We start from the raw sequence: 244064 nt of genomic DNA, 5'->3' as shown, positions 1-244064 counted from the left end.
AAGGGAGGGAGTGGGCTGTGTAGGCACATCAAAGCTGCGGCTGTGAGGTACAGCAACATGCCCTGTAGGACAAGTCTGTTTACAGCAACCCCCGGCACGATGTTCAAGCCGTCTGCGGTGATACATTCGCCGTGCTTTATATGCCCTGTGGTGAAATACTCATGTTTTGGGGGAAGTTTGCTTTCTTTATCCAAGCTGTTAAGTACGTGTACACACGAGTGGGAGGTGTTGCTGAAAAGAGATCATTGTTATTGCAGCATTGCGGCTTATTACGACTTCTCGTTGCTATTATTTTGAGTTGTGCTTGTTATTATGAGGCACAAGCCAATTAGAGTGCATTTCAGAGATTCAAAAGTGCAGCGGGCAGCAAAGGTTATTTATTATGTTAAGCCATTTTTCGGCCAAGAAAACTATCAATTTGATTCCGCTGATTCTCGACAACACCATTAATCTTTTGACAAATATGGTTTCTAAATATATCCAGCCATAACCCACTTTTAGACTTTGTCAAATCCATTGTGCTTTTTGTGAAATTGCCCCTGTCTGTGCAGTTATCAAGGGAGCCTTACCTTAGTAATACCTTAGTTTCCATTTAGTTTGTACACTATGCAATTTGTCTGAAAGGCCCAAGAAAATAAACAGACATGATTTATTTTTTGAAATTATGTTGCCAAGTCACAAAATCTCAAGTTGTAATAGACTGCCACCCTCCGCTGACAGCTCTGAAGGGGAATAATTTGTCTGCCACGGTTAGGATCCAAACTCCGAGATCATTGGGGGCAAACTGTCATCCCACGAAAAAAAAACAACTTTTCATGGCAGTGTGTTTTGCTTTGCCCCTGAACATTGCTGCATCTTTGGCTTACAAATGACATCTTGCAAAAAAAAATAGAATAAGAATCCAATAGTGTCATTAGACATGCACCAGTCTGGCAGCCTTAATACCTCGGGGATCACCTTAAGGCATCCCTGGCTTTTTCTGTCTCAATTTGGCTTGGTAATTACCGAGTTTGAGCGCGACAAGTGTGGGAACATTACAGCCGAAGGGAAGGTCGCGGATCAGAAATTTGGGGGGGGGTAATGGTGATGTTTTCTCGCGTTGGACTGCGGCTCCTCTTCCATGTGCTTCAGATCGCCTCGTCGTGTCCGCCGGGGTACAAGGACATGACAGCCGGTTACATCTCGCGTCTCTCTCTCTCTCTCTCTCTTTGCTGCATTCGTTTGGCTCGCAGCGGTGACAGCGAAAATACGGCCCACTTTGCAAAGCAGCTGGGAGGTATAGTCGACGGCCCAGAGAAAATCGCTTTTTGTAAATCATACCGCAAACTCACTTATGGGGCCGCAAAAGTTCCTGAAAGAATCCACTGACAAGGATATTTTGTTATGCTGCTAAATCTTTTATGAGTAAATCAATTGTCTGCGTGCAAAAAAATTTGTTTTGACTGTTTTTGGGGGGTTTTTTTGCTCCTCTGTGCGACCCGCCTATTGTTTCACCGTCTGCGTTTCTGAATGGAATGCCATGTTCTTAGTCACTTTTGTACGTTGATGTTAAATGCTAATTTTATACCTTGTTTTCTCGACTCATTATCGTTCAGTGTACCATTTGACACTGGTTGGCATTTGCTTTCAGAGGATTAGTCAGTGCAATGTTCCTCACTAGGACACAAACACGTCTTAACATAGCTACAGGCAGTTTTTTAAGAGTAATTAGTTGGATTGAGAATACAGATGGCATTGGGCCATTTTTACACACAGCATACACCATGCTTCCAAATCACCTTGCCGAATTAAAAAGAAAAAAAAGGCAGCTTTGATCTGCCAACGCTAGTGTGAGCATATTAGGGCATGATCTAGGCCTTTTTGACGGCCGTGGCAGAAAAAAAAGGCGTCATGGTGCTACCGACATTGGATGTAATTTAGTATCATAATAAATTGAATCTTTCTATGAATAGAAGAAAAAGAAAATCCTACTTTGCAAATGCCAACCATCAGCCCACTCCTTGTATTTTTTTTTTTTTGTGTATGTATTTTAAGTTTGTGCATATTACGTGTTTTATTTGCAAAGACACTGTTTTCTTGGTTGATTTTTTCTTCTTTTTGGGAGTCACAATCTCGTCCATGGAACTCCAAACACGAGGAAGAAGAACGCACGTGCAGCATTTGAGTTTTGTCTGCTGTGAAGCCGGAGTTGTTCATTCTTTACTTTTTTTTTAGATTTTCTTTTCTCCCTTTCAGCCACCGACAGCATACAGTATAATTTCTGTAATCTCCAGTAATCCTCCCCTGTGCTGGAGATGAGCGGTGGAGCTGTCTGTTTTTTTCTTTTTTTTGAAGCGGTGTGTTTGATGTTGTGTGCCACTACCAGATAGCTGCCAGACGTGTCCTGTGGAGTTTTAATATTTGCTACATGTGAACAAAGCACTAATATCTCTATCTACTATAGCCTAGTGCACTACCTTCTATTCTTTACTCTCAACAAATCAACTATTTTTTAAATAAAGGAAAGAGTGTCACAAAAATCTCACTGTGCAGAAGGCTTATTGTCTTTCATGTTGGCCCCTTGATGTATTTTACGGTTGGCTGTTTCCCCACAAGCGCTTTTTTAGATCAAAAGTTGCCCTCAGTAGTGGAAGGTTTTAATGGCAGGATACATATAAAACAAAAAAAAATATTGCCCTTAACATGTTTCCAATGAAAGCTTACGACATTAAAGTTAATGGTTCTCCAATGTGGGTTTAAAAAAGGACGACAGCTTCATCTGAACTTGGGTTGCCATCGGCTGCATATGAAGACAAAGGTTTTGCTATTCTGCGTTTGAAAGAACTTGCTGAAGTTTAACAATGGCAGGCCCTTCTAACATTAATAGGGCTCCACGGTGTTACGTCACAAATCAAGCGGAGGTGAATACAACGCTGTCCGCTTCATTGAAAACAGTGGGAGAGCGCTGGCCTTGGGTGGTTGTCATTGGATATGAGAGTATTTATTAAGGTGAATAATTGTCGGATTGTGAGGGAATGTCATTTGATTACCACGATAACCTGCCTATTGAGGCAAAAGTACAATATAAACAGAAATTGGACTAAATTGGTCTCAATGAATGTTTGTACAAACCACAAACTGCCAAGAGGTAAAGCCTGGTGCCGTCAATAATCCATCTTAACTGTGTGCTAACGCATTTATGTTTGCCTTTCGGGAAATAATCATGATCTAAGCGTAATGCTGATAAGAAAATGTTTTCGAAACTCTTAGGCGACATTCTTTTGAGTTTATTTGGCTTTAGTTTTAGCTACAGCATGATTTAGCGAACATGTGTCATGACATTAATGCCATGACATTTGACTAAGAGAATGTGGAGCTTGATGTGTCAGATACGTTAAACTTTAAAACATAATCCACACAACTGGTTCGGATTTGCAGACGTCAATTCTAATCATTCACTTACTGAGTTTACAAGATTGATCACATCCAACCGCACAACAGCTTTTAGGCATGATTTACAGAGAAAAACTCAATTTATCAAACATAATCTGTCATACGCAGGCAAAAACGCTGTCTAATACCGCCACATCTGCAGCGCACTCAATTTCCCAGATGCTAGAAGAGCCCTATAAGGACTTAGCCAGTTGCCTGTTGATGCCGACTCAACTACATTTCTAGCGCGGAACATACATAAGCAAAGGATGTGGAGTAAACCAATCAGCGAAAGGGGGGACTTGTTTGTATACTTTGTATACTTTATTGTCCCCGTAGGGAAATTTGTCCTCTGCATTTAACCCATCCTTCGATGCCGCTGGGGCAACCCGTAAGGAGCAGTGGTCGACGGCAGTGCCGCGCCGGGGACCCATCTCCATGATATGGAGCCAGGCTCATGGTCAGAATCACCTGGCTGGAGGATTCACCTATTGCACCTTGTGTTATTCTTTTGATGTTATCAGCAGATCTGTGTTAATATTCGATCACAAAACTCATCTATTGTCAACACGTTTTTGGCAATGGGCGAGGAACCAGCTTCTCTATGGCCCTTGGGGAGGGAGCTGACATTGCTATAATACCACCCCCTTGTGGCCAGGGGCGACTCCAAAAGACACTTGGTAGACAGGATTCTAATGGGACTTCAGACCTCTCCAGAAAGCCTGGCTCCAAAGAGTTTTATTTTTTCTAAAAATCGCGATGAGCCATGTTTTTACCACGCTGGTTTATGTACAGCGGCCCTAAAATGTGGAAGCCTTTTCAGCGCATTGACTGGCTCCAGAGCCTGTCAATCAGGCTATGGAGCTCTGTGGAGGCTCCGCCCACCGTTTTGTCCCTTTAAGGAACAGGCTTCGAAGAGATTCCACTTTATTTATATAGCACATTTATTGTGCAGCCATGTAAGTTTCACAGACGACTTGGGACCAATACAATAAATGAGGCTGAATGGAACACCGGCTATCTCTAATTACTCCTGTGATTAGACTGTATTTTTCATTCACGGGGATATCAGTCTGGGCAGGGATTTGCCACTCCTGCCAAGTTGATATGTACCTGTCTGGTGCCTGCCCGTGGAAGAGCGTGGTAGCTTCAACTTCACCCCCGTTTGGAGCTATATGCTGGGAGAGGCCAAATGCTAACAACGCATCAAGTCGTCTAAGCTCAGGTAAGAACATATTTCAGTATGGAAAAATGGTGGCCTGTTCCTTTAAATCTATGTCTTTTGGTGATTATCGCTGATTGCAAAAAGAGCCCTCGCAGGGGACTTCTGCATCTCAAGAGTGACGCTGCTGGTGAACAACACGTGACTGCAGATAAATTAATCTGATTGCACGGATGGCAGCAGTGGCAAATCCCTGCCCAGACTGATATCCCCGTGAATAAAAAATACACAGGAGTATCATTGTGGAGTTGCCTGGTTACTTAACAGGTGCTGAGACTGTCGAAGCAGGTGAGAGTCCTGTGATGTTTTCCGAGCTGGATTTAGCCACAGAATCTAGCAACCCTGAGTGTGAGGTTCATTCTGCCTTCTGATCCAGTGTTAATTTCGTCAACTAAAATATTTAGTCTTAATTTTAGTCAAAGTGATATTTTTGTCGACTAAAATTGGACTAAAACTAAATTAAAAGTTTCTCATGAGACTAAAACTATGACTAAAATGTCCAGATATTTTAGTCGACTAAAATAAGACTAAATAAAAATGAAAAGGAGAGACTAAAATCATCCAAACTTCTATTGAGCGTCTGAAAGAGCCTCAGATCATGTAAATTCTCTGCCAAAGGATCAGCTCTGAGCTTTGTTCATGTGGAGCAGCTCCAGGAAGCAGAGGAACCAGATTAAATATGATTTTAATGAATATTATCAATGCAAAGTCGACAAAATTCGTCTTAAATTCAGTCGACTAAATTTACTTGCAATTTTAGTCGACTAAAACTAGACTAAAATTGAAGATATTTTTTTGACTAAAACTAGACTAAAATCGAATTACATTTTCGTCAAAAGACTAAGACTAAAACTAAATTAAAATATGTTGTCAAAATTAACACTGTTCTGATCATCTTGAGAATTAAAACAAAAACTTTTTTTTTTTTTTTAACAGATGTTTTCATTACAATTGTTTTCAGTAAAACCAGATTTTCAATATACTTCATATCTGAAGATAAGACATGTTTATGAATTCCGATCTTTGATGTTTTGCCCAGATCTTGTCTTAGCCCTCTCTTATTGCCATGCAAATGTCTGTTACTGATTCTGTTTCATTCATTATGTTCTTAGTAGTAGCAAGAGCACAGTAATGTAACAGCAATCCAAATGCATAACTTTAAATGGCCTCTTTCTCTCCCTAAAATGTGTTGCAAAATGAGTGTATTGTCCTAAAGACTCAGGATGATCCAATGGTCGCTGATGCTCAGTGCTTTTCTCGAGCATAAAAGAGGGATGATGAAAGTGGGAACCATCGCCAATTTGTCTGCCTTCTCCACACAGGACTGGATATTCTTTTACAAGGCTGGAAGCGGATAAGGATATTCTTTTTATATAAATGACATCCGGCCTGTGCGTGATAGCGAGTTCAGTGTGCCATTCAACTGTAGCTTTACAACACACATCCCTCATTGCGAGATATGACCTACATTTTAGCTTTGTAGCAGTGTTTCTGCGAGTATACTCCAATAAACTCTTAATTAATGAGACGGTTTTCGTGGCCTCGGTAGAAGAAGCTTGAGAAGCCTGCGGATCCAGCAAAGCCTTCAAGTTGATAGGAGTTTAAAATGTTCGCACACAGCATTATTCAAGTTGTTAACCTGCGCGGGCGGTGATATACAACTGCTATCTGTTCTCAATCTGTCGAGTTTCCCAGAGAAAAAGTGCAATCTGTTTGAACTGAGTGGCACAGTCAGAGGACTCCATCACTGTGTGTAGGCATGACTCAAATGCTAAAGTGGCACCATCTCGCTGCCTTGGACTCTATTAGATATCACTATTGGATATCTCATTAGGAAATAAATATATACCTGTATTTTGATCTAAAAGCTAAATCATTGAAAGCCTATGCAACACCACAACACCGCAGCTAATTGGTCACTGTGTTGGATATTTGTGTGTATTGTAGCGTGAATTTGATATGAATAAAAAATGTCCATGCATTCCCGCTTCCCGAAAACAAATTATTCATCTATACTGACCTGCTTTTGAGCTAGTAACTTCAGCCCTGTCAAGCAATGAAGAGTGTCAAGAAAGACTGTGACCAGAATTTATTCTCTGGCCCCATTGTTTAAACTTTTATCAAACATTTATAAACTGTTACGTTGGAGTCCTCTTGAAGACAGATCGCTTCTTTGACTTTGCTCCATTTTTATGAACCAACAAGAGTTCTCTTTTTAGCAGTGAATGTGAGAGAATCGGGATTTGATAACTGCGGTACACTTGACAGCTTCCTACAATTCAAGGTTTTTTTGTCATTGCAAATCAAAAGAGTCACTGTGAACTTGTGCGTGTCCCTGTTAAAGTTGCCACAGTGTATGATAATGAAGATGTTCACCTGAGCTTGGGACAGGCACATTTTTGGCAAGATCGTCGAACCATTCATTAGTCGGAGAGACTTTTTGTCACACTTTTTTTTCTTGAGTTCACTGCTCATCAACAGAAAATTCCACGAGCATTAAATGAAAGCTTGAACCCTTGACTTGAAGTAGACCTCGCTCTCTCATTTCTATCATATTGTGATAAATAGTTATTGACTGTCAAACACCACAAAATCGACAGTGACAATGTGCGGGGCAAGTTGTCGCAATGTTTGGGGTTGTTGTTTTTAAAGGAGTTTTTTTTTTTAATGTTAACTGGAAATTTGATAAACGTTTGTAACTTTTTTGGCTTTTTGAGATAAAAGGATAAAATATGTTTTAAAATAGTAGCAATGCAGATGTGTTCATGACACTCATTTGAACAAACTTGATTTTTTTGGCGAAATGCTCTATGAGGTGTAAAATGTACAAATTCACTAAAATGACCTAAACATATGGCCTCTATAAAAGCTAATGTTAAAATAAAATGATCAAAAAAATATTAGACACAGAAGAAAAAATTGTCCCACCATGTTTTACCCCATGTGACAAATGTCCACTTTACCAACAATGTAAGCCCAAACATTAAAGTTTGGGAAAAGGCATAAAAACAATTGAAATGTGCCTTGTGCCTTTTCCTCAGTCCAAATGAGAAAATGATTATTGGAAGAGAAGAGGAATACAATACATTACACATATTATATATCAGAACCAGTGTACAGCGCCCTCGAATTCAGAAATTAGCAGGATGAAATTTGTTTTGTAAAAGCAGACATTTGTGGAAAAATAGGCTGTTGTACGCTGTGCTGTGCATTGAATAGTTGTTTTTCTTTCTTTTTTTTTATCAATTTATTGATTTGTTTTGCAATACTGTACTACAGTAAAGCTCGTCTTTGCTCTCTGAAAGCTAGTGACAAATGCTAAAAACTAATCCATGTGAAGAAAGGTTGGAAAGAGTAGACCTCAACTGTCAAGTTTCAAAAATCGGATTTTGATTTTCCTTGGATTTGATTAAAATACAATTTCCTTACTCAAATCCCTTGACTATCAATCGCAATCACTGGACAAGCCGTATTCCCCGGGGGTCTGGATGTAGCTATGAAAAAGCCTTATCTTGCCACATTATTCTTGTATTCTACTGATAAGTTAAGATTATTGCTTCTTTACTCTGCGCTGTAGTTGGATATCTATTTCCAAACTAAATTGTCCAGTAATTTCCTGCACCACCACTCTTGTCTTTCTGTGCTATCATGTTGTTTCGCTCACCCAACGGACCAATCTCGTTGACAGATCACTCAGCGTGTTTTCCCCTGACTCCTCTTATCGCTGCGTAACAAGAATCAATACAGAACCGGAGCGCTCCCAATCACGAGTCAAGCGGTCGTGCAGCTTGAACTGTAAAAGCTCCTCTAATGACTTCAAACTAGTCTGATAGCTTTATTATGTGTCTCTGTTTTGACATGCACTCGATGCTGTTTACTCAATCCATTGGAAGCTCACTGTGAATGTTTAGAAGGCGCAGGATCGCTTCAATTATCAAACTAGAAAGAATTGCCAGATCAATCTCATTAATTCGTTAGGTACTTTTGGCGAGGCTTCAAGATCCAATGGGGCCTTGTGTCCTTCCATGTTTTCTCTAGACATAAATAATGAAATGCAAGCCTGTCATTTAGAATTCACCACATCCAAGGGCACTCTATATCTAAATTATGACGGAGCAAATACAAGTATCCCTAGGTGACCCTTCACATGTCAGTACCCTGCAGACGTTGACATACAGGTCTATATCTCACAGTATATGCACACAAAAGTCCAAATTTAAAATAGCTATCCAATGTTTGGGAGTCTTAAGTAAAGATTTGCAACAACTGCCAGAGCCTTTAAGTGCATTAGATGTTCCGTCTCTGAAAGATTTTATCGTCCGGTCTTCATCATCTGTCATTCTGGCTTTATTCTGTGCAGCAGCAGAGATTTACAATACTAACTCTAAAGTTTAATGGGCTGTTTTAAAAGTGATGTCATAAAAAAAGACTGAACAATTAGGGTCCAAAGCTCTTGAATACCATTTCGCTTACATGGTCTACCACTCTGAAATTAAATTTAGTTTTGCAAAATAACTTTCAGAACCTACAACATTTCAACCTGAAAAGATTCACAGAAGCGGCATTAGGATAGTTTTATTGGACATACAGTGAGAACCATATGTTTACATACACTTCATAAAAAGACATTAGCATTTTTGTCTGTCTGACATTAAAACCAGAATTAACTTTTATTTTTCTCAGGTCAATTGAAAAAAATATTTCTAGACAAATGAGAGATAGAATTTTCTGCAAAATTTTTGATCACTTTTTACAAAACCAAAAGTTTACATACACTAAGATTACTATACCTTTAAACAATTTTGGGAAAGCCCAGATGATGACGTAAAAAAAAAAAAGGGAGGGGTGGAATCTTGCAAGCCTGACAACACCATCCCAACTGTGAAATACAGGGGTGGCAGCATCATGCTGTGGGGCTGTTTTGCTGCAGGAGGGACTGGTGCACTTCACAAAATAGATGACATCATGAAGAAAGAACACAATGTGGAGCACTGGGAGCAACATTTCAAGACATTTGCCAGGAAGTTATAGCAGTACCAAGTAACTCTTGCCCCTAGAGGCCATAAGCGCAACTGCGGGGGGGATATTGTACATCCAATTGGACAATGGAAATATTATTTTTCACTCAAACTTGGCTGTAAATACTGTTTAAAATAGCGCTAGCCCGCATTTAGCTTTGCCCGTTAGCTCCTTCTTCGTGATTCTATCTACCGTATTTTCTGGACTATGAGTCGCTCCGGAATATAAGACCCACTAGCCATAAAATGCCTAATAGGGTATAAAGAACAGGCTGAAAAGGCGTACGGTATGCTAACGTGACACATTACACAACGAACTACATAGGTGTCTGTTTTGTTAACGTCACATAAACAGTTCAGATAAGCATAAAGAACATACCACTGCACCATTGACAAACCTCTCCCACCAGCATGTTTTTCAGTCTCTCATTTGCAAAGTCGTTGGCCATCTAGCCTTTAGCCGGTGATTAGCTTTGTTTTGTTCTCTTCTAAAAGTAACCCCTGCTTCTCACTCACTCCTAACTTTCTTTCTGCTGCTCGATTAGCCGGCAGTGCCCTCTAGTGGCAAAACTATATAATTGAATTTAAAAAAATTAAAAAAATTAAATATTAGTCGCTCCGGAGTATAAGACGCACTCTGCCAAACTATAATAAAAAGTGCAACTTATTCCAGAAAATACGGTAGTGTGTATTGATTGCTCCGGTCCGGTGGCAGTCAAGTTGCAATTGCGGTTTTCTGGCCAGAGACACCAGGGAAAGATAAGAGACCCTCCAATCATCCCATTAACACTTGTATTACCCCCTGAGGGACTACGAAAAGGATTTATTAAAGTAAACAAGTTACTCAGTATTGCTTAAAAGCTTGGGCACAGATGGGTCGTCCAAATGGACAATTCCCAATTCCCAATTCCAAGCATATGGCCAACACTGGTTACAAAGTGGCTTAAGGATAACAAAGTCAGTGTTTTGAAGTGGTTATCACAAAGTCCTGATCGCAATCCAGTTGAAAATGTATGGGCAGAGCTGAAAAGGCATGTGCATGCAAGATGGCCTATACTGTAAATGTGGCTCAGTTACACCAGTTCTGAATGGAGGAATGGACCAAAATTCCTGCCAAATATATTGTGAGAAGCTTGTGGAAGGAAATCCAAATTGTTTGACCCACGTTATACAGTTTAAAGGCAATGCTACTAATATTAATGAAATGTATGTAAACTTCAAAAAAAAAATGCAAATGTGTCTTTTTATAAAGTGTATGTAGGCCTAAACATCTGGTTCTCACTGCATCATGTTTGGGGCTCAGACCTCAGTGGAAGACAGTGAATCAACGGTGTCAAATACATGGGTGTGATGAATGAATGTAGGAGAGTGTCACCCCTGGAGTCTGGACACCATGGTGATGGGAGAGGATGAAATCTGGGCGACTAGTGGAAACGAGCCTGGACGAGCAGAGTGGTGAGTGGCCAGGTGGAGGAGGTCGCCAAAGCAGTGAACGAGGGGACTTAAGAGGGGAATCCTGGGCAATGAAGCAGGAACGTGCAGTCAAGAGAAGATGCGGCTTGAGATGGGGCTATGATTGGATGATTGGTGAGGCACAGCCAGAGATGAGGCAATGAGTGTTCTGCAGGTAGGTCTTCCAAGTACAAATAACAAATAACAATTGTTCTTATTTAATGACATGTCTTCTGTGTTTTCTCCTCATATGCACACACATAAAAGCACTTGGCCCATGCTTCTAGGGCTGTTGAGACAAACTCTAAAAGGCCCTGCCATTTTTTCTTTTTCGACCGCTGTTGTGGTCCAAACTCATTATTACTAACTTTCCTTGTGCATTTTTAACAATTTTTCACTGGAATTGTCTCAGAACCCCCAGACAGCAATACTGTCTTGGTAGGGTACAACAACAACAACAACCTGCTAGCCTATGATCAATTAAAAAGACTCTATAATTAGATGCAAAAAGGACATGATACATTTTATTCCACGAGAAAAAAAAATAGGTGGGGCCTCATATAAGTGATACATGCACACACACTCGTCCACATTAAATTAGTGATACAGTTGTGGCCTCACCAAAACAGGAAGCAGTAGAAAAGAGCACGCTGCGGCTAACAATGCAATGCAAAGCTCCCAGGCCTCCACACATATCCCAGTGTAATCCAACCTGCTGGCCTACATACACCCCACTGCAGCATGGGCCAGAGTCACAGCCAATGGATGTGACTTTCTTTTTTTAGTCCCCCCCAAAATGCAGCCACCGACCCCTCCCCACTGCACTGAAGTCTCATGGCGGCTGGGGAGCGGCTGGTGGTGGTATCATCAAAGCTACAAGTGTAACAAGTGTAAACAAACGACACCATGGACAGAGATTTGAACCTCAAACGGGCCGAGACGTTCTCCTTCGTCAACCCCTGGATTAGATACTTCCTCTTCTTCTTCAGCTTCCTGTTTTGGGTGAGTAACAGATGGACTTTCTAGCAGCTGTGGGTTCCAGAAAGCATGTGTCTGCCCGTAATCTATCATTACAAATGATTTTAGCCTAAGAGCAGTACAAAATATAACCCCTTAGTTCGTTGAAGTCTGAATCCAAAAGCCAAAAAGTGAAAGGCACATGAATAATAGATATAGAAATATTACCCAGAGCTGCAGAAATACCCAGCCTCCCCTGGTGAACACTTTAGGTTGATAGAGGTCATGCAAGAATACACAAAAGCAGAATGTTCTTTCAGCTGAACCTCTGCAATGGTGAAATCCATTTTCTACTTTCTGAAGTACATCTCCACAGACGCAACCCTAACCCGTACTATTCAAATACTATTAGGGTTAGGTTTAGTAAGAGGATTAAACAGCGCTCTTTTTGAAAGAAACTCACTCACACCACTTGTGGTGTGAGTGAAATCAGCGTTTTACCTTGTATTTATTCTGGTCTGAATGAACTAAATCTAAGCTGATGAGGCTTGTTCCAGAGCCAAGATTGATGACATGAAAATGTTCCATCCAGAATGTTTATACTGGCAGAGCTTAGAAATGGAAATGTGTCATCTAAAGCTAACCAAGGGCTATATTGTGTTTCATAAACAAGTATACCACCTAATTTAGTCACAGAGGAATCTCATTTGGATTCTGAGTGTGTGGTTTTTTGCAGTCTTGATTGTCTCTATAGGGAAATTTGCTCACTGTCTTTGACCCATCCTTCACCCAGTGCCTCAGGGCAACCTGTCAGGAGCAGTGGGTGCATGGCTGCAGGGTAGTCGCCTGGGACCCGTCTTTACATCTTCAGCCAGGATTCTCGTCAGGGAGTACCTTGTTGGAGGATGTGGTCACTAAGCATATTTACTATTGATGGAAAAATCGTATTGCTCGAAGGAAACCCGCCCAGACACATGTAGAATATGGAAACTCCACACAGATAGCAACCCAGAGAATAAAATTAAACCGTTATTTATCATACTGGGTCATGCTGTAGTCGTACTATCTCTGTCATAGCCTTGACAGTGGTGCTCAGGCGCCGACTCTAAGCCACTGAATTGTTTGCTCACGCATCAGTATGGTGCTCGACAGAGGGTATTTATCCCTCTTCCTGTGGAAGCATAGGCAGACTTGAACGGTAAGACTAGCGCCATGTCTAGAGTTCATGTCTCTGGGTCCAGCATGGTAAATAAAACTTCTCCTGCATAAGACATCCAAACTCCTGCCGATTTCTCATCTATCCTCTCGGAATACCATTGTTTAGGACCCAGGACCTTAATGCTGTATGGGAACAGTGCTAGCCACTCTGCCACTGTGCTATCTTACCAATAGTAGGGAAATAGTGTAATACTGTACATTTATGAACAGTTAAGAAAACAAGCTACAACTGCATCACTGGTTTAACAATCCACATGTTTAGTGGAAACTATACATAACACATATACACAACTTTTTAAAAAAGTATCTCCTCCATTGTTTATGAAAAACCCATTGGTAAGAGGTGTGGCAAATTGTTCATATCGACACAGTTCAATTCCACAGCAGTTTTTTCCTGGGCATAACAACAATGAAACAATATCAATGAATGTTCACAGATCATCGGAGCATTAAAATCGGGGCCACATTTGTCAACTCCCTCGCAGCGACTGATGCTGTGATGTAGCACCCTGCGGTGTTAAATGTTGCTTCATGTGCATATTTGTTTTGTATTTTCTAGCTGGGTAGGTTCATACGCTCAAAATCTGCTTGAATTAAACCGCCAGGGATATGCGAGAGGCAGTTTGTGAATTAGAGACAATTTGGTGGAGAATGCTGAAGTTTCACCTCCCGACTTTCACGACTTGAAAATGGAAAGAAATGGGTGATTTGTGTGATTTTATCGGTTGTAGGGGGAAGAAAAACATTTATTCCAAGCATGTTTCAGTCTAGTCAATTGGGATATCTCCTGTTGTACATTGTGACTGCTCCATTCTTATCTAATCAGCCCAACAGTGCCTCATAACCATAAAACACCTGCTCCTCACTGTATCCGCACACATTTGACTGCCTCCTAAAAGCCCACGAGCCGCTTTACTAATTTAAAGGCTTCATCGTAGACGGCGGACTCGCTACAAATGCGCAAAGACAATGGCAGACGAGAGCGTAAAACTAGATGGGATTCTTTGGAGCAACCGTAATGGCAGCCATTAGGGCATCTGGGCTTCACACCTCCTCTGTCATATCCCTGTTTACCCAGTCGTGTACGGTAAACAGCGCACTGGGTTTTCGAGCGAATCAGCAGTAAATGTAGCAGCAGGCTTGGGTGCGCTTGTGAGTGTGCATGTGTTGACTTTGTTTATCAGAGCGAACAGTGGAGGCATAATCCATCAGGCCTTTGTCCCCTTCGCCTCAGTTCAGAACGCTTTCACCCCGGCACACAATCCACCCAGACACGCCTGATTTATCCTTTTTTTTGCAAAGCCGGGAATACATTCATTCTGTGTTGCGACATAGCACCTGTGTGGAGACGAAATGGAGGATGAAACGTACAAAATGCATCGAAACAACAATCACTCTGTAAATCTTGAGATATTGTGTGCCATCTTTTGTGTCTTGGACTGTCAGCTATTGTCTCCTCAAGTGTATTGATTTAAAAATTGAGAAGAAGCAACGGCAGCCCGCTCTAAAAGTAACAATTTAGTTCTCCTGAGTCGGATAAAAGTGTCTCTTCACAGTTAATAGGCGTGCTCTTTTGCAACACGCACTTAAGATATGAAGGATTGTGAGCGAGAAAAAGTGCCTGATTCAAAGTCAAAAAGAAGTTGGTGAATGGGCTTATATAGTGATTCATTCAATTTCTCTGGGATCGTAGTGAAGCTCATGGTGCCCTTTCACAAACATATTTCTGTGTGATATTTGTTCCAACAAAGAGTAGCTCCGTGATGAATCACTGTGGAAAAAAATACATTGTATTGTGCTTTCAAATGTCTTTGAGTTGTGGATGTTTCGTTTCTCGTCTGAATAGCTTTTTCACACTCATCAATCGCTGGTAATCAAGCTGGTTTTAAAGGAACAGGCCACCGTTTTTCCATACTGAGATATGTTCTTACATTAGCTTAGATTTGATGCGTACCTGTCTGGTTGTTAATGTTGTTAGCATTTAGGCTCTCCTTCTCTCCTCTATGGACGAGGGTGAAGTTAGGACCGACCAAGCTCTTCCACGTTTCTACACGGTCGAAGTAGATTTTCTAAGCGGAGTAATATCTTCACTCTACTGCGCGGATGTCGAAGTGCTCCTAAGGTGTTATTACGCTTGCAATATAGTACCCCTTTTTATCCGCTTAGAAAATCCACACGTTTAATTTTCTGTAACTACTAGCTGAGACCCGGCCTTCGGCCGGGCCTCGCTAGTCTCCACATTTGATAATCTGAGATTATGAGTGATTCCAAAGAAATGTCCAACCCGTCACACAGTTCAGCTGTAGACCAGTGGTTCCCAACCCATTCCAAAAACTATGGCCACTACAAATGTTTAAAATAATGAATGCTAAAAATAATTTCAAACAATCTGCAATGGGAGTGTTTGATGCACCCGTGCTCCTTTCTTATTAACTACAACGACAATATGTTCCATAAACTCAGGGAATATAATTCAAGAGACAGTGGAATAAGTATGGATAAATATTAGGGGTTCAGCTGTAACGGTTTGGTTCACGGTGCAGGACCCGTGGTTTGGTGCATCACGGTAGTGTGCAATCAAAAAAATAATAAGTAGGTTTTGAACTGAAATAGCCTAATGATAGTGTTAGACAGTATTTATAACTTTACAATAAAATTGGCAATGCGTTCAAAGCTGCTTTAGAATAAAATGTACCTCTGGGCGCACAATACGTGAAGGCAAAATAGAAAACAAATGGTACAGCAGGAAAAAAAAGAAAAGAAAAAAACTACGCAGTGCAGGCCATGCGCTCGTTAAGTTGTAGTGTCATTTTCGCTTTTACTCACATGGATAAATCAGTCGGAGCAGCGCGTGTGATTAGAGGCTTTTGGGCAATGTTTTGCGTGTACTGTTTTTCGGAGACAAAGCTTGAGAGACGGAATACTGCCTGGATCTATAATGAACCACAGCCTCGGTCACTGCAGGAGAGACTTAAAGAAAGACGCGCAGATGTCTTTTGGAGGATGTAACTGTACCTGTGCGGAGCGTCTGCAGGTTAGCGGTGAGTGGCGATGACACACATCGCCCTGTTTGCATGCGCGCGCGCACACATACACGCGCACACGCACACGCGCGCGCGCACACACGCACACACACACCGCCCTGTTTGGATGCGCACACGCACGGCAGTCAGATCTCGTGCACTCGCGTTTTTGTGACAGTGGGTTGTCCTCGGACAGCAGCACCGTGGTCCATATGGACCCGTTGTCAATGCCCGCGGCTGGTGGGACCATCACGTGGGGGCCGGCCGCGGATATAGCGCGTTTCCTGACGCTCAAAGTTGCTGAACAATTATGCGCACATCAGCCCCCACCACCAACCACGCACACACTCACTGTCGCCAGGCTTCCTGGTGTTCCCAAACGGTCTCCCATCCCAGTCCTAACCAGGCCCGTCCCTGCTTAGCTTCAAAGTCGGTATGGGAAATAAACATGGTGGTGCCCAGGCGGCGGCCATTGAGATAGCGTTTTCTATAATAGATAATAGATACTTGGATTGTGTAACTACTCACGTAACCGTATTTAAAAAGGGAAAAAGTGGAAGAGCTAGGTCGCTTCTAACTCCCCCCCCCCATTTGGGTCCATATGGAGAGGAGGCGAGGCTAAATGCTAACAACATTTTTAGTCTTTTTGCATGACTGAGCACACGCACAAAGACCAGACAGGTATGTATCAACATGTCTAAGCTACAGTAAGAACATATCTCAGTATAGAAAAACGGTGGCCTATTCCTTTAACCCCGCTATTGTCCCGAGTGGGCTGAAACCACAGGTTGTTGGGTCACTTAGATCTTATTTGCATTACCAAGGCCCTGCTTCTGTGATCTAGATGGGAGACAGATTAGCAGCAGCAAGTGGGGACAACTGCAATGCAATGAAGGGATAGCATGATTGAATTTGTTGAGGAAAATACCTCCCCCCAAAGCCTAGACAGTGGTGAGTGGGGAGGAAGAGGCTAAGTGCTGTGCTGTTACATCGCTGTCCACAAATGAGGTGAAGAGAGTTAATTTATATGAATGGTATGAAAGGTGATTTTGCTGAGAGGCAAAGCGAGCCGAGATTGGCTGAGACAGAAAAAACATTTCAGAGGAGGCAGAAATGTGACACACATTGTCTCATCTGAACTGGCCCTTGTGTAAAAATCAACTGATGTGAATGATTTTGAGATGCCAAGACCAGTTATGTATGCATATTTTGAAACAAGCCAAACGATGTCATGGCGGCTGTATTGTACTGTCGAGACCTCCGCGCGCGCAAGTATTCTGTTTATACAAGCAGGACACAGCCTTTGAGTGTACACCAAGGTGAAGGCATGCAAAGACAATTAGTCACCTGGGAGAGGAAGTGGAGGCGGCATGATTGTGATTCGAGGTCACATAAAGGAGGGGAATTAGCATAGGCCAGGCAATCAGTGGAAAGCTAATGCTACTCAGTTTTATCTGGCTGTAGGTTGCATCCTCAGCATTCCCCATTATACCTCTAGCACTCACTGCCATCTGCCCAGATCTCATTAGAACAAATGCTCACCAACGCCTCTTTGCTGCTCAGTATTTTAAATTGCAAGAGATTTTCTAGGCTGCGCAACAATCAGCTTTTGCTATAGCTCCTCCAAACCCCAGTCAGCAACAACATAAAAGAACTGTCCCGTATGGCAGAGCAGCTTCCATGCTGTACTCCTTGATTGCTTGGTAAGACCTCAGAAATGAAGACAATTTTGCAAGGTCAGGCTGCTCTCAGGAGTCAAATTACTCAACAAATAGCAGTGTATTTTCAAGGTCCTCATTTGAAATATGAAAAAAGAAAAAGTGGAGTATGCATGTCCTCTGTGGGAGTCGGTCCAAATCGCTGATGTGGAAATGTGGTGATATCAAAATAGGAACTCAATTGGAATGGATCCTCAATCAATTATTTCTTATTTTGAGCATTTAAAAAAAAGATATAACCTATGTCCGGTTCACAATGTTTAGATTTCCACTGGATTTTTCTGTAGAGTATGAAAACTATATATTTTTGTAAACCTTATAGTAGAAGCCAGTGGTTCTCAATCTTTTGGAGCCGCGACCCCCATTATAACAGTTAAAGGGGTCGATGACCCCCCATCCGGGTCACACCATGAGAAATAGGAACATTAGTCTACATAATTCTTAAAAAACAAAGGAAAAAAACAAATGGCTAAAATTAAATTAATCAAACTACGAACAAATATTGGCACTCTGGTAAAACAGCAAATACATACTACAATAAAATATTAAAATATATGCTAATGATAATATGTATATTTTATTTACATGATCTGGCGACCCCCCAAATTTGTCTCGCGACCCCTTGGGGGTCCCAACCCCAGGTTGAGAACACTGGTATAAGCAATAAGAAAATCAATAGTTCCATTTGGTAAAATTGTGCAATGATACAATTTTTCCATTAGTTCTGGGGAGTTCTGGTCATCACTACGGTAACTCCATGAAACATATGACAAGAGTTTCATTGACTTTTTTGATTGAATGACCAAATGGAATTTTCTGCCAAATTTCCAATTTTACTCCCACATAAATGATGTTATCGCACCTTTTTTTTTAAAAATGTTTTACATATTAGAGCATATGGAAACATTGTTTTTCTGTTTGCTTATTAAATAAACATTTCAAAAATGTATATTGACACTCCACACAAATACGGCATAGTGAACCAGACTATGTTATATGAGACAGCATACTGCAATATTAACACACAAAAAAAGGAAAAAACAAAAAAAGATGTTGTACAGCCTTGTGAAATGGTGACTGTAAACTACGCTGAGAGTGTGAGAGTCTGTCAACCTGTTCAATTCGCAATATGCACCCCACATGAGGCCCAGTTGTAACAAACTCGAGCCTAGCCAACCACAACTGCCAACGGAAATAAGCTGAGGTTTAATGAATGAAATATTTCCCATACAATCTGCCTCTCTGTTTCGATGCTATACACAGACATGGTCCAAATCTTTTGATTAATGTCTCGATTCTGTTTTATGTCTTTCCACTGATGCAAAAACCCATAAAGCAAATGTCACTGCGAGCATCTGGGACTCGTGTGTGTGGCCACTTACCCCATCTCTATCGATCTTCACTGACAATGCAAATGTAGAAAAGCAATTGCAAGCAGCTGATTGTGCGACATGTTTTCATGCATACTCCCTTCAAACCTTTGAGAGTGGAAGATTTTTTTTGATTTACTATGGCAGATGGTCACACAGGTGTCGTCATTTCAAAGTAAAAAAAACAACAACAAACAAAACAGACTACAAACCATATTCTTCCAAAACTTTTCAAAACTGCGCTTCACCTCTTTGTCAAGTCAAGGTGAAAGCAGAAAAATGTTGCAGGGAATTTGATACAAACTAAAATTTTCACACTGGTGAGAGGTGAATATTGATCTGCTCCCATCGGCTTGGTATTTTCAACACATATAACGCTATGAATTATATCCACCATTATATGAAAATAAAAATGCATAATAAAGTTTTACAACACTACACTGCAGGAGACCAGCCACTAAAAAAAGCACTGCAGGGAACTGTATGTCGCTCCAGCTGTGCCATATTGGAATAGGCTTTTTGTGTTTGGGATAATGGGTGTTACTCAGTTACTCATCGATCTCTATGCAAACACTTATCAAGACAATTAACTTCGGGGACAAATCTGTGCGATGATTTGTGGAAAGTCCAGATGGGATGCAAGTGAGTACTATGCACTAGCAAAGTGGCACAATTTTAAGTTATATGATACTACAGTTGCTCTGTCACACCAGATTACACCCAAAATATATCTGTTTGTGTTCTACCGTGTGAATTTCAGATGTGGTTGGTACAAAGTAAAATTAAAAGTCCAGTTTTTGAGCAGTATTTTTGTTGAAAACCTATTTGTTTCACTCCGCTTTTGAAATGCATACTTTCTATGAGCAGCAACATTTCCAAAAAGGAGTAAAAAACTACAAAGTGGCTGTATAGCGTTTTAGAAGGTTAAAGTGATAGTCTGTAAGTTTATGTTTTTTACAAACTGAATAGATGTGTGTAATTGACCGCCTGGGTCTGAAATTTGACGGAACAGTAATATTATACAAAAATATAAATTCCTCCCTTTGCTGATTTCAGACACTAATCAGAATCCCCGGGATACCACTTTGACCAATGAGACGAGCATTCCTGTGGGCTGTCCTGTCAGGTCCAATCAGGAGGGAGGGGGAGGAAGCTTAATTATTTACCTTTTGAAAATACCGTTCCTGCTCTCCTCATTTTGCAAACTCAGAACGGCTTTCTGGTTAAAGATGGGAGGAATTTGGCTTTTTACTTTCGTATTTCACTCTATCTCTCCTCACTTTGTAAAGTTAGACTATCACTTTGAGTAAAAAAACATTCACTTTTATTTGACAGTATCTGTACTTTAACTCAAAATTAAGTATTTTAAAGCAGCACTCAGTAACTCATGCCCCTAGAGGCCATAAGCGGCACTGCAGGTGTCATAGCAGTCTCATTAATTCTTTGTGAGAGTACACTGACAAAAAGATAAAGGGAGAGAGGGATAATGTACATCCAATTACGCAATGGAGATATTTTTTTTTCACTCAAACTTGGCAGTAAATACTGCTTAAGTGGTGCTAGCCACAAGCAGCTAGCTTTGTCCGTTAGCCTGTTAACTTCTTCGTGATTCTATTAGTGTGTATTGGTGACTCCGACTCGGTGCAGCATATGGAAGTTGCAATTGTGGTTTTCTGGCCATTGACACCAGAGGGAGATGAAAGACCCCCATTCATCCCATTAACACTTGTATTAGCCCTGGAAAGGATTTATTAAGGTAAACAAGTTACGAAATGACGCTGCGTATCAACCAATTTAATAAACAGGCAAAATTACAGGCCTATGTTACTCAAAAAGGACAAGTCCCCATTTGTTACTCATTGGCTCCCATTACTCCCCATTACCAGGGGCAGTTTCTCCTTCTGTTCCTTCATTTGGAATCCAGACCGGAAAGAGAGTAGCTCAAAACTGTTTATTTATCATCAGTGCCGAACTAAATGCATAAAACCATAGCTGTATAATCATATTTAGAAGAAGCATCTCCTCACAGCCTGGAAGCAACTTCAGTTTTCCAAGAGGTATATTTTTGCTTTTGGAGGATTTTATTGCATAATTGAACGAAACATGTAATTTGGAGTTTATGTTTTTGCTTGTTTCTTTTTTCTTTGGGTCCACCTACAAAATATGTAATTTCCACTCTTTTTTTTTGCAGGCCTTCTCATTGTTGATTATTGCCATTGGTGTATATGCAAAAATCCAGAAAGCAACAGGTTTGTATAAATCAATTACATTTACTGAACAGAGTATCAAAACATGGTTCACTGTGTAAGATAGCAAAAAAAAAAAAATGTGTTCATCTATTGCCATTTTTTTGGTGTTTATATGCAGACTGATGGGAAATGATGGCATGCCAGGACAGGTTTCCAAACTAACCTGCCAAACTAAAACATACTCAATAGGCTGATCCTATAAAGACCAAAACCCTATTGCTCATTACCTGTAGATCACAGATTGTTCCCAAGGCCGATCCATTTGGGTACAATACAGTCTACCTCAACTTTACAGAGTGATTAAATTCTGCTTTCTCCCTCTTCTTTTGACAGACACGGTGCGAGACACGTTTCTCATCGACCCGGCCGTGATCCTCATAGTGGTGGGTGTGGTCATGTTCTTCATCACTTTCTGCGGCTGCATCGGGGCGCTCAGGGAGAACATCCGCCTCCTCAAGACTGTAAAACTCATCCCCCGGTTTGCTCACATTAAAACGCCGAACCGATGAAACGTGAAATCTAAATGACTTTGTTTTTTTTAGTTCTCCTTTAGCTTGACGTTGGTCTTTCTCACTCAGCTGACAATTGCGATTCTGGGCTTCTTCTACTCTGATCAGGTATAATTTACCGTGCTGTTAAGTTAAATTGCAGTATAGTTGCGCTTGTGTGTGCGTGTAGAAAGATTAAATTAAGTTTTTTTTTTTATCAGTTCAGAAGTGGACAGACAGACAAGTATACAGGAAAACCTCTCCTAAATTTTTTTTTAAAAAGTGGCAAAAACTCAAAGCTGCATGGAAGCGTTACGTAATGCAAGCCAATAGCAAAAAAGTAATAAAAAACAAAGTCTTGTTTGGTGTGAAGTTATCTCCCATTGTCGCTTCTGCACCCCATCGACCACAAGTGCCACATGAGCCATTGATTCTCTTCGAGCATTTGAGATAATTGTCATCCACACAGTAAATAAAATGTAATGAGGCGCGCTATCAAAACGCTGCAGGGAATGTCTTCTGAGAATACGACGCAGAGTTTATATTGAAGGAATTTATGAACCTAAATTAGCGCCATGTGGAGATGTACTAGTGCGTTAGCCAGCTCTGACGCAAATGCCTGAAGTATAGCTGGGTAAAATGAGAAAAAGATCAGATTTTTTTTTTATGGAAGATACACCATGATATGAGTCAAAGGAGAACACGATGCAGTTATAATCCATAATGTTATAAGCTTTGCATTGCATTTATTGTTAAAAAGCTGGTAAAACTGAACAGTATTTGAATATTATGTAATATAATAATATTATTGTGAAGGATGTAATGTATTTGTATATAAATAGGAGTTTCGGTAAATCCCTTCCTAAATAAACTGTCGAGATGTGGGTAGATGAATATAAATGAAAGGCCCAATACACTCAATTAAATAGTGTGGGAACTATTGTTTTGCGACATAGTTACCTCTTAACTCCCGCCTTAACCCAGTGCACTTTCTCCAGTTCGGCTTTACCCCAATCTAAAAGCATCTCGACTGGAGTTTACAGCCTATAGGCCAGTGTTTAACGCCTCATTTGAAAGCTAAGACTGAAAAAAATTAAGCTTGTCTCATTTTCGTCCTTTTTGGTAGTATTTTCATCACTTGCTTTTTTGACATGATTTGGTTACATTCATGTGGCTTGATCACAGCTGCATTACATACCAAAACGCTACAGTGAAAAAAAACAACTAAACGTGATAACAAAAACAAGGAAGAAGCTCAGATGAGTTTTGAAGGTCTTAGCTTTCAAATCAGCAGTTACATTGGCCTATAGGCTGTGAGCTCTCCAATCAAGAAGGTTTTCTAGGTAAAACTGGAGAAAATGTGCATGGTTATGGCGAGGGTTAAAGGGCCATTTTATACTCACTACTGCCACCTCAGGCCATATGTGTAACTGCACCTTCAGTTGTGGTGAATAGGTCTGGGCTCATTCTACACATTAGGACATTGCACGAATATGTAGGAAGGAGGAAATACATCATTTTAACATTTTTAAACTCTGGATAGTCCCTCTAAGGGCTTGATGTCAATTTGAACTGAAGTCCAATTTCTCAACCAGCATTTTCATAATAATTGTCATTATTTTACAACCAAGAGAAGACCATTAATGCTCCTTCTCTCATGCAGCGATATTATCTGGTTGTCTATTTCAAGTTTAAACAAGTGTTCCTACCTCTCCCAAAAAAACAAAAGAGAGATATGTGATACACGTTTGTAGTCATTTCAAGCGCAATAAAAACTGATCCTAGTGCAGGGCTATTACTTGTATGATTGTGCAGCTCTGAGTATGTTCTTCTCAACTGGAGCGAGAAGAGAAGGCCTGGGACTGTAGATTATCTGTGTTCTTTCCATTTGGAAGAGCCACAAATGTTAGTCATTATGGTTGTGAGCACTCAATGTAACAATGTTATTACAGAAAATTGACGTGGCCTCTGCGGCAAAATGTTAAAAGCCCTACTTTGAACAGGAACGCAAAAACAAGCTGTATTACAGATGAATCTTCTGATGATGCGCAACAGCGCATGAGAAAAATCAAGAATGTCATATTCAAACCTAATGATGACAATTGCAAGTGTTATCATTGTTAGCCTGTGAATTTTCTTTTAGAGGGTAACTTTCTGTGATTGGGCTTTTTGATTCTTTTCCTGCAAACGTCAAGCAAAACAGCTAAGTCTGACTGCTCCTAAAGCACAGTGTATGGGGAAAATGCTTCTTATAGCTTTGTGTGTTTGTCATGGGCTATAAGTGAATGGATCCTATCCCATGTTGCTTTGTCATATGCTCAGCACATAGTTTACTAAGTCCAGTCTTGATGCAGTGAAATTAAATTTGTGCTTGAGCTGCATACATCCATGTTTATGCTTGCACTTTCTATCAATTTCACCTGTGGAAATTGTTTTGGCATGCTAAAAATATACCTGTAAATTGACCCTGTATGTTTTGGACGTTTGAGGGTATGTTGTTGTTTTTTTCTTCTCAAAATGGACCTCGTATAAAAACAATTCAAGACCCCCGTTAAAGGGGATGTACTCAATTTCTATTTATACACATAGATTGTTCTCTATACCGGAATTTTCCGGACTATAAGCCACACTTATTTTTCATAGTTTTGCTGGGAGTGCGACTTGTACTTACAGTATCACTGAAAAAAAAAAAAAAAGTTTAGTTTGGAGTGAGAAGCGGAGGTTTCTTTTACTGCAGTGAAGAAAACAAAAAAAGCTCATCGCAGGCTGAAAGCTAGATAGGCACAGCTAGAGGAATGAGTTCACAAATGGGTGCTTGAACAATGTGCTGCCGGGAGAGGCTTGTCAACGGTGCAGTTACGCCTCCATGCCAAGGTAGTTGCCATGGCTGATGCGACTTGTACACTTTCACATATCTATGTATTTGCACTGGTGGTACATATACATAAAAGCCCTCTTTCTTACAATCGTAATGGGATGTTTGACATGTGTCAGGAAAGTTAGTTTTGTCAACCACAGACAAAATCTAAGTCCCCTTTTCCCAGTATAAAAAAAAAAGATTGCAGTGTCTTTAAAGATGGCTGCAGACTGTGAGAAACTGGAAGACCCCCAATGAAGGGAGACCTTCCTTGACAGTATTCTGGTGCTAGTAGTTCAGCTCTGTGCCTCTCTCCTGTGTTCCTGCTGCGGAGCACAACCGCAAACAGCCCTTTCCCTTGCTAAATGATTCAAATCCTCAGACACTTATGGAAGTGGAGCTAAATGTTACATTGAAAACTCGTGCAGAAAAGAGGGTTAGTTGCAAATGGCACAGCAAAGTGTGATGGTAGCTTACAAGCCGACTGTGCTACAACAAAAAAATCCAAAAAGTATTTTTGGGAACAGAATGGTCCTAATTCAACTAAATTTGCAGAAACAGAAGGCTATAATGACACAGAACTTATCTGGGTGGAGAAAGAGCAATCCGCAAATGCCCCCTCGAGCTAAATGCTAGCTAAAGTTCATTTGTAGACATAGTGTGATGGCATTTTAAATTTCTGCAGTTCATTAGCATACAGTAGCGCTATTAGCATACATTACGCCTGAATCGCAGTCTGTTAATCCGATCGCCTCACTTGTTTTGCAGGATATTCAAGCAAATAGAATTAAACGAAACACTCTTTCTTTATAAAGGTGCAGAGTGGAAAGTCAAATATTAACAATTCAAGGCTTCATTCATCAAAGGAACATTATTTTCTAGACAATAAGAGCTAACGAAATGTAACAATAACAACCTTTGGAATACGGTTGAGCTCAAATCACGGTTGTGTAGCCTATTATTCAGTCACATCCCGAGCTTTTGTTTATGCGCCTCGATTTCAGAAAATTAAATGACACCATTATACTACAAATTGTTGTGTTGGAGTAATTAGTGCAGTTCAAATAAATGTAGGCTACATGCACATTGGGTATCCTCAATGTGTTTTTATTGCAGCAGCATTAGCCCAGCGTTGTCAAATCAGTACAAATTGAAAGACTCACACGTAGGCTACTTATTACATCAACATTTTAAGCTACGGTTGTGATTCAGAGGCTTAATGTGGTCTCACTGTGCCCTGTAAGCATGAGGCTAAAACATGCAATCACAAAGTGGTGTAGAATAAAGCAAAGCAAAGAAAAAGTCTTTTAAGAGGCAGTTGTAAACTAATTTGAATAAAATTACTGTTTGAAATCTTACTCCTTGATAAATGAAACTAAAATAGGTGTACAAGAAATTACATTTACACAAACATTTTCCCTCAGAAGATTTTGTGTGAGCTGTGGAAGCTGAGGGAGAAAATGATGGCCTCAAATAACATGCAAATTGCCACTGAATTTTTCAATCATGCTGCTTGTACCTTAACCTCACCATAATTTATTCACTTATTAAAGTTTACATCCGTGCTTCTTTACAGACCAGGGACGCACTGGGTGATTTTGTGAAGAAAGCTATTGTACACTACCGCGATGACCTGGATCTGCAGAACCTGATGGATTACATCCAAAAAGAGGTACTTGGGACAATGTCACTTAGCAAGAACACCTCTGCTATGCCCCTGACTGTGATGTGCATACAGAATATATGTACAGTGGGAGGAAAAAGTATGTGAATGCTTTGGAATTTGTCACATTTGTGCCTAAATTGGTCTCTAAATGTGGTCTGATCTTCATCAAAATCATAACAATGAATAAACAGTGTCTGGTTGAACTAATACCACCTTTTAATGGCCATAACTTGTAAACATTCACAGGAGAGGGTGGAAAAAGTAAGTGAACACCCAGAAATCTCACTGAACTACAGCAATTTTATTACGAGGAATGGTCCAAGATTCATCCTGATCGTTATGAGCGTCTAATCTGCAACTACAGAAAAGCCATTATTACTGCAAAAGAACAGTCAGCCAGCTATTTAATACAAGGGATTCCATGCTGTTGGGAATGTCTCCGTTTTTTCTGCAAAATATGTTGATAAACTTGGGAATTAATTCGTCTATTGATGATAGCACGTTGTCCAGGCCCTGAGGCAACAAAACAGCCCCACATCATAACACATGACATTGTGTGTTTCCCCCAAACTATTCAACTTTGGTTTGCGAAAGAGCACTTGGATGCTCCACAGCACTACTGGCAAAATGTTCAGTGGACTGTTGGACCCAAAGTTGATTTCTTTTTCCACCCTCTCCTGTGAATGTTTACATGTCATGGCCAATAAAAATATGATTAAATGTAAATGTTTGAGTGGTATTAGTTTAAGCTGCCACAATTTACTTCTTATGATCAGACCACATTTAGGCAGAAATGTGAGACTAAAGTGTTCACATGCTTTGTTCTTCCACTGTAGCTTGTCACCACAGAGTATGGAGAGTGAATGAACACCTATCGATTGTGAAGGGTTTTATCACATACGTCTGTGAAAAGTGTAATAGCTGAAATACATTTCATTCTCTTACAGTGGGCAAACCCACGTTTGTGTAGTAAGTACAAATGAAACCCACAGAAACTTGCATCGTGTCAGTTTTGGATTTCATCACCACTACTACATGTAAGATACAGTAGTGTGCCCCTCCTGTGGGATTCCTATAAAGTTTCTCCATCTACTTTTTCTGGCACACTCTCATCGAAGCCTGGGTATTCCCTCGGGAGTGGTCCGGTCTTACACAGGATGTGCAGTATAGGGTGCAGTCCAAGTTTCTAAAAATACCTCTCCTCCTGTCTTCTTCTCCACACAGTTCAAGTGCTGTGGATGGAATAGCTACACGGACTGGTCGTGGAACCTCTACTTTAATTGCACACACGAGAACCCAAGCACCGAGCGATGCTCTGTGCCATACTCCTGCTGCACGCCTGTTCCCGGAGAGGTGTGTTTCTCATCTCTTAGCATGTGACTATAATAAATAAATATAAAGATAGTGCAGCGAAGTGCAGTGAAAAGCAGCAAAAACATCCCCTCCCAGATGATTTCTCCCCAGGTAAACAAGACAACAACATGAGCCATCATACTGCGAGTGTCTCAAGTGGATTTGCACACTACAATATAGGGGCTATCGCGCAAGTCTTTTAACCCTTTGTTTGGCAATAAATAAAGACCTCGAAAGAAGGGAAAAGGGCGGAAAGTGTGAGAGCGGAAAATATAACAATATATATCAGTCAATAAACAAATGGACGTAAGTTTGGATGCAGCTCACAGTCAAAATGAAATGAATATATTTAACTCTGTTCATTGGGTGAAATGTTATCCAAGTTTCTTTTATACACACAGCCTTCAAGATCCAACCGTACAAACTCAAACTGAAATAATGTGGCTTGCTTTTCATGGTGGAAATGGGATATTGATTTGTTTGCCAGGCCCCCACAATTTCCTTTGTAACAACTCATTGTTAAGTTAATATTACACTTTTTAAAAAATGGCAGCTTATCTCAAGAGTTTATGAGGAGTTTTGGTGTTTTATGTTTTAACGTTTTGTTCTATTGGCTATTTTTCTTACATGTGCCCCTTTGGAAGTGAGAGCAACTGGGCTTTAGACACACGGTTGGCAATGTAATTTATAGTTAGTTTTCCCCACTCTTTCTGCTCTCTCTGACCAATAATTTTCTGCAATCTCTGTAGTCTTCTCTAACACGAAAAAATGTCTTAAAAGTTATAAATGTGCGGGGAACTGATGGCAGTCGCCTTTCCCATTCCAGTAAGTATAGTCATTACTCACTTGCCAATGACAGAGCTGGTCAGCGAGGCAAGTGGAATGCATTTTTACAAATATCTGTCACGGCATCGCTGCTGTCCATGTCTAAAAGCTAATCTCACAAACATAATTTAGCCTGGAGTTCCAAGACCGACCTTCATGGGCAGTAGGGACTTAGTTTATCTGAAAAGTTTGATTAATCATTGATGTATGTATTCTGTGAGCAGTCTGCGTTACTGATAAGTCTGTGTGCAAGTACATGTTTAGTATGTAAATAGCATACGGCGGGATGGCTGAGCTAACAGATTTATGCTCGCACAGACAGATACAAAGTGCCTGTGCGGCTCGTATGCAGGTCACTGTGGGCAAGTCCTCTAACTCTCGAGATATTACAGTGTTTCTCAACTGGCCGGCCGGGATCCAAAAGTGGGTCACGGAAACCTTTTCTGTGGGTCGTGAGCCTTGCCCAGAAAACATTTCTTTCAATATTTATCTACTGAAAACATAGAAACACTACCCAAGTCTGTTAAAATGACTGTGATTTGATCGTTTTAATCATAATTTCAGCTTTAAAGGCCTACCATATTCTTACTCATCAATATTTTGTAAGAAAAATGTTTATTGTTTATTGCTTCTTGACACATTTTTGTTTTCGTAGACATTTTTTGCCGTGTTCTTTTTTAGTTTTTATTCATTGCATTTTTGACCGTTTTTGTTGCTTTTTCATCAGTTTTCATCTGTATTTTGATGCTTTTATTTTATTTTAAAGAAGCTTTTAGCTTTGGGTAAAGCCAAACTGGAGATAATATGCTCAGTTCAGGTGGGGGTTAAGAGGTTCAGGTCCCCTAAAAAATACCAAATAAAGCGTTGTTTCCATTAAATTGCTTTCTGAGTATCAAACTATATTTTTTTTAGTTTTATATAACCCTGCAAAATGTGGGATTGTTCTCAAAGTAAGTCATTAAAACAGTTGCCTCTGTTGAACAATTTTCAATAAAGAACTCATGCTGAGATGATGGAAATGGGCTCTGTAGACAGTATGATTTGATAATAATAAACTGACTTTTTCACAGGTCGTAATCAACACAATGTGCGGTTTTGGCGTCCAAACCCAAAAGTATGTGGATGCCAATAAGTCCATCTATCCTGTGGGCTGTGCGGACAAGGCAGTCGTGTGGATCGAGTCTCATCTGCTGCTGGTGGGAGCTCTCGCCCTGGGCCTGGCTCTGCCTCAAGTAAGCCCTCTCCTCTACCTACATCAAACACACACACGCACACACGCACACGCACGCACACACTCTGATCAATGCACTCAAACAAGCACCCAGTAGCCAGTATTTTGCTGTTTAATTCTTAATTCCACAATACAAGTGGTTCTCAAACTATGGTCCGTATTCCGCCGGTGGTACATCAGTAAGTACGACTGGTGGTACTTTGGCTTCTTCAGGTATTGATTTATATTTTTGTAATGACATTAAGCTGGCCGTTTTCTATCTTAAACCGGCTGATAAATACAAACCATTTGCCTGACCAAAAAAAGCTGCCACATGCTCTATTATTCGGTTGGACCATCTTTCTCTTTTATCAGAGCACACATTTGCCGTGGCTTTGTTTCCAAAAGCGCCTGCAATGTCAAAAGATCCAGTGTTGCGTTCATTTTTCACCAAGATTGACGATGGGAGAGTGTGACCACCGTGAAAAGCCGTCTCCAGCACATCCCAAAGATTCTCAATGAGGTTAAATCAGGACTCTGCGGTGGCTGATCCATGTGTGAAAATGATTTCTCATGCTCCCTGAACCACTCTTTCACCATGTGTGCCATCAAGGAAAGAGAAATCCATGATGGAATAACCTGGTCATTCAGGATGTTCAGCTGATTGCATTAAGTATTGCTGAACCCTGACCCCAATTCAAAACAGTGAGTTAAATCCAGGTGGCGACTTTTTTTTGGGGTCAGGTAGTGTATTTTGAACTGGATCTAAGCCTCATGCACAGGAAGGTTAAAAATGTTCTATGGTGGACGAGGTGGGTATGAAACATTTGAGGACGTACGAAAGGATGCTTGTGTCGAGTCATATACAAGCAAACCCAGCCACATTACTCTAGGCATCTGCTGTGGGCTTTTGAGATTGAGCGTGCCGTTGCCCACATATCGACGACTGAAAGCACAGCAACACGCTGCATTGGACTGGCCAAGTAAACAGTACAACACTTCATCAATGTGGACCTCGCGCCTCTAGGAAAGCGACATCAATTCTGTCAGTAAGTTTTTAGAGCAATCCTGGCAGAGACAGAAAATTAACAGTGTTGATTGGAAACTCAGTGTGCCCAGGACAATTATACAAAGTGACTTGGGATAACAAATCACACTGTTAAATGTGGCTAGAGCAGCCAAACCTAATTACAATAAACATAAACTAAGATTTACATTGCTCAAAATTGCATCTGATTTTTGATTATGTTCTGCAAAAAAATGACATTCAACCTAAACCTTTAATACCTCCTTGTGGATCTTTAATGATGGTAATGATGCTTTAAATACACAGTCAAAACTTTATAATAATAAATTGCTGGATTCCCACACACACACACAAAATACTAAACATCCCCCATGACACTTTTGATTCATGGTTCATTTTAAACAAACTAGACTAGCAACCCCAGCCAGCTAAAAGAGAACATTTTTAGTAACAGTGGGAAAAATAGCAACATTTTATGTGAGCACACTTGGACAAACAACAGAGCGCATCAGTGCCTTTGGGACAGCAACCATAAATGTTGTTAGATATTGTCTGGCGTAAGACCTGAATTCCAGAGCACAGAACATGTTTTCTTTGCAACCGTCCATCTGATGAAAGAGATAATAAAAAAAAGTGGCTTTTTCGGCACTGTCAAGCCTGTTCTTCTATAGTTTACTCCTCTGTAAAGACACATGCACACCCGCCCACTGACACGAGCCACTGGCAGTGTCGTTAACGGGTGGATAAAGCTGTTGGCTAGAAAACTTTTGATAACTCTTGGACATCAATTTTGGGCTTTCAATGATTTTGTGATGTTGCCGAGTAACTAGGATTTACATAATTTGTTCAAATCATTGGAGAGAGTGCGACCCCGTCTGACATGTGGCAGTGGCAAGCAGGACTTTGGTTGCTTTTTTCCAACCATGCTACAATGTTTTCAGTCATGTGGCTGCAGTAAATTAAAATAATCACTGCTTTCATTTTGCATGTTTGCATATCATTTTCTTTGTTTTGCATGTTGCAGTTATGATCAAATCAAACAGTAAACCCTATAAGGAGCGTGATCAATTTCAAAACCGAAAAAAAATGAAGGGCATGACAGTAGTAACTGGCCACATTGAGATGATAAAACTTTAACCATGCATTACTCATTCATCATGCTCTCTCGGACTCAAAGTACAGGTTAATGTGAGGTTGTGGAAGTCTCTGCTGACGCCGACATCTCCTGTATCCCTCCTGACATATGGGCACCTCCATTTCCCACCAGCATTAGCTACAGCTAATAGCGCCACTCGAAATGTGTGATTGGCCATGAAATCAAATTAGCACTTCCCTCCAAATAATTAGACGGCTTGCTTATCAAAATAATTCTACCGCTGTCACATTACGCAGTGCCCGCAGCTTTCAACTCCTCTCTTTAATATCTGGCTGATTAGGTCCCCAATGAGACTGTTCAGAAGGAAGCATGTGAATTACCCCCCGAGTATACCCAGAACAATTGGAGGAGTTGTGGCTTTGAAGCCTGTTAAATCTGATGAAAAAGCATGGGTTTTTCCATAGCACGCTCCTATAAGCGGAGATCACAACCTTGCTAAATGCCACTGTCATAGGCTGTCTGTGAAGGGTGTTAATAATTTAAAATGTTCTTTGCTGGCAGATGGGAGGGCTCCCCGCTTCGTAATCGTCTCATAACACATGATTTGTTTGTAATAGGTCAATTATTGTTATGAATTGCATCACCCGAACGCATTAGCATAATTTAAAAGCTGTGTGGGCGCGAATGGGGAGACCTTGAGGATTTGTGTCGTTGAAGTCCTTGATGGTTCTGCTGCTGTTGTCCCTCCCCACCACTCCCCAGATCGCAGGCATAGTGCTGTCCCAGATCCTCATCTCTCAGATCCAAGACGAGATTGGCTCCGTGTTGTGAGCGGGCCACACCAGGAGAACGTGAACTGAAAATGGACGGGATAAACTGGCGACCGATATGGGAAATGCTTTCATTGAGTTTGGATGTGAATGGTATTTTTACATGATTGTAAGCACTAAAAAGTATTTATATTTTATTGAGATGTTTGCTAATAAAATTGACTTTGAAAGATAAAGGAATTCTTAACTGATGAATACAGGGTGGATATTGTGAAGTTTGTTAATCATTGCAATTGCGGTGCACTACTTTAGTCTGAAAGCTGATTTATTCCTGGTGAAACTTACTCTCTTTATAACTTAGAGGGACTATACAGAGCTTAAAAATGTTTAAATTATGTATTTTCATCCCCCTATATGTTCCAACAAGGTCCTAATATGTAGAATGAGCCCAGACCTGTTCACCACAACTGCCTCTAAAATCCTGCACTGTCACTCAAAAAGGTGTTCATTTGGATCTGAAGTGCCGTCAAGCACGAGCTTAATATAGAAGCTGCAGTTACACGTATGACCTGAGGTGGCAGTAGCGAGTATAAAATGGCTAACTTGCATCTAGCCCCTTTAAGCTTTTTAAATGGGTAGCAAAACAGCTTAAAAGACATCTACTAATATAATTTATAACTTTACCCGGCTCTTTGACAAAAAACAACAACCAAAAAACCGACTGATTCTCAATTAGTCAGTGCCTTTCAACCAGTGTGCCTTGAGGGACTGTCAGGTGTGCCTTGTAAAGATTACCAATTCCAATTAAAGCCTTCACAGACATTTGATTTAACAATTTGCTATTGTTGTGTTCCGCTCAAACTTCTGAACCTGAGAAGTAAACAAAGCAACTATCATTGCCAAATCCAATGAGCCTTGACACAGTGACAGACATTTGTAGCTCAGTACTTTTTCTACATGGCGTCACAACAATCAAAAAGGTGTGTACTGCTGCTCAATAACAACAGGAAAACACTGTATTAGAAGATGTAAAACATATGTAGCTTTAATAATTGAATCATTGACAATAAGGCAACCATTTTGAAACTCTTTTGTGGATAGGATTTTTTTTTAGTTGGTCCTCATATGTGATTGTCAATGTGCACATTCGTTGACATCATAGGAATGTCTTTATTTGCAAAGCATAATCTGGCAGGTTATAATAATACCTAGTCAAGAAGCATTAAGCAATTTCCATTTCTCAAAGCTTAGCTGGCACGTGTGATTATCATTGTACTTGATGATTTGTGAAATGTGCAGATTACTGCGCTCTGACTAGACGTGAAGTGCCAGAGCTGTCTTCATCAGACGCTGAGTTAGGGAGGAGTTGGGCCTCACCGAATCTCTCTCCACCAGGAGACACCTGGGAATATACCACAAGACAGTAGTGAGATGTAAATGTACATAGTCAACCGCATCAAGCACACACAGGCTAACATGATCAATAATGAAAGCCTAACATGATGTACAGAAGGTGGTTACATAACGTTAGCACACAGTCCGAATAGACACAATATGACAGTAGCTAAAGCCTCCAATGGCATCATTATGAAATTCACTGCTTTTCAGATTCTCTTTCTTTTCATTATTTCCCAAAATTGATTCTGTTAACTCTATCCACCATCAAATCCCCACAGTGTGTTACCTTCCAAGTTTCTGGTGCCGCGTATTGTCCGACTTTATGGCAGAGTGAATGAGCAGTTGATTGAAGACGTCTCTCTGCAACGCAGCAGTGGACAAAAAACATTAGAACACAAAGCCAGCTCAAAATTTAAAATTGAGCTTCTCTTTTCATCCTATTGTTAGACTTGGTGAATACTGTTTCTCCTTTGGGAAAGTGTTCAAAGACAAAGAGGAGAGGAGTCCATCAGTATCCATCACGCAGATTCATTATTCATGCCGGAGTAGAGTCTCTTCATATTTACCCTGCATTGTATGTTCTTCAAGGAACACTGTTGCTTTCAATGCACAACACTCTTCACCTCTGCCCTATTTTCCCGACAACAGGGAATTTGCGTTTGCGCGCAAGAAGAAAACACAATCTGGTATGATCAATGACATCCAAAGACAGAGGAGGAGCCTCAGGGCAGCACACTCCTTGTCTGCACATTCAGGAATCTTCCTCAGATCACACGATTTTTTAAATCACCACTGATACAGCAGCTCACCTGTGCATCGCTGCCCCCTATATCTACGATGCGGTAGCGCAGAGGGTACAGCAGTTCCACAGACTGGTTATAGTTGCCCTGGTTGAACTCCATCATGGCCTGGCAGAGAGGGATGCCAATGGTGCTGGCCATCTGATGCTGCTGGTTGTCCCCAGGCTCTCTGGTAAAGAAAAGTGATGTTTACAAAGTACCAAAAGACAATGAAGCAAAAGGTTAAATACAACCCAATTAGGTGGCCTGACTTACGTGGACATGACTACTAAGCGTGATAATGACTAAGATTATTTGGTTTGCAAACTTTATCGTACAGGACATTATAGCATCATAAAGAGTGAAGAGTTAGAGAGAGACTGTCAGCAAAATGTCAGAGCTGGGAGTTGATCTCACAGCTTTGACACAGCATATGTGCAACAGCTTTAACCCCAAGGCTTTCTATGTTATTTATGCTTCAAATAATCATTCTTTAATTCCATATTGCAAAACATTTAATCCAAAATAGAGAATAAAATGAGAAAATGTGAGAGGACTAGCCTTCTCTTTAAACGTGACTCATAACTTTATGGGACATCATCAGCTCACCTTTCATTTGACTACAGGTAGACAAAAATGAGGTCCTCTACAAATGCTTGGTTTTGAAAAGCCTTTACAATAATAGCATTGGTGTCTAGCTGAGCATCAGGAGCATGCTTGATTTTTACTAATGTTATATTTAAGTTTTACATCAGGGAAGTCGTTCTTCCGACGCTGCAACATATAAATGTTCCACAGTGTATTCTTCCATTTATTCTTTTAAATAACTATAGGTGCCGGAGTCTCACCCTGGCCTTGATAGTTGCAAGTTAGTTGCATGACTGATACAGAGAGTCTTACTATAATGAGAAAACTTTTCTTACATTATTCTAGGTATGCCTGTGTGCCCAACTGCACATTTAAAGTGTGCCGTCACTCATTATAAGTAAGCAACAATACAAATGGTGAATTAAAGCATCAGATAAATATATGATTATAATTCCTTTTTATACACTAAAAAGTTATTAAATAGCCTAAGAAAAAGTATTGATAACTAACAACCATTACATGAGTTTAAATCCCTGTGAAAGACAAGATTTCAGCAAAGTCTCCATCTTTGGTCTTTTAATTAATAAGCCATGGGGTTTTGAACAGTCTTAAACACTCATTGATCTTCTTAAGGAGATTAATTTCTGACTAGAATGTTAAATGCAGCGTCAGATCACCCCATGCAGCATGAAATAAACTCAGCAGAAGTGCTATGTGTGTGTGCTTTTTCATTTTCAACAGTTTTAGGATGTCACTCCGTCGACTCTCAACAGAACTGCACACTATGTTACTGCTCTACACTAAACACAGGTAAACATTGAATATCCACACAAACAAACTATAGCACTTTACTTTAAAGCGCAGTAACATCACAGGAAAGAAATAGCATGGTATTTAATATGTAATAACATGGTAAATATGGTAACAACATGGAAGCGGGCAACTCTATGTACCATGCTGTTTCTATCCTACAACCATGTTCTTACTGTGCTGTAAAGTAAAGTAAAGTGCATATCCCAAAAAAGCAATGCAGACATAAGAACATAAGGACAACTGACATTTCTAATCTTAAACTACCTTTCCATTTTTCAAGAGCTGGTCCTCCCAATAGGATGTGCGATTCTCCACTCCTAAAGTCTTGAGACATGTTATGCAATACAAAACATGGCATTTTAATAAAGTCAGTGGTGTGTTTTTCGTGGGCTTATGGGTTGGTCAGAATGTGGGGCACAGATTGTCCGCGGTCGTGGTGCCAGAACACATTAGGGGCACAGGTCTCTGATGAGAATACAGCTGTGGATTCAACATCTGCTGCAGCCGAGCGCCCTGCTCACTCTCAGAGTCCACCGCGTCGCAATTCTCTTTCTGCCAGCTCTGTATTTTTCATCCTACGCTTAGCTCGCTTTTCCCTTTTACATAAGTCTGAGTAGCCCTTACGTAAGGTGCTGAGGTGTGTAGAAGAGATGTGGAAAAATGGTGCCTAACTTACCGGGCCAATTCCTGGAGGCCCTCTAGTAGTCTGCGGGACGTGCCATTGTCTTTAAGTCCCAGTGACACCATGAGGAAGTGGACGTCGTTAAACAGAGTCACATGGTCGTCCGTGTGGGGCTGTGTGATCTGGAATAGCTCTCGCCAGCGGTCTTGGACACACACACCTGAACAGCACAACATGCAGCACCAGTGAAGTAAAAGGTGTATAATCATTTGATTAAAACATTAGAAAGACAGACTCAGGTTGAAATCGGTCTAATTATACAGTTTTAAGACGCCACACAGCAGGTGTCAGAATAATGAGATGCACACAGTGGGGAATGATAGCTTCTCATTAGCCATTTGTCTCAAAACTAAACAAAGAACATTCATCTAATATTATGCGTTTCGGTTGAATATTCATCAGGAACATATTCATTTTAACTGTTTGGCCAGGTTTCTACTGCAGCATAATGACATGGATAATTTATTTTAATCTAATGGCATCATTGTCAAAGGTGTCCACAACATTGTGCCTGATGGTCCAGGTAAAAAGAATGAATTATTTTTCAGAGCTCTTATTGTCCTAATGGCACCTTGTAGATTAATTAGGGTCCTGCCACAAAAGTGAACATTTTGTATTTAACACATTTGACTGAGCAAGAACAGGGAATGTTTGTGTAGGCCAGGGGTCTCCAACGGGGCACTGACATAATAAGAGATCAGGATATAAACAACACTTTATAGCCACGTGGGAAAATGGACAGTCTGCCCCAAGGCGGCTGTGGCTAAAATAATAGCTTACCACCACAGAGTGTGGAGTGAATGTATAATGACTACAGCACTACAATATAGCAGAAACTTGTGACACAGGTGATAAAGCGGATGAAGTGCAAAAGTTCAATCTTAGTGCTAAATGGGGCGGCACGGTAGCGCAGTGGTTAGTGCTTTCGCTTCACAGCTAGAAGGTCCGGGTTCGATTCCCACCTGGACGGGGCCTTTCTGTGTGGAGTTTGCATGTTCTCCCCGTGTCTGCGTAGGTTTTCTCCGGGTACTCCGGTTTCCCCTACCACTAAAAACATGCACAATAGGCCAGGATGTGTGTGAGTGAATGTATGGTGGTGGTCAGAGGGTCCGTTGGCGCAGACGTGTGTAGTCGCGAAAGCGCTTCTGTCGGTCTCCCCCAGGGGAAACTGAAGCTACAAACGTAGTTTACACCACCGAGTATGGAGTGAATGTACAATTGTCTCATGTAAAGCGCTTTGTGACCATGTCTGTGAAAGGCGCTATATAAATAAAGATCTTCTTCTTCTTCTTCTAAATTGGCGGGGGCCGGCCCTGTGTGACCTGAAGGGCAGCAATTAACTGCTGATTTGAAGATACTTCATCTTGGATCGACTGATTCACGGGTTTGTTATTGTCTTAAGAGAGCACTCCTAGAGTTGATGAATGTTGTTTTACACAGTAAAGTCAATATTTGCATACTTGAATAAACACCAATAAAAACATATTTTACTGAAGTTTTTGCTTGTGGGGCAATACATTTCTGACATATTTAGGCCCCCAGGGAAATTTACTTGGAGACTCCCGGTGTAGGCTCTCAATTGTCCAGGGAGGGTGAATTGTAGTGAAGACCATCAAAGAACATCAACTGGACTGGGTTGATTGAGAACACTGAACAGGACATTTCGCTTCTATCCTCAGTTCCTCCGCCTTGTTGTAGTTAAATGAAAGATTGGTCAAACACAAGTTAGAGGCCTATTTAAACTGTGACCCCGCTCAAGAGGAGAAGTCAGGACTTCCATCCCCCCACGTATTTCTTGTTAAGAACAGCTGTATTAATTCAAGGTTTAATATTTCTTCTGGTTTAGACATGGTTAACACCGTGTTTAAACCAAATGTATTTAAATGTAGGTCTATTTTAGTGCCGTTTTGATATAGGCATGGTAGTACTTAAAAGGTCAAATATTTTATGAGATTACTTGTGAAAAGTTTGAGAACCGCTGTACAAGACCTCTGATGTGTGTGGATATAACTTAGAATCTTATGGGGCATTGGACAAATCCCAACATTACCTTCCATTTCTAATCTGGACAGCATTGAACAGGCATCCACAATGTCCAGCATGGCTCCAGAGGCTTTGCAGCGTCGGAATACCTTATGGAAGCCAAAAATACTGGAGTTAAGCTTCATCCAGTGACAGTTTTACACAACTCAACTGATAAAAGTAAAAGTCTGTTACGCGGATCCCACTGAGACAAGTCTTAAAACATTGATGAATTCAACATGATGCAAGAATACGCCGTTGTATTTAAATGTATGTCAGTCTTGAGTAATATTACGCAATGTTCCTGTATGGTACAAGACGTCGAAGTGCTTTGCAGCATACAATGTGCGTCTATGCTTCTACTTTACTGGATAAAATAATCATCACATTCTGGCGGTGACACTGGATGGTTTGTTCACACTTGCCCTTTTGACTTGACAGACTCGCGACCACAACAACACAGTGCTTTTAGTGGCTGTCCCCTAAGTAATGCTTTATGAAAGAACTCCATATGGTCCATACAGAATCAGTGTTCAAAGCAGTGATGGGAAGAGACAGCACACGAACCTGAGAGTCGAATATGTGCAGCGCAGCCTCGTACTGCCCCTGTGGACCAAGAGGAGGTGGCACATAAATTTGAATCACGTCAGATGGGAAAGATAGACTCTTCTGATAGACAGTGCTCCAGCGATACAAACACAAATTAATCTTGCAATACAATCAACTCTAGACTTTAAATTACCCACGGGTATGGATATCATGAATGAATAGACCTTCAACAATCCCCTCCCAGCTCTGCGCTTGACTGAGAAAACTCATTAAAATCCTTACCTTCTCGATGAAGTACAGCGCCCAGTGCCAATAGTTGTGACTGGCCAGCATATCAGAAACCTGCAATTAAATAAAAGCACATTCCACACACCATTCCTCAGGGCTATTTTAGCAGTTTTAATGCAGAAGACTCTGACGGAAATAGAAGTGAACAAGGTTATGAAGATGTGGTTAAAAGCCCTACAGCAAATGCTATCCACCTGCCAGTCATTCTCCCTGCTCTCCATGAACTTGAGACCTTTATCCACTTCGGCTCTCATTTCGTAGACATGGGCAACAGCATGGACTGCCCAGGCATCATCAGGCACCAGAGAGAGGCCCTGCAAGGCACAGAGCAGATGAATACAAGAGTCACAAAACAAAGCCTGGCTACAGAACAAAATAACTATCTAGAAATGATTGCTTAACTCTTAAAGCTACTGCCTTTAACCAAGCAAATTCACATGTGCGCTATCATCAGGACATCCTCCTTGTGAAGTCAGGATTTTCTGAGGATATCCTGACTAATTATCCTGACAATGTCCTGAAGAGGGTTCATGTGTGAACTGATTTTGGCAGATCTCATGTTCTATGTAAGCAACACACATTCAGCCACAATGACATAGTAGAACTTCAGTCTTGGCCTCTTACTTATGGCAAGTTTACCAAATAATTTCTGGGACTCATTACTCAGAGACTTGTAGATGATGGACTCAAACTGGGAATCTCACTTGACTTGACTTGAGTTACTGAGGCACAGTAACTCAAGTTACTCATAAAACACCTCATAAAACATTTCACAAACACTTGAACAAGGATCGCCAGCCCCAGGCCAAGATACCAATCAAATCAGACTAAATCGGAACTAAAGTAAACCAAAATTTGACAAAATATGTTTAAAGTTAAACAGGGCATAAATAGGCATGACAGATGAATGATACATTATAGGGCTCAATATTTGTTGTCTGTACATTTAATAGCATTTCCCCCTATTTTTTCTTTGTAACACTTTCATTATATTTCATGTTTATTGCAGCTTGTGTGATATTTTAGGATATGAGGATGCACTTTTAGAACAGAGGTTTACTGTCATTTTTATGCCTGAGAGTTGACAGTATCTGGTATCGTGAGAGTCAATAATATCATTTATCGCGATACTTTCCTGCCTCAATATATATTGAACTTCAAATTTGTTATTGTGACAGGCCTAGGTGTAAATTGTGTTTAAAATAAAAATAAAAACACGTAACTGGATTTCAATACTGTAAGCAATAATGAAATAATCTCTAATCACCTCTGAGGACTTGTGGACCAAGAAATGTATGAATGTACATTACACGTTACAAGGATGTAACTGCGTAAAAAGAGACATACCGGTGAATGGAAGCAATAATCTTACCTCCATAGCCACTTTCTCGGCCTGGTCATAAAAGCGAGTCTCCAGGAGACCCATTGAGTACAACCCTTTCAGGTAGCTGCAAAGAGAACATCAGAAAAGTGCTTTTACATTCACAAGGCTGAAAACTGGTAGACATACAAACTTGAACATCACTCTCTGAAATTAATATTGTTTTCCACAAATTTGCAAACCCATCTTGAGAACCATGACTGTATTTATTGCTTGATGTTGTGTAAGCCATATGCAAATACTGTTCAAGAGTAAATTAAAGCCTCAAGCATTATTTACTGTATGTGCATAAGTTGTCAACGATAAAAGATTGGTGTGATGGCATGTTAAAGTGAGACGCCAAAATTACCCGCCACAGTGATAGGACTCTGGACGCACATCACTGTCAGCTCCAAAGAAAACTGTACACACACCGTCTACCACTGGGTATTTCTGCCACTTTATGGACTGAGAAATCAAAATAATAACCAACCACTGACTCCCTGGCAGAAGAAATATTTCATGTGCTTAAATCAAAGGCTGAAATCTAAATTATAGACACATTGTGGGCAAAGGTTCTCAAGTCATCTGTGCTGGGTTGAGGATGTTCCCCAAGAGGCTTCATCAGCAGCTCATAATCTATTAACAGCAGACATGACTTTAATAAAGCCATGAAGCAAAGGATGATTATGTGACCGCTTAGTTTCACTTGACATTGTCCATTCAGTACCTGGACATGGGCATCTGGGGTTTCCAATGGGGTAATACTCGAGCCACTGAATCCCTCATAGGAATCTGAGCGCCCATGTAAAAGTAAGCATCATGGGCGAACTTGAGGGCCAGCAGGTCTGTGGGATGATCGACCAGGATGTCTTCCCATGCATCGCAGGCTTTGGGAAAGTTCCTACAAGTTACAGAGGGCAAAGTTAGGGTCAGGTAGTTTGAGAAGCACTTTGAGCCGACTGCAGAATGGTAATCGCAAAGTAAGAAAAGCCGCAACAAAACTTCTGTATTTAGAGAAATTCTTGGCAAACAAAAGGCAGACAGTACTATGACGTATTGTTTTGTTTACCTTTCTAATGTGAGACCACAGGGAAATAAAAAAAGAAGATTAGTCTGCCACACAATAAAGCAGGTAATTTGAAGCATGTAACATAGGATTAGAATAGTCCAAGTAATAGAGCAACAACAAACAACCAAAAAATTGTTCTTTTGAGATGTCTTTTTTTCAAAGTGGACCATTTTCCTTTGGCGTACTCATAAACAAATACTTTTCTTTTTTTTTTGGTGCAATTTGGGACATAATGGGTTTCACATAAAACATCAGAAGATGTACTTTATACATAGCAATTATGACTGAAACCACACAAAGAGTGAGATACAAAGTGCGACATTTGTTAGGATGATACTTTTTGCTGTCCATGTGGGCTTTTGTGACAAATGATGGTATTTTAGGGATTAATTATACAGTAATTATGGAGCTTAAATAAACAAACTTCAACCATTTTTGCAAGGTTACACTGAAAATGATCAAATTCAAACATTTATTTTTCCTAATAGCTTGTGGATGTGTTGCTTGTATTCTCTGCCAGCAGAAGTCTCTCACCCCTGAGAAAACAGCTGCATAGCCTTGACATGGAGCCTCTCTCTGGGAGTGAGCTCCTGGCTCTGGGCCAGTTCCACTGTCCTCCTCACTGCGCTGGAGAGGCGCTCGCTCAGTCGGGGGGAAGTGGTTGTGCCAACCAGCTCCAGCCCCGTGTTGATCACATGGCCCATAACTGCAGGAGAAATTAAGAACACAATATAGTCAAGATTATATGGGTAAGACAATTGCAAAATCCTCACTGCAGGAACATTATATTTTCTCACATCGATTCTAAAGCACAACTTAGACTTTATTGCCTTTTTATTGAAAATCTACTTTCTTATATAGTACATAAAAGGTGTTTATTTTAGGAATAAACAAGGCTTGCACTTAAAGCAGGCTCTATCTAAATCAACTAACAGACACATGCATTCACTGTGCTTTGCAACTACAAAACAAACGGCCTGCTACAGTGAATAGTTTGTGGATGCATTTGGAAGCAGAGGGATTCAGTCTGTTCTTCAGTCCCCTGGACCTGACCAGCAGACTCTGCTCTGAGGACAGCAAATAGGAAAGACTGTATGGAAGGAGCATTGAATCACATACAATGCTGAGGTAAGATGGATAGAGTAAATGCCCTGAATGGAGGGGCACCAATAATCTTTCAGCTGCTAATCTTTCAGGCACCATACTGGATCTATCTGTTCTACAATCCAATCTGGTGATTTTGTTCTGTTGATGGTAAAGTTATGTGAATTCTAAGATTATGCACCTGGGTTATTTTACCTTGTTTAACAGTTCTTTTGATCATTTAGGAATGCGATTTACAGCAGGCTATATTTAGAAAATGTTATGTTTCTGCAAAGCCATGTTATAAAGTTTCACCCATACAAAGATATTCAACATTTTTCTGTTAAACATTGGGATTTATTTTAGTCTTTTAAGCACTATCACTCATTTGTTTTGTAACTCAAATGATCCATGTATGAACGTCTGAGTGAGCAGACCATGAACAAAGACTTTATGCCGCTTTATGAATGTGTATAATTTTACTAGTCACTGGTCTCAGTCATTGCAGCCACTAGGCTGCAGGTTATCTGCACAGCAGTTAACAAAGGCAGGGTTTATTGCAGCTACAGCTAGAATGTCATCTGGATAATAATTAATGTCATATCTGAAGAAACACTCCTCAATGTCGAATAATGTCTTTAATGACAGAGATGAAGGAGCCCTACAATAGTACAAACAATTGCAGGGTAAGTGAATAGTAAAACTATTAAATGTGACCATACAATATAACATAGGTCATTAGCCTACATATTACAACATTACACATGGGACTTACATGAATTAGGCTGAACAGCACAATCAAACACCTTGCCATGAACATGAGCGTAACAACCAATATCCGGTTCCTAACTGAGCCGGTAATAGTAAGATCCTACATTGCCCCCTAGTGGCCAGTGATAAATCCTTCATCCCCCCCAGTCCGGAAAGCTACAGGAGAGGTTAACGGACTCAGAATCATATCCAATGGCCAGACTCAGGCTCGTAGTGCCTGGGGGGCTGCCTAGCCCGGCTCGGACGTGAGAGCAGGGGTGACGTTGGTGCGGGCAGTGACGCCTGTGATGGCACGGTCGGCACGGCATCCATAGAGGTGGGGTCACCCTGAGGCACAAGGTCAGGGGGTGGGGCCGCAACTGGGGCCATGCCCTGGGGTCCGTCCACTGGTGGCACAGCCAACCCCTGGGGCGGTGCAGGGCCCAGATCGGCAGGTGAGGTCTCACGCCCAGGCACTGAGGGCATCGGCGGCACAGGTGGCCGCTGTAGGGTGTAGGGGGAGGCCGGAGTATAGGCACGGAGGAATCGCCGATTGCGCAAAGTCAGACGACCTGACCCATCAACCCTCAATCGGTATTGGTCGTGACCCAGCGACTCTACCACCACCCCTGACCTGTCCCACTTGCGTGGGCTCGGGCCCAGCTGATTCTGGAGGAAGACTGTCTCACCAAGATTCAACGGGCGGAGAGGCCTAGTGTGAGCCCTCAGAGACTCAGTGGTGCGTGACATCCGGGTCCGTAGGGCATCTACCTTTGCCGCCCACGCCTGGCGCCAAAGCGGGCGGACATGCGGATTGGAGAACTTTTCCAGTCTATTGACGAAAGAAAGTGAATCCCGGAGTGGACGGCCAAAAATAATCTGTGCTGGTGAGAGGTTGCAGTCGGGGTCAGGTGTGTTGCGCAGCTGCAACATAGCACGCAGGAAGCGGTCATGGTCAAGGCTGCCAGTAGGGCCAGTGTTGGACGCTAGAAGGCGTTTGGCAGACTTCACAGCAACTTCCGCCCTGCCGTTCGATTGTGGAAAGCCAACGGAGGACACACGGTGCTTGACATGCCATAATCGGAGAAAGTCCGCCGTACGACCGGCCATAAACTCCGGGCCGCCATCGCTAGAGAGTTCCTCTGGCACACCAAAGGTCGCAAAGAACGAACGGAGGTGGCGAACTAGACCAGCCGAGCCTCCCGTGTCGGTGCCTGCTGAGGAGCTCAGGACCTCAACCCAGCCCGAGAGTCGGTCTCCCATGACCAAGTAGTGGCGACCCCCATAGTCAAAAAAGTCGGCAAACACCGCCTCGAATGGGGTGGATGGAGGCGAGGATGGCAGGGGGGGCGTGGCCGCTTGCGACGGGGCATTGCGGTTGCAGTCAGCACAACTGGCCCTGGTGGCCAGAATGTCCCTCGCCATTCCGGGCCAGTAAACGATGGCACGGGCACGGTGCTCCATCGCTGAAGTCCCCTGGTGGGCGGCGTGGAGATGCTCGAGAACTTTGCGACGGAGGGACGGTGGGACCACAACACGGTCGTTGTATAACAGGACCCCATCCTGTGCGTAGACAGACTCGCAGACCGATGACAGGCTAGCTAGAGCGGGGTCGGTCACGTCAATCTTACCCCCATGCTCGATGAGGTAGAGGAGGTGGGCGAGGCACGCGTCTGCTGCTGTCTCCTGAGTAAGGAGGGGCCATGAGATGGCACAAAGGCCTTGAGCATCTTCACGGATGGAGGCCATGAGTGCTGACTCTGTGATATCAGCCACACTCTGTGATCCCAGCAGGAGCCCGTTTGCTGCGCCTGAGGGAGAGGGGTGCCTTGAGGTTGCGTCAGCAGCTAGATTGCTCACGCCAGGCAGGTGCACAATGTCGAAACGCCACGGGAGAGTGCGTTGCTTGAGTCTGAACAGGCGAGAGTTCGTAATCTCATCGAGCGTGCGGTCGCCGAAGATCTTCACCAGAGGCTTGTGATCGGTGACCACAACGAGGTTGTCACATCCTTGGGTGAAGAATTTCGTCTGCTCAAGGCCCCAGGCGACCGCTAGGGCCTCCCCTTCGATGGCTGCGTAGCGTTGCTCTGCCGAAGACAGAAAACGCGACCCGGCAAGGGTGATCCTCCATCCACCCAGGCAACAGTCCGGTATGCCAGAGGCGCAGCCGCAATGCTGTTGGAGAAGGAAGTAACCAATTCCGCGCCTCGACCAGTCGGGGCGGAGGCAGGTGCGTCTCTGCATGTCGTAGATCTCCACACCCTCACGGATGGCCTCAACTATGGCCTGCTTGGATGCCTGGAAGGCATCCTCCAGTTCAGATGACCAGGAGAACTTGCACCGAGGGCTGAGGAAAGGCTTGAACGGTGCCATAGTGTCACGTAGCTGGGCGTAGTTGGCCACCTGGTTCACCAGGCCAAACCAGCTCCTGATGTCTGTCGTGGAGTCTGGAGTGGGGAAATCCCGGATAGCGTCCAGGTATTTTGGGAGTGGCTCGATGGTGGTGTCCGAGACCCTAAAGCCAGCAAAGTCAACATCCTTCTCTGCAAACTGGAACTTGTCTGGGTTCAGCACGATGCCTGACCGACCGACACGTGTGAGAAAGTCAATCGTCCTCCACCAGTGTTGTTCAAGGTCAGTGTCATAGTGAATGGTGTCATCAACACACCGTTCCTTGCGTTCGTAGTCGGAGAGGATGGCATCAAAGCGTCGATTGTAGCCATCCCCTGAAGACAGGAAGCCCTGAGGTGCCCTGGTGTAACGCCAGCGGCCAAAGGGTGTGATGAAGGTGGTCAGGTGACGATCAGACTCACGCAAAGGCACACTATGGTAGCCATTCCAGGCATCAGTGACCGTTTTCCAAGTGTCCTTTGGGATGCGACGGGCGAGATGGAATGGGGATTCAGTGGCAAACGTCTCACGTTTACAGAACCTGTTGAGGGGTGAGAGGTCCACAGTCCTGCGTGGGGAGCCGTCATGTTTCCGAGTGACTACCATACGATGGCACCATGTCACAGGTTCACCATAAGGCACACGTTCGATGACACCAAGGGCCTCGTCACGGAGGAGGTCATCGTGGACCCTCTGCTGCCAGTGCAGGGGCACGTTGGCTGCGGTGTGGCATGCTTTAGGCGTGGCTGCCGGGTCTACGTGAATTTCAATAGGTGGCCCCTCCATACAAGGCAAGGCCCGATGGGGGCAGGTGTTGAACGTAGACGAGGCGTACCTGTCGAGCAGCCATTTCTTCATACGGCCGTTGTTCTCCGTTGTGCATGGAAATGGCAGTGCCGCAGGCCGCGGTGGCGGCGCCATGCGCTGGGGACATGAGCACTGGACATCCTCTGGACTAACAAGGTCCCTGCCGCGACTGCCAGCGGAGCGAGTAGCGTTGATAGACAAGGGTGTAGGTGCGGTGAGGATGTCAGGGCAGTATCCATCTTCAGGCCCTCTCCTGCCATCTGTCGACGGAAAGTTTCTAGGCAAGAGGCCGAGGCTGAGAAGTGACTCATAGGAGAGGTACATGGCGCGGACTGAGCTACTCACATACACCATGGAGCGGCAGCATGGTGCCACCCCGCTGTCCGGGGCTGTCGACAGGATGGCGAAGAAGGCTCCCTCAATGGCTATGGGAGAGCGGTTGGCAGCCGACAGACTGAGGTTGACGGGGCGTAGGACGTCGCGTGAGAACCCACACGACAGAAACTCTGCCAGGGACCAAAGGTCTGACTGTGCGCCAGTGTCAGCAATGGCGGATATTGTTACCCCAGTGTCCGAACCTCTGCCACTGCAGCTGCCTCTTGGCACGCCTGCGTCGTCCACTGAGATGGTAATTGACACCCGGGGGTGGTCTCTCAGCCTGGCGCGCCTCCATTCGCCCCTGGAGAAGATGTGGTGCTCAAGCTTGATGGGCTTGGGGTTGTTGACACTACCATGTGTAGCCCGAGTGTGGCGTCGACTCCCACGATGATTACCAGGGCGAGCGCCAGCCATAGATGAGATCTGGGAGATCAGCTCTGAGGCCATAGCAGCCTGCTGGCCTTCAGATGATGGTAGGGGCCGCCTCTTTCGCCGACGGGCCCTGTAGCAGTCAATGCAGACCTGGTGAGGCTTAGAATTCCATCCCCGAGACCCCTCTGTGAAGACTTTAAAGGCGCTGTTACAGTCCGGGCAAGAGGCCTGTTTAGCCTTGTCTACTGGGGCTGTAGCCTGTGTGGGGCTCATCGGTGGGTCCTTCTTCAAGCGCCGAAATGACGACATGGCTGATAGAGTGGGTGACGGGAGAGCATTGCGAGCCATTTCTTTGTTTTCAACAAGTGCAATCACCTCGTTCACGGGTTTCCACAGGATATCAGGTGTGCCTAGTGTCTCACGACGTATGTCTGAATCATAAATTCCATTAAGTAGGACGTCACGTATGATGTGGTCAGTATAGTCCACGTTCTGGCCACATACACATAAAGCACTGTAGTCACACGTCTCCGCCTTCCCTCGTACTCTGGCAGTGAAGGCCCGGAATGCTTCGTCTCGTTCCTGATGCAGCTGAAGCAGTTCAGTGCGCAGGACACATGTGGCAACTGGAATAACTGCTAGCGAGCGCATGGCGGCCATCAAATCCGCCAATGATCCAGTGGTGGCATGTGGATTCGCTTTCAACAGGCTGTCTCCGAGTCCAGGCCCAGCACACTGAAACAATTGGAAAGTAGCCTGGGTGTCGCCTATGCCCGAGCCAGTGCGGAAGACATCCCAACGACGTGTGAATACGTTCCATTCCTCTATCGATACACCGATGTCGACTTTAGGACGATCAAGTTTTGGGCCTAGAGGTGTTGGGGCTTGGGCTGGCGTGGCAGTGGCAGGCGGGTTTTGATGGGCAAATCCATGATTCGTTAGCAGGGCTATGGCGAGGGCTTCAGACACATCTTCAGTCACGAAAGTGCATCCGGGGACAGAACATCCAACGACAACCATGGCTCCTTCATGAAGAAACACTCCTCAATGTCGAATAATGTCTTTAATGACAGAGATGAAGGAGCCCTACAATAGTACAAACAATTGCAGGGTAAGTGAATAGTAAAACTATTAAATGTGACCATACAATATAACATAGGTCATTAGCCTACATATTACAACATTACACATGGGACTTACATGAATTAGGCTGAACAGCACAATCAAACACCTTGCCATGAACATGAGCGTAACAACCAATATCCGGTTCCTAACTGAGCCGGTAATAGTAAGATCCTACATTGCCCCCTAGTGGCCAGTGATAAATCCTTCAATATCAAATGTGCACTGATAGACAAAATCTTTACAAAGGAACAGATCGACTTACCAAAGTTAGGGTCAGCCTTCTGGAGAGCAGACATACAGCCCTCAAATCCCCCCAGAGTGTCGTCATTGCGCCATTTGACATACTAGTGGAGGGTAAGGGAATAGCGTTTATCACAAACTTTCAGCGCAGACTGTTGTGCTGCGTGACAACTTTACCTGTGCGAGAATCGCATCGTATAGTTTGCAAGCCTCATTACTGGTCGTAGACAAAGCCAGACCCTCTGACCTCCACGCCTGAATGAAACAATATACAAGTTCAGGTAGTAAAATAATAATAATAATAATAACATAATGATAATAAAGCTTCTCGCAGCTACTGTAGCGTGCAATTGCAACAAACAAGCACAGAAAAGAGCAATAGTTGTCGACATGTGAACTTTGCATGCACTTATCTGTATTCAGGTCAGGCTGCAGCAACAATGCTGTTGAGTCCAACTGCGTGCATGTATTTTCTCATCTGGATAAGTGCGTTTTACTAACCTGACAATCCCTGAAACTTGAAACGTTCATGTCGATGTCGAAGTGAATCCAAGAAAGACGTCAAGACGGAACTTTCTCTAACCTTAAACCCAGAATTCTGAACATACTGTAAACCAATAAGATTACAGAACAGTTCACACGGCCCGCCCTACAAGAGAACCGGCCAATCACAACTCCTCACAGAATCTGGAAATATCAAATTCACCGAAATATAATCTGATTCAATGATTATGTAATATAAAGTCAACATCTCTGTTTATTAACAGGGCTTGGCTTTAAACTATGTCCTAACCCGCCTTTTCAAATAAAACACGCCACAATTTCTAGGCTCACTTTTACTAGTTATGAAAAGACTAATCTATGTATGACAAGAACATGGCGTACTTAGGCCTGAAACATGTGCACTGGGTTAAAAGTTCGTACACAAAATCAGAACTGGCCAACGTAGGAAGTGAAAGTTACCACCCAAGCAGAAATTTACCAGTGCTTTGTTAATATGACAACTGTGTATATTGCTATCAGACGAACCAGAATACTACGAGAATACTTAAAGTGTGTTTACAAATACATTTCATAAATAAAGAGTCGCTACGATTATGAGAACTGCATTGATTTATTGCCTTTTGAGCATACATCCATCACCCTTATGTATAGCTACGTGAAGAAGCATTTACATTTACAAGTCATGTGACAACAGACCATTTTAAAAATTAGGGTTCATTTTCTTTACATATAATACAGTTTTGCACATGTTAATAAATATCAATTATTTCAAACTTATATCACACAACCTATAACACCCCTTAACATTTTATTCACAGCTTATAACAAGTCTTATACACATGAAGCACAGGGGTCGCAAATGAGAAGCTCAATAGTAACCAAGTGGATTTTCCTTTTTTTTTTTTAAGATTAGTATATCACCTGGCGATGCACATTGCTCTTACATCAGAAGGATTAAGTGTCATCGGGAATTGTTGCTACAGAAACATGTATCATAAATGAACTTTCAATGAGAGTGAGAGAAGTGACTAACCTTTAAAGCAAAATGATAGGACTGATTTTTGATGAGATATAGAAAAAAAGGCATCTTCTTGAATTGAAAACTGCAGAAAACTGAAGTAGTGTTTGTAGTGTAGTGTTTCTGATATGCACTGGGCTGATATCGCAGCGTTACATTCGTGTTGACAGTCCTGTGGCACAAGCATTTAACCTGAACACAATTAACAGTTACCTTTCTTGTTAATATTCAATCCACAAAGCTAATGCGTATGGCTGAAAACCTTCCTAAACCTGAAAGAACATTGTTTTCCAACACATCATTTCCACAGCTGTGTATCTCACTGCTGCTGCCAAAGCAGAGAACAAGAAAGCCCAGTTTTGGACATGAATAATAAGTTGTAAACATTAGTTGTCAGTATGATAAACAGCACACTGGGAGGCCCAATGTTATCAAGTCAGTTGAAATGCTAACAATTCATACATTTGTTTCTGTTTGTAACTCTCAATACAATGTCTATGCACCTGCAGCCTCATGCAGTGGCTGATTGGTGCGTTTAATGCAGCAGTGCAACATAATGAGTTTCCGGGCACTCTCCAGTGAAAACCGATCTAAAATATGTATCTGTTAATAGCGAACAAACATAATAAATAGATAAAATGCATGGCCATATTTCAAGGTTGTCTAAGTGAGTCAAGACACTCAGCTAGTAAGAGGAGTGCGGAGATAAAAGTGCCTTTCAAAGAGTATTTGTGGTTCATTTGGATACAGTCTGGGGAGTTGAAAGGCAACTTCAGCAAAAAGAAAAAAAGGCTTTCCTAAATGTGTGATATTGTGACTGGACATCTCACTCCAGCATAGAAACAAAGTTATGCATCAGTCCTTAAAAGGAGAACAGAGGATGCTCATTTTTCTTTTGATACACAACTATACACAGTCTCATGTTTCTTTACAAGTGCTATACATCAGCAGGACTGAACTGCACTCTTCCCTTTAGATCTTCTTGAATAGAACAAGTCTTTAAACATTCTCCCGGAATCTCTGGGTTTTACAGGACTCCCACAGAGTGAAATAAAAGGCGAGGACAACTGCAAAGTGATTAAGCAGTACTGTCTTGGGACAGTGGATATGTAAACAACCGTTTCCACTGAACTTTAGCGGCAGAGCTGTAGCTGCAGCTGTGGCTTGGGCTGAGGAGTATCTCTAACATTCAGCGCTGCAGGTGTGTGACCTCTGATGGAACATGGCTGTGTGCCCCCATGTGTCTGTAATGAGCTCAGCCTTTAGGTCCAGTTGAGGTTGAAGCCCTTCGAGAGCATGACAGCTTCTAGATCCTTGTCTTCCTCCTTCTCTCGGAGCCGCTGCTCTTCCAGGAGGGCCACTAGGGAGTCCCGCTGCTCCACAACCTCCAACATCTCATTCAGAATCTGCTTCTCTTGGGCCAGCTCTTGTTCGGTTTTCAGGTGGTCTTAAAAGGTGCAAAACACAAGAGGTTTAAACTTGAAATATATAGTGAAAAGATAAGGCTAAAACCCATTCACGTCCACACTCTCACCTTCCACAGCCATTCTCTCCCTGAGCTCCTGCTGCAGTCGGCTCTGTCGGTCCTCCAGCTCCAGCTCTCTGGCACTAACAGACACAAGATAGAGACACAGATGAGAGTGTTAAAATAATGAGCTGTAACTTCTGACTTCATGTAAATTGTCTATTCTCAAATTATTACTTCTTCTAAAAAGGCAAAAGTTTGGAATCGTGCTAATGATAAACCTAATATTAAGAAAAAGATTTTCAACAGTTTGCACTGCAGTTAAGGGCTCAGTGACCATCTGTCCATGTAGCCCTTTTGCTTACTCTGGCTGAAAATCTTTTCCAAACAAACAATCAGCAACAGGAGGCCTACACCAGTCCAAAACTAATGGGCTCATCACACAGTGGCAGGTAAACTGCATATACTGAGCCAGAGGATTTTCACACAGCCTCATGGCCAGGGGTTTACTGGTGTTTTTGAGTCAAAGAAAAAGAGCCACGAAAGTAGTAGATAGTAAAAAAAATAGTAATCAAATGTAGTCACTATTACTCATTGACAGCAACACAACCTTCACTTGGGTTAATATGTTGTCAAGACCTTTTATGGGCTTTAATAACTCGGAAAACATGCAGCCAACTTTTTAATTTGGTGCCTTTACTGAAGTGTAGTGGAGTATGAAGTATTATATAGTATTTAGCTTTCAAATGTTATGGAGTAAGTTCTAAAGAAATAACTATTCAAGTAAAGTCCTCAAAGTACAGTACTTAAAGGGATATTTCAGGATTTTTGACATAGGGCCTCATTTCCTACTTATCCAGAGAGTCGTTAATTTCTGGAGATATATTTCTTTTTGAATTAAGGCAATCCTTATATTTGAAGAGTTTAGTGGTGCTAGGCTAGTGCTGGGCTAGCGCATGTCTATGGTAACTAGTAGCCTGCATTAAAAACCTCTTCAAAATCACTTGTACATGGGTCAGACTGTTTTTAATGCTAAACTAATCCAATATAAAGAATGCATGAATTAAAAAAATATATATTTCCAGAAATCAACAACACTCTCAATAACTAGGAATTGAGGCCCTATGTCAAAAATCCTGAAATATCCCTTAAAGTCAATTTACTTCATTACCACTTCTGGTCACACAAATTCAAATGGTTTAAATGAAGTCCTTAGTCTGTGTCATTCATAACACATCCACTACGTTCTAGTGAAGTGCCTTGACTAGAACTGTGCGTCTCAAATTAACAACATGCCACAATGAATGTCATAAACATGTCAACCAATAAAAGAACATATGGGGAAAACGTGCAAAACAAATTCAGAAACTCAGAAACTTACAATATCATGAGCTCAGATTCATAGCGGACAAGGGCGTTTTTCTCCTGGACCAGCTTGAACCACTCCTGCATTAGCTTCGGGTCGTCTTTCTTGCCCATTCCTGTAGGAGAGGAGGGTCAGAAGGTGAGAAACAGTCAGCTGGCTTTAGAGTCACACAGATCCCAGACACAGGCAACTCAATGACAGCCAAGCCTGCATGTCCTTTGCCGGGGGGATGATGAGGACGGTGGAGGGATGGACTTGAACGAACGCCTGGTCATTTAGACAGCCAGATCTGCACCGTGGCTGGAAGTAGACAGTGTGGAGCTACGGTACTTAACTACAAAAAAAAAAAAGAAGCAAACACACATTCTCACTCATCCCACATACAAAGCTTTTGCGAAGCTTTGTGTTACCCAGTTTGGACTTGTGTCGGAGTGAGGTGATCTTTAAGGCAGGTACGTGTTTTTCTCCCTTTGGAGTAGGTGGGTAGCAAACAATAGACAAAAAAAGATATTTGATCTTTGAACATGTTTTTCATCCTCGCCAGTCCACATATTGAATATCAAGATTAAAAATAGACATGGTAAAAAGAGAAATGCTTTATTATCATTATTATTTTATCTCTGGGTCAAGAGTTATGCAAGGGCAAATAATTAAGTCTTTGGTCTACGCTTGTTTGCTCACTGAAGTTATTTCAGAGATAAGCATTTTATGCAATCATTTCTTAGTCTGTTATTCGGTTATTAGAAAAAAAGCCTACTTTCTGCTCAGTACTGTCTTTTACATTATCAGGCTGCCGCAGGTGGAGCGAAACACTTTTCATAAAACACCAAAAGGCAAACCTTGACGCAGCGTGACATATTTAGCGGGGGAGGAGGAGGCTCTATAAAACCAGACGCAAGAACACTGCGCGCACTCACAAATTGCATGGGTGTGTTCTAGGGGGCAGGCTTTTGACAATTAATTTTCCCCCTTGAAGTTTTTGGTAGTTATTGTATATAAGATACCTCTATTTAGTTTTTAATTGTTTGCCCATTTCCAGTCTATTCTGCACACGCCGAGTGCTTCTGAGAGCTGAATGTAACAAGTGAATTTCTCCATTGTGAGATCAATTCAGGCTATTTTATCTCTTCTTAAATTGGGCAAAGAAAGTTTAGGACAATAGCCGGAGTAGCAGAAAATGGGGTGGAGTTAACAAAACAAAGGATTTTTTTTATAGTGCTATGAAAGTTATAACTTCAACTTACTTCACCACCACCAACAACCATAAAACCCAAGGCTTCGAACACAAAAGAAACCCCAATGTTTCTTGTTCATGGCTCAAAATTCCCAAAACAGAACACAAATTAGATCATACATTTAGATTACAATCCAGGCAAAATCTCCACTGACAGGTGTTAGACTCATATCAAGCAAGCCATTAAACTTTAACAATTCTTTGATTGAATATTTATACCCAACAGTCATCATCTTCACACCATGCAAGTTCTCTCAGAATACACAACCACAAACTTGCCTGCAAGCTAGCCACGACTCAACCTGCTCACTTTAAAAATATATCACTAATTCATGGCACAAGTCAAGACTTTATACCAGGCATAGACCAAAAATATGCACCAAAAATATACATATTTAGGTCAAATGAAACAAAAAACATGCTGTTAATGACACGCCAGTTGTATTTTTCATAATAGTTAAGTCTCAAACAGACATTTTGAAACTTCATGTGGGAAACATGCTGTGCTCAATCCACATCCTTGGGAGCCGGGGTAAGGGGTAAAAGGATTGGGGGGAAAAGGATTAGGGTCCAGGTAGGGCGACAACAAGGGGAGATCCCGGAAGCATAGATCCGTATGGTTGCCACAGTAACCCGCCACACCCGCCACAAGAGGCGGCAAGGTCACGTTACCTTCAGGCGACCAGCAGGGGCATAGAGACACCGGTCTTCGGCGGGTTGTCCCCACGTAGGGCTCAACTTCCATGAGACAAAGGGGAAAGAGTTTTGAGGGAAATGAGGAAGACGTGAACATCGGACAAAAAGACACGGGAGCAATGACAGACCAGACACAGGAGACAGAGGGAAGGAAGGATGGTGTTGTTGTAAGGGGGGGAGAAAAAAAAACAAGGCTGTGATACACAAAAGACAAATGAACCGGAGAGGCGAGGTGGAAGAGATCAGCTGTGCAATGTGAGGGAGATGAGAAAAGGTGTCAACACAGGGAAAGGAAATAAAACAAAACAAAGAACCTACTGCATTGAATGGAAATAATCTGTTTGATCTGGTATGCATTGATCTTGCACTCCAATTAGAGGAAATCTCCTCAAGCATTTCACTGTGCACTCTGTAAGAGCAAATAGCCCCACAGAATGGTGGGCTAGTGCTAATAAAGCTTTCGGACCCATCGTCGTCATACCCATTGTTCTTCTCGCTATGTCAAGCTTTTTGTCGTAGAAAATACAACTTGAATGTGCTGAAATCCCCTTTGAGCAAATTACAACCTTTGAAGTGCAAATAAGGCCAGGAGGTGTTCACTGAAGGACACTTACATACCATAATAAAAGTGCAATACGGGAGAAAGAGAGTCCAGGCTAGCTACACGGTATCCTTTTTAAGAGTTTTTTTTCTAAGGTGTAAAGAAGAATGAGAATTGTCTTTTTCAAAAAAGAAAACTTCCAAAAAGTGAGGACACACAATGAAACACTTTGAAAGGTATTCAGAATAATAGTCCAATGATATGCAAACATTCATCGTGGCAAGTTCAATACAGATTAACAACAAAAATACACTCTTACCCAAAATCACTAAGGGAAAAACAGCGACAACAGCTGTGACTCAGCTCCACATATATACGTATTAAAGACCTGACCACACTGAATCATAAGGCCCGCTTTGTTATATTCAGCCTCAAAGCTCCACACAATCTCCAGTCTGATCAGGGACAATAGGACAGAACCACAAGATGGCCTTGCTCAAATATGTGGAAATGCAACATTACAGATACTACAGTGCTCTGAACTTACAGGCTGCATTTCCTGTCATATTGTAACAGAGGCGTCAGTCACCACACGGCACGACCACTACAACATACAGTGTTACATGGCTCTAATCAAAGTGGACCATTGCCCGTTAGTACCACACACTGAGAGTTATGCAACTGAGCGGCTATTACAAAGTCAGAGCTGATTTTAAGAGCAAAGGGCAAAGTTAGAGAAGTAGGAGGCTAAGAAGAAGCAAGAGTTAGATCCATAGTTTAGAACAAGTTAGTAACCTGACATTGCGTGGTGAAAAAGTTTTGTGTGGTTAAAATGATTTTGTTTCATATTCTATATTTCTGTCAATCTTAAATTATTGTCTATATAGCATTTAGAAGTTTCAAGTACTTAAAGCAATATAATTAATACAAGGCTGGTTTGTTTTCTATTTCAGCAGCAACTAGCAGAAACAGCATATAATCCACTAATATATCAATGAAAAGCCATTTGAGTCATGTTCCTGATTATACTTTATTTACAGGAAATATATTTGAATAATTATTGAATGTGTAATTTGTGTTAGCTCACTCAGATTATGTGTTAAAAGGTATAACACAAGTTTTTGTACTGTACATCCTTTGTTGTTGTGATGTGACAAAGCATGAGACAAAAGTCCCAGCTGTGTTTGAACTAGAAACCCTGCATGGAAAGGGAATGAAAATGGGGAGAGAAGGCGAGGGGAAAAGTAAATTGCAGCGAGGCTAACAGCCAGCCAGTCCATGTAGATATGATGGGGTACAAAGCTCGAGTAGTAGAACTGGGAATGGGATAGATTGGGTTAGCAATTGTGTTAGTTTAAAGCCACAGATTTGAAATACATACCGCCCAGATGCAAGTCCAGGATTTCACTGTAATTAGAATCTCCCCAATAGTCTACAATGACAGGGATATATTAGAAATATGCATTATTGAACACAGCCCCAAACTGGGAAAACACGCACAAACACTCACAAACCCGCATTAACAGCAGCACATGCATGTTCATACATCAACACTGCAGCAAACTCAGAGTCTCTCAGTACTCACCACCGGGCAATAATGCACTGCATTCTCAAATATAATAAGAAAGGATACATAGATTTGCTGTATTGCTGTTCAGTTTGCTTATGCCATATACTGTATTGGTGCATTGGATTTCATGTGGACATGTTTATGAATTAGCATTTTTATTAAGTGAATTGGATTTAACAAAATGACAAGGGGCCATTTTTCATGATGTGCTACAGCATTGCAAGGATTATTGAGACTAAAAGCCGAGTGCCAAATGAGTCCTCCATTTGCTCACATAGTGGAACACAGACCCGGATCTCATTTCCTGCTCCACAATAATAAAGGTTGTATGTCTTAGTCAACAAGATCCTCACAAATATCTTTATCAAATCACCCAGCCATTGCAGAATATGCTGCTATAAAGGAGATGCCACCCTGCAAATCCATTCAAATAGCATTTTATTTGTTGTGATGCATTTAGTAAGAAATATATGACATGCCCTGAGTACCAAAAGCCTCGTCATCGAGAGGCAGTGAAGAAGTTGACATCCAGAATGAGCACACACAAATCTATGTCAGGACACACATTCTCCTCAATTCCATGCAGATTGGACTGACGATGGTCATGTGATGTACGGACAACAATCAACATGTTCAGACATGGAGAAATGTCGGAGTGTGTCACCACCACAAATGAAACCTACGGTGCCACGACTTATGTCAACAGAAAGAAACGTCAGTAAATCTAATACCTGATCGCCTTTTGTGCTGTTTGGGTAATGTATAAGTACCTTTATACATCCCTTCAAGAGAGTAAAGTAGTAAACAAGTTAAAACATATGCTGAGAACAAAATCTAAATGAAAACAATGTGCTATGTATAATGTGCTTTAGAAAATATGTGTGTGATCTTTTTGTTTTAGAATGAGCAGAGACTAAATTGTTGCAAAATTAGGCAAGTTTCTACAAGACAAGACTGTAGAATTCTTTGTGTAAAATGTTCTGTTACAAATGGCAATTTCTACCAACAATTACAGGCACCTAAGTGCTTTGGGATCGTTTAAAAGGCTATGCAGTCTGGGTTATGCAAGCCTTTTCATCAAAATGATTTTTCCTGTTGAGCATTTCACTACACGGAACTGTTGTCGTTTTAATTAAAAGATAAAACATGGCCTGCAGAGAGGATCTAAAACAGTTTTTGGTATTAGCTAAAAAAAAATCAGCGCAATAAAATTGTATTTTTTCACCTAAAATGTCTTATCTCTGAATATCAGATGGTGTATCAAAGTGGTTACCTGCTTCGCCACGTAAAGCTTTCTCCACAGCAACACCTCTCTCCTCCAGCTGCCTCTGCTTCTCTTCAACCTGCTCCAACTGTCTCTGGATGATCTAAGGAGGCAGTCAGGGTCATGTTTCACATAAGCACACGCAGAAGTGAGGTGTAAGCATTCTCTGATAGGTACGGAGAAATCAACATCCACCACTAATTACAAACTATTCCCCAACATGCTTTAAGAGGCCATCTGGAGAGAATGGCTTCATTGATGAAACAATTTGCCCTAATTATAAGAATAAATATGCAGCTGTACACAAGGGGCGCAGGTAATTAAAAAACTACTGTATTTGGGCCAACTGTGATGGGTACCGAAGTCACTTAGCAACTTGTACCAAGAAAACCAAAAAAGCACATAAATGACTTTATAATGTTTGTGCACCGGGCCTGAGGAAATGCTCATAATGATGATGGTTGGAGCTTTAGAAGTGAAGTTAGTACACAAAAGTGCTTTTCAAAGAAAAAGAAAAATAATAAAATGCAATGATAATGAGTATGAATAACACAATTGGGCCCATGACTAGATCGGTAGATAGAGATTTACAAAAGACAAATATATCTTTGGTATCTTCGGATCGGTACAGTGTATGGTCAAAAAAGAGACTTGATTTGTTTTGCTACCAAGTATTTTAAACATATATTCATCTGAAGGTAATAATACAAATGTCCTATCCACTTAGCTGGTAAATTGTCTCATTGGTACCTATCCATCTACATTAAATAGAATCTATTAATTGCTGTGGATTTGTGATCTGTGGATTGTTTTTAGGCTGTAGGTTTTTTTCCCCTCTCACAATTCTTTACTTCTTTGGGAGTGGAGCCTGTATCAGGGCAGAGCAGCAGGGGCCAAACAACACGTTGTGTTTGGACTCTTTAAATAGCTGCTAAAAAAGGAAAGAAAACTCAGGCCAGCTAACCACAAACTCCAGGATAAGGGAGGCGGTGAGTGCTGACTCAGTGGACTAAGAGCCAACAGCAAAGGTACTACATCAATCACTGTGGATTTCCAGACTACGAGAGCATTTGGCTTCACTCCCAAGCATTTAAGTCACATTACACCAGCCATATGCAGAGATAAATTGGTCACTTGTGGGGTCCAAATTCAAGCATTACATGAAATTGAGCTAATTTAAAGGCAATTCAAATACTCATTTTCATGGAGGAAAAATGAATTACCAAACAAATACTTTCTGTTCAGATGAAAGAACAATGAGACAAACCATTACTTAAAAGTTATGAGTATTTGGATGTCATACCTGGGCTCTGTGCAGCCTCTTCAGCTCCTCTTGTTTGGCTTGGCGTCGTGCAGCTTTCTGGACTCTTCGAGTAAGTTTGGCATTCAGCTCCTCTTCTGTATAGGTTTTCTGGTGCAAGAGATAAAAGGTGTTTGTAAGTTCTTATTTAAGTTTTCTTGATCATAAACCTGGATCCTTGAGGCATTACACAACTAAATGTAGGAAACTAATTAGACTTTACAACTGCTACTTTTTCTTTCATTTTAATATAAGTATAAAAAATATAATACATATCAACCATGGCTTATCTGTATCATATTACATTTTATCCCATACAATGACATTTTTCAATATTGAAAATGCAGAGAGTAAATAGATTGTGATGCCTTTCCATTTAGAGAGGGCACACAAGCTGAGAGAGAGATGAGTACTGTAGAAATGTGCCAGACTTATTCAGTATCCAGACTGGATCAAAATCAGTGCTGCTGTGACAGAGAGGCAGGTTAACACAATACCAGTCAGAGCCAAACAGACCCTTGTTTCAAAGAATTGAGAGGAACCACTGTGACCAAAGCGGAATATTTAAACAGAGCTGACATCCATCAGTGAGTGGCCTATATAGACCACAGTCACATGCAGCCATAGAGAATGGTTAGTTAGCATGAGGCTGGACACAGAAGGCTGTTATTACAGGTCATCATGCGCACATTTGTTGTGTGAAGTCTATCAAAAAGAATGTATGCGATACTACCTTGGTGGCATATGATCTCTTGAACGCCAGTGCATGGGGGACATATATAGACTTTGGGAAGACAAAACAAAATGGAAGGAAAATAATAACACAAAACATGATTAAAAGGGTTAATGATTATGTTAACAAAAAAACCAAAACAAAATAAAATTCCAGACAAATAATAAACGTACAACCAACACAGATTGTGTTAAAGCTATCACACACCAGTGAGATCTACACATCTATGTTAATAGCAATTATCCAGGGAACTACTGTATAGCGCTGACATTTTGTGCTAATTTCTACAACACTAAACGACAATTAACCCACATATCTAACAGTACACACACACGTACAGTATTAGTGGCCTTTCCAGCATGACTCAGTCTGAAGTTTGTGCAATAAAAACCTCACAGAAAACTGTAAGTGCTTATTTGTGCAATTTTGAACGATATATAAAGGCTATTCATGTTTTTATACTGTTTTCTTTAGAAAATGGTGAAAAAATTCATGCCTGTGGCCCTGAATTCTACGGCACCTACAGTATCTATTCTACCAGAAGCACATACACACAATAAGCAGCAGAGGAGGCAGTCATTTGGAATTTCAACCATAACATAATGAATGCAAATGGATTTAAGTAGAAAAGCACATATCAGGGAACTTGCTTACATTTTATGTGGATGGATGTACTAATAGGATGTACTCAGCAAGCATATCCAATAGATTGAATAAGTAGTTTTTCTTATTTCATTGTAAGGCTTTGAAAAAACACTTTTGTAGCGTGAACACTTGGTTTGAACAGATCCCAGGGGAGAATTAAAGCAGTGATGCTTTGCAGCTACAGTAGAAAGGCATCATCATTTAAGGTCAGCTTCAAAGCCAATGAAAATGTTTTATTATAAAATATGACTTTGGTGGCCTTAATTTCCCCATTGTAGTTATGTGAAATTCAAAATCACTTAACACTGCTGCTGAACAATACCTCCTCATCCTTATCCTCCTGTTCTGGAGCAAGCTCTTTTTTCATTTGTCTTTCTTTTATTCTTTTTCTTTCCTTCAATGCCCTTCTTCTCTCCTTCTCCACTTTTTCCTCCTTTAATACTTCCTTTTGTATGCCTGACACTAAATCAAAGATGTCCGTATGCTGTTTAGGATGGGAAAAAGTAATAAGGGAAATGTCAGTGTAATAGATGTTATGAATACATTGCTTACAATTATGTCACAATGAATGTTGTTTACACAGCGGAGACAAGAAAAACTAACAACAGGAAATTGAATTTAGCAACCACTTAGATGCCTCATCTCAGTGCATATTTTCGTCGGTAGCTTATTAACACCTGGTCTCCATTATTGCTTTGTTTCAGGAAATACATAAAAAGGTATACATGCATTTCACTAAAAGTTTATTTTCCACAAAAATACTAAGATTTATGCAATATATGGTACTTACATCAGCCTTTGACCTCTGGGATGACCTCTCCAAAACATCATCGCAGGACAAGTCAGAATCCTCGGAAAAGCTCAAGTTACGTCGAGACTTCAAATCTGCAGAGGGGAATAACAATTCAGAGGAATTTGCTTTGTAATTTCAATAACTTATTAAACGAAAACCTACCTGACGACCTCCCGGGAGATGAAGTCTTCTTCTTGCCTGAGTCTTGAGTGGTGGAGCTCGAGGACGGTGTGCTGGGACAGGATTTGCCCTCCTTCTTTTTCTTGTCTTTCTTGTACCCCGAAAAGACGGCCTTCCACAGCGACTTATGTTTGGGAGGAGTTTCATCTGAGCCTGAAAGTCGGCTGCTGTCGTTCTTAGATTTTTTCTCTTTCTTGTTCTTCCGTGGAGAGAAAAGTGAAGTGCGCTTTTTGCTTTTGGTGGAGGAGCTGCCGTCGGAGGAGGCCACAGAGCTGTCGAGGCTCTTGTTGCTGCTGATGACACGCAAAGGTAGAGTTTCTGCCCTTTTGTATTCCAATGCTTTAACAGCTGATGCTTTAGGAGACCCGGGAGACTTTTTACTTTTGCCATGACCGTCCTGAGTGACATTCCAGGCCACTTTAGGGGCCGAACCTTTGCCTGCATCCGATTCTTTCATTTTGTTCAGCTGTTTGGCCATAGCATCTTTCAACGCCTGGCTCTTTACTGATTTTTCTCTGGCTCTAATTCTCTCCTCAGCAATCTCCTTGGCCTCAGGAGAAAATTGAGTTGCCCTTTGGGTCTTTGAGACCGGATTGACCGGAATATTAGGTTTACCGTTTTCCATTGCTAAGGCCAGGTGCAAGGGAGGTCTGTCCCTGCTGGGTTTACTGGTGGGAGGAGTGTAATATCTATTCATGCTAGATTCTGGTGTCCTTTCATCAAAACCTTCTTCCACATCATCCGCAAAAGGAATCTCTTCCACCGTCTCCACAAAAGACTTTCTAACGTGAGCCGGCCGCGGCTTTTTCTTCTCCCTCATGACAACTACGGGAGCCGGTTCCGGTTCAGCCTGTGGTGATGTGGCTTTCCTTGGGGTAGGTCTGGGAGCAGAAATGGGGCTGAGCTGAGTCCTGGGTGAAGGGATTGGAGTCTTGGTTTGCGAGGGCTCTTTGGCTTTCTCGGATCGAGGCGTCTCCTTCCCGTTGCTCCACGACGCTTGATGTTTCTGTTGCCTGAGCACAGCCGGTGACTGGTTACTAGGCACTGGTGGTGGGGGACTGGAAGGGGGGGTCAACATAGTGGAGTCTGAGGTGCTGTAGCTGTCACTGTTCACTATACGACTGGTCACCATGCTGCCGTTTAAACCCAAGCCCGAGCTGCTACTAAGATCCTTTTTATCCGAGCCATTGGTCTTGGAGTCGGGTTTTATCGGGGTAATCACTTGACCTTCCAGGGTGATATTGATCCTGCGGATGACAGCGCGTCCAGTAAATGCTGGCTTCTTCTGTTCTTCCACAATATTCAGCGATTTTATCTTGATAGGCTCTTGCGGTGGACTTGTGGTAACAACACTTTTCTCCACAATTTTACTACTGCGGTCCAGAGGAGTCAAACCAAGACTTTTCCTTATCTCTGCACTTTTCATCCAGAACTCCTCAATGATGTCTGTCTTTTTGGATGGAGTCTCTTCGATTGACGAGTCCGACTTGTCAGACGTTTCGGAGGTTTTGGGGGTCGACGCGACTGCAGGAACGGGCTGAGTTCTAACGGGGGAATCTGACGTGAGGGGTGAAGATGGCTCGTGGCAGGACAGAGGTTGGGCGCAGATCGGGGAGAGGGGGTTTCCGGTGAGCGGGCAAATCGACCGCTGAGGGAACACCGGAGACCTGGGAGCCTGCATTTCCGGCAGGGATGTGGGCTGGGAGCGGATGGGAGAGCTGACCGGGGACTTCAGAGGAGACTTGACAGGAGATCTGATGGGAGATTCGAGTTTGACGGGTGAGCTGACGAGTGATTTGGCAGACGTGGATGCAGGAGATATGGTAGGAGCAGCAGAAACAGGAGATGGAGAGGTATGGGGGTCAGGGACAGCTGGAGGCGAAGGGCAATCTGGGCTCTTTGCAGCTGGAGACAGAGGAGAAGCGGTCCTGTAAGCTTTCCTTTCCTCAGGCAGGAAAGGATCAGAGAAAAAGCGAGCACCGGGTGACTTCAACAAAGCGGCTGGAGATGTTTGATTAATCTGGAGCAGAAACAAATGCTTTAATTAACACATTTCTGGAATGTTTTGTTTAATCACTGTGGTACCTGTGGGTCAGAGTGTGCAGGTAGTCTAAGTGGAGGAAGAACTGTGTCATTATTCTGCATCGGGCTGGAGGGCCCTGAAAACAGATCAAAACAAAAAAAACATTACTATATTTTTGTTCAAATATATCAGAGTGTTATTGCAAAAGACAGAGACATGTACCGATACTGGAAGCCATCTCAACACTTTCCGATTTCTTGTCTTCCTCAGCTAGTGCTTCAGTGCTCTCAGACTGGTGCAAGCGAGCCTCTGCTTCTGCATCTGAAGGGATGTCATCTGGAGTTCAGGAATAACATTATTACTCTATGCATTGTTAGCAGCTTTCCCCCCTCCTTGGTAACAGTATGACAGTGCTCAGACAATATGAATCTAAAGGAATCAATGAATTCATTATTTATACTCTTGTGGATGCATACCCTGATCCATCTCTGTACCGGGCTCCACGTCCGGACCGTCTGCCTCGGCTTCCAGCTCATCATCCTCACCGGGCTCTGACAGGACAAGAGAACAGCCAGAAATGAGTCAGCCACCTCTCCTTGCTCCACATAAAGAGCCAACTGCAGAAACATATTCTTCTTGAACCTTTCTCAGACTACAAATAATACATCAAATAAAAAAACTGTCTACTGGGAAAAAAGCTTTAAAGACTAATTTTCCAAACGTTAAAAATGTCTGCTGAAAAACTTGTGGCGTAGTGTCACATTAGTAATACCTTAAGCATCATGCAGTGATCCATTTATAAATGAAATGGATGAAAGTTTAATCAGTTCCAAAATAAATCTGTTATTTGTGAAATCCATGAAGATAAAACGTGATTACCACAGTAGTGGTGATACCAACTGTGCTAATCATACTCTGTTTAACCTCTTAAACCCCTGCTAGGGCAGGGGGATATATTTTAAGATATTTAAGATATATCGATATATATTTTAAATGAGAATGGAATTATACCATATCGCATATCGATATAGTTCAAATTCAGATAAGCTATTAAGTTAACAAAAAGAAACGGGTAATCTCAAGCTGATGATTAAAAAAGTTTATCTTAAACTGAGCACTTTATTTTGTTTTCTCTTTATAAACGCTGCCCTCAGAAAAATATTGACCTATTAAATTTTACAGTGTTTATGTTTAAATTTTATAGTGAGTTTTTAATAAAACTACTCGTATTTGGCTTTGACTTTGACATTCCACAGCTCTCACTTTGCGGAAAAAATATCGGGCTACATATTATATATCGATATTTAACCTAACTATATTGGGATATGACTTTTGGTCCATATCGCCCAGCCCTAACCCCCGCCTTAACCAAGTGCATTTTCATCAGTTTAGCTTTACCCAAATCTAAAAGGTTACAGCCTATAGGCCAGTGTAACGCCTCATTTGAAAGCTAAGACCTACAAAACTCAGTTAAACTGATCTCTTCCCTTGCACTTTTGTCGCGTTGTAGTTACTTTTTTCTGTAACATTTATTTTCATTGATTTTTTGTCAATTTTCTATTACTCTTTTGCAGAATTTTTGTCACTTCTCTGTTGCTCTTTAGTGGTATTTTTGTCACTTCTTCCCCGCATTTTTGTCACATTTTTGCATTTTCATCCTCGTTTTCGTCTCATTTTTGACGCTATTATGCTGCTAGTTTTTCCAAGAAGCTTTTAGATTTGGATAAAGCCAAACAGAAGAAAATAAGCTCGGTTCAGGTGGGGTTAAGAGGTTAATGCATGAGTTTCTTCATTTTTCAAAGAAAACTTTGTGAGCATAAGCGCAGATAAGCTTTCAAAACTGTATTCAAATATACTTCACAACTTTCTTGCAATTTATTCACTATTCTTGGTTAAAATAACTCAAACCTAGTATTAACGTCGCAAGTGCCATTGAGAGGTTAGTGCAAAGGGAGCACAGGTAAACAAGTGGTTAACTTCACAACTTGTCTGAAAACCCTGGTGTGAAGAAAAGGCATGTATGGCCTTAACACTTCAGAAAAGAAAAACGATATGTATAATCTGCACTGAACTTCATTTGGGAAGAACAAGAGGATCAGCAGAGACAGGTTGGAGTAAATCGCATGCTTGTGAGTGTGGCCTGTGTGAGTTGGCGCATGCCACACAGTAAAGTCCAGGCAGAATAGAATTCCAAAGTGGGATGCTGCGACCCCTTTTAAATCTGAGCTACCTCTGGACATGGACTCCAACCAGACTCGCACTGCCTCATGTCGAGCTGATGAGCGGGTACGGGCTACATTCAAACCAGAAGGTGTGGAACAACGGAGGAGGACAGATGGCAGGAACAGACATAACATATAACATAATAGGAAAGTAATTATTAGACACATGAAAAAAAAAAGAACATAGCAGAACACAAAAGAACAGAAAATTAAAAAGAATTCACAAAGGGGTTATATGAATAATGCACTGGGATGAAGCTGAAATACAGTACTCCAGACTCTGACAAATCAAAACATTACAGATTAGGAACAAAGGGACATTCCAAGGACAAAACAATGAGACAATGTGAAAAAAGGAAAGAATTTTAGCAAAAGAAAGGATTTCATTCAGTGTAGCAACGGGGGAAAAACAAAAGTCTACAATGCAGAACAACAGTTTAATTTTTTGTACTTGCGGCGCATTAATTATTATCCCGGGCCGTTAATCAAAAGAATTGTCCTCAAATGCTTCTTTAAAGATGCACTATGCAACTTTGTATGTGAAAAAAAAGCTTAATATTTGTGTGTATTTGACCTTTTACTGACTCAGTGGCTTTGTGGGTGCAGCTTGGCACCTTTGCTTTCCGTCACAGGGGACTTCATGACGCTCCAGGATCAATCGCTTTTTAGGGGGCCGTACCAGAAACTTGCCAGTAACCCAAAAACAATTAATTCTGGAGCATCATAGAGGCCACTTTGCTGGAAAGCAACCATAAAGCAAGTCACTAAAAGGTCAAATACACACAAATATCAAGGTTTTTTTTTCCACATAAAAAATTACGTAGTGCATCTTTAAGGAACTTCATAGTCCATTAAATTCAATCCAAACAAAGATTGTATACCTGTTTTTGCATCACCTTGCGCCAAAACAAGATTCAGAAATACTGTCAGGTTAAATGGAACTCGATGACCAAACTGACCAAACGTAGCTTGACTTTCTTTTAAATACGACAAGTAATTAAGATCAGTGCTGTTTGTGGCAATGTGGCTCTTAATCCTCTGGTCGGGATCAAGATGGGGGGGTTACCTGTAGGGGAGGGCTGTGTGAACTCTGTGGGTTGGGAGGGTTGGGACAGTTGGGATGCTGAGACCGTCTGGCCATCCTTATCTCCCTCAGAGTCCCGAGGAAGGGCCTGAGGGTCCACTGTCTGCAGGATTTGTTGGATCTGAAGGTTCCTGGCTAAATGTGTGTTTTTTCAGTGTTGTGTGTGAGGAGAGGTCATTGCAGAAAAGACAAGAGAAAAGAGTAGGACAAGAGGAAGGGAGAAAAATGAAAGATTGTTAGAACATGAGAGAGAGGGACTTTTGAAGAGGCTTAGTGGAGGCTGCATGCACAACTGCAAAAAGTAAGTTAAACAGAAACGTGTAAGGTTAGAATAGGAGCATAATTGTTTGAAGACATTCTGTTACCAAAGAAGCTTCTAGTGGGGAAAAACATATTTGAAGGATCTTAATGTCTTGAGCTTATAGAAGGCATTAAACAATGTGGTAGTTGAGAAATAAAAAAGCACACTCTGAATCAAAAAGCGGCCAAAACAAAATAAAAAGCACACCATTTTTGAGTAATGATTTAAAAACAAAAATCAAAGCGAAAATCACGCTTGAACTGCAAACACACCAACAGGCAGTTCTGCTGCTACCTTTAAAAGTACCAGTATCTTCTTCATCTTTCAGGTACTTCTCCAGCCAAAAGCCTGACTGGAGTTCCCTGTCCCAAGGGCAGTAATCGCCCTCTGACAGCAGGGGGAGATAGAGGCCACATAGAAAAGTACAGGAGATGGAGATCACATGAAGTGACGAGGAAGGGAAAAGAGGAAAGGGACAAAGTGAATGTATTAAAATGAAACGTGAAAAATCAGACGTGGCTGGACAGGACACAGACATACTTAAAGACTTAACATAAACACAGAACTATCTAAAAGACGTAACTACCTTCACTCGACTCCTCCTCTTCCTCCTCCTCGTATTCCTCCTCCTCGTCGTCCAGATCCCCGTCTCTGCTGAGTGCATCCTGGGCCTCCCGATCCTCGCTGTTGTCGCCCCTCAACTTCTCATGGAGCTCCACTGCATCCTTCCAGGGAACGCCGCCCAGGTCCGACGGGCTGAGGGGCTGCGGCTCCAGCTCCTCCGGATCCTCCTCGTCCTCCTCCTCTATGTCGGACTCGGAGCTGCTGTTGTGGAAACACGCGGCCAGCGTCGAAGGAGTCAGAACACGTGGGAGGAAAACGGAGCTGTTCTCAGACAAAACGCTAGAGCACAACTGAACTCTGCGCGGTTTCAAGTGTGGGCTGGAGCAAACTTGTCGCGTCAATCAAGGACAGGAACACAAACATATTTCTTTGAATTGACACTGAGAATGATGTGTATGTTTGATACTGGAGGTAGATTGTAAAAACAACAACACTGGATTATAATATAACAGCAGCAAAGACAATATAAGCCCTATACTGTAACTTCAAAAACAAACTATAATGTTTTTTACTACATACAGTGTTTAATATTTGATACATTTTTACATATTCTCAATAACAGACGTGGCAAATACTGTGAGAAGAGTTAATACTGTTTGGTCATTTTAAAAGACTTTGAGACTGAAATGCTGAGAAAGTGCATGTGTACCTGGAGCCCAAGTCGACGTCGGTGGCCTTGTCAAGCACGCTGCTGAGGTTGTGCTCTGCCAGTGTCTCCTCAGGCACCTCCTCGAGCTCTTCCTCCTTCTGCAGAGACAGCCTGTAGTTCTCCAGCTCTATGCGCTCCGGCGTCCCACGCAGTCTCTTTGCCACGCTTGGTTCCTGCAGCCCGTTGACCTCTGGCGCTGGCGGTGACAAGACGGTGAGACCCCGAGTGAAATGGAGGCATCAGGAAGGATGGGAGGTTAGAAACAAAGTGAAAGGGCAGCAGAGATGGCAAAGAAAGCGGGTTACTGGAAGTTGCAGAAGTAATAAAGATAATCTGTCACAGTGGAGGTATAACTTTGAGCAAAACTTCCTCCAGTGGAATGAAATGTCTCAGAATATAAAAATGAAGTACTGACGAGTGACACCTTCCACTGCTCAACAGGAAAAATGATTCCACTAGTCATTAAATACACACAAATGTTAGATCTACAGTATATTCATTTTGCTGTTTACTTTTCAATCCTATATTTGCTGTACACTGCTGAAGGTCCAAAATGTTTTCGGACAAATTGTAGTGGACTACTGGTATCGCACCGGGATTGCAAGGATAGGAAAGAAGGCGTTCACTGGAAAAGGAAAATCCACAGGCACTAAACGAAGCATTATTGCTGCTATTTTTGCAGCTCAGTTCGGAGAGATAGCACAACAAACTGATGCCGGCACTTGACCACTGCAGCAGACAATCCTAGAAAGATGCATCTGCAAAAGACCTTGAGAAAGGAGAAGGAACATCACAAGGTGGAAATTAAGGCTTTAAAGAAAACCTCCCACAAAGGTAGAGCTGAACTAAAGTACTATTAGTCACAGATTACAGATTTATATTCTCTGTGAGTAAAGCACAGCTACAGCAAGTGGATACTTTCTTTCATGGCACAATGATAAAAAATTGACTGCAATAGTTTTATTTAAAAGTGCATTGGTTGTTCAATTAAATAATGGATGCCATATGCAAGTGCCACTTTCTTTAGTTCTTTAGTGACTTTTAAACTGCAGCTAAAAGAGCACCCAAGGCCTCTATTGACATTCCAACAGGGTCAGTGCTTAAACAATCAAGAGAATGTGAGTCCGAAAATAATAGGTTAACATTAATTACTTTCTCTGTTTGTTTGTTTATTAATTGAATGACTAATCTCTACAGGCAGATAGTGGTTTGCCAAGAGCAACAGGACAAAGAGAAAGGGAGGGGAGTCTCAGAGTCATGCTACAGGAGGCTCATCATCAGAACATTGATGGTCAAACAGCAGAAGACGTAGATGCAGTAGATGCACAGGAGGGGAGAGTCGAGGCCTTAGTGCCATCTGGTGGCAGGTCCATGACAGTGTGTGAAAGACAGTGTGCAGTCCCCTCCCCAGGGCCAGACGGCAAGGCACCGCGGACACAGCCAGACAGGCGAGGAAGTTACCTGAGGGCTGCAGATCTGAGACAGGGGCTGTCACTACTGCAGGGACACATCCTGGGGCATCAACAGTTGATGACGGGGCAGGAGACGGCAGGTTCTACAACACAGGTTAGCGATGGATAACATTAGATTTGTAAATATGGTGATTTTTATTATTTCTATAATACTTTTATTTCACAGATGTATCGCATAAGGAATCTGTTTTTGATTTTTATACTGGTATACTGCATTTTGACAAAGTAAACAGCAGCAGAGAAATGTGGTGAAATTGTTTTATCGCAGCAAGTACATTTAATGAAGAGCTTTTAACAAAGGCCAAGAAAATAAACGTGCAGATTTGCATATAGATTGTGCAAAGAGGCTATAGCATATGTTTACAGTTATGAGTGAATACATTAAATACCTTTACAGCGGCTGGAGCAGGAGAGGGAGCGGGTCTCTTCCTCTGAGCGTAGCCAGACAGGCGGTAACAGAAATGCGGCTTGCAGTAAAATTTCCCTGAAAAATATAACAAATGGGAAGGAAATGATAAAACTTACAGCTGACTCTGAGATTAAAGAAATATGCTGATATCAACATAACAGCATTTTTTTTAGAACTTTAAATACAGGGCATGCAGCCCTTTCATACTATAATAAATACAGCTATAAAATACTGTCATTGCAGTCCTCAAAGCGACATTATCACATTGAAATCTGAGGCCATTTACCATATTTTTATATCAGATTTGTTCATTGATTGACTGGACACCCTCGCACACCTCAAGGGGTTTAGTAAACAATTTAAACTTTTTTATAGTCTCGTACCGTCCTCCACATCGAACGCGTAGGAGGACAGTCTCAACGTGGTCCCGCAGTAGTCACACTTGAAACAACTGCGATGGAAGAACTTCCCCTCTGCACTCAGCCTCTCCATGACATACACGCGTTTCCGGCAGAAGAAGCAGACATCGCTCCCTCCAATGTTGACAGGAAACTCCTTTCTGAGAGAACCCTGCGGAAAAAAATAACCACGGGGTCAGTTTAAAGGGAGGAGGGGAACAAAACGCTGTTCACGCTCCCTTACAAGAAATGACTGGTCAAAGTAGAGGAGGAGCCAAGCATCTAGGGATACATCTATTAGGGGATTCTACATTGTTGGAGTCACTACATATAAGCAACAACTGACCAAACATGTGATCAGCGGGAAAATGGGCACAAAAAACAGTGCTGGCCGGGTGGCAACTAATTATCCTTCTACTCTCTCGACAGCTTCTTACCAAATCCCACTTTTCAGGAAATGTCTTGCCGTCGTCCTGAGACTGGAGTTGACTGGCTAACTGCTCAGCCAATGAGCTAACACCACCTGTGTACATCCTCACACAGCGCTATAGACAGTATAGAGAAAAGGAGAAGGGTGGAAAGACGTTAGAGACTCATGATGAAAAAGAAAAACTGAAAAATTAGGGCTGCACAATATAGCCTTAAACAAACATGCATGGCAAATTAAACACATGCTCTATTTTGCAGAGTCTTGTTTTAACACAATTTGAAGAAAAAACTAATTGCATGTAATACTTGTTAAAATGTGTTGTTACAAACTGCATAAAAATGAAAAATAAAAATGAATATCACAATTTCTTCTCATATCATGCAGCCCTAAGAAAAACAGTAATATGTGGAGAGTGAAGGAAAACAAACATCAGACCGACCTATTAGACATGACAGGGAAGCGATTACATGCTTGATTGACACATCACACACACTCCGAAGTGCTGGGCTGCCGGCATCTCCAAACACCCCAATACAAATCACAAGCAACTCAACCCGATTGTCAAAGTGTAGTTCTTCAACTTTAAGCGAAGTCATCCAGTTCATTTCCCCCAAAGGTCCGCAAAGATTTTGTAAAGCAGTGATGGTCGATTGCATACTGAATGAACACAATACAACAATAAAATAACAATTCTTGTACTAGTTCAGCAGTTCATAATTCAGTATTATCTCACATGTTTAATCTTAAAGGTGAATTATGCAACTTGCTATGCAAATATATATATATTAAAGATATTTGGGCATACTTGATCTTGTAGTGACCCAGTGGATGGAGCCGCTCACCAGAAAACCTACAAACCAATTGATTGTGGAGCATTGTACTGATTGAAAGTTAAGACGCGATGCTGACATACAGTGGTCAGCATCGCGTCTTTACTATTGGTTTGTAGGTTTTCTGGTGAGAGGCTCCATCCGCAATGAAAACCTTCCAAACAGCTGATCCTGGTGTGTCCTACAGACCACTGTGATTAAAAGTAAAGGCGCCATGCTGACCACTGATAGAGCCACAGGTCAAATATGCACAAATATCAAATATATTTTATATATATATACTACGCTGACAGAAAAGACAAAGAGAGAGAGGCTTGTACATTGTGCCACAACTCAATGACACAAAGGAGATCATTTTATCCACTCAAACTTGGCTGTAACAATTTATGTGGCACTAGCCCGCTGCTAGCTTTGCCCGTTAGCCTGTTAGCTTCTTCTTCGTGATTCTATTAGTGTGTATTGGTGACTCCTACACGGTTGCAGGGAAGTTGCAATTGTGGTTTTCTGGCCAGAGGCATCGGGGGGATGAAAGACCCCCCAATCACCCCATTAACACTTGTATTACCCCTACGAATAGGATTTATTAACGTAAACACGTTACTTAGTACTGCTTTAAAATTGAGCAACCATGAATCTTCATTTGAATAACAGTTTCCAAGGTTTCAAATAAATAAACAAATAATATCAAACTGCAGCCATATCTAGTCATAACTCCTTACTGCGTCCCATTTGGAAGCTTTCTCATCAACATGGGAGTCGCACAACTTGAAAAATGTGCTGCCAGGACGCCTAAAGTGTCCAAATAATTACAACTGGGGACTCCTCGGGCAGAAAGCTGCATTATTCATGAATGCAATCAAAAAACAACTCTCGAGAGAACTACTTTCGTACAGTTACAGTCAAATGCCCCAATTACACACATGCAAACATTAATCCAAGCAGAAAGAGTAAACAAGGATTTATATATTTCAACACACGTGGCTTGCAGACTGTAGTTGGGTGAGTATTCACAGTTACAGTGCATCCTCTCTGAAAGCGCAGGTGTGGAGCGTTAGATTCACTGCACCACTGTTTGTCGTAGGCGTTAAATGACTACCTGTCGGAAAGTGTCAGGGGAGGTGGCGGGAGATTCAGCGGGGCACTGGGCTCGGGCCGCGTGCCACTGTTCCATAAAGAAACGGGAGGGCTTTTTCTTAGTCTCCGGGAAGAAGATGAAAAGAATCAAGAGGTTAGGCCGTGAGTGAACACCACTGCTTGCTTCTGGTTTGTAAAATCATGATATAGGCTTCTATATTATTGTCCGAAAAACACTGACTAACTGAAATAGCTTTCATGGTGCTCTACAAACTTGCCTTGCGCTCACATTTATTTATTTATCAGACTTTCAAGTCTGTCTGAGCACAGAGATGTCCAGACGTGTTCATAGTTTTGAAGTAGTAATTTGAATTTACACACAAAAAAGTAAAAAAAAAATATCAAAAAGGTAAAGTTGTGCCTAGGGCTGGGAACCGTTAAACGATACCAGTCAGGTATTGAAAAAAAAAGCTTTAGGTACAACTGGTATTGAAAAAATAAAAGTATCGAAAGCATGTACCGAAAACAAATATATAATATGAAGAAGAATACTCAAGTTTTGATGCTGTTGGTCATCAAAATAAAATAAAAATTAAAAAGTGAAACACAAGTTAAAAAAAAAAAAAAAAAAAAAAATCTATTAAATGGAAGGAAAAGTAATAAATTAACACAATTGATCTGTTTTATGGTTATATATGACAAATAATATAGTATAGGTATCGGAAAAAAAGAATCGTTCAGGTATCGGTATTATCAGTAAGTACCGGTATCGAAAATAATTTAACGGTACCCAGCCCTAGTTGTGTTTAAGTCTACATCTCTCTCAAGTGCTTTGTATGACTGTAATTTCCTTTTGGATCAATACATTTTGTATTTATCTAACGGACTAAGAATCTCAAGTTAAGAATTGGATTACGATCAAACTTTCAAAAATGGTCACACTTAGCCACATCTGTCTTTTTTGAGATAAGAAAATAATAATACCTTCATTCTTTGCAATAAGCTTGACTTACTTATATAACCATAGAGGACACATTTTAAGTAAAGAACCTGAGGTAAGAAATGAGACTCTCGCTGTAATTGTGTTTGACTGATAAGCTCTGTCTCTGTAAATGTCACCTGTGGTTCGGTCGGCTTTCCCTCAAATAGAGAGGCCAGTTGGTCGGCTCTCTCCTGAATACTAAGCATGTATATGGGTTTTTGGTCATCAGACAGCCTTGGCCTTTCTGACTCCTGCAGAAAATACATGATTCAGTCACAAAAAAACTGCACCAAGTTCACACCGGGCTAACATAAACAAATACTGCCAAGGAAGCCACTAATTGTGGCAAAACACATGGATGCATTCATTGTGAGGAAATGATGAATAATCTAAAAGCACACTGCCTTTATGTTAGTATGAAAAAAGTCACACCACATGCCCAAACCTTTGGAGAAGAATGTGAAGACAAAAGTGGTGAACCTGGAGTCAAGTCTCTGGACATGTACCACTGCTCTAAAAAGAAGCGGGATGGCTTTTTCTTTGGCTTTGAAGAAAAATAATAATTTGTTTAGCAAAGTTTAGGGCTCCATACTAGTCCATATTAGACTATTATAACCACACAAAAACTCCCATGCCATCAATTCACCTTCGGAGGCTTGTCAGGTTTCGATCTAAACTTGGAGAAGAGGCGATCAGCCCTCTCTTGAATACCCGGTATGTGGATAGGCCCCGGGTCTGTCAGATGCAGTGGTGTCCACTCCTCCAAAGGATGCTTGAAGTAGATTTGTTTTGTAAAATTGATTCCATTCTTGACTAAGGGCAAAATAAAATCCATGCAGCCACTTGTACCCGATATTTTTGAGGAATCTCGTAGTATTCAAGTTCTTCTTCATTCTCTTTAGTAAAATTCTTTAAACGAGAAATCAACCAAATGTCTATTAACATTGTGACAAATATCACTGGATGTTCCGGATTTTTTCCGAGTGAGCAAATAACACTGTCCAAGGTCCCACAAGACTCACATTTCTCACAAGAGAAGTATCCCAGGATAAGCTAACAATTAACCCTGGCACACACTTTGTGCTCATAAGACTAATAACTTACAACAAGACAACAACTCTTCAGACGCAAATGCAGGTGGAGTTGGTTCTATTCAAAGCTACATTTCAAAAGATATGCCCCAATCACAAACAGTAGTCTAAGAGGAAGATTATTAGATATGTATATAGGAACTGACAGACGCAGACAGACAGACAGAGCAGACTATGTGTCACCTCTGAGTGAAGAGAGAGCGAGGAAGTGGAGGAGGAAGAAGGAAGCAGAATGGTTTTCTTTGGGCAGCTCCGAGAGCCTGCTCCGGACACTTGCTCTGCACCACTTCTGGCCTTAAGAAAAATGAGTCAAAAAATATAAATTAAGCAAAAGACAACAGAAGATGGGCAAATAATAAGTGAGTGCTAAAAACAATGCTGAATGACTTCAAATGTCAAACAATAAGTAAAAATCAAAAAGGTCACTGCAAATCAAATGAATGAAATATATTCAACTTAGTAGGCTTGCTCATTTTGATTACCATATTCGAGTAGTATCTGTCTGCAGCCTGCAAGACAGAGGCGTGTCGTGAAGAAGGCCACAGACAGATACACTTTACTACTACACCATACTATTTTCCGGACTATAAGTTGCACTTTTTTCATAGTTTGGCTGGGGGTGCGACTTAAACTCAGGTGTTATATATCAAAAATATATAATTTCACATGATCGTTATTTTCACGCTGACAGCCGCTAGAGGGCGCTCTCGGCTGGTGTACTAGTATCTGCTACTCTGAACACAAACATGCACTGAAAAAGGGAATCGATTAGCAGAAAGAAAGTTTGGACTGAGCGAGAAACTTGTGAGGGACTGGCGAAAAGCAGAGGTCACTCTTACTGCAATGAAGAAAACAAATAACGCAAGTTGCGGGCTAAAAGCTCGATGGCCACAGCTAGAGGAATGAGTTCGCAAATGGGTGCTTGAACAGCGTGCTGCCGGGAGAGGCTTGTCAACGATATACCTGGGTGGCTGGTGTAACTTATACTCCATAGCGACTTGTATATGTTATTTTCCTTATTCATTATACATTTTTGGCTGGTGCGACCTATGCTCCGGAGCGACTTATAGTCTGGAAAATATGGCAGTTATTGGATTAGTCCAATAATATATATTATTGTTATATTTGTAAGTTATTCAACATCAACGCTCGTCAAATAAGGAAACAAAGAAATTATAACTTCTAAATCACACACACAAATACTAACTACTTCAAGACAGTGATGGGACGCACATTTCAGTTGACATTGAAATTTGGTGCTATGCTCCATACCTGCATTAAATACTCTGCATAGAAGGTGTGTCTCTGGGTCTAATGGGCCGTGAGGGGTGGGAGGCTCGGATCACTATTGGGTTGAATAACTATTACTACGCATACCTGCTCCCCTGGGTTGAGCACTGTCTGACACTTGACCATTTGTTTGTAGCGAATGCTGAGCTGCTCCTGCTGCTGTGTGCGCCTCTGAACCAGGACAGAGAGACGGACCGTGACGCTTTAGTTTCAGACCAATGCACACCATGCCAAAAACGCTAAATATTACTACAACATCTATGATTCAGGGAAGTTTAAGACAACAAATCAGACGTCACGTGATCCACAGGTTAGACAGATAGAAACAAGCGTTCTAGTGGTTAGTCTATCATTAGGGGCAAAGCTAGTCTAGGCTCAGTCTTTACCTTTCTCCAAGCTGGGACAGGGGCCAGTCTGACTGTAATTGGCTCATTCTTGGGGATTTGGGTCAGGGGAGTGGCCAAAAGGCGATCCAAGTTGGGAAGAGAGTCCCCCTTTGTGATTGAGAGGGGCGCAGAGGGCAGGTACCACGCAAAACACATGATGATGGTCCATAATGGTTGATGAAGATTAAACCAGACACACACAAAAAAGTCATTTATGATAGGGCGATAACTGTATATAATATGTGCAAAAGGGACTAAGGAATTCCTGCTGCAGGAGGTGAATGAATGAAAAAAACATGGGACAATTGTAAAAGCAATCTTTTTGCAATCTTCATTAAATTGGTTCATAAGCACTGTTATATATCAGAACTTAAAATAGCATCTTGGTGAACACAAACTGTACATAGTTTTAAGTCGGGAAAATAATAAAAACAACAAGGTCTTGTTCCATACTCTCACTAAACAATCTCACCACTGTCACCCCCAGGAACAATCCAACCAAAGATCTATGAACCCACTCACCCTTCTACTCAGTCAGCACTGTGAAACCACCCACAAAATGCCAGAACAATGCCCAGTCTGGCCATTATTTGCATAGGCTTCTGCTTATTTATATAGTGGCCAACAGCTCATCCATCATAAGATTATCATGAGACCAAAGGCTGACACAACAAGGTGTTTTTCAGTCAATGGAAAAAATGCTTTATTGCGGCTCTGTAAAAAGCATCCATGTGATCATACCTGTCTTTTCAGTCCAGATGGCTGGGCAGGAGCGTTCTCCTCAAACTTAGCCAGCAGCTGCGTCGCCATGACCTTGACTTTGTTATTGTTCCCCACAGCAGATGAATCCATCTTTCTCTCGGAAAGAATAACTGGGACAGACGGCCTGTCGTCACGGCAGCTTCTTAAAACTTCGTCCTGTGGGAAAAAGGGGTGAGCGTTATGATTTTCTGCTCGTTTCTGTCAGTCTTTGGGGAATAATTTGTCGAACACGGTCTGTTCATGCTCTCATCACAAATGAACCCAAATATGGTTTGTTGACACTTTACTCACATCTTCTGACTGACTGGTTTTCCGACGCTTCCCCAAACCATCAACGTCCTTCTCCTTTTTGTCCTGTCAATGAGATCATGAGTTATTTATATTCACAATATGTTGGTTATTATAATGGGCCTTCATTAAAAGATAGATTACACTGACCTTTGGATATCTTTTTCTGGAGATTGCTATGCTTTGACCAAGTTTACTTAGGAAGGAAATGGGCGATTTGGTGCTGGCTATAAGAGCGGCCTTTTCTTCTGGACTTAATGTAAGGTTATCTGAAGTAAAACAGAAGGAGAGAAATAAATTACACATAAATGTCCACCCAAAGCATAACATGTAACAATGCATTTAGATTTACTATGACAACACTGCAATGTAGCTAACTTACCACTAGGTGGCACTGTGTCCCTAAACATTTCATAAAACTGGCTGAGGTACATGACCATATTGAGTTTGTCTGGCTCCACCACAGAAGACATCTCTTTGCCGGTCATACAGGGCGAGATTCCAAACTCCTTTTCTGCCACGTCAAAAGCCAACTGATTGTTCCTCTCATGGTCCTTCTCATCCAACGAATCGAAATCACTATGACAGAAAAGGCCCAAATAAATTGAAAGCTGTAAACATTTTATAATTACCAGCAAATCACACAAGGTTTGATGAACGAATGACGAGCTTAACATGCACAACATGCACAACTTCAACACACTGATAGTGAAGAGTCCGGTACAGCTGTGGGAAGCATTACTGTAAATTGTATAATATTACATCTGATAATTCCATTCACAAGACACTTAAAGTCCACTTAAAAGCACTAATGCTCAAGCACCAGATCATCAATCATGATCTTCTGGAGACATCTTGTTGTTCACATGAACATAAGAACAAGACTCCTATTCCATTCCCCCTCTTCTATCGACATCAACAGGCCTATCAAAAGTTGTAGCAAAGGTCAGGAGAAACATAGAGACTAATCGGCTCTAATGTTAATTGCTGTGTTGTCTCCAGAGAGCCACTAAACAGCATTAGTCCATGAGGATGGAGACTGTGTTTATGGTGCATGACTGGTAACAACCCTGGTTTATAGCATTATCTGAGACCATCAGTGCAGGGGAAAGTCCAGGACTATACCTAAGGGGACCCCAAAATCCATTCTGCCACTTGATGTACAGGGATGCACCACAAAAACAGTCCCACACTGCCAATAAACATCATTTGCAACTAAGTGACATCTGCAAATGCAGCAGGACTGTCATTCCAGGCTCCTCAAACAGCTTCCATTGGTTGTAGAAATACTCACATTAGATCAGGCCTATATCGGTGAATGAGGGCACAAAGAGCCAGCCCACTTTTCCAAGACATGGTTAGGTCTGTTACATTGACGTTCCGGTATCCCTCCGTTTGTCTTTGACACCAGTTCAGCAGCTTACTGGACCGAGCAATGGATTCTGGGAATAAAAGAAAGAAAAAGCTTAGAGTAAAGCAGCAGCTCGGAAAGACAATTAACGTGGACACTGATAAAAGCAACTTCTGGGCAGAGTAGCACGACTTTGGTTAAATGAGGCTGAGCATAAATCTGTACGTTATCACATAAAAGCCTTTTTTATTCATGTTAGTACCCATTTTAACCAATAAAAAGACACTAAACCGACATAATAGTTTGCCAGCGAGAGGTTAGAAAAGGGTACAGAGCTCACAAACCAACAAACACAATTTAATAGGTTAGTTTTAAAAATAAGGGTCAGTTTACATTCCAATAGGCTTCAAACACTGCAGGGGATGTGTTTAAGATTATTGCAAATCCCTGAAAAGCAACACCATGCAAATGGTCTTTGTGTTACCTTGCAACTGCTTGTCAAGCAGGCAATTTTCTAGAGTAAAAATTACATTTCATCAGATAATGAGCAAAATGCTATATTTAAACAATGTAAGGCCATGAAATAGAGATAAATATACAAACCATTCCTCGTCAACTTGGGTGTTGATGAGTTGATGACATTTTCAATCTCAATTCGCATTTCCCTGGATTCACCAGTGTCATAGAGGTGTTGTACCTGCAGTGAATTGTTTCAAAGACAAGTTTGGATAAGATGAGAGATTTTTTAGGCAAAGTGGATCATATCAGCTTCCCACTGACCTGGCTGGGCTTGAGAAAATTGAGGCAGATGTTAGGATACCGCGTGATTGGGTCCACACTGTATTGACTGAAGTTCTTACTGACATTCTCTGGTGTTGTCTGGGGCAGTAGCCGGTATATACTCTCCCTATACATCATAGTATCATAAAATAAACATATCCAACATAGAAAGATTTAGTAAAACAATGCAATACAAATAAAACCTAAGTGTAGTGTAGTGACATTCCATCCTTATAAAAGCCTCTTATGCAATTAGAGGTGGGAGTAATGCTTTGAAGCACACACAAGTGGATTTCCTAGTAAAGCACTCAGAGATAAAAGATTGTGTTGTGAGAGAGTGAACATGTGTATAGTGTGTATGCACGTTCCACACCCCTACCTTTCAGCCAGCACCTCGAGCGGGCTTTTTCCCTGAGCCCAACTCTTCACCATCCAAGCAGAGTCCACGGCGGCCAAAAAACCTCGAGCTATTCCAGTGCCCATGGGCCAGAAGGGCTGGACAATGAACACATTACAGTATGATCATGAGTAAGCCCAAACCTTCATTGTAGTTTATAGTTTTACTTTACCTCCAAAAGGCTGTCACCAACAAGTGCGACTAGCAGCTTGTGGCCGTGGCGCTGTCGTACAAGGGCAGCATTTTCCGAAGCATACATGCAGGTGAAGTCAAACATGGCTACGTCCGGCTGGCCATAGTGGTTTATGGCAAAATCCAGTGTGGGCAGCTGATGATTTGTGGAAAAATCGGCTGCTTCACGTGCGTATGACAGCAAAGCCACCTGGTCAACGTTAGCTCTGGACAGTAGCATTTCTGTGTCTGCATAGTCCTGAAAGAAACACAAATCAATCACAAATGTAGAAAGTGAAATGTGCTTGAACATGTTTGAACTGTTAAAGGAGTGTACGCTTGGCATTAAACGAAAGAGAACTAACTACTAGGGCAGTACGATACAATGAACTAATATATGAATCGCATGCATTTCACAACATGACTGTAGTTCTAAACTGCAGTGACGGAGACAAGATCATTTGTTGTTTGCAAAGACAAGACAGTATCAGAATTATTTGCTTATTGGAACCTTTCAAAGGGTGATTTCAATTTTGTTGCAATTATTCTTGGAGCCACACACACCACTGTATGGGGATTATATTTTCACAAGCCTTTCCTTAGATGCAACATCAAATAACTGCCTACTTTCAAAGTGACAGTGCTTTCTGATGATAGTGTGGTGACTGGTGAGAAGTGAAGCTATAGCTGAGTGGTGCAGCCTGGAGACGGTGGTGAGGGAGGGAGGGGCAGTCTAATGGAAGATATGCACCCGGGTTTGTTTGCCGTCTTGAACTCCATGGACTCACTGCCCTTCAGCCAACACGTCCACCCTTCCTCTGCCCATGACTAGCCCATACCAATGTTAAAAGCTCCCAAGCTACTTCCTGATGAGTCAGATTCCCCCTGTACTGTACATCATACAGTGAACCGATGTGTATTATTAGTATGTGGAGAGTCTGGCTATTTCACAACTATTTTATGATGCCTGGAAGAAGAAGAAGAAGAAGAAGAAGAAGAAGAAGAAGAAGAAGAATGGATTCAAAGGATTTACAGAAAAGAGCAATCAGAGTTGTCAGTGGAAGTTGATACTAAGACCCAACTAATCCTATATTTATGATGAAAAACACTGAAATTTAATGAATTTGTAGAAGCCAACCTTCTAAAAACCACGTACTGTATAAAGTGCATCTGGAAAATGTACCAGAAAATTTGCAAAACTGATTTACCAAGAGAAAGTAGATATGAACTAAAAGGATATGACAAAACCCAGGTTTCAAACAGCTGCAAAGGAAAGACATAGCTCCATCAAAGGAGTCAGTCAGTGGAACAGACTTGAATGCAAAACTAACACTTCCAAGTCCATTCATGTGTAAAATGTTCAATGTTACAAAAATATAACACTGCAGGTGAACTTTTGTTATATGTATTAATGTTAATGATTTTGCATTGATAGGGGGCAGATATTTTAAGGTATTACTTTCTGCTCCTTTTCATTCATATGTTATGGAAAAAGAAAATGGAAAGGAAACTTGTAGGTGAGCTGAGGAAACAACATAGAGCGTGCTAAACTTGGCAGAGTTCTTGTTGGCTGGGACAGACTATTAAATCTACAGTGGAAAAGACACACTTAAAAACCCAGAGTATACAGAATTGATTTTATCACAAAAACATGGGTGGCTTGTTTCAGCACTTGGCTTTGATCACTCACATGTAGAATGACTCCTTTCTCCAGCAAACTCTGTTTTTTGGCCGTCATCACAAAGTAGTGTGTGTCATCCTTGTAATAGACAATGTTTTCCAAGTCAATACCTAGAGAGGCAGTGAAAAAGCACTCGTTAAACAACAGGCAAAATGTTGTCCCTCGAATTCAGTCATGAAAGGACATTTAGGTCACAGAACTGCCCTTGAGAGCAATATAGACTTCAAGCCATGCACATGATGCCATAATGTTCCGTGGCAACATTTTATACAATGGCACTATTGATTCATAAAAGTTGTTATTTATTTAATTTTGCCACTCAGTTTGGAATTATGTTTCAGGTTCCGTTTATAAATACAATTATGTGCACGTCCCCAATGACCCACCAGATGTCAAAAGAAAGCAAGTTATTAAATAAAAAAAAAATATATATATACAGTATATATACAGTATATATATATATATATATATATATATATATATATATATATATATATATATATATATGCCATTAACGGACCTGTGGCTTCTCTGAGGTCTTGAAAGAACTTCTGGTTAAAGATAAAAGCAACACCACTGATCTCTTCTACTTTTGCTTCTGCTGTAGTGTGTCTATTGATGAAGTTAGCAGTGATGGCAATGGCCAGTTTCCCTCTGAACTCTTTTCGTCGAAACCCTGAAGGAAAAGCACATGGAAGCAGAGAAGAATTTGTTATAAAAAAAAAGGTACAAAGTTAGACATCGTGCAACCACTTCGTATATTATTACATATATTGTGTACACCATAAGTACATCCAGATGGTTTGCGTCATTTCAATATTAACATGTTTGTTGACCTAACGCACTGTGAGTGTGGTTTACAGTATTCCCACATGGAGCCGACTGCTTCCCTTTATTGACAAAGAATGGGTGAGGTCAGGGTACCCTGCTCCAGAGGGATTTCCTTTGAATATCTCAGTCTAAATGGTAGACAGTCATAGAGGGCACACAAAGCTGACATAAGAGTTTCCTTTTGGTCTACCAACACTCACACTGACAACTACACACAGTTGTGGGCCGGCATCTGTTTATGTGTAAGCGAAAAAACACTGCACAGACACAAGTCATCCTTAAGAAATGACATTAAGTAAGCATGAACACAGCAGAGCTGTGTGGACTTGCCAGGAAGTGTGTTTCTCCTTCCATCTGCCCCAATGATGACATCAAATTCCAGCTCATTCACAGGGTGCGTCCTGGGGTGAATGTCAGCCCTCCAGCCAATCCCTGTGGAACAGATCTTATGTAACTTTACACTCAAATAACCATTATATTTCCCACAACAAACAGACAGTCTCACGTTCGGTCTCCTGGTCTTCTGGAGGTTCTATTAGACCCTTGAATTCAACATTAACATGTATCTCCACACCTACAAGTAGAGCTACTTTGAGCAGCATGAGCTGCAGCTGACGAATACCTGCAACAAAGTTACATGTTCTATAAAAATGTATTCTAAAATCATTTGAAATAAACAACTCAAATTGATTTGGACTCACTGATATGATCGATAGCACCGGCACAAAACTTCCCATAAAACTTCTTGGCGCCGAGGCCCCTGAGGTCCTGGATTGTAAAAGGCCAGAGGTGGAGCACATTGTTTCTGGAAAAAGCATCTCTCTTCTCCAGGAGCACCACTTTGGCTCCCAGAAAGGCCAACTCGATTGCTGTTCGTAAACCGCATGGTCCTGCCCCAATGATCAAACACTGCACATAAAGACATAATGCATTTGTATAAAACCATCAACCAGTGCTTTGTTTTCTCAAACTGACTTTTGCACAATTCAAGCCCTACCGTGCTCATCAGTAAAATCCAAGAGAAAAAAATATTGTTGGAATATATCAACCCATTTTGAAGCTATAAAAAAATCTGTTCTGTTACCTTATATGATACAAAAGGTTAATTTGAATGAGTGTGAGCACCTCAGAGACGTCCTTTCATAAAGCAATCACAGACGGTTGAAAGCAGTAAACATGAGCATCAAATTACATGATACCCAAGACGCAGAAGATCAAATTGTCTGAGCTCAAATGACATTTAATGACTAAGCATTACCTTAGAGTTGGCACAGGCACGGCCCTTCTTGTACTCTTTCAGACACGCCCTCTTGTCTAATTTAGCCCAAAGTGCTTTGGCCTTCCAGTAGTTGACTTTGGATTTCAGCTTGTGATAGAAGACTTTAGAATCTTGAGGCTTGACGTCCAGGTGGTCACACAGCTCCTGGAAGGCTTTGAGTGTGCCCTTACAGGTGCTCCCTTGGACAAACTTGTCAAACAGCGCGTGGGACTGGTTTACGCCGTCACCTCCAGCAGCACCAGAGCCTCCATCCCCCATTGTCTGAACTCGGAGCAGGGTGTGAGTGCCCTTCGCCCCGAGGCAGCGGTCTGTGGGTCCAGCCCCAGCCCGAGAGGTGCCTCAAACAGCCAAGAGGAGGGCTTTACCTCCCCGCCTCTGACTCTCTCATCCTGAAAGACAAAAGACAGAAAGAGCAATCAGACATTCTGAAATCCCCAACATTTATTTTCATATGTCAAAATGAAGCTTGAAGCACTTAACAAGCACGTTTGTTCTTTTCACTCAAGTAAGGTTACAGATACGCCATTATAATATTACTCAAGTAGAAGTTAAAAGTATTGTGTAGTGACTTTAAAGAGTAAATGTAGATAAGTTCTACCTGCCTCGGTCGAAAATGGAGAGCCCTGAACTTTCACAAAGCCAAACATGATACAGTAGCCGACATGAAGTACATAAATGTCTGTCCAGACAAAACAAGGCCTTGTGAATAGCTTTAAAGTTCCAACTCGGGAAGATGGTTATTCATGTCAACAAACACACAGAAGTCAGTTATGATGCAGCTTATGGAAAATAACATAGGTCACTGTGTGGAAGTAATAACAACCTCAGCCAATGCATGAGCAGTACACAGACCGATATTGCTACAAAGATGATAAATATTTGTCATTTGAATTTGGCTTGACATTAGGTCCAGGCTCAGTCCAAAAACAAGAGCAACAGGAAAGATCCTCATCCAACACAAATACTTGTGCATCTTTATATTTCATCCAGCATGTCTGCGACTGTCTGTTTGGACTATCACAGGAAGAAATAAAAGAAAAAGTTCAATAAATCACTAGGAATGAAGTAACCACCTGGAAGGTGGTGCGAGTGAGTGTTCTATAAGAAGTGTGAGATGTAATGTGTTAAAATGGTTTAGCATTTGTGTGACTACGACTAGAACTCACTCTGACACATGAAGGCGTCGCAACGGGTACTAGCCTGTTACACACACACCATGCCTTTTTACTAGAAGCATTACATCATCCTGTAATCTGAAGTAGAGCTCTGGATTAGCACAGTAGGTTACACTGCTATTGCTTCATACGCTCTATATTTGAACAAATGTAACAGAAAACTTATCAAAACACATACATACTACTTCTGCATAATTTAACAACCTCACAGATAATAATTGATTCTGGCACATTCATTTAATCTTCTTTTGTATAAGGCTTCTTCACGTCACTGAGAAGAACCTACAGTATATATCTACTTTATGTGTGGCAGTACCAATTACAGTTTGCTAAATTTGACTTTTTGTGAAAATCATCTGTGCTGCGGAGAAAACCATTTCCATTTAGTTTTTAAGACTTACAGCTTAAGTAGGGCTGTGCCTGTACACTTAATGACAATCAAATCAGAATTGAAATAGATAGGGAAGTTAGTGCAAAGATTATTTATCTATCCAATACAATATCCCTTTGCAAATAAGAAAATATTGTTTTTTGAAATAATATAAAACCTGCTCAGCCATTTGTAACGTAGACATCTACAAGCTCTGAAATGCAGTTCATATTTCAATAATATGTTTCTCAAAGGTCAAAGCTCCTGGTCCTGTTTACAATGTGACAACCTACATACTCAAAAACAGAATATAAACAAAAAACTACAATATATTCGCCTTAATAACAATCGCTTCAGAGTGCTATAATCATATGGACTATTTGCATCTCATTCCATCCAGTATGTAATGCAACATTCTTAATCCACACGCCTGCTCCACATGTCTGAAAAAGAGCAAGCGTCCAAATATCTTAGTAGTGCAAGACAGTGAACAGATTGTTAGCTTAGAAATACTGTATGCTCAAAACAATATTGAAAAATGTGTTTGTTACTAAAGAAACTGCTAAACCTCTCACATAAATCACCACATGTGTCTGCTATTCCATTTCACTTATAATACAAAGAAAAGTTTCTTTTGTTGAGTAAACCTACTTGCTACAAAGGAACCATCTCCAAACCATGCGGCTTTTCAATCACTTACTTCCGACATTCAGGATGCAGAGTGCAGCTGGGCTGTTCACTTGCAGTAAGTGGTGTGGATTTCTATGGTTTCAATCAACTCCAGTACAAGATTAGCCATGAGGCCAGAAAACATAAACAGGCTGCCATATTCATACTGTAATAAGATGAAGCAGCCCTGTATACTGGATCATTTGTGCTTTGCTGGGATTTACAAGAAAATGCAGACACTGCAGGAAATGTGGTCCGTCTCAACCTAACGTAGAAAATAAAATAGAGATGCAACTAATCCCAATAACTTCCCAGTGATTTTGAATCTCAAAACAACTTTCCAGCCAGGTACAAGTTATTAATAATGTATTGATTAAAAACACTACTTTCCTGTTGAAGCCGGGCATAGCAGAAGCTATAACAAACTTAATGTCTGCTGTGCTCATGCAGGAAGATTAGTCTCAAACCATGGGCACAGAAATTAAATTCATATCTTTGAAGGTGTATTATGGAACTTTTATTTATAAGATTTATTCTATATAATAAAAAACTCTGACAACAGTGTTTCCCAACCAGGGGTAGGAGGGACACCAGAGGGTACGCGGGCACTTTGCAGGGAATACTTATTAATAATTATTTCAGATCTATAAAGAAGGTGAAACTGAACAGTATTTCAAAATTATTTTAAAATAAAATTTAATTTTTGCTTTAACACTTTTGCTTGAGTTTAGCGGGTCCTTTACTAAATAACTGGCTGCACCTTCGGGTGGAGCTGTACTTTGAGTAGAAATTAAAGACTCAAGAGGTTTGTGAGACAAAGAAAGGTTGGGAATGACTGTCCTACCAAAACAGCAGTGCAAACCAGATTTACGCATTTGGCTATCTCGGAATTTGATTTGCATAGTGCTTCAAGCAAAAGAGTACTATGACTGCCATATCTGGTTACTCGTAGGCCTGCATCCGAGGAACTAGGAAGTGTAATGTGAGAGCAGCTGTCGACCCAGTCAAAACACACTAGTTACAGGGGTTTACGTAGGACCCTACACACCCATCACACAGTCTCTTCAAGGTAATGCCTTCAGGGAGGAGACTGAGGAATCCACGGGCCAGGTCCAGTTGACTGAAGAACAGTTTCATACACCAGGCCATCAGGAAGCGGAACTACCTCCCTTCCCTGCCCTCCCTGTGCTTCCAGCCCTTACTCAGAGGACAAATTTCCCTACGGAGACAATGAAGCACACAAAACAAAACAAAAATACTCCCCACACCCTGCTCCACAACATTCATTGTGAAATTAATTGACAAAGAAAATCTTTGCATTTTTGAAAGCATTTTTTGCCTGGTTGGATGGTTATTGTTAAAGAGAAGAACTCTTGTCATTATGGCAACTGTTGTGTGGGGTGAAGACTATTTTGTACCAAAAGTTGAAACAGGCGTGTTACTTTTTTTTAAAACAGGATAACTCAAATCCTAATCTCCTTTTGAGTATGTCCAAGGAAAAAACACTACAGCATGATTGTGTGACTGGCACTGGAGGGGCACTACACTCTGAATTGCTGTTTTGTATAGAATGTGCTTTAAAAATGCATAAATAGGACTAGAATTCTACTGCTTACTAGTCCGAGATCAAAAGAACATGACTACATTCCCTCTTTGTAGTGGTCAGTAGGGCTGAATGATACTGAAGTAACTTGCGATATGCAGTACGGTTGTGCAATATCGCGATAATGATATCATTGCGATATTTCACTAAACCATTTCAACACGATATTAGGACATGTGTAACTGAAACTGAACTTCTATCTACTAAACTATCTACTGCACGTTTCCGCTGATGTCAAGCTCAATAATGCAGCTAACAGCAGTCGTAATCCTGTCACACATCCACACTTGCTTTCCCTAATCTCTGCGTGGGCAATGAGCAGATGACAGTTCAGATGCTAAACAAACAGTGGCTATATGACAACAGAGCAGTCGGTGAAGGTTTGCTAGCCTGGCCTGCCAAGACCAAAGACGACATGACACACAAATGCAGTCAGAGTCAAAGAAGACTGTGCTTTCCTCAAGGCTTAATAAAAAGGAACAGCAAACCATAGCAGGCATATTTACAGTATCTGACAGTACATTTGTTATTTCTCCATCAGGCACCTGCAAAAGTGGTACTTACTCAAAACAAGGCCCAAGTGCTGCTTCACACACATCCACGTGAAATATGATGTGGCCCCAAGAGAGTTAAAAATGGTTTACTGGAGGCCATACTTCCAGAACAAAGCTAGCAGCTAAATGTTCTTTTATTACCATATAAAGGATTCATTGTCAAAACTATTGAGGCTCTTGAGGGTCTCTAAGTGGTAAGTTTGTGTTTAAGAACTTTGTCTAGTGATAAGTAGAATTACAGACGAGCTTTGACAATAGAACTGGTAAAAACACTTTGTTCAGGACAACCACAGAAAAGCATGATGACATTGTAAACACTGAAGCTTTGAAATCATTACAATGGCTCCAATTGGTAGTGTATTTAGTATTTCCAAAATGCTGAATAAGGTGCTTTGTTCCCTTTCCAAGTAGGTCGAGTGTGGGAGACAAAAAGTTGGCAACTTCTCTCCATGTTAGGGATATTTTCCTACACAACGCAAGAGATAAGCTTCCCGTGTGTGGGCACTGATTCACTGTCTCCCAAGAAAAACTTAACACACAAGTTACAACTCTATAAAAAACAATAAATCCAAGCATGGCTGATTGTGCCTATTTCTTCGAATCATTTCCGACTGTGACATCACAATGGGCTGACTGGATAAACTGTGCAGTAATTCTTAAGTGTTCAAAGGTCAGTCAGCAGAGTGGCAAAATGTAAACAGTTGCGCCGGCATAGACTGAGGAATGCACTTGCCACACTGACCCACTTTTGAACTTCTGGCTAAAAGCAAAAAAGTTAAGTCTTTAATCTCAAGAAGAAATTGAAAAGCAAATACATTTACTTAGTCATGCATAAAACCTAACCCACATAATACCTGATGCAAACAGAGCTAGTGATGGATGATGTGAGGACACAGCCCTAAGATATTATCTCGAAATTATGTAATTATAATAAAGTGATAAAAATAGCAACATGATGGATTTAAATGACGTTTATCATTGTAGGTAATCATGTTTGTGTAAGGTAATCATGTCAACTTTAACGACTCAACTAAAGAGTACATCGTTATTGTGCCACTGTTGACTAAAGTGCTCAAAGGTTAATCATCTTTAAACAACTTACTAAGCACCATGCAATGTACTTTTAACTAAATCGCTCCAAGGTGTAATTTTGCAAACGTCTGATGATGGGTAAACCCTGGTGCCAGGCTTCTGGACTATTGGGAAGCATCCGGCTGCTCAGGACACAGCTAGAGCTGTCTGTAATGGACATCCTGCGCTCTGTTCTTTCAGTGTTTTCCAAGTCCATGCTGCCCTGCAAGACCGCAAGGATTTGGGGCTGCATGGAACTTATGAGAGAGAAAGCCATAGACAGGATAAAGTGAATCACACTATAGCCAGATATTCTTCTATCCAGTGTTATAATTTAGATATCCAAACCAATTTCCTAAAATTAGCTAAATAAATCATGAACTATTTTGGTCAAGGTAAACTGTTGTGCAGCATGGACAGTGGGAACCAGATGTTTATTACACTATATAAAAAGACACATATGCATTTTTTTTCTCAGTGTCTGACATTAAACTAGAATTAACTTTTACTTTTTAGGTCATTTAGAATTTTCAAAAAATATTTCTATTTGCCAGGACTTCAGAAGAATGAGAGATAGAATTTTCTTCACAGATTTATATTACTTTTTACAAAGCCAAAAGTTTACATACATTTCATTAATATTTGGTATCATTGCCTTTAAACTGCAACTTGGGTCAAACGTGGGTCTAACCTTAAGCCACTTGCTTTGGGTCATTGTCCTTTTGGAAGACGCATCTGTGATCAAGCTTTAACTTCCTGGCTGATGTCTTGAGATGTTGCTCCAATATTTCCACATAGTGTTCTTTCTTCATGATGTCATCTATATTTTGTGAAGTGCACCAGTCCCATCCACAGCAAAACAACCCCACTGCATGATGCCGCCACCCCCATACAGCACAGTTGGGATGGTGTTCTCAGGCGTGCAAGATTCCCCCTTTTTCCTCCAAAAATGACAATGGTCTTTACGGCCAAACAATTCTTTTGTCAGACCACTGGATATGACTCCAAAAAGTCTTTATCCTTGTGTCTTATCCTTATCCTGTGCATTTGTTAACTCCAATCTGGCTTTTTTAGTGTTCTTCTTTTGGTGTAAGGGCTTCTTCTTGGCAGAGTAACCTCCCGCCCATTGTCGATACAGGACTTGTTTCACTCTGGATAATGACACATTTGTACCCGTTTCAGCATCTTCAACAGGTCTTTTGCTTCTGTTCTTGGGTTGATATTCACCTTTCAGACCACAGCACATTCATCTCTGGGACACAGAAGCCACCTTCTTTCTGATCTGTACATTTCCATCATTATTTGAACCACTGAACCTGGCACCTGTTAAAGGTAAAGGTATATATGACTTTGTAGAAGGTAACAAAAAATTCTATCTCTCATTGTTCGGGCATCTAACATTAATATAAATCATTTTCCATCCATCCTTCCAGTTCGCGCTGTATGTTTCTGTGACCGCAAACAAATCTAAAGAAGACCGTTAGTGATGTGGTTATCAAAAGATGCAATAAGAGACTTGAACTGTCAATCTCTTGGTTAATGGACAAAAGTCTCCAACTCTTGCTCCAACCACCAAGTAGACTTTTTTTTTATTTCAAAGGTTTTAAACAATCTATATCAAATGACAATGCAGCAATTGTGATTTCCTAAATTTGACACACAATCACAATAGCACAAAACGCAACATAATTTGCAAAGAATCAGAGAATTTACAACCTTAAAATATAGCAACCCAGCAAACTTCGCTATCCTTTTGGATGAAGTACATAGTACAGGGCAGTGCGTGCGATATGGCCTTAAATCCATCCATCCATCCATCCATCCATTTTCTTCCGCTTTATCCGGGGCCGGGTCGCGGGGGCAGCAGTCTCAGTCTTCTGGGGGGACCCCGAGGCGACACCAGGCCAGCTCGGAGACACAGTCCCACCAGCGTGCCCTGGGTCTTCCACGGGGCCTTGTCTGGAACACCTCCCGCGGGAGGCGACCAGGAGGCATCCGGAACAGATGCCCGAGCCACCTCAGCTGCTCCTTTCGACGTGAAGGAGCAGTGACTCTACTCCGAGCTCCTCCCGGGTAACTGAGCTCCTCACCCGATCTCGAAAGGTGCGCCCAGCCACCCTGCGAAGGAAACTCATTTTGGCCGCTTGTATTCGCGATCTTGTCCTTTCGGTCATTACCCAAATCTCATGACCATAGGTGAGGGTGGGAACGTAGATCGATCGGAAAATCGAGAGCTTTGCCCCCCGACTCAGCTCCCTCTTCACCACGACAGACTGATACAGCGACCGCATCACTGCTGACGCTGCACCGATCCGTCTGTCGATCTCACGCTCCATCCGTCCCTCACCTAAAATCTATATTACAATATAAAAAAAGGAAATATCACAATAACAATATATTTGAATAAGTCAAAATCCCAGCCTTGTTCTTTTTTTTTTGCGCCATGCTAATTTCCTCGCAAACATGATCTAACGAAGCAATTTACATCCTTCATTATGCTGCTCTGATGGAGCTGAGTGTAACATTAGCTGCAATCTCCATCTGCACCTAGTTGTGACTTCAGTCAAAATCAGCTGGAGTGCGCATGCAAACTATAACGTGTCCAATTAAATCTGTGACTTTAATGACTTAGTCTGTGTTTGTTTATTGAAGTCATGACTGATTGAATCACATTATTCTTTCTGACCTCTTTAAATCTCAAAGCCCGGGGTACAAGTCAGGCCAGTTATTGCACTAACTCGGGTCCCAAACAAACATCCTTCAGTCGCTGCTTCTCATTGTGATCCTCCAAAAGAGCAATGCTACAAGTTACCACAAGACGACACTTAACCCAGTCTCGATCAGTCATAAGACTAGTTCATCCAATGAGATCAGAAAAGGGATCATCCCTGTTCTGGCCTGTAAAGAAGGAACAAAATGCAAAAGACAGCCAAATAATCAATATTACAGCTGGATCCAGCTAATGCCCATAGCAGTTAAGAGTGTTTGTCTTGAAGAAATGCCTGTCTGGAAGGAATACTACAGCTCCACATGATGTCAATGTCACTCACATTGATCGTCAATGTCACTCACATTGATCGGGCCTGGTCATGTAACGTCACACTTTTGAGGGTACAGCAACAAAGAACATATGTCAAATTTCAATGGGGGCTTTCATTTGTGTAATGTCCAGTATGGAGAGGATATTGAAAAGAATGCAATGCACATACACTTCTAATGGGAAGAATTTCAGGCAGCAATGCTAAAATTATATTCCAAAGCAGCCTGAATTTATTGAGATATGATCAAGCCTCTACCTTGCCTATAACCGAATAAAGCATAGGTTTCTTGTCTTTGCATTATAACACAGAAACCAAAAATTGCCCCTTAAGATCAACAAAACATTAACTATGGGCTCCAAAATAACTTAGACTCCAAAACAAACGGAGCACATCTGTGCAAGCAAACCAGGTCAAATAAGGGGAGGGGGATTTCTCCAAGTTCCAGACAGCATTATTCACATGTCGAGGTAAAAGATTACAAGAGAAAACTGAGTAGACTTTGGCCAATAATAATAACATGCGTATAATACAGGCCGTAAAGAAGACATTTCCCTCTGGTCACTTTTTCTTATTGAGCTAGCCTACTATTTCGCCTAATACTGTAAACTTCGGCACAGAGCCTCGAAACTTGACAGATTAGTAATGTATTTGCAAAAACGAAAGCCTTATTCACTGTGCATTACAGTGTTACAGAAGCGCACTGGCTCCATCTACATTCCTCCGATCCTTCATGCCCGGGCGATCTGCAACAGGCTTTACCCCCGGTGTATAAACCAGGGCTTGGCAAAACACCAAGGATGCACCATTACATCGACACGCATGCAGTGTGCTCGTGAATGACACACCACGTTTACGGACAAATAAAACCTTTAACTGTTTTTTTAATTAGTTTTTTTTATGTATGAGCAAATCATTCCTGAGCGCAGCGAGGTACAGCCCACGGATTTCAGGACAATGTTAAAAATGCACCGTGTTTCGTAAAGAACTTGAGTAGTAGGACCACAGTTACCTTGCACTCCAGAGTCTTTATGATACATCCATGAATCACGTGTAACAATCCATTGCGGGTAATAAGGTGCTCCAGTAAAATCCACTGTACTATTTTATTCTTAGTTAGTGTTTGTCCCGAGAGAGCAGGAGTGAGATCCGGGAGCGAGCAGCAGAGAAGGCGCAACTTGAAACTGACAGAGGGATCGGACCAAACCATAACGGACAGAAGGAGGGGGGTTCAAGTAACTTGATGAATAACAAAATCGTACCGTACAACAACATTTAGCAAATATACTGACACATTCTTAATTACAATAGGAAAAGTAAAACTGTATTATTTTAAGAGGGGAAAGTAAGACATCGACGGATATTCGGATAGTATCCAACCAAGACGCTCCCTTTATTTGTTGGTATGGACCTTTATGTTTTAACTCAGTTTAATCCGATTGGTCTTTTCCAACGTGACGTAGCGGCATTGCTGCTTTCACATGGTGTCGGAGATAATCATGTCAGGCTAATCAAAAGACAACATGCACATCATGAACTGGTCCATGTAAGCATTTTCAGGGCATTAGACCAAATTATGATTTACAAGCTAGAATCAGTGTAGTGTATAAAGCAGTGTAGAATTTATTCAGTAAACAGATTGCTTTAATATAGTATCGATGGTAATTATTTAGTCCAAGAAACAAAAGCAGAATCCATACCATTATACACTACACAAACTATGTGGGGAGAATACTTTGAAATTGTATTTAGTTACAGAATACAGAATACAGAATACTTGCCTTAAAATGTTATGTATTCCGTTACTTTGTTCAGTCACAGTACTTTATTCTGAATACGTTCTCTTTGATTTGCATAATATTAATGCATAAAAGCAGCATATGACTAAGAAGATATTGAGGCTACACTTGTTATTCATAAACTTAAATATCACTGATTAGGAATGAAAAATCACTTTGCAAATGCCCACAGTCAGGAAGGACAGAGCTAAAAAAATTTCGGCAACTGTTTTGATGTTTTCTTTCCTATTAATGTTATGATTATGACACTGAAATTTAATGATAGATTGAGCACTCTGATATATTCCTTTGATATCAAGAAAGTAACTGTATCCCAAATACCCTCAAATGAAAGAGTATCAAACTGTACATGAATACAATTACCCAAAATGTGTAAATACATATTCTAATACATGTGTTCAGTTACTACCCAACACTGTTCACAAATGATAACATTACTACAGCCACTTTCCTATATACTGGGAGAAAATATACAACAACAACAACAACAACAACAACTTTGTGACCAAAACCACACAGCGATCTGTTAGAAAATGTATTTAATACCAAGTGAAACAGCTACTGATCTTCTAAAAATATTACAGCATATTTTTCTTCCATACTCTGCAAGTGCAATATCAGGCTGGGTAAAACTAAAACATGTGATATGTACCACGATTAACGTCAACAAAACCAGCACACCATGCATACATCTCAAGTACATCAACAAATTCAGAGAACCATCACCAGAAAATTAGGAGCTAGCTGCCCTAATTTAAATTTTGTACTCTAACACACCACACGGGAGCCTAAGAAGTAATGTCAGTCATAAATGGTGCACAATTAAAAAAAGAAAACACAGACGGATCCATAGGAAACAGACAAGTCAATGACTGATGAGCACATTGGCTTCCTGCTGCATCCACTGAACACAGCAGACATACAGTAGTTATGTCACATTATGAAACCTCTCCTAATTACCCTGTGCACCTTGACTCCCACCACACCTTTCCCTTGCTCTCAGTACAGTCACATTCACTGACAGTCAATAGTCAAAAGCAAAACACCAAACAAAGGAGTGTTTGCCCAAGGTGAGGTATGCTGTGCACATTCCCGGCATAACAAAGGAATTGCTCGTGAAGTCACGGCCAAAGTCTTCAAAGGCTCATTTGACAGATCGCATCCCATGACAGCCGTATCCTCAAAATCTGTATTCTTTTGTGCACGCTGACATAATGCATAGTAAGTACAAAACAAATGCAATAAGACTTACTGTAGAAATCACAGGAACATCTAAAAGGAAGTCCACCGGCCGGGATTTGTTCTCTGTCTAATTTTCCCGTCTGTCCTCACCGCCTCCACTCACCCCCCCCTCCACCTCTTCTTCTTCCTCTTAGCACGGCAAGATGCTGCCTGGACCAGTGCTCGTTGTTATGGTAACCAGTACCAAGGGGGAACTGTCACGTGATCAGCTTTCACTGGATCCTGATAGGTCGAAATCACCCGAGCTGGCAAGGGAGGGGAAGATGATGTCACAAGCTTCTTCACAAAAAGGAGGGGGCTGCCTGAAAACATGCATAAGCACAATGGACGTCCTTTTAAGGTACGTTGACACCAGTGAAGTGGAGCTATTACACAAGGCTGGTTGTACTTGACTCACTGACTTATTGGTATGGTGATTGACACAGATTGAATGGTTTGTGAGATGTGGCTCAGCTGTTCCTCTGCCAAAATGTGTTCCAGCACTTGAATCTGCCACAGGCTGCAATACAATAATAACAAAGGTGTCCTGGGACATATGAGAGGGTAACACCCATATGGCGAGGCTCGACCTGCTGCCCTACACTACAGCCTCTTCTACAGTGGCTATTTATAAGACTGCATATTTTGGAAAGCATATCTTACTAGTACTATACATCAAAGTCAAATTAGATTAAAATTTTACTCTGTGCAGCTGTATGCTCTTTTCGGCCATCAAAACACTTAACATGCCCTGTTCAAAATGGGGTCAGTAAAATGCATTGTAAATTATTGAGCATCTTTGGATTTTTAGTTAAATGGGTCACCCATGGAAATGCACATTACCAGATGGCATAGTCTATATGACAAAATATGTATTATTACTTTGCAACATCATATAATAATTGAATTTATGTGTCTTCCCCACAAGTGACACCGTGTGTTGTGTAAGGTCAGTATTATATCCATATCCAATACAGAAGGTCTCTTACGGCCTTTACAATCGCCCAAAGACGGGGGAAGCTTGTATGAATCAAAACAATTTTAATACTCATTACGCTATACATCCGTCATATTGCAATCGACTTTTTGGTTAGAAAGCACATGACTGCATCAAACCTGTCTCCATTAGCTTCTTTAAAAACACCATTATCCAGTCTTTCTCTTCTCACTAAAACTGGGCTGTGAAGTTGATTAATAAAACATGCTGTGGTGTCTCCGAAGCTTCCAGGTTCACCATAACCAGCTGAGACAACTTCAAGTTAAATTGATTACATTTGATTGGGCAAATAGGTTTATATTATAGATGATCAAATTGTAGGTGACCTTGAGACATACATGTATTCATAAGGGCAGTGGACTCATCTGCATATTTTAGACTGCTATAGTTAGCAGTGAATGTTGTCTGCCCTTTTATAGGCCTTTGTGTCAAGAGGAGGAGGAGGAGGGTGATGATGCTAATCGGTGAAGTCATCATGTTCATGGTCCCATCAGGAGCCTGTCTGTCACGGGCCGCTGGACGTTGTTACATTACTAGACTAGCACTGTCATTAGCTGTTTCCAAACATACATACATGTTACAAAATGGTATGGTAAATCAGTAAAGCAATGTTCAATTGTTATTTTGGTGATTTAATCAGAAGTATTTTGGATCAGGAAAAGTTGAAACAGCCTAAGTACACCGTCTAGTCATAATTTGGAACCACACAAAAAATAATTGCCTTTTAAAATTGAATATCAGGTACCTTCCAACAAACCAACCATCAGAGGAAGTCATAAATGTATGCCTTCACTCCAATATGACATATACTGTATCCAATAATGAATTATGAAACTTTCTATCAAATGAAAAAAACACTTAAAGAAAATCAATGTACATTAAGGTCCATGTGAAAATTTTTTACTCTTCAATTTGCTGAGTCAGCTTCTGCACCTCTCACCATTTACACTTATGCCTCGGTGCTACTGCAGTAAGTGTAACATGATATTTGAGATCTATCTGAGATCTATGAAATTAATTGACTCAAATTAAATTATTTTTCCTAAAGCTGAGATCGCTCATAATTATTGGTCAAAAAACATCATTTAATGTATGAGAGACATACAGTATGAAAGGGGAAGAATTCTCACAAAAATCTAATCTTTTTGCAGATTCTTGTTCAGGCAGCCAATATGAACCCCTTCATACAGCAACTAACTAGCATTTTAAACCCACACATAAACAACAGAGACTCACTTTAGCCTTAACAAGTGATAAAGTACAATGCCTTCCCAGAATCCCGCAGTATTTTAAGAAACATGAACCCATCTGACTGAAACTTGAACATTTAATTTCCTCTGCAACCACGCAGACAAGCCCTGGACAAACAGTCCCTAAATCAGCTCCATTCCACTGCCCTCCTAAGCATTATGGGTTGTGATAAAACAGGAGAGAGTGTGTAAAAAAAAAAGTAGTTCTTAGGTAACAAAAGTGCAGAGACGTGGGGTCTCTGCAGGCCCTTCTGTGTGTTGGTCAGTCTAAATTTAACTGCATGTGTTTAGCAGCAGCAGTGAAGGGTGCGGCTTCACAATAGACACATGTCTCACCCGGCAGGCCGTTTACAGTGGTTGTGAAGAGACAGCATGCCAAGGCCGTAAATGTAACCTTTCTACAAGTGAAAAGGCCAAAGTGTGGTGCGTCGTGACCCTGTGGCCCTGACCTGGTGTGACACATGCCCCCAAAGTCCCTTTGGTTTTATGCCGGGATATATGTTTTTTGTTTGACTTTTTCTCATGAGTAATAAAAATGAACAATAGAGACAATCAAGAAGGAACCATGCTATATATAGCAGTGCCTGGGGACATTTAATATCGCACCAGTACACCCTATAAAGAGCTCAATTGCCTTGTTATTCTCCAATATAAAGGTGTATGTAAAGTTTTTTCTTAGAGAACAAATTAGAATCTAGCATTAAAACCTACATTGACAAAACCAATATTATTTTGTAAATGTACCAGGAAAGGGGTCAAGTGTTCAATGTCACTATAGAAAATAGAATATAGAAAAAGAATACAGCTGAAAAGAGATTTATTATGGAAAGCACGTCCAATTAGGTCTGAAATAACACACAGGACTGGCTACATGAACATGTTGCCATCGAATGCACCAGTAATCCCAGAAATCTTAGTGGTTTTGAGACCACAATCCCAGACTTTATAGCCTACAGCAGCCTGCACAATTGCAGTATAAACAATGCATGTGTAAACAATAGCCCAACAGCATCCAGCATTCAGCTCAAAGAGAAATAACAGGAAGTACAGACACTAATTCACTAATCGCGTCACTCACTCCCTGTCCCCAGTGAAGACGGTGAGAGCGGACAGCCTTAAGTGGATTTGCTGAGAGTTTTGCTTTCTTTCACACGACAGACTGCATGCTAAAGAGCCTTATTTTAACTCGAGACATCACACTAAAACATTATTCCACAAAGTGAAGTTAGTCAAATTCATGTCGACATGTTTCTCTTTTGACTTATCCTGTTTGTAGACCGCAAAAGCACTCACCTTGAGAAATCCCTGACTGGCAGCTGGCCAACGATCACTGGACTAACTAGGCTTTAAACAGTCAGGTTACTATGGCAACACAGTGTTCTTCCCGTGTCAGCAAATGCAAAGTTGGAGCTGAAGAGGAGACTGTCACACAAGTGGGGGAATCAAATCACAGGGTCTGACAGGCGCACAGTCGCACACGGAAACTACAGCTCGGAAACCTAAATGCTTCTACGACCCTATACTGTATCATATACCTTATAGGCGACATTTTGAAAAATTCAGATATAAAGAGTTTAAAAGCACGACGGAGGCCAATCAGCTATGTGCTAACTACTGACCATAGCTCAGATATTTTACAAGAAAGAAATCACCAAATACTTGTAGAACCTTTCGGTTTATGAAGTTTTGGGTGAATATTTAATTTGAAATTGTGTGTTTAATGTCCATGAGTTATTAGATGGTTCTAAGTCCAGATGCCAATTACTTGCCTCAGATAAGTCTTTACAAGCCAGAGGTGCAACATCACTTAGCTGTAGTAGTGCATAATGCATGGTGACAAGCATTTTGAAAGTGGTACTTGAAACACTCTTTTATGTAAGAGGATAAAACATAAAGCCCAGTGTACTTAAGTTTAATAAGCTGACACAGTGGAACATGGTAGACACTTTGGAGCATTTGAAGTTATTACTTCTAAATCCACAGCATTATGAGTTTTAATAAGCTCAAACCTCAAACGTAATAGAGATAGCCTGTATTCATTTCAAAGGATTTTTCATAGGAACCATTGCTGCATAAAGAAAAAAACAATTATTGATTCACTTACCACCAAACAAGATAAACCAACCTAAAAAATGTGATAAATAATCTTCCCGAACAAAAAAAAAAAATTGTAGGGGAACTCTGCAGGACATCAGGGACGGTGCAGGGGGATTAATAGCTACAAAACAAGTACATGTTTGTTTCAATCACTTTAAAGACATGACACATTGTTTTGAATAGAGTACATACATGATTAATTGGCTGCAATACATTTGCTGGGCAGTTTCACATTATGGATTGGGGAGTTCCAGCTCTGACAATTTGCCGAATGTCTCTCCCACTATATACACTCTATACATAACTATCTGGGAAAAAAAAAACTATGGAAAAAAGCAAAAAACAAAAACAAAAGAACATGTCAGCTTCAGCTGTGTCTTCACTGCCTCCAACATTTGTTGGTAATAATACAAAAGTGTCGTGCTCAATAAATGCTTCTGTAGCTTCCCTATGATTAATTACTGTGTTGCAAACAGAGCCTGCATTTTAATTGTCTGCCTAGCTAAGGGCCTCAGTGTCTGTGTTTTGTGCTCCTCTTGCACATGAGCCTGATCCAAGCATTTCCCCTGCAGCAGAGGCCAACCATGTAATCAGCAGTCAGTATACACAATCCCTGCAAAGTCTTCTCATTAGACCCAGTGAACACAATGACCTCCAAGCTTCACTTTAATAAAGTTTGTCATACATGCTCTTGACCATAACCTGACCTCAGCATTTTGCTGTTAACACAGACACAGCTCCTGCTGTTTACTTATGCAGGAAAAAGTAGTTTTTCTTATCACTCTACACTTGAATAAATCGGAGGGTGACGAGTAAGTGTTTTGTTGACGCAGTGCATTCCACAGCAGGGCCAGGTCATGGATTCTGTCATTTTTTGAACCTGATACAAAGTGGCCATGATGGTTCACACAACCGCTTTAGTTCAAGGACGGAAACCAAACACCCCTGTCTTCACACAGGGGTCAGCTGAAAATACTGTACCAAGCATGTTACAACAGTCTAGTGCTGTGTAATAAATGTCACTTTCTGTAACTAAACTGTTTACGCAAACTACAATACACTACAGGTGTTAACGTGCAATGTGAAAGTACAAAAACAACACTATGCTTTGGAGCAACTACTTACAACACTCAGACAAATGCACAAGTGCACCCAACTACTTTATTTTTTATAATTGTATGTTTTCATTATTATTAGTATTTCATTACTATCTTTAATTAATTTTCTATACTCAAGCATTGTGATAACCACGTATGAGTCTTTGTTTCCCATTTTGTTAGACAAACTGTATCTAGGGACAACCGCAGGAGCTTCTAATACACAAAGCCTACAAGCCATTTACCACCTACGGCTTTGCAATAAAGGAAAGGGTCAAACACTTTGTTGTAGTTGTATCCATAACAGGGATGCATTCAGCTCTGATTGATGAGAAGTAGATTAAGTAGGATCCCATGTGCACTGTGTCTACATACACATTACATAACAAACCAAAACAAGTCCATTGAATTATTTCTGTCAAGCCTATCTAACTCAAATCTATTTTAGTAAGACAAGATGATGAAAAGCTCCACCACCTCCTACATGAAACCATAGTATTAGTACTTCCACTAGGCTCTCGTTCTCACAGAGTTCTTATCAAAGTTCATCTCTGCAGAAAAGAGCTAACACTCTCCCCTGGCTCGCAGCTGTTCAAATATTGTGACATGTGATCCACGGCGGGCACAAAGACTGTCTCTACAAAGCTCTAGAGTCACCTTTTGATACAACACTAGCCATACGCAGCTCTCACTTCTGTTCAACGTGCTACTATAACCCTCCCACGATCATGTAAATAAACATTGCAATCATGAAATCGGAGGAAACTTATTATCTCAATGAACCATGGGTGGAATAAACTTGAGTGGAATTGACATTGAGCGGTAGTTTTAAACAGAAATCTTATCGAAGGCTGACAGTGTAATGGCACTCCTTATCTTTATGAAAGAGCTTAAGTTTTTGTTCCACAGTTTGCTCGGCTTTGTCACTCTTCGACGAGTTTTATTCATGTTTCAGCCTTTTATATTCAGACAATGGATCAAAGACTCAGAGCTGTAAGCTTGAATGAACTTCTACAACTAATACTATACTGAGACTTGAAAGGCAGGCTTAACAATATCAGTCGGGTGTCCAGATATACAGTACTGCAGGTGATTTCTTATGCAGTTTGACAATGAATAAATGACGTGTGTTTGAGAGTCAAATCTGCCATTCTTGAAAAGTTGAAAGATTTTTGGCTGGTTGGGTTTGTTAGACGGGGGTGAAGAGGAGAGACATTCAGCAAATTGTCGGAGACGGGACTCAAACACACATGACCAATCACATTGCATTTAAAAAACAAATATTGGATACTTAAATTACACAATTTGGACTCTTCGCTGTTAAGTATACAGTATAGTATTATTCCAATATTGGTTGATGTTTAATAAATAGCGCTAGATCTGATGTTTCTGTTTACGAATAATAAAAGAGGGAGTGGGTGAAATCTAAAGTGTGAGTGTGAGTGTGAGTGTGAGTGTGAGTGTGAGAAGAAGAAGAAGAAGAAGAAGAAGAAGAAGAAGAAGAAGAAGAAGAAGAAGAAGAAGAAGAAGAAGAAGAACAAGAAGAAGAAGAACAAGAAGAAGAAGAACAAGAAGAAGAAGAAGAACAAGAACAAGAAGAACAAGAACAAGAACAAGAACAAGAACAAGAAGAACAACAACAAGAACAAGAAGAAGAAGAAGAACAACAACAACAACAACAACAACAACAACAACAACAACAACAACAACAACAACAACAACAACCAGTTTGCTATCAATTAAAAGGCTTTTCGTCTAGATGCAAAGGCCAGCACCAGACCAGCTTTGAGACATAGTTGCTCCAGCGTGTCCTGGGACTTCCACGAGGCCTCCTCCCAATAGGACATGCCTGGAACACCTCCCACGGGAGGCGACCAGGAGGCATCCGAAACAGATGCCCTAGCCACCTCAGGTCACTCCATTCGATGTGAAGGAGCAGCGACTCTACTCCAAGCTCCTCCCAGAGTAGAGTCGGAGAAGAGCTCCTCACCCAATCTCAAAGGGTGCGCCAAGCCACCCTGCGAAGGAAACTTCATCCGCCTGTATCCGCGGTCTTGTCCTTTCAGTCATTACCCAAATCTAAAAGGTGAGGGTGAGGACGTAGATCGATTGGTAAATCGAGAGCTTTGCCTCACAACTCAGCTCCCTCTTCACCACAACAGTCCGATACAGCGACTACATCACTGCCGACGGCACACCAATCCGTCTATTGATCTCACACTCCATCCTTCCCTCACTAGACAAAAAAACAGACCTTAAAAATCACTCGATACATGTAGTCAAGTTATGTCATTACCCTATGGAGTTCAAATGAGTTCATAGACTGCATTAACCACATAACAGTGAGTAATAGTCAAAAATTACTCCAACAAGCATTGAAGTAGGTGAAAAAGAATGTAATTAAGTAACTGTTTCAACAGGCCTTCCAAGAGAGTTGTATCCTCCATACTGTACACGAATAACACCCTCCGAACCGAAGTCTCTCACTTCTGTGAATGTAATTGCCAAATGAAAAGCAGATTGGCAGAGCATGTAATGAAGTTAAAAGACGTCAGAGAGCAGTCATTCGAACAATCCTGTGTTGCAGATGAGCTCACACAGAAAAGGCCTTGGAAGGCTGTGTGTCATGTCCATTCTTTCGTTGGCCTCAGGATTGGGTCCAGGTCTGGCTCTGCATCAGTCAAACACAGAAGAACGAGGATGGCTTTGATGTGGGAGTGTGGAAGTTTTTGGATTGGGCAAGATTGTTCAGTCTGTCAGTGTAAATCAAGCAAGGGATTCAGCTAAGTATTAATCTGAAATTTAAAAAGGTAGCATATTTAGAGACGCTATTTACAGAAGTGATACAAATGTGACAATCATGCGAGAAAAAAGAGGTGAAAGTAGTAGTTAACTTGGGTGAATGCAAATAGAACACGTGGGAGGAAGACGTTTTAAGCAAGAGGACAATTTGTGATGTTCCTGACCTTTATCAAATTGCTACATTCGGTAAGGCGTTTATGAGAGACTTTTGTAGTACACAGAAATAGGCCTGCTTGCAATTAAGTGCAATTTCTGATATCATAGATTGAAAGCCAAAACCAGAGATATTAAATGGTCCAAACTTCATTCAGAAAAGCAGTTACATGTGTCACACTGTTTTCATTGCATATTGTATCAATTATACACAAACAAGTCGAGAAACCACTCCTTAATTCTCTGATCATAAAAATGTCCACAAAAGTGCAACCAATCACTTTCCTCCAAACAAACTACAAAGTGTTTGAGCACGCAGGGACATTGGGCGGTGCTTTTGAGGTTAATTATGTTCTTCCCCAGCCAACACTGATTTAACCACACACAGGCACATTTGGCTCCAGGCTCAATCTCTGACATCAGCTGAGATTCATGACCTCATGTCTTTGTTTTCTCCATCCCACTCCCTTTCATTTCACATACTGTAGCATATCATTAGACCAGGATCACAAGCAAGCACGGTTATCAACTCTTAAAAACAATCCACCTGACTTTTTAGGGGGGAAAAACATAAATGTTAGTCCTAAATAATCTGTTACAGTAGAAAAGACTACCACTTATATTTCATGTACAAGACAATCTTCATGTGTACTATTGTAAGTTACCCCTGCCTTTACAGACAGCAAGCAGCCTGTTCACACATGGTTGTTACCACTAGGCCCGTGGGCACTACAGTGTACACCAGTGTCAGTGAGCAGAACATTCATCATGGCAGGTAAAGGTATAGCTGTTCAGAGACAAGATAAATCTTGACAGATGCGAAACAGGCACAGCAAGAAAAATGTGAGTGTGTTGCCTGAAACGAACTACCAGAAAGTAAAGCATAGCCACACCCAGAACCACTTTGAGGTCCGTACGACTGACTGGCCAGAGCGGAACCGCATCAAGAAGTTTGTTCAGCATAAAATAAATAGATTCTATTTTTTGAAATAAACAATCCCGCTTCTCTTCTTCTTCTGCAGATAAAAAAAACCTTGCGTGACTGCCCAGGTGGAGTGAAAGAATCCACACCCAAATATCACCCGCAGCTTCCTTAATGGACCATTGTATGTTAGACATTTGCCGAAAACTAATAAGGCAAAACTGAAATGTCCTTAAGCATGTCTGATGTAGCATGTGTTGAAAGCTGATTCCATGGGACTGACCAGGAGGACCAGCTGCCGTGAGTCCAGTTTGGCTCCTGTCTGTTCTGCGTGTGGACATGGTCATATAAATCAGAGCATGCTGAATTACTGTGCATGCCTATTTATAAACATCTGACCTGGCTTATGACCCCCCAACCGACACCCCACAGGGTACCACTGAAGGCTGTCCACATAGTTTTTAGTTTAGTTTATTTGACAGAACTCATTTCCACCTGCCATTCCCGTTTACCATTTAAAATGTATCAAATTTACCATAATATTCAACAACGTACCATCAATCAATATAATATCCTAAAATGTATGCAAAATACAAAAAGACGTATGCTACTACATACTGAATGCTTGAACATTTTAACTGGACTGATGCTGACATAACTGGTTATTGAGGATTTAGATTTTGAGAGAAAATGTTGTAACCCAACAGACAACTTCTGACTGTCTTGGAGTTGATTCCATTGTTTAAAGGCTTTAGATGAAAAGGCTGTCTGTGCAAAGGCAGAGGATCTTTTAGGATCTTCTTCAGTGGAGCAGGATTCGAGTTGTTTGTTCACAATGGGCTGGAGTGGTATTATTAACGGAAAAGACTAACATTAACTAAGATTAATCAAAAAATAGTTGTGCAGCACTGCCCTAAACAAAATTTCTTGACAGACCTTAATACATTTTGCAATGGCTTTGATGTGTTTTGTATTTTTCCATACAATACTAGTCTTATGTTCGAAGCTAACTGCTGTATATAAAATAGTATACTGCATGTCCTCCATTACTCTATAGTGGGCTTGGTTTTGTGGTAGCTGCATTCTTCCGTCGCCCTGACCACAACTTCCAAACTATTGACTTTTTAAGGTAAATGTCAAGTCAAGATACTAAACTCCCATGTTTTACAACGGGCCGCCCAGGCATGAAAGCAGGGAGGAAAATAAACACAAATTTACAATATGTATGTGTGTGTTAATATGAGGCAGACCAGACAGAATACGCCCCTGTAGAGTCCATCTGCTGATCCAAACAGACGCATTAGAGAAAATAGCAGGATTATCTCGACCATATTGTCTGTACTGTTAACTGGATTCAAACAGGGGCATGGTTTTATCGTATGGGGTGTGCAAGTTTAGTTGTTTGAGTTGTTGGTTACAGACAACTAAGAAGGGAGCAGAAGCAATTGTTAAGTTTAAGAGAAGCATTATGCAAGAAAGTGTAATACAGTACTTCTACTGCATCTGCTGTGTAAACTGCAGCTGCTGACTGAACTAGTCCAGAGGCTGGAGTTTGCAGCAGTGCAGTGAGATCTCTGTCTGCCAGCAGGGATTAGCACTGTCAGAGCACACGGCCATACTCTGCAGCTCTCAAAACAAAATACCAGGGCCACTGAGTGCTAACTTTATATGGATATGTTCTTTGGCAGATACTTTTTTTTTCCATCTACTACTGTTTCTTTTCCTTTTCCTTTGACACTTATTATGTACAATGCCATTCATGTAAAACTGCAATATTGTAGCAGTAGTCAATGCTATTATTCCACTGGACTAAATATGACTGACATTGGGTTATCTGCTGTTTACAGTGTCTGGTCTGTGTAGTGGTGCTTACTTCTAAAACTTGCATGGAGACATGGAATGGAAGCTTATTTGTATAGCGCTTTTCGCACGACACAAGTCACCCAAAGCGCTTCACACAGTTTAAAGGATTTGTTCTTCATTCACTTCACACATGGTGGTGGTAGCTACAGACTACCCTGGGGTAGATTGACAGAAGCACGACCAAAAAAAGCTTTTGAATTTACACATTTAGGTAACTAGCAGAATTTATGAATATTGTTATGGTCCTTAAAAATAGACCAGAGCAAAAGTTCTGCATCACCGCTGGTGTCTAATCCATGTAATGACATTCGTCAGTCTGGCCTTGCCACTTGTGAACCACAACAAACATATTGAATGTGTCAACCTCCGTGGCCTGTGGAGCACAACAGTTTGGTTGTGGGACAAGAGCCATAGCAGCTGACGCCCAGGATCAGTGAGTGAAGTCAGAGCAGAGGGCAGCAGCTGAGGGATCGGTCACCTCCGCTGAAAGACGGCCATTCACCTCCCTCTCCAGCATCACATGAGCGCTGCCTCCCACTCTGTACAACAATATTACCCTGTGTCTCGGGTACAGTAGAAAGCAGAGAGATGAACAGAGATAAACTGCAGTGTGACTGCCACTGACAATCACCACGACAATGGTCTTCAACACACTGTATTTTGAAGACTCCAAGACCATAATCTCTTTTCTACTTTTCCATCTTCAACATAAGCAAACAAAGGGAAACGCAATACTGAAGAACAGTGAGCAACACACAACAGAACAATATAAATACAATGACAAGCCAGAGGGCAGATTAATCAATGATCTAATTATGTTTAATCAGTTACTTTAATGACAAACAAACCTGTAATGTGGTCTGCAAAAGACTCCCAGGTCCTGTCACAAATGAATAATACAATATGAACTGATGGGTTGCTACACTGCATACTCTCATAGTATGCAATGCACCATAATTTCTCCCTCTTGTGCAGCATTAGCCCAATAAATGAGAAAATGACCCAATTACAGAGATAACCGACCTTGAGAGAAAGACTGTAATAGAATATGGAGAAGGGGAGGGGGGCTTCATTTAGGGAAACTCTTCGGTGACATCACAACTGCTGCGTGTAGGGAACACAGACCAGCAAATGGAGCAGCAGCAGTATGGTGTGTTCAGGTAAACTGGGTAAAAACCATACATCACCCTTCACTGACAGCACATAACTCTACACTGCGGTGTGTTGTAAATAGATCCCTCCTAGTGCTGCTGCAGTCTCTCCGTGTGCCAAGAAATGCAGCCGGCTTCACACGATGATACTGTATGTAGCAGGATAGGGGGATACGAGCGTCGCATTGCATAATCAAATAGGGCTGCTTCACAGAAGTGGGTGAAGGCAGCACCAGAGTGACAGTGTTTACTGCTGCCATGGATGCCGCAAAAAATCCTTTAGCCGCATATTACAAGCCAACCACTGGAATGTCTGCCTCTGACAGCAAGCTGACGTAGTGGGCAAAGCATGCTATGGTGACCAAACAGAGACAATAATAGACTAAATACAACAATAAAACACAAAGAAATCTGCTTATTTGTTAGAGCAAGCTTAGATATGTTGATTATTTATTCACTTATCACTCTTGTACCCAATAGAAAAAGAACTTCATGACTAAATACTAATAGTGCCATACAAATAGGTATCATGTAACCTGATGTAATTCAATGTATTATGAAAAAAAAAAATGCAAGCTTACTTAAGGGCTGAATTTGTGCTCTGCTCCTGCTGTGGTGAAGCATAGATCCACTAATATCCCTGTAGACAGAGCCAAGACAGTCCTATAATATCTGCAGTGCTGGAACTCAGTGTCAGTCAGTGTGCTAGTGTCTACCCTGTCGCTAGTTTGTTCCAAGGTCAGCAGGCAGGCAGGCAGGCATAGCTTCAACTCCTCCCACACCGGACAATTGCTCCACTCCACTCCTCCTTTAAAAAAAAAAAAAACACTCACCAACTCTCCTTGTGCTGTCCAGTAGGCTATAGGCAAGCTGGAAGAACAAAGGGACAGTAATTCCTGTCGTGATCCAGATTAACTCTTGGGCTTGGACTTGCTGTGGTCCTATGTGTTACCTGAGGCACAGACAGGATTACAAGGAGGGGCAGAGGAAGGGGAGGTAGGATTCAGACCGCACAGGATGAGCCAGACGGGATGGCATGGTTAAGCTCCTGTAGAAGAGATCACAACAGAAACAAGTCAACTATGGAATTACATGATCATACTGTATTAGCACTAACGTAAAAGCTCCCCCCACACACCTGTCATTGTGTGTTTTATTATGTAGACTTATAATACGTGTTTGGTCCTGAATTCTATGCAGATGACTTTTATAAGCTGTCTCAGGGTTGTTGTTGTTATTGTTGGGGAGCTCACAGTGGACCCCCCCATGAAGGACAATGTGGAGATTTGCTGTACATTTAGCTGCATCACCCACCAGCTTCAAATCCACTCATAGGATTAAAGGGGGCTGTGTCAGTTGGGATGAGGTACAGCTGATGTGTGCATGGACAGAGGTTAGATTGTAAATTAGTTTGATATGACATTGTTTTGTGTGTGTCTATCCCTAGAGATATCATACAATTCAATCAAAGTATGTTTAACCAAGATTATGTTGCTCTTTTTTTTTGCCTTGCTCTACACCTGGCATTGCTCTTGCAAAAAGAAAAAAAGAAAAGAAAACATTTTTTTTTTTTTTTTTTAATAAAATAAATAGTACCAAGAGATTTTATGTCGCCCACGTGATTCAAATCTCGTCGTCGTGTTGAAGTGCTGCATAGCTGTGGCCCAAATTAATTATTCCCATTTACCACATCCTGGCATCCAGACCCGATCTCTCTTCATCAGTGCAAAATAATCTGTAAACTATGAGCTAGCAACTACAATTATATATGATTATAGATTCTCAAACTCCATGCGCCCCTCTCCCTTGTGACTGCATCATGCTGCATCTGCCTCAGTGTTACGACATACTGTAGTATAGGCCTATGCTGACACCCCGTGGCTGCAAGTGGTAAGTACAACAACATAAGCCCTGCTTTTCATATGCGCCACACTTGAATAATGCATTTGGTTTATTTGTTGGTTTGCCTGTTATATACAAAATACAAAATATATCTATATACTAATATAATACACAAATAAATAAGCTATTAGTTGGAGAGTCTCACTCACTTTATTGAGAACGTTAAATGCACTATCCAAAACCAAATGAAATAATTATAACATGCAGGTAATATGTTGGACCAGCCAACAAATCACATTTACAGACAAAACCGCAACATTGAGTTGTTTGACTAAATGCAATGGTAAAACGGAGAATTTGATCGTCGCACAACAAAACACAACACAACACAAAGAAGTTAGTGTCGTTACAGTTTATGACCAGTAGATGGAGACGTACAGTTTTGAGAGCAACACAAGGTTTAAAGCATGACGTATTCCTGAAACCCCATACGCTATTGTCTCCATTTCCTCACAATAATGCCACGATCTCAAAGACAAATTATTTTGAAACCAACACATTTGTTGTTTGTTTCTATCCTCAAATAGGCTGCGTTCACGTTCTAGCATGTGATGATGTCAAAATGTCAGGTGAAGGGCACGTGCCACTACAACTCTATGGAAGAAAGACATTTCCCAAACAGAAAATAATATAGTCAACTTGATATTTATCTGTGAGGGATTATGTCTCCAACACTGCCATATTCATCTTTTGGCGGAAAGTCTTGTGTTTTAAATATTGATTTTGGACATCTTTATGAAAACGTAATTGAATCTTAGTTCATTTGTCCAGACCGAGAAGACGCTGAAATTTGTGTCAGTTTTTGTTTCATGTGGATAGGTCCAGGAATTACAGAGATATTCGCACAAACCACAATAGAATTCATAGCTGCCCACCGCCTGTTTTCAACGGCTGTTAAGAATGTTTTGATGTTGCGTGAAGTGAACACAGCCTATAATGTGTCAATCAAGTCGGATCAGGGAAGGCTGGTTAATAAATCACCACTAAAATGAAGGGACGGGAAATAAGGGAAAAAATGAAATGAATGAAAATATAAAAAATATGGTACACTTTTATTTAATCTCTTTTCAAAAAAAAAAAAGGGAAATCAATTTGAATACTGCATTATGATAGAGATTTGGTATGACTCATTCATTTTGAGTTAACACAAAATACTGGATCTTTTAGTCAATTTACAATACCGTATTCTACAAATATCCTGAGCTGCCCAAAGTAGTCTGCATTCAGTGAAACTATTACAACCAATACAGAGGCCATAAAGTACTTTTAGGTTGCTGAGTACAAGCTGCAATTTACGCATTTATGAAACTTCTTTAAGCCCCTTTAGTTGTAACAGAAAAACCTTTCCAGAGTTATTAAGCAGCCAGTTACTAAACCCAAATAGAAACAATAGATACAATGTCACCAAATGTTGATGTATAAAATGCATTTCAGCTTGGGTTATAACCGGAAATGTTACTTTGCAACATCAGTTCACTCTTTGGGGTCATTTATCAAGACAGGCGCTAAATAGCAAGAGCAAACTGGAAAATAGACAATAGCTTCTTGTGGGTGTGTTCCCCCGAATGCTGTGTGAGTACAAAAACCCATAAATGACTGCTGCTGATCCACTTTTTTGCACGTGCTACTCTACTCACACACAAGCAAAGTCTTGGTAAATGACCCCTTTGTGTCCATACTGCAGTTTGTGACTCCAATATAAATGCATCACAGTGTCAAGGCATAATAACCAGGCTCATCATGGCAGAAAACGTTAAGCATGTAGCACCGAAATATGATTAATTAAGGGCTAGCATCAGAAATGAACAAATGTTCAAATGGTTTGTTAGAGAGTACAAAAAACAATAGGGCAAGTGAAGGCAGTGCCGGAAGGACAACATGGCAAAAAATCTCTTTTAAGAAGACTTTCCTGACTCAGAATGGAGTCCAAGTCAAATTATGGCATGTTTGTGATGTTGTATTCATTGCCTTTTAAGTCTGTTTTTACTCAGTAGAATGAACAGTCTGTAGCTGGTCACATGAAATACGTTGATACAGGTCTAAATTGTGTCCATTTCAGTTCAGCTGTACAGTTCTTGACTTCCATGGGAAGCAATGTCTTTGGGGCCAGTGGAGCGACTGGTTGTGCTGGTTTTAGCTGTGGTAGCTGGGCACAGCTGCCTGTTTTTGGGAGAGACGTAAGAGCTCCTCTCTGATGGCCTTTATCAGAGAGGCAGAGGAGTGTGTCGGGGGAGCTGGATCCAGGGGAGGAGGCGCTGATAAGTAGCCCACCCCAGATGTGTCTAGATGGGGAGGCAGTGCTGATTGCTCCCTGATACCATTTCTGGCCATCTGTAAGACAGAGTACTCATGATAGTCCAGGTACTGAGGAGGGAAAATATTTAGGAAAGGAAAGGAAAGAAAGAAGAAGAAGAAGAAGAAGAAGGACTGGTTAGTATAGAAGGTTAGAATTGTTAGGATAGAAATATTGTACGTATGAGAAGATACATACTGCATCTTTTTCAAGTTCTGCCCTCGTGAAAGTGTCATGATAAGGATTCCAGCCAATTCCACCATTCTGGCCCAGAGCAACTCTCCCTCCTGCAGGGTAACCATTCATCCGACTGGACAAGCCCACCTGTGTGAGATGGTGAACACCTGCCACACATGACAAACACATCACATTAGAACACACTCATTTGCATTGTTTCCGAAGTATCAAAATTAAAACCTTTGATTCCTATTTTACTGGACATTCTGCTTTTACCTGCAGTACCCCCCACAGGTCTTGGTCTGGCAGATGAAGGCAGTTCATCAGCATAGAGGCCCCTGCTGATGTACAGGCTGTCTGGTTGGAGCTGCTCACTGAGTCCCACTGGTTCCCCTGGTGGAAGGTAGCTCGAGCCAAGGCCTTGTCTGAAAGCCACACACCTTTTTATTCAACTTGAGAGACCTATTCAGTGCATGCTCCACTACATGTTGTCTGCAGTATTCTCAAATGTGTGTGAGATACATATCAGTGCATTTATGAGTCAGACCACTACCAGGATCTGACCCATTAGAGTAATGAAATAAAAATGACTGATCATTGATTATTTATAGAGCTCCACTCGCAGCATGCTCCTTAAGAAAAAAGGTTAAAGAACCTTACAATGTTATGTAAAAAAAGGTAGAGAACAATGAGATACGTTGCACTCACCTTGTGGCCCGGCCTTGGATTTGGGGTGGAGACAAATCACTATATCTCTGTCCACACAAAAAAAAAAAAAACATTGAACATACACGTTTCACAAGATTAGTTTGCTCTATGTGCTTTAGTAAGCTTTAGTAATTCTTTAAAAAGCATCTGAAAAGAACATTAAATCACCATCATTACATTGACAGTCATGCTATAGATTCTCGCTCAGTAAATCTACCAATTTACATACATACTGCAATAGTATAATCTGGTCCTTATTCAGCTCAGAGCCCTCTTACAGGGCAAATAAAGCATGTCATCACTTGGGCATACTTCTCACTTATGCTCTGCACTTAGAGTGTGCATGGCTATATATTTGTTCAAACCCGGTCGACACTAAGTGGTGCTAATGCAGATCAAGCATATGTAGGATGTATTACAGGAGACTTAAGAGTTGTAGAAAGCTGAACAGGGTATGAGGTCGCTGCTTCACTGAGGTGACAGATGGAGAGATGCTTAACTGATTAGTTAGGTAAGAAGACACAATGAAACGAGAAGCTACAGGCTTCCTGCTATAGATAGATGTAGATAACCTTAGGATTATAAATACTTTGTAAAAGAAGCAGAAATAGGAATGAATCAGGCCAAATGCTTCCAATTAACTAGTATCTTACTATATGCATTTGAGCAGTTCAATAGGAACTCACAGTAGAGAAAGGTCCAAGTGGTTGGTAGGCAGAACCCCAGTGTCCAGGAGGGCTGGAGCTTGAATGATTGCCATTGACGCCAGGGAGAGTGATGCCTGCAGAACTGCCCTGAGAGGTGGGCGACACAAGGGCAAAGGCGTCATCCAGCAGGGAGTGCATCTGCTGCCGAGCCTCCTCAATGGAGGGCTGAGGGGGCATGTAGGGGGGAGGAGGAGGGGCATGTCCTGGGGGAGAACAAGCTGGGCCAAGGAAGACGTCATCTGTGGGTGAAGGACTCCTGAGAGGAGATCCTGGGCCTTGGTCTGGGTCCGACTGAAAGGAAATACATATGATTAGAATGGCATTGTTGGAATTGTGCTAAGTTTTTATTCACAAATAGGTCCTAATGTTAATAAACATAAAAAAACAACAACATATTCTTCAGGGGTGTCCAAGCCCTTTTTCATCGAGGGCTGCATGTTGAAGTGTATACAGCGTGGAGGGCCATGGCAAGGTGGCCAAAGCAGTCAAATATTCAACCAGGTGCATTTAAAAGACGTTTACTTTATTTAGGCTTGGAGCCTTAATGCAGCTCTGTCTCACCATTAAATGTGCAATTTTAATGTTTTAATCGAGGCAGTAAACTTGCAGTAAAAAGCACCATCACACCAGCGAGGTGTGCCAAATCAATGAGAAGCCTGAGGGCCACCGAACATTGGTTTGAGGGCCGCATTTGGCCCCGGGCCGCACTTTGGGCACCCCTTTTCTACATATAAGACATATAGAAAAAGACTTTCCCTCTGCATAGCCATTGTAGCAGTAAGAACAGCTAGCAATAAGAACATTCACATTCATGTTCAGTTTCCTGACACTGCCTTCGTAAGTACAGATTTTAAGAAGTTTCTTAAGAAGATGTTCATGAATGAGGCCCAATGTGTATCTAGATACGAACCACATAGGCAACATTGTTGACTCCGGGACACTTTCTGTAAGCAGCATCACAGTCGTCAGTGATGAGATGGTCTTTGTCTGCCTCCATCATGCCTCCATTCAGTGGATCCTTAATCCTCTGCTTGGGAGAACGCCTCCCTCTGCAACTGCAAGCACACACATTATAGTTGAGGCTTGTTGTCCCAACAAAAGACAGTGCATTCATCAACACAGACCTCTTTTTGGGTTCTATAAATATGGCGGGCGTCTGTGCATCTGGGTCCAGGATTTTGTCTATTTGTAGCTGGGCTTTCTGATAGATGTGGTCCTGCTCCCTGCTGTCGCAGAGCCCATTAGTCATGTCCTCCATGGCAGGGAAGTCATAGTGGCCCTTCCTCTTGGCACGCAGGCGGATTTTGTTACGATGGTGCTCAATCTCTGACTTTTGCCTTAGAGCAACCTGGATCTAAAGAAAAGTTAGAGATTATTTCATTGAAAAAAATATATACTAGATTACAAACCAAACCCAACAATAAATGCAACAGTCTAGTGTATTCATTACTAACCTCCCGGTTTATCTGCTCTGGGTCAGACACTATGCCATTGGCTGGGGGACTGTGCAGCGGAGGGACAGACATAGGCTGCATTGCGATAAGCTGAACTTTGTTTGGTCTCCTTCCTGCATCTGTGGCACGAGACATTCTATCAACATGCTCAAAGATGGAAGCTGACGACAGCTGTTCAGATGTACCATTCATAGGTGGAGGACCTTAAAATGCAAGCAAAGATTGTGCATTAGAACAGACAAGCCCAAATGAGAAATTTTAGATTTTAAAGTTTTCTTGGTTCTTAGGGAATATGGTCTTCAGAGCTATTGCTAATATTTTAACTGCTATAAAACGTATGGATTTCTATTTGCAAATGGTACTTTTCAAATAAGGACAAAGCTTTTGTTTGATAGGCTGATTGTGTGTGTGCTGTGATTGACAGCTGAGCGGACAGTGATGGATGGCGAGAATGGACAGAACACAAAGCTAGTGCAGAAGCAAACAGACAGCACAGAGACGCAGCTGCAAAAGGTTAAGACTAAGGTCCAGCACAACACAGACTGAAAGAGGACAGACTCTTACCAATTTTATTCTTCCCTGAAAACCACAACAGAAAGGAAAGAGAGCTTTACTGAGAAGCCCAACACCACATAGGAACAAGAACGACAGAGGTGCAAAATGAAAGTTGTGGAAAGAGAAAAAATTTAAGTAATAATCTTCTGAATGTTGCTTTGAAAAACGAGTCTTCAGCTTAATTTACTACTGTGACAGTTAAGAAAAAAAAAAATCACCTCAAGTTGCTACACAGCGGTGGAGTGTGCACAATTCTAGACAGACATTTATCAATAACAAAACACAGGCCGTTCCTCTGGGGGTGAGTCAGTCTGTCTAGCTGCCTGACTGACTCCGGCTCAGCACACACTCGCTCTGAATGGCAAAGCAGGCCTGAATCCCTCAACAAGCTGTCACATAAAGTAACTTCGGCTATTTCCTTTCCCTCCCCCCAATTCCCAATTCACTTTTTTGGCCTTATTTTAACCACAAACCAACAGGTGTTTCTTTTATAAAACATCTCTTCAACTGAATGATCGTTTTATTTCCCTGTTTCTTCTTCCATTAGCTGCCCTCTCTTTCACACTCCAAGCCTGTGAAAATGTTTTCAGTCACATCCTCCCATCCCCCCGCAGTCCTTTTAGCCCCAGTGTTTGTGAGAGGTGCCACTTGCCATTTAAAACATTGATGGGGATCTTACGGGTGTGCTTGGCGTCACTGGGCGTGCCCGGGCCTCTCAGGTTGTCCTCCGCTGATTCCCGCTCGCTGGAATGGTCAGTTACCACAGAGTCACCGTCAGAAGGTGAGATCCTGCCCAGAAACACACGCAAGAAGCATCAATAATAAAAATGCAGGGCAAGCTTCACAGGTCAAAATCCCATGCATAATCAAATACAGGTAAAAGCAGAGGGGATAGCATGCTTTTCTTTAAGGCTGAACAATTTTGTAAATAAACACCTTGTCATTTGACATACAAGCTAAAGCTACATACTAGTCCATGGATGCAGACTTTGTGACAGAAAACTTCTGATTTTGATTAAATTGCCTTTAATCGTGTCTGACATACAGTACAACAAAACCTTCCCTCATTGTTAATCTTAACGTAAAGGTATTGGGTATTAACGGTAGAAGTAGGGAATTGCGCTTAGCTACATCTTCACAGTGTCAGTCAGTTTAAGATAAACAGCACCCCAGATATGACAGAGTGAGAAGGGGGGGAGTATGGTAAGTAATGTCGACAATCTGTGGCAGAATACATCAGCAAAAAAGCTGTCTCTCTAAAGTCCATCAATAATTGATCTAAGAATCTGTCAGAAGCTTTATGTCTGGGTGAGTGCCTGCTCCAACTGCGCTCCAACTAAAAATGGAACATGGGGTTGAAGGATAAAAACAAATTAAATGTCATCTGAGACTGATTTTGTGCATCTATGGGTTTTTAATGAGAAAATCTGGCCCTACAGAATGCATGCTGTTACTCGACGGCAAGCACTTAGTGAAATACGACACTAAAATGGACTTGTGATGCCAAATCTTTAGTGTATGCGTATGAATTGTGCTCCAGTGCTCCAGTTGTGAGTATACATTAATCAGCATATCATCCAGTGTGTTCTCATCCGTACCTCTCTCGCCTCCGACTGGCATGGGACGCTTTGGTACTGGAGCCTTTGGAAACAGGAGTGGGTATTTCCCCATTCTCTGATGGACTCAAGCCATCTTTAATGGACATTGGGAGGGGCGCAGGTCCAGACGGCTCCTGGATCACCATGACATCATCCTTGCTCTGCTGGCCAAGGTGCAGTTTGGCAAAGTCGAAGCCTTTTACACTGGGCGTCTGCAGCTATCGACATGAACAAGCAAGAATAGAACAGTCACTTCCATGCAAGCTTTGAATCGGCTGCCACATTGAGAGACAAGCATGTTCCCAGAATATAATTAGGCCAGAAAAGTGAGTCAGACATTAATGAATGAAGAGGATGAATGCGCAGAGAAAGATGGCGATGGGAAGGCTGGGAGTTGATTGCTTTTTCCTTTGAGCTGGAGGGGGTGGAAGACTCTTTGAACGTGAAGCCCTTTGGGACTTTCTAGCAGCCAAAGAGTAAACAGAAGATTTCAGATCTCACTACATGCCTGCTGTGTTCCAAACCCGGGAGTTTGAGCACTAAAACCTGGTCAAAGTAAATATAAGTGACAGTTATTACACTTGCGCTATGACATAAAATTGCTCATTTGTGGGACATATAAGCTGCTACTCCCGTGATACTTGGCTTGGTTAATGGAGCTTGTCTAGAAAAATACTGCACACAATGTAAGGAACATCTACATCAACGTCAAAATGAGACAACTACAATGCCAAATCTTCAATTAATAGCCTTTTGGGACTGACAACATTTACACTATTATTGACTACACAGTCTACCTCATACAGATCCTGTTTCTGGGCAGCGGGATTTAGAGTCTGGTTAACACAAACACAGACTGGTTTCTATGGCTACAGCACAATATACCTCCTTCTGAGCTCTTCTGTGAGACCAAACTTTATCTTTCTCCTCTGTGTTTGACTGAGCTGTTTTCTTTGGTTTTGCTGTGTTTGTTTGAAGGGGCTTCTCGTAAGTTCCACTCTCATTTTCTCCATCTGTGTCGTCACCATCCTCTTCCTCTCCTTCGTCATACTCCTCCTCCTCTTCTTGTTCCTCCTCCTCCTCCTCTTCCTCCTCACTGAATGTCTGCTGCTTGCTCTTTAGGGCAGTCTTTTGGGGGTTCTAAGCAAAAGCAGTGTCGCACAGAATTACTGTATAATAAACTCACACTACATCTACTAAAGTAGATCCTAAATAATCTTCTACTCAAAGAAGGATAGGTGTGTGTCATACATGTTTTAGTGGTATCTTGTGTCAATGAGTCAATGTAGAAAAAATGTGTTTAAGTTTTAGATTTATAGGACTACTAAGGTTCAGGATTCTTCTATAGGATAGGGCAAAAGATCAAGACGACATTTCAACAGTTAAGAAAATGGTTTGAGTTTCCTCTCCATACTACTTTTGTTTTGTTTTTCTAACTAAATACAGATTGTCAACATGTTCAGACCAAGAAAATTGCATCCAAAATGTGACTCACCCAGGCAGGGTGTAGAGAGCCTTTGGGGAGTTATTTGGAAAGGGTTGGAAGCTACTGGTTGGCGATCCCTAGTTTTCAGTCTAGTCAGAAAAGGCCAATGCCCTGACAGAAGGTTACACTTTAAAGTGTTTGTAATTTAGTTGTTCTAGTTGTACTGCATTGACCTGTTCCACATTAAATAGACTCTGCAGTGTTAGAACCTTGCCCAAAGTAAGTCAAACAGGAGTATACTGAACAAATTTATGCTACAAGGATGTCCAAGGACGCTGTCCTCTACATTCTAAAAATAGTGATGCCTTTTGAAATTTCTAAAGTCAACAAAGCATTAATTAAGAATGCTTCACAAAAAAAGGATATAACTGTTTCATAGACTACATCTGCTTCTAAAACCACCTCTAGGGGATAGTCTACTCTAGTCTACTACAAACTACAATCCTATACCTTCCCCCCTTTAACACTGCTCTCCTCTTCCTCCTCTCCAGACTCTTCCTCCTCAGAGTCCCACTCGTCTTCCTCACTAAACTCTCCTTCCTCTGTGTCCAAGGGCTGTGCGTTGTGGAGCAGAGAGGTCCTTGATTCACTGATCGACTGAGAGTAAGAACAGGGGTGTTACATGACAGATGATTAAGTTAAGGAATGGGCCTATCGTCTTTGGATTCTACCGCAGTACAAATGTGCTGTAGCTGAGAAAGGCTGATGTTGGGGAGAAAAACACAACAGAACAGGACAATGAATCAAAGACAAACAGTGGTTGGTTGATGAGCAGAGCAGAGAAGAAGATCATTACTGGAAAGCAGAATTCAATATTATTTAACATGCAGCATCTCTCTTAACACTACTAAAAATACATATTCTCATCTTTATTGAGAATATTTATTCTATTCTATCTATTTATTGACCAAAATAATTAAGTTTAGAACTTGCAGCAGATGTGCATACTACTGCTACTGCTTTGATTTTATGCCTATTGCATTTCTATCAATTATTTCAGAAAATTACATTCTCTTAAGACTATAAACACCAGTCTCACTTTCTGCCGTTGCTGCATGGAGGTCATTGCATCTGGCTGGAACTCCAGCTTGTCTGTGCGGCACAGTTTCCAGTAAAGGATAGAGATTATAATGATGACCACAAGGAGTGGTATGACCACTCCTATGATGATCCACAGGTTTGTGTTCACATTTTCGGCAGGAGAGGAAGCCACTTTCTCCACAGCTGCAATGAGAGCACAGTCTAGATCAGAACAAAATGCAAACTTCAAAAGATTTTAAAAGAGATGCTAGGCTAAATTTCTTTCCACTGCAGTAAACTTTCGCGCAGACTTTCAGTCGTTTTAATTATCTCCCATTCAGTCCCTGGGGAAGTCAGTCCAGAACAGTGTGGCGACACAGCTCCCGAGAGGCGCACTCATTAGGCTTTGATACTTTGTTTAGACTCTTAATGAGGAAGACATTCTTTTGGTAGATCTACAGGTGAAGTAATTAGTGCTAATGTCCATTTAAATATACAGCACATGCACAGGCAAACAGGGACATCTTTAGAAAGCACAAATTGGATGCAGAAACAGAAACACTGAACTCACGTTGTGCCAAAATGCCCTGAACTCGGTATCCTAGTACAATGGCTGCTCTTTGAACATCCAGACTGTTAAGTAGACCGGCTGTTTTTACTGCAGGTATCCTCTCTCCATCGGGACCCTCCGCAAAATATACTATCTCCAAGGGGTGATCTGATCCAGTCAGACGACCAGAACTTACAACCTGGAAATTAAAGAAGAAAAAAGAAGATTAGGACAGCGTTGCACAGTGTGAGTATGAGATTGCGTTATTCAATAACTGCATTGAATAACACATTTATTTCAACAAATGCTCTATTACATTTAAACAAAACATAAAATAAGAACAAGTTGGGGCACTACCCATGCATTTACCACTGCAACATAGAGCTGATAATCCCCTAACATTCTCCATGCTCTAGTTGCATGCATTGAAAACAACATAAACACAAGCTACAACAGTAAACACCCAAGGGTCATAACCTCATTGATAACATCCATAGATCCCCTGCTGGTGAGTAATTATTATTTGACCACCCCTCGGTAGCTGCCTGTCCGATGCAGTGTGTGCGTGTGTGTGAGTTGTCTCCCACTGTATGCCCTCAGGCACACTCCAGTCTGCTGTCTGCATTACTGGAAGTGTAGGTCATGCCTGGGCTGACACAGAAAAATGGCTGGGCAGAGTCACTGATCCAGGCCTAATCCACTCCATGCTTGGTTTATTAGAGTGGAAAGACGGCAGCACCAATGTGTGTTATTGGATGACCTCAATCCTATCCAACCCCTTTCATCTCCGGCCAGGCTGATAGGTGACAGTAGCATATTATCTTATGAGATACAAGTGGATTTGTAGGTGTGTGTGCAAACAAGACAAAAATGTTTACTGTGGGGCACAGGGCAACTATTCATGTAGTGTTTTGCATCATTATAAGACGCAGCAGAGGTCTAGTTTTCTCTTCCATGGCCTGAAAAAATGTTCTTCTCTATAGTCTTAGCAGATATCTGTTGTAAACACAGACAGTAAGTGCCTTTGAAATGCAAAAATCATGGCTCTGAGTCCTCAAAAGCATGGGGCTATCAAGGCAGGAAGGGACAAGTGTCTTTATAAGTGTCAATACACAAAACGCTATTATATTGAGTGATTGTAAAAAGCCTTTTGAGAGGCAGCAAAGACGTCAGCGACCTAAATTGCACCTGACTACTATGCTAAGATGATGGAGGGGGCACAAAGGTCAAACACAGAAAGGCTGTCGCTCTACTTGGCTTGACAAAAATCATATGACTGTGCCACTAATCTAAAAGAAAACTATAATGGAAATATCAAATATGCAGGTCTCATTTTGTGCAACAGGCCTGTTATTTCAACTTTCCCCTGCCCAAACTGTGTGCGTTTAAGCAGAAACAGCAACACGCTCCAAATCATTACAAATGCAAGATACAGGCAGAGGATGCAGGCAGAGGAGGAAAAAAAAAATTAATAATTGATTTCTTGACTCTGTGGAGAAAAGAAGCCATCAAGTAACAGAGTCTATACAGGGAAGAGGAGAAAGAACCGGGACTGATGAGGTTGTGGTTTTGGAGTGGCTCGCCCCTGGGTGAAGGGGATGCGGTTGTCATGGAGACCGGGCCCTGTCCTGTCCCTTAAGAGGGGAGCAGAGCAGGTGTTGGGTCTATACAAAAGCTACAGACTGATTAGTACGACTGGGAGGCTTCCAGCGGTGGTAAACATCGCAGCTCTCATCATGACTGCTCAGTATTCAAGCGTGCTGGATTGAGAGTGCATCAGGGAATGACAAACTTGATGCTTATTAGAGATTACACATGCAAATGGATAGAAACTCAGCTCTTGGTTTATGGAAATATAGAAATATAATAAAGTTAGTGAAAAGCTCTTAATAGTCCATTTTGTATAATGTCCTCCCGTGAATATTTTACTGGCAAATTTCAATGTACATAATTTGTCTGGAAATACAATGTCTCACCTGCACACTGCTGTTGCCAACAGTAGTAGCTCTCTTGACACGCCGCATCAAACCCATTGCTTCCCCAAGTAAAGTGGCAACTCGGCGCTCCATGTTGGCCTGGAACGTCTTTTCATTAACTTTTTGGTCCATAACACCTAAAAGGACTGCAGAAAATAACCAACATCATTTCTACTGTAATGACAGCAACAAAAAATAATTCAAAAAATATGCATGGAAACAGTTGTACCAGTTTTAACCCAGGAGGAGCGGAGCAACTGGCTCGTGTTTAACTCTGGATAATGGAAAGCTGCAGGTGCAAAGAGATAATGCTTGACAATGTTGATGAGCAAAACAGACTGTCTTAGGAAGATTTAATTTCATTTAATAACTTACGTTCGGCAATCTGCAGAACAGGGAAGCCCATGTAGTAGCTGAATTCCACCATAGTGAGCTTCAGGAGAGTGTTGCTAACCTCAGAACCCATGACATGACCTTTCGAGCCACGCACTGTAAAAACAATATCGACCGGATGCCTTGTCGGCTGGCCCAGAATTTTCAGAGGAGAATTTGTGATGTTGACAATCTGAAATGTAAGAAATAACAGAAAATGTCAAGTATTTGGTCATATCTAAAAGCTCTAGGTCTAAAATACAGATACAGAGGTGGAACGGCACATTGAGTTGCCTTGTGTCTGAAATGTGCGGTATAAATAAAGTTGCCTTGCCATATTTAATTTGTAAATAGCACCAAGTAAACGTTGTAAATCTGGATTGGATTACTACACACAAAGAAAATAACCAAATTAACAATGTATGAACAAACAAACAAACTAACTAACTCACTAAACAAAAAGTGGGTTGCAGAAAAAGTGGTTGTGGGCTTTTGCCAGTATAAAATAAAAAACATCTTGCTTGGCAATGTTCTTTCTTTATATACTACTGTATGCTTGAATAACAATAATTTAAGGTTGAAGGTGAGTCCTTTTTAGTTGAGAATTCCAGGACGAGATCATTGGAAACAGCTTTTTTTGGCAATTTTTTTAAGTGTCAAGTTAAGGTGTTTGTTATAACTGCAGCGTTGTGAAATCACTGATCTAATGTGATAATTGATTTGACCACAATCATAACTACTTCTTCTTCTACAGTTGTCAATAGGGCTACAACTAACGATTATTTTGGTAATCGATTAATCTGCCGATTATTTTTACAAAACAGCCCAAATTAATTGCTTGCCTGTAAAAGGCGCATGAAAAAGTTTTTTTTTTGAGGGCGTGTTGTTAGAATAAACTTAAAGTGAATGTTTGTAGAAGGTTCTTAGCGCTTTGAAAAAGTCACTACAGTGGAACTTGGTTTGCTCAAAGCTGCGCATGAACACAAGCACAAGTTTCTGTGAATAGGAAGTTCCACATTTGAAAGCTCAGAAGCTCCAGAGTTCAAAGCTTTAACGACTGGAGGCTGCACTGGCTCTGACTGGGACTTTATCGGGGGAAAGAGCTGGAATTGAGGAAGTTTATTTCCAAACTTGTTTAAAACTATAGGATCTGGCAACAATAAGAGTGGGGTTAATTCTGTATGTACAAAACACTCAACACAGCCAAAGAAAACAAAGTCGTTTTTTTAACCAAAATACTAAATCATTTCATCTGTATAAACCAGAAAACGATGAATTGATTACTAAAATAGTTGACAACTATTTCAATAATCGATTTGTTGTTTCGGCCCTAGTTTTCAAATTTCCCACACTAAATTAACTAATTACATCCACCTTATTTATACAAAAGGCACAAAATAGATAACAAAAAAAATAAATAATTAGAACTTATCAAGTCTGTGCTTCCACAGACTGATCCACTCACATGAACAGTGAAATTTGTTGACTCCTTCAATCGCCGACGGACTTCTGCGTAGGCCCTTGTCAAGCCTCTCTCAATGCTCTCGGTGAAGTTGCAAAACCTCACGTCTACATGGCTGGGAACAAACTGCAACACTGCACATGATGTAGCAAAAGCAAAGTTCAAACAACAAGTCGCGAATCCATGACAGACAGTTTTAATAAAGGTTTGCCGTACCTGTGTGGACTTGATATTTATAATCGGGTGAGGCCCAGCTGGGAGATATTGACAAAAAGCGGCGTCCTGATCTCTGCAGTGCATTGATGACAGAAATGGCTGTGTACACCACCCGGTCTGACACCACCCGGAACACGAACTTTGGAGGCGCTTCAAACACCTACAGAAAAGTAACATATGTAGGACAGTGGTTGGTCTTGTGGTGGTGGCCTCTATGTGACCGGCCATGTCGTTTGTTTGTTACAGAAGCACAGATAAGAAAACAGAGGAAGTGCTTTGGCTTCAGGGTTTGTCTCCATTACTCTGAAGTATTTGAAGACACAAGTACATCATAGAGTGTTTATGTAATCAAAGCGATGTCAAGCACTTTTAGGTGTGGGGATTGCTTTGAGCCTGTAGCTTTTATACACCCATTCTTCTTGAGAAAAAATATTTGGAACGTTTTGGGGGCTAGTTTTAGAGAATACACAATCAGGTTGTTCGCTAAAATACTGTAAGCAAGTATACAAATTAGGTTTGTATGCAGTAAAAAGTAGAAATGTCTTGAGTTGTCTACAAATGGAACAATGTAGGCAAATACCACTACACTCGGACTTTAGGGGGAAATTTTGAAAGTATCGGGACTTTGCAAGTCAGTATTTTTTGTCTGCTGACATTATTTCTCTTATAACTATTTTTATGTTTTGATTAAATTTTGGTGGCCATACCGCCTTTGCTATGCCCAATCCCGTCAGACCTTGGAAGCTAAGCAGGGAAGGGCCTGGTCGGTACTTGGATGGGAGACCGTTTGGGAACACCAGGATGCCTAGCAAATGTAGTGAGTGAGTGAGTGGTTGGTGGTGGTCGGAGGGGCCGATGGCGCAGACTGGTTGCCTCGCTTCCGTCAGTCTACCCCAGGGCAGCTGTGGCTACAATAGTAGCTTACCACCACCAAGTATGGATTGAATGAATAGTGCAATGTAAAGCGTCTTTGAGTGTCCAGAAAAGCGCTATATAAAACCGATGCATTATTATTATTATTATTATAAATTTTCATCTAATCATGATTAAATCATGATTAATCTAAATGATCATGGTGCTTTTATTTGACAGGTCTACTACCTCTTGTGGCAGCAGAAGCTCATTGTTCGGAGTAAATTTTGACTTTGAGTCCCCCATATCAGTCATTACAATAAGAACTTTAAAGCAGAACTAAGTAACTCATGCCCCTAGAAGCCATAAGCGTCACTGCAGGTATCGTAGCATGTTTTTTTTTTTTTTTACTCATTAATTGTCTGTGACAGTAAATACTATGCTGACAGAAAAGACTAAGGGACAGAGGAATTTTGTGTCACAACCCATTTTTTTTTTCAATGATACGTGGCTGTAAACACTGTTTAAATGGTGCTAGCCCGCAGTTAGCTTTGCCTGTTAGCCTGCTAGCATCTTCTTCGCGATTCTATTAGTGTGTATTGGGCCTCTGACCCGGAGCAGGGAAAGTTGCAAGGGTGGTTTTCTGACCAGAGACACCAGAGGAAGATGAAAGGCCCCACAGTCATCTCATTAACACTTGTATTACCCCCAGAGGGACTACGAAAAGGATTAATTAAGTTCTTTATTAACATGTGTATATTACTTACCTGTAGCTCGACTGATTTGTTGAATTCCGCTTTCAGAATGTCTCTGACTTGAGATTTGGCGTATCCATTTGTGGCCCCAAAGGGAAAACCTAAAGAATTATATCAATTTTAAAATGTGTCTTAAATGGAATGTGTACAGAAATTTTGTTTTTATCCTATCAAATCCACCAACCTATTTTCACCAAATATTCAGGCTTGTTAATGTCACAAAGAAACTGTCGGGCGGGCTGGGTGGTGGTTAAGGGTTTAATGGTGTTGCTGACGGAGACATCTTTGGACATCTCGGTCGCTGTAGTCATTTTGGGGGTGTCTTGACGTGGAGTGGTGTTGACAGTTGTTGCCGCAGTGGTAAACCCTGTATCTGCTTCAGTGTTCTCTGGTAACAAGGTCAGCGTGACCGGGATGTCACCTCCATCTTCGGTCGTCCCCTGATCGCTCACAGTTACTGGGGTTCCCAATGTGACTGTGTCTGTAGTAGCATTTAAAACTGGAATGGTGGTGTCATCGTTTTCTATGGATGTGTTTGGGGGAGTTTCTGTTGTGAAAGTGGCATAATTATCCGGTGGAACAGATGAAAAAGCTACAGTTGTGCTCAAAACAGGGGTGGAATGCATTGTAGTTTCCGGGAAAGGCTCGGTCACAAACCAGTGCACATCGGTCAGAGAGGAATAAGTTGCAATTTCATCTGTAAGCGACACTGTTGCATTACTTAACACTTCGATTTGACTAGTAGTAGAGGCTACGATTTCACTACTCCACTTTGATAAAAAATGGCCAGCGGTTTTGGAAGGTTCCAGATCATTATTGGATGCATTTGTCGGTGTCATGTCAGTAAAGTCGAAAACAGGCTCCATCCCTGACACATCACTTGAAGATTCATCTTTGGTGAAATTGTCAAAGCTTATCGTAGGCGTTATATCTGTCACACCGACAACCGTTACGTTGCCCCTTTGCTCAGCGCCGTTATTTGAACTCTCCTGCTGAGTCGAGTAATATTCCAAGCTGTTCATATCGGGCAGGAGGACGTCTGTAGGTTCAATTGTAAAATGATCTTGCCAGTCCGAGATCGCAGACTCCGCTATGTCAGTGTGCAGGGCGATTGATGGCGTGGGCTCGATTGCAAAGTGAGAGGAAAAATGTGCTGTTGTAAGGCTTGGCGAGTGTAGAAAATGCTGCATTGAGGTCGGTGATACCCCCACCCTTGTCGGGAAAGATGTATCGTAGCGTTCCGTGTCCTCGTCCATATCGAACATCTCTGTCGGCACCTTTGTAACCAGAGAATAGTCCACCCCATCGGATCCCATGTATGACATTGTCTCCAAGTAATCTCCTGATCCCCAGTCGATGTCCAGACTATCAGTGGGGAAAATATCATCCGGTGGGCTTTCCGTGGGTTCATAAATAGGTGATGTCGGGTGAGGGCTAACAAAATTATAACCAGGAGCTACTAGAAGAGGTGGGTTTCTGAATGGGGGTGATTTACTAGGGCTACTATGGGTTGTGTCTAGAGAGTTACTGGAAGTTTCAGTATTAGGGTTAGGTATGACATGGTCCGCCTGGTAGTCACTAAAAGCCACTTTAGAGGGCTCTAGGGAATGACGAGGAAATGAGCTCACGGTTGCTACATTCTGCGGGGATGGCTCATGGGGTAGAGTTGCGTTCGACCACGGTGGCTGAGACGGCATGGTTTTGAGAGCAATCGGATTAGTAATCTCTGAACTTGAATAAAAAGGTAGCTTGATCTTTGTGGGGATTGGAGAAAGAGAAGAGTTTTCACTTTGAGTCAAGTATGTTGTTTCTTCTTTCTGTGTATTGTCCAGAGTCCTGTGATGACGGGTGGGTAGCGAACTTGAAGACATACTTTGTTTATTCCCAGATGTAGTGAAAGGTTGTGAGGCAGATTGCAATGGCCCTGTTGTTTCATTTATCATAAAGCTTGTTGTGGAATCCAAAGGAGGCCCATCTGAAAAGACACAACAAAAAATGTGTTAGTAGAATGGTAGGTTGAGAACACTGAGAGTTCATTAAGGACAATTTTGATTTGCTGAATCCAACCATCACATTGGTTTTGCCCAATTTTTTACACCTTTGGGGTATTGTCTACAAAATGTCTTACATCCTGGTGGTCTTTCCACAATTATCGGGAGACTGGGGTTGCTTGTAAAATAATTTGCATTTGTGCATATTGTTTGGTACACAAAGAAACTAGTGTGTGTTGATTATTTGATAAGCCTTATGCAAGTTTAATCAGTACTAAGTAACTCATGCTAGAGGCCATGAGCGCTACTGCAGGTGTCGTAGCATGTTGTGTTTTTTAACTTATTAAGTCTCCATGAGAGTAAATACTACACTGATAGAAAAGACAAAGAGAGAGAGGGATATTGTACATCCAATTACACAATGGAGATATTTTTTGTTCACTCAAACTTGGCTGTACATACTGATTAAGTGGCGCTAGCCCGCAGTTAGCTTCGCCCGCTAGCCTGTTAGCTTCTTCTTTGTGATTCTATTAGAGTGTATTGAGCCACAGGGACAATGAGACACCAGGGGGAAATGAAAGACCCCCCAATGATCCCATCAACACTTGTATTACCCCCAGAGGGACTAAGGTAAACAAATTACTTAGTTCTTCTTAGAAATGCCAAAAGAAATGACAGAAAAATATATTTGAAACTGGCTCCTTAGTTAACAGCCCTTAATATTGTAAATTTTGGCCAAAACATTAAATGACACAACACTTTCAATATTCTTTCCCCTCATTTTTCTCAATGTTTAAAATTTATATCTCTAATTATTTTTTTTAACTCTTCGCCTGCAGTGTCTCACCAAAATGTGTCCAGTGTTCTGGATACATACCAAAAACAAACAACCAGATAAATGAATACCGGTGTACTACTTTTTCAAAATAGTAACAAAAGTACAAACACACCAATGAAGGCACTTGTTGTTGCCGTAGAACACATTAGGAAGGTGTTTTGTTTTGTTTTGCACAACTGTTCCGCATCGTGTTCTTATGGGACAAAGCAGCCGTCATATATCAGTATTGATTTGTAAAGCTCAAGGACATTACGAGCATATAGGATTACCATGCAACTACTCACTCCTGAATTGGACCGGGACAGAGGAAGGGTTAGAGAGTATTAAATATAGCCCCGACAACAACACACAAAGTATAATCAATGTAGAAACAACATATTGATGATACTGAGTCCGGAGCATGTGAACAGCTACATGACTTCTGTTCTGCTGTTGGTGGTGACTCCTTAGAAAAAAATCATTACAGCAGTGCTCTACTCCTGTCTCATTTACTAAAGTGGCTGAAAGAATGAACCTATTGATCTTAAGCAAATGCCAACAGGGAGAAAAGGCAAAGACAAGGTCCTCTAAATAAACATAAAACGCCTACATAAATATTTTTTGCATCAGTTAGGCGGAGGATATGTTTAAGTTTAAGTTTATCAAGATATCATGTATTCTTATGGTTGTGACTTCAAGCGTTTGATGTAGCAAGCTTCAAAATCCAGAACATTAAAACAGTCAACATGCTAGAATGTAATGTATTTTATCTGAAAAGGAAAAATATCTCAGTGTTACATATCTGATTGAATTTGAATTTAGCACAAGGAATAAAGGCACCCAACACATAAAAATCACAGTTAATGGCATTTCGAGAGGATAGGGCAGCTAAACTAACAATGTATTTCAGAACAGAAAATGGTCTGAACTTCAGGGTCAACAATACAATCTGCCAAAACACCATGGAAACATAGTTAGATTTCTGACATTATATTACCAAAACAAACATTTGCAATCTGCTTTTTCAGACCATCCAAGTACATTTGATATGAACTTGAATATCACCAGTTCTTCCCATAGTAAGATATCATGAGCACTGAGCTGCAGTTTTAATGTCAAAGCATCAACTGAGCAGCCAGTATATTCTCCACTGTGAGTCAGCATCTGCTACAACTGCTTTTCTTTCTAATGTGCGCTGGCTTTGTCCGATCACACACACACACACGCACACGCACACGCACACGCACACGCACACGCAGACACACACACACACACACACACACACACACACACACACACACACACACACCAAAATAGCCACAGAATCAGCTGAGGAAGAATACTATTTTTAACAGCGGGTGCGCATAATGGATCATCTCAAAAAAGGCTGCAACACAAAATACCATCTCTCTGCAGTGTCGTCTTCAATTTGCTGCATGGTTTCCAATGAGCCAAAGCGCCCCTGGCTCAGCCCAAGAGAGATCTGCAGACTTAATTACAACCTCCTCTGGTACCTTAATTGAGTCAACATGCGATTATAACAAAGTCTGCTGGCAAGAACTTGGGAAAAAGAGCCAGGATTTTTCCAAAGTCTCGTCTGCTGCACACTCCCTCAGCCTGAAGAACTGCTTTTGAAGTTTTTAAAGTTACACAGATGTCGCTTAACACTGTTCCAAAAAGTGAAAGTGGATGAGAGGCTGAATCGTCGCACAGTATATTCTGAAACAATATGATGGGCAACAAGATGGGAGTGAATATTTCCCTAAATGTGGTTCTCCAAGAGGTTCCTCCTCTCATACTGGGTTTTTTGAGACTGTTCCAGCAGTATTCATGCTTCCCTGTGAAGCAACTGCTGGCATTGTGGCATTGCCCTGTACAAAATAAATTGATTGCATGAACTTGGCTCTCATTCTTTGCATGTACGCAAAACATGGCAGCTCTTGGCTTCCAGACAGAAATGTGAAGATTTAAGTTCATATTCTGGCAAATGTACATAATGTCACCATTTATGTGTGTTAAGTCAGAGAATAATGAGACAATAATGAAGTCTGGCACAAATATGTGTTACCTAACTCGACTCAACTCAAGGGCATTCATCAATAAATAAAAAAGGTGATAATTGGAATTACTATGGTCATTGAAGAGTGCTAAAGACAATTTAGTTATAGTATAGATCAGAACTAGGCAATGCACTCATACACACCAAATAATAAATGTGTGCGTTTTTATAAAGGTATCTCGTACCTATGAATAATGACGTAGCGCGACAGACAGTAGGCCGACTCTCAGACGGCGAGAGGAGTTTACATTACAGCAGTTAATGAGGAACAAAAGGCTGGATGCTTTCACAGCGCTGCCACCTGTTACTAGAAACACGAGTGTGTCACAGTCGACTGATCACTCATTGTTTGCCTGTTCATGAAACTCGGCACTGGGGAATCCGCACAATATCAGGTCACCCCAGTCAAGTGCTCGGCTCGAACCAAAGAGCAATTTACCACTTTTTCTTGGTGATATGAGTCATACTAAGCTATTCCACAAAAGGACAGGGGTTATAGTTCTAAATTGAAGTATAAGTATTGACAGCTATATGCCACCTGCTTTGGTACAAGGGGCTTAAGTACAGTTATTACTATTATGTTAATACCGGCAGGCAGAGTTTTTACTAGCATGGTTATAGGATGGAAATATCATGCCAACTAGAGCATATCAGATCAGAAATTATTACCATGAAAATACTAATTCAATTACCATGTAATACCACAGTTGCCATGTTATTACGCTTTATTACAGTTCTATAAAGTAACATGGTCCTTTTTATTTGAAATCAATTTAGAACCTTTGTAAATGCAAAAGATGTAGATTTTAAATGCTGCCAGTGTGATAAAACTAATTGATGATTTTTTAATGACATTTAACAAATAAACTTATTGTTTATTAAGAAAAATGCCACTACAAATCCAGTGCGGATTTTAAACACAACCTATAGTGTAGTTCTGTATCACTATGAGATAAATAATAGTACAATCGATTGTACTGATCCCATGTAGTGGGTTGCCTACAATTGGGAGAATGGACAGCTTTGTGGCTCAATAGTAAGTAAGTAAGTGCTTTATTTGTCATTGTACAAGCGTACAACAAAATAGTGTTCAGGTGTTTGTCCTGAGCCGCTGTGACTGAGCCGCACTGCCATTGTGGGTCAACTTAACCAGCAGGAGGTCGGGGAAACTGTAGCACTCAGAGGAACCCGGCTGGCTGCCTTCTGATACTCTGAAACCTCCTGGGTTTGTCTCTGTTTCAGAGCGTGGTGTTCTGCACTGGTCAGCTCCTCCTGCTCCTTCCTCTTCCTCCTGCGCAGCTACCTCCGCTCCACAACAGGCTTTCACCATCTTCTGGGAAGTGTTTAACAGTTAATCTGTTTTATTCTCCAGGGAACGAACATTAGAGCAATAGAAGGCATGTGTGGCTTAGCTGTGAGTCTCGCCCGGGTACCTCCTTGATTTTTTGTTTCTTGTCGCTCCTCTTGTGACGCCTCCACTGTGCTGTAGGTGTGGGGGGCTCTTGGTGCCTCAGTGTCTCAGAGGAAGAAATTTGTAGGTCTCAAATGGGTTTAGCTGATAAGCTAGCTTTTTGTTTCCTTTTAAAAAGCTGCTTCCTTCAGGACCATTATGGACTCTCTGCAGAAAAAAAAAAATTCCCCCGAACCCCACAAAAACATGGCAAAGACATTCAAAAGTATCCAGTTTGCAGAAAAAGGCAAAAAATGCAGCTGTGCCAAGAGAGAGGGAGGTTGCTGCCTGTTTACACGTCGCCATGAGAAACACCACATAAATAAAAAGGTCCCAATAAATATACAGATTGGGTCAAACAATGGGGAAAAAAGTCGACCTCACTATGTGCAGGGCATTCAATTTAGTCTGGGTTAATTTCAGTGACACCAGAGAAAATGAATAACATTGTAATTTATTCATCAGATCAAAGACCGTGTGCTAATGTGGTTCTATTTCTATTCACTGGGAGTCTTCAGTCGTGGCTGAATTTAACAAAGCCTTGTATATGCTGCATTACATTTGCATTTGGTCAAATTGATAGAACAGTAAATCCTGGTCACTTGGCCAATGCAGTATACAGGCTATAAACTGTTACTCCATGTGGTGTTTAGATAGAGCAAGGACCAGGGCAAAATATATTACCCCACAGTCTAAGTTCAAAGATATTATCAACAGCATTGCAATCAGTGGAACATATATTAGAGTGGCTAGAAGGAGATTATTTCTATTCTTTATGTGGTTTAGTCTGATTTGTCCTGTTTCAGTCCTTTGCGAGCCTGGACGTCTGCCAATAATCATGTAAAAAGGATCTGCACAAGACAAGAATTGTTATTGCCGCTGGCTGTTCTGATGCCCCGAAAATGGAAGACAAATAAATGGAGCAGTGTTGAACTTCAGAACATCTGAAATAGCATTTACCCATAAACCGCAAAAGCATTGGTCGCCATTATATACTGGATTGTAGCTCTGCACAAGCCTAAATGTGACTCCACTATAATAATATTGAAATGTTCACGAGAAGAAAGTACAAATCTATCAGAATAAACAGGCAAAAATTCAGCTCATTAATATTGTACGTTTACTGATGAGCTGAGTGCTATACTATACTGTGTGTTTGACCTCAATAATATGTAACAAGTTTGTAATAGTTTTGATCTTGTGAGCAAGATTAGAAAGTCTTTTTTTGGATCTACTTTTTTCAGCAAGCTGGTTAAATGTGTAGCTAGCCGTAATAACTGTGAAATGTCATACTTCTCCAAAAAATTGTCATTCATAGTCACCCACCCCTGAATATCCCTTAAAACATTTTAAATATAGCCCATCCCAGAGTAATCTGAGCCCTTCTGTCTTGTAACTTCTAAGTTGGAGATAACTTGATAAGTGTGATTGACAGGCTGCACTCTGCTGCTCAGTGAAGTTTGAAAGTGAATTATAAAAACCTTCCTGGTCAAATTTACTCAAACCATGAGCTCACTCTAAGAAACAGGCAGCCACCAATACAATAAAGCCTAATAAACGAGACCATATATTATAGTACTCGAGGGTTTGGTCGGCAGAACAATTGGATTAGCTCGACAGCAGTTTGTTATTACAAAGCAGAGTCTGTTATTATCTGTGCCAATAGCTAAATTGAAAGTGATCGTTAGGGGAATTATTTATTTCAACAAAGATTAAGATTAAAGCTGCTCTCGTTTTGTCTTCCCGGTTCTTTTCTGGGTGGTACATTATTGAAATAAGGTTACTATGAGTCAATCAGTCTGTGCCAAGCATCTGTGGACAGCACACACACACACACACACACACACACACACACACACACACACACACACACACACACACACACACACACACACACACACACACTTATGTACATTAAAGTGTATGTATAGCAACCTGAGATAGCAATTACCCAGCCCTTTAATGATATCATTTCCTATAGCTCACAGCCTAAAATAAGTTATTTAATGGTCATATAATTTGAAGAAATTTGGAGTAGAAGAAAGGTTCTTTTGGGTATTAAAGTTAGCTTATGCCGAGCCCACACATGGTTCTGTTTTGAGCAGAGCCCCTTGCGTGACTGGCTCTTTTCAGTTGGCAGGGTCCATAGACTTTGAGTGCAGTCCAACAATCAAGATACAGCCCGCGTTGACATTTGGTTTATCGGACGAGCTTTTAAGATGGGAAAGATTCCATTGGCGTTATCAGTGCGCTTCAATTAGTTCAGGTCCTCAGCCAAAGTTTCAGACGGCACCCACACAGAATTATATTTATTTCAAACTATGGCTCTCGAGAGGTTGTGGAGTGATACAGATCTTGTCCAAAGCACAAAAGGTCACACTGCCGCTTTGTCGGAGGCTGCCAGTGGGTGAGATAAATGCATTGAGTCATATGAATTGGACTAAAAGTTGAGTAGAAAGTTCAGACTTGGCTGACGTCCTACTTGGACCTCATCAAATATTCATGTGCGCCTTGTCTTATTTCCCTTCTGGAATATGTTTAAAGATAAGAGAAAGCAGGAGAATAAGTGCAGATTTTCAACTGAGAAAGAGGAAATGTGTTAGTGGAGATTGAAAGAGTTAAAGGTTTGCTGCATTTAGCAACAAATCTGTCATGTTGTAATGAAAGGAGGTATCTGGAGCCACTTGAGAACTGTTTGCACAATTTCTTTTTCCTTCAAGCAGCTACATAATAGCCACGGTAATATTTTTTGATTAATACACATATTGTCCCAAGACATTTTTTGGCCTATTGACATGTTTCCTCTCAGCAGCATACTCTATGTCTATGTCTAGTTTAGGATTGGTCTTTTTTTTTTTTTAAAAGAGGGCAGAATGTTGGCCCCACTCACATGTACACTTTCTGACTTTGAATTCTAGTCATTTGCTCCTAAAGACAGGAAGGCAGAGGCTGTAAGAAGAGAGGCCCAGAGGACTGTGTCACTCAGCACCTCCACCACAGGCCACTGTCGGTCCCTGAGGACACACACTGCAGCAATGCCCATTGGAAGGAGGTTGATTTCTGCACAACTCTGCAAAGTTACTGGTTTTGGGGACACAGCTGACTCCAAAACAAAATAAATGAGGGTGGAGTTGGTAAAGAGAGGCCAGGCCCAGCGGCACCATCTGCTCCTCCGATAAATAATCAGCTGCAGTTTCTCAGGGGCAGGGCACAAAGGCACTTGCTTCATTTTGACACTAGTGTTTGCTATCACGAGTGTCTAGTGACTAGACTAAGATAGGTTGAAGAAATATAGTTTGGACTAAAGTCTGAAAGAAGCTGAGATTTACTAATTGTATTTTTGTAAATCAATATAATATGCACAATAGCATGATAGCAACACATTGCTTTAAACACAACACTTAAACACTAGCAAATCTTAACAACGGGCTTCAAATTCCTCCACGGGGAAACTGTGCCAAATTCACATTCATTTAAACACAGATAAAAGCAGTGGACAAGAAAAGTAGCTCTTCGCTACATGCTGCCATTGTTGTTTTTATATTGCATTTGCAGTGTTAGATAGTTGTGTCCTTTGGCAAGACACTTGACTCAGCACCTTTATGAGTACAGTGTGGAAGTGAGTAAACGGTGGTGGGGTCAATGGCACAGGTCGGCAGCCCCAGAGCAGCTCTGGCTACAATATGTATGCAGTGAATGAATGATGACTTGTGTAGTGCTTTGAGCAACTTGTCAACACATACTAGTAAAGCGCATTATTAGTTGTAACTGCTGACCATGTGCGTATTTCTTCAAAACGCCACAGGGCATGTTGTTTTGCATTGGCATGGTTTGGGAAGGGTACACATTTTATGGGACTCTTGTAATAGCTCCCAATACCCATGACAAACCCATGCACACAGTGTCTGTGAATTTAAGATAAAAACTTTCATTCACTTGTAATAAGAATATCAATCAAACTCTTGCACGATATACACTGCATACAACTAAATTAAATAACAATATTGTTGCCATTCCAATATTCTTTATACTGGTAATATGACCTAAATGCAGTGGACGTTGCCTTAGTATAAACCATAAAACTGGTAAATGAGTAACAGATGTAAGCTGTGGAACCCCACTATGGTACCTCCACTTGACCAATCAACCAACCAGTCTGTGTGATGCAGCAGGTAATAGCTGCCAACTGGAAAACATTAGGTCAATGAGACAGAAATGGCTCCCTGTGTCAATGAAACATGAGAATAATATGAGCATTAAGGGAGCTAACGTGAATCTATTTTTGAAAATACTGTCTAATATTATTGGTGTCTATTAGATCTCTGTCCAGGGTAAATGCCCAGCTTTTGGCGTTTGATAATTCAGCTCATTGATCTGCAAACAGATAGTGAAAAATGAATGGCCATATTGTCATCCAGCACAGATCACATTACATGTGGCAACGGACTGTGCCGCTAATTAGCCTTGAATTTTCCAGTTCCCAAGGTTTTACTTGCCAGACTTTGCAGGACATAAAGAGACAAGAGCTTTGGAGGTAAACTTTATGGTATCGCATATAAAAATATAAAGTTACATCCTATAAACTGGAAAGTGACATTTTGGAACTGCACTTTAGAGGGACACTCAAGGACATTAGGAGGTGCTGAGGAGTTATAGAAATATTTCAAAGGGGATGGAGAAAAGATTTAGAAGAAATAATAAAACGTGCCTGTTTGAAGCTGTGGGGCAACTTTACCACTGCTATATCTGCGTAATAGTTTTTAGGTTACATGTAAAAGCAATGAATTATAGTGCAATTTCACACCGAGAAAATATTGTTGAATACTTTAGAATTGGCAGATAAAAAGTTGCAAATTCTTAAGCCATGGTTTTAAATTGTGTGCAAGTGTCATAGGTTGTTGATACTGAACATACAAAGTCTAAGCAGTTTACTACTAATAATAAGTTTGAGGATAGTTAGTTGGGATGTACTTTATTGTTTTGAACAGAAATGAGAGGAAACCTTATCAAGAGCAGGGCAACCAGGCATCCATCCCCAGATCTTGAGCGAGGCAAGTTGGCTTGGTCAGGACAACCAAGCTGGAGGATTTAGCCAACTGTATGTTTTGAGTTGATGGGGGAAACTGGAGGAGCCAGAAAAAAACACCCAGACACAGGGAGAACGCGCAAACTCCAGAGAGAGAGGCCCACATGGTCCAGGAAACAAACCCAGGACCTTCATGCGGTAAGTGTGTGCTAACCACTCAGCCACTGAACACATTTTTTGTCAATGATGTTCTTTTCATTAAACTCAACCTCTGAATTCAACATTTTTATCTTTTATGTCCATTGTGCCACTGTTTGATTCAGCGAGTAAAGCAGCGAAATGCAACATTAAAGGTTTAACACGTCGCACACAGACTAACACTTGTCACAGTGTCCTCAGAAAGCACGACTGTGTGGCCAAGGTCACTCAGCTGCAATGTGGCACGTCAAGGTAACGGTGCCGACATAAACAAAACTGAGCCAAAAAGGAAAACAAGACTAAAGTTGACTAAAGAGGGACAGCTACACAAACATCTTTTAAACACTGGACAGATGAAATATTGTACATAGTTTAGTTGAGTACACATAAAGAATATTTCACAACGCTCTGCTTTTTAAATGAGCTTACTATAGCGGGGTCTATGAAATTTTCTTCCCTTGAGCTAAATTGACATAACAAAAACGTAGGAAACCTTTGCTGCACTGTTCAGCAAGAGGTGCAGAGCTACTGGTAGCTCCAGAGCTACAGGTTGGAGATCCCTGCTCTATATATTGACAGTTAACTGCAGAACTAACATGTAGAGACAGCAGTGACAGATAGCCAGATATTTACTGTGAACAATCTGAATCTTGAGAAATATTACTGTATACAATAGTGGCATCTCTGTCTCAGCCTTCATAATAAAAGATGAGATCATTTATCAAGTGTCAAATCACTTATGTATATGCAAAAATGACATAACAAATCTATCTATCTTTGTTTGTTATGTAGTAACTTGTACTTACAAAAGTTACCCCGTTACTTGTTATGTTGTTGAACGAGTGACTGATCTGTGTGTTACATAAGAGAAAGTACACACACATAGTGGATCAAGTTGTGTGTGTCAGCAAAAGTGTTGTCTTACCTGAGTCAGCATTGATCACTGTTATCAACACCACAATCCAGAGGAACACTGCTCGCTGGACGTGGGAGGGCATCAGGGCCAAACCCACAGAAGACACTGCAGCTGCCATCATCCAGGGCTGTCCAGTCAAGGCATCTCATCTATGTGTCACTGCAACTGCAGGTACTGGTCCACTGCTTCCTTCTCTGCTTAGAACTTTCTTTTCATGTTGAACTTCAGAGAATATCTGCAACAAGATATGCAACACTTTGATCTAAGCTTGTTTATGAACTGTTAACCATGTCTCAATCAATTTTGAACCAGGGTCTCAAAACATGAACGAATGTCATGATACGATTGTTTATGATGATTTTGGGAGGACATGTGAATATTAAAAGCATGAGTAGCAACAATTAGCTGGCCTACTTGGGACGTTGCTATTAGGGCTTTTAAAATGAATTAAATTAAGACATTTTGTTTGTCCTAGATTTGAATGAATGTGTGCTCATTCAATTCATCAGGTATAGGCCAGTTCTTAGCTTGACAGCACAGTAATATCATGATCTATGATGGGAATAACTTCGTAGCTACAAGAGTTACATCATGGTAATAATGGCAATTATAGAAACAAACAGAACCATCTATTTCAGGGCAACATGATTAAACATTCCCCCAGCCCCCTGAATCCAGTTCCAAGACTGTGAAGTGCCAGTTTTAAACATATAGTAGCCTACTTTCTTGTTAAAATATGGAAGGAGAGCTGCAAAAGGCACCCTGGTACCTTGTTATCCCGATTACCATGCTATATCCATAGACGTTTGTACTGTGCTGTAAAGTGAAACGTAGTTAGACTGAAAAATAGCGGAAATCCATTTAAAGGGCTTCAATAGCATGTACCTCCTTGTCATAGCCCTGATGTAAATCTTGCTTTCAGGCTGTAGCTATTAGCCTGCAGTCGCTTTCATCATCTATATGTCCAGCATCCCGTCCCGTTACCTTAAGCTTAAACCCCATGTGCCTCTACGACCGCAGTAACAGCGTCTCAGTAATGCACATGCCTGTTGGGAAATGTGCGGCGGCTTTCACGCGCTATCACAACATCACCGCGTTCCGATTTGCCACAGCCCTCTCATTCAGCCAAAAACAGCTACGCATGCAGGCTTACCCAAAAAAAAAAAAAAAAAACGGGGCTCCACAAACTCAATCCCTTTGTGCGGACAACGGGGGGAAAATATCCGGGATTAAACAGCATGCAGTCTAAAAAAAAAAGAAACAAAAAAAGTGCCAATGCAACCACCTGCGAACGATCCAAGTTTTTCTTCCAGCGCAAATGACTAGAGCATGACCTGGCCACTGACGTTCATCTGACACTCTTTTGGATACAGTTACCTTCTCCCGTCCCGAGGATTGGGATGTCCCCGCCCCCTGACAGAGCTGATTAGTTTGTCATCCATTAAAAGCCGCTGTGATTGGCTGGAGCTACCTTCTGTCATCACTGGTTTTCAAGAAATTAGGTTGGTCCCCGTTCGGCTACGGCGTCCGCTGCTTCCAAGGCAACGTTGCATCGGACTTTTGCGCATAATGGATGAAAAGGCCATTCATTTAATATTCGCATGCGATAAATGTATCTGCGCTAATTTTACAAGATGGTGAAGCTTTATTCGACGGTCATACCTAAACTATGATTTATTTTTACTCCCCCCCCAGGTCTAAGAATTGTGCGTAAATGGTGCAAAACCAACACGAAGTTATGTGTGACGACCTACTTATTTGCAATGAACTATATTGTCTACTGAACAAGGGGCAAACTATGGAAGTAAACTTTGGAATCAAGTTCGAGCTAAGCTTCATGTTAGTCCACACTGCCATCTAGTGGTGCACAGAGGTTATGTCGGCTACATTTTGGGTCAGTTTTCAGGACTGTTCATTGTCATATAAAAGCCTATTGAGATTTCTTTCATTCGTTATATTCAATCTGTTAACTGCAATTAAGTTATTTATTGTATTGTAGGATAGTGTTAATTTTGACAATACATTTTAATTTTGTCTTAGTTTTTGTCTTTTGACCAAAATGTAATTTCATTTTAGTCGAGATTTAGTCAAGTCTTCAATTTTAGTACAGTTTTAATCGACTAAAATCGCATGTTAATTTATGTAATTGAAGACCAATTTAGTCGACTTTGAATTTATGATATTTATTAGAATCATATTTAATGGGGGTTCTCCGCTTCATGGAGCTACTCCCACATGAACAAAGCTCAGACCGGTTCAGAGAATTTAAATGATATGAGGCTCTTTAAAACTGTCAGGAGCAGTTTGAATGATTTTAGTCTACTCTTTTCATTTTTAATTAGTCAGATTTTAGTCGACCAAAATATCTGGACGTTTTTGTGAGAGTTATAGTCTCATGGAAAACTTAGTCCAGTTTTAATCTGCAAAATTATGCCTTTGACTAAAATTATGACGACGTAGTTAACGCTGATAAAGGATTCACAAGAATTTATTCATATTGTAGTTCTGACCGAAATGAACAAAATATTTTTCCACCTCCACAGGGCATTTAAAGCGCTTTTACATCAAGGAACCACTCACCCACATTCATACACCAGTGCACACAGACACTGGAGGCAGGGAGGAGTGCAGTGCCTGTCTTGCCAAAGTAAATCGCACACAGACAGCATTTGCACTCGCAAGAGCTGGGATCCAACCTTTGTGTCAGTGGGAGACACTCTACCAACTGGGCTACTGCCACCCTGCTGTATAAGGTAGACTTACAGTATAATTAGGTCTACTAATACTGCTTTATAATTACATTTCTCCAAAGCATTGCACGCTTAGTTTAGTTTAGAAGATATACGATGCACAACAAGAAATACATGGCAATATAGACCACAGAAAACTGGTGCCGTGACTTAACAGTTTAATGTAAATCCAAGACAAAGTGTGATTACATTTCTACACATATACAATATGCATATGTGAGCATACAAATTCTCATTAATAACTCGATTCACCTCGGAGACCGAAAAAATGATCAAAAGTAACAGTGAATAACAAGCTATAACATAGTTCACCACAACGCGAGCCCCTTCTCACCCTAAAGTTAGTAAAGAGGACAATTCAAAATAACTATATTCTTCTATTTGACGAACTTTGCCTGTTAAACCCTCTGGTAGATTTACAATGCTATCATTAGTTTTGCCAAATGCCTAATATAAATTCACTCAATTTTTCTACAACGAAAATGAATAAGAGAAGCACACAACATCATAATGGTAACACAAGCGCTTAGTAGGAAATACTCAAAATGTTAGGTTTAATTCATCCTTCTTATGATCAATATTATATTCAAACATTCTATGAAGCCAGTAAAATATCCATTCTTGTAACATACTTTCAAAGATTAGGCTAAGGAACAGAGTATACACTTAACGCTTCATTAACAAACTCAGAAAAAACAAAGAAATATATAGAAAATTGACGCTACACCCCAAAGTATAAGAGACACTTAACAATGAATGACAAGGAAATACTGCAGCACACGTCAGTTTAAGTGACCAAGAATGAGATTTTACATCATTGAGAAATCACACCAAAAACACTACAAGGTGGTCAGGGTTTGATGCCCTTATAGGTCTAGGAAAACTCTTCATTGCATAATTACAATAAAAATCAAATATCTGTGTTTCAGTGCCCAGAACAATTTGATTTGATTTCATTTAATATTTTCATTTGTGATTTCTTTACTTACATAAAATAAAATGTAGTTTCATTTTATTTTTTTTAGCGAAATTGCTTTGACAGAATAGATGACATGTTCAAAATAGTAGTAGTTTGAATGTTCCTAAAAACCTTTCAATTATTTTATTTCTTTTTGATTTAGGTGACCACCTCAGAGACCCAGCAAAAAACACAACAAAAACGACAAAAACAACAACTAAAAACTTTTCTACAGAGCCTTAATACAATGCCTGTGTAGTTTATGTTCCTTCTAATGTCGTACTTTGGGAGGAAGTTTTCACCACACAGAGCATTGGGTGGATAATTAGATGAAGGTGTCCTGTTTAGCCAATCGATTCATCTCACAAAATTACAAGTACAAAGCAAACTTGTATCTCATAAAATGCCAGAGCGAGACGCTGCCCTTTAGTTTTTTTTCGTTCATAATCATCACCTTAAAGCTTCAGAGGTATGGTCTGTTATTTGGAAGGCATATATTTAACACTATGTATGGGAGGGCTAACGCAATACATTTGAGCAAACTACATAAGCACATTTTGGTAAATGCAAGGTCACTCGAACTACCTTAATGCTCACCATCTTGATTCCCCTTTAAAACAATACACAAAACATTGGTTACTCAAAGAGACAGACGAGGATATCATCGTACATATCAAGTCATATTCCACAATGTTGGAGCAATATGGGCTTTTGCAAATTTGAGTGTGACAAAGATAGTCAATATTTTAAAAAACTTTTTCGTCATAACAGCAATGGTATTTCTATATTAGCCACCGCAAATGGGATTCTGCTAAAGATCAGATGTTGATTTATTGCATCATGCATGGTCGCAAATGATTTCGATCATAATGATGATCACCCACCGAAAAATATCTAAAGCCATTTTTGATGGAGCAGGTCACATACTGTAGTACATTCATTTTGTGCAGGTGACCTTGAATTTAAAGGTATTGTTGGTATACTTTTGATTATTCTTTTTTTCATTTTCATTTTTTTTGTTTTTTACATAACTCATTCTATACCATGGCACGCTATGTAAAAAAAAGTATTATTTTTTTTAACAATTTCATTTTCTTACAATATAGTAAAGCTACAACATCAGCAATGTCATACTGTCTGGCAAATAAAATTACAGCGATTAAATAATAATAATAATACAATTGACATAGACAGGGGTTAAAAGAAAAAAAAAATCGCTGCAATGTACACACATGACCTTTTTTTCTTCTTCTCATGTCCGTTAAGAGAGAGGCAGCTCTGCAAAGATGGTGTTGTAACTCCTGACGTCTTCGAAAGCACTTGATAAGCATATACCACAGATGTGTAAAAGTTATTGCCTGTCTTGCTCTAGTGATGGGATTGCTTGTACTCCAATGCGCTGTGGTGGAAAAAAAACCTACTGAAATTCTTTGGTGGAACTACAGTCCGTGAATAGAAGTGTGACAAACGCTGCCCCCCGACCCTACATGCTGGTAGGGAGAAAGGGAGCCCGGACAGCAGTGAATGTTGTGTAATAACAGCAAAAAACGGAAAAACAAAATCCCTCAAAAACAGTGGAATGTTTCAGTAGTTCTTCCTCGTCAAACAGAAGAATTGTATGGGGGAGAAAAAGAAGCGTCCCTTATGCTTGTGTGCTTAGGCCCCAGTGACACGGAGAGGGGAGATAGCAGTTTGAACAAAGACATTATGTTGAATGTGTAACCAGCAAAGACTATGGGATTTCGAAAAAAAGCCATATAAATCTATACAGGCCCGATCGGGGTTAACTCCAAACTGCTTCCACAGAATAAACAAATCACTGTACACCGATATCCCAATAGGTTACACAACAGAAATGAGCCTGACACGTAATAAAATAGTACACACACAATAATTATTGCAACAATCTCTAAAATAAAACACAACATGTACTACAGCCATGTCCAAAATAATTCAGAATAATATTAAGTTAAAATAAACATTATATGGCATAACATAAGGGGAAGTGGAAGGGAGAGGGGGGAGCAGGGGGATCACCAGCAGTTCTGATGTGCCTATAAGTGTGTCATTGGCTACAAGGAAGCAACAACAACAACAACAAAATCAAAGCAGCACTCAAAGCCCTAATCTATGTTTTCAGGTAATATGGCATGGTAATGTTGGCGGTGTACCTGGTTCAGAAGACAAATGGACAGTAATGTTTACGCACATGCCCTCCCAGGTGTAAGCTCTTTCCGTTTTGTGTTCTGTTCTCTCTCTATATATAAATATATGCCAAATAATTCAATAAAATCCATGTCAGAATACACAAAAAAGTGTGCATTTAGGTACAGTAGTGGACGCTACCAACCTCAGTGTTTCTATCAACCTGCTCAGTGCCAACTTGCTACCATTTTTAGTCACCATTAAAGGGATATTTCAGGATTTTTGACACAGGGCCTCATTTCCTAGTTATCCAGAGTGTTGTTGATTTCTGGAGATATTTTTTTTATTCAATTCATGCAGTCCTTATATTTCAAGAGTCTAGTGGTGCTAGGCTAGTGCTAGGCTAGCACATGTCTATGGTAACTAGTAGCCTGCATTAAAAACAGTCTGACCCAAGCACAGTGCACCTGAGGCAAATCACTTATAACACCAGACTACCGATATAAATGTCTGTGTTGACTGAATACTGTTTTAAATATAATCATTTTGCATTTAAAACAATTTATATTTGAGCCAAATCAGCTTCCTGGTTGTAAACTACGCAGCGGCGGAGTGATCTGCTAGGTTACCGGATCTACAGTAGTTTGTTGGCAAAACTACACATGGAATCCACAAGGGAGCTTTCTACAAATCAGATATAACAATGTCTGGAGGACTACCCGATGACTTTGAAGAAGTTTTTAATGCAGGCTACTAGTTACCATAGACATGCGCTAGCCTAGCACTAGCCTAGCACCACTAAACGCTTCAAATATAAGGACTGCATGAATTTTAAAAAAATGAAAAAAAATCCCCAGAAATCAACAACACTCTAGATAACTAGGAAATGAGGCCCTATGTCAAAAATCCTGAAATACCCCATTAAAGATAGAGAAAACTCCGCCCTGACCTCCCGCGGTCTCTACCTAAGCTGACTCTCTCAACCGGTCCCTCCTCTCACAGTGCCTACGCGGTATCTTTCTCGAACAACCCTCTGCACTTGTCAGTCTTATTCTGATTGATCTGTTATTTTTTTTTTTGTTGCAGCTTGGCTATAGCTCACGGCTACGCCACTTCCTGTCAGGCCCCTTCATCCCGGACTAGCTTGTAACCCCGATACAACCTCGAACTGTGTCTCAAACATTTGTAGCTGCAAGTGTTTATTTCTGCTCAAATTCCATTTACAAATGCGTGGAAAATAAAAATTAAGTGCCCCAGCTACAGTGTTTTACATTTGAATATTTACAACTAGTTCATCTATGACTTTGGTAAGTACGCCAGGCAAGTTTTTACATGCACACTCTGACAATGAAAGACGAGGAACAGAAAAGGTTCGAGCCTACACCTGGAAGAGAGCTACAAATGCCCCCAGAAGAATGTCAAAACCAAGGAAACGTGTCTCACTAAGTATAGCTATAGTCTAGTGGCATCCACCACCCAAGCCGAGTAAACTGTGTGGTAATATCTGTAAGGCACTACGAGGGAACAATGGTCCAAACCTAACGACTGATAGGAGGTCTATAGAGAAGGTCGGATACGCACGCATGGCTGACAGTAGCACACACAGACAATCACATTTTTGTACATGCCTATGTTATTAACCACTTTGTGCAATCACATTGAAAAATCAGGGAATAAGTCTATTGGTTTCAGGACAGAAAGAAAATCCCCAACATGTGCAGACTGCTACATTCTAAGACCGGGGCCCAGCTAAGACACCTAGAACTAAAACTGAATATTTATAAAGGTGGAACATAATGGTAAAATATCTATAAATACACTAAAAAGTTTGTTGTCTTGGTTGGTTTCATATTCCCAGAAGCCTCCTCAGCTCGAGAAGGTGGAGTGGGGAAGATGCCTCTCTTCTGTTTTTGTTTCTTTTCTCTCCCCACACCATGATTTGGAAATATTAAGACAGTTCAAGGCCATTGATATTTTTTTTTTTTTCTTGGTAGAGCAGCAGGTTTCCGTATTTCACCTTGTCCCACTTCACGCCGGGATTCCAAGATTCCAGTAAGTAACCCCTGTTCAAAAGTCCTTTCCCGAATTCAAGAGGGGAAAAATAATAAAAGACGAAAGAAACCAGAAAAAACCTCCGCTGTCTCATTTTTCCCTGTAAAAAAAAAAATGAACGTGACGTCTCCGTTCCATTCTCATAAAGCAAAGTTGTGACAAACCAAAAGCAAAAAAAACAAAAGCAAAACAACTGGCCCTTTCTGAAAAAACAAAACAAAACAGAATCAAAACACAAAGACCCCTCTTAAATTCTCCTCTGTCCTTTCCTTCAGAAGAGGCTGTGGATCTTTTTTTGCCATTTTCTCTTTGTCATTTCATCTTCAAGTTACGGCACAGTCTCCAGAGGATTGCCTGTTCCTCTGTCTCTGTGAAATGTCTGAGGTGGGAGTGGGGCGGGGAGCAGCAGCACTCAGTCCAGCTTTCCAGTGTCGCTTACAGCTGTGTTCCAAATCACGCCAGCTACAGCATCACTCTGCAGTGTTATCAACGGTATCAAAAGCTTTATTGCCAGTAAGCCGGGCCATATACAGACAGACTGGTAGAGTAGGATTATTGGAAAATGTTGCCCCAGTCATGTTGATCGAAAACTTTGTGATTATGTTTAGTTTAGTCCTGGTTAATCCGAAAAGCTTATTTCTCTGTGATGGCACTTAAAACATAAATAGGAGTTCCATACTACCGTCTCTTAATTGCAAAATGTCAGTCTACATCATAGTACCTATAAAATTGTTACCTCTAAACATCACAGTACCTTTTCAAATTTGCCAATAAAACACTTTCCCGCTTCATATGAATTTCTTCGTGGAAATAAAGCCTTGATACACAGGTGAACAACATGTAGCCAGTGAGTCATTTGGAACACAGTCGGGTGGTCTCTAGAGGTACGGGTACTGGTTGACCTTTGTGGGGCTCAGCGGGTATCCAGTGTAGACAGTGGAGGCGGGCGAGGCGCTGATGTAGGCCTGATGTGCGAACTGCGCCTGGTACTGGCTGTGGTGAAGCGTGGGCGAGGGCAGCACCCGATGGTTCATGGACACGGGGACCTGGTGGACGATGCTGGGGGGGTACGTGCCGTGTTGATGGTGGACCGCGTGCCGCGCCGCGCCCTGGGACGCCACCAGGTGGGCCACAGTCCCGGTGGAGCCCAGAGCGGCGGGGCCCGTGTATGTGTACAGGTGCGGCTGGCTGGACAGGTGGGTGGCGGCCAGGTGCGGGTGGACGTTCCCCGTGTGACTGGGGCTGTTGTGGTGAAATGAGTACGGGGGCTGAGGAGCCATGGTGGGGGTGATGTAGGCCTGTTGCCGCCGGTGACCTCCGTTGCGCTCAGTGATCATGTGCTGCTGCATCTGGTTTAAAAGACAAGAAAGAAAAGCACTTTGTGAGGTTTGTTAAAGTGCATATGTCAAGTATTTAACTTTCTATATTTAATTCAATCAATAGGATATGGCCTGTTCTACGTCATAATCACAGTTTTGCCCAGTGAAATGTAGAAATACAGAATTTTCACTTGGCCCATTGTGCAGTATGGTTAGAGTTAAGGAAATTGTGCCTCTACCAATGTCACCAAAAAACGTCGAAAGCAAAATCTTAAATATGACTTTGCTAATTAAGTTTTGGCAAAAAAGTAGTCAAACTAGTTACGTATATGTACTTAGGGTACTACGGTTAAACAATTTAAGCATTCCTACAGTAAGCACTAAATGTGTTATATACTGTGGGTATCTGGTTTGTCAGGAAGCCACTTGTATTCAGTATTTAAATGGATTCTGTAATTATTCATTTATTCACCTATCTTTATTCAGATGAACATTTGAGGCCGATAATATTGCTGATTATGATATCTCACGGCTCACAATTACTCATTGCAATTTTGTAGGGGCCAAACAAAATATTTTTTAGAAGACTGACAGCATATGAAGAGTCATAATTGTCATAAAAGTCTCAAAGTGTAACTCTAAAGAACCCATAAATTGAGGGTATGCAGATGACATCACAGGATGGCAACACAAGCCAAATGGGTTTCAATGAGTTATGAAATGTGTTATTTTTCACACAAGTTGGAAATACTTTCTATTAGGGACAAGCTCAACTCAGAATTCAATGGAATAATGTCTTAAAGCTGTCACTTTGCAGGTGTTTTGACCTGGGGTATGGATCTTTGTTATTATTTTCTCAACCTCTTAGCCCCCACCTGAACCTAGGACATTTTCTACAGTTTGGCTTTACCCAAATCTAAAAATGTAGTGAAAAAAAAAAAAAAAGTCAAAATAGCAACAAAAACGAGGATGAAAATGCAACAAAAGAGCGACTAAGAGCGACAAAAACATGGCAAAATGTAATGAAACATGATTAAAAAAAAACGTAACGGAAAAAAGTGACAAAGCAACAATAAAGCAACAACTAAAGCATGACAGAAAACATGCTGGAAAAGCAACAATAACACAACTAAAAAGTGACAAAAGAGCGACAACCCTACGAGGACACAACAAAAAAGCAGCACAAAAATAGACAAAAACGCCAGACACTAGATAAGACACGAAGAGCCCAGGCGTTAGATAAGGCACTAGATAAGGAAAATAGTTGTGAATTGTACTGAAAAATCTGTTTGGATAACAGTGCTACTCCCATAGAGTTATATAGGCCAAACTGAAATGTTGACCCACCAATTCTACTTCTACTTACTATTACTTGACTGCACATTTTCTTATCTTATCTTATTCTAGAATATGGGTCCAACCATGATCTAGAATCGATCTTTTATAAAAAACTGAACACATACCTGGCTGAGATTAAGGGGCTGTTGCTGGAGTGGGTGTGGTCCTGTGCGCTGCTGTCTGTAGGCTCCTCCCCCTGTGACTCCACCTTGTAAATGGTTACTACCAGCCACAATCCCATTGGAATTTTTAAATTTGTACAATGAATTCTGATGGCTCATAGGTTCTGCAAAGAAAATACAAAAAAATCTCACATATACCGTCTCACACAGAGTATAGCTCAAACTCATATTGACAGTACCTGGCATGAGGCGCTCACACTCATTGGTTGAGGCCTCGTTGGTCTGCATTTTGAGGGGCGGGATGATGATGGTGCGGGGGTTGCCGTTGTTGTAGTTGTCCAGGATGGTGGTCTTGGTGTCATATGTGTTATTGTTGTTGTTGTTTGTGGTGGTTCTGGAGTCCACGGCGTAGGGGCTGTTGTTGCTGGAACAGTCTGACTCCGGGGAATCGTGGACAGTCACACAGCTAATTACATTCTTCCTCTGCTTCGAAGATGAGCTGCAAGGAGGAAGGATTTACTCAGATATTGCAGTTTGAATGTGGACGTGTTGATTTACTCTTTAACGAGATTGCACATAGCGTCTGTGCTGTTGTCCTAATTTGCATGGTCTGCATATTGTGCTGTACTTTTGTGTGTGATCTAATTATATGCATCCTATTTTAACATATAACAAAAGAACAATTTGCAGATTTGTGCTGCTTTCCATTTACCTCTTGTTTTGCTTGTGATCGTCCTCCTCGTCCGTGTCACTGCTGATAGTGATGATGCTGACGGCAGGGCTGGGCGTGTCTGGGATGATGATGGTCTGCCGGGGTGCGTGGTGATGGTGGTCCCGGGTGGTGCTTGAGGCCTGCTCTGCTTCATTCTGCCCCCACCCCCCTCCTCCCCCACCACAGCCCTGGGACACGGGGCAGGTGGACGTGGGCCCGTTCTGCACTACGGCACATCGGGGAGGGGTGTTTTCCTTCACTCTCTTAGAGCGCTGAGGGGACAGGACAGCCTGGGAGGATGACACTTCGTACGTTGATGTGTTCCTTGGGAAGAAAAAAAATATATAAGATAATGTCTAGTAGAACAGAAAATACTACAGAGATCACAAGTTCCTCAATTATTCTACTACTTCTAACTACTAATATTAAAATGTGACCTCAGTGTTTGAATTGAGAAAACTGGCATCCTCAAAAAGTAGAGTAAAAACTATCAATAGCTGGAGTAAAATGCTTCTATTTTGCTCAGTTGTGAAATGGTCTGTAACGGAGAACTGTAACGTGTGTCCCTGGAGGGACAGATCAAGGAACCAATGATAGAAATTGCCACAACTGTGGCTGTACCTGGTAGACATCTGGTGCTGCTTGTTCTTTTTGGAAGAGGAGTTGTTATTGGTCGAGGGCTGCCTCATAACATGTGCTACCCCCACATTAAGCGTCTGGTTGGATGGGAGCGTGACATGACCGGCCAACAAGGCTGGCTGCTGCATGATGGAATTGTAATGGCTGCCATGGGGGTGGGAACTCCTGTAAAACATCAGACACTTAGGTAATCAACCAGATTGAGATGAGCAGTGCTTATTTTGTAAATGAGTAGTTTCAGGAACACTTTTAGACTGATGTGATGGATTCACGGAACAGGCCAAAACAGTTGCAGAACACTCTCATTAAACACCATCATATCATCTCAAGTCTAGCCGGAACCTCCAAAATAGTTCCTAGATCCTTTACCCGGAAAAACTAAATAATGGGGGAATGCATTCCCTCAGACGGGGGATCAAAGCACTCAAGTGTAATTTTGTCAACCTTTTATCATTTATGTTTTTTATAAAGGTGCATCTATCAACGTTTGTTTTCATATAAGTTGCTGCAGGCTAATACTGTATTAAAAAGCCAAAACGCATTAAATCTGCAACAGAAGACTAATGAATGATAACAGAAATAAAGGAAATATATTTCCGAAACAGGGTAACATAACTGCAACTGTGCCAGCAGGTGGCAGCAGCTAGCTTACTAACACAGGCAGATGGGGCAGATGAACACAGATGAGTGAGAGCAGAGAGGGAGGGCAGAGGAGCTGACACCAGCAGCTGTGGAGCTCTGCAGAGGAAGTGCGACACTTTCCTCATTGTCTCTGAGGAGTCCAGAGCTGCCTCTGGACAGATACGGAGAGACAAGGGGAGGTGGGATGTAGGATTACTGGGCTGTGCTCGGTCTGGGTCAAACATTGACAGCCGCCGTGAATGAATTTGAGCCTCCGTGGCCCAGGCTGCCTTCCATATACACATTATGTACCTGAATCCTCCTTATCTCCAGGCAGATTGCCTTGTCCCATCCATCTTTCCATTTCTCAAGTCGTCCTTGTGACAGCTATACTTGAATGATGTCTCTACATGCACACACTAAATCCGCGCCCCTGGAGTGGATCTACTTTTATGAAAGCACCACTGTTCATGTGGGGACAGATTCACCAGCGATAAAGCAATATGTCTCCATGGACTGTTTGCATCACACTCATGTGACATCTACCTATAGTGCAGACTGAACACCCTGGAGGGGCTATTCTGCTGCAAAGAACATGGCCATGTGTGCTTAAAACCCATGATTGATTTAGTTGGCTTAATCCGTGCATGAGCGGAGGCTGATTCAATGGTCCTGGGAGAATGTTCAAACTTTAATGGCCGCTCTCTCAAAGTGCTAATGCGGGGAGACTGTTGTTTACCTCCAGTTGGCGAGTGGCTGAGTGCTGCCCATGGACTCGGGTATGACAGTGGCGTGCTGGACTGAGGTGTGGGTGAGCTGCTGCCACGCTGGAGGAAGGAGTATCTGCTGGGTACCGCTGGGCCAGGCCTGCTACGAGTCCGGCGTAGGAGAAAAAAAAACAATAAATTCATTAGCATGTGATGTGAAGCCTGACAGTGAAAACAATTCCTTAGCTTATTTGCTTGAAACATAACAAATGCATGAGCGAAAGGAAGCCGGTGGACCTAGTTGGCAGATTGCTATGAAGGCTGTTGTGATATATTCGCTCAAAAAGTGCAGAACAGCTGGTGCAGAACAAAATGAACTCAGCCTGTTTCAAGGAGACATCCATCGACAAATGAGATAAGACCGGGACTTAATAAAGATGTACAGAAGCGCCTTTTCTGTGTGCGTGTCTATAAGCCGCTGTGTTTTCGCCTTGACTCAAATCAACCTTTGCACTAATTAAATCTGTATCCCATTCAAAGCGCTCAGAGAGGGGCTCTTGTTTTTGTAAAGCAGAGCTGTAGACAGAAGCTTTAGGATGCACCGTGAGTGAGGTGTGTGTTTTGTGTGGATGCGAGCACACTCCCTAAGCTGCGCATGTGTGTATTAGAGAACGTGTAACCCCTAATAGTTTAATGCAGGCATATTGATTAGAGCTTTAATGTCAGGGCTAATGAATTGTTCGTTAATACCATTTGCACATCTAGTTACAATGGCATCAGTATGTGCGGCCACACAAACGCATTTAAAAAAACAGAAGCACATGATGATAAAAATACAATAAAAAGCTAATCCTAAAGAAAAGGGAGTGGAAGATATTGCGCCATGTCCTTAAATTTTAAGATCATACTTTGAAACTTGATCTTCTAAAAAAAGTAAATACTTATTTTTTATATAGTTTCAACTGTACAATTTTGCCTAATAGTGCTGTCATAATTGTAAGTATAAATAACCGAATAAAGATGACAAAATGGTAAGTTGCATGTTTTTAGTCTTTCCCTTCGCTTCCATGTCAGCTACAGTTTTCTAGTTCACTCCCACAGAACGCAGTGTGTGGCTGTGAGCCTGTGGAGGCTCCAGTCTTGTGCGGTCTGGTCGTTGATGTGCTGCGGGGGGGCATCTGCAGGCCAACTGCGCGGCCTCGTCTGTGCGCTCATGACATGACTCTAATGGAACATTCTGGAGCAAGGAGATGCTCTTTACATCGCAGACCACATCCATGACCCTTTTATCAATAAGCTGAGTCTCTAATTCATCCATCCATCCATCTCCTCCTCCTTCTTCCACTGCTGCCTGCTTTATCTCCATTCCTGGCACTCGACTTGGCCTGGTGGTGTCTGCATTGTGTAAGCCGCCTGTCTGCCCTCAAATTGTAACCCAGTTAAAGGGGCAGTGTATTCTTTTTCTTCCTCTAGGCCCACCATTGCTATCAGTTGGCCTCGCCGCCTCCCATTCTCTCAGGGCAAAAAAACTCTCTTTGTCACCTAGTGGCTATGAAAAAGCCCGAGCTCTCACTCCTCAATTGTTTCCACATTTTCTGCATTCCTGCGCTGGATAAAGGCCTTGCTAGCCTCTCTCCCCCCCCCCACACCTCTTGTTTCAACCTCTCCCCCCAGGCTGGACTCATTGCATGGGTCTGCACTGGGCAATAGGTGTGTGAATGACAGAGAACAGAGAAGTGAAGGCACAGGTGGGGAGGAGGCAACGGAGCCAAGCAAGTACTTAAGCAAGCTCGAAGCGCAAAAGACCTCCCACAGTGGAGGAATAAACATGGAGAAAAACACACTCCTTGCATACCCTGTTATTAGCTGTGCTGCTCACTGCCCTATGTAAACCATCTGCTTACGTTAACTAATGTCGGCCTTTGTTTAACATGTGCACTGACAGGGCTTACAGCGCACACCTGCAGAGACAGCTATTTACAACAACGGGCTTTATTTACGCACTATTACCATTTGGACTGCCAGGGGAGTCCCACTGCGCTGATTGATATGGACAATGCACACAACATTACAATAACAAACAATGTGATAGGAAGGCTACAATTTAAAATGTTTAAAAGTGATGTGGCAAGTAAACCCATTTCCACTTAAGAAGGAAACAGACATCTCACAGATTATACAAGAAATCATTAGATACACAAAACTAAACACTGAATTACAAGCCACTAAATACAAGTTAAGATGATTATACAGTTGTATGATGTTGCTTTGTTGTTGGTTTGAATCTGGATCACTGTCTTGAATCGTGCTGTGATTTCTTTTTGACAACATTCCTTAACTTTAAGAGATTGGACCAAGATCTTACAGCCACATGTTTGTAAAAAAAAAAGCCCATTTGTACACACTTGATTTTTATCTTTTACGTCTAAGGTTGAATTTGGTAATTTTGTCGGTCATGCTGTACCTCATCTGCTTTCCCCCTGACCTCTCAGCATCCTCTGAGGCCTGTAATTTGGAGCGCCTGACTTGTGCACAGCCCTAGAGCTAATCACCATTTGGTATCTGACAGATTAAGCCAGCATCGAAACAAAAGACACACATTCACGCACACACCTTTACCCACAGTGCTTCACGGCTCCTCTGCTCGCCTGCCTACTGCATGATTAAGTAGAGATAAGGGAGCGCTTCAAAACTCCCTAGATTCTGTGGGATATTTAAAGCCTTCATGGAAATTTCCATAGGGAAGGAGGTGACAGAGGGAGTCTGTAATCTGCGTGTCTGAGGAGGAGAGTGGCGCTCACTCAGTCCATATTACTTACAAGATCACTTACACGATCTGTACATTGGTGGCAAAGACTTGAAGTGGTCCCTATAACAGGTAAAAGCTACGACACAGTCAAGTCTAAACCCCGCAATAACAAAAAAAGAGCAACTCAATTTGTTGTCAAAGTTGTAGGGGAGATCGGGGCTATTTGTAAATGAAAGCTTGAACCCTTGACTTGAAGTAGACTCATGCTCTCTTTATCTATCATATTGCAATAAATCATTTTTAACTGTCAAATACAACACAATCAACTGTGACAATGTACGGGGCAAGTTGTCACAAGGCATGGGGTAGTTTTTATTATGCTATCTTGAAATTTGATAAACCTTTATAACTTTTTTGCTTTTTGAGATAAAAGGACAGAATATGTTTTAAAACAGCCGTAATGCCAGATGTGTTCATGACACTGATTTGAACAACTGTTGATTTCTTTTTGCAAAATGCTCTATGAGGTGCAACATGTACAAATTCAATAAAATGACCCAGACATACGGCCTCAATTAAAGCTTATGTTAAAATAAAGTGATCATAAAAACATGTTAGACACAAAAGAAAAAAATGTCCCACCATGTCATACCATGTGACAAATGGCCCCTCAGTATTTGTGACAAATAACCCTGAGTGTCCACTTTACCAACAATGTAAGCTAGCTAACTTAGCATTTAGCAAGTAACATCTAAGGCTAACATCTCTGTCTTTCAGATCGGTGTCTTTGGTTTAAGGCACTAACTAAAGGAAAACTCTCACTACAGAAACAACCCAAACATTAAAGTTTGGGAAAAGGCATAAAAACAATTCAAATGTGTCCTGGTCTTCAGTCAAAATGAGAAAATTATAATTGGAAGAGAAGAAGAGTACCAATACACATAATATATATATATATATATATATGTACCAGCGTACAGCGCCCTCTAGTGTGGCTATAAAAAGCAATGTTACAAATTACCCCGCGTGACAAATAGCCCCAGTCTCCCCTACCCCAAACACATTCTGTCAAGCTAAGTCAAATAAATGAATTATACAATGCTCCATTTAAAAATACGTGATTGAACGTGATTGATGATCGGTTCTATTTACTATCTAGTATAGCTACACATTATTGAGATAACATTGAACTTATAATAAATTTACATAATATTCAGCAGTAAAAAATATTCCGCTTTTTGTGTGCATCCCGCCTGGAGACACAAGGAGGAGGGGTGAGACAGAACCAGGATGTAATGCACATGAGAGCTCAGCCCTGTATGCACTCAGGATACAACAGCTGCCAGTGAGGGCAAGGTCACCAACGCCGAGCGATTTCCAGCATCCGTCGATAGATGCTATTCTCGGTAAAGCTCGCAGAGATGGAACCTTATTTTGGAACGTATTTTTTCTTCTGACTGCCATTGTCGACATCTTCACTTTTGCCTACCTGCGTGAGGAGGCCAGGTTGGATCTGGAGAGGCTGTGCACCGGGGGCCTGCGTCACTATGGGAACAGCGTTCTCCATCCGCACCGAGTAACTGGTGTGCTTGGAAGGGGACGCCTGCAACCCTGGATGTGTAAATAAAAAGCACAGGCGCGGAGATAAAGTCAACAGCAATGGCCTCAACATCTGTCACTTTCACACAACGTGGCGGCGCTTTGTGCAGAATTAAAAAGCTGAAGATAGGTCAGAGCAACGTATGTGTTGTACGTACTTGTCCAAATATATTTACTCATCCGACCAGCGTTCAAATATAGCAATATAGTAGTCATGGTAATAGTGTACAAAACAGACCTGAACAGATTTGCGCAGCATGTTAAACTGGAGATGAACACTAGCATAATGCCTTAAAGCTCTTTGGCCTTTAGATTAAAAGGCACAAAAGATGAAAAGCAAATTAATTTAAATGAGGTTTTCAATCACTTTTCATCAGCATTTTGCTTCCAGGGCTTTAGTTTTGCTTCATTCACATGGTGTGTACATATTTTAAAGAATTAATTCCCCCACTATGTTGAGGTTGGCAATAAAAACTCTATTGTAAACTTATTTTGGTCCAGTTTGGGATTAGTATAGACACAAAAGCCTGACTGACCTCAGTGTAATACAAAGTAGACTGGGGGGGGGGGGGATTTTAGGGGGCCAACTGAGAGATTTTAATAACATTCTTTCAACAGGGTCATGTCATTGATTAAATTCCATTTTATTTTGGCACAGGGTTAAAATGAATTAGATAGTGGCAATTTTACGAAGAAAAGTTGAAAATAAAACGTTGTTTTTTTTTTGTACAGAGTTTCATACTCCAAGGATAGAACTGAGAGCACTGCTCTGATGTCCATGGATGCACAGTTAAAATGAGTCAACATGGGGGAATCTAGATCATTTTGTTTATAGTCCCATTCCCACTTGTTACATACTGTATGTTCTAATGAAATGCACAGCAATGTATTTTCTCCTCATGGCTCTATTCAGTCTTTGCAACAAACTGAAAAAAGCGCAGCTACTGTGTGATCTGTCAGTTAATATAACATATCGTTAGCCACGTAGCATAATTGCAAACAAATTTCTCCACTGTTTTCGAAAAACATGAAAAAAGACGTTTTTTAGGAAACACATTCTCACATTTCTCCTATTGCCAATGTAACAATACAAAATGGCTTAGGCAATTATGCTATGTGGCTAGCGATATTAACCTATTACCCCTCGTCTGAACCAAGCGCATTTTCTCCAGTTCGGCTTTACCCAAATCGGAAAACTTCTCGATAACCAGTGTAACGCCTCTTTTGAAAACTAAGACCTGCATAACCAATGCTAACTTTTTTTCACATTGAACATTTTTAAGCGTTTTTGTCATGTTTTTTTTTATCAACTTTTTGTTGTGTTTTTGTAGGTTTTTTTGTAGTGTGTTCATCAGTATTCATTGCATTTTTGCAACTTTTTTTGTCATGTTTTTGTCACTTTTTCATCATTTTTTCGGGGATTTCATATTGCTTTTTCATCACTCTTTAGTCATATTTTTGTCGCTCTTTTGCCACTTTCTTGTTGCGATTTCATCCTTGTTTTCATCCCTTTTTTTTTCCAAGAAGCTTTTAGATTTGGGCGAAGCTGAACTGCAGAAAATGTGCATGGCTCAGGTAAGGTTAAAGAGGTTAAAGAGAACAAATTGAGAAAGATTGTTGAATTCGAATAGGGGTCAAGTTAAGATGCAAAACAAAGCAAAAAAAAGTTATTCCAGTCCAGAAACACTGGAAACACTATATTGCTAGTTGTGTGTGCTTGTGGCGTAGTCTGTACCTTGGAAGGCAGGTGGGCAGACGATGAGCGCCTGCTGGAAGGGGTCAGGCCGCGCGGCGCAGAGCGGAGGAGCGGCCGGCTGCAGGGGCATGCTCCTCTGGGCCACCGCCGCCATGGACGCCGCGGAGGGCTGGTAGAGTGCAGATTGGTAGTTTAGTATGGAGACATCGGGACTGGCAAAGGAAAGGGTGGCATTGTTGGTGGAGGAGGGAGCCAAGGTGGTGGCCTAAAGGAATGACGGAACCAAAAATAAAAATAAAATCATAAGGGTGCCGGCATGAGAAGGGAAATGGAGAGGAAAAACACACACACACACGCACACACATGCACAGTGGTTCAAAGAAAATGGGTTGTAATGATAATCTCTCTCTGATGAAAGCTGATGGCAGAATAAAGGCGACTGATTCGAATCCGAAATATGCAGATTGTTGATTTAATTAGGGAACTGGGAGGATGAGGAGGGGGTTGCAATCATGTTCAAATCCCACTATAATGACGTGTCAATGTGGAAAATGCCACCGAGGACCCACAAGGAGGCCTATTTTCCCGCAGTAAAATAACACACTTCTGTGGACATGACCGCGCATTTCAGGCTTTAAGTGTCTAATTTAGCGGTAACAAACCACTCTGAAATTTCTCTCACTTAATTTTACGCTTAACTGATGAATGCTGAATTCAGTAGGAGATTCCTGAGGAGCTGGTCTAAATGAAAATGTTCACGGATCATTACAAGTGAAAATAACAAGCATTTTGACATTTCATGCACTGATTTAGTATTTCACCAGCGAATCGATATGGCTGACAGGAGTAATATTTCACTGGGGTTGTATAATTATGTAAGCTTAGGTAACTCCGGCTTGCTTCGGCCATTAATAAGACATGCGGATGGCTGCCTGGGAACATCCGAGATACAAACAAATGCTTTTAGGAGATGGTGTTTGCTCAGCGTCGGAGCGCTATTTGCACCGTGACACTGTCTATTTTTGGTTTTCTTTCATTAAGCTATGGAAGGATAGAGACGCAAAAAACAACAACACAGAAAGCACTTTCATTTTTCATTTGCTCTCTTTAGTGGGTTCGATGAGCATCAAGGGAGGGAACATAATCAATATAGGGCTGTAGCATTCATCATAAACCAGCATGGAAGCAACAAAATACACGGTGCATCCCGGCTTTGCAAATGAATGAATGAATAAATCACTATCTTAAATCTGTCTTGTTAGCGAGCAGAAAAGACAGGCAGAAGGAATGTTAATCCATTTAAACCCCGGCAAAATTGGTGTTTTGTTGCATGTTACACAGTAGGAAGCCCATTCTTATATCGTGAGTGATAAAGAAAAACATGTTGACTAAGTGGAAAGGCGCAGTAGTTGGAAAACTGTGATATATATGGTGAACGTCATCAGCTTTCAAAATGACCACAACCTGCACCATAACAACCAGGGAAAATGTGAGGAAAGAAGGGCTGAGAAAGCGGCGCAGAACAGCGGCAAGAGATGGAGGACATGGCGTTATACTGCTAAAGGGATTCTTAAGGCCTGAAAGCTCCCAGAATGCAAGGCAAGCAGGAAGTGAGCCTTGTCATGTGTGCAATCAGCACTTTGTGACAATCCCACAGGACCTGGGGCCACGACAGAGCAGCAGACAGACACACACATGTGAACGTGTGGCCAGGAAGCCAGACGCCTGTGAGCAGGGGAGATGTGACTGGAGACGCACAATGGGACATTTATGCTCAATGAATGCAACAGTTTTCCAATACAAAACAGCTGGGAGTCAATACACTATCATTTTGAGTATAGTCGTCACATTAGACGTGTACACATACTATTTTATTCTTAACTGCATCAGATTTCTTATAGAATCACACTTTATAGACACATTTTAAGTAAGGTTAAGGACTATGACAAGTGCCAACAATTTAAACTATCTAAAGGTTCTAAAGGTTTACACAGCAATGCCATTTTTGCTGTGCAGAAGTGGATATGTTAATTTGTTCCACTCGAACCACTGAACGGAAAAACAGGATACGTCTCAAAGAGAATACAAATATACTGTGAATGAAAATGATTGTGACAATGCTAAACCAGTAACTTCCCTGAAGCCCTCTGGTGGCTTTGACTGCGTGGAATTCTTTTTCTGTCTTAAAAGGAAATGGTCAGCAAGAACAGACAACACTTCAGCATTTCACACACTCTCTCTGCATATACCTTGTTTCAGCAGCCTACAGGCGTGAGTCATTTTTCAATCCAAACACTGCTGCATCTTTAAGTACAGCATTATGGGCTCTGTCCTCAGCCAATCAGAAGGCTTGTCACAACCAAAAACAAAAATTATCTAAGAGGACTCTGTTTTTGTTTTTCTCAAACTATGGTGTGTGTCATCTGCACTTTTAGACTTTAGTAATGCATTACAGTTAGGTTGATTTTTTTGTGGTTCAATGTAGGTTATTTTTTAGACCAGGTTAAAGCAGTACTAAGTAACTTGTTTACCTTAAAAAATCCTTGTCTTTCATCTAACTGAATCACGAAGAAGAAGCTAACAGGCTAACGGGCAAAGCTCACTGCGGGCTAGCGCCACTTTAGCAGTATTTACAGCCAAGTTTGAGTGACAAAAAAATATCTCCATTGTGTAATTGGATGTACAATATCCCTCTCTCCCTTTGTCTTTCCTGTCAGTGTAGTATTTACTGTCACAGACTATTAATGAGTAAAAAAAACACAACATGCTACGACGCCTGCAGGGGCACTTATGGGGCATGAGTTACCTAATACTTCTTTAAGTCCTGATTCGATCTTGATCTGGGTCTAGTGGTATTTGGAAGGTATGTTTATAAGATTTAAGTAATAACGCTATCAAGTTTACATCGGTAGCTTTGGAAAATGTGTTGATTTGTTAGTACCTGGCTGTGCACAGTGTTTAGCTGGTTGTTGAATGTCATGGTGAGGTTGGTGGAGGTGCTGGGCGCCACGTGGGTGATGAACGGAGTCTTGCTCTGGTTGACTGTGTCGTACATGTTGACGCGGCGCTTACAGATTTCCATGTTTTGGAAGCAGGACTTGACACTGCACAGAGGGCAAAGAGAAGAGAAAGCTTTAGCCTTTTTAGCTCAGCGCAAAACACGACTGAAGAGGGCTGATTGGGCTCATACTGTGTGCTGTGCGGGAAGTCGAGAAGATGGGACATGGTAACAAAAGGATGGTTGAGCGTTTCAATAGGCGTGATTCTCTTGTCGGCGTCAATGGTGAGCATTTTGGTCAACAAGTCGATGAACTCCCTCCTGTCGGCTTTCTCTGCAAGCATGTCGCTGCCTTCAAGGTCTGACGACATGTTTACCTGCAACAAAATGTAAAGGACATTTTAGCACACAAAAACACAAATCTTGATAAGTTTGACAGCTCATCCCCATATTCCTGTGTCACTGAACCTATTACCTTGCTCCCTTAGTGACATTAAAAACATTGGTATTCAGATCTCTGCTTGAAATATTTCCCCGGCGCCTTCGCAGAGATTTTTATCTATGCTTGAGATGTGAAAACAAACAAAAAGAACGCAAAGCCAATAAATGCTGCCATTGGCAAGTTGTACAAAGGAAGCATTTTTCTGTGCACTTCTGAAAGAGCTGACAAGTTAACCTAAATAAATTTGAAGACAGGCTCTAGGAAACAGCCTTGGTTAAAAAAAAAAAAAAGGTTATGGGTGGATGCAAAACAAAAATAGGCTTCCAGAAATGAATAGAAAAGGAAGGACGCTACATTTGAGATTGTGCCGGCTCTTAGGGCCGTCATGTCATGGTGAGGAATGAAGGAAGTCGGACAAGGTCATGATTTAGCCAGTCTGCTTTTTTGGGGGGGAACAGGCAGATTGCGAGGCAGAGATGTGAGAAGGGACAGGGGACGGTGCCACAGACAGCCTGCCCTTGTTTATTGTGACTGTCATGACCAGGGAGCGGGCCTGTTTTTCATAAAGACGCAGCGCTTATCTGTAGGCCTGCTCCAGGGGCTATCAGATGTGCTGCCAGTCAACACGCCCGAATCTGATTCAATTCGCGTTCTCTGTGCAGGTTATGCAGCCCTGGTAGCCATCGCTCTCTGCTTGCCATCTCCGCCGACTGTGATAAAAAGAATAATCTGCAGAAAGGGGTGAGAAATAATCATGCTGTCCTCTGGCTGGCGGAAGAAATGACTTTGGGAAATGGAGACAGCTCGGCTCGCACACGTGAAAATCGGACTGGTCCAATTGTCTCAGTTCTAGTTAAATATGACACAATGGGCAGCCAATTAGGAATGTAATTTGACCTGGATGGAACAGCTAGACATGCATTATTTCTGTTCTATTAGGTAATGTCATCTACTATAATTTTATTGCACTTTCATTGATAAAAACCCTGAAATTAATAATAATAATAAAAAACTAACTTTTATTAGTCCCTATGGGGTAGTCTTGATTTGACTGTGTTACTTTTCACCCCAGTGTTATTACTTTCCCAGGCACTGTTCCTGACTTTAACGCACCAGTTGGAAGGATGGGCCAAATACAGATCACAAATTCCCTACAGGGACAATAACTTATAGAAGCACAAAAACAAAACACATCTTTTCCCCCCAGTGCATGAATAAGCACGTCACAGACCTTGGCTTGATTCATTTCACAAGTAGATAAAAAAAAATGTGTTCAACAAATTAAGAGAATTACAGGGAAAACGCAAATGTTCCTCGGCTAATAATATGGTCAGTCCGTCACGTCTTGCATGTAAACTGCTGTTTATAGCTGCACATCTGTGTTGTGAGGAGTGCTCACATGCCACAGCGGAGAGGGGGGCAGGAGCGGCAGATGTCGAGCAGTGGGACAGATCGGCCCCTGCCTCGGGAAATGCCGAAACTAGCCACGACAGGATGCAGGGGGACAAAGCTCCGCCGATAAAACACTACGCAAATTCAAGCAACAGTGGGTGAAAGGAGTATAAAGGAGTGTATATATAAAGCTGAACTCAATCCTAATTCGCTTTTCCTTTTCCTCTTGGCAAGACTTGCACTCCACACACGGTTTTTCATATCAAAGTGAATGTGTTTTCTCAGCTTTTTGGACCTTACAAGAGATTACTGTACTATGCATGTTTTCTCTAGTCTAAATTAGATCCACTTGCGACTAAATCTGCTTTTTTGACTGGAATGCCTCTTCATTATCTGTTGCTGGCATCTGATATTTTCCAAGGCCTTCAAGCTACATCATCCATTATACACGCACAGGCAGATGTCCACAATACTGACTTGTTTATATGATCTGGATGGATAGGGAGGTAAAAATAGGCAGTTCTTCAGTGCGTTGAGCTGCAGTATCTCGCCATGTCTTCCATAGTGAGCGAGGTACAGAGGGTGTGGATTTGGATGTGTGGGAGATAGAGATGATCCAGGGGATATCATAGCAGTGCAGGTTGTTTCGTTAACTCTTGGTGTCTTAGTATGTGTGTGTGTGTGTGTGTGTGTGTGTGTGTGTGTGTGTGTGTGTGTGTGTGTATGTATGTGTGTGTGTGTTCAACAAACCTGCGCAGCGATAGTATCATGTCCTATCAGACAGCATGAATTCTCAGACAGGCGTGACAGAGGCCCAGTGCGAAACCGAACACTCGTAATTGTCGTCATCACTAAATATGTGTGGTGCATATATAGGTGTGCTATAGGCTGGGTGGCCATATCCAAAAAGATTACCGTTGTACCTGTTATCACTCTCGTAGTTATCGGGGCAACATCAGAGAACATAATGTCACCAGGCAGAGACGGGAAGGCCATGGGAAAATAACTTCTCTATCGCTTCCTTGCAATCTCATATGCACCAGTATTTGGTGTACAAGACGAGGAGTCCGTGTCAGGTTATTGTAGGACATGTCCTATCCAAATGTCATGGGTGCATGGGAACTGACCATTATGCAAAGGTTTACTTCCTACTGTGCCACTGGAGACTTTGGTGTAAATCCTAACTATGGGACAATTTCTACTTTGTGAAATGAACAAAAATGTTCTAACTAGCCTGATGGTGTCATTGAATAAAGAAGTGTTTATGTCCTTTATGTGTTAACACCCATGCCAGTTCAGAACACACACCCTCCCCCATGTAGTTAACCAATCAAGAAAAAATATGTCAGAAGAAATGTTCGCAACAATTTGTTAATAATCTTACTATATCGAAAGAAGTTTTAAAGCAGAACTAAGTAATTCATGCCCTTAGAGGCCACTGCAGGTGTTGTAGCATGTTGCCTTTTCTTACTCATTAATTGTCTGTGAAAGTAAATACTACGCTGACAGAAAAGACAAAGGGAGAGAGGGATATTGTACAATGTGCCACAACCCAATTACACGATGGAGATATTTTTTGTCACTCAAACTTGGCTGTAAATACTGGGAAAGTGGCGCTAGCCCACAGTTAGCATTGCCCGTTAGCCTGCTAGCTTCTTCTTCATGATTCCATTAGTGTGTATGTGCCTCTGGGTTGGAGCAGGGAAAGTTGCAAGCATAGCTTTCTGGTCAGAAACACCAGGGGGTGATGAAAGACCTTCCAATCATTCCATCAGCACTCGTGCTATCCCTTACCCCAAGGGGAACTACGAAAAGGATTTATTAAGGTAAACAAGTTACTTAGTACTGCTTTAAGATTGACTATCTTTTCACATAAATCATTTATGAAACCAGAAGCATCTGATGCCCTTGTGTGCCTATCTAAATTGTGTGTCCAGAAAACTGTTTGTTTTTTAAGGAAAAAGAAAAAAAACAGCTCTTGCTTGTCACCTGCAAAAGTGCAAAGCTAAGTGCAAAACTGGTCAGGACACCGTCTCTTTGACTGCTCTGTCAGCAGGAAATTGTGCTTTTTCTACCCACATGACCTACGCCTGCAAGAGACATGTTCTGCAGATGTATAAAATGTCAGAGTCAAAAAAACAATACAGATCTAATATGTTAACCAGCCTTGCCATATGCTACCCTCAACTTGCCTGTCTGTAACTTATTAGGAGAGATGAAGAGCAGAGGTAGTTTTTTTCCGCAGCAGCTGCTTTCATTTTGCCGGATAAAATTCTATATGGCAGCACTGTGCCTTAGCATCTGGATATCAGGGCCTTGGCAGCATAAATATTTTAACAGATTTCAAATATTTGATAGCTAATTCGTGGGATGTGATGGCTCATACCGGCCTGGGACTCGGAGAGACAGGCAGATGCAAGAGTTGCAAAGGACGGGGCAAATAACACATTGATAGGTCAGTGGTGCTTTGTGGATGTAGTCGTACGCGCAGTACCTGGGCCATATCATCCAAGCAGTTGAAGATGTACTTGCGGGCCTCCTTGGATTTGATCCCCGTCTCGCCCTCGTGGTCCTCTGGAGTCTACAGGAGAGACAAGAAGCAGATGTTACACTCAAATCCCATCACACTTTCCCCTCTGGAAAGGCACTATTTACATTGGGCTCATTATATCCTCTTGCTGTTGATGTGCAGCAGGACTCGGCTTGCCCTCTGAGGAACCCTGGGGTGGCGCACAAACATCCATCTAACAGCCAGGGAGACTGCGTGTCGAGGCCAACCTTACCGCACTGCATATTCGGCTAATAGTCAGCCACTATGTCCCATGCCCCAAATGCTTATGTTTATATACTATGTCAACTTTAATATAGATAGTGTGAAACAAACTCTTTCAGTTTCTAATGTAGGAGTTTAAAAAAACAAACTAATTTCGCTATGGGATATGAACATACTGTATATGGAGCAGAATAAACTGTTGATCATTCTATAAAATCAAAAAAATATGTTGGAATTTGCTTTATAAATATGCCTTTCAGTCTACAAAGTTAAATGGCAAATACAGAATACAACCATAAAACATTTAGAGACCATTTCAGGACCAGTCTGTGTTTCTGCTTGTCTGGAAATAGGCAATTCTAAAATGTAAGATACTAAAAGATGGGGCAGACGTACTTATTGAGTGGCCTATATATCCAGTCAGTCGAAAGGGGGTTATAACTGAGAGGATTTTTATCAGGTTTGGCTTCCATTTTCCAAATCTGCTCACACAAATCCATTTTGCTCTTATTAGCCTTCCACTTTGTTTGGGGCAAGCACCGGGGTCAGCGTTGTGAGAGCATCTTCCTGGCAGGCGGTCCATGGGTTGTATGTAGCCTCTATATGTTCTGTTATTATGACTAACCTTTAATCTCCAGAGCGGATACGTGGACTCTGACTCTCTGTTGAAGAACCTGGTTGTCTTCGTCCCGGCACTTAGCAAGTACTCCGCAGGCAGGCCTTGTGTCTGTGAGATGTACCGAATCTGCAAAAGATTAACAACATTTGAAACCATGTTGTATGCAGGATGAAGGGATGTGAATAGTTAGTTGCTTAGAAATAGAGAAGTTGTACATATCATTCACATATAAATATTTTTTGCCCAGTAAATCAAAACAAGACAGAAAAGAAATAAACAAGGACACATTTGATTCTAAACACTACAGCGGGCTACATTCCAGTCTCTTCCACCAAATGTTCATCTGTCACTGCAAAATAATGAATGAAGGTAGGGCTGTGCAATTCATTGAAATTCGATTTCGATTTCGATTATTACACTAATAATATTACACAAAATTAGCACAATCGAAAAATTTTATTTATTTATATTTTGCAAAGCATTATTTTCCCTTCGCATTTCACGTTCTGTGTGATGATGTCTTCACACCTGCTCAGTTTACTTGCGCAGGTGTGAAGGCTGGCCAGCAGGGGGCAGGTGTGAAATTGCAATTATCGTCTTGGTCAACAGCACACTTGGTTCAATTTAACAACATTTAAATAGCATCATTATCAATTCTACTTTACGTAAAGGACATGTAGAAAATCTGAATTGTGTTTCTCTCAAACCATTGATGCAAGTAATACTTAATACTTCTTAACACTGTGGAGCTCTTTGGGTAATAGTATTCACAGACTTCTTAAATTATAACTTTTCTTCACGGTTTTCTGGATAAAATATGGCACTGCTAGATAAAAAAAAAAGAAAAAAGCTGACCTCCGCTCAAGACTTTGAGATTGATTTTAGACTTGCAAATATGACACTGTGAAGTTTAAAGACATTCATAAAATGGAAAACTCAGGCAAGCTTGTTCATTGATTGAGTGCGACTTGCTCAAGGTTTTCCCACTGCGCCCTGTGTGAGTGATAGAGAGAGGGGAATGTCCTGCTCTAGAGCACAGGGGCTACGCTAATTGGACAAGTGGCTGTGTGGCATCTGTTGAGATAAACAGAGAGGCTGTGCGGGAATCATCAGGGGCTGTCAGGGGGTTTGGAGGAACAGCCCACCCTCCTCCAAAGCGCTCCCAAACACAGGCTAGGCGCCTTGTGTACAAATAAAGTTGCCCAAAGTGTGTATGTATTTATTTTCAAATAAGAAAGGAAAGTTTAAGAGCAAATTTCTTAATCAGTTTTCTCAACAGGTGAATAGGGATGCAAACTTGAGGGGCAGACCAATATCAGCTTCTTCTTTTTCTTTTTCTTCTTCTTCTTCTTCTTCTTCTTCTTCTTCTTCTTTTACTTCTTTATCTTTTTCTTCTTTTTTCTTCTTTATCTTTTTCTTCCTCTTCTTCTTCTTCTTCTTTTTCTTCTTCTTTTTCTTTTTCTTCTTCTTCTTCTTTTTCTTTTCGGGACTGTACTTGCCCACCTGACACTGTGTTTTAACGGAGTAGATTTGGATAATATGAATATGATATGATAAACTTCTGTTCTCATAAACTGGTGATATTAATCCCTCACACAAACCATTACATCAAAAGAATCAATTCCAGCCAAAACAAACCCGCGTGATCCATTTCAGCAACTTGATGCCCGTTTTACCTGATCGTACTCCGACGCTCCCGGGTAAAGGGGCCATCCCAGGAAGAGCTCTGCGATCACACAGCCCAGGGACCACATGTCGATGGCCTCACAGAACGGCAGGCCCAGGATGATCTCCGGAGCCCTGCAAAAGATAAACAACATACTTAGAAACACATCACACCAAGACCAGCCACAACCTCTTCTTTTATCTTCTTTTATCTGGTGTAAAAACCTTGCATTTAAAAAAAAAAAAAACCTTTTCACTTTGCTTTTCAATTCACAAGTGCTGCCTGTAATAGCATGCTGGGGTCAGATGGAGGACTTATTTACACTGCGGTAGAAGGAGTAAGCTGGAGAGCATCCACAAATCCTAGCAACGTTTTTAAAAAGCCAATATGATTTAATTAGACGGCATGCACACACTCACTACTCGCGCCGAACAAATTCTAATCGACACAGACAATTTAATTAGTCTTTTAGTCTGAAGGTTATCAAGCAATGTATCACTTAAAGTAGCCCGCCAAAGCTGGAAATTTATTTCCACATGAATGGCTTGACTTCAATAGCGTGCACAGTCAAACAATTATGAAAGGAGAAATTGGCAAACACTCTCTTAAAACAACATTCGTGAAAGTAACGGCGATTCTGAGTTCTTTATTTATATTCCCGACTTCTTCACCGGATCGCCTGCCTGCGGCTGTCAGCAAATCATAGCTTTCCATAAATTAGTAACAGTTTGTCAGCATGATCCTAATATGGATTTCTTTAATGCTAGAAACGCCACAACAAACAGCACAGTACAATGGATATCTCAAAATAAGCAAACGATTTGTACATAAACAGAACTGTGTAGATATTGTCACATAGATACACCAATATGAGGTTATTGTTGCCTCAGACTGGATATTGAGGTCTCAGAGGCCACAATGGAAAAAGATAACAAGCTCCAGCAACAGTATCTTAGGACTTGTACTAGCCAGCAGTACGAATAGCATTTCATTACACAATAGATGTGGAGGCCCATCAAACCACTTCAGTATGTAAGGCAGACGGCTCTTTGCATGCAAAAAGCAGCATTGTCTGTCCGCAGGGGAACAACATTTCCACATAATGCAAAGAAATATCAAGAGTAGCACTTTATTCAGAACATGTGCCTTACCCTTTGTTTTATCAGTGATAGGTGGCAGCATTACTCTATCACTCTAATGCCTGTGGCCGGGAAAGTAAGTATTACAAACTTGAGCTTATCTGATTTTATGGGGGACTTTTATGATGCCATGACTGCTGTGGCGGCAGTAAAAGAAAGTCTCCCCGTCAAAGCCCATTGTGCAGATGAAAGCCGCAGGAAGTCCTTTAATCGAACCACCGTGACTCCAGAGGACATGGTACAAACCAACTACAGGACCTCAGGGTCTCTCCTCCTGCGCCCGGAGGCAGGGCTAAGTCAGTTCCATTATCAACATGAATATATAGGAAAAAATAGCATCATGTGCAATAGTTTACTGTTTTGTGTGGGCTCTCAGTTTTTCATGCTGTGTGTTGAGGACATTACGCCTCACTCCTCAAGAGGCTTAATCAGCAACTAATGATTAGGCTATTGAACAAGTTAAAAGCAGCCTTTCAGAATAAATAAGGGTGGTATCAGCCCCCTCTAGGTTGGTATAGATTGGTAATAAGCCTGAAGAATGCTACAGATGACAGATTCTTTGTTGATTCCGTGTTTGTTTGATAATGTTGTGGGTGAAGAAGACTGCCGGGTGACCACTTTGCCCTTTGCCTTCGACTGTGGGATTTGCTGATGTTTATGCAATGCTTAGCTCTATTTCTGCACAATGCTTTCTGGGTTATGGTCCACTGCTCTACTTAGACTTTTGAAGCAAAAGAAAGGGAACAAGTGAAGAAGGAAGAGGGAGACACATTTGTTGCATATGATATAAAACCACAAATGCAAATATTTTGGAGTGCACCAGTCTCTGCAAAGCGCCCACAGCTGCTGCTGATGCAGGTCCTTTCACTGCAAATGACAAACTTTTCCAACTCATTTCCCATGAAGTGCTAAAACAAGACTCTCTAAAAGAATATCTGAACTGTGAGATAAATATAGCATTTAAGCAGCGGGGTGTTTAACTCTAATGTTCTTTTGGTATCAGCTATAATTATAAGACAAAACAGATTAAAAATAAGAACAACATGGCTGCATAAAGCACAGTTTGAATCCTTGGAAACAGCATCTGAGCGTGGTGCATTCGGCTGACACTGCCAATTTATCAGGCTTTAAGCTGCGCCCCACCTCGCTCATCTCCAGCTGGCCTGCTGTCGGCGGGCCGGGCTGTCGGGGGTGGAGCACAGACTACATGTCATATACAGTACAGTGCAGACTGTGTGCAGACAAACCACACAGCATTACCACTGGCTCTTTCACTGCAGCTCAATAGGCCCTGTTACGTGAGAGGCCACAGTGTTCAGGGGAGGGCCTCCGACAGCACTGGGGCTCCATAGAAACACAGAAGGACATTGGGCCAGAGAAGTGTGTGTGAGCTGACATCCTCCCAGCTGGCCCGGGCCGTGATGAGCCTCGGTGTCCTTTGGGAGACAGAGATGGCACCACTCATGAATGGAGCCTTTCTTCTGCTGCCCCAACCTACTCTTTCAATCCACTGTGTCTGGGTGATATGGCAAAACAATATTATCATCACAGCATACTGACGCTGACTTTTATTAATAAAGCAAGGCAAAATAAAGCAATCCCTGAACATGCGTCAACCACCATCCATCATGTTATCTTGGCATGCCAGCTGAAGTTATTTAAATGCACAAACAATAAACTAAAACTTGGTAAGGAAAGAATCAAACAAAGAAGGGCTTAGAATTCAAAAGGTTTACTGAATATGTTGCAAAAAGTAATGAAATATGGGCAACAAAAAGTGATGTGTGCTCAAGAGGTCGCTGCTGTTGATTTATTCTCAACATTGTAATATCTGCCAGAATACTTAAGTCGCTCAGCACCTCTGTCTGGTCCACCCAGCCAGTACATCCTCCCTTCAGTCTTGCCAGCAGATCCCCGCCACACTATCATTTGGAGGTCCTCAAACTGGGCCGCCAAGGCCAGGCCAGCTCAGCCTCCCCTCTCCCCACTCGCCTGTCCACCCTCTGCTCTGGTGAACAGTGCCTGTGTTTGGCTGGCCTATGAGCCCATGTGCACTCCCTCATGCACGGCCGGCTGACATCACAGGCTGTGAGCATGTCAGGATGGATCCATCAGGCTGACCTTCCCTTCGCTGGCTCCAGACGGGAGACTGATGGATCCTTGGAACCCTGCAGCATTTACACGCACAAATACACACATACATGATAATGGCTTTGATTTCCCCCCTCGTTGTGACGCACAGACATCATTATTAGCCTTGTGCAACACACGTGGACTAATGTGGAAAAAGAGAGGTCAGTCACATGATCAATGGCAATACATGTGGATGCAAGTCTGGGAATCCGTCTATGAAGTCAGGTCACCGTGTTATTTCACCTATTTCACCTCCATAAAATATCATAGGAAGTCAGAAGTCAGTCATTGTAACAACCTTTGCTCTTATGCACAAGTTTAAAAATGAAATGCAAAGAAAATAAATGTGTATACACTGGATGCTCCCTAGTCCCACTGTACCTTTGAAACTGCATGTTGTTTTTTTATAGGCACAGAATGTTACAAGTGGTCTAAGAATTGAAAAGACATAGGGAGAGTGCTGCTTGGCAAACTTTTACAGCCCTTACAGTAAGTCATGTCTGGAAGAGCAACATTCGTGCAGCTCAAGGTCCTCGGCCAGTCTCTTTTCCTCTGACACATGGGCAAATCCCAGTCTGATAAAACATTACTTATTAAATAATTCAGTACAATGAAAAGAATGAGATTCAATAAAAAACTATGATATACAGTAGAGGCCGACCGATATGGGTTTTTCTAAGGCCGATATTTTGGGATGCTAATTGGACGATGCCGATATACTCAGCAGATATTTTTGACCGATATTTTTGGCCGCTTCAGCACTGGCCGATTTTATTTAAATTACTTTAGGTGATCCAATCATAGTTTGTTTCCCAGCATTGTTTAGTTGTCGTTAGCATTAGCATATTGTAACTAGCCGCAGCATTTTGCGCGGCAATCAAAAATCAAGTGGAGGTTAAAACTAACAAATCGATTGAATTCTCCAGATTCTGCACTTCAAAATATTGACGGAGGTTTACTGAAACTTGGGTTTAACAAACTTGAAGCTACTTTCATTGTGACTCGTTTTAAAGCCCTGACTTTGCTCTTTCCAATGCAAAAAACGGAAAGTTTCTATCATTTTCGGTAGCCGATATTGTAAAATCCCCAAATATTGGCTTCTAATATACAGTCCAGCTGAGGGGAGAGTTGACAAACATCATTGTATCTCTGGTATGTAACTGCGGCACCTGCTGCACATACTGTCACTATCAGTGCCAGCAAACCTGATACAGCAGAAATCCCACACATGCCATCAGCTTATGTCAATAAAACACAGGCAGCTTTTATTCTATTGAAACCGCACAGGTCAGTTCGCTGTATAATCATTGCAACAGAAAACCTTCAACTTCACACTGACGCTGAACATAACTTATATTTTTTCTTTCTTCTTTTTGCAATCTCCAAAAACAAACAATGATCATCACAGCGCTCCTCAGGCTTTCATTATAATCTATCCTCTGCTTCTATACCGTCCCGCAATGGTGATTATGCTATCCCGTGGCTACATTATTCCATATCATTATTCTTCAGCATGATCCCTCAATCTGTAATTCAGCTCGTATCCACTACCCAACATGCCTTGCACCCGCAGCCACCCCCCCATTACCTGAAGCCAGTGGTCAAAGGTTATATGTGGGATGTGTGTGTTGGGGGAGAAGCACCAGACAGGAGATGAGAAAAAATGGAAGATGATGGGGTGAAGGCGGGGTGAGCGCTGGGTGCCATCTTAATCAGTGCACACCCACACCTGATGCCCCCCCCCCACACACACACACACACCCATGACGCTCTTGTCAAAGGGGAGGAAGTGCCGGGGAGCATTTGCAATTGGTAAATGATGGCTATCTGTCATAAAGTGATGCTTGGTGCAGCGACAGCCTGGAGAAAAAGATGGAGAAGATGCCATGAGGGAGCCTCCAGTCTGCACAGCCCTATTAGCAGGACGCTGTGGGTCTGACAGTCAGACAGCATTAGGCCGGTGCAGCAGCCGCCTCTAGCCAGGCTCTGACCCGACCCAGGGGGCACGTCCGCCTTGATTCCCCATGCGATTTGGAAAACCTTTAGAGGATTAAAGAATTACGGAGATGAATTTTGGAACCCTCTGCAACTCCACAGCAACCACAGTTTAACAGAACATGAACTGTAGAAACTAAAGGGGACAGGCAAGCCACTGAACATAAGTGAATAGACTTAGGGGACGATAATGTGGCAGCGTATTTGAGTCATCTTCTCATTTGCATTTGGTGCTCATCGTTACTAACACAGCCTAAAACAAACAAGTCGAAAATGTTCAGTTTCAGTCTTTATTTTCCTAACGTATTTCTATTTTTAGCCTTGTTTTGGTCCTGGGTTAAAACTATATCCAAGACAGGTGAATATTGCATTTTTTTTTGATAGAAGACCTGTGCCGACTAACCTCACCGGATGACGCGGATAACACATCCAGACCTCGCTCTGCTGTCGACCAGCCTAGAGGAAATATGGGTCACGCTTCAAGCTGGCCAGAGCTGGGCGTAGATTTTGGGATTGGACGCTAACACATCCTAACACACAATCACTCAGTCAACCGGCTTAACCAGTTGGCAGTGCCGCGTGTGTGAAGAAGACATTTCCCCATAGAGACAGCCTCATGTCCTATACACACACGCACGCCACCATTCAGACACACAGGCCCGGACGCATTAGGTGCCGCGGCCGTCCTTGATCACTTGGGCAAATTGGAGTTATGAGGCGGATCGGCTGGTTAGAGCTAAACCTTTCACTTGGCTTCATCCATGGCTGACATATAATAAAAAGAAAGGTCACACAATCTGCAGCGCACAGTAAAAATCCATGGCAGGGGTTAGCTCAGAGTAGAGGGGCCAAACCCTCAAGAAAAAAATAAATAAAAGTGTGTCGTGTTCCAAATGCGAAGACCTTTATTTGAGCTATTCTGTGCGGCATTTATAAAGCTGCGTATAACTACTTGTCCTTCAACGTCACTCTATTGTGTCCTCTACTCTCTGCCATTCGTTTGATTGAGTCCAGAACATGTCCAACAACGATTAATTTCATTGTGTTGGTTAGAGCCTAAAGCGATGGGCAGTGTGGTCAGTTGGTTGTAGGGCAACCTAAAACCAAAGAGAAATCAATTTGAATTGTGGCGCTTGTAGACAATAGCCCGGACAGTTCAATAAATACACAGCCCCATTTCAGTCCTAAGTCCCGCTGTGCCTGGCTAGTTCCTTATTTCTCGGGCAAGTCAAAGCGCACATGGGGGCGACATTTGCAAAAGACAGGCTGGAAAAACCCCCACAGCAATAGGTCCGTTTGCATTTTTAAGAACAAATTTCTCTTTCAGCACAACCCCCCCAAGTTCTCAATAACCATCTCTTGTTTAGCTCTTCCTTTCTCCCACCACTCCGGCAGTAATATCATCTCCTGCCTAATCAAATTCTGCTGTGTGTGACATGAATTCTGGGTGCCCACAGGCTGCGCTGCTTCCTCGCAGGCTGCAGGGCAAGGGGACAAAATATTCCCCAGTAAGATGAGGGGGGTAAAAAAGGGTTTTCACATTAAAGTTCATTATTTACTGATATTATGTAGAACTCATTTGCATGTAATAATAAGTGTGGCAAGGCAAGTTTATTTGTAGAGCTCTCATGCAACTCGAGAAGTGATTTTTCAGACAGAAACCTCCTAATGACTGGCACAGATACTTGTATACTGCGTGTTTGGATGCTATTGTAGGTCGACAACCTTTAAAAATACACATGCATGAGTTATTGAATAAATCTTACAAGTTCGGAACCTAAATTCCTGTGAAAAGTGAATTCTTAACTCTATTAAGTCTCACTCAATTATATCCAACACACTTCCCGCTGCTCCGTTCTCCTCTGACAGGCACAGACACGGTCCCCATGCTCCGCACACATGCTCCTGTGTCCACTGGGAATAGTCAAACTCAAATCAGGAGACTTTCCCGACAAACCCCGAGTGTCACTGTGTTTGCCCCCGCACGCAGCGGCGGCAGCTCCGGATCCGCTCCTAATGCCGCCCGTCACGCCGCATTCTCCCCCTGACAAGAATTAGAGATGTCATTGAGAGCGACACACTTTACGGGGGGAACAACGCAGAGACGCAGTTAGACCGGGATCCTTAAGCTGATCTCGTGACGTTTTAAATGATGACTTGTGACCCATTCTGTGGCCCACATTTAGGTCAATCAAGGATGACCGAGAGCAGATATGAGTCGGCTGAACCTCCGACAAAACTCGCTCGTTCTGCTTCAAATGTAGACAATGTTCTGATTAGGAAAGAAAAGGACTTTGTTTGCACTGCCATTCTTATATGGAACAGCAAAAACCGCCGTACTAATCGTTTTTGTATGCGCTATCAGATGTCAATGGATGTCTGAACGCAATCTTTTCTTATAGCCGGCAATACCCTCCTCAGCAGTAATCAGTCACTCTGGCAGGTAATTAATTTGTCCACGAAGCAGTACCTTGCAGTCATTTGTGAGCGTGGCCACAGTTAATCACCCCTTAACGACAATAGGTACATTTAGCCCTTCCTTCCCACTGTCTTGCATTGAGTGATCATTGTCTCCCGTCTCGTATGCACCGAAATGGCCAAATAATCAAAGCATGCCTGTCATTTGATATGCTATACATTGTGTATCGAGGGACAATTACTGTTGCGCAACAATCGATGTAGCGCTATCCTTTCCATGTGGCGGCGCTTGAAGATTCCACCGCTGCTGTATTGGATGACACAGTCGGGGGTCATAGATGGAACTCATAAATCGCACTTTAAAAGTCTTCCTCTGTCCTTTTTTTTTCTCCACGTCACGCATAACAGTATCAATTGTGCTTCTGTGTATTGTCTTCCTGGAGACGACAGCCTCCCCCAGCAAAGAAGACCCATGGGTTCAATGCAGGGACAGCAGCACAGGGCCTCTCTATGTTGGAGTTTGCATCGTCTACCTGAGTCTGTGTAGATTCCTGCGGGTGCTCCTGCGTCCTTACATCTAAAAACCTGCAGGTCAGCTCACACTGGCAGCACACATATTGCTGCGACTCAAGGCTTAACTTCCATCTCACCACGGCATTATGTTGTACAACCTGCAGAGTGACAAACAAAGCACTGGGCGTCAAGGTCTAAAGCAGATTGTGAACTAGCAGGGTAGTAGTTGTTGTTGACATTACCTTGACATGTTCTTAATGAATCCATCCTTGTAAAGAAGTGGAATGCTAGAAATGCGTCAGGAAAGCGAGAGACTAATTTGGACCAAAACACACGTGACCTCATGCACTGTGTATTTCCCATGTCTTGATGTTTTTATGTACAGTATGTGCTTTGCCTTAACATAACCAGATTGTAATTTCACATATCTTCTTTTGTAAGGCGCATTGAGTTGCCTTGTGTACGAAATGTGTGGTATAAGTAAAGTTGCCTTACCAAAACTAACGAAAAGGGCTGTTAAAGGTGCATTATGTAACATTTTGATCGAAGTTACCCCCCAACAGCCACTGGGTCACATAAAGGTCAATTATGCTCAAATATCAATGTTTTTTCCACATAAAAAAAGTTACATAATGTACCTTTAAGGCACTGCATCGATTAATGATTCAAAAACAAAAAATGTATATAGCATACATACTTTTGTTGTTAGGCATGCCATTTTTCACACTTCAATATGTCATCAGCCTGTACAAACCAAAGCAAACACAACTCATTGTATAAGGAGGACACACCAGTCAGGTTGCCCCACGAAGCAGCAAGTCATGTTTGTAAGAGGAATTGTAGCTGTCAGGGCTTTAATGACAGACGGACCAGGTTGTACAAGGCGTTACGAACTATCCATGTGATATCCCTGTGATATAAAAAATTTGCAAGGCGTCTTGCTATGGCAACTGCTGGTTGGCTTCCTCGACCAGGTGTTTCCCTGTCTTACCTTACTTTGCCCCCAGGGGAATAACGCTGGCTCCCACTCACGACTAGACTCACAACAAAGGCATTTAGGCTCAAACATTCACCAAGAACAGGAATCTCAGGCATTTTAAGACTATTCCTCTAACAAGACATATCTGTTTAAGATTTTGTTTCAATCATCCCTAAATGAGAAAATGTAATTAGACTGGGCACTAAAAATGTCATTATTGAGAAACAAGACAAGTCCAAAAGGTCAGTTTGTCTAAATTCATAGGAAGTCTCTAGTTTTGATTTTCAACATGTTTCAGAGTTGGGACATCAACATAGGACCACGGATACTGTCCTCAGCCACAAGGGGTCAGCACTGTAATAAAGGAATAATTTGGATATTTCAGATTTACATCCATCCCTTAACTAAATATTTAGAATTTCCCACATTCCCCTCTCAATAGTTCACTTTTGTTTTCTCTTCACTTCCTTTTCCTCATCTCTCTTTGTGTTGACTCTTCGAAAGGTTCCAAAAGGACAGAGTGTAAAACCCAACCCCGCTTTGACCTCCCGACAACCCCCGACAGGCAGTCGGCTCGCTTCTCCCCGACACACAAGGCGTTGTAATTGGTCAGGCGATGGGAAATCTGGACCGAAGGGGGAACGCAGTGGCGGGAAAAAAATGAAAATAAAAAAAAGGGAAGCGGGTCAACAGGAGGAAAGAGGTGGTGTATGTCTCTGCTGCACACTTGAAGCAACCCTGTGCCACAGGAAATCTGCAGAACAAAAGCAAGCTGTCATCTTCTCTCCTATAAGCAGCGCACGGCGGACATAGCACGTCGGATCTGGTGTGGGGTATGTGCCACATTCTAGATAGTTCAAATGAGAGCAGTGTCCAAACAAAAGTCAACTAATGCACGGTATAACAAAGAGCATAAGACAAGGAACCAATTTCTATCGGTTTCTGACAAAAGAAAAACTAACTGTGTCCTCCAGAACGGGCTCAGCTTCTTTCTCAATAAGATTTAGATTTTTGATAACTGTTATGGTTGAGTCTTCTGTTGTATTGGAGTAATTATAGATCAAGATGCACTTCATGAACAAAAAGTAAACATCACAAATTGAATCAACTTAAGGAATCTCGTCAAAATAATATTAGTGAATGCCACATTTTGCAGGTCTGAAACTTTCCTATACATATTCAAGGATGTCCTTAAGCCAAAGTACTCCGACTGTCAGTACATAATGTCATGTCCTGCCTTTACCAGGGCGCAAACATACACTCGCTCAAGCGGCAGCTGCATCCCCGAAGCCTTAGCGGCCCGCTATCTGCAGACTGAACCCACTCAGTCAGCCGCATTCCACCGCAGACGCCCGAGCCCCAGGGGCCGCTGCACAGCTGGGCATGAAGCCTTTACACTTCCATGCCTGCCTCCTCCTCGCTCCCAAAAGCACCTAGTCTTTTCTGCAACATGCTCATAAGGCAGAACATTAGCGAGGACAAAACAATAATTCAAAAAGAAGTGCACAAAGTTAATGACCTATTTAATTAAACTTGAATAAATTGAACAAAGTAACTGGCATAACTCAAAGTATTAAAGACCATTTAATTGCTTCAGTAACGATGGATTATTAAGTATATCTTTGCCATCTACCGAGGTTGCAAAAGCAAATCATCTGTCTAAAATAAATGCTTGGTACGAGTGTAAAGCCAGATGCCCTACCTGATTCAGATTTCCTTTTATTCAGAACAATGGCACAAGTACTGGCTTTGATACCTTTGTAAGTTTGATAATTAGGTGGCAGCAAATGGAAGTTTAATATAGTTGCACAAATGTTCATGCCTATTCATTTTTAACACGGGATATTCATAATTTGGATACATTTTGGTGAGATATAATTTTAAATTTTGTTGTTAACTTGCTTGCTTGGTGACCACAGTGTCTTTCCATTGTTCCAGAGCCACAGTACATTCTGTAGGTGTACAGCGCCGATAAGCAGAAAAAACGCATGTCAGACTCAGCAATCAGGGCTACATAATCTGATAGCTGTGTCTGCGAGTCTATCTTGTTGCCAGCAAACAGCAGTGGTAATGTGAAACACGCTCATAATTCAATAAATAAATGCATGAGACAACGTGCTCAGCCACACCGTGTACAAACACAATAGAGCGCTGCTATTAAGTGGGTGTTATTAAAACTTCAGGAACAAAGGTAAGTTTCTGTTTCCCGGCTCAGCATAGAGACAGTCAGTAAACAAGTAAGGTGAGCGTGATTAAATATCAGCAGGAGTTGGGGCTGCTCATACTAAGGCAACAGCAAAGCGCACTACAAGATCCACAATATCGAGCATGACAAATGAACAGGAATGTGTCAAGTTTCCCCCGCTACAAAAGGATAACTCCAATACGAAGTAATCGCTGTGGATCATGCCCAAAGACAGGAAAAGATAGTTCGGTTTCAAATAAGAGCGGTGTCAGTCGTATGGATTTATCTTGGATCCGGAAAAGCACCACGCTGACTCTGCAGAGGCACTTTGTCAACAACTCCATGCAGCTTCTCGCACGGAGAGGGAACCCAACTGTGCCTTCCAGCTCTTTAAGTCATGTGTAGGTCTTATCACTGCTCAAAAAAAAAAAGGATTTGACTTTGAATCTCCATTATGACTAAGCTGTTTTGAGGACGGCTGTAAAACTGAATGGCGTCACATTAAACATGTGTCTTAGTGCAGTGGCTCACAGAAAATGGATGACATACCATAAGAAGTGATAAACGGTTGTCGAGAGGTTAGTGTTTTAACTTAAAGCAGTACTAAGTAACTCATGCCCCTAGAGGCCATAAGCGCCACTGCAGGTGTCGTAGCATGTTGCGTTTTTTTACCCATTAATTGTCCATGAAATTAAATACTACGCTGACAGAAAAGACAAAGGGAGTGAGGGATTTTGTACATCCAATTACACAATGGAGATATTTTTTTTTAACTCAAACTGGGCTGTAAATACTGTTTAAGTGGCGCTAGCCCAAAGCTAGCGTTGCTCATTAGCCTGTTAGCTTCTTCTTTGTGATTCCATTAGTGTGTATTGGGGCCTCCGACCCAGTGCAGGGAAGTTGCAAGCATGGTTTTCTGGCCAGAGACACCAGGGGGAGATGGAAGACGCCCCAATCATCCCATTAACACTTGTATTACCCCCAGATTAACTACCAAAAGGATTTACTAAGGTAAATAACTTACTTAGTACTGCTTTAAAGTGGATATGCAGCATCAGGCGCAATTGTGGCTTTAAATCATTGTTTAGGGTGCCTCAACATTAATATTTTGACATTTTGACATTGGCCTGGAGTGCCTGATAGAACAGTGAATTCAAGCTTTCACTTTTCACTTTCAGCTAACAGCATTCTAGCAAATCAATGATGTAGTGGTGGACGGTTTTGTGACCAAAGTGAATAGGATGACATAAAACTGTATGAGTGAAAGGGAATACTAATCCAGGTATGTTTTTTTGAAATGTTCCTTTTATTAACTAATTTGCCCTCAGTTGACGTAGACCTAGGATCCCACAATGTTGTGTTTTGAAAGTCTTTGAGATTTCAGTGGCATAACGCCTGACGCAAAGTTAGCAAGAAAAAAATTAATAAGATAATAAAGTATGACATATTTACAGCCGAAAGAATAACAGAGTTGACTCCTGGTGCACATTCGTTTTTCCCAGGCCAAGTCCCAGATGCTGTACACATTAGAGATTCACTTTCCCACCAGGCAAACCGCAAAGGAATGCATTCTGCTGCAAAAAAGTGGAATCCTCAGTGACATGTGTCCTTCCTGTCCATGAAGTTCTCACTGCAGGAGAAATAAAAGCACAACAACAACTTGTCAACCGCAAATGGAGCGAAAAAGGTTAAAGACGCACATCTGCACTCTCTCTAAATACATTTGTCCCTGAAAGAGTGCAGTTTGGGGGGGGCGAGATCAGGGGGGGGGGGCACAACATGGGGCTGTATAGTGTTTGCTTGGGGAAGAGTGCGTGTCTGTAAATAGTTAAGGCCACGGTCTGTTTCATCATTTCAGTAAATGCCACGCAGTACATCAGCCTAACTGCGCACGTCTCGGGCCATTTCCATATCTGTAATAGAGAAAGCCCATCTCCCATCAGAGCTACTTCGCGAGCACAAATAACACACATTAGGGCTGAGCAATATATCACCAAATTATCGTTATCGCAATATTGGGTAACGCAATATCTACATTGCAGGAAGCTACAGTATATCACACAATCACTCAGGTCTTCCACTTACACATTTTTGCGAACAGAGTAAAAAAAACAACAACAATGTATGAAGTGGCGCACCTCTGATGAGCTGGCTTTAAAAAAAAAAAAAGACGATTTATTGAGGGGAGGGAAAGAATGGAAAGATGCAGAATGTGCGCTGAGAGAGGTATGGTGAGGAGGGAGTGAGGGCAATTTGGCCAATGGACACAGGTTGTTACGAAAGCCACACAAAGGCATGAACGCCCCCACAATACAGCAGACACCAAAGTGTATTACCTCTCCCTTCCAAAGCAAACCTGTTTATTTCAGACCTGCGCCACAAAAGCCACAGCGGCACACAGCAGGGCTTATCTCTGCACACATCCCCTTTAAAACGCGGCGCGCCCCCCAAAAGAGCTCCCTGGCGCTCTGCATGCCACTTTCAATTAGTTCCACAAAGACAGTCTTCCGCTCGCAAAGTGGGAGATGGGAGCTCATTACGGAATTCCTTCTCCACTCCTGCTCGCTTTGAAATATGGATCAGGAGGGCCACGTCTGACTGGATCACTTTTGCAGACCGCGCCACGCCGGACCGGAGCGATCCAAAGCGTTGGCCACTTTTCAGGTTTAACAGCCCCTGCAGCTTAGCCTCAAGAACTATTAGCACATCCCGTATATTTTCTCTTATTCACTTGCGCTCCGCTAAGCTCACTCTCGGCTGGGGTCTGCGAAGGGGAAAATGCCAGTCATATTAATCTGAAGAGAGAACGAAGTCATATCTCACACTATTATAGCCAGGCAGGTGATGATAAAAGGTAATGCTAATTCATTCAAGACTTAATAATAAAACTTAACTTCACTGAAAGACTTTTCTGATTTATATTACTGATATGAAACCACGACTAGGGCAGCAAGACATAGGCCTAATTGTGACATTTCTGATGAGTAGAATCACATGCAGAATATGTTTGTAGAGGGTTTGCATAGATTTCATACTTAAGAAAAGCCTATGGAAAGAGGATATGTTGTCACTTCTTGCAGATGTTGTTACACAATGACCTGAATAATTGCAATCTAGTTTGCTTATTGCAACGACTAAATTTGAAAGTTTTTGTGTGTGTGTGTTTTTTCTTTGTCCTGTAGAAATGAGAACAGTGTGTGCACCAGCGTCTAACCGTTTACTTTTTCACTGATAATCTCATTAAGTACAGCCAGGCCTCCATGCTGCTGTGGCACAAAGGAACACGGTGTGGAGCAGGGTTCTGCTAGGCAGCAGGGTGGTTACACAGAATGCATGTCAGGGGGGTAGTGTTTACGTCCACAATGCATACATACGGGGCAATAATGCTTGTGTATTACGCACAACCTTTTTGTTCGAGATTGTTTAACCACCACCTCCAAAGTAAAAGGCAGCAACAGTGGGCTTTAGGAAGGAAGCACACCCAGAACAAGGGCCAGTTTAGTCACAGGCCCATTTTAAGATTCACTTGAACACATTCATAGGGAAAATCCAACAGAATTTCCAAATGGGCCATCTGCATCATGAAAAGATGCTTTTACTGCTTTGGTTAGTTTTAATCAAATTAATCAAACATAAACAGTCAGGCTATCTTCACATTGCTTCATGATTCTTATATCATTTAGTAGAAGGTATGTGAATGCTGTCATATAGCAAACAAGCCCATGAGTGTCAACGCTGGAACATGACATTTGTTATTACATGTTTTGACACACTTGAGTGCTCTGTTTAGAATGAAATTGAATTTGTTTTATCTTTTTACTTTCTGGAAAATGAAAACTTTCAATTCCCACCACAGCTACAATTTCATTTAACATAGCTATAAACAGAGAGCAGTCTGATCCTCCAAACAAACAGCCCTGCAATGTTTACACCTTCAACTAAGTTCTTTCATTAGCTTAGTCCTCAGCGGAGCAACAGCAGATAGCCCTAACCAACCGTGAGTTAATTACAAATTATTGGCTAAAACAAGGGAATGACCATCAGGGATCATGTCGGAGGAATAACGTGTGGCAGCAGATGAAAAAAGACTTTGGTTGATACGGTTTGTCAGTTCTTTAGGGATCCATCACTCATCGCTTACAGAGGAATCAGATATGGGGGATATGGAGTTCCTGTTGCTAGGCCACTGTCGGAGATTTGGTGTAAGAGAGTCTAGGTGATAAGGAGGTATGAAGAGAGAAGTGCAGAAGGAGCTATAGGAGGAGACAGTATAGGGTCCTGCATCTTTTCACTAATTTAATCTATGCAAATCTCAACAATCACAGGAAATGCCTCAGCCCAGGCTGCGGCTAATTGCCACAGTAATAACAAAAGAAGGGCCTTCCTCTGAGCGGCGCAGTGCAAATTAAACATTAGTTTAGGAGTTTTCTTGGAGACCCAGGGAGGAACGTTATAATTACCCAGAAAGCAACACGTCAGCACTGTGCAAGCCACACGTCCCACCTTTTGGAAAACAAATGCAGCTCATATTCAGAGATAGGAATTCTGATCGGGAATAGAGGAGTTCTTGGGACGGGGGGAGGACAGGCATGGAGAATGGGAGACGCACAGGGTGTAATGAGTGGGAGAGAGTAGGTGAGTGATTGCATGCCTCTCCAACCCACTCCATGCATTCAAGGCATCAAAATGTACGCCCACCATTAGCATATTGACTCCGCCTCTTCCTCTCTTATTATCATATATGGGTTGCACACAACACAGAAGCTCAACTCTGTTCAGCTAGCAACGGTTTAAGTCTGCTTCATGAATGTTGGCTGGTCAAGCGGAGCATGTTGTCACAAACAAAGCTTGGATGAAACATTCACCCAGGAAAACTTCAGGAGTTGTCCTTGTTGAAGTTTACACCCCCCACACACTCTCCCCATCGTGGTCCCCCAGTGCACTGGTCCGACGCAGGGCCTTGAGCGCACGGCCTGTGTCCTGGATGGATGCCTTTCTGTGTGACGCATGTCTGAGGGCGATGCAGCGCTGACACACTCACCCCGTCGCTCTAACCTAAATGTTCACTCAGAGGGCCTCACCAACCCCGAAGCCTGGCCCGGCCGCGGTGACCTTTCACTCCTGTCTTTGTCTGTTCTATAGGGGACGGCAATGAGTTGTTATATAAAGTCTACTTGTCATTAAAAGCATTTTGCTGACACTGGTAATATGTGAGACTATGATAAAGACATGCAGAACAAAGACGTGCTACAGACTAAAGCAGCTCCATCACTGCACTTTCAAAACTTGATTTACATGTGTATTAATGCAATTATCATCATGCAGATATTTTGATAACTGAATACATACTAAGGAAGTTGAATGCTGAAACTTAAGAGGAAAATGTAGTGCTCTGAGGTAGAGAAACACTTAAAGCAGTACTGTAACTCATCCCCCTAGAGTGCCACTGCGAGTGTCTTAGCATGTTACGGTTTTTAACTAATTTATTGTCCGTGAGAGTAAATACTACACTGACAGAAAAGACAAAGGGAGAGAGTGATATTGTACATCCAATTACACAATGGAGCTAATTTTGTTCACTCAAACTTGGCTGTAAATACTGTTTAAGTGGTGCTAGCCCGCAGTTAGCTTTGCCCGTTAGCCTGTTAGCTTCTTCTTCGTGATTCCATTAGTGTGTATTGGGGCTCCGAGTCGAAGCAGGGAAAGCTGCAATCATGGTTTTCTGGCCAGAGACACCAGGGGGAGATGAAATACCCCCCAATCATTCCATCAAACCCCCAGAGGGACGACGAAAAGGATTTATTAAGCTTAACAAATTACTTAGTACTGTGCTTTAAGTGAAACAGTGTATGCATTTGTGTATACTGTTGCATTAAGTCTTTTATCCCAACCTACTTCTTGTGAGTATTGAATGCTGTAAAGAATATTATTTAGGGTTTTGGCATTCAACTGCTCCCTGGGCGCCCACAACCCAGCATCACTTAAGGTTTAACCCTATAACTTAACTGAACAAAGACCTCTCTTTGCATAATGCCTATACCACCCCCATTTCCTTATGCCTATATGTCAGGGGACTACAGAGACAGTGTGCCACACGAGCCACTGGCCATGCCCTGGAAACCTAATCATGCGCTGCAGTTGGCTGTTTGTTTGCGGCTGTATACACACAGATGTGCATACAGGAGCGCTAACAGGCAGCAGCCACGCACCCAGGCCCAAGTGTTGAATTAGTCACAGAGCTCTAACCCCTCTATGACTTCCATACACCCTTTTCCGCGCATATGCTTGTATAAATCTCCCCATGTCAGCAAGCCAAAGCCATAAAACACTCTCGTTCTAATTGGCATGTTGTAATTTCTGCCGCTTCTGTCATAAAAACTCTTTTCTTACCCAATTTATGTCGCCACGTTTATGCAATGGACCTTGTTATTTTCCTACTTTTAATGTCCTCTTTTGGAATAACAGGTTTAATAGACACACACGGCTCGGAGGATGTGACTTACGTACATACGCAGAATAGGGCGCAGCTCAGTTGTTGTTGATGGAAGCGATCCGAAGCGGTGACATCAGTTAATTACATAAATTGCAAGTGGGATCAGAGCAAGGCATTGAGATTATGACACAAGGGCAGACAGAGGGGCGAAAAAGGATGCGGCCCGGGCTTTTGACACCCGCATTCATGGATGGGGAGGTGGGGGCGAAGAGGTGGGGGATTACATCAGTGCTTGGGTCTTATGTAAAAAAAAAAAGAAAGTCTTTTTGTGAGACTTGAAAAACCTCCGAGGCAAACAGCATTAACTGTCAGACGGGGGAGATGGCATGTTTTCTTAAATGGAACATGTTTTTATAATGCGACAATGAGAAGAGCTATTAAGTTAGGAAGTCAAGCTCATGAGGTTAGATAATTTGGTTCTTTAAGTTACAGTTTTTGTGAAGTTATTCAAATCATGTGCAAAAGTCTGTACTTACTCTTACTTCAAAAAGTTATTAGAGAATATTTGGCATGCCCTTCGTTTTAACCAGTAAATACAACCGTCAAATATGTCCTTGGGAACGCTCTTTTATTCTGTATCTAATTTTACACCATGAAGACCTGCGTTTTTGAAGTAGAATTTGAACTACTTGAAATGTTTTGACTAGAAGGTCTATTTGTTAATGAATAAAATACTTTTCAATCTAAGCTATTTTATAAAATGGGTGTATTCAGACACGCCTAATATAAGTAAACCAGCTTCCAAACAACAGTTCCTAATGTAAGTAGCTATGACTCTACCTAGCCCTAAAATAATTTAAATAATTTAATCCAAAGAGTGAGGAAAAAATGAAAAAGAACTTGAAATATTGAAGGTTTACATTATATATAGCACCTATCTTGAGCCCTGATAGTGATTGGGCACTAGAGGGGGCATGTGATCCCCTTCCCCTCATCAGCCTTCACTGAAAGAAATGGGAAAGGCCGTCTGTTAAATTGACTAAATTTTATTTTGCTGCGTCTACTCTATTGTAACATGTTCTGTGTTTCAGCACGTTAGTTTTGTGTTGAACCGACACAAAGGGCGATAAAATGCGCATACACCTTAGATACGTGTCAGCTCAACATGAACAGTCCATGTTACAGTAACGCAATTCATTTTCCCGCCGAAGACTACAGAGGCGGGCTTTTGCAATGCATCATGGGAAGAAGACAGCCGGAGACTGCGGTCTTGACAATCAGCAGCAGCAAAAAATAGGAATAATAACCATCAAAAGTTGGTAAGTACACATTTATGAGAGCTACATAATTTTGTTTTTAGTAGATAAAGGAATGTTGTGTTTTTTGTATTATTATTATTAATGTCAAAGAAGCGTTCGGCCGGAAAAAGTGGCTTCTGCCAATGAGTCATACGCCATTACTGAAAATTTTGAAATGAAAATTTCATATTAACATTTTCTTCGTTTGTGGTCATTACCCTTTTTTAAAAAGTTACTCCTTACAGATAAACTGACCGCTGTGTGTACATGTACTTAAAGTATATCCATAATTGTGGAAATGGCATGCTACATTCGCGTCTCAGTGACCAACGTTTTTTTTTGGGGGGGGGGGGGGGGCAACGTCTTTTTCTGCCGCTGTTTCAGCAGTGCTAATGTTAGCTAGACAGAGCGCTAGCCTCGCCTCTGTGGAGTTTACACGCGTTTACAAGAACGTATTGTCACTGTTTTTTAAAGCGTTTCCCCTCTCCTGCTGGCTCTCGCTTTCCCTGCCCGCTCCGCGCTCGCCCCTAGCCGCCCCATACTGCAGCCCCGCGTTGCCTCCACGCTCCGGGCGGAGCCCCGTGCTGCATCCCCGCTCTCCGCCCCGCGTTGCCTCCCCGCTCCGGGGGGGAGCCCTGTGCTGCATCCCCGCTCCGGGCGGAGCCCCGTGCTGCATCCCCGCTCCGACTGGAGGCTCGCGCCGCGGTCTCGCTCCAGCCACGCAAAGACATGCATCAGGACGCAGAGGATTTGAAGCGCTTTTTTGTCAAGTCCTTTACACCTGGTGTCCTTTGCTATGTTAGCTTGTTAGCTTTCCTACATATCGAACTGAGTTTGGGAAAGAATGGAAGTCTGTGATGTGTCTGGTGCAAAGCAGTCCTGTCCATAGACGACCCGAGTTAAAAACAATATCTAAAGTTTGATAAGGGCCACTTGCTTTGTGAACGATGACAGTTTTGTTATTGTTGCAGATTGTGACACGCGGCTCAACTCAAGTTGACTCAACATGGATCTCTCTCACGTTTGTGGTAAGAAATATTTGTGGTTTTACCATTAATTGTCTTGAGCTTTATCCTGGGTTGGTTTTTGGAGGCTGCAATCTGAACCTGACGATCCAAGCAGCTTCCTCCAGCTTTTACTTCATTATTTTCACTGCACTTTGTAATCTCATGTTTATAAAATGTGGTATAGGAGTATAGTTGGAATAAGCAATAACCACTACATTTGTCATGTTTTGTCCTCAAGTTTGTTTTTATTTTATTCTAGTTTGATACATGTGATTACTGGGGATGGAGTCAGGCCATGCCCTCATTTATGTAAGTATAAATAACAATATGTTAATATTTAGTCCATTGTATGCTATCATTTACATTTTGATTTATTGTGCTGTAGTTTGTAGAGTCAGCCCATGGTGCTGGAACAATATAGTTATGCAATTTTGTGTAATAGTTTCCACAATTCTAAGCTTTACATTTTAGAAAATATATATTTAGTGATTCATTTGGAGTTGATCACTGCTACAGGTCCTTTGAGAATTATAACATCAGCCAGTCAACGAAAACCCCTTTTGAAATAGTTCTGTGTCTGTATTCCCTTCATGGCTGTGAAATATCTTTATTATAGAGAACGAGGAAGGGCTGCAGCCTCTTCCCACCTGCTCTGCTCTGAGCTCGGCCACTGAGGCGCTCAGCGATGGGATACATGTGCAGTGCATTTCAGGTAAATGTTTGGAGGCTTTTTTATTCGTCTTATTGTAATTTCAGCTGTTGAAATGTGTGATGTTGTATATTTGCAGATAAATGCAGAGTTCAAGTGTACAACAAGAGGCCTGTCACAACTGGACTATTGGATTCCAAATCTTCTGAAGGTGTCCAGGAAGCTCTCCAGCCTGCATGGAAGGAAGCTCGAAGACCGAGCTGCTAAAATGCCTGTAAGTACTTAGTGGAGTCAGTGGATTTCAGTGATCTGTTGTGCTGTTTTATTGCGTAGTTATAAGGCTACCTCAAAACCCACTCGTGTTCCTTTGTTCTGTGGACATTTTAGCAGAAAATTATTTTATGTCATAAACTTAGAGCAGCACTGCTCTAAAGCTACATCTCTGTGGAACAGCACGCAGTTTCACTTTGCATTTCATATGTAAACTAAACCGTCTTTTATGGTTGATGGTTCCAACATGATGCACGCTCACATCAACGAGAGATTAATTAATGACCGATTAAAATGCCCAAGACTGATTATTGTCCAATATTTATGCAAGATATATTATGAATTTCTAACATTGTAAATCAACATGTTTTATTTTAATTATTATTATTTTTATTCCCACTAGAACATGGACATGAAGCTCAGAATAGGCCACCGCTGTGAGGATCCACCAGGCAAGATCCAAAGTTGGAGTATTCTGAGGTGTTGAGGTGAGGTCGTCCTCCATGACCCGGAGAACGAGGCCCTTAAGTGAGAATAAACTCGTCATGGAGTTGGAGCCAACTCTGCTGTCCAGAAAAACTTGCGCCCTGAAAACGTAAATGAACATTTGTCTTTTGGGCTCCTGGAGGGATATTAGCTGTGGTTCAGTACTGTGTTGTCAACATTGTATAGCATTTAAACTTTGGCCGATGCTTCAGCGTTAATTTTGTCTTCTAAAATTCTATTTTATTTGTCAGTAATATTCTTGCTGACTAAAATAAGACCAAAAATGACTCAAAAACTAAAAAGTAAAAGGGACTAAAATTATGTGGACTTCATATGATTTAAATTCACTCAAAGAAACAGGTCTGAGCTTTGTCCATGTGGGACTAATTGTACATTGAAATATTGTTTACTGAAAACAATCATTTGACTAAGTCTTGACTGACTTGTTTTTGACAGTGAGGAGATGAGGGAGAAATCTATGGTACATCTATTAAAAAAAATAAAGTTTGAATCTAAATTCCTAAAGCACTCATGGATACGGTCAGAATGTTTATCTACAAAAAGGTAGTAATAGGTTATACATTGTTTTATATTGGCAATTATTTGTATCTTTTGATGCATTTGTGGGAGTTGTGTTTTTTGGACTGAGGGGGTGGGGCTTAGCTTCAGCTTGACTCCAAACATAGACTGTATTATAGCAATGAACTAAGTCTGTGAGGCCTCCCCCATAGTGTTCAGCAGGGCTCACTGAACCTGGTTTATGCAGTCTGGCTGGACTTTTGCTGTTGGCTCCTATATTTTGAATAGAGAAGTAAAAATAGCAAAAGGGGGAATAATGGGACAATATAGCATATGGTAAGACAAACGCGTTTTCAATCTAACTTCAACTGAGGGATGGAAATGTCACTACAGCAAGAAACTTTCAGAGCTTCCTGTTCAACTTCCCACAACAAACATGTTTTTGTGTGTTCACTGACACTGATTTTACAGCGTACATAAGTGCAGTTTTATGCTCAATTGTTGGCACTATGTTTCTTTCACATTTATATCAAATAAAGGTGAAAAAAGTATTGAAATTGTTTCTTATTTTGTATGCATTTCATTTGCATTGTCATCCTTCATTTATTGTAAATTGTATTTTACTTCAGTTAAGGTTAATGAGAATACAGGATATGTGATAGATTTGAGGTATCTTGTTAAAGTCACATGATTAGAATCATGTAAAAGTCACATGATTAATATCAAGTAAGAACAACATGATTAATATCAAGTAAGAACAACATGATTAGAATTATGTAAGGGTAACATGATTTAACCATCTGAAATTGAGTAGTTTTAACACATTTTAGTTCTGCATACTGAACATAAATCTATAGTGTCAATTCTTCAGAATTACTTCATGTTGATGCAACACAATTTGCATCATGTAGCATCTACACAAACTACACGTGTGGAACCAATGTCCACAATTAAATTGTGTTAAATCAACATGGTACTTTTTTCAGTGTTGTCTAAACAGCGCCCTGTCCATAGAGACAGACCTAGGGGGAAGATCAAAGCCGGTGTGATCCAGTGGCGCTTGTATCACCCCCGGTCTACTGCCTCCATGGTCCTTACTGGGGCCTCTTGTTACTGCCTTGCTTTTTTTTTTCACTTGAGGATGCGAGCAGTCTCCAAGAATCTGTGAGCTAAGAACTCATTTTCGTACCTTTCAAAGCACATGGCATTCACTTAATTTCCATTATCCCCGAAAGCCTAAATAGCCACGAGCTCCCCCATGCATAAGAAATGTTCAAAGCTCCAAAGAAGTAGAAATCCGTGTCTGTGAGGTAACTGTTTATATCGCAGACGCATTGTAATTTAAAAATCTCCCCCCCCCCCCCCCCCCCCCCCCCCCCCCCCTCTCTTGTGTGTTGCGGAGATGAAACGCAAGGAAGAATGGACAATCGGAGCGCGGTCTCTTCCCTCAGTGGAAAGGCATCTCAACAGGCCCCGGCTATTGACCACATGCGCCAGGGGAGGGAGTGGGTCAATGGAACGCCGAGCAAGGGACTATTTTGGACCACTTAGCCATAATCAGTAAATGCACCCTGGTCGCAATTAGCGGCAGCCGGGCCACCCTCGGAGTGTTGGGATTTTTTTTTCCTCACAGCGCTGTTCGCAGTTTTATTCAGCGCCTCGGGGACCTTGTAATGCAAATATAGGACTATGGACAGAGAGGAAAAGTAGGGTGCCCAACTTGCATCATTCTGAGTTCTCAAGCGGTTTACATTTTACTACGTGATTGTCTTGTCAAAATAAAAGAAAACAAACTGTATTTATCAGCCGTTGTGTTACAGAATTTGGAGCAGGAATAACACAGTTTAAATCTCTTAAACCTCTTAAACTCCTCCTTAACCGAATCACCGGTTTGACTTATCTAAAAGCTTCTTGAGAAAAAGCAAACGAGAAGAAAGTGTAGCAAAAAAGTGACAAAAAAGCGATGAAAGTGCAACAAAAAAGAAGCAAACCCCAAAAAACTAATTTAACAATCAACTGGCAAAAAAATTAAAAAAAATGTACAAAAACTATTTTTTAAAAAGGCAAAAAATACAAAAAATTGGCAAAAATTCAACAAACAATTGGCAAAAATTCAACAAAAAATGGCAAAAATTCATCAAAAATGCAACAAAAAAGTGTCAAAAATTCAACAAAAACGTGTCAAAAATTCAACAGCAAAAATGTCAAAAAATCAACAAACAATTTGCAAAAAAATCAACAAAAAACTGACAAAACTTCCATCACTTTTTTGACATGTTTTTGTTGCTCTCTTTTTAAATATATGTATGTATATTTTTCTGCCTTTTTTGTCACTTTTGTACTACATTTTTCGGGATGTTTTGTTGCTTTTTTGTTGCGTTTTCATCCACTTTTAGATCATTTGTGTAAAACCAAACTGGAGGAAATGTGGTCGGTTTTGATATGCTACATCACAAAAACTGCAATGCAACTCAAAATGAAAAACAAGCCAGTGACACAAAACATGTCAGAAGCTTGAAAAGCATTTGTAAAAAGGCTCTATTTGTGTAAGGCAGATCAGTAATATTTCCATGATAAAGACAAGCTCCTGTTTTCAGTAACATAAACAAAGAAGGGGCTTGTTTTCCCAATTTTATTTACTTTCACGCTCGGACATTTAAGCAATATTTGACATTTCTTTCAATGTGATAATGTGAAGTATTTATAGTTGGGGTCAGATTCCGAGTGCTTCTTCCACCTCCATCATCTTAATGGATTATTTAACGCTGGTTAGTTTCCGCACTGCCTCAGCTGTTTGCAGTATATTTCAAAGTTGGCTCATCCTCAAATGCCTCAGCAGAAGAAAAAGCCATTATGCCATTAGCCCTGTAATCCAGCCAGGGTACTTTTTCACGTGTCATGCCTCCGATGGTGAACTCTTTGAAGATGAAACGATGAGGGGCATGCAGCTAGCTCAGTAACACTAGGTAGATACACCGGTGAGGTAATCAGTACGCAGAAGTCACATTGCAATGTCATAAGCATGTGGCATTGGGTGACTGTCTCAGACCCTCCATAAAAGGGCACGAACAATTTAGCCCGACATATCCTAAACTAAGATTTTCTATTGTAAATTCGAGTTGCGTCATCAGTCTACGAGCTTGAGAATAAATATGATAAAAATTTATGTTACATTTTTGCCCTTTCAGTATTACTATTAGAGATGCACCGATCCAGCTTTTTTGCTACCGATATCGATACTGTGGTTTGAGCATCTGCCGATATCCGATACCAAGAGACTTTCTTAAAAATGGCTGAGTGAAAATTTAATTGACTCTTTTCCATTGTAAGATCAATTATCAATTATATCTGTTGATAAACTCTTGGATAAATATTTAAAAAGGAGGACTTTTCTACACAAATTATCATTGGGTCTATGACAGGCTTTAGGCTACATTAATATTAACAACTCACATAAAGTGATCTGATCATTACAAATATGTTAGATCGGTTATTTCTTAAACTAAAATACAAACACTTGGCTTCAGCAGTGGTTATTTTATTGTATTTGGCTACTTTAGGTATTTCTATAGTTTCTGACCCAGCCTTGATTAGTTTTCGTTAGCATTAGCATACTCCCGCTAGCTTTAGCATGCTATTGCTAACAATCCAATATACATCACGTATACATATTCACTTAGATTTAGGTGGTAAAAGAAGTGTCTTTGAGGCACTGAGAGTATCGGCTCCGATATCCGATACCAGTATCAGATCGGTGCATCCCTAATTACTATCTGCCAACTTTGTACTTTAGACCTCTACAAACAAGTTCTGAAATGCCTAATGTAATGTATTACTTCATGCTTCTCCTCTCAAAAGTCAATGCTCCTGAATGTAAAGTGTTTTCTGAGAACTGAATAAATGAGCCCTTAACGACTTTGTTTCTGCTGCATGTCTGCCCCTCTCCTCGACTAATTTCATGCGCAAGATTTCTTTCGGCGAAATTTCGGACAGTCTTCATCTGCGGAGGCGAGAGACCGACTGACAAGCAAGCAAACAAAAGGCACTTAAAACTGGCCTTTCTGTACGCCGCTTCTCATTGATTTAAGGTCAGTGGGTGCACGATATTCAAAAGGAAGGCTCCAGCAAAAATAGTTCAAGTCATCATGAGTCGTTTTTGAACCAGGAACTGCAAGATCCTGTAACATTGATAGGATCTTTGAAGCAACAGTTGAACTAGTGCACCTGATAGCGCTTATCGAGAAGGCAGAGAGCGTGACCTCTTTTCACACCTGTAAACACGCACAGCATGGAGGAAATGTAAAGCGGTGAATGATTGTTGTACTGTTTAGTAGAAGGACAGCTGAGAGAAACGATTTGAAATTACCAGGAAGATTGGAGGTCAAAGGCCAAAAAGGAAGTATTCAATGTGAGTGGAAAGTTATACTAGGTCAATTAAAAGTTAGGTAGGGTATGTCTCCGTGGTGAAATCTGCCACTGGGGTGACCTGGGGATCCATGTGCTGATCGTGTGATAGATTTATGCTCACGAGTAACTGTAGCTGGAATATTTTCCTATTGCGCATACTCTGGGTTGATATGAATCACATATCAAGGAGAACATGCAAACTCCACAGGGGATAAAGCACTGAAAAAAACAAAGCCATAAAAGTTGATACTATTGTAGTTCCATAACAGCTACAGTAGTGTCAATAGGCTTTAGGATTGAGATACACATGAACCCAAGATAAAAGAGTAGCCCAAAAATAAATACATAAAAATGGACCGACATTTGGATTTTCAGACAGAATAAAAGATGAAAAAAAAAAAAGAAGCAAAACATTTATAGGAGGGCACAAGGGCATGGAAAGAATCGCTAATGAAAAGTGCCCTGCTGTTTTCTCAGCTGTTCTGGGGCTGCGAATGCTGCAGTGTACAGGCCCACAGACTCACAAACTGTTTAAACGGGACGTCTTTTCTCTTTTACTCTTCCCTGAATGACGACACCTGAAAAGCCTCATCTTTTGTGTCTCGACTTGAAACATTTTGTCGCCACGGAGACACTGTTAATAGAAATCGGGGTTGGCGTGGGACTTTGGGCCTTTCGGGGGGGAGGTCTTTGTGCACCTTCTGAACCAAAGTGTGTTATGTCAAGAGCTTGGCACACATGCTCTAGAAAAGAAATAAGGTTCTGGGGACTTCTAAACATTACCACGCTGTTGCATGTAAAGGCTGCTCGAAACTCCAAAGATGGGAACATGAAAACAGGGCTCAGAGCAAAGTCAGCCTGACTTTAGTAAGAATATACCAACTCTGGAGTGCAAGGACGCCGCAGACTCAAAGGCAATAATAATAACATTGTCAGAGGTAGAACTTATACTGTTTTTCATGCTGCAAAGGAGCAGCGCGCCACAATGAACACAGCTGGTAGCGGGCTGCAGATGAAAGACAGGGTTTCTTTGTGAAACTGAGAGCTTCTGTTGGACCACAGGTCTCAGCGGAACAATACAGCAGAGAAATGGGGGAGAGAAGAAGAGGGCAATAGGACAATACTGGCTCTTAATGTATTAACATTATAGATTTGAGCCTGTTAGGTTGTTGTCGGGAGCAATTAGGGAGAAAAGCTGCTTAGGGGAAGTGTAAAATGTTAATAAAATGCTATAAGTCTTCTTACAGATCATAACACTTTTTAATTAATAAAGACATGTACGGAACAGTGCACGCATGATAAACATCATCTTATTATTTGAAGGGACAATAGGGAAAAACAACATAACAGAAGCTCATTAGACAGCTTGAAAATTGTTTTTTTGATGGGGGATATAAAAATAGACTGTCATTTTTTTTTTTGTGGCAACAAACAACCCCCCAAATTTCAATATATTACATTCATATTATACTTAAGTTGATTTCAGTCAAAACCGTAGTCAAATAGCTCAGAAATTACAGTTAAGATTATTTTATTTTATTCTTTTTAGCAAAGCACAGAGCAATAATAAAACTGCTCGGTTTTAATAGGACAATATAATGCAATAAATAACAAAAATAAAGAAATGTTAATCTCAAGCAGTTTGAGAAATAAATTCAGCAGGATAAACATTTCCTTTTATACAATCTAACTCTTCAAATTGTAAGTAATTGGCTGTTATAGGTGAAAGGGGGAAGGTAGCTGCTTGGCGTCCCAGTCCACCTGGGCAAACAATAGCAGCAGGATGAGAGTGTCCCTGTAGTCCACACACACATACACACACACATACACACACAAGCACACAGCTGCCCACGGGGCCCCCATCACAACAGTTCAGGTGCTGCACCTTCACAGACCGAGGGAAAACCGGGGGGGAACAAGAGCCTTGGTTACCACGGCGACGACCACAACACACGCTTTTTGAGAACTCAAGTGAAATGACGCGTGTTAATGTTCTGCATTTAATTTAACAGAAACACTGAAGGTTGGGGGGGGGACGGGAAGTGCTGACGGATTTTTATTGATGTCACTGGCTCAAACATATAGGATTTCTGGGTTTGTGTTTTGCTTGGATCTGCAGTACGCTTTATGTCATAAGAGCCAATGCAATAGTTTCTAAAGACACCCATACGATGACATCTTACTGGACCTTATTGTGTGTCTATGGTCTTTAGATGGGGAACTAGATACATTAGTAAGCTTCCCTTGGTGAGGTATTGGACGTTTGAAACTAAACTCCACGCCATACTTGTCCGTTTAATATTTCAAGCATAGTTTAGTTAGTTCAAATAACTTATGGGATTTACGGCTCTTTACTGGGAGCCGATCTTTGTTTATTGCAAAGAGCCGTTCAAAAGACTGGCTCTTCTTAATATACAATTTTAATTACGCCAGCCAGATAACTCACAATATCTAAGATGTGAATAATAAAAGGCACATTTTTGTACAATGGGACTGATATTTACCCTGTAAAAAAATGTTTGTGAATCACATCTTCTGCCACAACTAATAAAGAGACTGCAAATCTTTCTAGTGCAAAAAGCATTCACTTGTAATCCGTGCTGCATTGTTGGGCTGATTCTCGTGTTCGTGCGGGGGAGTTCTGGGGGCAAGATCGACTGAAAAAAGATCCGGCTCTTTTCACAATTGAGCTCCGGTTCGAACCGTTCACCTTGAAGAGCCGTTCAAAAGAGCCGGTATGTCATGAACGCCACACCACCAGTTCAAATCACCTCTGCAGGCATGACTTATGGGAAAAAAACCATAGCAGGCTTGATGCTGAGAGACATTTACAGTACACCACATGACCAGCCGGCGTCATTTTTCCTTTATCATAGTGATCAAATGTGTCCTTTATGTTAGCGCCCGGGTGGCTTGTAAAATCTGGCCGGTGTGTGTATGTAAATACCATAATAAAAGAAGGGAGTTGCTAGCCTGTAATTTCCTTCTCGGCTCACATTGATATAATCTTAGTTTACCAGCAGCACGTGTTTGATATAAAGATTGTATGCGTAATGAAGGACTTGTTTGGGTGCGGCGCTCGTGTCCCCGTGGTGAGGTGACTTATGTCTGCAGCTGCAGGATGGACGATGGGTTCAGTCTCCACTGAAGGCAGATAGGCAGATAGGCAGAGCACACCAATGGGGACGCTATGCATATGTTTCGTATGCGCAAATCTGTATGCAAAACAAGATGGGTATGCAAACGGTCATTGCTCAGTGATGAAGACAAAGGGTGTCATCTTTAACAGTAAATAATGTAGCCGCGCTCTAAAGAAGAGAAGAAAACGGTTCACAATGCATACTCAATGGAAGAGCGAGAAACTTAAAACAGCTCCCGGACTTGAGAAATCAGGAATAATCTAGAAGACTTTCACAATCATTTCTGCAATAATACATTAAAATAGAAATTTATGGAAGAACTTATGTTACGTTTGTTAAGTGATGATGTCATCACTCTACTTCCTGGTCCAATGTAACTGTAGCCCTATTCACTATAATGGGATTTTGATTCTGACATTAATTATCAATTTTCCATAAACAATGAAGGCTTATTTTCAATGTAAAAATATCTTCATTTTGCCTTGAGAAATGGTGAGCTATATTATTCTAATTAGGTGTAAAACTGCTGTTATTTCAGCAGAGATTCAGATAAAGTTTTTTTGCTGTTTGTCAATGGAACTCTCAACAGTTTGGACCCAGAAGTACCTTATTATTGTGTATGTGACAGCAGAACTAAGTAACGTGTTTCCCCCTGGTGTCTCTGGCCAGAAAACCACACTTGTAGCTTTCCCTGCAGTGGGTCGGAGGCCCCAAAACACACTAATGGAATCACGAAGTAGAAGCTAACAGGCTAACGGGCAAAGCTAACACTTGAACAGTATTTGCAGTCAGGTTTGAGTAAAAAAAAGATCTCGATTGTGTAATTGGATGTACAATATCCCTCTCTCCCTTTGTCTTTTCTGTCAGTGTAGTATTTACTCTCACGAGCAATTAGTGAGTGAAAAACCACAACGTGCTACGATACCTGCGATACCTTTTAGACATTTTCTAGTGTCAGAATGTTAAAATAATAACATAGGAAGTAACTGTAAACACATGTATGCAATGGAGATAATGGTTAGCTCTAGTGGCATAAAACAAGTTACATTTCTGTGCCTCTTGTTTGATAGTTTTACATTGCGATATATGTTTAAAAAACGTTCCTGCTCAAAGTCAAAGTGCAAACAGTTCTAACACAATTACATCTGATGTTTGCCATCTTATCTGCTACTGTTATTGTGGTCTCTTATAAATGAAAGGAAAATAGTGCAGGCCAACTCCTCTCCCCAATAATAGCGGTAATACCCTCATTCTGGACGAATCTAACCCCGGCGTGTTAGGGCGTAATTCCCCTTTAAAGCTAAATCATGTTTCCCAAGTTCACAATGATACGGAAAAGACACTGGTTGGCACTTGGCGCTGGCAGAATGCGGCCTTATTGTAAAAAATGCATTGCCACATGGTTTAAGCGGGCCACAGATGGGAGCGAGACAGAGAATGTGTTGGAGACAGTTTTTGGCAAGCAACAGTTTCCATTTGCCCCGTTCCACAAAAGAGCATTAAAGATTTATGAAGTTGCGAGAAACAATTTGCCATCCCATTTCATTGTGAGAACTTAATTGGGAATTTGTTTTACCAAAAGAAGCATTTCATTCAGGGAGAGTTGATGTAAAAGACATATAGAGGGCTTGCATAATTCTGTAAAGGGCCCTCGATGTTATATAATATAGCCTTCTATTGGCTACTCAAAAGGAATACCAAGCAATCATTTCAAAAGATTTAATAAATATATGATAAACTTGTGCTACTAACAACAAAACTAATATTTTTAAACCAATTCTGACATCAACAGCCTTTTCTCTTATCACTTTTGATGCAAACCAATTTCTAAACTTGAGCTTTTGAGAGTGCGCTGAAGCAATCGAGCAAAATCATGAAAACAAGTCTGGAGTAAATCCTGTTTCACCCAAGCATGATAAATAATTTAAAGTGACTAATAGCGCCTGGTGACAGAGAATGTATTGCTGTGGTGTATCAAATTGCGGTGTTTTTTTTTGCCCGGGGCATAATTTGTTTGGAAAAATAATTACTCCTGCATTGGATACTGGTTAAATATTAAAAGGGTTAGCATTAAGAAGTGAGCGGCATCCCTTGGCGTCAACTACAATCAACAATTTTCCCTCAAAGAGGAGATAATATTGCTAAATTGTGAGCACTTATAGCAGATTTTCTGAGGAAAGCGCTTGGCAAAGTAATGAACTTTCTCTCTGTGCTTTGAAGACTAATCCGAGTGTTTTATGAGACGGGAGTGTCGCGGATTGTCTGCACAGTTCAGATGGTTATTAAGTGCACGAGCAGGGAGGAACCAGGGAGCATTAAGGCTGTGTGTCAGAACATAGAGGAAACAAAAACATTTGGGACTTTGTAGATAATAAAATAGAAATGGCGACAAGGCTATTAAAGAAGTGATAAACATTAATAGTTTTGTAAGCTGAGTGTCTGTAATGTGTCACGGCTGATTATGGTACGTTTATAATGCATCATTGTGCTGTCCTGTGATTGCTGTTAACAACACCGCTAAAGAAGTAAGTCTCAATGTGGAACATGCATCTGTTGTATGGAAGACCAGCAATGCAAGCACAATGCACATACAGTATAGAAGTGTCCTTGGAACTTTACGTGTGAAGCTGTAACTAGCTGGAAGCTGGAAGAACAGAGCCTCATTTAATTCTGCCATCTGCAATGATAAATAGCAACATTTTTATGGAGCGACAACTGTCAGTAAGAATATGAGCCGCAGTGTGTGCAGCAGGGTTGTCCAACATCTTCTGTTGTATGCTGCAGGGCCATAAAGCAGAGCATAAATTCACCCCAACAGCGCAAGAAAATCTAGCGATTGTGCAGGGTGGGAAACATTCAGCATGGGATGGACAGACATTAGCTTCTTTTCAGAAGAAGAACTGAATGTCATTTTAGGTTCAGACATTAATTAAGTTTAAAAGTTTAGCATTGCCCTGGGAATATTTATATTTATATTTACTAATTCAAAGTCAAGGCTCATTTTAAATAGTTTCAGCCTATATGCCTCTTCTGGAGCAAAATATAGACAGAACTCTCAGTAAGAAGAGTTTGAAGTGCTGGGCAATTTGAAAAGCTGATGATCAGATGCCATTTTGTAATTGATTGGGATTCATGACCCAGACGTTCTATTTCATCCAACCACATAATGAGCCTTTTAATTCAATAAACTTTGTCATATCAAACATCCTCAGTTCAATATGTTGTGCCTCTTTGTGCTACATTCTCCCTGTTCACATTTAAGCCCTGCAGCTGCCTTCCTGATTCAGTGTCTGCCCAGTTGTCTGCCACACATAGGAGGAACTATTTAGCCTCACATACGCACATCAACCAATTCCTCTGATTGCCGAAACAAATGTGCATGTTTTGTTGTGCTGAGGAAACTTGTGATGTGAGTTTTAATGGGGCTCTGCACACTAGGCATTCACTGTCACAGCACACACACACAGGCCTTCACACACACACACATACAGACTCCGGCAGTATGGAGCCAATGGCAGGTCCCCGCTGGGCCTCCCCAATCCCCCCCTCCAATCCTCTCCCCAGCTGGACAGTTTCAGCCTGGATCTCTCGCTCTCCCCCGTGTCCCTCATGCCCTCTGTCCGCCTTTTCTATCTGGCAACAGTTTTTCTTAATCCTAAGAACGCTCTTTTTCAGGAGGACTTTTTTTTTCTCTTCTTCTTCTTTTTTGTATCTCCGACACAGTTTTGACTTGGCTAAATATGTCCAATGGCTAAATAAACAAAAACAAAACGTGTTGGGTGGTTTTGGAAATGTGGGATGAATGGCTACTTCTGACCTACAGTCCTTATTCTGCGGCAGCAAATCAAAACTTTATGATGATATATGCCTTAATGTAATATAATATTTGTTTTGCTTTTTTTTTGTTTTTAAAGCATTTCTTGGCCTGTGGGCTTTACTAGGCAGGACAGCAAAGGGTGAAAAAGTAATGTCGGCCTCTTAAAGACATGGCTTTAAGAGGCCGACATTACTTTTTCGAAATTAGCAACAAAAACATTCTAGGGCTAATCTATGACATTGGACAACAAACCATTGTTGTTCCTGTTTATTATTTAGAAATAGAACCCAGTGCCAGAAAAAAAATGTTAAGGACAGCCTGAAGGTTTGTTTAAAATGAAAGCAGAGTAGCCACTTAATCATTTCAAAAACTGAGAAGGACACGTCAAAGCACTTTTGTTGTTCACTTCTATTGATTCACCATTGTATGTTGTGTTAAAATTGGCAGTCACATACAGATGAGGAAGGGGTCACGCAAACATCTGTCGATTTTAACATTGCTATTCTCGGCTTATTGAGCGATACTTAGTTTAAAAGCCATTAGTAAAACAGTGTTTAAAGTTCTACCAAAAATCCATTACCCGTGTGTATTTCTGGTTCCTATTGCTGCAACCTTCCGCTGGCCTTGTTGCATATTTTCCATCTTGGTGTTAGCTTTTAAATATTCATGTAAGTGGATAAGAGAGGTGATGTGGCGGGGGCACGGCGCAGGGAATTCGGGGGAGAGGAGGCGGGAAGACGAACAGCAGTGGGGGCCGCCATGTTGGAAATCCCTGCGGAGCTTGGCATAGGGAACGGTGTTAAGGGGGGTGGGCGGGTGGGGGCTATGGGGGGGTCGAAGGGTGGTTGAGGGGGCCCCGATCCGCAGGAGGGCCTCATGATTTATTTAGACCCGGGGGGTACCTGTGCCAGTCAGACGCTGATGGCTCCCGTCACCCTGCCAACCCGCATGGTGCTCAGATTCAGAGAAGCAAAGGCAAATCCGCAGCACGTCGGAAAATTTATGTGTGGCCACTGCTGGGAGATATTTCACCTGTCCGGTTAATGAATTTCAGAGCGCAGCTGCATGGGAAAATTCCACTGTGCTTTGACCATTCACGTGGGAAGGTGCATTAGGGATACTTGACTTATCATTTTGCTGGATAGCCCGAGGTGCCACTCAAACATACAACACTTGAATGACTACTGCCAACGTTTAGGAGACTTTCCATTCCCGGAGCTCAAGTTTTGGCAAAATATTAACTCTGTTTCCTTCTCCCGGCTTGAACACAAAATTGCACAAAGTTTGTTTTTAAGGAAACAGAAGAAGCCCATGAGCACTTGCTGATTTAAATTAATAAATCAAGTTAAAGTAGGGTTCGGCTCTATACATTTTTACCGTCTTCATTCTGATTAACATCTATCTATTCTAATTCAAAGCTGGACAACAAGAACTTTTCTGGAAATCAATGTGAAATAATGTGAATGAAGAATAAATCATAAATCATGATGCCAGCCTGACTAAAATGTACATTGTTCCATAGACACAGCAGCTATTTAAGCAGAACTAACACATGCCCCTAGAGGCCATAAGCGCCACTGCAGGTGTCGTAACATGTCGCGTTTTTGTTTTTTTACTCATCCATGAGAGTAAATACTACGCTGACAGAAAAGACAAAGGGAGAGAGGGATATTGTACATTGAGCCACAACTCAATGACACAAAAGAGACATTTTTTTTCACTCAAACTTGGCTGTAAATACTGCTAAAGTGGCGCTAGCCTGCTGTTAGCTCTGCCTGTTAGCCTGTTAGCTTCTTCTTCGTGATTCTATCAGTATGTATTGCGCCTCTGACCCGGAGGCAGGGAAGTTGCAAGGGTGGTTTTCTGGACAAAGACACCAGGAGGAGATTAAGGTAAACAAGTTGCTTAATGAATTTTAAAGACTGAATAAGAGGAAAATAATGGTGGCACTTTACCAGCACAGTAATAGCATTGTAATAGGATAGAAATAGCATGGTAACTAGGTTAATGAGGGATAATGTCTTTTGCCGCCCTGTTTCCATTTAATTACCAAGAAAATAATAGCCGTATTTCCTGGTCATTTACTCTTTGCATACCAGGATTTGTTATATTATCTTGAAATACGTTGGGAATGTGGCATCATTCCATGTAATTTATTCATCACATTTCTTCCACATTTTCATGCTACTACTAATTAAAATGCGACCAAAAGAATTATCATTCTGAACTGCAATTTATTTGAACTATATACATTCTGACCTTATCACCTAAATCCATCTTTTCTAAGGCACAGCACTGTAGACCAGCCTTGTGTTTTCAGATAAACCAATCAATACAGAGCAGCGAAGAGGCAGCCTTTGCGGGCGCATGAGGGGGCGGCTCACTGCCTTCTATCAAGGCGGCTTAATTTCCGTCTGCTTAATATCCTGGGAAATGTATGGAAATTGAACAGTGAGGAGGCAACAAAGGGCGATAAATGGGACGACACAATCATGTATAGCCTCTGCCTAGATCCTTCACACACAAACTCTTCAGTCTACTACTGTATACAAACAGTGGCAAACTCACAGGCGTTCAACATACACAGTGTGTCCTAACGCATATGCTCCATTGGTGCTACTACTTCATTAGCCTAGCCGCTACATGTCTCCTACTTTCTCCGGCTCTGTGGAGACACTTGGAAGAGCTGCCCGGAGGCAAATTATAAATGAGAAACAGGTTATTAGGATTCTGTCATGCATACTAAGGTGTTATGACTCTCGTAAAATAGCACAGCGGTGAATACAGCCAGCAGTAATTGTCACTTTGGGGGTCCATTGTTAAAAGGTAATAAGGTAAAAAATAAAAAGTCAGCCTTTGCCCTATAAGCTCTGGATATGTGCTAAGTAAAAGAAAACAATCTGCCACAGCATAAGTAAGCAGCCACCCAGTCAGCCTCCACCTAATGAACGCTCATCTACATTAGTAATAATCTGCCAACGCTCGGGGGAACGAGAACGGCGTTCGAGGTGAAAAATGCAAAACTTGCACCTTCCTTCCACTCTTTATGGCCACACCTCCTCCGGTTTTTCCCCCCTCTTTTTTCTTCGTGATGAGACTATTCTCACAAACAACACCTGCCTCACCATCCTCATCTAATTCGTCTTTACTTTTTTTGGCAACCTGATCCCAGCGTCCTTCTCTGGTACATGCGATTCAGCTCCCACTTCGCAGAGCAGTAACGAACAACAACCTCGAAACAGCACCTTAATGTCGCGCAAGGAGGCAGGTTAAATACGCTGGAACGCCCTGGCCAGTCCGTCTGGTTGTATTTGGCCAGTAACAACAGATAAGGCGAAATGATAGGCAGGTGGGAGAGGAGCTCGCCTTACAGCCGCCCTCCACTCCTATATAGACAGATACATTTTTCATCCGTTATTAGGGCTTCGACACAGGCCCAGGGGTGTCAGGGATCTCACTGCGGCATCAGTTGCAGCCATCTCGACCTGTCACCATAAAAAAAAAATAACAGCAAAGGCAGCCAGTTGGATCGGGAAAACGAGGGGCGCTCCTGTTATTACAAGTTTCAAAGAAATGATACAGGCGGCAATCAACACATTTTCTGTCTGGCACTGTATTTATAACCATATCAGATGAAGTAAGTGATATAGGCAATGTAAATGGATGCAGTACTATAAAGAGATGAGGACAAATGTACTGTGCACTGCAGTCAGAAGAGAACGAGAAACACAAAGTCCAGAGAGTGAGAGCTTCCAATACACGGCTCAATTTCTATTGTTGAGATTTCCTAATCACAGAGGAAGCAGATTTTGGCCACTGGAAAAGTGCTTTTAGTTGTTAAATTACATGCATCGAGCGTCAACATAAAATCAAACCATATGTATTGGACTAGTATGTATGATGTGCTTACTAAGTCTGTTTTAAGTGGCAGCATTTCTTGATTGGCTGTCTCTTCATTTGTTGTTGTTTGAATGGATGATTTCTAAAATACTGTTTACATTATGGCCATGGAAAGAGCGTGGATCATTTTGAAAGCTGAAAATATTGCAGGGAGTCTTTACACTGCGTAAAACAAAGAAGACCTTACTTGACCACAGCACCATATTGCAAGAGATGACTAAAATTAACACAAGACATCCATTACTTAGAGCCTATATTTCAAACATCACAATATCTAATTCTATGTTGCAAGAAGCAACATGTTTTTGAATACCAAACTAAGAAAGTCATATCTACTTTCCAAAATGGCCAGCTCAACCCCTGTTTCATGACCTTTACCTGATTAGATAAATAGGACAAATATGCCTGTGTGCGACAAGTCCATAATCCTTTTATCTGGTACAGGGCAAGCTTGACTATCCGGCTTACCTGTTACATCATAACCTATGGGGAATAATAAGGCAGCACTAAATTGAAAAGCAATAAATAAAGCGGTCTTAAAGCTAAGTGGGTGCTACTGTCATGACGTGAGTCCTACAGTATACTGTAATTAAGGGAAGACAAACATGGATAGAAGGTTAGAGTGATGCTAAAAGAAAACAGAAATGCTATTGATAGTACTACCTGACAATGACATATGAGCCAAGGTACATGAGCAATCTAAGTCAACGTAAACCCCCTCAGTTCTCACAAAACGCACATCACTTGTTTGCCTTGAACGCTATGGATATTTTATTTGCATGAGTCAACCTTGTGGAAAATCCATAACTCATTTGCAAGGCCCATTCAACATACAAGGCGACAGCTGCAAAACAGCCTCAGTGACATCTACAAAAGCAGCCTGTGTAGGAACTATGACGCTGTCAGCACCGGTATCCTCTGACTCCCTTTATAGTTAACATTTTCAGTTTAAATCCAGAAGAGCTAGAAGATGCTACTGTGATTGTGCCCTATTGGAGGTCTCACTCAGTTGTCAGTATCAAAGACCCTGTTCCCTATTTGTTTTTGTCTAGTTGTGTAATTCAGTATATTAGGACTCATCCCTGAGAGGAATTGGGATGTTAGAAATGCACTAGGAAAGGTACTAACAGTTTAAGTTATTCTCGAACCCTCTTTCATTTTTTGTGAACTATAATACAAGTGCAAGGCCTTTAAAAACAATCGTTTACACAGGGCTATAACCATAAATGCTAAATCTCACCTGAGCATTTGATTGTTCCTGAACTATAACTATTGCTTTGAAATCATCAAAGACAGTGTGATGTTCTCATCTTTTGAACGTCACCACAAGTTTGTTTGCTGCCCAAACTGAAAACAGTGCTAAGACACCAGTACTGCTCATCCCCAGTGATAACACTCTTTGAACTGGTGTGTACAAAGCTCGCTTCATTTCTAACAATAAGTCCTCATAAAGCACACAACCCACACACATCAACACCGCTCCGCACTGCCAAACCAGGGTCACCAGAGTACCGGCTTTAGCATGCGGAGGCTCATGGGTAATTTTCTGGTCAATGTTGTCCCTATATTCCTCTTGTCCACGGCCAGGAGGAAATGAAGGGATGATCTCCTCCACTCGTCACTTCAGCAGAAGGCAAACAGAAGCACTGTTTGCTTGCGAGCCTGTTGACCTGCTGCCCAGGAGCAACAACAGACAATGACCCCTGTTTACTTCAAGATGAGGTATTTAAACTGATATAACTGCACTTCCTCTCTGATACACACCACCCAACCTCCATTAGGTACTAGGACTGCACAATTAATCATAATTGAATTGAAATAGCAATTTAAATAGTTGCAATTAAAGAATTAGCAATTAACGAATATCAAAGACAACACTCAAATATCTCCATTAGGTCTTGTTATGTATAAAACCAGCTACCTGGGACATAGACAGACACATTCTGAAATGCATGTGATTCCCGTTTTAGTTTTGCAGTTCATATCACAGTCTTCTCTAAAATGCTAATGCTCATTAAACCAGGCTTCATACTCACATTCTTGACTTTTAAGGCAGAAATGACTAGCAAAAAGACTCATAGTTTCAATCAACAAATTGTCTTCAATCTACTAAAGGACGAGTAGACCGAGCACAGCAGCCGAGCAACACCTGGCATGTGGACAGTTGTGCATAGTGTCCTCACACACCTGTTTAGGCCGGCATCAGGCCTGGGCCCAAACAAAGCTTCTCTCTGTGCTGACATGGACTCCATTTGATTCCTCACTCCGTTTTAGCTTGAATGCTGCCGCTGCTGTTTGCCATGAGCTAAATAAGACTGTTAAAGAAATACAGGAGGAGGAAAGGCCTTCCCAGAGAGTCATCTGGTTCTAATGCCCATCCTGCTGGTGTGGATTACAGGCACATATTACAGCAGAACTCCAGCTGACCCTTCATCTATATCCCCAGGGGAAATGGGAGCCAGTCAGTGATGGGGGCTGAGGTCTGGGGGCTTAAGGAGAACACGGTCCAACAGAAGCCTGTGGGCACGCTGCTCCTCCACAGAGCAAACTGTGCAGTCTGTATTAATTATCATATCCTCCAACCAGACAACCAAAATCCTCACTATAAAATTAACATCTCACATTAAAGCAAGAAGAAGTGATAAACTGCTCTTACCTGTAGTATCTGGACTGCAGATAGGTGGAGCACACTGCTTTGGACACATGGCTGGCTGAGCCGAAGTCGATGACCTTTACCCTGTACGGTTGTCTGGACGGGTCCACCAGCATGATGTTCTCTGGCTTCAGGTCAGCATGGATCAGTCCCAGACTCTTGAGTTTCATAAGCGCTGTGGCCACCTGCTGCAGTACTGGTCTAATGTACTTGAGCGGCAGAGGACTGAACTTGTTCTGTTTGAGGAAGTCGTACAGGTTCTGCTCCAGCATCTCAAACACCAGGCACGTGTGGTTCTTGTGCTGGAAGCACTCATAGGCCCTCACAAAGTTGTAGTCGTCTGCGCTCTCCGTGCTCAGACGCGCCAGGATGCTCACCTCTATCTGACCCTGCCGTGCATATGATGGATGGTTTTTCAAGATTTTGATTGCAACTATCTCATTGGTGCCCCTCTTCCAACATTTGACCACCTGCCCGAACGTCCCCCGCCCCAAGAACTCTAACACTTCATACGTGTTAGTCATGGAACAGAGCACCTCATGCTGCACAAGTTGGTAATCTCCCTCGTTGTTGGAACCACTGTTTTTGGATGTGGCTGTTGAGGTGGCAGTGGCCGCTGTAGCCACTGTGGCTCCACTGGCAGCTCCGTTGTGGATCATGAGTGGGCCGTTCTCCTCAATGATCTGCACGCTACTGTTGTTGTCAAGCTCTTCGCTCTTGCGTTTAAGCCCACATCTCTGATAGGTGTCTAAGAGACTAACAGTGCTGCGCCGCGTCAGGTTGTGGAGCACACTGCCACCACCAGCGCTGCTGTTGCTGCTGCTACCTCCGCCACCACTGCCCAGGAGAGAGCCCACTGCCCCAGAAGTGCTGCTGGCTGAGGCCACCACGATGTGGCCCGCGCTGGCAGGGAAGATGAGCGTCTGTTCGTAGGGCAGAGTGGAGCTGCTGATACCCAGGGGCCCGCTGGTGGTCGTCACGTTCTTACTGCTGTTGTGGCTGTAGACTTTGCTGTGCGTGCCGTACCCTGTCATATCCCAGTTACAACTTTGCTCCACCTTCAGTTTCTTTACGCTAAAGAAGGCACTTGACTGGAGAGTGTGAGGGGAGAAGAGTTGCACTTGCGCGGCCATACCTGTGACAGGGGGTTGGGGGCAAGGGACAGAAACGAAAGCAAGAGGTTAGAAATTTGAGTGTGCTTGAAACGTGAGTGGTAGCTTAGGTTTAGCTTGGGTTAACAACATCCTGAACTTCATAGCTTTAATGTTACATTAGAATCTATGCCATGAATGATACTGTTATGTAAGAAAATGTTTTCCAGACTGAGTGGTGCGTTTGTAGATGCAAGCTCACGCACAGGAAATGCCAGTTTCCTACAGTTCCCATCAGCATTAATGCACCGGTTGAATGAGCACTATAAGAATACAGATTCACAGGACACTCCAATGACACAACAAGACAACAGAAAAAATCTAAAAGAATGATTGCAATTCCCTTTCTCTCTTCTCAACCCTGCTCTAGAATTTACTGGTGCATAATTACTTACTTTGGGTAAAATGCTGGATGAAGTTTCACTCAACTAGCTATGAAAACAGAAGAGGGGCAGTGAACTCCCTCTCAACCACAAATCCCGAAGACAACAAAACAAAAGCAAAACTGCAGCACGGCTGTGTCACACTCCTGGGAACAGACTGCAACAGCTTCTCCAAGCAAACACCGGCCCAAAATAGTCCCTTTCTTTATCTCTGTCTTTGCAAACACACTTGTTTATAGCATTGAAATGATTATTACAGCACAAAGCAGATTATATGAGACCTGGGCTAATTGTATGTTTAAGCTGTTTTCTGTAAAGCTAGAATGGGTTTACTACTAACAAACTAAGAGCTACCACCTGGTTTCTCCGATGCCCACACACACAATTAAGCCCCACTGATCACTGACTGTTTGGAGTAATTTCAGAAATGTTATAGTCATTCTGCAACAAACACGAATCACAAGCGTCAAACAGCTCCTTAAGTGCTTTGACTGGATAAAAATGTGCTGCTTTTATGTATTTAAAGCCCAGAAGTTTTTCAAAGATAATTAAAGGACCATTTCCCCTTCAAGATGGGAGCGGACTTCCATAATTGTGGCCAGCGTTCTGTGCATATAAAGCCTGAGTGGGAGGGGACAGGCCTGGTCACTTTGTCATTATTAGCCTTTCGAGTGATGATGATGATTAATTCACTAGGAAGCTGGCAGCCTTCCACTAGACTCCGCTTGGTTTGTTTTTCAACTCTCTTGACCTCTCCAAGTCTTTCTCTTTAAGCATTTATTTTTGGGTCTCCTTTGCCCCTGCACGATAGAAATCCTGGTCATTTGGTCATCTGACGGAATGCAAAAACCTGACATGAACTTGGATTGCCGATGACAATGCTTTGCGGCTTTCTTTTTCCTTGCTTCCTCCGGCACAAATTCTGTATTGGATTTAACACACTAATGGTAATGTCCCAACGAGGCTAGCCCTAGCCATTTCAGAGAGGTAATGAAGAACGTCCGCTAGGCTATTAGGGGCAAGGCTCTCGGCTAATCACATAAGCCCGCAAGGCCAGATGTCACTGCTTGGATTACCAATTCCTGTGCCTGGACTTTACGCTAAAAATAATTTGAATGATAGGTTTCGTCACGGAGCTGCGTCAACAGCGTGTGACTGAGGTTGACGTGCAATGACACTGAGATGGACAGACAGAGAAACAGCCTGTCTGCTTCTTGTATGGAAAATTCTATGTTGCATATCTGCCAGCATGATTATGGAAAACACAGGGTCTGAAAAGGCCAGGCTAACTGCTTTGTGCATTATCATTATGGAACGGACAAATACGCAGACTTGTGCTCATTACTCATAATCCAAAAGAGCACAGAAAACTCTAAATAGTTGCCAACAATAGAGCTTACTCTCATTGCAATTAGACCACTAACAAAAACCAAAACACATGTTATTTTACTTTTTCTAACTTGCCATCTTTATGATTGATTATGGTGATAAGTGTATTGACTAGTGGTACCATTAAAGCAGTACTAACCCATACCCCTAGAAGAGGCCATAAGCGCCACTGCAGGTGTCATAGCATGTTGTGGTTTTTTACTCATTAATTGTCCGTGAGAGTGAATACTGCGCTGACAGAAAAGACAAAGGGAGAGAGGGATATTGTACATCTAATTACACAATGCAGATCACTCAAACTTGGCTGTAAATACTGTTTAAGTGGCGCTAGCCCGAAGTTAGCTTTGCCCGTTAGCCTGTTAACTTCTTCTTCGTGTATTGGTGACTCCGACCCGGTGCAGGAAAGCCGCAAGTGTAGTTTTCTGGCCAAAGACACCAGGGGAGATGAAAGACCCCCCAATCATCCCATTAACTCTTGGATTGCCCCCAGAGGGACTACAGAAAGGATTTATTAAGGTAAACAAGTTACTTAGTACTGCCATGATAAAGAAATCATCAATTCTATAATACGATACGATTTTAAACTTGTATACCAAAATTTTATATCGGTTCTTGACCCGCAGTCATCATTGAACTCAACAGGATTGCGTGACAGGTGGTTAAGAGATGGGAGAGATATCCAGCAATATTTAGGAGCCGGTAGATGACCTTGCAAAATTGAGGCCTCCACACTGCGTATGTACTGCAGCTTTAACCCTATAGGCTATACCCTATTTGCTTCTACTGTAACTATCGCAGCAGGCTTGGTATAAACTTGCCTCTTGAATGAACAAATTGTTGTCATTCCAGGCACAGCGGGACATTTAATAGTCCAGCCATTCAAATTCCTCTTCATGTTTTAACTTCAGTGACGGGCTGATCCATCCTGTTTCTTTTCTAAACTACTGCAAGACTCCAAGAAGTATTTTGGATTAACACCGGTTTCTACAAAGCTAGCTACAACCTCGTTGCACTTTACATGACCACCAGCCCTCTCATTGACTCTCAGTTTGGGTATATAGAGTTTGCTTGGCATTGGCGGCATGTTGCACTGAAGGCCAAACAGAAAGAAACGCAAGAAAATGTGAGATATTCTGACCAGGCCTGATAGGACACTGTTAGCTGTGTGGCTCAACACCAGCACATTTCACTGCCCTGTGCGAACGCTGATAAGTAATTAAATGAATCAAGAGGTCAAGCGGCTGGAATGTTATCGCATGGTGGCATACACACGAGCAACAATGTGTCTACAATATATTCAGCGAAATAGCGCAGAGACCGGGGGCTATAACTCTCTCAAACTATAACAATATTTATGATCTGGAATTTGAACAGCCTAACCCTCCTTTGTCTTTGCCAAGTGCAAAGACCTTCTCTTGACAAAATGTTCTATTCAAGTGCAATTTGAATTTTACACCAAGTGCAAAGGCTATTGTTTTTCCCCTGAACTCTCTAAAGCTCTCTTAGCATACCTAAAGTAAATGTGCCGCAATTACGTAAGCAAAGCAGAGTGGCTGTTTTAAGTCTTGCATGTTGAAATGGTAATAGTCAATGTTTTGAGAGAGATTACTCCTCTGTCAGGGGTTGGTTAATCTTCTTTTTGGGGGAGGATCAGGGTCGTTTTGTGCGTGCCGTGCGAGACTGAGAGACAGGCTGAAAAGGGAGGGAAGAGTGGAAGGTAGAGCGCGGGGCGACGGGTGGCCCTCACATTCTCGCCTGTGACCTGCTTCTGTTTACTCTCCTTTATTAAACTCGTCATTTATACTGCGCTGACAACATGACACAGAGTATTGATGAGAGCGCCTTTAGACTCCACAAAACCTGCCAAGTAGTGCTTTGTAATTACAAATAGTCTTTTAATATAAAACCTGGCGATCGTTCAAGCGCAACCCACACCCGTTTACAAAAGTTCAGACAAATCATAATTTTAAATGTTCCCAGTGTCAAGATGAAAATGAATAAAATACTTGGTGCAATCTATTATCAACATCTTTAAAGCTTGTTCTTGAGTGTATATCAATGTCCAAATCAATAACGGCTAAAAAAGCACAGAAACATGTCACTGTCACCTAGGAGACCACAGCAAACCCAGGCCTGGTCGATGCCTCCTTCTCTGGTTATATTTGGACTTCTCCCTGAGACTATATGTCTCCAGACACCAGTGGAGACACAGCGATGACCCATGTCTTTAAAGTGGACAGCCCAGAATCTGTGTGCAGACAGGGCAGAGGGGCTAAGCCAAGTCACTGGCTAATGAAATGACTTCAGACTGTCTAGACAAAGCATTATCTCACCCTTTGCTGCAGTTTCTGAACATCTTCGCACTGATAGAACAAAGTGAGGAAAAACCTCAGGCTGTTTCCAGCCTTCTGAGCAGGGCTGGCGACTCAAAGAATTTCAAATAGATGACTAAATTACAGTTGTTGAAACTCTTATGAAAGCTCCAATAACAAGTTGCTACATTGTTAATGAAACACGCACCACCTGTGGCTGGCACATCACATACTCACATCACGAGACAACCAATCCTACATTCAAATCATTGGTTGAGCCTTTGTCTGTCTCTGATCATATACCCAGGCATTCAAAGACTCTACAACAAAGCTGTGTATTTGCAAGATGCACCACCTACTTATTTACAAAATAAAAATGATTAAAAAAATACAACCACTCATTTTAAGTGAAATCCGAAAACCACAATAGTTTTGCAAACTCTGTGCAGGCAAATGAAAAGACATAAGCAGCAGCAAATAAAAACGCAAATTAAAGTAAACTTATAAAAAAAAAAAACTTGTATGGCACTGAATCCTCTTGCTGTAACAACATGCAAATACATGTTTTTAGAATGCATATTTCATACTGAGTGGCGAAATGATGGAGCACTGTCAAGTACATGCTTGCTCATGCATTCATAGACTCTTGAATAGCTTAAAGCATGTCATTTCATACATTAAACCATTCAAGCCTGTTGTTTCCTTGTCTTATTTATCTGCCTCATGTACAAAGGCATCACTGCACTGAAGGAATGCCTTTGTGGAGTTGAGGTTAAGACCGGAGATGAATTGTATAGGGACAGATTGTCCACAGCACAGCCCCAGTTCAGTGCCCTATAGCGTGGCTCACCCTCCACACTATTGACCACCCTGGCTGCTTTTGGAGCTCTCTCATCCCTGTTTATTTATAGAATAATGCAGCAGACAGGCTCAGGGGGAGATACTGTCACGCGGGCTGCCTCTCCATCAGCCTATATGCTCAAGTGCCTCCATAACCGACTCCTTCATTGTACACAAAAAGGACATGCGCACACCTAGCATATGGGGAGCCTAATGTGCAAATATTAATGCTGTTTGCTATCCACGTGCAAACCTTCATGGCTTTAAAATTAGCAACACCCCAGCAGCAAATGTGTCACTCCCGAGTCCTTCCTGGAAGCAAGCGGGCAAAGATACAGCATGTTGTGTTAGCTGCCAGATAACATGTTTGGTCAGCACTTGTTCACATGCACTTAAAACCACACATTAAAGCTATGCACAAATATAGCCCGCACGCACTTAGCAGCTGAGAAATAACTCGGGAGAACTTTGCCACCCATGATAACATGTGAAGTTGCTGCTAATCTTAAGTAAATGTGCTGCTTCCCCGGCTAACTGTCAGCAGATAAGACAGCAGCTCCTCATGCAGTAAAAGGTGGTCATAAAACGGCTGGAGTGAGAAAAACATTTGGCTTGTTTATACTGTCGGGTCAGGCTAACCAGGCACTGAACCGCGGAGAAGAGGAGAGGAAGGGTGGCTCTGCTCAAGCAAGATTTCTTATTAATCAAATCACGAGGGTTTCCCAGTGTACAAAGGACAAAAACACACAACTTCCTCCGCGTCAGGAACGGAGGGAGCAGCGGTGGAAAAGTGCTGATAAAGTAAGCATACTACGGCATGGCATACATTTGTGATACTTTGAAATGATGATACATTCATCCATTAATACAGCTATTATTACTACTGCAAACCACTAGAGTTCTGGACTGGTACAACTACTAATAATACATCTATAACTGCATTTTAGTAAAGTAACATTAAAATTACAAAGTAGCATTATCCTCTTTTGTCTCTATGAAGTAGTGTTTCGGAAAGTGCATCAAAAAGATGTTATTGCAGTAAGAAAGACGGAAAGTGTTCGTCCAGGGGCAAACCTTGTGTGAGGCAGAATAAAAGGGCTACAAAACGTGCTTGAGCATAACACAGCGGCACCTGTTAACGTGAAGCTTGACTGCCTTCACGGCTGCTTTGACTACACTGCTGAATGCACATCAACAGGCCACATAGGAACGAAGACATGCACCTGATAAGCAGTGCATCTCTCCATGACGCTTATCATGTACATGCAGTAAAGCCCCCCCCCCCCTCTCTATCTGCACTTCCTCTTATGTCAGTGCTGTAAAAAAGGACACCTATGATACCATGTCCTATAATGACACCTACATGTGACGGTATAGGCTGAGCAGAGACACGCAAATAGCAGTGCATGCTCGGCACTGGGGACTGGAGCGTGCATTGGTAAATTGATTTGTGAGAGGTCAGCGTGAGATGGCTTTTGACGCCAGAGCCCTTGGCACATGTTATTGCGAATTCAATGAATAGAAAGGAATTCAATGTTAACACTAGACCTACAGTACTGCAAGTTAGAGAAAGATGTACAGCCAATTTTATATGTAGCATTACAATGAATTTTGCCCAAAAGAAATTGGAAAGAAAGTTAAGGCATCTCTGCTGAGACTGCTGCCTCCGCGACCCGGCCCCAGATAAAGCGGAAGAAAAGGGATGGATGGATGGATAATGACAAGGCTTAAGTCACTTAAAGGTGCACTACGTAACTTTTTATGTGAAAACAAACTTGATATTTGTGCATATTTGACCTTTTAGTGATTCAGTGGTATTATGGGTGCAGCATGGCACTTTTGCTTTCCCTCACTATGGCCTTTATGACGCTCCAGAATTCATTGTTTTGGGGTTTCTGTCCAGTTTCTAGTAGGAACTCCTAAAACTCCGTCGTGGCCATTCCGCCTTTGCGATGCCCAATCCCGTCAGACCTAGGAAGCTAAGCAGGGAAAGGCCTGGCCGGACTTGGATGGGAGACTGTTTAGAAACACCAGGAAGCCTAGCGAATGTAGTGAGTGAGTGAGTGGTTGGGTGTGGTGGTTGGAGGGGCTGATGGCGCAGACTGGTTGCCTCGTTCCGTCAGTCTACCCCAGGGCAGCTGTGGCTACAATAGTAGCTTACCACCATGAGTATAGTAAACAAATAGTGCAATGTAAAGCGTCTTTGAGTGTCCAGAAAAGCGCTATATAAAACCAATGCATTATTATCATTATTATTATTATTAAATTATGTCAGAAAATGATAGTTGGTAATATACTTATATCGTTCCCCAATAAAATACATCAATCTTCTGGTAAAATCAGGAATGACAAGCCTGTGATTGCCTGGAAAAGCATTGCGCCCGGAGGAGATGACATGTTCTCTCTACGCTGCCACTCTGCCCTGTCCTGCAGCTATGGTGTTGGGTGTGCTCCTCACAAAATCAATTAGAAAAGACCTATTTAGCATTAACTTCCAGCTGGGATGCACTATTTATAGGTGTGGGGTTTCTGTGTTTCATCACAGGCATTTTTTTTAGACTTGTCAAACATTATGACCTACTGTATTTACCCAAAACATTATTGACAAGGGAATATGCATACACATGCCCTAAAGGGATTCAAGAGGAAAGTCTTAATGACAGGAGAACCAGTCAGACTAGCCCAGACACCTGCAACACTTCCCGTTAAGACAAGGCCTCAGCTACAAGTGAATAGTTTTCATGTAAGTTGGCACTGTTGGTGGTGGGAAAAAGATGAAATGCAGATTATGCAAAAGAAATCTCACTTGGGCTATGTCTTATTGCTCCACATTAGGACTAAACACTAATTATCCTGGCTTTGGACAGACAAAAGTCAATCTTATGGCTAAAAACTGACAAAACCTCTTGAATGAGAGGTGAAATGTCTACAACTAAACAATGGCTAAATCATAGTGTCCAGATGCACAAGGACTCTCATGCTTACAAACAGCAAAGAGCCAGGGTTAAACACAAATCTTACATACCATACCTTTAAACGTGTTGCATGTTGCAGGCCAGTAAACAGTACCAGCACAACTTTGCCCCCAAAATGTACATGGTTTACTGGTATAGCTCTTCTCCTTTGAGCTAACTTCTATTTCAGTCCTGGCCTTTTCACTCTCATTCCTACAGTGGATGCTTGAACCCCACCTGTGGCTATAGCCTTCTGCTCCCCCTCCACCTCCGAGCCGTGCACCTCTGTGTCTGGGACGGTGTGAATGTTTCCCCAGGCGACGACACTGTGTGATATGTGAGTGGGGTGTGTGAAGCTGCAGCTCATCAGACTAAATTAAACGACGGATGCCTTCCTCGCTGCCCCCCCCAAAAAAAATGCCTCTACACGCTCTGCCGCAGGTGACTCATCCATATGTGCAACCTATTCATTCTATCAATATCATCTTTACATCAATATTACTTCATTGTTCTTCAAGCATTTTGGTGGGATGCTTAAAGCTAAGTAACTCATGCCCCTAAAGGCTATAAGCACCACTGCAGTTGTCGCAGCATGTTGCGTTTTTTTTTTACTCATTAATTGTCCGGGAGAGTAAATACTACGCTGACAGAAAAGACAAAGGGAGAGAGGGATATTGTACATCCAATTATACAATGGAGATACTTTTTTTCACTCAAACTTGGCTGTAAATAGTTTAAGTGGTGCAAGCCCGCAGTTAGCTTTGCCCGCTAGCCTGTTAGCTTCTTCTTCGTGATCTCTTTCTATCGCCTTTAAGAGGAATTTAAGGCGATATATTGCTTCTGAGAGTTCACACTTCATCGTGATCGGCTAAATTGCCGCGTCACTCATTCAGAGCGTGGCGACACATGACCAACAGGTGGACTAAGTGTGGAAATGTTAATGGCAAGTGTCAGTTAACAGTTGACAAGAAAGACCTGATTCACACTATGGCAATCTCTCTGAACAGATCATCACTTCCCTTCCCTTGTCTTTATTGGATTTTTATTGCTGTAATGTGCAGGGAATAAATAGAAATTTATCAATTTTAGCCACAAAGAGTCGGTCTTCTTTTTTCAATATGACTCTCGACATCACAGTCACACACATTCATATGGACAAAAGCGGATGAAGTGTCTTGCCCAAGGACACTACACCAGTTCGCAGAGTTGATTATGGGTGCCAGGCAATCAACCCTCAGATTATTGCGCAAACTTCTCCACTCTTGCTTCAGTAACAACCCCCCCGTTTCGTGTCCCAGTCTGGCATTGTATCTCCTCCATCGCGAGATAAGACCAACGCATTAGTGGAGGTCTGCACACCCGAATTGCTTCTTATTTTTTAATATGTCTGCCACCGCTCCGCTCATCTCTTGCAATATTTCTGGTCATATATTGAAGCGGCTTATTGAAAGATGATAGCACATGCACAAACACGTGCTCCGGTACTAATTTAGTGGGGCATATGTGTCCCTAATCCAGACGACAGTGTGTCATCAACAGGCCTGGGCAGTCCTTCTGGCCGCAGCGCTGAGGTAATAACTGTGGCCAGCCCAGTCAGCCCTGTGCCTCTGATTCAGTGTGAAAATCACCGCTTCAGCCCTTTATATTTACACTGTCCTCTCGGTCGCAAATAGCAGCCAAACCCCAGACAGGAAATGGCTATTCTGACCATCACACTAACACCCACATTCAAAGCAGGGCGAGTGGAGCAAGTTCACATGCAAACCAGCTTGTAAAACACAAACGAATTGAAAGATTAACACAACTGTCCAATCCATAGCTGCGTGATTACACGGGGAAAGATTACGCTGTTTTGCTTCCCTTGCCGTCATCTGCACAGTTTATGGTGCACCCTCGTCTCCAGCGCAGCTTTTAGCAGATGGAAAAGATGATCTGTGGGACATCCGTAAATAATGATTCACCAACACAGTCGCGTGCGTTATTGTGAATCGAATCAAATACCGCAGTAGCATTGGTGGGCCATTTGTTTGTCCAGGCTACGGTAATGCGCAGAGGCTCAGAGTCACGGCCATTAATGTAACTGGAGCCTGAAATGTATTTAAACATAAACGTCATGCGCAGTGGAGGGCTAATGAGGTACAGACAGCTGGGTGCACTGTGGAGGAAAGACCAGGTATATTCACTGCGTTAAATACGATTGAGTCTACAGTACTACAGGGAAAGTCAAGGGTTGTGAGATGTGCAATGTGCAGATAGTATTGCGAACAATTGCTATTTACAAGCCTGAATTTTGAAAGCAAGTAGGGCTGAAACGACTAATCGATTATTGAAATAGTCGGCAACTATTTTAGTAATCGATTACTCGTTTTCTGGTTCACACAGACTCAAATAGAGCAAAAAATACATGAAAATGTTGTATTTTTGATGAAAACCTACTTTGTTTTTATAGTTACGGTCTGTAGTGTTTGGTACAGTGTAAATTTCTTGAATATCTGTCTGTGTCTCATCCAATCAGAAAGCAGAATTATCCTCCAACAAACACTCACTTTAAGTTTACTCCATCAGTATGTCCTCAAGCTGTGCCACTTTAGCGCTATGTGATAAAAAAAAATTGAAAACAACACAATTCACAGCCAAGTGATTAATCGATTAATCGTAAAAATAGTCGTTAGATTAATCGATTACAAAATAATCGTTAGTTGCAGCCCTAAAAGCAAGTACTCATTAATTCACTAGATTTGCCATACAGTGTAGAGTCTGCTGCAGAACAAGCAAGCAACATGCAATCCACTCCAATGCATCTCGTATATAGTTTAAAAATGACCACTTCTGACATTAAATTTGATCAACATTATTAAACCAGATTTTTTTATGTGTTGCACCTTGAATCATTATAAAAGCTAATTGCGTTTTACAGAAGGGGGTCCCTAGTTCGATATATTGAGGCAGGAAAGTATTGCAATAAATGACATTATTGACTCTAGCAATACTACAGTAGATGCTGTCAACTCTCAGGCATAAAGATGACAGTAAACCTTTGTTCTAAAAGTGCCTAATCATATCCTAAAATATAACACAAGCTGCAATAAACATGAAGTATAAGGTTTTATGAAGAAAAAATGGGGGTGGGGGGGTGATAAATGTACAGATGATAAATATCAAGGCCAAAAATGTATCGTTTATCTGTTATTTATTGAACGATAAGTCGATATAGTAATTATTATGACAACCCAGGTCGAGTGATTTTGTGAGTTGCAGCCTGAAAAGTTTGGGAACCCCTGGTCTGACTATACAGTAAACTGCCCTTAATGTGTTACTGAATTAATCTATAGTCTAATTAGATATTCAAACGCATATCAGGGTGAGTCTACATTCAAAAGGTTTGTTGCCAAGACCTTTTTTCCCCCTACATTTCAAGTTTGCATTTGCTTCAGTGACATTGATGGGGGCTTTCCACATTCAGGTTTCAATACGTGCAGCACAAAGCACATGTAAAAACAACACATTTAGCCATAATAACCCCCATACATACCCCCAAATCCTTCTTCACCCCCCTTCTCCATCCAACCAACTGCCCCAACTGTTCGGAGCACCCCGGTGACCTCTGCCAACGGCCTCCAGCTCTCCACAGCCTCCTGCCAAAGGGTTATTCTCCTATTCTCTCTCTTACACCTATACATTCCTTGTGTTTCTGCATTATTTGTCTTCCACTCTCAGTCACCCCTCTCTCTCTCGCTCTCTCTTTCGGGCTGAATGCAGGGGTCAGTTCAAAAGGCTGTCGGGCAGAGCTGAAGCCTGGTTGGTCGTGATGCGCCTGGAGGCTTTGAAGTGAGAAGTGGATCTAAAAAGGTGCACGCTTGTTATTCTGTTTTCGTGCTTCAGAATGGTGCATTTGGGATAAAAGCTGTAAATAAAAGGGACTTCTATGTGTCAGGAATGTCTGAATTGAAAATGAGATGGATGTGACTGCAGAGTGTCATGTCACATTATAAGGCAAAATTTGTATGGATCAAAAATATGTAAAAAAGAAAAAGAAAAACGAAAATGGACAAATATGGCAGGCATTCACTTAAAAATGATCAAAGAATAGGTTTTCAAGAAGTTATCCCCTGTTGTGGGTGGGTCAATACATGTTTCTAAACTAATAATCAAGTATAATAACCTCTTAATTTATACTTAAAACAAAATGAAATACTATATCCAGTACTAAAACAAATGAGATCATTCAAATTTTAACCTAAGCCTTTGTGTCCAATATCTAAAATCCATTTAGAAGTGATAGGATCACTTTTAATTAGATATAATCCTGGTACTTATACAGTTTTGTTGTTTTCGAAGCTAAATAGATGCTATTTACAGTTTTGGCTTTGATTTGTCTGATAGTGACAAGTTTCAAAATAATGAGAAGCAGACTTCATGTTTACCGAAATTCACCAAAATGATAACAGACAGGAAAAAAACAACAAAGAGAAGTCTTTGAGCGAGAACACAATAGCACCAATAGCACTGAAGTGACGGAGGAAGGACAAGGACTGCTCATTTCCATGCCTCGTTTGACTAAGGCCCCAGCGCTGTCTCCTTTCTGTGGACGACTGTGTGCCTCTGGGTTTTAAATGGGCTGGAGCTTTTGAAGTCCTTTGGTTATCAGCCAAGCGTAGAGCCCTGTACCTGCTGCAGCCATCTGTGAAGCCACCCATCGCTCCACTTCCCGGCCCTGACTGAGGGGGATCGAGCCAGGAGTGGAGCAGCAGCGGACACCGGCCTGGCACCACCGGACTGTGACAGTGCAGAGGGAAGAGCTGGAAGGCCATCGGTCGTATGTCTATAAAATGTGTCTGAAATATTTCTGAAAAGACCCCAGTGCGACCTTAGCTGTCGGAATTGTATTTATGTCATGGCCGTAAGTCCAGTCCAAACATCTCCCACAAAACACAGCACATGATCATTATTCTCTAAACAAGAATGTTCCAGAGTGTCAAAGTAAATGACAAATACTATAACTCATTGACACTCATTTGACTTCTGTTATCATGCTCTGACATCACCTACACACAGGTTTAAAAGCACGCATTTGTCATTCATTTATGGTTGAGGAAAGATTGCACAACTGCACAGACTATGGCCAAGCTCATGTAAGGGAACTTTATATGATTATTATGATATTGTCATTATTAATTGTGACAATGCAATAAGAAAATCAGTCGGAAACACAGTAACTTGATGCCTCAGTCTTTACTTTGTTTCTGACGTTTTGACTTGTATGACTCGCATAATGATTAAGAGCTTTGTTTTGCTGCGCAGGTACATATACCATTTGATGTCTACAAACCGACAAGCAATCCTCTCTCATTATCTTTGAGAACTCACCAACTCGGTGGATAAAAATTGAACCTGAAACATGCCTGTGACTATTACCACCAAACGCAAAGTTCGTTCAAAAATCCCCGTCACGTCTCTGCTGGCACATACATATGCTGTGCAGTTTTCACGTTCATCTGCTGCCTGTACATCTCAGGCTTTGTCCAACTTTATCTAGCAGTTTAATGCATGCGCCATGTGACAGGCTACAAGGCCAAATGTGCCTGAGGTGATGGAGGGAGCCCTCATCCAGAGCACACTATGGCAAATGGACTGGCATAGATGAGGCTGCAGTGGTGGGGGGTATTATCACAGACAATAGCATTAAGACCTGGAGTGTAGAAATGATGGAGGGGAGTGAGGGGAGTGGGGGGGGGGATGATGACCCAGTCTGGTTGTCGATGGGAGGGGGTCCGAGAACAAAAACGCAACAGTAGCCAGGCCACTTCAATTACACACATGTATGTATGGGCCCTTTCAATCTGGCCATCAGGCTGCCGCTGCTGCTGCCAGAGCGTCACATGGGCAGCATGTGCGCCGGACAGTGGCCTCTACCTCGGCTTATCACCAAACAGAGCGGGATGGAGGGACAGATAAGAGATAGAGTGGGGGGTGGGGCGGCGCAGCATGGGGCAGGGTTGGCGGTGGTATCACAGGGGTCATTGGCAGATGATGAGAGATTGTGAAGTGACCGTGCAATTAATGGTATGCGAGCAAAAAAGCAGCTCATGCCCTAGTCTACGATATGATCCACGTATTAATAAAACTCCCTGGCACCAGAACATATAAAGTGCCCTTTATGTGTGAAAGATCTGGGTGTAATTATTGCCTAAGTTAACAAAAGAGGTTTTATTCACTGGGTGCTATGTTAAGAAGCAGTAAAATGTGAACCTTTGTTTGAACTGTAGCTCTGCGTAGATCAAAGCAGCGAGTGTGTCATCAGAAGGTACAGACACTACCACTGTGCTGTTAAACAGATGCTACACACGAGTGCATGACATTCATCAAGCGTGGGCTACAAATCTCTCAGGTCAAGGTTGCCTTTTTTGTGTTCCAGAATTTCATTATCCAAGTTTTCATTCTTGACTCAAAGTTGGTAGCACTCTCGCCTCATATATAGATCTTAAGTTTGACTCCTGAACCGCTGGGGATCTTTCTGTGTGAGCTTGCTTCCTTACTCCTTGCTTTGTACTTTGAGCTACAATCCACTTTAGCTTAGAGACAAAAGATGTAAATATTCCCTTAAACCCAAATCAAAAAAACTGTGGCTGAAATGTAACTGATGCAAAATCCTTCAACAGCCCCACCTTAAACAGCTTTGGTTACAGAGGCCTTTTCAAATGAATGCATGTTTTACAACTGACTGCCTAAATGCCTTATATAAAAAGCTTTAGAGAGGCGTGTAACTAAAGCAGCGTGCCCATTGCAACGGTTTCCTCAGAGGCTGCAGTCTGATACAGCTGTTCCACACGAGCTGACAGCGTGCACACAACACAACAGCGCAGCACAGAAAGAGCCTTCACATACAGTATGTATGGGACCGACACGGAAATGCCTTGTGTAAGCAATCCACAGGCTAAGGCTCCGACCCAAAAGGCCTTCGTTTTTTCCCCCAAGATAAAGCGTAGCAAACAGTCAGCATCTTAAATGTCTAAAAAAAATCTCCAGCCAGCACTAAAAGCAAAGTGTACACTGTAGGATCCACTACAGTGTACAGTGAAATCGTGCACTTTCGTTATTATACATAGTGATTGCGAATCCAAATGCACATTCATCAGTTCAGACACAAGAGTGACACCAGTGTTGAACTGCATTTTCCAGCCTCTTGCTCAGATCAAGTAAGTGGCACCTAGAGATGCAACGATCCAGCTTTTCCGCGACCGATACTTGGGTTTGAGTATCTGCCGATATCCGACATTTAACGATACGAAGAGACTTTCTTAAAAGTGTCTTTCTCTGAGTGAAAAAAATTATTGACTCTTTTCTCCATTTTAAGATCAATAAAATCATATTTTATTGTCATGATGTTACAGATCAATTATCAATTATTTCTATTGATAAACTCTTGGATAAACATTTAACAAGGATCAATGGACTTTTCTACACTAATTATCCTTGGGTATATGACAGGCTTTAGGTTACATTAATATAAACAACTCACATAAAGTGATCTGATCATTACACATATGTTAGATCAGTTATTCTTAAACTAAAAAACAAACACTCCGCTTCAGCAGTGTTTATTTTATTGTATTAGGCTTCTTTAGGCATTAAAAAAAAATACATTGCGGAGGTTAAAACTAACTCAATGATTTAATTCCAGTTTCTTAGCTTCAAAATGATATACAGCATGCCGATATTTACTTAGATTTAGGTGGTAAACGGTGTGTTTTTTAACGCGTTGAGAGCCAAAACTGGTATTGTTTCAGTATTGGATATTTGTAGTCGATACCCGCTATCGTATTTTTTCCAGTATCGGGTCCGATTTCCGATACCAGTATCGGAACGGTGTGTCCCCAGTACTGGCACCACATCTTTCTTTGTAAAGCCTATGACAACTTAAAGTATTCACAACAAATATAACATTAGTAAAAGTTATGGGTTTGCTCGTCAAATGTTGCCTGAATAGCCCACTGCATATTCTATCGGAAACTTCACTCGATTTTTCGCCTCCAAGTCACCCTCTAGTCCTCATTGTTCAAGTTCGAGTCATTATCACATAAGACTGGGTCAAAGTCGGAGTCCAAGTCCCAACTCCAGCCCATTAAAGAAGAGTTTTCATGTTATTTTCCGAGCAGCGTCCACTCAATGGACCCTCCTATCAATTCTGATAGCATTTAACTGCCTTTTTAACTTCAAATCATAATTCAAGAGCTTGTTTATAAAAGCGGATATTCAGAGGTCGGTAGTGCCAAGGTGTTTGAGAGCTAAATCAGTCAAGCCCAAGTCCGAGGTATATAAGTCCGAGCCAAAACCTCAAGGTGAGTCACGAGCCACTGCCCCTCAGAAACTCAACGAGTCCAAGTCCCAAGTTCAAGAGCAGCAGAGGAGACATATTTATTTTTTGACATGTTAAGAACTTTTGGTACTGATTTAGCCTCAGCACAAGTTGACCACTCTTAAACCACGTCAAATAAATAACTACAAATCATGTAAGATACAGACCAACACACATGCCTTCAGTTGTTCAGAGGAAGCTAGAACAATAACAACTGGTGCGTCTGCTCATGTTTTGGAGTTGTCTCTGTCTCAAACCAACCTCTCCTAACCTGTCATTTCAGCTCAGCCTGATGCCCCCCACCCTCTGTCACCCCTCCCCTCCCTTTTCTGTTTCCAAAAGCCTCAGATCACACCTGTGAACTATTTCAGCACATCACAGAGCCCAGCGCACACACAGCCTTTCAACACGACCTCACAATGCAGCTCAAAGCCGTCTTCTATTACTAAACTCTATATAGCAAATCAATAACACGCACACAAAAAATCAAACACTGGATTCAACTTCCCTTTCGGATAGGAGGCTTTGTGTAACGCAAAAGTGACATTTGCCACTGGCTGATTCGTTTTTGTAAACCTTTTTGGAGTCGTCTAAACACGCCATAAGGTAATGCTCCATTTCAACATACAACCGGTACTGAGTGAAAAGTGAGAAAAGATGCCATTACTGAGAGTGGCATCTGAGTGGGTTTGGATTTTATTAAAGGGGGCCTATTATGCAAAATCGACTTTTTCAAGCTTTACATCATGTTATTAAGTCATTCCCTCATTAAAACCATGCCTGAAGTGTTGCCTTGGCACATTCACGTATTTTCGAGTAATCTGTAGAAACTCTGATGGCGGCCATTTTAGGGATAAAACGCCTGATTCCTTCAGGAAACGCCCTCGACCTCCAGGATACGCCTCCGACCTTTCGTCACCAGCCGAGTAACCAACCACTGCTCCTCAGCAGAACCCCCTCCCCGCAGTATCTAGCCCTAAGATGTAAACAGAGTCATAATGGAGGATTAGCTCCATGTGTTGTGAACCGGAGCCACAGCAGACTTTTACAAAGACACACATCAGTGTTTCTGTTACCGAAACACCCAGGATTAAAACCGGTGACAAGAACACTTATTTCAGTGTCTGGTTCTGCGCTGGGCCTTGATGATGCACAGAGCCTCCGGAGAAAGCTAATGCTAAGCTAAACCTCGAGTCATCACGTGAAAACGAGAAATATGCACACATAAAGTCAATAAAACCACCACACACATAAAGAACCGTTTAACAATGATCACACACGGAGCCAGGCTTGTTGATTTGGAAGTTTATTGCTCACATTTCATCTACAATGGGTCATAGCCGAGTGGCTTTCTCCCGGAGCTAACAAGCTAGCCGCGATAAGCTAACGGGAAAATTCACTGAATACAAGCATATTATGCATTGAAAACGTCACTAAAACAGGCAACTGCTTGAAGCAGCCTTTATGATGATGACACACGGAGCCTGGCTTGTTGATTGTGTAGTTTATTGCTCACATTTCATCTACAGTGAGTCGTAGCCGAGTGGTTTTCTCCCGGAGCTAACAAGCTAGCCGCGATAAGCTAACGGGAAAATTCACTGAATACAAGCAGCATATTATGCATTGAAAACGTCACTAAAACAGGCAACTGCTTGAAGCAGCCTTTATGATGATGACACACGGAGCCTGGCTTGTTGATTTCGTAGTTTATTGCTCACATTTCATCAACAGTGAGTCGTAGCCGAGTGGTTTTCTCCCGGAGCTAAGGCACTATTAGCCGCGACAAGCTAACAACCTTCACCTTCACAACATTCATTGAAAACAGGCAGCATATTATGCACAAATAACGTCAATAAAGCAGGCAACTACTCGAAGCAGCCTTTACGATGATCACACAATGAGCCTGGCTTTACACATTTGTGGTTTATTACAGACTTTTCATCAACAATGAGCTGTAGTCGATTATAACAAGCTAACGGGTAACCTCGAAAAACCATTGTCCACCTGCACAGATAATGTCCGTCTTTGAATGGTATGGGCTCCTGCAGATCCTGGTGTCGTCCATGGGGGTATAGTTAGAGATCCATAGGGCATGGCAGATGCAAAGAGATAGCCTCCAAACAGCAGTTATTTTTCAGGCAAGAGCCCCTTCCAAGCGTCCGGTGTGGAAGGTTCGTTTCCAAATAATATCCTGTGTGGCCATTGTTCACAAAGTGATAAACAGTAGGTCCTTTCCAACAATAAAAATTAAAATGCACCGATCGTAGTTTCAATACTGTACGCAGACAACGAGCGCAGTGTTGTTGTGATGCCACAGACAGCGTGTGGAGGGGGCGTGTCGGAAAGGGTCAGAGGTTCTTAAAGAGACAGAGGCCTATTTCAAGTCATTTGCTACGCCATTTTGAAAGAGCAATTTTATACAAGGCAGTTATTCTAATTTACTGCATTGACAGACCAACAGAAGGTTTCGTCATCATTGTAGTGTGATATAGACTGGTGCTATGTGGCTGAAAAAAGCATAATACCCCCTCTTTAAGTTTCCCAAAGCTCAAGTCTGATCTATTTAAGATTTCCTCATGATTTGTGATTTGGAGATTTCGAACAATCATTTTAAGTGTCATCTAGAATCATTCTTGTTCTTTTAGCTGTCATAATAAATGAAATGTTGTATTGTATTTTTAAAAACTTTAAATACTGCAAATAAGACGATGGACTAAAATGACTTTTACTCTTTTTTTTAAATCTGATTTTTCTGTCACATATTTGAGGGAATAACCTTAACATTAGGACTGCATGATTCATTGCAATTGATTCAGAGCTGTGATTTCTTACTCTAAATTACTTACTCAAAGGATGCAAATGGCAAACACTGCTTTTATTGGTAGTAATGTATCTTTTCCAAACAATAAAGTATCATGTCGCCATAAGGTCTTGTCATGTAGTCATGTCATGTCTTGTAGTTCAACCTCTATAGACATTTGCTGAAATCTCTCTGATTAACTGGTTATATCTAAGTCATCTCTCAAATGTCCATGTTCCTGTTTAAAATCTGCAGCTCTGAAATTGTGCAGCCTGTAAGTATCGAAAGTACGATACAATATCTGATACCAAAGGGCCTTTAGTCTAGCATAGAGTAGATGCTTTTATTAGGGCAATACATCGCTAAACATTGCTGGCTCAGAATTCAAGTATTTGTGCTCATATGTTTAGTATTTTTCTCACATGTGCTTTTGTGGATTCTGAATGGTAAAGGCTTAAAACAGCAGCTTGTCTGGCGTAACTGAGTGGAGTTTGGTCCCCGGCTGTCCCGAGGTGCATCCCCGCTGTGGCCCCCTGTGTTCTTCCTGCAATTCTAATCAAAGTTTTAAAAGCAGCAACCTTGGACTCCGAGCCCGGGTCATGCCCTCTGAGGAAGATATCAATCAAGCGGCTCCAAACAAGCGTGCGCTGAAGAGGGAGGAGAGCAGAAGAGTTGAAGGCAATTTCCAGAAAAAATCCTCTGTCCACGGCGGAGAAACTTCCTTTCTCAGAAGGCACGTGTTTTACTTGGTCTGTTTCCTTTTACCAACTCACATTGTAATACAAAGTCACAGCGAGTCAAACAATTTGTATGGTCCAGATTTAGGTCTATATACTCAATACAGTGTGACAACCCTGTTCTTTGGTGTTAATCAGACGCCTGTGACCCAGTAAATTACTTGTTGAGTTGAGAGAAGCACTTTTTTTGTAAAAATAAATGTTTTGTTTTTCTTCAACAGCATCCAGTGTTTTAAACTACGCTTTCTGAATAAAAGAATCAGCCTGACTGAATCCACTGCTCTTGCATATAAACAGCCATCCGCTAGCAGGACAGTCCCACTAACAGATAGTGGCACTTGTGGAGAGTTGACACAGACACATGGAGACGTGTGAGCATGCATGAGCACCCCACAAAACCTGTCCGGGCACAGGGTACGGCAGGCGTTTGGCACTGGCTGAATATTAGCTTCTCCGCAGCTGGGGGTTAGCTGGACCTGCTCTGCTCATCAGGCATCCATCAAAGTGTCAGTATGGGTTATAAGAGAGAGTCCCAGGGCGTTCGGACCACAACCCAAGGCTAAAACACACGGCCCGGGAGGACACATGTAACGTAAATACAAAAGGGAAGGCGTAAGATTGATGACTACCGCTTTTAGTCGTGTAAATGTTTAAAGTCCAATAAGCCTAAAACAGAAACTCAATTCCATAAGAGTTGAGGAAATCCATTCCTCAAGAGAGTGTTTGCTCCCAAAGGCCATGTCTTACTGTTAATAATGTCTATTCTATGGTCTTTGCAGGTCATTGCACCCCCTTTTTTATTTACATTTCATAACTTTGCTTCAAAACGGAACAGCCATGTCCCCTCGAACAACTTTCAGCCCAAGGAAGTAGTCAATCATACGGCTTTATGTTATTAGTCTCCCCATAGTCAAGGCTGAATAATCACTATAATGGCCGGTTTCATTCCAAGTCAAGGGCCCCCAGACCTATTTTCCATCGGAGACTTCGGCCCTTTCCATGACTGCTCCGTATAACAGCCCACTCCAGCGCGCAGGAGGACAGGCAAGGTAATTAATTCCCCCTGCCGCCTCTTTCTCTTCCCTTCGTGTCCTCTGTGGTGGAGGGGAGAAAAGCCAGAGAATGCAATTTGCACTAATTACCTTTTGCATCAGAGTCTCATTTCAACTTTTCCTTTTTATGTTGAAATTCAGGAGTCTCGGGCAAATGGCTCTGAGCTAAAACAGCAGCACCTCATGAAAGTAATTCACCATGATTGTCCTACATGCATCAGGCAGAGCAAAGCGTTTGATATTATTCATAGGTTTTGATGTCTGCACGTATGATAATACAGCTAAAATATCAGATGTGGTTCCTTTATATGTCACATAGAACGAGATGACAAAACACAACGATAAATGAAATAATACAAATCCCTATTAGTTATCGTTAAAGGCCCAGTACCCGTTTTTGTGTGTGTGTTACAAACAATGGATCAGGGAGCACATACATTTTAAATTGTTGTGACATGAACTAATGTCTAACTTTCACAGCACATTTGTCTCAGTCCACTTCTTTACAGGTATGAGTTTCTTATCAGGTTTAACAACTTGCAGAGGGCTTTACAGTCACGGGAAAGTGAACAACAACTAGATACAACACACAAATGTCTGCTTACATATAGGCCCTTTAACGCAGGTGCAATTATATGTGCAAATCATATGGACGCCAATTCTTCTTAGTATATAAACGTGTCAAGCTGGACTCCAAAAAGCATATTTCTCAATGAAGAATTACTCCAGATAAGAAAATGAAACTGTGCTCTAACTGAATTGGATAAGCCGGGCACTAAGGTCCGCATTCAATCATACTTTATCTACTCATCACAGAGAGGCGACCATGCACGTATAGTATAGTAAGTCCCGCTGTGCCCCTTTGATGGCCCACCTTGACCAACACGGGGGAAAAAAACAAACACATCATTAGCCTGTGCGCGTTACGCTCCCGCGGCGAGAACCTGCACACACAGATCCCAACAAATGCAAAGGAACAGGCAAGGCTATCGTTCCCCACAATTGGATTAGTCACAGCAACAGCGCAGCAGCAAATAGCGAAAAAAACCCGTGCTTCAAATAAACTATACTCTCGTCAGTGCCGCGGTTGTGCTGCTGCAACACGCCAAGTCAGACCGCGTTGAGAAATGACTGATGATAGGTGAATGAGTGTGAATGAAGCAGGCGACACTCTCGAGTACGATCGCGCGTTATAGAGCTGCTTCCATCGCCCCGCGTTTCATTCTTACGCTGGGTGTCATTACAAACACAGCGCAAAAAAAAAAAAAAAGGATGGCATTCCCACATATGCGTGAACGCTGTGCGGGTCCCTGTGTTTTGGGCTAATCTTTGACCTCATCCATGAACATTTGGAGCTTTATCGGGAGCTCGCTTTTACGCACGCACACCGCTCACTCAGTCTGGAATCATAGCGTGATTACAACAAGCGTTCGCCGAAAAGACTGAAAGCTCTTCCTGTCTAAATAAGTATAAACATCGCAAATGAGTTGTTAAAGGAGAAGGTGCAACTCATCCATCTAGCAGTCTATCGGCACCTGGATGTGTCTCGCAAAGATACAGTAGCCCGTCAGTCAGTGCACCGAAAACTGTACAATGCGCGGACGGTCTTACCTTCGTATACAGGGGCCATCGGTGCAAGGGTTTCTGTTATTCATGGCAAATGAATGAAGTGAGATTTCCGCTCAAAACTCAATAAAAATCTGCCATCTTGAGACACTGAGGGGAGAGTCGCCGCGATCTCCTGCATTACTGGCCCAGTTCATTAGTGACAAAAACGCTCGCAATTCATCCAAGCGCTCGCGTCCGATGAAAGAGCCAAAGGAGAGAAGTTCTGCAAGTACAATCCCACCGGTGCTGTCTTTGCGGAGGCTCCGATGGTGAGCCGAGATGGCAGGTTTACTTCAGCTATTGTGCGACATGTCTGTGGAGTGAGGAGTCTGCAAAAGTTGCAGTGATCCGAGCGCAGCGAGTTTGGTGTACAGTGTGTGTGGTGTGGGAGAGAGAGAGGGAGAGAGGGAGAGGGAGAGAGAGAGAGAGAGAGAGAGAGAGAGAGAGAGAGAGAGAGAGAGAGAGAGAGAGAGAGAGAGAGAGAGAGAGAGAGAGAGAGAGAGAGAGAGAGTTGAGCCCCGATGGAGTCGATGGGAATCAGCCAGTGCAGACTGTGCATCCCCATGACATGTTGCTATTGTTTTGTTAATTTGGATGATAAGCCTAATCATTTTGATTTCGATAGGCCAACTTCTTTTTTTTTTTGAACCAGAATAGGCACAATAGAATCATATCTAATATATGCAATTTCTCCATCGGTGAGATCAATAAAGTATCATCTTATCTTATCTTATCTTAATCATAATCGTTATCATAATTGGTTTTATTGCCATGGTTATGAACAGGTTCACAAGTAGGATTTTTTCGGTCGACGGTGCAACATGACACATGAAAAATAAAGCATAAAACATATAACTTAAGATAAATGATAATCTATAAAGACATTAAACTATAATGCTAAGACTATAAGGGCATGTGTAAGAAGATCACATTTAAACTATGGTAAAGACAACACCAATTTCACATCAGTGTGAGTGCATTTTCAGATGCATAGGCATATTATTTTTTATCAGCAAATATGAGTGTGGACATACCACATGGTGCAATAAAACTGTATTGAAATAAAACAATTAAGCAGAGTAAAATACTTGGAATAACAGTCTGTATTTATTTTATAATTGATTGTCCCCATATGGAAAGTTTTCCTCTGCATTTGACCCAAATCCTTTGACGCCGCTGGGGCAACAGGACCAGTGAGCAATGCCACTGCAGGGCCCGGGGACCCATCTCCAGATGTAGGGCCAAGCTGATGGTCAGACACACCTGGCTGGAGGATTCGCCTATTGTACATGTTTTTAGTGGTAGTGGAAACCGGAGTACCCGGAGGAAACCTAAGCAGACACATGCAAACTCCACACAGAAGACCCCATCCAGGTGGGAATTGAACCCGAGACCTTCTTGCTGTGAAGCACAAGCGCTAAGAGCTCCTTAATTTATAAGATTTAGCTTTATTGCAGCTCAGTAAAAGCTTAAACAATTATTTATAAGCCTAGAACAGTGTACAGAAGGCTATTTGTCGAATTGGAATTTACATTATTATTACTATAAATGTACAGCCATTGGCCAAGGGAAACATGTATCCTAGTGTAATTTCATCGTAGAAAAAAGGCTATTGACCAGTACTATAAATAAATAACGGACGGACATTAAAAAAAAGAATATAGCCCATATGGTGTTGTGTGGGAATATATTCGGGGAAAACGTCACTTCCATAGGATCATTATAAAAATAAGAAAATAAACATCTGCGTGCGTTTGCTCACGCCTGCGCAGCCGGAGCGCCCCGACAGTCGGCTACAGGATGACGACACGAGATTTGCACAGAATGAAGTGGAGCGGAATCGGATTACCCAGGCTCGCACAAATGTGAGTAATCTGTCATTTACCAGCAAACCCCAAAATGCTCTCACAGCAATATGCACGGCAGCCGAAGCCTCGAAATTACACATGTTGATGCAAACACGTGGGCGGGGCGGATATTACAGCCGTGCATTAAAGGAAAGCAATTTCACCACGCAACTCACTCACTAATCCCGAAATTAATTTAAAAGCAATATAGAAGTGCATCCCCTTCTGCTGCATAACAAACAACCACTCGTACGTCGCTGCGCGGGACTTCATCACGGAGTTACGACACAAGCTTTTTCAGAACATTCTTTGCAAGTGCTGTTCTATACATGGCTTTGAGTTATGCAATTACTCATTGAGTTAAAAGTATGTCACACGGCCCGGAGCCTGCTCTCCCTGCGTATAGCGCTGACCACTGTTCCGTCTGAAGTGGTGATGTAACCGCGGGACAGGCGTAAAATCAGGTCCCGGTGGCCCGCCGGGGGAGAGCAGACCTATATTTGTTTAGCATTAAAAACACCAAGTAATGCGATTTTCCCATCAGCGCTGCATTGTTTATTCATGCAAACCACTTCCTCAACGAAACCGCCAGAATGTTCCTGAAGGGACCTATAGTTTACTGCAAAGTGCCTAGGCTGTGGTTTGAGATTATCCTGCATGCCTTTGCATATAGGCCCATTAATTCTTTATTAGGAACAATAATTAAAGAGTGCATATAATTTTAGAGGCAGTGTGTGATTTTTCATTGCGGTGACAAGAGCCTATAGCCCATAACTGTTGATGTGTTTATGTAATTTAGTTAATATTCCGCGTTCAAGTTCAGGTGTTGGGTTAGTCCACTGTGGGTCAACCTGACCAGCATGTTTTTGGAGGTAGGGGAAACCGAAGCACCCGGAGGAAACCTGGCTGGCTGCCTTCAGTCTGTGATGCTCTGAAATGATGTTCCAGCTCCTGGGTTTGTCCCTGTTTCAGAGCGTGGTGTCCCGCATTGGTCAGCTCCTCCTGCTCCTCCTTCCTCCTGCACAGCTCCCTCCGCCACACAACAGTCTTTAACCAACTTTAACCATTTGTCCCTTTTCCTTTCCTATAGCGCCTCTTGTGACGCCTCCTGTGCCGCTGGAGTGGGGGGGGTGGGGGGGGTGGGGGGGGGGGTGGGGGGTGGGGGGGGCTCTTGGTTCCTTTTCAGTGTTTCAGAAGAAGAAGTCTCTTGGTCTCAAACGTCTTTAGCTCATAAACTAGCTGTTTGTTTACTTGAAAAAAATCTGGTTCCGTCAAGGCTCCACTGAACCTCACAAATACACAGCAAAGATGTACAAAAGTACTTAATCTAAAATTGTGCATGTCGTTTCACCCATCTAAATGTAGTGAAGGGCAGTTTGGCAGTTTCGCTTCCTTCAGTCTACCCCAGGGCAGCTTTGGCTACAATAGTAGCTTACCACTAAGTATGGAATTTATCAATAATGCCTGCAATATATGATAAAATATTATTAAATATTTTGTTCAACACCATTCATTTGTGATTCAGTAAAATGCAGCGGCTGTACCAGCTGTCTTATTGTTCCACACACTGCACACGCTAGAGCAGAGGAAATAATAATAACGCAAGCATTGTAATATCAACTCAATAATAAGATATGCTCACTATGTTTGCTTTTTATTGTTTGCTGTTCGGCTGGGAATAAGGTGCTGCCAGTCAGCCTCCTCGTCCAGTGTTGTGTGCGGTAGAGGGGAAACACTCCAGGGCAGCTCTGGGGACAGTCAGTAAATTTGAAAATCCTAAATTACACAAACAAAATGAATCATTTTCCTATTTCCTGTAGATGTGATCAGAAATATCCGATTTATGCTACACAATAAATGCTCTGGCTGTTGCACCTCCCCCGGGCATTTCAGTCCAATTCTATCAAGTGGCCAGACAGAGCAGAGAGACGTCTTTTGTAAAGTCGCCTGAAAAACCACCAATGTAGATAAAGCAGTCTTGCTTCCAAGCAGATTACTGCGATTGTTTGTGTTCTATGTGAACTGTGAGACAAGCACCAGGCCAAAGCAGGATGTCGGACTGATAAATGTCTTTGCAGCAGCGTGGGAAATAACTCTGCCTTAGTTTGACTTTTCACTTCTAAACATGGGTTAAAGGACAGGTTATGGACTTATCATCATATAATCGTTTACCTAATACTCTGCTCACTGACAGTTTTCATTTAAGTGTAAATATGTTTGTGCTGTGTTGCAAAAGACATCTCAAAGAGAGCTTGTCCTATGGGTGCATGGTTAAGCAAAAAATTACATCATCATTTTCTAAGATCCTATACGTAGACCTGTACTTTGGGTTTTTGACTCCTGTGTTCTCTGTTGCTTTATGTTTCCCTCAAGAAGTAGCTAAAGCTGCCTGCTTTTTCTGAGAGTACATGCTTCACTGTGATTAGTGGAATACACCTGTCAATCACTCAGAGCATGACGGAGGATGGCAATTTGGAGGAGTGGGTGGGTAAAAGTAGACAGCGCCCGTGTTTGCACATATAGCTTTAATTGCCAAATCCTACAAGACTACAATTTAAAGCAGAACTAAGTAACTCTTGCCCCAGAAGCCAGAAGCGCAGCTGCAGGTGTCGTAGCATGTTGCGTTTTTTTACTCATTAATTGTCTGTGAGAGTAAATACTACTCTGACAGAAAAGCCAAAGGGAGAGAGGGACATTGTACAGCCAAATACATAATGGAGATAATTTTTTTCACTCAACTTGGCTGTAAACACTACTGCGCCAGCCTGCAGTTAGCTTTGTCTATTAGCCTGTTAGCTTGTTCTTCATGATTCCATTAGTGTGCATTGTGCCTCCAACCCGGAGCAGGAAAGTTGGAATTGTGGTTTTCTGGCCAGAGACACCAGGGGGAGATGAAACACTTATATTACCCCCAGAGGGACTACGAAAAGGATTTATTAAGGTTAACAAGTTACTTAGTACTGCTTTAATTGTATGTTCAAATTGCCCACCCCAAGTGTAGCCAATGCTTACATGAATATAACTTTGATTTTTGTAATCCACCCATTTTTACCTAGCTTTTCAATTTGGGTAAGCCCTATTTCAGCTGCGATTAGAGAGTTGGTGATGAGTGCTGTACAACAAACGGCCACAGCTCAGCACAGCCCAACACAAATATTTCACCCTGCCCTTTAAAAGAACAAAATGTTTATGCGACTAAAGGAAGGCTGCTGATTATGACACAGTGTTCTCTAATGTCTGTGAGCCTGTGATTTTCTGTTGGTACAAATGAAAGGGAACACTGTGTTTGTCATGAGCGCTTTGTTGTGGATCCGGTGGTGCATTGGTAATCAAATAGGTTGGATGTGTTTATAGGCCAAATTCATTTGCATCTTTCTGGGCAATATTTGCATTTTAAACTTCTTCTGAGTGAATACTTATGGAGCGTACTACACAGTCACAGGCCAATTTTTCAATGACAGCTCTAATCTAGTTTGCGCGTAGTGATTTTTGCCACTGTTTTAAGTGAGTGTTGTGCTCCGCTTTAGAGAACTCACACGTTTCCGACTGTATTTGCTTAAAAACCTGCCCGTTGTTAAACTGTGGCGGTGATATCTTGTACAGAGAAACCAGCGCCAATGTCAGAGAGTGCACATAAAAAAACACTTTGTACTTTAATGAGCTTTCAAATGCACAGAACGGTTACCCACAGAACAAAGAAGACAAAATGATCCGCACACTTTGTTGGCAGGCTGTTATTACCAAGCACTACTGTATCATAACCACTGTTTGATTGTCTCCTGCTGCCAGCATGGTTTATGGCGACATTGAGAATGTGCAGAAGCATTTTTTTCATGCGGGCAAAGAGACAAGGAAATGTACAAGGTTGATCAAATCGTTACTAGAAAACATAATGCCCACAAAGATCTAATTCAGAATTATAAATACTCTTTCTCTGAGGCCACAAATCCTGATTGTTTCCCAGTGGAACAAATCTGTTTTTTCAGTGAGTGAATTTTGTCTATGACCTACTATAGGAAATATTAAAAGCATATAGTGATTTTGGGTGAACAAGTTTTGGATTTGGATAATGGTAATGAGTGGCTGGGGTATTAAGGATTTTCTCATTTTCGTCAACAAAACAAAACAAAAAATCCCCTTTTGCACGGTTACACATTAAGGACATTGCAGGAAACATTCTTCAAGATTTATTTATTTTCCCCCATAATTCCATTGGCAACTACTGGAATGTGTCAATAATGCCTTGAGCTTTACTCCGCTAAAGCCAATTCATGCTCAGTTGTTTCAGAGAGAAGAATTCATAAATAGAACTGGCCCCTGGAGCAGAGAGGACCATGTGCAGCTTAAACCCCTCGCTGTCCTGAAAATTCAATTATTATTGCACGCCTATTAGAATCTGCCCTTTTTTGACTCACTGGGGGGCTGTTAAGGGTCATTGGCACAGCCCACAAAAATAAGATAAGTGTATATTATATGTGTATACTATTGAAAAATTCACTTTTATCTCCTGATTTCTTCCTTTGTTGAAATCAGTCAAATTACACTGAACATACTTGCTCAGTTATGGGAACTAGGGCTGTGCAATTAGTCAAAATTCAATTTCAATTATTGCACTTGCAATTGATGACAAAAATAAACAAGAAAAGATGATTAACACTAACTTTCTTAACTGTTTAATTTTTAATTTGCACCATCTCCAAGCGTGCACTCAGATTTGATACAATTCCTTGACCTGGGAGCATCTGTGTTGATTTAAAGGGACTATACGGTGTTTAAAAATGTTAAAATTATGTATTTTCCTCCCCCTACATGTTCCAGCAATGTCCTAATGTGTAGAATGAGCCCAGACCTGTTCACCACTACTTCCTCTAAAATCCTGCACTGTCACTCACAAAGGTGTTAATTCGGGTCCTAGTCCCGTCATGCATGAGCTTAATAAAGAAGGTGCAGTTACACATATGACCTGAGGTGGCAGTAGTGAGTATAAAATGGCAAACTTGCATCTAGCCCCTTTAACTGTTAGTTGCATTTCAATATGTATCTCTACTGTCTCATCATTGTAGTTTTGGTCATGTTTGATTCATTTGGCTGTTTTATCATTGCAAATTTCCAAGTTAAGTTATTCACTTCAGGGAAGACAGGTTGGAACAAAACATACAATTAGAATTACAAACTCCAAAGCCTCCCCTTGCTGCAGGCTTTTGTAAACAACAGTTCACTGCAATCACAACTCATCTTTCAGCGACAGACCGTACACTTTGTAATTAGCTTAAAACCAGTTTTAGTGGTTTATGTAGTTCAAATGAGCCAAGTTTGAGGTAAGTCAATCGGTCTACTCTGGAATATAAATGATGCTTTGTGCTCAGATTGTTTTAGTATGAACTTCTGTTGTTGTGTTTTCTTGCATGCGTGAAGCTGTGGTTTACCAGATGTCTTAGCGAGGCAATTTTGATAAACCAACAAAGATTGCAGCCTTACCATATGGAGAAAAAAAAAATGTAAATGATTACTCCTACATACTTAAAGATATCTTCAAGCATTTTATTTTACATCAGATTTATCAGCTAAAGGCTCCCTCTGCTCTATGTTTTTTTTTTTTTGCTGTCTCATGTTTCTGCAGTGTTGTTCTCTCTGCAGACCGCTCTCATATAAGTCTAAAGTGCCGTGGGGTTGACCATTGACACGGTGTTACAGTGGACTGGGCAGGTACTCCTCCTGGGTAAAAGTGGAGAATAGAGTGAGAGCTTTGTAGTACTACAGTTTATACACAGTAGCTGCCTACAAAATCTTTAGTAAAAGGCTCCTTTCAATCTTTTAATCTAAACAAATGGAACAAAGTATTACACTTGTTTGTTATACTATAATTATTATTTTCAGTATTGTTTATGTAATAATGTTATGAAGCACAAAACAGGCTTGCATTTATAAGAAGCTGCTTTAAGTTGGTTAATGATTATAATGCGATAGCGAAAGAGGCTCATGTGACTTAAGCAGTGCTTATAAATATGGTTGTGTCACTGTACATGCTCAATCACCTTTTATTATTTACAGCTAAGAGGAGTCCCCAAGATAAACACAGTGGACCTTGCTTGAAAAACAACAACAAAAACGTATTTCCATTCAGGGCTGCAAAATGTATGGTCTAATTGTCGTTATAGCAATGTTAGGTGACGCAATATCCCTATCGCATAAACAAACAAAATATATCGGAAAACCACTGAGGACGGTAAAACAGAAACATTTCTCAAAAACTTGGACTTCATTTAGTAGTTTCTAAAGTTTTTAATTGACACAATTTAAAGTGATATGTCAGGATTTTTGACATAGGACCTCATTTCCTAGTTATTCAAAGTGTTGTTGATTTCTGGATTTATTTATTTTTTAATTCATGCAGTCCTTATATTTGAAGAGTTTCATGGTGCTAGGCTAGTGCAAGGCTAGCACATTTCTACTGTATCAGCTAGCCTGCATTAAAAACAATGACCCATTCCACAGTGCACCTGAGTTACATTTCTTAAAACGGCAGACTAAATGTCTGTGTCGATAGAATATTTTTAACCATTTTGCATTTAAAATAAATTATATTTCAGCTTCGTGGTTGTAAGCTAAGCAGCGGCAGAGTGATCTGCTAGAAAATAGTCCCTCAAAATGCGATAATTCATGTGATGCAAGGTCAATTATATTTCAAAAATTATTCTATCAACACAGATATTTATATTGTTAGTCTGCCGTGTTAAGTGATTTGCCTCAGGTGCACTGTGGAGTGGGTCAGACTGTTTTTAGGCTAGCTGATACCATAGACATGCGCTAGCCTTGCACTAGCCTAGCGCCACGAAACTCTTCAATATAAGGATATAAGGAAAAAAAAAATATATATATCTTCAGAAATCAACAACACTCTGGATAACTTGGAAATGAGGCCCTATGTCAAAAATCCTGAAATATCCCTTTAATGAAAAAACAAATTACCTGCATTGTTATATTACACAGTGTTGAAACGGTTTAGCCGGATATTAACATTTTTTCTTCATATCCAGCGCTCTTTCCATCCGTACTGTAAGCCTTTGTACCTGTCACATAAATTAACATAAATAATTGCATCAGTGGTCTGTGAGCTGTCAGGCTTCAGTTCCCCCATGTCAACTACTCTTTAAAGACATGTGCTTCATTCAGCTGGCAACGCTTGAACAAATGTTCCGCGTGTCTCATATAGGCCTAACTGTTAATGTATACCGAGTTTTATAGGCATTGGCATATGTTCATTCCTGTGTCCAGAACATGTAAATTCCTATGTGTAAAGCTGTTAAAGTTGAGCAAGCTGTTCCCAGCACACTGTCAATGGCAACTTCCCAAATGAGAGAGAAAAAAAAATGGCATGTCAAAGCAACTGTGCCCCTAAGACGATAAATTTCAGTCAAGTTGGTCCAAAGACAAAATGTAGAATGACGCCAACAGTTTCAACTTTTAAGCTAAACAAACTTCTAAAGGTTGCGTCCTCAGAAAAAAAAATCAGCTCGCCTGCAGAAGAGCTTTAGGCCCATTTCACTTCTCTGTAACAACAAAATGAACCGTGTGTGCCCTGAGTAATCAAAAATGTCTTTCCTCCTCCTTTAACAGAAAGAATGTCTCGCCTCTTCCAGTCACTGCTTTTCAGGTCTGCATGCCAAAAACCTTCAAAGAGTGTTAATGATCTTGATCTCGAAAATGGCTTGAACGCGGAGCCAAAGCAGTTAAGCACACAACACGTCCTCTTGTACAGAGACGGGGCAAGACAAACAGAGGAGTTTAGGGGCTTTTTTTTTTCTTCTTTTCTTTTCTTTTTTCCAGACAGTGAACAAAACATTCCCGGGGGGCTTTGAGTTCAGCGGGCAGACTGGGTTTCACACCGGTGTGTTGGGTAGTAGGCCTGAACCTCCGGTGAACCCTCCCGCGGTGTGGAGAGAGCAGTGACTAAATGACTGAATGACTGATTGACTGCGTGACACCCCACCTCACCCAAGAACACGAAGGAGACAGTCCCGGCCAGGTTGAGCGCTGATGCCTGGTTATACTCAGGTTAGGGTGACACCTACTGGAACATGCACTTTTTACACATTTTTACACACTACAGATAAAACTCTGTACATTTTGAGCAGCCCAGGGAACAAAAAAAACATCTGTCCATCAATAGCAACAGTATCAGTAATAATTGGCTAATACATTTTCTTGATGTTAGACAATGTCACTGCGGCAGAAACAGCACACTGAATTGCAGTTAAAAGCTTTGCCATAGTGGAGAGGACAGCACGCCACTCGTATCTATTCCAATCAAAGAACCTGATAACGTGATGAATGCCGGCTCGGATACAAGGCTTGCGGGGCAACACTGCTGTACTTCACTAATCCGCCTCTTATTTTTCGTTTTTGCAAAGTGCTTGTACTTGTGCTTAATCTCTTCAACTCTGCTGGCAGTGCTGCTTTAGCTAAAACCGAGTCTACGCGAGTGGAGCCGATGGCCTGTTCAAAAGTGATCTAACGTTAAGAGCACTGAGTGGAGCCAAAATAGCCCACAGTGCAGGCACAGATGAACTGACATTGGGATCGCAAACACCGGCAGAAGTTATTCACTGCTTTGAATTTCTTATTCCTAAATTGGTTCTTTAATTAAAAATGCTCTTGTGTTTAATATTTAATATAGACAGATTTGCACAGCATTTACTGTATGTTGTTTGATCAGCTCTTAAGAACACTCAGGAGGTGCATATAGACAATGTGCAATCACCTATATGGTATATACAATGATTATGAATATAAAAACTAGGGCAAAATTCTGCCCTTGGGCTGTTACATGTATAGATTTTAATTATATTGTCTGACATTTATTTGAAATAAGCATCCCTCATCTTTCTTTCTTTGGAACAAACATAAAGCATAATTAACCCTCTGGGAGTAAACAGCTTGATGCTTGAACAGAATTTTGCATGTTGTGCTGTGGTGATAAAATGCTCACTGTCCCGTCCAGAATGTGGAGAAATGTGGGGATGATGAGGAGTATTGAGATGATCCATATGTTGTTTTCCACATGGAGTTGCTGTAAGGATCCCACACAAACCTGCGCGGCTGGCTGTGGGGGATTAGGTCTATAAATCACAACAGAGTTAACTTATTGAAATCAGCAGCTGGTGTGTGCGCCCGAATTCCAAACAAAAATGCTATTAACGTGGGCTAGAGAGCGACGTGATTTCTTCTTGTCCACAACCAGGAATGGGAAGTTCTCGTTTATTCAAGTACATGTACTTAAAGGG

At 41.6% G+C, this 244064-nt stretch overlaps 5 protein-coding genes across 28 annotated transcripts; 1 reads left to right on the top strand and 4 right to left on the bottom strand.

The window, feature by feature from the left end:
• Window positions 1-11980: 11980 nt before the first annotated feature.
• tspan33b (tetraspanin 33b) lies at window positions 11981-33018 on the top strand. The gene is made up of 8 exons (XM_079567997.1): window positions 11981-12105; window positions 21581-21638; window positions 21972-22099; window positions 22181-22255; window positions 26560-26655; window positions 27874-28002; window positions 29898-30059; window positions 32923-33018. Exons 1-8 carry the CDS (start codon window positions 12010-12012, stop codon window positions 32989-32991), a joined length of 813 nt encoding a protein of 270 aa, XP_079424123.1. The 5' UTR covers window positions 11981-12009; the 3' UTR covers window positions 32992-33018.
• A 929-nt stretch (window positions 33019-33947) lies between these two features.
• Window positions 33948-50261, bottom strand: ttc38 (tetratricopeptide repeat domain 38). The gene is made up of 14 exons (XM_079568299.1): window positions 50129-50261; window positions 49805-49882; window positions 49650-49731; window positions 43016-43187; window positions 42140-42313; window positions 41422-41497; window positions 40244-40363; window positions 40044-40103; window positions 39780-39818; window positions 39241-39322; window positions 37185-37350; window positions 35138-35297; window positions 34615-34688; window positions 33948-34332 (listed from the first exon to the last, which is right to left on the bottom strand). The coding sequence occupies exons 1-14, from the start codon at window positions 50156-50158 to the stop codon at window positions 34245-34247; spliced, it is 1401 nt and encodes a 466-aa protein (XP_079424425.1). The 5' UTR covers window positions 50159-50261; the 3' UTR covers window positions 33948-34244.
• A 470-nt stretch (window positions 50262-50731) lies between these two features.
• Window positions 50732-110623, bottom strand: mical3a (microtubule associated monooxygenase, calponin and LIM domain containing 3a). 19 transcript variants are annotated; one of them, XM_079568242.1, is made up of 43 exons: window positions 95234-95387; window positions 85721-86130; window positions 85164-85371; window positions 84968-85084; window positions 84793-84894; window positions 84152-84307; window positions 83641-83741; window positions 81952-82209; window positions 81762-81877; window positions 81383-81509; window positions 81206-81299; window positions 80546-80693; window positions 79634-79830; window positions 79402-79520; window positions 79255-79317; window positions 78943-79119; window positions 78202-78309; window positions 76709-76819; window positions 76284-76343; window positions 76081-76194; window positions 75880-75978; window positions 75572-75685; window positions 74475-74576; window positions 72556-72663; window positions 72104-72290; window positions 71701-71795; window positions 71301-71394; window positions 69840-70035; window positions 69153-69391; window positions 68861-68953; window positions 68248-68400; window positions 65436-65510; window positions 65182-65295; window positions 65022-65095; window positions 62919-64956; window positions 62754-62848; window positions 60589-60696; window positions 59295-59388; window positions 58753-58803; window positions 57833-57883; window positions 53996-54095; window positions 52684-52757; window positions 50732-52596 (listed from the first exon to the last, which is right to left on the bottom strand). In XM_079568242.1, the coding sequence occupies exons 2-43, from the start codon at window positions 85997-85999 to the stop codon at window positions 52412-52414; spliced, it is 7194 nt and encodes a 2397-aa protein (XP_079424368.1). In that variant the 5' UTR covers window positions 86000-86130; window positions 95234-95387; the 3' UTR covers window positions 50732-52411. The 19 variants fall into 19 exon arrangements, with proteins under 19 accessions (XP_079424368.1, XP_079424376.1, XP_079424378.1 ...); XM_079568247.1 differs by lacking the exons at window positions 74475-74576; window positions 75572-75685; window positions 75880-75978; ... (2 more) ...; window positions 78202-78309; window positions 95234-95387 and adding exons at window positions 81087-81116; window positions 97273-97564; window positions 110155-110314 and having other exon boundaries at window positions 50734-52596; XM_079568246.1 differs by lacking the exons at window positions 74475-74576; window positions 75572-75685; window positions 75880-75978; ... (2 more) ...; window positions 78202-78309; window positions 95234-95387 and adding exons at window positions 81087-81116; window positions 110407-110623 and having other exon boundaries at window positions 50734-52596.
• Window positions 110624-112628: 2005 nt separating this feature from the next.
• Window positions 112629-140348, bottom strand: LOC306971838 (UPF0606 protein KIAA1549). 6 transcript variants are annotated; one of them, XM_079568257.1, is made up of 21 exons: window positions 140123-140348; window positions 127841-129631; window positions 127669-127757; window positions 126050-126209; window positions 125837-125967; window positions 124375-124564; window positions 124229-124288; window positions 124000-124145; window positions 122045-122222; window positions 121493-121677; window positions 118968-119185; window positions 118022-118158; window positions 117379-117393; window positions 116815-117017; window positions 116485-116714; window positions 116271-116415; window positions 115340-115651; window positions 114654-114700; window positions 114222-114370; window positions 113967-114112; window positions 112630-113839 (listed from the first exon to the last, which is right to left on the bottom strand). In XM_079568257.1, exons 1-21 carry the CDS (start codon window positions 140232-140234, stop codon window positions 113609-113611), a joined length of 4875 nt encoding a protein of 1624 aa, XP_079424383.1. In that variant the 5' UTR covers window positions 140235-140348; the 3' UTR covers window positions 112630-113608. The 6 variants fall into 6 exon arrangements, with proteins under 6 accessions (XP_079424381.1, XP_079424382.1, XP_079424383.1 ...); XM_079568258.1 differs by having other exon boundaries at window positions 118049-118158; XM_079568260.1 differs by having other exon boundaries at window positions 112630-113806; window positions 118049-118158.
• An 8303-nt stretch (window positions 140349-148651) lies between these two features.
• On the bottom strand, window positions 148652-233316 carry hipk2 (homeodomain interacting protein kinase 2). Its single transcript, XM_079568316.1, has 15 exons — window positions 232937-233316; window positions 209355-210486; window positions 169421-169544; window positions 167751-167870; window positions 166847-166933; window positions 162711-162895; window positions 162462-162624; window positions 159560-159785; window positions 157715-157836; window positions 153509-153639; window positions 152131-152313; window positions 151510-151833; window positions 151037-151296; window positions 150801-150961; window positions 148652-149367 (listed from the first exon to the last, which is right to left on the bottom strand). Exons 1-15 carry the CDS (start codon window positions 232953-232955, stop codon window positions 148897-148899), a joined length of 3708 nt encoding a protein of 1235 aa, XP_079424442.1. The 5' UTR covers window positions 232956-233316; the 3' UTR covers window positions 148652-148896.
• Between the last annotated feature and the right edge of the window lie 10748 nt (window positions 233317-244064).

This window comes from Gobius niger (assembly GCF_951799975.1).
Source record: "Gobius niger genome assembly, chromosome: 12".
Lineage (NCBI taxonomy): Eukaryota > Metazoa > Chordata > Actinopteri > Gobiiformes > Gobiidae > Gobius > Gobius niger.
Note: the sequence above shows the minus strand (reverse complement) of the source record. Positions and strands in the feature narration are given on the sequence as shown.

Coding starts and splice junctions, on each gene's coding strand:
- ttc38 (XM_079568299.1), bottom strand. CDS start 50,158: ATGAACGTTTCAAGTTTCAGGGATTGTCAG. Junction 40,104..40,243: donor GCAGGGAGAATGACTGGCAG/GTGGATAGCATT, acceptor ATTTAATTGCAG/GTTTCTGATATGCTGGCCAG. Junction 39,323..39,779: donor TGCACATATTCGACTCTCAG/GTTCGTGTGCTG, acceptor GGCTTCCATAAG/GTATTCCGACGCTGCAAAGC.
- LOC306971838 (XM_079568255.1), bottom strand. CDS start 140,234: ATGATGGCAGCTGCAGTGTCTTCTGTGGGTTTGGCCCTGATGCCCTCC. Junction 124,565..125,836: donor CAACAAATTTCACTGTTCAT/GTGAGTGGATCA, acceptor CTTACATTTCAG/ATTGTCAACATCACAAATTC. Junction 121,678..122,044: donor TCAGGGCATTTTGGCACAAC/GTGAGTTCAGTG, acceptor CTCTCATTGCAG/CTGTGGAGAAAGTGGCTTCC.
- tspan33b (XM_079567997.1), top strand. CDS start 12,010: ATGGACAGAGATTTGAACCTCAAACGGGCCGAGACGTTCTCCTTCGTC. Junction 12,106..21,580: donor TCTTCAGCTTCCTGTTTTGG/GTGAGTAACAGA, acceptor TTTTTTTTGCAG/GCCTTCTCATTGTTGATTAT. Junction 22,100..22,180: donor ACATCCGCCTCCTCAAGACT/GTAAAACTCATC, acceptor TGTTTTTTTTAG/TTCTCCTTTAGCTTGACGTT.
- hipk2 (XM_079568316.1), bottom strand. Junction 169,545..209,354: donor CTGCAGTCCAGATACTACAG/GTAAGAGCAGTT, acceptor TATCTTTTGCAG/GGCTCCGGAGATCATCCTGG. Junction 151,297..151,509: donor GATCACAAGCAAAACAAGAG/GTAAATGGAAAG, acceptor TCCTCCTTGCAG/CTCATCTTCGAAGCAGAGGA.
- mical3a (XM_079568242.1), bottom strand. CDS start 85,999: ATGGGGGATGGAGGCTCTGGTGCTGCTGGAGGTGACGGCGTAAACCAG. Junction 84,308..84,792: donor AAGGAGAAACACACTTCCTG/GCAAGTCCACAC, acceptor CTTTTCCTTCAG/GGTTTCGACGAAAAGAGTTC. Junction 75,686..75,879: donor CTTCACATTCTTCTCCAAAG/GTTTGGGCATGT, acceptor TATTTTCTGCAG/GAGTCAGAAAGGCCAAGGCT.